Source organism: Leopardus geoffroyi, chromosome A2, assembly GCF_018350155.1.
Source record: "Leopardus geoffroyi isolate Oge1 chromosome A2, O.geoffroyi_Oge1_pat1.0, whole genome shotgun sequence".
Lineage (NCBI taxonomy): Eukaryota > Metazoa > Chordata > Mammalia > Carnivora > Felidae > Leopardus > Leopardus geoffroyi.
In genome coordinates, this window is record NC_059331.1 from 54,058,748 (window position 1) to 54,305,593 (window position 246,846).

Genomic DNA, 246,846 nt, shown 5'->3' on the forward strand with positions numbered 1-246,846 from the left:
CTTTATCCTAAATCCTTCAGTGTGTGTTTACTAAAAACAAGGGCATTTCCTTACATAGCCACAGTAGGGTGATCAAAGCCAAGAAACTAACAGTGATACATTAATAATGTCTTTTTTTTTTTTTAATTTTTTTTTTCAACGTTTATTTATTTTTGGGACAGAGAGAGACAGAGCATGAACGGGGGAGGGGCAGAGAGAGAGGGCGACACAGAATCGGAAACAGGCTCCAGGCTCTGAGCCATCAGCCCAGAGCCCGACGCGGGGCTCGAACTCACGGACTGCGAGATCGTGACCTGGCTGAAGTCGGACGCTTAACCGACTGCGCCACCCAGGCGCCCCATTAATAATGTCTTAATAGTGACACTTTGGTAATGTTTTATTGATCCCAATCATGTCCTCTATAACTGAAGAAAATTGAAGATCATGTTTATATTCACTTGTGATATCTCTTTAGCCTCCATTAATCTGTAACAGCTCCTTTGCCTTGTATAACACTGACACTTTTGAAGAATGTGGATCAGTTATTTTGTAAAATGTCCCTTGATCTGAGTTTGCCAGATATTTCCTCATGATGAGATTCAGTTTATGTATTTAGGCAGGAATGTCACAGTAGTGATGCTGTTTTCCAAAGCATCATTTTAAAGCCCCAAATCCATCTAATGCATTGTTCGTTCCTTTAGAGATAAGAGATTGTTGAATATAAGATTAGAGATTTTAACATCATAAAACGTGAAAAGATGAGAGAAGATCATTGAAACATACATATTTAGACACCAAATATTAGACAAAGGATAGCATCAAAAATACACCGAGAGGGGCGCCTGGGTCGCTCAGTCGGTTGAGCGTCTGACTTCAGCTCAGGTCATGATCTCGTGGTCTGTGAGTTCAAGCCCCCCGTCAGGCTCTGTGCTGACAGCTCCAGAGCCTGCAGCCTGCTTCATATTCTGTGTCTCTCTCTCTCTCTGCCCCTCCCCTGCTCATGCTCTCTCTGTCTCAAAAATAAATAAAAATATTAAAAAAAAAATACATCGAGAATTCTTACAATCAATAGAAAAAAGGTAAACAAACCAACAGAGAAAAAATGGGCTAAAAACTTGATCCAGCTCTTCCCAAAAGGGGAAATTCAAAAGGATACTAAATATGTTTAAAAAAAATAATAAAGTGCTTAATCTCATTAACAAACAAGAAAATGCAAATTAAAACACAACAGGATAACATTCTATGCCTAACATATTGGCCCAAATTAAAAAGCCATCAATGGGGTGCCTGGCTGGCTCAATCAGGGGAGCATGTGGCTCTTGATCTCAGGGTCATGAGTTTGAGTTCCATGTTGGGTGTAGAGATTGCTTAAATAAATAAACTTAAAAAAACACACTTAAAACTAAAATAAAGAGACATCAATACCAAGTGTTGGTAACCTAATAATGTCACTGGATGTGTCAGAGGATAATTTGTCAACCACTTGGGAAAGGAGTGTGGTTTAACATAGGAAAGTTCAATATATGCACACTCTGAACCAGCAATTCCACACCAGGAATCCCTGCACCAGGAAGGACGTGCACAATGTCCATAGCATCATCGTCACAACAGCCAAACACTGGAAACCACCAAAACGTTCATCAGGAACAGAAGAGATAAACTGTGACATGCTCGCCCAAGAGAATACTCCACAACCTCTCAATTTTGAGTATGCTTCAGAATCACCTGGGGGGCTTTGTGTCCACCTAAAAACTGGTACACGAAATCGCTGGAATCTACTCCTGAAATCATTATTGCACTATATGCTGACTAACTTAGATGTAAATTAAAAAGTAAAAAAAATAGGGGCGCTCGGGTGGCCGAGTCAGTTAAGTGTCCCGACTTGGGCTCAGGTCATGACCTCACGGCTCATGAGCTCAAGCCCTGCGTTGGGCTCTGTGCTGATGGCTCAGAGCCTGGAGCCTACTTTGGATTCTGTGTCTCCCGCGCTCTCTGCCCCTCCCCTGCTCGCGCTCTGTCCCTCTTTCTCTCTCTAAAATAAATAAACATGTTTTAAAAAGTAACACAATAAAAAAACAAATAAAATTAAATTAAAACTAAAACGGGGCGCCTAGGTGGCTCAGTCAGTTAAGTGTCCGACTTCGGTTCAGGTCATGATCTCGCGGTCCGTGAGTTCGAGCCCCGCATTGGGCTCTGTGCTGACCGCTCAGAGCCTGGAGCCTGTTTTGGATTCTGTGTCTCCCTCTCTCTCTGACCCTCCCCCGTTCATGCTCTGTCTTTCTCTGTCTCAAAAATAAATAAACGTTAAAAAAAATTAAAACTAAAACAAAAAAACAAAAAACCCACAAAACTACACACTTGTACACAAATGCTTGGCAGCATTACTCATCACAGCCAAAAAGTGGAAATGGCCCAAGTGCCCATCAACAGAACAACGTATAAACAAAATAGTCCATACAATGGACTATTATTCCACCATGAAAAGGAATGGAGTGCTGACACACACTACAGCATGGATGAACCTTGAAAACATTATGCTAGGTGAAAGGAACCAAATGCAAAAGGCCACCCATTATATAGTTCTGTGTATATGAAATGTCCAGAATAGACAAATTCATTGAGGCAGAAAGTAGATTATGGTTGCCATGGGCTGAGGGAAAGGGAAATGGGGAGTGACTGCTGACAAGGTTTTCGTGGGGGGGTGATGAAGACGTTCTATACTAGATTATGATAATTGTGCATCACTCGGGGACTACAACCAAAGCTATTGAGTTATACCCTTATTTAATTTTTTAATTTTTTTTAAGTTTATTTATTTATTTTGAAAAAGACAGAGAGGGAGGCAAAGAGAGAGCGAGAGAGAGAATCCCAAGCAGGAATTCCCATGAACTGTGGGATCATGACCTGAGCCAAAATCAAGATTCAGAAGCATAACTGACTGAGCCACCCAGGCACCTCAAGTTATACCTTTAAATGGATGAATTATATGCCATGTGAATTATATTTCAATGGTGTTTAAAAATCACATATGCAGGGGCACCTGGGTGACTCAGTCAGGTTAAGCGTCTGACTTCCACTCAGGTCATGATCTTACAACTCATGAGTTCAAGCCCTGCATCAGGCTCTGTGCTGACAGCTCAGAGCCTGGAGCCTGCTTTGGATTCTGTGTCCACCTCTCTCTCTGCCCCTCCCCTGCTCTCTCTCTCTCTCTCAAAAATAAACATTTAAAAAGAATAAAAATAACAATCACATATACAGATTGCAGACCTCACCCCACAAAGTTTGTGATTCAATAGGTCTGGGGCAGGGCCCAAGACATCTCATTTCTTTCTTTCTTTCTTTTTTTTTTTTAAATGTTTATTTATTTTTGAGACAGAGAGAGAGAATGAGCTGGGGCAGGGAAGAGAAGGAGGGAGACACAATCTGAAGCAGCCCCCAGGCTCCCAGCTGTCAGCACAGAGCCTGGTGGGGGCTCCAACCCATGAACAGTGAGATCATGACCTGAACCGAAGTTGTATGCTTAACAGACTGAGCCACCCAGGCACCCCAAGACATCTCATTTCTAACAAGTACAGAGATGATGATGACGGTGGTGGTGGTGATGATTGGCATTGGGTCCAGGACCACGCTTGGAGAGCTCCCACTCTGCAGCAGTAAGAACAATCAAGTTACAACTATACACAACTACTCCAGACTATTCCAAACCAGCGTTTACTTTGCTTTCTGAAACTTAAAAGATTCCTTAAATTCACCTCCTGGGACCCAGGCATCCTTGCTGTATCCCTGTCCGACTTACTGATGCTGAGAATGGGCCACTGGCCTGGTAGATGGGGCAGGCTGGTCCCCTCTCTCCTCCTCCCTCAGATACCCCTGTGCTGGAGTTGCCTTCTGGAGGTGAGATTGCTCCCCACCCTGCCCCCTACAGTTCCCAGACACTCTTCTCTCTCCTTGCTCCTCCTTCCACCCCAGGGTCCCCTCCCAATTCTCAGATTACCCAGGGTCCCCTGAAGCCCCACAGGCCACCCTCTCACTGCAGTCTTAAATTTGCAAAGGCCCACCTCTTGGGCCCTGTTCTCTCCTGTAAGGGCCATGTTAGAGGTGAAGGAATGGTGCATTTTTAACCTTGGTTGAGCCCCTATTAGGTGCCAAGGACTATAAGAAGTGCCCCTCATTTATTCCCACAACTACTCTATGAGATAGTAATAATATTATCATCCCATATCACAGATGAGGAAGTCAAGGCTGGGAAAGATGAAGTAACTTGCCCAAAGTCACACAGTCAGTCAGAATTAGCAACCAGCTTCTTGGGGTGCCTGAGTGGCTCAGTCAGTTAAGCATCTGACTTTGACTTGGTCAGGATCTTGTGGGTTTGTGAGTTCCAGCCCCACTTCTGGTGAGCTCAAGTCTTGCCTTGGGCTCTGCATTGACAATGCAGAGCCTGCATGGGATTCTCTTTCCCTCTCTCTGCCTTTATTTTTCCCTCTCTCTCTGCCCCTCATGGGATTCTCTCTCTCTCTCTCTCTGCTCCTCGCTCACTTGCACTGCTCCCCCCTCAGAAAAAAAGAAAGAAAGAAAGAAGCCAGCTCCTTTCCACTTTGCCACTTTGCAAGAAGCCTTTTTGAGCCCCATTCTTTGCTTCTCCCCTAGAAAATTTGCATTCTCTTGGAAGCCTATTTTCCAGGTGAGGAAACTGCGGTCCACAGAGGGGCAAGGACTTGACTGAAGGCACACAGGACATCTTGACAGGGCCTGGGCTTCCTTCAGGAGGCCCAGTCCTCTTCCTCCCCAGGCCAGACCTGGGGACAACTGCTACAGCTGGGGTTGTCTCTGCAGTAACCCTGGCTGGTCCACTCTGACCATCAGCTCGGCTTCCTAGGCTGGGATGGGTCAGGGCCTGTGCTCAGTAGCCTTGAGCCTTTCCCAGTGGGTAGGGCATCCTCCCAGAATTCTTTGCTCAGCGGCCGAGTCACTGAGGGAGCACCAGCCTGCTGTCGTCTGATCCTTTGCCTGCCCCTAGTCCTGCCACAGCTCAGGACTACCCGTGTCCTCTGGGCCAATATCTTTCCTCCTCTGTGTCAGTTTCCTCTCACCCAGGCTTCGACCAGCCTATTCCCGCTCTATAGTCAGAGGGGGCTCTCCAAAACTCAGAGCTGAATGCTTCACATCCCTCTCCCTGCAATTCCTTTCTATGGCTCCCCATGGCCATCAGGAAAAGCCCCAGGTCCTCCTCAGTCAAGGCCCTTTGATATCTGGCCCTCCCATTGCCCCACCACGGTATTTCCAGCCACTCCCCTCATACCGCTGATCTCTGACCTCTTTAGAAGTACCCAATGTGCCCACCTAGATGTCAGAGAGCCTCTCAGCCTTTGCACACATTATTTCCTCTTCTCAAACCACCCTTTCCCTACCTCTCCATTTGGGAAAACAAGAGGTTGAGGGTAAAAACAAATAAAAGATGATGGGGCCTCTCCAGGGAGGGTTGTGATTCTTTCCTGTAGTTGCAGTCTTGGGGATCTCATCCAGTCTTGGGGCCTTGAATTTCATCTTCATGCTGATGTCTCCCAAACGTGTATCCCCAGCCCAGACCTCCCCCTAGATCTCCAGACTCACAGACTCAACCACCCACATTTTTTACCTGGATGTCTGTCAGCATCTCAACCTTGACAGGCTACAGTATGAACCTTGTTCTTCCCAACATTCCATCTCCCCATTCCCAGCCCAGCCTGTCTGGTCTCAGTGGATGGCAACTAGATCCGAGCCACCATCATCTCTTGCCTCCTGTTATCTCATATCGGTGGAGTCATACAACGCTTGACCTTTTATGACTGGTTTATTTCATTTAGCATTATGTCTTTAAGGCTCATCCATGTTGTACATGTATCAGAACTTCCTTCCTTTTTATGGCTGAATAATATCCCATTGTATGGATGGAGCACATTTTGTCTATCCAGTCTTTCCTCAGTGGATGGACACTTGGGCTGCTTCCATGTTTTAGCCATAGTGAATAATCCTGATATTAATATTGGTGCACAAGTACCTGTTTGAATTCCTGTTTTTACTTCTTTTGAGTACATGTCTAGGACTAGAATTGCTGGATTCTGTATTTAACTTTTTGAGAAACTATTTTCTACAGTGGCTACATCATTTTATGTTCTGACCAGCAATGCCCAAGGAAGGTCTGGCAGATGGTCCAGCCCCACATCCTCACCAACACTTGTTATTTTACGTTTTTTTTTATTTTTTTTTTTTATTTTTTTTTTAAATTAAAAAAAAATTTTTTTTTCAACGTTTATTTATTTTTGGGACAGAGAGAGACAGAGCATGAACGGGGGAGGGGCAGAGAGAGAGGGAGACACAGAATCGGAAACAGGCTCCAGGCTCTGAGCCATCAGCCCAGAGCCCGACGCGGGGCTCGAACTCACGGACCGCGAGATCGTGACCTGGCTGAAGTCGGACGCTTAACCGACTGCGCCACCCAGGCGCCCCTTTTTTTTAATTTTTAAAAATGTTTATTTATTTCTGAGAGAGAGACAGTCAGAGCATGAGTGGGGGAGGAGCAGAGAGAGAGGGAGACACAGAACCCGAAGCAGGCTCCAGGCTCTGAGCCGTCAGCACAGAGCCCGACGCAGGGCTCGAACTCACAAACCGAGAGATCATGACCTGAGCCGAAGTCAGACGCCCGACCGACTGAGCCACCCAGGTGCCCCTATTTTGTTTTGTTTTTTAATATAATAGGCATTCTAATGGGTGTGAAGTGATACCTCATTGTGGTTTTGATTTTCAACTCCATAATGACTAAAGATATTGAGCACCTTTTCACGGGCACACTGGCCATTTGTACACATCTTCTTCGGAGAAATGTCTATTTAATTCCTTTGCCTTTTCCCCCTCCATTGTTGAATTGGGCTTTTGCTGTTGTTGAATTGCAGGTGTTCTTTATATATTCTGGGTATATCGGATATGTGATTTGTAAAGACTTTCTCTCATTCAGTGGGTTGTCTTTCCACTCTCTTGTTAGTGTCCTTTGATGCACAAAAGGGTGTAGGTTTATTCTTCAGAGGAAACTGTAGTGGCGAAAGACACCAGGGGAGCAAGTTGCAAAAATTAACTATAACCATCTACCAAGTGGCCCAAACCAGAGCACCAGGATCATCCCAGATTCTCCTTTTTCCTTCACTTCATTCATTCATTCATTCATTCACTCACTCATTCATTTATTGATCGGACAAACTCAGAGTCTAGTGGGGGAGACAAAGATGGACATAGACAGTTCTCATGCTCGGTGTCAAGAGCCTGAACCCTGAGGAAAATCCAGGGGGCTAAGGGTGGGTGCACACACTTGAAGACATTCTGTGGTTTAGACCTTTAAGATGTCTTCAAATTTACCCTTTGTCTCTGTTCCTGTGGCCACCGGTATCCCTTGCTTCTAGTTTCACCCCGTTAGTCTGGGCCCTCTGGGATACTAGTGCCAGGATGGGATAAACTATGGAAGGATTTTATTAGGTGAAGCATCTGTGCAAGAGAAAAGGGGGAGTGGAAGGCTGGGAGAGCTGTCAGGCTGTGATGTCCATTTAGCCCAGGTGAAGAAGACAGGGAAGGAAGGTTGGATGGAAGGGTCTAGTATGGCAGGTTGTCTAAGGAAGGTCTGGCAGATGTCAGGCAGTCCTGTGTCTCCCAGGAATGGGCCTGCCTTAGTATTCCCCTTGTGTTGTCATTGGCTGGGAGCATTCCATGGGAAGCATGGCCTTGATGCAAACAAGGAGCAGAACAGCCCTTGTCAGTTACAATCCTTGGAGTTCAAGGTCTATGAGGCTCATTTTTTCTTTCTTTCTTTCTTTCTTCTAAATAAGTTTATTTATTTATTTTAAGACACACACACACACACACACACACACACACACACACAGCGTGGGTGGGGAAGGGGCAGAGAGAGAGAGTGAGAGAGAGAATCCCAAGCAGGCTCCACACAGTCAGTACAGAACCCTCCATCAGGCTCACACCCACAAACTGTGAGATCATGCCCCAAGCCGAAATCAAAAGTCAAATGCTTAACCGACTGAGTCACCCAGGGGCCCTGTGAAGCTCACTTTCTTGAACTCCACAACCCACACAGTGGTGCCAGAGTGATCTTTCTAAAATGCAATCTCACTGTGCCATTCCTCAGCTCAAACCTTCCATGGCTTCTCAGTGTCCTTGGGCTAAATCCTTATCCTGGCTCTCAAAGTCCTGCTGGGAGAAAAGGGACAATTTACCTTATGTGCTCTGTTGCCCCACTAATCCTCACTCTTATGCGCAGTCTATATGCCTCAAGCACACTGGACCGACTACTTGTTTCTTCGGAGACATGTACCCTCTTTAATTCCCCTATGCCCTTGCCCATACTCTGCCCTCTGCCTGGAAGGCCCTTCCCTACATCTCTCCCATCAAAGCCTAGCTCAGTGTCAAGTGCTTTCCCCAGCTTCCCAGGTTCAGTCAGCAGCATCCCTGGCTCTATCTCTGGTCCAGGCCCACGTCCTCTGGAGTAGACGAAGGATTCCTGTGGTTGTGTCAGAAGAAAGGGACAAACAACTACCACAGTCCTCTCCAGCTTCTCTCCTATCTTCCCAGAGCAAGCTGGCTTGTAATGGCCTCAAAATATCCTCATAACTCCATGTTCTCTCCAGTGGTTACAACAGAAATGCACCGCACAGAATCCAGGGCGACAGAGATCGAATTCCACCCTGATCCAAGTGCTTACTCCCTCCCTCCTCCGCTTGCAATCCTGCCTCCTGGGCTTAGGGTTTAGTGCTTTATTTTTAGACCACACATTGCACTGGGAAACTGCTTGACGCCTGAGGTGTAATCAGACCCTCGGCTGGCCCTGGCCTTGAGCTCTAGCTGAGCAGAGGGGCAATGAGAAGGTCCAAAAGCTGTGCTGGGGGCTGGGGTCCCTGGGGCAGGGCAACACACTAGGGCAGACAGAGCCCCCGCCCTGAGATCCAGAGAGTAGGGGGGCTTTCTCCCAGGGCATGACCCACCTGAGCCCCTCCTTTGACACCTGGGGCCAGAGAGGCCAAGATTACCAGCAGCAGAACTAGAACTGAACTCATGTCCCCAACTGCACTGTGGGGACAAATTGGAAAGCAGAGCAGAAATGATTGTATCCTTGTTCTTGCTCTGGTCCCACTCCGTGTGCACCTCCAGCTTAACACTATGGAGAGCCCCCCCAACACAGATGGCCTGCAGGCCAGATCCAGCTTTGTTTGGCCACAAATAATTTGAATTTAAAAAAATTGTGGTAAAATACACGTAACATAAAATTTACATCTTAACCATTTTTAAGTGTACACATTCAGTGACATCAAGTACTTTTTGCACTGTTGTGCAAACATCACCACCAACCATTCCAGAACTTTTTCATCATTCCCAAGTGACACTGTACCCATCAAACATGAACTTTCCATTCCCAACTCCCCCCGCCCAGCCAGCCCCTGACTCTGGCCTTTCTACTTTCTGTCCCTATAAATCTGACTACTCTAGGGACCTCATATAAGTGGAATCATACAATATTTGTCCTTTTATGACTGGTTTATTTCACTTAGCGTAATGCCCTCCAGGTTCATCCATGTCGTAGCACGTGTCAGAATTTCCTTCCTTTTTAAGGCTGAAGAATATTCCATTTATGGAGAGACCACATTTTGTCCATTCATTCATCCACTGATGGACACTGGGTTGCTTCTACCTTTTAGAATTGTGAATAATGCTATGAACAGAACGCGCAAATATCTCTTTGAATCCCTGCTTTCAATCCTTTGAGGTGTGTGCCCAGAAGTGGATTGCTGGATTGCATGGTAATTCTACTTTTAATTTTTTTAAAGAAATACTGACATTTATTTTTTATTATTTTTTTAATCTTTATTTATTTTTAAGAGAGAGAGAGACAGACTGTGAGCGGGGGAAGAACAGAGAGAGAGGGAGACACAGAATCTGAAGCAGGCTCTGAGCTGTCAGCACAGAGCCTGATGCGGGGCTTGAACTCATGAACCTTGAGATTATGACCTGAGCTGAAGTTGGATGCCCAACCAACTGAGCCACCCAGGCGCCCCTACTTTTAATTTTTTTGAGGAGCCATTTTCCACAGTAGAATTTGAAATTTTAAAAAATTAGTTGCCAACAAAAAACATCTGGCTTCTGTTCAGAGACTGGAGGTCAGACATCACTGGTCCTGAACCAGCCTCATCAGGCCTCCTGAGGGACACCAGCCCTACCAGGCAGTGCCCCTTCCTTAGAGGTCTGGGACACAGCTCTGTGGGGCCCTCTCCTGAGCTTCTTGGTTGTAAATCTCAAACCTGTTTCTTTTGTTCTCCAGCCCTAGGTGTTACCTATTTCTCTCTCTTAGGCTCTGTGATACCTCAGTGACCCCTTTTGCCTTTTCAATCCACCTGTGCCTGTTTAACATATCCCCTATATTAGATCTCTCTATTGAAACACCTGGTGTGGTTCCATTTTCCTGACTGGCTCTGGCTGGTACCACTTAGCTGCTGTTCCTGCCTGGGTGAAGCTGGACAGCAGCTGACCCCTTTGGTCAGGTATCAGCTTTCCTGGTTGCCTCACCCCAATTTCCCATTTTTCTACATCTGGCTGACTTGGCCTGCCTGACTTAAGAGATCTGATGTAGGCCCTGCTCTGATCAACGACCTTCCAATAAGATGTTCTTATTGAGAACCTACTCTGTGCCAGAGACTGTGTAGAAGACTTTATGCATCAACTATACTTGAATAATAAAAACAAAAGCAAAAACAAACAAACAAAGGACTGCCTTCAAATAAAATAATATAAACCTGAAAAAAACTCCAATTACAAGGTTTTTGTTTTTTTTTTTTTTAAGTTTATTTATTTTGAGAGAGAGCAAGAGCAGGGGAGAGACAGAATCCCAAGCAGGCTCAGCTCTGTCAGCAAGGAACCTGACATGGGCTTGAACTCACAAACTGTAAGATCAAGACCTGAGCCAAGATCAAGAGTTGTTTTTTTTTTTTTTTTAATTAAAACACATTTTCAAGTTTATTTTAGTTTTGAGAGAGAAACAGAGAGAGAGCAGGGGAAGGGAAGAGAGGGGGACAGAGGATCTGAAGCAGACTCTGTGCTGTCAGCAACAAGCCTGATGTGGGGCTCGAACTCATGAACTGTGAGATCATGACCTGAGCCGAAGCCAGATGCTTAACCAACTGAGCCACCCTGGCGACCCGAGAGTTGGGTTTTAATAAAATGTTATGATTTTTAAAAATCATGGGGTTTTAATAAAGTAATTATTATAATATATGAGACATAAAACTAGGCAACTAATAAAAATCCTTTATGGATGATTTTTTTAAAGTTTTATTTATTTAAGTAATCTCTACACCCAACGTGGGGCTCAAACTCATGACCCCAAAATCAAGAGTCACATGATCTTCCAACTGAGCCTGCCAAGCACCCCATGGATGATTCTTTAAAAAAAAAAAAAAAAAAAAAAAAAAGATCTTATGCAATTATCTCATGTAGTCTTTGCCACAACACCGTGAGGTGGGCACTGCCGCGATCCCCATTTTACAGTTGAGGACACTGAGGCCGGGACAGAGAAGGTCTTGACCAAAATCACAGCCAGGCAGTGCCAGAGCCAGCCACAAAGACCCAACCTCCTCATAAAATGAGGCTATAACCACATCCTCAAGTCAGTAAGTTCATATTTCTATCACAAAAAGTTGTGTCCTATTTGTACATTTGATAAATACCTGACTTGTACATTGCAGACTCTCTTTAGAAGCAAGTTAAGTTGTACACAAATGCCTGAAATCAAAACCTCACAAACCATTTTTCATTCTCCTCATCTCTTAAATGGAAATCCTGGGGGTGCCTTGGTGGCTCAGTTGGTTAAGCATCTGACTTCAGCTAAGGTCATGATCTCGTGGTTCGTGGGTTCGAGCCCTGTGTCAGGCTCTGTGCTGACAGCTCAGAGCCTGGAGCCTGCTTTGGATTCTGTGTCTCCCTCTCTCTCTGCCCCTCTCCCACTCCCACTCTGTCTCTCTCTCAAAAATAAATGTTAAAAAAAATTTTTTAATAAAAAAAATAAATAAAATGGAGACGCTACCTCATGGGGTTTCCAAGAAGATTAAATGATGTGATATACATGAAGTACATAGCTCCATACTCAGCAGGTAAGAAGTGCTGAACAGATGGTAGCTATTGATATTATTTACCTAGATACAGAGAGATTATCATGCAAAGCATGAAAAGCACAGTGGCTGGAAAAGATGCATATGGAAATATCTTTATTATATAATGGAAAAATCCTTATTATAAGTGCAAGAGAAAAGGGCCCAAAGTAAAAATAAATTACTCGTGTACTAAAGGCTCATGGGAAACACACCCAAACATCAACCGTGGTTGATTTTGGGCGCTGGGATTTGGGGTAATGTTTTTTTTCTAATATAAATGTTAAAGAGGTAATAAATCACTAAAAAAGAAGCACCAGGCTTTTAAAATTTATCTACAGATGCAATTGCAACCCTATTAGAATTCCTACTAGCTTCTTTGCAGAACTGGACAAGCTGCTCCTAAAACTTGCATGGATCCAGGACAACCAAACAGCCTTGAAAAAGAGGAGTAAAGGGGGAAGACTATGTCATGGGTGTCCATGTCAGGGTCAGGCTCAGAGCTGAATGTCGAGAGATAACACAGTTATGACTATCAAGAACATTCCCAGGGGCGCCTGCGTGGCTCAGTTGGTTAAGCATCCAACTTCAGCTCGTGAGTTTGAGCCCTGCGTCGGGCTCTGTGCTGACAGCTCGGAGCCTGGAGCCTGCTATGGATTCTGTGTCTCCTTCTCTCTCTCTGCCTGTCCCCTGCTCATGCTCTGTCTGTCTGTCTGTCTCTCGAAAATAAGTAAACATTACAAAAAAATTTTTTAAAAGAACATTCCCTACCCGTAGGTCACTATTCTTCTGAAATGATGCCTTAAGCTTCATTGAGAGAGGTGTCTTAGAACACAAGTAGAAAAAAAAGGATGTACAAGTCCTCAGGAATTTAATTCTCTAGTTTCATGGTTTCCCAAAGAAGATTTTTTACCAAACCACAGTGATTTGAGGAAAAAGGGCATTTTCATACAGTACCATTTTCATAAAGCACCATTTATTCATTTATATTTTTTTTTCTTTTTTTTCCAACGTTTATTTATTTTTGGGACAGAGAGAGACAGAGCATGAACAGGGGAGGGGCAGAGAGAGAGGGAGACACAGAATCGGAAACAGGCTCCAGGCTCTGAGCCATCAGCCCAGAGTCCGATGCGGGGCTCGAACTCACGGACCGCGAGATCGTGACCTGGCTGAAGTCGGACGCTTAACCGACTGCGCCACCCAGGCGCCCCCCATTTATTCATTTAAAACCTTATTTTGCTTCTGATGATAATTTCCCTGCTTTTTTGGTGTAAAACTATCGTTTCTTTCACAAAATGATGTTGAAAGTTGATGTTTTTTGTTGTTTTTATTATCCTCAGTTATCAAGGGAGAGTTGGCAGCCCTCTTCCCACTTTTTATTTTAGTTAATTATTTTTTTAAGATTTTCCTTTTTTTTTTTTTAAATGTTTTTATTTATTTTTGAGACAGAGAAAGACAGAGCATGAGCAGGGGAGGGTCAAAGAGAGAGGGAGACACAAAATCTGAAGCAGACTCCCGGCTCTGAGCTGTCAGCACAGAGCCCAACGCGGGGCTTGAACTCACAGACTGTGAGATCATGACCTGAGCTGAAGTCAGACGCTTAACCGACGGAGCCACCCAGGCGCCCCAGGTTTTCTTTTTTTTAAAGATTGTTTTTAATGTTTATTTTTGAGAGAGAGAGAGGGAGAGAGAGAGAGAGATAGGGAGAGAGAGAGAGGGGGGGAGACAGCAAGTGGGGGAGAGGCAGTGAGAGAAGAGGACAGAGGATCCAAAATGGGCTCTGTGCTGACAGCAGAGAGCCGGATGCAGGGCTCAAATTCATGAACCATGAGATCGTGACCTGAGCCGAAATTAAGAGTCACACACTTAACCAACTAATCCACCCAGGCACCCCTAAAGGTTTTATTTCTAAGTAATCTCTACACCCAACACAGGGCTAGGACTCACAACCCTAAGATCAAGAGTCCCACACTCCCCGGACTGAGCCAGCCAGGCGCCCCCCTCCTGTCACTTCGTAAAAAATATTCTCTAACTTTGAGAAATCCCAAAGTTTGGGAAACACTGGGAAAAACTGCAGCAGCCTCAGGGCTGCTGTGCCTGGGGTGGGGGCCGAGACTAGCCACGCTTTGTAAGGAAGCTCGGAGTAAGGAGAACACAGGCTTGGGTTCGAATCACGGCTCCGCCACTTACTGTAGGAACTCGAACAAGTTACTAAACCTCTTTGAGTCTCTGTTTCGCCATCTGCAAAATGAGGATGATTGACACCTCTCAAAGCTGCTATGAGAATTAAACCAGATAACATATGTGACTGTACCTGGACCATCAAAAACACTTGAGAAAATAACCTCCAAGAGTCTGTGAGCTCAGTGAAGGTCCCACTTTCCTCTTCTGCAAGTTGAAGAGTTCTCATTTCTTCGGTCGTTCTTTATTTTCTCACTCTGGTTTCTTCTGGGTGTTCTCTAGCTTGTCACTATTGCTCTTGACATGCGAATCCAGATCTGAATACATGCTGTTGGTGTGGACTAGCTGTGTAAAGTAGGATCTACTGTCACCTCCTTCAATCTAGACTCTGTACCTTCATTTACGAAACCCAAGTTTGCAACAGATTTTTGTGTATGTGTGCTCCTATTTTACTGCTTTGGTATTTATTGGGCTTAGAGTACCTAACAGCCCCAGATCTTTTCATAAGAATGTTTGTAAAACCCTGTTTCTGAACTTGTGCCATCGAGGGACTTTACATTTATTCCCTTTTACACCTTATCCAGTAGACAAGGTGCCCTCCCCAACTAGATGGGGTCAAAGGAGACTCCCAATGTGTTCTCACACTCAAGAAACCTGAAGGAACATTTAGCTGATTCTTTTTAGTCCAGGGAAGAAAATGTTTATTTGAATCTTGATGGAATCCAAGGCAGCGGGGCTGGTGCTAGGTGATGGGGCTGAGACAAGGTGCTGTGGCTTTAGTCCCCAACATCTCACCTGTACCAGGTTCACCTGGGGGCCTGGCATGATGGTTCCCTGCCTTATGTCAGTGGGCTGTCTGTCTTTCCTTGTTGATTCAAAAGATGAAGAGCCCACCTGGATGCCCTAGGGACTCTAGAGAAATCTGAAGCCCACACAGATTACAGCTTGTAGGGCCCAGGGGTCTCCTACTGTCTCCTGAGAGCAGTGACATCCTAGAATCCTCCTGCTTGATCCAGGTAACTTGGAGGACATAGGCCTGGCACCTTCCCTCTGCATGTCATCCTGGCAGCTGGACTGCATGCCAGTGCTGCCCGAATGATACTTAGGCCTGGGCCAGTGCCAACGTTCAGACTACATGGAAGGAAAAGAGCTCTCTTTATTGCTCTAGCCTAGCCCACCCGCGTGTCTCCCAGAACGTGGCTCTGTCCTTGTGCACTCGGGAGATGCAGTGGCCATCATGGTGGGGCTCAGCCTGGCTGTCGGCCCTGCCTCAGCCTCAGTCGGTCTTCCTGAACCCTGGAAAGCAAAGCCCGCAGGATAGCCTGGGATTCTGAAGGCGGCAAGGCCTCATTTCTACCATCACCCCCAGATGCCCAAATATCTCTCACAGGTGGGATAATGCAGTCACCCTAGAAGGCACAGGTTTCCAGGAATTAAATGGGTTACAGGAGACAGATATCCCCGGTACAGACACACACAGCCCCCTGGTCTCTCAGTTTTAAGATGTGATGGTAAGCAAAGAGCTGCTTGTCAGGAAGAAAGAAAGAAAGCAAGAAAGCAAGAAAGAAAGAGGATCTCCTTTAACCCAGCCCAGCCACACTAGCTGTGTGATCTCGCCAAGTCACTCTACCTCTCTGGCCTCAGGTTCCTCATCAGTCAAGTGCAACATGACTGAAGTACGCCCAGTAGGCAAATAACATCATGGTGAAGATAGTGTTTGGTTTAGTGTAAAGTTCTCTGAGAAAGGAGAAATGTCCAGATGCCCTTCACTTTTCTACTGTAGTCCACCCTTCAGGTGTTTTGCTTCCATTCCTCCCACGGTTTGCACAACATACTTGCACAGTGGGTATTATTACACCCACGGCCCGGTGGAGGAAACAGGCTAAAAGACAATCCTGGGCCCCAGAGCTGGTAGATCGGCAGAGGCAGGACTTGAACCCGGGCCCCTGACTCCAGGCCCTGTGCTGTTGTTTCCTGTATGCTAAGCCTTATTTGCAACCAAAGACCCTGATCCGGAGGAAGGAGGTGAACATATGAAGAATGTAAACATTACCCATCAGCCTAAGCTTCTGAAGGAGGGGGATGAAGCCGTGTAGGACGCTGTGGATCCGGTACACTGCTCACAAACAAAGAGAAAGGAACGTGAGCTTTGTGCCCCAGCAAGGGACGCAGGGTCAGCCCTCACCTACCCTCGGACAAAGGCCTACCCCACACAAACAAGGATTAATGGTGGAATTTCAGGCAGCAGGTTAAGCTTAGATAATAGTACCGGAGTTATTATTATTAAAAACAATGACTTCAAACAGCAATAACAGTGCCAGGAAACTCGGTGGATTCAGTACCCAACTCCACGAACTGCCTTGTTTTCCATGTCTGGCTAATTCTGTTTGTTTGCCACTTTAAACTGTTTTTGTTGCATTTTTGTGGAGCTGCCCATTTTTTCCATGAGGTTTTGCCAATGACCTCACATTGACCTTGAAAGTGGTCAGGAAGAAAACACAAGCATAAGGAAATCTTTAAAAAATGTTTAGGTTGTGGCTTTCTGGCCCTTGGTGAGCGTCCGTGGCAGTCCAGCCACCGCCCTAAAGAGTCTCTGGGGGCTGGGGGGACTTACCCAGCCCAAAGTAGATGCCAACGGTCTCCAGGGAGGCGAAGGTGAGTAGGCCGACCCCAAGGGACATGAACCAGTCTGCAAGGGCAGCGAGGAAGAGAATGGTCAGCCTGCAGGTCTGGTCCCTCCTATCCCCCCACCCTGTCCCTGTTCCCATGGCCCTCACCTGCGTAATAGTGATAACACACCAGCAAGGTCCCAATGGCAAAGCAGAGCAGGACAAAATGGAAAAACTCATCTGTAAAGGCAGAGGTGGATATTACTATTTGCTTCTTTCTCTCTTTCTTTTTTATAGTTACTAAAAGTATTCTTGTCTCTGCTCCAAAGTGACTTTAGTCAGAGATGCGGCTCCTGACCAGCCCAACTAAAACAGCACCCCAAATCCCACTCCTTTCCAGGCTTTATCTCATTTTATTATTTTTCTAACACTGACACCACTCAACTTGTTATATTTTTATTTCCACACTTATTCTCAAAAAAAAAAAAAAAGAAAAAATACAAAATAGATTTATTTTGTCTGTCCTCTGCAGTAGGATGCTGGGGCAGGGATTTTGCTCAGAGAATAAAGCATTGCCAGGCATATAGAGCTGCCATACTGTATTTGTCAAATGAGTATTAAATGCAATTGTAAAAAAACGCATTTTTTTACAAAATTTTATAAAATTCCCCTCCTTAAAAGCAAGCAGTGATTGTGAAAGCCTTTCCAGGCATATATATACCTATTTTAAAAAACAAAACCAGGGAAGTATCACAATACCAGGTTTTAAGATATACTACAAAGCTTTAGTAATCAAAACAGTGTGGTATTAGCATAAAAATAGACACATAGATCAGTGGAACAGAACAGAGTCCAAAAATAAAGCCATGCTTTTCTGGTCAATTAATCTTCAACAAAGGAGGCAAGAATATGCAATGGAAAAAAGACGATCTCTTTAACAAATGGTGTTGGGGAAACTGGACAGCAAAGGAATAAAACTGGATCACTTTCTTACATCATACACAAAAGTAAATTCAAAATCGATTAAAGACCTAAATGTGAGACAGGAAACCATAAAATCCCCAGAAGAAAACATAGACAGTAATTTCTTTGATATCAGCCATAGCAGCTTCTTTAGAGATAGGTCTCCTGAGGCAAGAGACCCAAAGGCAAAATTAAACAAATGAGGTTATACCAAAATAAAAACTTCTGCACAGTGAAGGAAACCATCAACAAAACAAAAAGGCAACATAGTGAATGGGAGAAGATATTTGCAAATGACATATCTGATAAGGGGTTGGTATCCAAAATATACAAAGGACTCACACAACTCAACACTGACAACAATCGTCTTCATCATCATCATCGTCATCGTCATTATCATTATCATCATCATCCAATTAAAAAATGGATAGAAGACATGAACAGACATTTTTCTGAAGAAAGCATCCAAATGGCCAACAGACACCATGAAAGGATGCTCAATATCACTAATCGTCAGGGAAATGCAAATGAAAACCACAATGAGATTTCACTTTACACCTGTCAGAATAGCTAAAGTAAAAGAGACAAGAAATAAAAAGTGTTGGCGAAGATGTGGAGAAAAAGGAACCCTCGTGTACTGTTGGTGGGAATGCAAACTGGTGCAGCCTCTGTAGAAAACCAATACGGGGTTTCTTAAAAAAATTAAAAATAGAATTACCATACAATCCAGTAATTCCACTACTGGGTATTTACTCAAAGAAAAAGAAAACACTAATTCAAATAGATATATGCACCCTGATGTTTATAGCAGCATTGCCTACAATAGCCAAATTATAGAAGCAGCCCAAGTATCCATTGAGAGTTGAGTGGATATGCGTGTTACTCAGCCAAGGACCTGAATGGACTTAGAGGGAATGATGCTAGGTGAAATAAGTCAGTCAGAGAAAGACAAATATCATATGATTTCACTCATATGTGGAATTTAAGGAACAAAACAAACATATAAACAAAGAAAAAAGAGAGACAAACAAAAAAATAGACCCTTAAATACAGAGGACAAACTGATGGTTACTAGAGGGCAGGTGGGGCGGGGAGGCAGGGGATAAGTAAAATACGTGAAGGAGATTGAGAGCACACTTATTGTGATGAGCAATGAGAAATGTATAGAATTGTCGAATCATTATATTGTACATCCGAAACTAATACAACACTGTGTATTAACTATACTTGATTTTTTTTAAAAAGCAGGACCAATTTGTATACCTGCTGCTCTATCATTTGCTTTCTTCATCTCATGGATAGATTAGGACCATCTTTCCATCGTAGAACATAATAGATCTGCCCTGTTCTTTTTGACGGCTGCACAGTGTTTCATGGTATAAACTTAACCCAATTTAGTTAACTGGTCCCTCATTGATAAACCTAGAAGTGTTTTTTGCTGTTACCACTGATGCTGCACAAACATCACTACACATGAATCTGTGCACGTGTTTCTGTGGGCCCGATGCCCAGAAGTGAAATTGCTTGGAGGGTTCTCCTAGCTAACACAGATGTGGAGAGGAGCCAAGACTAGGGTCTGGGCCTTGGGCAGGTGTTCAGGTGTGCTCTGGAGTGAGGCCTCCCTGCGCTTTGCCGGGCACTGGGGAGAGAACATAGGGCCCTGGACTCGGCCAAGGGGCCGTGACAAGAGGAGGCTCTGCTGTCTGTGTCTGAAGGACAATGACAATGACAGGGTGGCATTAAAGACACAGGGTTTCCAAACTAAGACCATGCTCTAGGAAGGAGAGCGGAAAGGGGAATCACCTTCTTGCTTTCGGATATAATGCCTGTCCCGCACTTTGGGAATCTCAGTGTTATTCCCGTGAGGCACATTTCATAGCCCAGGAAAGTTCTAAAGCCCTGGTTCCTTTAGCTGGACAGAGACAGAGTCAGGGGCTCACACCCAGGTGTCCTACACCCTAAAGGTGGCCTTTTGCAACAACCCTAAATGTTTCAAGGACAACTTCCATTTGTTTAATCAAGCACGTTGGTCTCACATCCCTTTCTCATCCTTCTCCCTAAAGCCCTCACAGATTCCAGGCTTAGAGCAAAGGAATTCCTTCCAGTTCTTATCACTCCTTCTCTAGAGTCTAGGCTAATCTAACCTCAGGGCTTCCTTGCCCCCTCTAGTTCGCTATCATGACCAGAGGCCTGGGGGGGGCATTTATCATCCCCTTGACTCTGTGTATAGCAGCAAGAGCACAGGACCAGGGTTCAAGTCTAGGTCATGCTAGTGGCTAGCTGAAAGCCCACACACCATCCTTGAGTCTTAGCTTCCACATCTGCACAATGGGAGTCATTATACCACCTTCTTGCCATGATTCTAAGCTGAGGTGTTTGCAAACACCACACATGACAGAAGTGGGCTGTGATCGCTGTTTTTCTAGGCCACCAGTGGACTTTCTAACCATAGAAATCTGGACCAGACAGACAGGTAGAAATAGCTTTGGGACACGAAATTCCTTACCATCTTTTTTTTAATTTTTTTATTTTTTTTGAGGGGGAGGAGGGGCAAAGAGAGAGGAAGAGAGAGAATTCCAAGCAACCTCTGTACTGTCAGCACAAAGCACAACGCAGGGCTCAGTCCCACAAACCTAAGCCGAGATCAAGATTCAGACGCCCACTGACTGAGCCACCCAGGCACCCACTTACCATCTTTCTTTATATTCAGTCTTCTTAACTGAGAGGCTTCCACTTCTCCTTAGGAACAAGAGAGAGATGAGTGTTTACTTTGAAGAGGGGTGCCAGGTGGGGTTTTCTCCTCTCTGCCTCACTCAGACTGGCTCTCCTGGGTTCCTCTTCCTGGGTCAGAGGGCACTCACCACAGGGCCAATCAGGGCAAAGCTGTGAAAGTGGGGTGTGTCTGTCCTTGGGAGCCCCACTGACCCCTTCCTCTCTACCCAACCTGAGTCTACATTCTGTTTCCTTTATCCTGAGCTTGGAGAGCCCTTCCCAGAATCAAGGTGACACTCTGGCTGGTGATGTAGTCCCTGCTTGACTGACCCACTCTCTCAGGCTGTCTGGTCCTGCCCTACCACCCCCCCCCCCCCCCGCCCCGGAATGGAGGCCACCTCCCCCTCTCCTCTTGGAGTTTGTGTATTTACCACTTGCTGGGTCAGAGCCTCTCCTTCGGAGTCCTGGAAATCAGAAACTCAACATTAATGCCAGGCTAGCTTGGGCCCTTAACAGGTGCCTCCACCCTAGCAGAGGAAGTAGGTCACCTCTGAAAATCCCGAGTCAAATTCTCCAGCCCCCAAGGGATCTTTCTATCTATTGATTGCTGACTGAAATCCCCTTGCCTCTTGCCTAAAGCCCCTTTCTAATCTGCACTGGGCCCCTGCCTGAATGAGCCCAGGTCAGAGCCCTGAGTCTGCAAGTGGATTTGGAGTCCCCAACTCACACCCACGAACCCTGATAGCAGCTGGCTCTCTCAGGGGAAACAAAACACCCAGACCTGTTCATCATCAGCACTGACAACCCCTATTCCGTAACTGGACACTCACCTGATTCTCCAGAGGGCACCACCTCTCCGGGGACACCTACTCAGAAGGAAAATCAGCGATCACATATCCATTATCCTCTGGGTGGGGAGCAGTTATACTGTGGGGCAGATGGATCTCATTCAGAGACTTTCCATTTGATCTGAGTGGGCCAAGAGGTGACTGGAGCAGGCTGGAGGGCTATTCCATCTCGAGGGGCAACTACCCACCAGCCACCAAAAACCACTGTAGAAAGGCCTGTCCAGTGTTACAGGTCATCCAATTTCCCACAAGAGGCCAGAAATCCAGGTTTTACATCAACTTTTTTTTTTTTATTTTAATAGAGAGAGAGAGAGAGAGCACACACTGGAGGTGCAAAGAGAGAGAATCCCAAGCAGGCTCCACACTGTTAGCACAGAGCCCGATGCAGGGCTGGAACGAACTCACGAACCATGAGATCATGACATGAGCCGAAACCAAGAGACAGACGCTCAACCGGCTGAGCCACCCAGGTGCCCCTACATTAACTTCTTGATTATAGAAAAGGTGGGCACCTCTTGTATTCCACTGAATCAAAGACATCATTTGTGAGAAATGATATTATTTTCTACATTACTATGTAAGGAAAACCACTGCCAATTTTAATTGTAAGTTGCCAGCAATTTTCAGATGCATCCTGACCTTAGCGATACCTAAATGTGAAAAAGTAGGAGTTGTACAATTGATGAAATGTAATAATAATAATAATAATAATAATAGTAACACTCCTTGAGCCAGATAAAACACATCTGCACACGTGTGGGCATCAGTTTGCAACCTCTGCCTGTTCATGACTACACAGATGCAGATGACGACACCTAGCCATGTGGCCCAGCCCCACCAGGCCCTGAGTTCATGGGAACCAAGCTGGGCTGCACATTGGTAACTCTGGCCCCACACCCTGCTGAGTGTTGAACTCCTTGTCTGGGCGGCTGAGGCTGATTTGAGCCCTCTGTACTTGTCCCGAGCTGCTGCCTCCCCAATTAATCTGGTTTAGGGTGGCCTACCCACCCCATTCATCCTGATTCTTGGTGCTTATTCTAATTCCTGGGGACCTCTCTCCCAGCCTGTCAAATCCTTTCCCTCAAGGGCAGGGAGAACCCCTTGTAGCATCCCCACCCCCCCTCCAACAAGTAGTCACCACACCTGTACACTTCCCATTCTTCATTGGGTCAGCCTCAGGACACAAACATCAGAAGAGGGCACTCAGCACACAACAATAAACATGCTGAACTGTTTTTATGCAAATAGGTCTTTATGTTGATATGCAAATAGGAAACATCATCTGCAGGTGACCTGAGGGGTCAGTACTGAGGGTACGGAGAACATACCGAGAACAGTATGAATTAATGAGACTCTAGGAGTGTAATTTATTTAGAATCTCCTAGGTCTTGGGGGGAAAAAGTAATTCACAAATTCACAAACTGTGGTGATATCTACCTTTCAGTGAATATGAATTACTTTTATGATGAGAAAAAAACATTTTTAAATATATGTAAATGTAACTGTTTCTCTCTCTTTCATTTTACACCCAGTGAAACCATTCCCACAGTACTTGAGTAATTAAAAACATTTTCCTAAACCAAGTAATACTTGGCTTTGTGAAAGAGAAAGAATGAGAGAAAGAAAGGAAGGAAGGAAGGAAGGAAGGAAGGAAGGAACAAAGAAAGAAGGAAAGAAACAAAGAAAGAAAGAAAGAAAGAAAGAAAGAAAGAAAGAAAGAAAGAAAGAAAGTAAGTTCAGGCAAGCAAATAAAACAGTATTAACTATTTACCCACAATGCTACCACCCAGAGGAAGACACCGGTAATATCTTGATGCAGAAATTAAAATATTCTGTTTACCTTTCTTAGAATTATTATCTAACACCTTATTATCAGGTGTTAGGAGACTATGTAGATTATAGAAATGTTGGATTAAACAAAGTTAAACAGGTTTTCATTTTCGTATCTGCAGTACGCATTTGTTAGGCTTTTTTGGCAAACTGGCTCATTCCTACAAATTGCCCCCATTGCATCAAAGTGCTACCAAGCAAAGTACCATGTTTACAACTCCTTGCTGTAATAACCACTATGTCGAGATGATTATTCCATGAAGTATTTAGAGATCAGATCCTTAATTTTCCCATGCATGTGTACATAGCCCACTATTCCAAGATAGTGCGTGCTAATCATGTTCTATTTCGCTGGTTGGAAAGCTCAGGCCCAGAAAGATTGGCCGACTTATCTAGGTCGCCCTGCAAGTCAAGATTATAGTTCAGAAGAGAATCCGGGGCAGTCTCCCAATGGTAGAAAATGCTTGCCCCCATCCCCATCTGCCAATGTTCTAACCATTCATCTGGCCATATTTCCTATATTTTCCTAGCACTTTTTAGCCCATTGAAACACCCTTGTGATCTTGTTTCTGTCCCACAAAGTCCAGAGAGCTCACGTCTCTGTGTAGTTCCCTTTTCTCCAAGGCCACTGGACAATGACTTACCTCCATAGAGCTGAAGCTCGTCCTTCAAAAGGTCAGGCTCCTCATGCACAGCACCTGAATGGAAACATCCTTTTAGCCAGCTCTTCCCAGTCACAGTATCCCAGGACAGCTTCCATCTCCCACACATCTGAAGTCTTAAAAAGTAACATAAGCCTTGTTTGTGCTGGGGTGAGCCTGGCAGTCTTTAAGAGGCAAGACAGCCTTCACAAGTACTTTCCCTTTATGCTGTCTGACTCCCCCCACACGCTCAGAGGTGACTGTGGTCAGCTTCCTGGACCTGGGTGTGAGAGGTCCTGAGGATCTGAGAGGACCTGAGCCTCCTTCAAAGTCAATAGTCAGAGTTGCCATTTATTGAGCACTTACTATGTACCAACACGGAACTTAGATATTTATATTTAACATTTTGTTAGAACCCTGGGGTGACTGAGTGGCTCAGTCAGTTAAACATCCAACTCTTGATTTCCACTCAGGTCATGATCTCACAGTTCATGAGATCCAGCCCTGCCTTGAGCTCTGTGCTGACGGTGTGGGGCCTGATTGGGGTTCTCTCCCTGCCCCTTCCCTGCTTGTGTGCTCTCTCAAAATAAAAACCTAAACTTAAAAAAAATATATTTTGTTAGATCCTTATGGAAATCCAATGAAGAAGGTATGAGTATCTCTTCTTCCCCCATTTTATGGGTAAGGGAACTGAGGGTCACAAAGTTAAATTATTCCCTGAAGGTCACACGGCCAGTAAGTGGCAATTCCAGGGTTCAAACCCAGATCTGTCACCAAAACCTGCAATCATAATCACTTTTATCTTCAGAAATAGAGCCCAGAACTCAACTCTAGCTTCCTGGGCAGCATTTATTAAACATCTCCCAGGTTCTGTGTGCCAGGTTCTGTACTAGGCATTAATACAGACTCTTCGCCTCATGCTCTTTTCTTCCCACAACCCACTTAGGCTAAAATGTATTTAAATTTTTTATTTTTGCAAAAGTTTTCTTCTGGTTGTTAAAATAGAACACGTTCACTGTATAATTTTTTATAGCCAAAAAAGCAAAAGCCAAAAATCACCCACAATTTAACCATCCAAAGATATCCAGAGATAACCACTCCTGACACTTTGCTATTTTTCCTTCCAGTCTTATTTATGGCCACGTATGTGTGAATTTTTATAGAGTATATATGAGATCAAACCAGTCATATAATTTGGCATCTTTCTTGGTCACTTCAGAGATGTATGAAGAACAGAACTGTAGCCAGGGAAGGGTGTATTTTGCTGTCGTTGGACACGAGGCTGCTTGCCATTGGTGCCTTACTATAAACACGGCTGTGAGGAACATCTTTAAAAAAATTTTTTTAAGCATTTATTCATTTTTCAGAGTAAGAGAGACAGAGCATGAGCGGGGGAGGGGCAGAGAGAGAGGGAGACACAGAATCAGAAGCAGGCTCCAGGCCCTGAGCTGTCAGCCCAGAGCCCAATGCAGGGCTTGAACTCACGGACAGCAAGATCATGACCTGAGCTGAAGTCAGACACTCAACCAACTGAGCCACCCAGGCACCCTGTGAAGAACATCTTCACGCAGGTATGCTCATTCCCACTGAGAAACTCAATCAGGAGCTGGGTGGGCAAAGGAGAAATGGCAAGGCTTATCGCCTACCAGGTGAGCTGTCCCTGGGGGGGTGTCCAGCCCCCTGGCTCTGCCGACGTTTTCCGGTTACTCTGGGGTGCTGGTCCTCATCACTGCTCCCTGCAAGGAACAAACACAAAACTCTAGGAGAACCTCAGCCTGGCATGAGCCTGAAATACATTCATTCTGATGTTTGTTCTCAGAATTTAGCTTATATGAGGAGTGTGGTCTGGAGGAAAGAGCACTGTTTGGGGGGGGAGGGGCGGTGGTGAGGGAGGAGTAGGAGATCAGCCACAAACTTTCTATGTGACCTTGGACAACTCATTTAATATTTCCACTGTTGCTTTCATGAAGATAAGATGAGGTCACCTGAGGCATCCTATGATAAGCACAGGGGCTGTGTCATCTCTGTGTCCCCACATCATCTTTGCTCCCACTGGGAAGGCCCTTCCCATTTGTCTCCTTTATCTTGAAGATTAAGGAGTAGGAAGGCTTTTCTAACTGCCCCAGTTCACGCTCATCGTCGCCCTCCCTCATCTCGGTTACGATTGCATCAGCTATCTGTGCTTGACACAGTGGGCATGAGGGCCAGGGGTGATGGTGTTCGTCTCTCCAACCATCTTGAACTCCTGAAGGACAAGGCCTGGGTCCCTACTGTTCTAAGGGTGCCCAGCCGGGAGGAGGAGCTTGATCAAGACTTGAAGAATGACAGAGTTGTTAGCACTTGGACCAGTCAGTGTTGCAGGAATTCAGGCCTGGGAGCCAGGAGCTCCTGGCTTCAGGTCCAGAGGACTCCCTTTTCCTGAGGATGACTGAATGGCTCTGGCAGCGTGAATGTCCCTCAGTGTGCTTGCGGAGCTCCTGCTTAATCGTGGATAAATTTTAAATTTCCAGGAAGCTAGATTAACTGTGTTTTAAAATCAGTGCATATGTGATGTCAGCTAGGTACAGAGGAAAAGGCATCAGGAAGTACATCAAGATTACAACAGCAGGGGTGATTGGGTGGCTCAGTTGGTTGAGCTTCCAAGTCTTGGTTTTGGCTCAGGTTATGAGTTCAGGGTCCTGAGAATGAGCGCTGCGTCTGGCTCCGCGTTGAGCATGGAGCCTGCTTGAGATTCTTTCTCTCCCTCTCTCTCTGCTCCTCTTTCTCTCTCTAAAAAATAAATTAAATTAAGAAAAAAAAGATTGCAATGGCAGTATTTATCTCAGAAGATGGGATTTTGGTTAGCTTCTATTTTCTTCTTTTCTGTATTTTATAAATATTAATCAATGTAAAAAAAACTTTTTCATTGCGTTTTGCAAAATATAAAACAACACAGAAAATGAAACAAAACATTATTCCAAATTCTATCGGCCAGGGACAACCTCCCTCAACATGAAAAAATGAACATTATTTTAGCTTTCTCTATGATGTATTCATAATATGTAATTTTTTGTAAAAGGTATTATAGTATTAAATGCTTTCTAAAATGAGGACAATTTTTATATGTGCTCTCTAATTCGATTATTTAAAAAAGTAACCCTGGCAGAAAGAGTCACAGTTTGCTGCTACTTGGTACCCCAGTATCCATCCCAGAGCCTGGCACATGTTGGTGTTTAACAAATATTTACTGAATAAATGTAAGGAAACACAGTAATATGTGTTCAGTGATTATCTCTGGGTGACAGAGCACAGGGTGATTTTCTTCTTCTTTCTACTTCCTTATATGCTCCACATTTTTACAGTGTTTCTATGTGCAATCTTGCACAATAAAAAGTTTTAATTAAAAAGCAACAGGATGCATTAAAAAAGATATATAGGGAGAGGAGTACTGGCTGCTGGACTATGAGTTAGGGTCCCCAGTATGGAGGAAGGCTGAGGATACAGTGAAGTGCCAGCCAGGCTTGGGGTTGAAAGGGCTAATGGTCACCAGCAAAGCCCAAAGCATGGGCAGGGTGTGAGTTCTAGCAGCAGACCAGCCTTTGTGGATCAGAGATCAGAATCTTGATATCAGCATGTCTCTGTGCTTCTGTGTTTCTTTTCTTGTTGCTTTTTCCTTAGTGTTCAGTTTTGCTAATCACAGGCAGTGCCATGTGTGCTGCAGAGACCTGAGGAAAGGGGCTTATGGTCACACTTGGGGGAGGACATTTGTAGGGGAGCAGCACCCCCGAGGGTCAACCTGAATGGGAAGACAGAATGTCACCTCCCACCCAGGGAGGAGGAAAAAAAAAGGACAAGCTAGAGCCCCCTAATACCGGGAAACTCTTCTTCCAGGGCTAAACCTAATCAGGGATGGGTGTGTATATCCATTCTTGATTCTCGAACAATAAGGGTTTGAACTGTCTGGGTCTACTTACATGCAGTTTTTTTTTAAGTTTTTTTTTTTAATTTAATTATTTTGAAGGAGACAGAAACAGTGCAGTGGGGGAGGGGCAGAAAGAGAGGGAGAGAGAATCCCAAGCAGGCTCCACACTGCCAGCACAGAGCCCGATGTGGGGCTCGACATGAAACCAGGAGATAATGACCTGAGCCGAAACCAAGAGTTGGATGCTTAACCGACTGAACCACCCAGGCGCCCCTGTAAGCAGATTTTTTACCTCACTGCGTTATAAATGTATTTTCTTTCCTTTTCCTACTTTTTTTTTAAATTTTAGATATTTAAATATTTATTTATTTATTTAGAGCACACAGGTCAGGGAGGGGCAGAGAGAAAGGGAGAAGAGAGAATCCCAAGCAGGCTCCAGCTGACAGCACAGAGCCCAGCATGGAGCTCGATTTCACAAACTGCGAGATCATGACCTGAGTCGAAATGAAGAGTCTGGTGCTTAACCGTCTGAGCCACTCAGGCACTCCAGGGGATAATCTTAACAGTTTTTTTTTAGAGCTGTTACTATGTGCGAGGTGCTAAGACTTTAGATGTGCAAAGAATGTAATCCTCCCCACAATTCCATGAGGTAGTAGCTTTTGCTATCATCCCCAGTTTATAGATGAGGGCCCCAAGGCACATTGGGTTTAGCAGTTTACCCAAAAGGACACATAGCTGGTGAGTGGCAAAGAAAGGGTTTGGACCTAGGCAGGCTGGTGCACTGAGTTCAACAGCAGAGTGCTCCTGAAAAGCCTAAAATTACTTTACACGAGACGCAGCCGCTTGAGGGGCTTTCTGGGAAGCATGAAAATTAGCTGCAAAGATATCACAGAATAACAGAATACTCAGGATATGACAGCAAAAATTTTTAAACAGAGGACCAAATTGTCTGTGTGGTCAGTTATAACTGTGTACAAGTTGCATGTATCGACAGGTGGGGTCTGGAAGGGAATATGGAAAAATAGAGTTGAAGTATCAAGGCAGGAGATTATGGGGGATTGTTTTCTCATGTAAATGCTTTTATTGAATAATATTATGAATATATATACATATGTACTAATCTTTGCTATACCTGAAGAAGAGGAGGATGACGAAGAAGAAGAGGAGGAGGAAGATGAAGAGGAGGAGGAGGAGGAAAAACACTTGTCTCTCTTGGGTTGTTCTTGAGGAAAGAGTCCAGCTTCCCTGTCTTGCTTGTGGAAATCCGTCTCTCCATCTGGGAGGCACACATAGGCAAGGATGAGTGTTTCTTGCCCTTCCTACCCCAGAGACCACCAAGACCTCCCCAGGGTCTCCTTGGACTTGGGGGCCAGGAATGGCTGGGATCTTTTCCCAAACATGTAGGGCCAGTGGAAGGTGCAGGAGATCAGAGTTCTCAGAACTCGGGGGCTCTAGGAAGGCCCAAGGCATAAATTTCTCTGAATATGGAGACTGGAGAGGGGCTTTTCAGCCCCCATCCTGCCCAGAGGTCACTAGACTGTGTTGCCGATGTAGGATTCACTGTAAATTACAGGGCAGGTATGATCTGGTCAAGCGAACCCTCTCATCCCCCATTCTGGGGCCGAGCAGGACCATTCCCACCTTCTCAGGACTCTCCCCAGTGTGAGACCCTCTCCTAAGTCCCCAGAAGCCCCTTGAGATTTGGGAAGCAACTGAGGGTCTGCAAAGCTAAAGAGTTGTAGGGGACAGACTGGACCAAGTGTGTGTGTGTGTGTGTGTGTGTGTGTGTGTGTGTGTGCGTGTGCATGTGTGTGTGTGTAAAACACTACTTCTCCAGAGGATTCAACTGTGACTTGAGCCACTGTGAAACATGAGCTAAGCAGAGCCTTCTGTTCCACCAGCACTGCTGGACTCTACCTCCCACGTGGCTTTGCCCAGAGGGTGAGAGGAGGCAAACATACAGTCCAGATCTTCTGTTTCTCCAGGGACTCGACTGTGATCTTGAGTCTGGGAAGAAGGTCCTGAAGTCTCCATGGTTTTCCCTGGAAGAATAACAGTAAGTAATTAGAGTAACAATAATAATTAATTTCACCTCAGTTAATCCCCTTAATGTGTAAACAGCTTGGCAAATAAAGAAGAAAAAGACAAACACCCAATATTCAAAAATACAAGAAAACAACTTATAAAAAAAGAATATACAATTAGGGAAATTTAAATAATGATCATCTTTTGATAATATTGGTAACTTATTTATTTTTTTAAAAAATAGACTTTAGTTGTTAGAGCAGTTTGAGGTTCACAGCACAATTGAGTGGATGGTACAGACAGAGATAACCAACATGCCCCCTGGCCCCAAACATGTATTTTTAGGTGTGATATTTATTTACTTATTTTATTATTTTTTTAAAATTTTTTAACATTTTATGTATTTTTGAGGCAGGGACAGACAGAGCATGAACAGGGGAGGGTCAGAGAGAGGGAGACACAGAATCTGAAACAGGCTCCAGGCTCTGAGCTGTCAGCACAGAGCCTGACACGGGGCTCGAACTCACGGACTGAGAGATCATGACCTGAGCCGAAGTCAGCCGCTTAACCGACTGAGCCACCCAGGCGCCCCTAGGTGTGATATTTATATAAGGTTATATTGAGTTAAAGTGTCTGTAAATGTAAGGATAAATACTGAAATTTTTATGATAAAATTATATGATGTCTGGGACTTTCTTCAACATGATCTTATTGGGGGGTTGGAGGGTGTAGGTGGGAGTCCAAATAAACAAACACGACCACGAGTTAATAGTCATCGGAGCTCTATCAAAATATAAATTGTGGTTATCTCTAAGTGGTGATATAATGTATTTTTCGTTTCTTATTTTTACTTTACATTTTCTAAATTTTTAACAGTATTGCTTTTGTTGTAATAAAACAGCCAAGAACCTTTCCTTAGTTAAAAATGTAATATGCCAATATCAGAATAGTATATATCAGTGTATATCAGTACTTAAGCCCTTTTACAAAGGGCTTCTCTGAGTCTGATAACAAACCAAAGTCAGGTAGGAATTTGGCTTAATTGCTCTTCACATTTGAATTATAGTTTCTAGACAACAAAACTTCCCCAAATATTGTGTCCTTTGACTGTTACAATCACCCTTCAAGGTATTTTTATTACCTCTATCTTATAGAGGCACAGAACCCATATGAATACATCTCAAAACATTGGTCTGGGGCACAAAACTACTCAAAGGCCACTCTGGAGTCCGGCCCTGCTGGAATGCCTTTCCAGCATTTCCATGCATTTCCATGGAATTCCAGCATCCACGATTATGGTGACGGTAAGGGCAGGAAGCAGGCACTTGAAGGTGAAGAGCAAAGTTTGGAAATCTATCCCATCAGGACACTATACTCCGTACTTTCCTGAAATTCTGAGAGGGAGCTAGAGGTAACTCTGGAGGGTGGCTTTTGGGTGAATGTACAAGAAGGCCATAACTGTGGCCTTGGAAAATCCAACGGCTGACCAGAGTCAGCTAGTGCTCTCAGTGGGGAAGATATATGGAGAAGGGCTCCCCTACAAAGCCTTTATTTTAGCTGGGCACATGGCCACCCAGCTACGGACTATGTTCCCAGCATCCCTTGAAGCTAAGTGTGGCCATTTGACTACATTCCTGCCAATGGAATGTGTGTGGATGTGATACGTGTGGTGGTGTGACAGTAACTGTTTAATGGCTCTCCAGGAAAAAAAGTACATACACATGCACACACACACACACATTTGTCATAAGTTACTGATGTAAAAAATGCATAGCATACAGTTTGCAAATAATAAAATATACAGTACTCTTTATTGCAAATCCCACACACCTGTAACTTCAGTGTGATTTGGAATTTCTTGCAAAACCTGCTATCAGTTTTTTATAAGTCCATCACCAGCAATAGTGTAAAAATCAAACTACTATAAGTTATTGATTACTATCAGTTTCAGCAAAAAAGTTGCAGACACGATTGATGAACGTAAATACTCCTAATGTAAATGTCAGCTGATATTTTCTTTCACATTAATGAGTAAGACAAAAGTGAAACAACCAAGGCATTCATTGTCACAGTTTGTCAGTGATATGAGCAACTTCTTTGCTGAATCGCATTAGTTTTCAAATTCCGGAAGACTATTTTCTCGACTTGTGCTATTTACAATGTAATGGCTGTAGGTGCAACCCAGTTTTAGGTTGAATCTGCATTATTAGTGTTTTCTTGATCACTTTCTAACATTTAGACCATCAACAAAACAAACCATCAAGCTCTGATTTGTAGAGGTGACTGTTTTCTGTGGTGTAAATGAAAGGGCGGGCCTACGCCGGCTGACTCCATCTTGTTCTGTGTCCTTCACCTTGACCACACCTCCTCCCCTTGAGTAACCGCCCCCCTCACCTGCCTAACAGGACTCGGACCCTTCCCCAGCTAATCGGCTGAGGCCATAGCCATTACCTCACCAACTGCCCCAGGCCCCAATAAAACCTTTGTCCTTTTGAAACTCGCTCTCTCTCCCTGGTATCTCACCACTGCGTCGGTGCAGGTAGGGGATTGAGTTCGAGCTAGCTCGAATAAAGGCTCTTTTGCTTTTACATCGGACTCGGCTCCCTGGCGGTATTTGGGGATCACGAATTCTGGGCATAACATTTGGGCGCTCGTCCGGGATCCCCAAGACCCCCGAGGGACCCTCGACCCGGAGAGCCTGACTGGCCACAGTTAGTGTCTGTCTGTTTGTTCTGTCTTTTCTGTGTGAGCTCATTTCTGGAATTCTGGTAGTGCCCGACGCCGTCTAAGTGGATGCACTGGAGGACCACGGGCCGGGAGTTTCAGAAGACGTTCTGATTCTCCCTTCTGGAGGGACGTGGAATCCCCTCATCTGTTTTGGAGGGATGTGGAATCCCCTCAAAGGTCTGAGACGAGGCGGGTCGCTCCCGCTGGTCAGCGTGAGGCCGTCATCTTTGGAGGGACGTGGAATCCCCTCAAAGGTCTAAGCTAGCTTTCAGTTTTGCTTCCATGGAGTTGGAAGACTTTCTAGGGGCCCTCTGTTTGTCTGTTTTTGTGTTTCTCTGTTTTGTTCTGTGGACTTACTGGACGGACGTTATGGGACAGACTCAGACTACCCCTCTACCCACCTTCTTGGCTTAAGCCCTTCCTAGCCCCGCTCCCTCTGGAGCCAAACCCATTCTTGCTTTGCAGGGGACAAAGAAGAAGAAAAGTCTTACCCAGCCTTCAGCACCCCTCTACCCTGTCCTACGGGGGGGTACTGAAGAAGGATTAATTTTTCCTCCCCCGTATAACCCCTCTAGGATGCCGGAAGAACACCATCCTCCCCCTCCAGGGGAGGCAGACGCTGTTCCGAGAGTGGGAGGCGGAAATGCTCCAGTGGGAAGCCCGCCCTTTACCAGACAAAGGGCTCAGAGGGAGCAATCCGCCTCCGCCGCCGATTCCACTATTCTGCCCCTGCAAGCCACCGGACCCCCAGACGCGGAGGGGAATCAGCCCCATCACTATTGGCCTTTCGCCACTAGTGACCTCTACAATTGGAAAGCTCAGAATCCTAAGTTTTCTGAGAAACCGGCAGGGCTTATTGGTTTATTAGACTCTGTTCTTTTTACCCATCAGCCCACGTGGGACGATTGCCAGCAGCTTTTGCAGGTCCTGTTCACGACTGAAGAAAGAGAAAGAATCCTCAATGGGGCCCGAAAACTAGTTCCGGGCGCAGATGGGAATCCCACCACCAACCAGGCTCAGATAGATGCCTCCTTCCCCTTAACTCAGCCCCAGTGGGATTTCAACACGGCAGAAGGTAAGGAGAGGCTCCGGGTCTACCGCCAGACTCTAATGGGGGGTCTCCGAATGGCTGCTAGAAAGCCAACCAATTTGGCCAAGGTAGGAAATGTACAACAGGGAAAAGATGAATCTCCGGCTGCCTTTTTAGAACGGATCATGGAGGCATTCCGTACCTATACCCCCATGGATCCAGAGGCTCTGGAAAGCAAGGCAGCTGTTATCATGGCCTTTGTAAACCAATCGGCCATAGACATTAGGAGAAAATTACAGAAAATAGATAGACTAGGAGAAAAAAGTCTGCAGGACTTACTGGTGGTAGCCGAAAAGGTATATAATAACCGGGAGCCTCCTGAGGACAAGCAGGCTCGCGCCATGGCGGCTGCCAGCAGTAAGCAGACTCGAGACCTGGCCAGAATACTACTAGCTACCACTGCTGACTTCCCCGAGAAATGAGACTGCCATCTCCAGCAGCTGGCAGACGACGCAAGAAAAGGTAAAAGAACCACCAAGGGGGGGAAGCAGAGGCTGTAGAAGGATCAGTGCGCATACTGCAAGGAGATAGGGCATTCGGCCCGAGATTGTCCAAAAAGGGCCGGTGGGAAGGGAAGCAAGACTGATCGAGTAAAAGTCCTAGAGCTAGATGAACTAAGTGATTAGGGGAGTTGGGGTTCAGACCCTCTCCCCAAACCCAGGGTAACTCTTAAAGTGGAGGGGACCCCTGTTGACTTCCTTGTCGACACCGGAGCACAACATTCGGTCCTCCGCACCCCACAAGGAAAACTAGCCAGCAAGAAGTCCTGGGTACAAGGCGCAACTGGTATGAGCCAGTATTCATGGACTACCCGAAGAACAGTAGATTTGGGAACGGGCTGGGTATCCCACTCTTTTATGGTAATACCAGAATGCCCCTACCCGCTGTTAGGACAGGACTTACTGACCAAGATTGGAGCTCAGATAACTTTCAGACAAGGGGGGGGCCTCAGGTCACCGATGGCAAGGGCCACCCCATCCAGGTCCTGACCATGAAACTGGAGGATGAATACCTCCTCCACCAGGAGGCGCTCCCGAGAGTGGATAATATAGACAGATGGCTACAAGAATTCCCCTCGGTTTGGGCAGAGATGGGGGGGATGGGACTAGCCGCTCACAGGACCCCAGTCCTGGTAGAGCTCAAGCCAGGAGAGAGTCCGGTAAGGATCAAACAATACCCCATGTCTCAGGAGGCCCGGAAGGGGATCCAGCCACACATCCGGAGACTACGAAGCCTAAGGGTACTAGTTCCTTGCCAGTCTGCCTGGAACACCCCCCTACTGGTGGTCAAAAAGCCTCACACAAATGACTACCGACCGGTACAAGACCTCCGGGAAGTAAATAAGAGGGTCGCGGACATACACCCAACTGTTCCCAACCCATATACTCTCTTGAGCTCCTTGGCGCCCTCCAGGGTCTGGTATACTGTACTAGATTTAAAGGATGCCTTCTTCAGTCTGCCGCTGGCACCCCAGAGCCAACCCTTGTTCGCCTTCGAGTGGCATGATCCGGAGGAGGGCTACAGTGGGCAACTCACCCGGACACGGCTACCTCAGGGATTCAAAAATTCGCCCACCATCTTCGACGAGACACTACACGAGGACCTGGTAAGTACAGAAGGGAGCACCCTGGCCTCACCCTCCTACAGTACGTAGATGACATCCTGATTGCTGCCGACAAGGCCAAAAGACTGTGAGCGAGGGACCCAGGAACTGCTGCCTACCCTGGGGGCCTTAGGGTACCGGGCATCCACGAAGAAGGCTCAGATATGCAGGGAGAGAGTAAGTTACCTGGGATATATCCTGGAGGGCGGACAGTGGCGGTTATCAGATGCCAGAAAAGAAACTGTCCTAAAGATCCCTACTCCCACCTCCCGAAGAGAAGTGAGGGAATTCCTAGGATCAGCCGGCTACTGCTGCCTCTGGGTTCCAGGTTTTGCTGAGATCGCCAGGCCCCTATATGAAGCTACCAAAGAGGGGAAAACATTTAAATGGGCTGAAAAAGAAGAAACTGCCTTTAATCAGTTAAAAAAAAGGCCCTCCTAAGTGCCCCAGCCCTGGGCCTACCAGACATTACGAAGCCCTTCCACCTCTTTGTAGACGAACATAAGGGAATAGCAAAAGGGGTTCTAACTCAAGCCTTTAGCCCCTGGAACCGCCCAGTGGCTTACCTGTCTAAGAAACTAGACCCAGTGGCCAGTGGCTGCCGGCTGGCCGCCATGCCTAAGAATTATTGCGGCGACAGCACTCCTAGTCAAGGATGCAGACAAACTGATCCTAGGATGGGAGATCTGGATCACGACCCCACACGCCATTGAAGGGGTCCTGAAACAGCCTCGGGATAGATGGATGAGCAATACACGTATGACTCATTACCAGAGCTTCCTACTCAACCCTCCAGGAGTGCGGTTCCACCCCAGTGCAGCCCTCAATCCTGCAACCCTGCTGCCCGACCCTGACCTAGGTGCTCCACTACATGACTGTGCGGGAATCCTGGAACAAGTACATGGATTCCGGACGGACCTGACCGACCGGCCCCTCCCCGATGCTGAAGCTACTTGGTTCACTGATGGCAGCAGCTTTGTGCGAGACGGACACAGGTATGCGGGTGCAGTGGTGGTTACCGAAACGGACACCGTATGGGCGGAGGCTCTACCCTCCGGAACGTCAGCCCAGCGAGCAGAGCTCATAGCCCTCACCAAGGCGCTGATGCTGGGAGCTGGAAAACGGCTTAACATATACACAGACAGCCGTTATGCATTTGCCACAGCTCATATTCATGGGGCAATTTATCAGGAGAGGGGGTTACTGACGGCAGAAGGACGGACTATAAAAAATAAGCAGGAGATACTTAACCTGCTTACGGCCTTATGGCTTCCTGCCAAGCTAGCCATTATCCACTGCCAAGGGCACCAAAAAGCTGATAACCCAGTAGCTAGAGGTAATGGAAAGGCTGACCAGGCAGCCAAGGCAGTAGCCCTTACTCCAGTCCCCACCATGACCATACAACTACCAGACCCGGGAGACCCAGTTTTACCAGACCAGCCCAAATACTCCCAGGAGTTACAGCGGATCAAGAAACTCCCCATGGCCCAGGAGATAAAGGGATGGTGGTGCTCGTGCTGCCAGACTGGCTCAGAGTCTCAATATTAGAGCACATGCATCGGTCTACTCACATGGGGGCCCGAAAATTAAAAGACTTAATCCGACATGCCGGAATCAAGATTCACCAACAGGACACCAAAATAGAGCAAGTTGTATCTGCCTGCAAGACCTGCCAACTCACCAACGCGAGAGCCACATCAAATAAAAAAGGAACCAGGCTCAGAGGCACCAGACCGGGAGCCCAATGGGAAGTCGACTTCACTGAAGTCAAACCAGGAAAGTATGGTTATAAATATCTTTTATTATTTACAGACACCTTCTCTGGCTGGGTGGAGGCATACCCAACCAAGCATGAAACGGCTCAGATGGTGGCTAAGAAGCTACTAGAAGACATCTTACCCAGGTATGGTTTTCCTGCCATGGTAGGATCAGACAATGGACCAGCTTTTATCTCTCAGGTAACACAGGCAGTAGCCAAGGCGGTGGGGGCAAACTGGAAATTACATTGTGCTTATAGGCCCCAGAGCTCAGGACAGGTAGAAAGAATGAATAGAACCCTAAAAGAGACCCTTACCAAATTAACCATGGAGACTGGCGGGGACTGGGTGACTCTCCTACCGTACGCCCTTTACCGGGTTAGAAACACTCCTTACACTCTGGGTTTTACTCCCTACGAGGCCACCCCCTGTTATTCCCAGTCTTCAAGCTGAACTTATTGCTGAGTTTAAAGATCAAGAACTTTTTCTTTCCTTGAGAGGGCTCCAGAGGGCGCACGAGGACATTTGGCCGCGCCTCTGTGCCATCTACGAGGCTGGCCCGACCCCAACACCTCATCAGTACAGGCCGGGAGACTGGGTCTACATCAAGAGGCACCACCAAGAGACTCTCAAGCCGCGCTGGAAGGGACCCTACATCGTGGTGTCGTCAACCCCCACCGCTCTCAAAGTAGACGGCATCGCGACCTGGGTCCATCACACCCACGTTCGGCCAGCGGACCCCTCCTCGATCCGAAGGACTTCGTCACGCGATGGGCCGTCAGTCGGGACCAACACAACCCGCTCATGCTCAAGCTACAGCGCATTCGACCCACCTAGTATTGGTAACTCTGTTAACTCTGCTTGTCATTGCTCATGCTGCCAGGAGTCCCCACGCCCCCCAAAACATCACCTGGCAGATCATAGACACCAGCTCGGGGACAATACTTAATCAGACCTCCCAGAGCCACCCCAGGGACACTTGCTTCCCAGAACTTTGTGTAAACCTGCAAACTCTGTTCCCCTTGTCACCATAAATGCAGCTGGTCCCATGATTGGGTCCCTAAGCTACATGACAAGGGGGGAATGAAAGGGCGGGCCTACGCCAGCCAGCTCCATCTTGTTCTGTGTCCTTCACCTTGACCACGCCTCCTCCCCTTGAGTAACCTCCCGCTCACCTGCCTAACAGGACTCCGACCCTTCCCCAGCCAATAGGCTGAGGCCACAGCCATTACCTCACCAACTGCCCCTAGGCCCCAATAAAACCTTTGTGCTTTTGAAACTCGCTCTCTCTCCCCGGTATCTCACCGCTGGGTAGGTGCAGGTAGGGGATTGAGCTCGAGCTAGCTCGAATAAAGGCTCTTTTGCTTTTACATCGGACTCGGCTCCCTGGCGGTATTTGGGGATCACGAATTCTGGGCATAACATAAATACTCCCACCATGACTGATTTCAAGCTACCAATATGAGGTCATGGAGTGCAGAGTCGGGAAGGGATGTACCATAGAACACATTATGTGGTGTTTCTACCCTATGAAAATCTACCTATTAAAATCTCAAGTGCCTAGGTAATAGCAGAAAGTAGTGAAATATATTAGGAAGTCATACATTTTCAGCACGTATTAACTTTGTTTTTTAATATACTTTAATTGTACATTTCTTTTTTTATTAAAACTTTTTATTCTTATTTTTTTTAATGTTTTTATTATTTATTTTGGAGACAGAGAGAGAGAGAGAGAGAGACAGAATGTGAACTGGGGAGGGGCAGAGAGAGAGGGAGATACAGAACCCGAAGCAGGCTCTAGGCTCTGAGCTGTCAGCACAGAGCCCAACACGGGGCTTGAACTCACAAACCATGAGATCATGACCTGAGCCAAAGTTGGCCATCTAACCAACTGAGCCACCCAGGTGCCCCTAAAACATTCTTTTTAAAAAATGTTTATTTTTGAGAGAGACTGAGAAGGAGAGCAAGTGGGGAAGGGGCAGACAAAGAGGGAGACAGAGGATCCAAAGCGGGCTCGGCGCTGACAGCAGAAAGCCTGATGCAGGCCTCGAACTCGTGAACAAAGAGATCCTGACCTGAGCCGACATCGGATGCCCAAACGACTGAGCCACCCAGGTGCCCCTTAATTGTACATTTCTATAACTTAATAAAGGTTGGGCTTAATAATCAGCGTCCAAAGTTCCTAAAGATTTGACAATCTATGCTCACAGGTGATACAGCCTGGTGTCAGCTCCAGGCATACTTCTGCTTGCATTCTATTTCCTCTTGCCTGCTTTGAATATGCTGGAACTCAGACACCAGGTGGGGGTGGGGGGAAGTGAAACAATCTCCTTCATGCATAACAAGCCAATACCCCAGGGAATTCCTGAGCAAGAAGTCAAAAGGAAATCTAAGCCTGGAAAGGCCTCATGCCCCAGAGCCACCAGCCCACCTGAACCTGCCTCTGATCAGCTATGTGCACGGAAATAAACTTCTCTCTTATTTGAGCCTGTGATTTGGTCTATTTGTTACAGCAGCATTGCCTGTTGTGCAGGCTTCATTTGGAAGCCTCCCATATTTCTTCTCCCAGTTCAGAGTCTAAGCCCTCAACTTGGGGTAGATTCCCTACTCTCTGACCAGTTTAGATTAGGGTTACTAACCTCAACACTCCTGACATTCAGCACCGATGATTCTTTATATGTGCAAGGTGTTTAACCTCCCGACTAGATGCCAGGAGCATCCCCCAACGAGTTGTTGTGATGGTCAAAAATGTCTCCAGATACTGCTCAATGTCCCCCGGGGGCAAAAGTCACCCCCTCTTGAGAACCACTTGTATAGAGAATCTATTCTTTTTTAAAAATTTAATTGTGTTAAGATTTTTTATTGAGGTATAATTGGCATATAACATCATATTTGTTTCAGGTGTAAAACATGATGATTCAATATTTGTATACATTGTGAAATGATCACCACAGTAAGTCTAGTTACCATATGTTCCCATACAGAGTTACAAATTCCTTTTCTTATGATGAGAACTTTTAAGATCTATTCTTTTAGCAACTTTCAAATATGCACTACTGTATTATTAACCATAGTCACCATATTGTACATTACATCCCCAGGACTTATTTATTTTATTCCTGCAAGTTTGTACCTTTTGACTGACCATTTCAGCCATCCCCAGCCCCTGTCTCTGGAAATCACCAATCTGTTCCCTGTATCTATGAGTTTTGGGTTTTTACATGTATGTATGGTTGTTTTTAGTGCAGAATCTACTCTTTTTTTGAGACAGAGAGGAGAGAGAGCGAGTGAGCAGGGGAGGGGAAGAAAGAAGGGGGAGACAGAGGATCCAAAGCAGGCTCTTTGCTGTCAGCAGAGAGCCCGATGTGGGGCTCGAACTCACAAACCATGAAGTCATGATCTGAGCTGAAGTCGGATGCTTAACTGACTGAGCCACCCAGGAGCCCTGGTACAGAATCTACCCTTAATCCACCACAAGACCTTGGCAAGGCAATATCCTTCCCTGTGCCTCAAAGGCAGGCCATCTGGGCCTGGATCCTATCAGACACTTCTAGTTGTGGATCTTGGGCAAATTAATCTCTCGCTGTCTCAGTTTCCTCATCTGTAAAATGGGGACAATAATAGTGCTTCTCTCATAGTGTTGTTGTGAAAATCGCATGAATTAAAACACGTAAAGCATTTAGAACAATGCTTGGTATAAAGCAGGAGTGAAATAAATGCCAGCTGAGATGAAGTCAGGCCTCCAGAGACCTAGGCCATTCTTTCTTACTGTCAAAATTTGTATCTGACCTTCCAAGCACAGCTCAAATGCCACCTCCTTCATGAAGCCCTGTGCCAGTTGCTAGTACCTAACCAATCTCCAGCCTCCTTACCTCACTCCCTTAATCCTCCTCCCCTCAGCACCCCTGTCCTTCTTTCTTGCTATCAAAACTGCAGTTTTGGTCATTATTACAACAGGAACAGCAAGAAGACAGCATTTGTATAGTGTATACAAGCAGATGGACCAGGGTCCAACCACATTCCTGTCACCTGTGCACGGGATGCCCTTGGGCAGACGGGTCCCCTTCTCTCAGCTCTAGTGATCTCAGTTGTGAACTGGTGACGGTAGAACCACAGGGAGGAAAGATGGCCAGGGCCTGCCCTTAGCAGGGCTCAGTGAATGTGAGTTTCCTCTTTTACAGACCTCCTATTACTCTTGACCATTCGGTGTCCAGCCCCAGGCCTGCCCATGCCCTGTCAGAGTAGTGTCTGACCTTCCAGGCACAGCTAAAATGTCACCTCCTTTATAAAGCCCTGTGCTAGTTGCCTAACCAGTCCTCATCCTCCCTACCCTACCCTACTCAGCCCTGCCCTTCTTTCTTGCTAACAAAACTGCAATTTTGTTCTTCCAGCTCCAGTTAGATACTTGTTTTCTCAACCTCCCTTGTAGCTGGGAGTGGCCATGAGACCCAGTTTTGGCCAAGGAGAAGTGAGCAGGGGTTTGGCTGGGGTTCTGGGAAAGGTTTTGCTTCTCCTGACAAAAGAAACCAACAGTGCTGGTGCTCTGCCTTGGCTCTCCTTCCTTCCTTGAACATGAACCAGCTGAGCCACCCAGGAGCCCCTGTAGTCAGAAGTTTTGATACACACTTCCCCTTTCCTATATCACATTTATGTTAATTGAACACCTACTATGTGCTAGCATTGAGGATACATGGTGAACAAGTTACATCCCTGTCCTCAAGGAATTTTGTGGTAGACCGGGGCTGTGGGAGCCCAGGGGACAAATCAGACCACAGTTAGTCAGGGAAGATTCCTGAAGGAGGGAATGCTGGGGTGAGTTTGGAAGGGCCAGAGGGAACAACGTGCAAAGGCATACAGGCAAGGGGCTTTGTCCCACATGGGAAACAGTTGCAGGAAACAACTCTAAAGAAGAAAGGGATTTGGGGGAGGCCCAGAGTGGACCTCCACCTTATCCCCAGGCATATTGCTCTCCTGAGCCTAGTCAATTCTGCCTCGTACCAGACTCTTCTTCCTCAAGGGAGGGCACTTCGTTGCACAATTCCAGGGACCACTGTTCTTATTCACCTTCAGATCTCTCTGCTCAGGGCTCAGCAGAGGGTCTGACACACCCAGGGTGTGTCTCCTCCACTAGAGCTGGAACCCAGGGTGAAGGGAGAGACTAAGACTGCTTCATTTCTGTGTCACTGAACCCTACACAGGGCCCGGCTAAAGGAAAGACGTGATGATGATGATGGTGACGATGACGATGGCAACCATGACAACAAAGTACTTACTATCTGTCAGGCAACGATGTAAGCGCATCACACATGTTATCTCACGGAGTGCTCACCACGACTCTGTGAGGGCTCACGCTGGTTGTGTCCATTTTATTGATAAGAACACTGAGGCACAGGGAAACTAAGAAACTTTCTCAGGGCCATAACTAGTAAGTGGCTGAACAAAGTAGTTGCTTTGTCCACGATGGGAGATGGAAGGAGTGAAGCTGTCACCTCTTCTCAGGCCCTTGTCATTAGCACCAGGAACGAAGCCACTAAGTCATGGGAGTGCTATGCAAATGATGCTGACATGGCTTGTAGTCAGCCACTGGTGGAGCCCTGAGCAGGGTCCTCATAGCCAAAGGAACTTCCTCTGGCGCTTTGTCAGCTCAGCCATCAGAAACAAGGGCAATGGAACTAATGGAACTGTCATGGAGGTTCGAACTGAGGCAGCCCTCTTTCTCCTTTTAATGTCCTTGCCCCATCCCTCCTCCACCCACATTTCTATTATGAGAAAGGATAAATAGAATTAAAAAAAATTAAAGCTCGAGAATCCATGTGCAGGGCAATGCTTAACTCAAAAGGACAGCACTAATGGTAGAGCATCAGGCACTGGCAGAGGGGTCACTGGGACGAGCTTCTAAAAGGTCAAGCTCACAGTGTGTGACCTCCTTTGAAGCAAGATGGACCAAGGGGTGTTGAGACAGAAGTGAGGCAAGAAGAAAGCAGGAGGGGGGCACCTGGGTGGTGCAGTCGGTTAAGCGTCCGACTTCAGCCAGGTCACGATCTCGCGGTCCGTGAGTTCGAGCCCCGCGTCGGGCTCTGGGCTGATGGCTCAGAGCCTGGAGCCTGTTTCCGATTCTGTGTCTCCCTCTCTCTCTGCCCCTCCCCCGTTCATGCTCTGTCTCTCTCTGTCCCAAAAATAAATAAACGTTGAAAAAAAAAATTAAAAAAAAATAAATAAAAGAAGAAAGCAGGAGGAAAGAGAACATGGCATGTTCTCCAAGATCTCACTTCACGAGCGCAAGTCTTATTTTACACAGGAAGAAGCTGAGGTTCGGCCAGACAAGTGACTTGTCCAAGGTCGCCCAGCTGATCGGTGGACTCGAATCCAATCCCTGCTCCAGCCAAGAGCCTCCATTCCCTGATCCCGGTTAGAGGCGCCTAAAACCCCCTCTCGCAGGTAACCCCCTATCCGCGACTGAGCCCGCGAGGAATGCCTTTCTAGCGCTTTTCTCCAAAAAGGCCCAGCCCTGCTGAGTCACGGGTGATGCCAGGGCCTCTGCACCCACAGATCTTGCTAAACTGGATTTCCCCTTGAGTTCAGCCCAAAATTCCTAAGCTCCTGCTGTCACAAGGGCCTGGGCCCAGGCTGGGAGGGATACTAGGGAACACCGAGCCATGACAGCCTCACCATGCCTTCCCTATGCAGCTCATTTGATCCTCATGCTAACCAGAAGGGAGGCAGAGAAGGGATTATTGTCCTATTTTACAGACGGAAAACTGAGACCCAAAAATGGAGAGGAACTGTACAAGGTTTTATGGCAACTCAGGGGCCAGGCTGGATCCAGAACCCTGACTCTGGATTCAGGAGCTGGTCCCCTGTCTCCAGTGCCCTGCCTTGGGGAGGGGGCCGGGGGTTAGGGGGTACTGAGTTGGATTTCAACAGGTGGCAAAAGGCAGAACGGGATAAAGGTTTATTAGAAGAAGCATGTGGCAGGAAGTTGAAAGGGTAGGAACCCCGTGAGGTTGGGGAAGATCATCCTGGGCCCTGAAGGTCAGGCTAATGGCCATTTTCCTGTAGGTAGACTGCAGCGTTGTGCCTGGAAGCCACAAACGCAGAGCCAGAGTTAAACAGGCCCCGGCCAGTAAAGGGAACTGGAAACAGAAACAGCAGCTGCTGCCCAAGGCGTGGACATGTGTCGTTTTTGTCCACCTGGGACTGAAGCCCCTTCTTCTGGTGATTACACCAAGGGGGCAAGTTAGAGCCCTCCAGAATCTCCTTCGGGCTTCCCAAGCCACCCCAGACAGGCACACACCTTAAAATAAAGTGTATCCTGGTCCGGCAGACACAGCTCCAGGACAAGCATCTCCCAAACTGATCAACCCGCTCCCTAAGTTCCTGTGATATGGAAATTCTAGAGGGGTCACTGCCCTGAACTCAGGTCAGATCATCAGCCTCTCTCTCTCTCTCTTTCTCTCTCTCTCAGGATTCTGACTTGTGATGCAAACATAGTGGCTTAAAACAACACCAGTTTAGCATCTCACAGTCCTATAGATGAGAAGTCCAACACAGGTCTCACTGGGCTAACAGCAAGGGGTCAGCAGGGCTGTGTTCCTTCCTGGAGGCCCTAGGAGAAAATCAATTTCCTTGCTGCTGCTTCTCCTCCCCAACCCCCCTTAATCTCCTTGCTTTGTCCAGCTTCTAGAAGCCACCCACAGTCCTTGGCTTCTGGCGCCTTCTTCCATCTGCAAAGCGAGCACTGTCAGCTCAACTCCTCACCTTGCACCGTGCTGACCTCTTCTGCCTCCCTCTTCCACTTTTTTTTTAATTTGAGAGAGAGAGAGAGAGAGAGAGAGAGAGTAGGGGAGAGGGCAGAAGGAGAGAGAATCTCAGTCAGGCTCCATGCTCAGTGTGGAGCCCAGTTCAGGGCTCGATCCCATGACCCTATGGTCATGACCTGAGCCAAAATCAAGAGTCCGATGCTCAACCGACCAAACCACCCAGGTGCTCCCTCCCTCTTCCACTTTTAAGGATCCTAGTGTCAGTGTGACATTGCCCCCCCCCCCCCCCCCCAGGTCATCAAGGATCATCTCCCTGTGCTAAGGTCAGCTGATGAGCATCCTTACTTCCATTCACAATGTTAATTCTCCTTTGCCATGTAACCTAACTTAGCTCCCAGAAATTAGGATGCAGACATTTTGGGGCCCTTAGTCGGCTTGCCACAGTCTCTAACCCCCAGCGCCTGCCACAACATAGAGCCCTGCAGAGGTTGAGCCTCTTTCTTCCTAAACTAGGTTCCTTGTCTGACTCCACCATGCTCCTGGGCCCCAAACTCCAGAGATAGGAAGGATGCCTCCAATATTTCCTTCCCAGCCAGGCAAAGCCCAAACTTGTCCCATTTTCCCGTCAGGAGGGTCTGGCTTTTCTTCTTTTTTTCAATGTTTATTTTTGAGATAGAGAGAGAAACGGAGCATGACCGAGGGAGGGGCAGAGAGAGAGGGAGACACAGAATCTGAAGCAGGCTCCAGGCTCTGAGCTGTCAGCACAGAGCCCGACGAGGGGTCCTTGAACTTCAAGGTCATGACCTGAGCTGAAGTCAGACTTGCTTAATCTAATCGCTTAATTAGCTGAGCCACCCAGGCGCCCCTAGGGTCTGGCTTTTCTGTTCCCATTGCCTCCCTCTCAAGAGATTTTATAAGGGGACTGAGGGCTTTGGAGTTGGTTGTAACTATGTTCTTATCCCTGTCCTTAGGTGCCTGGCTCCTCTCAGCCTCAGTTTCCCATGTATAAAATGGGGTATTAATATCTGTCTCTGAGAGTGTTGTGGGGATTAAATGATATTATTGCCCACAACAAGCCTACCACACTGGCTTAATAAATAAATGAGAGTATCCTCTCCCTTTGTCCATGCTCAGTGTCTCCCAAATTTGGCTAATGATCCAATTTCCCCAGGAGCACTGTTGACAGGCAGAGTCCCAGAACTCTCTCCTTGGAAGGTTCTCATTCAGGGGGCTGGTGTTAGGAGCAAAGTTAGGGTTAGGATGTGGCTCAGGGAAGTGTGCATCGTTAACAAAGGCCTCACATGGTAGGCAGAGTGTGGTCCACTCAGACTGCCAGAACCTCTCCCAAGTGTTAAAAAAATAGCCTTCCTGCCTGCCTCTGGCCTCATCCCTCCAAATGCATTGCCGGATTGCCCTGGGCTTCAGTTTCCCCATATGTAGAAGTTGGGATGCGCTCTATAAGGTTCTTCCAGCTTTGACATTCTAGAAAAACAGTCCTACCCCCAGTTAACTTCTTCAAGATTCATCAAGTGAGCAAAGAACTTTGGGCCCCAAGGTTGATGTGACTTGCAGGAAAGCCCAGAACAACATGTTCTAATAATAAGACACATATAGTATCTTGTAGGGAACAGCAGCCCCTTGAAATACTCCAGGTAAAAAGGGGATTTTGTAGTCAGAGAAGTTTGGGCAACACTACTTTTCATAGCCCTCATCTAGGAGCTCCACAATATGCGATTGAATATTAAAGGCTCTGAAAAGGCCTGCAGGAGTGAAAGCTCTTTTGCCCTATTAAATTCAACCCTTCCCCAAACTATGCAAGAGCATTGTCCTTTTCCCCAGAATGTCATTCAATGTCTTTTGGCACAGCTTTGGGAAATGCCATCTGATTCAGTCCCTGACATGCCCAGGGTCAGCCTTTCCATCCTGAAGTCCAGGCCTGGGCCCTGTCGCTGCCCACTTTGGACAGTGCCAATTCCCAAGTCCAGAGTTCCTCCATTCCTCCATCGGGACAGTTGGAGAAGGCAATGAATCAGAAACAGACCCTCAGAAGCCAGGGGCAGAGCTTATCAGCAGTTTTGGGATCCCAAGGTGTGGGTGGTTAATCCTCTCAGCAGCCCCAGGGCAGGGGCTGGGAGAGGAAACTGAGTCAGCTCTCATGAGACCAAGAGCCTGGTCCTGGCCCTGCCCCTAACCCATTCTGTGCCCTCAGGTACATCACTTCCCCCCTCTAGGTTCTTTTTCTCATCTACAAGACAGAGAATAATGTGTTATTCACATTTTGGAGCTCGTATGGGGTTGTAGATAGGAAAGTTCATGATAAAATTATCATGCCCTTAGCCAGGACATTATACTGAGGGTATCTTGATTAAGTCAATGCAGCAAAGGGGTCTGACAGAGCCCACTCAGGTCATGCTTCATCACTTTGCTCCCCCGCTCTGTGAATTTGGGTAAATCACTTTACCTCTCTGAGCTTCAGTTTCCCTGTCTGTAAAATGGGGATCAGCGTCACTGTCTTGCAGGGTTGCTGGGAGCATTGAGATGAAAAGAATGCTAATTCTGAGCTCCCTGGGAACAAAAATCATGTTTTTCTTGCTCTCTACTATATTCTAGCCCCTGGCTTAGACAAAGGGCTTCATAAAAAGAAGTCATAAAATACTAAAGTTAAGAGCTTAAAGAAATGGTAGGCTGGCAAAGTTTCTTTAGCATCTCCTTCTTTCTTTTATGTTACTTGTTCACACTCCTTTTTCTTCATTCAGCACCCTCCCCCTTCCTGCCCCAGGCTCACCTTACCCACCCCAGCTCCCCAGGTTTGGCCGTCTCTCCCTTTCTCCAAGCTAGAATCCCACAGAATTGTAACTGAGAGACCAAAACCGAGGCCCTTAAAAGGAAAGGGACTTGCCCAAGGTCACACAGTGGGGCATCTGGCTATGAACTCAGATCTGAGTCTGAAGTCTAAGCATGGAGGGAACCTCACAGAGTAAGAAGGAAGACGCCGCAGCATGCACCTCTTCCACCATCTTGTCCCAAGTCCATCCGGGCAGTTTAGTGGTGGGACGACAAGCCGTGCTGCCCAGCCAGCTGACCACAGCCAGACAGACCTGTCATGAATCTAGGTGACTCTTTTGGCCACAGCATACCCAACAAAGCAGCCAGGGCCTAAGGTTGCCTCTGAGCAGTGCAGGGTGGCACTTAGGCTAAAACGCGACAACATCAAGTGTGCAGAAAGAAGGTGGGTGAGCCCAGCTTAGAGGATGTTCATAGAGAAAGACCTAGGACTTTTAAAAGACCCTCTGAAAGGTAAATAAATGTTAGCACAAGCATCTAACTTGATGTTTAGCACACAGTAAGTTCATAATCAATGTTTGTTGAAGTGTAGTATGAGCCAACAAGGCGATAGAGCTACAGAGCCAAGCTAACACAGCCTTAGGTCACATTAACAGAAGCACAGAGCCTACCATGAAGAAGGTGACCCATATCTCACCATCTCCCATCCTAGGTTCGATCCTAGGTTTTGAACAGAATAGAGTCTGGACAAACAGAGATAATCCAGGGGATTTGGGGGGGGGGGGTATTAAGATCAGACCCAGGAGAAGTGGCTAGAGGAGCAGGGCACTACTTTGGGTGGTCATGAGCACCCTGCCAGGAGAGGTGGCAAGCTGAGGAATGGCAGAGGTTGGCTTAGATGTCCTTAGCTCAGAACTTATTAGTCTTTCAAATTATAATCTCCAAAGTCTATGTCTCTCTACTTAACTTTTGACTAAAGACAGTTAAACAGTATATAGTTCAACCTTGATGTGCACCCCCAGCTGTATACCAGATACTGAACATCATGTCTACTAAGGGGGAGGTTCCCAGGGCCAGCGGGAAGCTGTGGCCTTGTCTTTCGTTTCTCTACCTTCAGCCTACTGCCATACATTGTGATGCCAGGTTGGATAGATCTGAAGATTAAACAATGCATTTTAAGCAAATCAGCCTCCACGGAATGGACAAATGGCTTCAAAGAGCCCTGCAGAGAAACTGAGGATGGAGATAACGCCAATCGAGAAAATACAAGCAGGCAGCAGGAAAAGTGCGGGACAGACCGCCGGCCGCTCAAGTCTTGCGTCAGCCACCTTACCAACTGAAAACAACAACGAATGGGATCTCATACGCTCAGTATATTGCCAACTGACATAAGAACAGAAAAACTACTCTAGAGGTGGACTCCCATCCACTATTGTCCGTGATTAATTTCATTCCAAGTGTATATTGGGCCTTTAGACATTAGTCAATCATCACGTACTTGTATGTAATTTCTAAGTCAGTAAATATGTATCTGTTGGGGGTGCCTAAAGCATTTTTCTGGAGAAGCGTATGCAATCAAAAAGTGTGACAACCACGGCTCCAGATCCTTAAACCCAGCGAGACACTAGGGGACACTGCTCCCTGTTTGGGTTATGGGGTTGAATCAGATTTGTTTCAGATTTAGGAACAAAGAAAAATTAGGGGGGGCGGTGTAGCCCCCAATAAAAATTTTAGAGCCCCTCCCTGCCCCAGTGTTTGCAGATTAATGCGAAGAAACCAAAAACTCTGTAAAGGTTTTCCCCAGCTCTGACTTTCCAAGGTGGGTGCCTATTTAAACAGCCAGAGCCAGGGGCGTCTGGATGGCTCAGTCGGTTAAGTATTTGACTCTTGATTTCAGTTCAGGTCATGATCTCACAGTCATGAGACTGAGCCCCTACATTGGACTCTGCACTGAGCTCTGAACACTGAACGTGGACCTGCTTAAGATTCTTTCTCTCCCTTGGGACACCTGGGTGGCTCAGTCGGTTAGGCATCCAGTTAGGTGTCCATCTCATGGTTTGTGGGTTTGAGCCCCATGTTTGGCTCTGTGCTGACAGCTCAGAGCCTAGAGCCTACTTTGGATTCTGGGTCTCCCCCCTCTCTCTGTCCCTCCCCTGCTCATGCTTTCTCTCTCTCTCTCTCTCTCTCTCTCTGTCTCAGAAATAAACATTAAAAAAATTTTTTTAAAGATTCTTTTTCTCCCTCTTCCTCTGCCCCTCCCTCTCCACCTCCACTCCTCCCTCCCCTTGCACATACTTTCTCTCTCTCTCTCTCTCAAATAAATAACTAGATATCTAGGTAAATAGATAAAAACAGCCAAAGCCAATCCAGCCTCCTTTCTCATTCTGTCATCTAAGTTTCACTGTCTGTCTCCTCTCTCTCTTTTCCATCTTTTTTCCTGTTTCTCTCTTTCCCCCTCTCCCGCCCCTCACACATGCAATTGGCAACAGTGAACACCAGAAAGCAGTCATCCAGAGTGAGAGAAGGAGCTTGCTTGCTCATGAATGTCGGACAGACCTGGATTCAGTTCCCACCACTACCTTCCACTGACTGAGATCACCACATACCACATTCATTCTCAGAGCCTCAGAAACCTCCCTTGGAAAAACAGGCATGCTTACCACTCAAAAATAAAATGACAACCTCATTTTAAAATCGTCAAAAGGGGGCGCCTGGGTGACTCAGTCTGTTAAGCTTCTGACTCTTGGTTCCTGCTCAGGTCAGGATCTCACGGTTAGTGAGTTCGAGCCCCAGGTCTGGCTCTGTGCTGACAGTGCAGAGCCTGCTTGGGATTCTCTGCCTCCCATTCTTTCTCTCCACTCCTCTCCCGCTTGTGCTCTCTCTCTCTCTCTCTCTCAAAATAAATAAATAAACTTAGAAAAGATTTAATTTAAAATAAAATTGTCAAAGGATTTGAATAGACATTTCTCTAAAGAAATGGTCAGTAGTACTCGGAATGCTGTTCCACATGTCATCAATACAGAAATGTAAATCAAATCCACAATGAGAGGTGCACCTGGCTGGCTCAGTTGGAAGAGCATAAGACTATTGATCTCAGGGTTGTGAGTTTGAGCCCTACACTGGGTGTAGAGAATACCGAAATAAATAAAACTTAAACAAAACAAAACCACAGTGAGGTCTCACTTCATACCCTCTAAGATGGCTACAATAAGAAGTCCAGATAATAACAAGTGCTGGTAAGGGTGTGGAAAATTTGGAGACTTCCTGTAGAGTTGGTGGGATTGTAACAAAAACTTGTACACGAACGGCCACAGCAGTTTTATTCACAACAGTCACAAAGCGGAAACAACCCATCAACTGATGAATGAAGAAACAAAACGTGATATAATCACACAACGCCATTCAACCACAAAGAGGAACGAAGGACTGATGACGTGTGACAGCAAGGATAAACCTTGAAAACGTGATGCTGAGTGAAAAAAGCCAGTCAGAAAGGATCACTTACTGTATGATTCCACTTAAATAATATGCCCAGAATGAGCAAATCCATAGAGATCATCCACAAAGTAGACGAGTGGTTGCCAGAGGAAGGAGGAAATGTGGGTTAACTGCTAAAGGGTATGGGGTTTACTTGGGGATGATAAAAATTCTAAATTCTAAATTAGATACAAGTGGTGGTGGTTGCATAACTCTGTGAATATACTAAAAATCACTGACTTGTACACTTTAAAAGGGAGCTTGATGGCATGTGAATAATGTCTCAATAAAGTTGTTACTGAAGAGAAAAAGAGGACTTCCCACACAGGGTTGCTGTTAAGAGTGAAATAAGGCCTCTGGCAGCACCATGCCCAGCACATCCCTGGTGTGGAGCCAGTGCGTGAGAGAGATCTCTCTGAAACGGTAGCCTGGAGAGGATTTCAAAGCACAGGTACCCTAGCATTTTAGAGGGCTACACTAGCCGAGTTCTAGGAGTTTCAGAGACAGGGGGAGGGGGTGGGGGTAGGTCCCATTATGTATAGATCTCCACGGTTTGGACCCCAAACAAAACACACCACACACTTCCCTTACACACACTCCTGACTCAACTTTTCTGGCAATTTCTAAACAAAGCAGTATAAAATAATAAGCACATGACTGTCATCTTTCTAGTAGCCCTTAAAAAGAAAATGGATTGGGCCTCCAGCCGGAAGGCTGCCTCTGAGGAGGGGCTTGGGATGCTCCCAGCAGAGGGGGCTCCAGACACTGGAGGGGCAAGTCGGGGGAGGCGAGACTGGGGTGGGTGGGGCTCCCTCCAGGCCAAGCCACCTGGGTGAGCCTCTCTGAAGGGAGCAGGCCTCCCCTCCCCCAAGGCCTGGCTCTGCCTGTTCAGCATTTTCTCCCCAAAGGTGCCTTTGAGCCCAAGGCAGAGGACTGGCCTCCTCACCCTCTCCAGTCTACCGGGCCTGGCCAGAGGACCCAGGGCGCCTCCGAAGGAAGTGTCTAGATAGCAGCTGCCTTCACCTGCTGGCAAAGCACAGAGACCGGGATGCTTTGGGGGGAAACATCTTTGTTCTCCCAAGTGTTTGGTTCCACAAGGGCAGAGTGGGCGAAGCCTTTAGAGATCTAGTCTGGATATTCGTTTCACAAATGGGGTAATTGAGGCTCAAAGGCACCAAGGGGTTTTTGAAGGTCCTGCAGCAAGTGAGCAACAGAATCAGGAGTCAGTCACCTGCTACGGGCTGGCTGAAGCCTCAAAACAACCCAGGGAGGTGAATATTTGTCATCCTCCCCCAATACCTCCAGAGATGGAGACGGAGGCACTCACCCAGCCAGGAAGGCATGGAGCTGGGGTTCAAGTCCAGGCCCACCTAGGAACCACAACAGGTCAGCCGGTGGAAGAGGCTGTTCTGAAAACTAACCCTTCACCCTGCCCCTCACCCAGCACATGTCCCATTACCTGTGGTCGGGAGGCCTGTGTTGGCTGCAAGGAGAGCAGTGTGTGGACTGTGCCGATGCCAGGCTGGGCAGGGGAAGAGGGAGGCAGGAGAGGCCAGGCCACACCCCAGTGACAGGGAGGGGGCGGGGCATGAGTTGCCCTGGGCCCCACTCACTCACCAGGGTGGCATTCCTTCCTGCTGGTGCTATCAGGGGGCCCAGGCCTTCCTGTCTGACTTGAGTCTTGCTCATGACACCCCAGGCACAGCAGTTGGAGCAGCTAAACCCCCAAACCCACCCCCTGGGCATGGCCATGACTGCTGACTCAGGAGGCGGTGATGTAGGGGGTAGTTGCACTGCCCTTGGCTGGGCCAAGCTCTGGGCAGGAAGGAGGTGGGGTGTGTCCCAGATCCCACCTCCACCTCAAGGGTGAGACTGACTCAGGATGCAGCCATGTGGGCCAACCCGATGCTTTCCCAAGGGGTGAGATTGGGCAGGCAGCAGGACAGGAGGCCCGGGGTTCAGAGGACTGGGGGTCTCCTGTGAATGGAACTGGCAGTGCCCTCTCCTGGTGAGGAAACTGGTCCAAGGCTAGAATATCCACTGCTGTGTGCAGACAGGAAAACACAGGTCCCACGGGGGTGAGGGGTGGGGCCTGACCTCCTACACTGAGGCCAAGAATAACCCCAGCTCAGTCTGCCTCTGCCTCTTACTCACTTATTGAACACTTTGGAAACAGGATAGTAAACAAGTCCTACACTGCCCAGGGGAGCACCCGGGCCAGATAGAGACAGGCCATGACAGGCCCCATGAGGGCACAGCCCAGGGAGCTGTGGGTTCCCAGGAGGGCTTCCTGGAAGAGGAGTCATTTCAATGCTAAGCTCAGGCCAAAATCTCAGAGTCATCCTTGACTCTTTGCTCTCTCATACTCTGTCTGACATATCTGGAAAACCCTGTTGGCCCCACCTTCAACATATCCCAAATCCAGCCTCCTCTCTTTACTTCCATGGCAGCCACCCTGGTCCAGCCAACATGATCCCTAGTCTCTTTGCTCCTGCCTCTAGCCCAGTGGCTGTCCTAATTGTGACAACCAGAGGGATCCAGTTAAAAACCAAGTCAGCTCATGTCCCTCCTCAGCTAAGCACCCTCCCAGGACCCCCACCTCATTCAGGATGAAACTCAAATTCTTGGGGCACTTGGGTGACTCAGTCAGTTAAGTGCCCGACTCTTGATCTAGGCTCAGGTCATGATCTCACTGTTTGTGGGATTGAGCCCTGTGTTGGACTCTGTGCTGATAGGGCAGAGTCAGCTTGGGATTCTCTCTTTCCCATTCTCTCTGCCCCTCCCCCACTCTATCGCATTCTCTTGCTCTCTCAAAATAAACAAATAAACTTAAAAAACAAAAAACAAAAAACAAAAAACAACTCAGGTACTTACATAGCCCTCCACCATCTGGGACCCACCTCTTGCTCTCTCTGACTTTAATTTCAATGACCTCTCTCACTCTGCCCAGCTACACTAAACTGTGCCCCAAATGCTCCAGTTAGGTTCCACCCTCAGGGCCTTTGCATTGGCTGTTCCCTCTTCCTCAAATGCTTTTTCCTAGCTCCTTTCCTCACTTCTTCAGGTATCTACTCAAATTGTCACCTTCTCCAAGAGGTCTTCCCTGACTACCTTGTACAAAGTGGTGACTGCCACCACCACCTTTCCCAGTCATCCTGCTTTATTGTTCACCATGTGACATACTGTAAGTTTTTTATTATGCATATTTCCTCATTATGTATTGTTTGCTCCAGGACCTAGAACAGTGTCTGACACATAGTAGGTGCTCAATAAATTTTATTGAATGATTGTGTGACCTGAAAGGAAAACCCAAGAAGCATTGTAAGGGTATTCCAGGCAGAGGGAACCATGTGTGCAAAGGCTTAGAGGTAAGAGGCATTGCTTGTGTTGAGGATCTGTGAATCATTCAGTATAGTAGGTGAGTAGGGGATGCTGGGGGTGGGAGAAGGGAAAGTGAGAGGCAGGGACTTGGAAGCCAGACCAAGGAGGCTAGATATTATCCTGAGAGCAACGGGGAGTCACATAAGAGGGACATGATCAAATCTATATTTTAGACAACAATTTGGCTGTCATGTTATGGATTGGTGAGGCTGTGAGGGGCAGGCATCCAGGCGAGCATGAGCCATGGCAGGAGAGATAAGGACTAGGGACAGTGGTCATTGCACTGTCCCAAACAGTAGTCACCAGCCATGTGTGGCTATGGAGCCCTTGAAATGTAGCTGGTCAGAATTGAGATGTGCTGTAAGTGTAAAATACACACCGGATTTCCAAGACTTGCTATGAAACACAAGAATATATAAGAGCTCACTAATAATTTTTGTATTGGTTACTTGTTAAAAAGATATTATTTTGGATACCCTGGGTGAAATAAAATATGGGAAAATTAGTTCTACCTGCTTCTTTTTGCTATTTTTAATGTAGTTATTGGAAAATTTAAAAATTTTTGTGGGTACATAGATCTCACAATCTATTCCTGCTGGACAGCCCTGATTTAGAAGGTAGAACAGACAGGGATTGGTTGGTGGACTGTGGGGATGAGGGAGACCCTCAGTTAAATTGCAGGTCTCTCCCTTCCAGCTGCTCCTTTCTGATGAGACCGTGGCCTAGAGGCAGAAAGAACGGGCTACAGAGGAGAGCAGTTAGAGTAAGTTCTCATCTCGACATAAGCACACACACAAAATTCCTGTCTTTACAGTAAGAACTATCCAGAAATGAGACAGGTCAGCAGAACAGGCAATGAGTCCTCTGTCCCTGGAGGTAGATAAGAAGAAAATTGAAAACCACCATTACACAGAGGAAAGGAAGTTGAGCTGATTAGTTATTTTCAAAACATGGTCCCTGGACCAGCAGATTCAGCATCGCCTGAAAACCTTTTAGTAATGCAAATACTCGGGTACCACCTTAATCCTACTGAATGAGCAACTCTGGAGGTGGGACCCACAATTTGTATTTAACAAGCCCTCAAGGTGCTTCTGATACCTGTTCAAGTTTAAGAATCATTGGACTACAGGAGCTCCTGGGTGGCTCAGTCAGTTGAGCATCCTACTTTGGCTCAGGTCATGATCTCAAGGTTCCCGGGTTCAAGCCCCACGTCAGGCTGTGTGCTGACAGCTCAGAGCCTGGAGCCTGCTTTGGATTCTGTCCACCCCTCTCTCTGCCCCTCCCCTACTTGTCCTCTGTCTCTTGAAAATGAATAAATGTTAAAAACAAATTTTTTTAAAAAAAGAATTACTGGGGAAAAAAAAAGAATTACTGGGCTATAGAATACTTCCTGTCATTTAAAGGTTTCAATGAGTGGCACATAGTAGGTGCTCAAAAAAAAAAAAAAACATCTTCACCTTCTGTTTGTTTCCTAATCCCAGGTGAAGGTACTTCCCCTCTCGGGGCAAATGAAGACTTTACTTCCTGCAGCACCTGGTTGTATGTGAACTTGACACAGGATAGAGGCACAGCCTCAGGGCATTTCCTATCTCTCGGACATGGGCAGATTGCCAGGACTGAGACAGAGCTACCAGAGGTTTAAGGGAGGCTCCAGCTCAGCTCCCTCCTTAGGTGACCTCACTATCCTGTGGGGGGGCTGGGGAGGGGTGGTGATTCATGAGAGAACCTCCCACTGTCCTGTGGGCACAGCTGATGGCCCCAGGGAAGCCAGGTCAGCAGATGAGCGTGGCATCCGGCTTCTCTGCATTCCAGAACTGCCAGCTGGGGGCCCGCCTGATTCAGCAAGCACGTGCACTCTGGAGGCAACAGACAGCGTGTGGCTACGGTCTCCACATCCATATAAATGGGGAGATGGCAGTCCCTATCCACCATGACACTATTTGTATACAATGCTTGGAGCAGTGTCTGCATACAGTCAGCCCTCAATACCCCTTGGCATTCTTGTGATGAGACCACCGGGATCTCTCAGGCAGGTGGGAACTACCCAGGGACTTCTTGGGTTTCAGAATTATGCCCTGCAGGTGTAGGAGGGAAAGAATGTGTACCTACTATGAACACCCAGGAGTCTGGTTCTCTATGTGAATTTTTGCTTAATCACCAAATGGACGTATGTGAGGACAGGGCTTGTCTTTTTTTTTTTTTTTTTTTTTTTTTTAATGTTTATTTACTTATTTATCAATGTCTTTATTTTTAATGTTTTTCATTTTTGAGAGACAGAGTGCGAACAGGGGTGGGGCAGAGAGAAAGGGAGACACAGAATCCAAAGCAGGTTCCAGGCTCTGAGCTGTCAGCACAGAGCCCGAGGTGGGGCCCAAACCTAGGAACCGCGAGATCAAGACCTGAGCCAAAGTCAGACGCTTAACCGACTGAGCCACCCATGAGCCCCCAAATATTTATTTATTTGGAGAGAGAGAGAGAGAAAGAGAGAGCACAAGCAGGGGACAGGCAGAGAGAGAAGGAAATAGAGAATCACAAGCAGGCTCCACACTCAGCGAGAAGCCCTACGTGGCACTTGATCCGACGTCTGCGAGATCACAACTTTGGCCAAAACCAAGAGTCAAACACTTAACCAACTGAACTACCCAGGCGTCCTGAAGGCAGAGCCTGTCTTAATCACCTTGAGACATTTGTTAAATGGACCCTCTAAATCAGGAGGCGTTGTCCCCATTTCATGGACGAGAACATTGAGGGTCAGAGGGCTGAAATGATTTCCAAATCACATAACTAACTGGGAAGTGGCTGGGTCAGGATTCAAAGCCAGGTTACCCTGAACTCAAAGCTGGGATTTTTCTACTCCTCCATGCAGAACCCCCGACCTAAGCTCCTGGTTGAGAAGTCCCTGAGCATGTCATTGAAATCCATCTTTGAGGAGTTAGCCTCTGGCCTAGACTAGAATCTTTGCAACTCCATACTCTCTCTTTCTGAGGACTCTTAAAGCTTTGAGTCAGCAGTGCAGGGTAAAGATCCAGGGTGTCTTTGATATGAAACAGATCTGTTATTTACTAACTCTGTGACTTTGGGGGAGGGCAGCCTCAGTTTCCCCATTTGTAGAATGGGGATGATAATATATTTTTCTAAGAAACCAATTGCAAATAGACATCTTTGACACAATCTGGGAAGTGTGAATGTGGATTCAATATTAGATTATTTAAGGTCTACTGTTATTGTTTGTTAGGTTGATGATAGCACATCAGTTATGTAAAAACAACGTGATCTGTTGGTGATGCACAGTGAAGTGATTACTAGTGCTACGACACTGTGTCTTAAAGGTGTGCTTTAAAGCAGTTCAGCAAGGGGGACAATGTGGGAGCAGGAGACAGGAATCACAATTGGCTAAAGTCGATAAGAGCAGAAGCTGGGTGATTTGTAGGTGGGAGTTCATTATACAATCATTTCTACTTCTGTGTATGTTTGAAGTTTCCATAACAAAAGTTCTTAAGAATGCAGCGTGTCACTGGACCCACATTCCCCAGCATCTGAGAGGTGGTCCTGTTCTTCAGTAGCATCTGGACTGTGGCTTCCATGTCTTTGTTGAAAGCCGGTATGGAAGAATTTAGCAATGGGACACCAGGAGACTCCTAGCGGGAAACACTAGCCACGAACTGTGAACTGTCCTGGTGTTGTCTGACCTGCAAGTCCAGTCGTGTTCTGTAGAAGGGGCTCGACAATCTCTGTAAATAGGGAAGTGTGAGTTGTTAACTTTCATGACAAATAGAGTGGAAAGAAGAGATGGGGGAAGGGAGAAAGGAAGGGAGGAAAGGAGAGAAGGAAGGAAGAAAAGAAAGAATAAATGGAGGGAGGGAAGAAGGGAGGAAGGAAGGAAGCTTTGGAGAGCATCTTGAGATCTAATACCAAGTGTTTGGAAATAGCTCATCTCTGCTGGAGCAGACAGGGCCTTCAGCCAGGGAATTCTCCTAAGAACTCTGGGAAGTGACTCTCCTGCAAGTGCTGTCTGGACTGAGCTCAAGCCCAGATATCACAGGACACATCTGTCCATGGGCATCAAGGGCAGGCCCAGGACACCCACTGATGAAGCCTGCGGATGTTCAGATGCAAGCCTGTGTGTCTGGAATGTCACCCAGTTGTCTGCCTGGAGGACGACCCGCTCCTCAAGGCCTGACTCACGCATCCCACCTCTCTCCCCTGTATTCCCATAGTCCTTCCCTCAGCCATCACACATCAGCGTATGTCTCCCCGGTAGGTGTGATGATAATAAATCAGCAACAACTAACAGCTACCATTCACTGCAGGCTTGCCGTGTGCTGGGTATTCTGCCAAAAGCTTTACTTCCTGAGGTAGGTGTCATTATTTCCATTTTACAGATGTTGAACTGAGACTCAGAGAGATTGAGTCACTTGCCCAAGCTCACACAGCTAGAGGGTACCCAGACTTAGCTCTAGTTTCCCACAAAGTAGTTATTCTAAGCTGCAGCTCTATTCAGCTTGCCTCTATACCCTCCTGTGCCTTGCAAATGGCCTGGCTCATTGGTAAAGGCTTGAAGGGACACTCACTTAAATCCTTGGCTTCCCCCCAAGGCTGGGGGTATGCCACCCTTTCCCAGCACCGTGCCTGCCTCATTCACTCCTCAAATTTGTGATAGAACAAGAGTTCAACTTTGTTTGCTTCAAGCCACAAACATCTTTCTCCATCTCAGAAAAAAGTGTAGTCTTATAAATAGCCCAAAGCTGAGAGCTGGGAGGTCTCCAGTTATGGAGTTCTGGCTCCAGCTGTGTGACTTTAGCCAAATTGCTTAATTTCTCTGGGCCTCATCTTCTTCATAGGTCAAATGGAGAAATCACCTACCACAGGAAAAAGTGTCTGAGAGTGCTCAATGAGTGTTTCTTTTTAGTTCTGAGGTAGAAAGTGAAAGAATTTATCCAGGCACCTCTGAGGTGGTCTGGGATCTCACAACATGGAGTACCAGGAGATGGGCAGACAGCCCTGCTGAGATCCAGGCAGAAGTGGGACCTAGGGGGAGGGGCCTGTCCTCCCTGGGACCAAGTGAAATAACCCCTGGGCCAGAGGGGTGTGTCTGGGGAAGAGAAATTGGTTCCGCTGCCTGGGCCTTCTCCTCGGGCAACACCTTAAGCCCTGACCACGGACCAGTATGAGTGAGGAGGAAGATTTGTTGACAAAACCCATCTTCAGACATCTATTGGGCACCTACTGGTGGAAAGTTCAAGAATGAACCAGTTCTGACCCCCATTCTAGATTAATAGCTGGGCACATGATTACCAGAATAAAGATTACATTTTCCGAGTGCTCTAATACCTATGTGTGGCCAGCCAATAGATTGTAAGAGAAAGTTCTATTCCAACTGGAATGTGGAGGTGATGGCAAGAGTCAGAGTAGCAGTATTTGACCATGAGGCAATACTGGAAAGGTTAGCTATAATGAGAGCAGACATGTAAATTAGCAACAATATAAACCAGAAAACAAAGAACCATGTCTTCGAAGTGAGGAAAGAAAGTAACTATCAACTTCAAATTCTAAATCCACCTAAATATTTAAGAGCAAAGGCTTAACAAAGACATTGGCAGACAAAGAGTGAGTACATTTACCATTCCCAGATTTTTTCTGGAAAAAAAAAAAAAAAACTTTCATGATTTCCTAGATCAAGAAAAAAGAAATAGGGGCTCAATTGGTTAAGTGTACGACTTCAGCTCAGGTCGTGATCTCACAGCTCATGAGTTCGAGCCCCACCTCAGGCTTTGTGCTGACAGCTAGAGCCTGGAGCCTGCTTCAGATTCTGTGTCTCCCTCTCTCTCTGCCCCTCTCCCTCTCCCTCTCCCAGTCATGCTCTGTCTCTCCCTCTCCTTCAAAAATAAACAAACATTAAAAAAAATTGAACACAAAAGGAAGAAAAGAATTGAAGGAATTATTAGTAAAGAGAATTGGTAAACATGGGTAAATCTAAGTGCTCTCTGAAATAATACACAACTTGAGATGTATAAATACAAGGTAGAATTCAAGTTTATGATGAACAATAATACACAGCAGCCTGGATATATTGAAGTTAAGGTATTGTAAGATACTTGTATTATCCAGGAGGTGAGTAGAGGTATTAACTTATAAATTAAATTTGGATTTTGGTAAATCAAGTTTGTCTGTTAAAATGTTAAAGATAATCCCTAATTATCTTGATATCATTAATTTGTCTTTAGATGTTAAAGATAATCCCTAAACTAATAAACTAGAGGGGCGCCTTGGTGACTCAGTCACCTGGGTTGCAATGACCATGCAGAGCCTGGTTGGTATTCTCCCTCTCTCTTTGCCCCTCCCCACTCACACTCTCTGTCTCTCTCAAAATAAAAATAAATAAACTTAAAAAAATAAACTAATAAAATAGAATGTACAACTTCCATCAAAGGGAAAAGAAGGGAGGGATAAAGAAAATTCAACCTATCCAATAACAAGCAGGAAATAGCAAAGAAAAGGCAGGGTAAATTGCACAAAATATAAGTGAGAATAAAACTAAGCCAACCATGTCAGTAATCATAATGAATATAAATGGACCAGTTTTGCCACCTGACCAAATTGGACTTTAAGAAATTCAATGTAGGTGGGGCGCCTGGGTGGCTCCGTCAGTTAGGCAGCCGACTTTGGCTCAGGTCATGATTTCACAGTCCATGAGTTCAGCTGTGCTGACAGCTCAGAGCCTGGAGCCTGTTTCAGATTCTGTGTCTTCCTCTCTCTGACCCTCCCCTGTTCATGCTCTGTCTCTCTCTGTCTCAAAAATAAATAAACGTTAAAAAAAAAAAAAAAGAAATTCAATGTAGGCATCTCAAAGTACTATAGGAGAGGTGGATTTTTAAAAACTTTATTTTGATACAAATTATAGACTCACAGGAAGCAGGGAAAATAATACAGAGTCACACATACCCTTCACCTAGGCTTTCCCAATGGTGACACCTTATATAAATGTAATACAAGAGCAAATCCAGGAAACTGACATTGGTACAACACCATTAACTAGCCTACACACCTTATTCTGTTTTCGTAATTTTTTACATGTGTGCAGTTGTGTGCATGGTTTCTATGCATTTTAGTCCATGAATACAATCATGTAACTACCACCAAATCAATATACGGAGCTTTATACCACCACAAATAAACTACCTTGTACTACTCCTTTTATTTGTAAACTTGTTACTAAATGATGCTCAGGCACTTGGGTCACCATTTGGAAAAATATAAAATTAGATCCATATCTCCCACCATATAGAATACCAAAAGTCATAGCTGAGATCTGCTTACCTCGAACAAAAGCCACTAGAATCATAAACTGATAGGAATCCTGAGATGGTAATTTTTAAAAGTTTCCACAGGCTGAGTATGCCTTAGCATGAGAGTGAAAAACTCCTGGGGGTCACAGTCTTAAGGAGAGCCCCATACTTTCATGAGTTTTACCTCCAGGAACTTCACCAAATTCCCAGAATGAAGGGCCAAGAGACATCTCCTCCCAGTTCTGACAGGGGAGGCAAAGAGTAACCGTAGTGAAATACACCCAGAGTATTCTCCCAAACAAAGGCCTGCTCTGGAGGGAAAAAGGCTTTTACCAATCCTTATCCCATCTGGGGGAAGGACACTGCTCTCACTGCAGCTACCACTAGCCTTTCTGCATCAACTTAAGTGGAGGAATTAAGCTAAGAAACATGCACAAGAGTCACAGACCAGGGACACAGGTGCATGGAAATACTGACATTTAATCATAAGATTATAAACCGCTTCTCCTCTTCCACCCCTTTCCACACCACAACAGGGCTCTAGAATAATAATAGATTAAGGTGGAAAGAGCTGCAAGATGCAGATTCTCTCTGAGGAGGAGAATCCAGGGAAGCCCAAAGTCAACAGGGAAGATGAAAACAAAGATGCTAGAAGAATGCGAACCCTCTAGCAGCTATATATACAGGAAACACTAGGCACAGCCCAGCTCCTAGCCAGATTACCATAAATAGTCACACTAGAGGGTTATTTACCCCAGTTCCTATTTACTAAAACAGCATGCCTGACTTCCCACAAAAAAAAAAAATAATAATAATAAAATAAATCACAAGGCATGCTAAAGGATGAGAAAAAAAGTTTGAAGAGACAAAACAAGCATCAGGACCAGATGCAGATATGACACAGATATTGGAAATGTCAGACAGAGTATTATAATAACTGTGATTGGGGTGTCTGGGTGGCTCAGTCGGTTTAGCATCTGACTTTGGCTCAGGTCATGATCTCATGGTTCGTGGGTTCCAGCCCCGCCTCAGGCTTGGCTGACAGTTCGGAGCCTGGAGCCTGCTTCAGATTCTGTGTCTCCCTCTCTCTCTGCCCCTTCCCCACTCACTTCTCTCTCTTTCTCTCAAAAATAAATAAACATTAAAAATATAAAATAAAATAACTGTGATTAATATGTTAAGGGCTCTAATGGAAAATGTAGACGACATGTAAGAGCAGGTGGGCAATGTAAGCAGAGAGATGGAAACTTCAAGAATGAATCAAAAGGAGGGGCACCCAGGTGGCTCAGTCAGTTAAGCAGCCGACTTCGGCTCAGGTCATGATCTCGCGGTCCGTGAGTTCGAGCCCCGCGTCGGGCTCTGTGCGACAGCTCAGAGCCTGGAGCCTGTTTCAGATTCTGTGTCTCCCTCTCTCTGACCCTCTCCTGTTCATGCTCTGCCTCTCCCTGTCTCAAAAATAAATTAAAAAACGTTAAAAAAAATAAAAAAAAAAGAATGAATCAAAAGGAAATGCTAAAAATAAAAAACACTATGATAGAAATGAAGAATGGCTTTGATGGGCTCATTAGTAGACTGGATGAAGTAGACATGAAGATGTCAGTTCTCCCCAGTTTGATCTATTGGTTCAACATAATCCTAATAAAAATCCTGGCAAGCTATATTATAGACATCAACAAACTTGATTCTGGGGCTCAGATCAACAAACTGATTCTGATCCTGGTTAAGCATCCAAATCTTGATTTTAGCCCAGAGCATGATCTCAGGGTTCATGACATCAAGCCCCGCATCAGAATCTGTGCTGACAGCGTGGAGTCTGCTTACGATTCTCTCTTTCCCCCTCTCTCTCTGCCCCTCCCCTGCTCCCTCACCCGTGCACATGCACACACATGTGTGTTCTCTCTCTCTCTCTCTCTCTCTCTCAAAATAAATAAATATTAAAACAAACAAACTGATTCTAACTTTTATATGGAAAGGCAAAAGACCTCAAATAGCCAGCGCAATACTGAAGAACAACAAAGTCGGAGGACTGATACTATACAACCTCGACACTTGCTATAAGGCTACAGTAGTCAAGAGAGTATGGTATTGGTGAAAGTACACACAGGTAGAACAATGGAACAGAATAGAGAGCCTAGAAATAGACCCACATACGTATAGTCAACTGTTCTTTGACAAAGGAGCAAAGGCAATTCCGTGGAGGAAGGATAGTTTTTTCAACAAATGGCATTGGAACAATAGTATGCCCACATGCGAAAAACAAACCTAGGTAGAGACCTTGTACCTTTCACAACAATTAACCCCAAATTAGTCAGAGACTTATATACAAAACATGAAAGTATAAAACATCTAAAAGAAAATATTGGGGGAAATCAATATGAGCGTGAGTTTGGTAAAGAGTTATTAGATATGATACCAAAAGAATAATCTATGAAAGTGGGACTTATTACTTTATTAAAAGTAAAACTCTCTGCAAGAGACACTGTTAAGAGAATGACAATATAAGCCACACACTGGGAGTAAATAATTGCAAATTACTTTTCTGGTAAAGGACTTGTATCCAAAAATAGACACATTTAAGACTCCTAAAACTCAGCAATAAGAACACACCTCACTGAAGAAGATACAGAGATAGCAAATAAGCATATAAAAAATGCTCACCATTATTGTCATAAGGAAATTGCAAATTGGAACAACAATAAGATACTACAAGGCACCTATCAAAATGGCCAAAAACACCAAAAACCAAAAACCAAAAAACCCAAAACTGAACCACCAAACACTAGTGAGACTGTGGAGCAACAGAAATTCTCATTTATTTTTGGTGGGAATGGAAAGTGGTTCAGGCACTTTGGAAGACAGTTTGGCAATCTCCTATAAAGATATAGATAGCTTATAGCACATGATCCAGCAATCCCACTCCTAGCTATCTATGCAGCTGACCTGAAAACTCATGTCCACCCAAAAACCTGCATGTGAATGTTTATAGCAGCTTTATTGATAATTACTAAAAACTGGAGGCAACCAAGATGTCCTTTGATAGGTGAATGGACAAAAAAAACTATAGTACATCCGTGCAATGGGATATTATTCAGCATTAAAAAGAACTGAGCTATCAAGCCACAAAAGACATGAAGGAATCTTAAATGCATGTTGTTAAGTAAAAAAAAAAAAGCCAATCTGAAGAGGCTACATACTGTATACTTCCAACTATATGACACTCTGGAAAAGGCCAGACTATAAATACCGTAAAAACGATCAGTGGTTGCCAGGGGAACCAGGAGAAGGAAGAGGAGTAATTAGATTAAGCACAGAGGATTTTTTTAGGATGATGAAGCTATTCTATATGAGAATGAGTACTTGATACTATTTCTTAAAACTCAGAACTTTTATAGCGCAAAGAGTGAATCTTGGTATATTCAAATTTTATAAAACCATTCAGGAGTTGTCAGGGGATTCCAGGATGGAACACAGAATGTGACAAAGCAATTGAACTGTATTACAAATGTATGCAACCACTTCACTGAATAGAGTGGGGGAGAAGAGTGTTGATATAAATCCTTCAGAAATGAATGGAAGGTGCAAAACCAAAGGCAAAAGAAGATATACATAGTAGTATACTATACTTGATCAAATTGTTTCCCATGGGGATACAGGTTAACAAATCTGCTATTGCTATACATATACACTGGAACTGAACAACTAGGTAATGAGTGGCTGATGGTGAAAGCCAGGTTTCTTATTGTTGGAGTAGGATGTTACAATTAATTAAAGGAAGGAGGCTAGGGGCACCTGGGTGGCTCAGTTGGTTAAGTATCCAACTCTTGGTTTCAGCTCAAGTCATGATTTCATGGTTGTGAGTTCGAGCCCTGCATTGGGCTCTGCGCTGATAGCATGGAGCCTGCTTGGGATTCTGTCTCCCTCTCTCTTTCTCTGCCTCTCCCCTGCTTGCTCTCTCTCTCTCTCTCAAAAACAAATAAACATTTTTAAAAAATAAAAGAAGGAGGCTAGAATAATCCATGAGGTAATGGATAAGAATTGGAAATAACGCGGTACCTGGGTGGCACAGATGGTTAAGCACCTGACTCTTAATTTTGGCTCAGGTTATGATCTCATGGTTCATGAGATTGAGCCCTGCATTGGGCTCTGTGCTGACGATGTGCAGCCTGCTTGGGATTCTCTCTCCCTCTCTCTCCCCCCCTCCCTCACTCTCTGTTTCTCTCTCAAATAAATAAACAAACATTAAAAAAAGAGTTGAAAAAAAACAGTTGGACATTAGCACAAACTCATGTTTAGCTTAACAGAGATAGAAATGGTTACATAAATAAATTTTATAGGTATTTCGATGAGTAGGTCCTTGCTGCTCCTTGCTTTGTCAGCTGAGAGGGCCTACAACCAATGACACCCCAGTAGCAAAAAGTACATCCAGCACCCGAATCTTCATTTCTAATACCATTCTCCAATAAAAGAAATCAGGACTCTTTAGAGAAATGGCTGACATTGGACTGGGTCAGGAAATAAACAGGATGAGTCTGAAGCACCTTGTTGTACCAGAAAATAAGGAAGTGCTACAACACGCACGTGCACACACACACACACACACACACACACACACACACTGATCAAGGTATGTCAAAAGGATACAAGAACCAACTGAAACTGCTCCCAATGGCCAAAGCTGAAATAATTTGAGCAAAAAAATTAAAGTAGTACCACACTGTAACCCAAAGTATAAAATAAATATCCACGGGTCCACACTGATATAAATAAAATGATTGAGTACATACATAAATGGGAGAGAACAAACAAATATCTAGCACAAAAGAATTTAAAGTAGTATATGCAGATATTCTGCCCTCAAGAAGCATAACACCCCCTCGCCCCTAAAATGTAGGTTGTGCTTAGTGACTTTCTTCCAAAGAGCACAGATGGAAAGTGGAAAGGGAGGGGAAAAAAAAGTCACTTTACAGTTGAGAAGCTTGTGAAACACTATCTCAAGACAGGTGATCAAGGTCAACATTAATGGAGATAATTCACATTGATAGTATGGAGTATTGATAGTTGATGTGATGTGATGAGAATGGCGCTTTACCTCTGTGCTCTTCCTCCCAAAAACACATTACCCCAATCTAACCACCAAAAACATCAGACACATCTCAGTTGAAGGTCATTCTACAATATACCCAAATAGTACTCCTTAAAACTGTCAAGGTCATCCAAAATAAGGAAAATCTGAGAAACTGTCATAACCAAGAGAAGCCTAAGGAACCATGCATGTGGTATCCTAGAGCAGAAAAAAAAAAAAGACATCAGGTTAAAAACTAAGAAGATCTGAGTACAGTATGATGTTTAATTAATAATTTATTGGTAGGGGAGGAGCCAAGATGGCAGAACAGCATGGAAGTTTTTTTTTTTTGCATCTTGCATCCATGAAATATAGCCAAATCAACACTAAACCATCCTGCACACCTAGAAAACTGATTTGAGGATTAACACAACAACCTGTACAACCTGAACCACAGAACTCAGCAGGTTGGTGGCGCAAAAAGGTGAACTGGGGGAGAGAGAAGCCACAGAGGGCAGGGAGCTGTTTTTGCTTGTGGAGAGTGGACGGATATGGGGCGGGGGGAAGTACAGGAAAAGCACCCCCCTAAAAGCAGCTGGAGAGAAAGTGGAAAAGTATTAACAGCTGCAGGGACTGAACTAAAAATGGAGAAATGAGAAAGGAGAGGGTTTAAATTCCATTAAGACTCTATAAACAGAGGGAGTGCAGAGTCTGAAACTCCGCAGCTTTATACCTGGTGGTGCTCTGGTGGGAAAGGCAAATCCTCAGGAACAGAGTGAAGTCTGGGGGGCCACACGGCAGAGGCAGTTTCCCTGCTGGGAGGACATTAGGTAGAGGCAGTGCGCCCCCAACAGGCAAAGGTGCCAGGAGACCCCGGAGTACAACCACATTCGTTGGTGCTGGAACAAGGTCGGCCAGGCTGATGCCTGGCGCCAGATGTGTGTTGTGATTTTCCATAATCCCTGAAATGCTGCTGCCACCCGATCATGTGAACTTTTTCTGGGGCAGGCTGGCACCCAGCTGCAGTCTCTGGGAATCGGTAGCAGCACGGACCCACGAACATTCCTGGGTGCAACTGGCACCTGGCCATTGCTTGGTGAGACCCTTCTGAAGAGGGTCTCAGCAGGTCAAAGCTGCAGAGTTTTGGGGGGTGAGGGGTTGGGAAACACAGCCATATCTGAGATAAAACTCAGGAGGGAGGTGCCGCCTGGCAACCTGACAGCTTGGTCAAGGACAGTGTAAAAGCGGGGAGTGAACGGAAGCCAGAGACGAAGGATGGGTGCACAATTGCTAATCAGGGAGAGCAGAGTTCCGATGCTAGAGACTGAATAGCCGGGGATGCCATTTTCACCCCTTCCGCACATCCACAAACACACCTACAAACACCACAACAGTCCACCCCAGTAAGCTAAGCAGTGCCATCTAGTGGAGAGTGGAGCTGTTACACTAAGTCCTGCGGAACTGGGCCAACCTCACTCTTCACAAATACCACAAGTCTCTCCACCTGCTTAGTTTCCGGACTATAAAGTGCTTCATAGTTTGACTTCTAGGGGAAAACAATGTAATTTCAATCATATTTCAGTCTGTTCGCTGGTCTGTCTATTCAATTTTCTTGTTTTCTTTTTGTTTCTTCTCTTTTTCTTGAATACAGAAAGAGAAAAATTTATTTTTATTTTCAATTTTTATTAAAAATATTTTCCTTTAATTTTTTCTACTACATTTTTTACTTTTTTGTAAATTTTTCAAATTCTATTTTCAAATTATTTTCAAAATCATTTAATTTTATTCTATTTCATTGTATTCATTTAAAAATTTTTCAAACATTTTCCTTTTCTCTCTTTTTTTTATTTTTCTTTTTTCCCCTTTTTTCCTCTAATCTATCAAGCTCCTTTCTACACCCAGACCAAAACACACCTAGGATCTAGCATCATTTATTTGATTTGTGTGTATGTGTGTGTGTGTTGTTTTTAGTTTTTTTATTTTAATTTTTTTTAACCTTGTTAATTCCTTTTCTTCCTTCAAAATGACAAAACGAAGGAATTCACTCCAAAAGAAAGAGCAGGAAGAAACTACAGCCAGGGACTTAATCAACAGAGATACATGCAAGAAGTCTGAACCAGAATTTAGAATCATTATAATAAGAATACTAGCTGGGGTCAAAAATAGATTAGAATCCCTTTACATAGAGATAAAAGAAGTAAAAGCTAATCAGGATGAAATAAAAAATGTTATAACCGAGCTGCAATCTCAAATGGATGCCACGGCAGCAAGGATGGATGAAGTAGAGAAGTGAATCAGTGATACAGAGGACAAACTTATGGAGAATAATGAAGCAGAAAAAAAGAGGGAGACTAAGGCAAAAGAGCACGATTTAAGAAATACAGAAATCCGTGACTTATTAAAAAGGAACATCAGAATCATAGGAGTTCCAGAAGATGAAGAGAGAGAAAAAGGGGTAGAAGGGGTATGTGAGCAAATCATAGCAGAAAACTTTCTTAACCTGGGGAAAGACACAGACATAAAAATCCACAAAGCATGGAGGACTCCCATTAGATTCAACAAAAATCAACCATCAACAAGGCATATCAAAGTCAAATTCACAAAATACTCAGGCAAGGAAAGAATCATGAAAGCAGTAAGGGAAAAAAGTCCTTAACCGACAAGGGAAGACAGATGAGGCTTGCAGCAGACCTACCCACAGAAACTTGGCAGGCCAGAAAGGAGTGGCAGGATATATTCAATGTACTGAATCAGAAAAATATGCAGCCAAGAATTCTTTATCCAGAAAGGCTGTCACTCAAAATAGAAGGAGAGATTAAAAGTTTTCCAGAAAAACAAAAATTAAAGGAGTTTGTGACCACTAAACCAGCCCTGCAAGAAATTTTAAGGTGGGCTTTCTGAGGGGAGAAAAGACGAAAAAAAAAAAAAAAAAAAAGACCAAAAGCAACAAAGACTAGAAAGGACCAGCGAACACCACCAGAAACTCCAACTCTACAAGAAACATAATGGCAATAAATTCATATCTTTCAGCACTCATTCTAAATGTCAATGGACAAAATGCTCCAGTCAAAAGACATAGGGTAACAGAATGGATAAGAAAACAAAATCCATCTATATGCTGTTTAAAAGAGACCCACTTTAGACCTAAAGCCACCTTCAGATTGAAAGTAAAGGGATGGAGAACCATCTATCATGCTAATGGTCGACAAAAGAAAGCTGGAGTAGCCATACTTATATCAGACAATCTAGACTTTAAAATAAAGACTGTAACAAGAGATGAAGAAGGGCATTATATCATAATTAATGGGTCTATCCATCAAGAAGACCTAACAATTATAAATATTTATGCTCCAAATGTGAAACACCCAAATATATAAATCAATTAATCACAAACATAAACTCGTTGATAATAATACCATAATAGTAGGGGACTTCGACACCCCAACTACAGCAATGAACAGATCATCTAAACAAAAAATCAACGAGGAAACAATGGTTTTGAATGACACAGGACCAGATGGCCTTAACAGATATATTCGGAACATTTCATCCTAAAGCAGCAGAATATATATTCTTCTCCAGTGCACATGGAACGTTCTCCAGAACAGATCACATACTAGGACACAAATCAGCCCTCAACAAGTACAAAGAGATCAAGATCATACCGTGGATATTTTCAGATCACAACGCTATGAAACTTGAAATCAACCACAAGAAAAAATGTGGAAAGGTAACAAATACCTGGAGATTAAAGCACATCCTACTAAAGAAAGAATGGGCCAACCAAGAAGTTAAAGAGGAAATTAAAAAGTACATGGAAGCCAATGAAAATGATAACACCACAACCCAAAACCTCTGGGACACAGCAAAAGCGGTCATAAAAGGAAAGTATATAGCAATCCAGGCCTTCCTAAAGAAGCAAGAAAGGTCTCAGATACACTACCTAACCTTACACCTTAACGAGCTGGAAAAAGAACAGCAAATAAAACCCCAAACCAGCATAAGATGGGAAATAATAAAGATTAGAGCAGAAATCAACGCTATCGAAACCGAAAAAAACAGAACACATCAATAAAACCAAAAGCTGGTTCTCTGAAAGAATTAACAAAATTGATAAACCACTAGCCAGTTTGATCAAGAAGAAAAATGAAAGGACCCAAATAAATAAAATCAAGAATGAAAGACGAGAGATCAGAACCAACACAGCAGAAATAAAAACAGCAGTAAGAAAATTTTATGAGCAATTATGCACCAATAAAATGGTCAATCTGGAATAAATGGACAAATTCCTAGAAACATATAAACTACCAAAACTGAAACAGGAAGAAACAGAAAATTTGAACAGACCCATAACGAGTAATGAAATCAAATTGCTAATAAAAAATCTCCCCCCAAAAAAGAGCCCAGTGCCAGATGGCTTTCCAGGAGGATTCTACCAAACATTTAAGGAAGAGTTAACACCTATTCTCTTGAAACTGTTCCCAAAAATAGAAATGGAAGGAAAACTTCCAAAGTCTTTCTATGAAGAGTTACCTTGATTCCAAAACCAGACAAAGACCCCACTAAAAAGGAAAACTATAGACCAATTTCACTGCTGAACATGGATGCAAAAATTCTCAACAAGATATTAGCCAACTGGATCCAACCATACATTAAAAAAATTATTCACCATGATCAAGTGGGATTTATACCTGGGATGCAGGGCTGGTTCAATATCTGCAAAACAATCAATGTGATTCATCACATCAATAAAAGAAAGGACAACAACCACATGATCCTCTCAATAGATGCAGAGAAAACATTTGACAAAATACAGCATCCTTTCTTGATAAAACCCTCAAGAAAGTAGGGATAGAAGGATCATACCTCGAGATTATAAAAGCCATATATGAAAGACCAAATGCTGATATCATCCTTTTTGGGAAAAACAGAGCTTTTCCCCCAAGGTCAGGAACATGACAGGGATGTCCACTCTCGCCACTGTTATTCAACATAGTACTGGAAGTCTCAGCCTCAGCAATCAGACAACACAAAGGAATAAAAGGCATCCAAATCAGCCAGGAGGAGGTCAAACTTTCACTCTTCACAGATGGCATGATACACTATATGTGTATCATTGGGAAAACCCAAAAGATTCCACAAAAAAAAACTGCTAGAACTGATCCATGAATTCAGCAAAGTGGCAGGATATAAAATCAATGCACAGAAATCAATTGCATTCCTATACACCAACAATGAAGCAACAGAAAGAGAGATCAAGGAATTGGTCCCATTTACAGTTGCAAATACCTAGGAATAAATTTAACCAATGAGGTGAAAAATCTATACACTGAAAACTATAGAAAGCTTATGAAAGAAATTGAAGAAGGCACACACACACACAAAAGGAAAAATATTCCATGCTCCTGGATAGGAAGAACAAATATTGTTAAAATGTCAATACTACCCAAAGCAATCTACATATTCAACGCAATCCCTACCAAAATAACACCAGCATTCTTCACAGAGCTAGAACAAACAATCCTAAAATTTGTATGGAACCGAAAAGACCCTGAATAGCCAAAGCAATCTTGAAAAAGAAAACCAAAGCAGGAGGCATCACAATCCTGGACTTCAAGCTATATTACCAAGCTATAATCATCAAGACAGTATGGTACTGGCACAAAAACAGACACTCAGATCAATGGAACAGAATTGAGAACCCAGAAACAGACCCACAAACATATGGCCAACTAATCGTTGACAAAGCAGGAAAAAATATCAAATGGAATAAAGACAGTCTCTTCTCCAAATGGTGCTGGGAAAACTGGACAGCGACATGCAGAAGAATGAACCTGGACCACTTTCTTACACCATACACAAAAATAAACTCTAAATGGTGAGACACCTAAATGTAAGATAGGCAGCCATCAAAATCCTCGAGGAGAAAGCAGGAAAACACCTCTTTGACCTCAGCCTCAGCAACTTCCTATTCAACACGTTTCCAGAGGCAAGGGAAACAAAAGCAAAAATGAACTATCGGGACCTCATCAGAATAAAAAGCTTCTGCACAGCAAAGAAAACAATCAGCAAAACTAAAAGGCAACCGACGTAATGGGAGAAGATATTTGCAAACGACACATCAGATAAAGGGTTAGTATCTAAAATCTATAAAGAATTTATCAAGCTCAACACCCATAAAACAAATGATCCAGTGAAGAAATGGGCAAAAGACATGAATAGACACTTCTCCAAAGAAGACAACCAGATGGCCAATCGGCACATGAAAAAATGCTCAACACCACTCATCGTCAGGGAAATACAAATTAAAACCACAATGAGATACCACCTCACACCTGTCAGAATGGCTAACGTTAACAACTCAGGCAACAACAGATGTTGGCAAGGATGCAGAGAAAGAGGATCTCTTTTGCACTGCTGGTGGGAATGCAAACTGGGGCAGCCACTCTGGAAAACAGTATGGGGGGTTCCTCAAAAAATTAAAAGTAGAACTAGCCTACGACCCAGCAACTGCACTACCAGGTATTTTTCCAAGGGATACAGGTGTGCTGTTTCAAAGGGGCACATGCACCCCCATGTTTATAGCAGCACTATCAACAATAGCCAAAGTATGGAAAGAGCCCAAATGTCCATCGATGGATGAATGGATAAAGAAGACGTGGTATATACACAATGGAGTATTACTCAGCAATCAAAAAGAATGAAATCTTGCCATTTGTAACTATGTGGATGGAACTGGAGGGTATTATGCCAAGCAAAATTAGAGAAAAGACAAATATCATATGACTTCACTCATATGAGGACTTTAAGATACAAAACAGATGAACATAAGGGAAGGGAAGCAAAAGTAACATAAAAACAGGAGGGGGACCAAACATAAGAGGCTCCTAAATATGGAGAACAAATAGGTTACTGGAGGGGTTGTGGGAAGGGGGATGGGCTAAATGGGTAAGGGGAATTAAAGAATCTACTCCTGAAATCACTGTTGCACTATATGCTACCTAACTTGGATGTAAATTAAAAAATAAAAAAATAAAAAGAACATAGGAGCTGATCTGAAGGAGCTCCCAATGGGAAGACCTAGAAAATTTTGAGCAACAAAATAAATAATAATAGTACTAGATTATAACCCAAAATATAAAATGAATTTACATTTGACCATGGATATGAATAAATAACTGGAAAAAATAAATGAAGGAAAAATCTCTTCCTTTCAGAAGAATTTCAATTAATAAATGTTGAAGGAAAGAGAAATAGAAAACTGCCATTTGGCAGCAATAATAGTAACAGAAAGATCCACCAGTGGATACTAAAATTAGTGGGTGAAAGTGTGCAAAGAAACAGGATATTTGCATAGTGTCAAATGATCTCCTCCAAGATATTTATTAAGTACAATGTGCAAAATTTTCTAATTTATTAAGCTTTATAAAAATTTAAATGTAAATTTACAAAATTATAAACTTATTAATTACAAAGTGAAACAGAGTGGGGCACCTGGGTTGCTCAGTTGGTTAAACCTCAGACACTTGATTTCGGCTCAGGTCCTGATTTAATGATTTGTGAAATTGAGCCCTGTGTCCTGCTATGAGCTGACAGCACAGAGCCTGCCTGGGATTCTCTCTCTCTCTTTCTCTTTCTCTCTCTCCCTTTCTTTCTCTGCCTCTCCCCCAGCTCACGCTCACTCTCTTTATCTCAAAATAAATAAATAAAAATTAAAAAACAACAACAAGAGAGAAACAGAGCAACTTTATAGTGGTAAAACCCAGTTTAATGATCACAGCTTAGCCAGATGATCAAGGTTAACATCACCAATCATAAGACATATGGACATAATGAAGCCCCTGATAAGATGAACCGAAAAGAGCATACATAACACTACATCTGTTGTATCCCTGCCCCCAAAATGCCTAACATCAATTTAATCATGAGAAAACCTTAGACAAACCCTAACTGAGGGACATTCCATAAAATAACTGACCAATTCTCTTCCGGAGGGTGAACGTCATGAAAAACAAGAGAAAGAGGAACAGTCACCTGTTGGAGGACACTGAAGAGAGATGACAGCTAAATGTCATGTGGGAACCTGGATTGGATCCTGGAACTAGAAAAGAACATTCCTGGATAAATTAGTGAAATCCATGTAAGGTTTGGTTAATAGTGTTGTACCAATATTAATTTCCTCATTCTGATCGTTGTAACATGGTGATGTAAGGTCTAACATTCGGGGAAGATGAGAGGATACATGGAAACTCCATACTATTTTGTAACTTTTGGGGAGGGCTCCTCTTCTATTTTTTGGAAGAGTTTGAGGATTGGTATTAATTCTTCAAACGTTTGGTAGAATTCACCAGTGAAGGATCTGATCCTGGACATCTGTTTTTTGGGAGGTTTTTGATTACCGATTCAATCTCCTTACTAGTAATTGGTGTGTTCAGAGATTCTATTTTTTCATGATTGTCTTGGAAGGGTGCGTGTTTCTAGGAATTTATCCATTTATTCTAGGTTGTCCAATTTGTTGGCATTCTTTTATGATCCTTTGTATTTCTGTGGTATCTGTTGTAACATCTCCTCTTTCATTTCTGATTTTATTTATTTGAGTCTTCTTTTTTTCTTGGTTGTTCTGGCTAAAAGTTTGTCAATTTTGTTTAGCTCCTCAGAGAAAACAGAGAGATCAATGGTTTCATTGATCCTCTCTTTAAAAAAAATTTTTTTTAATGTTTCTTTCTGAGAGAGAGAGAGTAAAGGCATGAGTGGGGGAGGGGCAGAGAGAGTAGGAGACACCAAACCGGAAGAGGGCTCTCAGGCTCCACACTGTCAGCACACAGCCTGACACGGGGCTTGAACTCACTGTGAGATCCTGACCTGAGCTGAAGTCAGACATTTAACCCACTGAGCCACCCAGGCACCCCTCATTGATCCTTCCTATTGTCTTTTTTATTCTCTATTTCACTTATTTCTGTTCTGACCTTTATTATTTTCTTCTTTATATACGACTTTTTGGTAGGTTTAAAATTAATTCAAAATGTTTGTAAGGGATATACCCAAAACATTAGCCTCCAGAAAGATTTAAAAGAAAAGCATGAAGAAAAAAAGGTCAAATAACTCTAACCAAGATAAAACAGGCATCACTATATTTATCACAGACAAAATAGGCTTTAGGGCAAAAAGCATGATTTTGGAAAAAGATTATCAGTACAAAGGATAAAAGGAATACTTCCCATGATGTATAATAATTTTAAATGTGTACACACCTAGTAATAATATAAAAATATAGTAAGCAAAAAAGAACAGATTTCCTAGAAGAAATTGAGAAATCAACTATTTAAAGTGGGAATTTGGGGGGTGACTGGGTGGCTCAGTTGGTTAAGTGTTGGACTTCAGCTCAGGTCATGATCTCGCAGTTTGTGAGTTTGAACCCCGCTCTTGTGTGGGTATGTCAAGGTAGATACATGCTTATTAGCTTTTATAAATATCACCAAGCAGTGTTCCATTGTAGCTGCATCAATTTAAAGCACCTACCAGCACCATATGAGAGTTCTATTTATTGCACATCCTTGGTAACACTTAATGTTGTCCATCCTTGTACACACCTATCACTTTGAACACCATCTCTGTGTGAAGACCTTCCCTTGATCTCTAACTCTGACCCAGTGCTCTCCCCCCATGCAAATGGTGTATCCAATTGTCAATATGACATCTTTCCTTGGATGCCTTGTGGGCATCTCCAAGACAACAGGTCAATGCAAAGATCTTAAGTCCTCCTTCCTTGCAAAGGTTCCTTCCCTTGATTCCCTCATCCTCATAAAAAGCATCACTATCTTCTCAGCTGCTCCAGCTAAACGCCTATAATTTCTCCTCCCTCTCATGTCCACATCCAATCCTTCAGCAAAGCTGCTACATTCCGTTTCTATAATACATTCAGGATCTGTCTGTTTCTTCCCACCTTCACCACCGCTCCTCTGATGCAGACCACTATTAATCATGACTGCACGACTGCTTAGCAGCCAGAGAGAGCTTTTTAAAAAAATAAACCAGTCACCTCATCTCCTTGCTTAATACCTTCCAGTGGCTCCCTAGTGCTCCAACATAAAACCCACCTTCTCACCTTGGCCTGAAAGGCTGTGAATGATCTGGCCCCTAACCAGGTACCTCTCTGACCTCTCCTCTTCCAGTAGGGGAGTGAGCACATTCCAGCCATTACCTTTTCTTTCTTTCTTTCTTTCTTTCTTTCTTTCTTTCTTTCTTTCTTTCTTTCTTTCTTTCTCAGTGTTTATTTTTGAGAGAAAGAAAAAGAGCACATGTGAGTGGGGGTGGGGCAGAGAGAGAGGGACAGAGGGTCCAAAGTAGGTTCTGTGCTGACAGCAGACAGCCCGATGCAGGGCTCGAATCCATGAACCACAAGACCTTGACCCGAGACAAAATCGAATGCTCAACCAACTAAGCCACCCAGGCACCCCAGTCATTGCCTTTTCTTAAATACATCCAGCTCATTCCTGCCTCAGAACCTTTGTCCTTACTGTTCCCTCTGTCTGATAAGCTCTTCCCTCAAATCTTTGCCCAGCTGTCTCCTTCCCATCTGTTTAGGTCTTAACCCAAATATCTCTTCCTCAAAAAGGTCTTCTCCAACCACCTTAGCTAAAGTTGCCCCTCCATACATCTCTATTCTCTCACCCCTTTGTCTTTTCTTTTTATTTTTTTTTTTTTAAGATTTTTTAAAAGCAATCTCTACACCCAAAGTGGGACTCAAACTCACAATCCTGAGATCAGGAGTTACACATTCTACCGAATGAGCCAGCCAGGAGCCCCTATTTTCTGTATAGATCTTATTTTCCTGATGTGATCACTTACTTTTTTAATACTCATATCCTCCATTAGAATATAAGGTCTTCAAGGGTCAGGAGCTGTGTGTCTAGTCCCCTGCTATGTTCCTACTGTCTAGAACTGCATTTGCCCCTATGGTAGCCACTAGCCACAGGTAGCTAAATTTAAATTCAGGGGCACGTGGGTGGCTCAGTCAGTTAAGCGTCTGACTTTGGCTCAAGTCATGATCTCATGGTTCGTGAGTTCGAGTCCCGTGTTGGGCTCTGTGCTGGCAGCTCAGGGCCTGGACCCTGCTTGGATTCTGTGTCTCCCTCTCTCTGCCCCTCCCCCGCTTGCACTCTGTCTCTCAAAAATAAACATTAAAAAAAATAAAAAATAAATTTAAATTCATTAAAAGTAAATAGTATTAAGAATTCAGTTCTTTAGTTACACTAGTGAGATTTCAAGTGCTCAATAGCCACCTGTGGCTAATAGCTACCATAGTGGATAGTGCAGACAAAGAAAATTTCCAACATTCCAGAAAGTTCTGCTCTAGACAGCACTGTCCTAGAAACCAGCTACCCAATGAGCATATAATAAAATAAAGATATTTTGGGGGCACCTGGGTGGTTCAGTCGATTGAGCATCAGATTCTTGATTTCAGCTTGGTTCATGATCCCAGGGTTGTGGGATCAACCTCCACCTTGGGCTCCACAATGAATGTGGAGCCTGTTTGAGATTCTCCCTCTGCCCCTCCTCTCCACTGTTTGCATTTTCTTAAAAAAAAAAAGTACATATATATATACACATACATATATATACACATACATATATATATACATACATATATACATATACATACATACATATATATATACATACATATATACATATACATACATATATATATATACATATACATAATTTATTTTGAGAGAGAAAGAGGGGAAGGGGGAAGCAGAAGGTGCAGGGAGAGAGGGAGAGGGAGAATCCCAAGGCTGTCAGCGTAGAGCCTAACAGGCTCACTCCCATGAACAATGGAGATCACAACCCGAGCTGAGATCAAGAGCCAGGGGCTCAACCGACAGAGCCACCCAGCTGCCCCCAAATATCTTTTTGATATCTCTATTAAAAAAGATATTTTTAATCCTTATCTTATGAGGGAGAAAAACATAGGGAGAAAAACATAGGTCAGAGAAGTTGTGTTATTATCCCAAGGCCACACAGCCAGGAAGCAACCTAGCAGGAATTTGAACGCAGTGTTGTTTTGCTCTGAAACAACATGCTACTCCCTTTCTTTTTTAAGTTTACTTTTTTATTTTGAGAGCAAGAGAGCATAAATGCGTGAGGAGCAGAGAGAGGGTGAGAGAATCCCAGGCAGGCTCTGCACCTCTAGTGCAGAGCCGCAAGGGCCCTATGGGGCCCTCGAACCCACAAACGCAGAGATCATGACCAGAGCCCAATTCGGATGGCCAACCAACTGAGCCACCGAGGTGCTCAGGTGAGCCTCCCTTTCTTGAGAGCCAGCAGCCTCTTGGCTGTTTTTTTTTTTTTTTTCCAACGTTTATCTATTTTTTTGGGACAGAGAGAGACAGAGCATGAACGGGGGGAGGGGCAGAGAGAGAGGGAGACACAGAATCGGAAACAGGCTCCAGGCTCTGAGCCATCAGCCCAGAGCCCGACGCGGGGCTCGAACTCACGGACCGCGAGATCGTGACCTGGCTGAAGTCGGACGCTTGACCGACTGCGCCACCCAGGCGCCCCGCCTCTTGGCTGTTTAAAAAGGCACAGGGCTCTCTCGTACTCCTACATATCCTCCAACCCTGGGCTTGTACCTAACTGAAGAAGGTGTGGGCAGCTTCATTGAAGGATTGTTGCGCAAGGCATTGAAAGATTTAGGGTCTGTCCAGATTTCATCTCAGATCCATTGGCTGTTCCACACTTAGTCTCTACGCTTCTCTGGGTCTCAGCTGCATCTCTATAAAACGAAGAAACTGACCCTGTGGCCTGAAGATTGGAGATAGCACGCAAGGGACCTGGTGACTAGGTACACTCTTCAGCTCCTGCCTGATTCTGAGGCAGGCCACATGAGGAGTAGGGTGGGGGTGGAAGTACTTTGGTTGGTTTGACCCACAATAGCAGCTCTTGTTGCTTGAATGCCTACAGATGAAAAAGCTGAGGCTCATAGACGTGAAGTAATTTGGCCAGGAGAATTGGGATCTGAACCTGAGACTCTCTGATCCCACGCGAGTGCCACGCAACCAGAGTCGGGACCCATAGGAATCAGGAGGAGTTTACCGGTGAAAAGTGGTGAGCTCCCCGTCTCTGGAGGTGTGCAAGTCGGTCTGGGCCACGCACGGAATAGTGGCTGGTGCCCGGGAGCAGACCATAGAGCCTCTCTCAGGCCCCTTTCCGCCTGCCGCGGCGGCCCCGGCCCAGGCGCGAGCGCAGCGCCACCAGGGCGGGGCGGGGGCTGCTATTTCTGTCCGGTGAGCGCAGCCCGCGCCGTGAGGCGGGGGAGGGGGCGCCCGCGGCGCCATATTCCCTCCCGCCGGCCGGCCCCGCGGCGTGCAGCCACCATGAGCACCGCCACCTTCCACATCTCCAGTCTCCTGGAGAAGATGACGTCCAGCGACAAGGACTTCAGGTGCGTCCCGCTGCCCGGCCCCCAGTCTCTCCGCCTTCCACTGAAACCCGGGCCTTCTTCGCCTCCGGTCGCGCCGGCCCATCCCCCACGAGCGTGCAGCCCCTGCCCCTCTCCCCGCGTAAAGCTCCACCCCTCCCCTGACCCCCGCGTCCGCCTCCCCGGCTTCCTTGTTTCCCGCGTCGCTGCCCTGCCCTTTCTACAGTCCCAGCTTCATCTCCCACCGTGCGCGCTTCGACCCCTGCCGACGTCCCCTGGTCGGCGGAAGCCCCGGCTCCGCCCCTCTGCACCTTTCCTCTGCCTCCTCTCCTCTGCCCAGCCCTCGTCTCTCCCCGTGGCTGATGCGCCCAGGCCCCCCGCTTCAACCCACGGTGAAGCCCTCAGCCCATCCTTGAGCATCCCAGCGCCTGCCTCTTCTTCCTGGCACTGGAACTCAGTCCCTTGTCGGGCCCACGACCCGGGGACTGACTTTTCCATGGATACCCTCAGCACCGCCCTCTTCTCTTCAGAGTCATCCCAGGCCTCCTCCCTGCACTTCATCAGGGCATCTTCTCTCCTCCCCTCCCCTTCCAGGCTTGCTCTGACACAGCCCTAAGGAGGGGGCTGGGCTGAGTGGCTTTGCAGGCACTGGTAGGTGATGGTTGGGGTGGGGGCTTTTAGGGTTTGGGTGCCACTCCCCTTATCATTGTTCCCCTTTCGCCAGACATCTCTGAGCCACACAGGAACAGAGCTGGAAAGAAAGGAAACCTCTCGTCCAACCCCCTCATCCTCAGGGGGAAACTGAGGCCCCTGGAAGCCAAAGGGATTGGCCCTGGTCACACAGCCAGTTCTGGACCCTGGGAGCTAAAAGGAGCCCACAGAGACCAACATAACCCACTTATTGAACATTCTGTCAGTTTATCCCCAGTTTACAGATAGGGAAATGGAGGCTCAGAGTCATGAAGGGGCTAGTCGCAGTCACAGAGCTATGAAGTGGAGGACGTGGGGTCCAAATCCAGGTCAGTCTTAAGCCAGAAACTGAGATCTCAGCAAGGCCATCTGATTCCAGCCCTCTGACAGGTGAGGAGATTGAGGCCCTGTTCTCCTGGTCTGGCTCCTGCCCTCTCCTGACACCCAATCCTCAGCACCCCTCAAGTGCCTCTGAGTAGAGCTTTAGAACACAGTGCTGGATTCAGACCCTGGCCCCAGCCACTTACTGGCTGTGTGACTGTGGACTTCTGAGCCTCAATTTCTGTTTCTATAAGATGGGATGATAATAGAACCCACCTCAGAGGGTTGGTGTGTGTATGAAAAGAGTTAATAACATGTGCAATGCCTAGATTAGTGGCTGGCACCAGGTAAGTGCTTAATAAGTCGTTACTTATGCACATCAGAAACCTGCCATGCCCTCTGCCCACTCTTTACTTGTAAACCCCACCCCCTTTCTTTCTTTCTTTCACCTGGCTCACCCCTACTCTTTTGTCACCTCTTTGGGATGCCTCCTGACACCCAGGCAGGGTTGGGCACCTCCCCTGGGCTCCCACAGCGCCTTCCCCGCCCCATGTTTCTACTGCATCACTTCTAGCCCCTGTGCCAGGCCTGTGTGTTTCCTTTTTGCATCCCAGAGTCTGTTCAAGGTACACAGAAGGTGCTCAGTGAATGTTTTCTGGGTCCCAGGCTCCCTGCTGTGCTGTCCAGTGCAGTCTCAGTCAGTCCGCCCCTCTGCCTGGGTGGTATGATTGTCTTTCCTGTTCTTCAGAGGCTTGGCGAGGTGAAGTGACTTGCCCAAGGTTGCATAGTCGGCTAGTGGCCGAGGGGATTTGCACCACTGTCTCTTGGGCCCCAGGTCCAGTCTCCAAGAGAGGGAGTTGGCCCTGCCATCTAGAGCCAGAGAAGCCCTTTCAGTCTGCTCTGCCTGAGAACACTTAAAACCACCCAAGCATATGAGGATGGTGTCTATTTTTAAAGTCCAAATACCAGGAAGGCTGGGTCCTGCTGACCAACTGTCCAGGTGCCCATGTGGCAGAGTATTTCAGCTGAGTTGCCTCTAGGATTTCTCTGGAATGAAACTGAAACTGTGTCCTCTGGCTTCTGGAGGCAGGTGGCGACCGCAAGTGGGGGTCCCAGGCAGGGTGAAGGAAACCTTTGATCCATGTTGTCCCTCTTTGGGCAGGAGGCTGTTCAGTTCCCACTCAGACTCCAGCAGCCAGATGGATAAACTGGGGGGTCTTGCAGGAATTCCCAAATCATTTTTTGAAAACATAATAGTAATTGTTGAGGAGCCGGGAGACCTGACTGGTGGGCGGAGACTCTTCCCAACATGCTGTGTGTCCTTGGACAGCTCCTACAGCCCCTCTGAGCCTGGTTTTCCCATCTGCCTCATGCGAAGAGCTGGTTGTCCTATTGAAACCTCCCAAGGATGTTATGAAGTGGAGCAAAGAATATTCCCCTTTCATAGGTGGGAAAAATGAGACTCTAGAGAGGGGTCAGTTGCCTAAGTTCACCTAGAATAAATGAAGCCAAACTTCAGTGCTAAAGCTCTTATCTACCAAATTACATGCTTTACATCCCCCACTGCCACCACCACATCCATGTACACAATACGGCTTTCTTTCTCTGTGAGCTGGGTATTTGCAGGAACTCGGGGGTGTTTGAAATGCTGAGGCATCTCTCGGAAGGGTTGGTTTCTGAGTTCGGGTTTCCACACGCTGCTTGGCTGTCAGGGGCTGGCTCTCTCCCTCCTTTCCCTCCTTCCCTCGCCCTGCCTCCCAGGCCCTCTCCAGAACTATTCTTTGCTGGGTCTGGAGTCCCAGGGATGAACACGATGGGCCCTTGTGAGTTCACAATCTAATGAGGAGACACGCTGGTGACCAAGCTTGTAATGAAGTTTGAGGAGTGCTGTGATGAGGAGTGCAGAGTGCTCTCACAGAAATCTATCCAGGGGAGCCAAGCATGATTAGAGACTGTGGGTTGGGGATAGGGCACGGTGGTCAGAGGAGTCATCCCTGAGGCTGGGCCATTTGAGCTGGACCCTTGACAGTCGAATAGGAGTTCAACAGAGAAGAAAGAGGGGGGGCAGGAGGCTCATCTTGGGCAAAGGAACACATTCCTTCAGTTTCCAGGGTGAGCTGGGTCACCATGAACTGCAGCAGAAATGCAGCTTAGAGATCCTGGCTGCCATCTCGGAATGTCCCCTCAGCCGGGCAGACCTAGGAATGCATGTGCCTACCCCACGCCTTGGCCTGGCTCAACTGCAAACCTTCTCCTTCATCTTACCTTGGCTGCATCTGCAATGAGGAGGCCCAGAGGTGGGCACAGTCAGTCCTGCCACTCCCTCCTGGCCTCCAGCCCAGCCTCCTTCCTTTCAGCAGCTTGAGGCTAATCCCAGCTGTTAAAAATAAACAGCAGTGACAAAGACCAGTGCCTTCCCGGTAACAGGGCGCTGGGGGCCTCCCCGTGACATCATGCAGCAGGTCTAAACCTGCAAAGATGAGGCTTGAATCCCGACTGTGATCAATTTTGCCACAGGAGGCTTGGGAGGGGTGGGGGAGGCTCTTGTTAACAGAGCAAGCTCAAGCCCAAAAGCAAGGCTGGTGTGAGGAGGCAGAGTGGCCTGGTGGGTCACCAAACGCTGGAGGCTTTCTCTGGGGCTGCCACTGTCTGGCCCTGACTTCGCCGCATCTCTCCTTGCCGCTCTGGCCTTCTCCAGTCTGTCCTCATAAGTGCCTGTGGGAGCCAGTGAACAGGTGCAGTGGGCCTGGTGGGAACCTGGTGGACTGGAGAGAGTGTCCTACCTAATGAGGGCAGCCATGCCTTGTCCAGCCAGTTATTGTCACCAGGGGATGTTGGCCCAGTTGTATCCAAATACTCTATTTTCAAGAGAATCTGGAAATCACAACTTTTACATCAACTTTCCCAGTTTCCCAAATGCTGATAAATCAGATTTTTGAAAAACATCTGCAAGGTGGACACAGCCGAGGGCTGCCAGCGTAAGGCTGCTCTGCCTTCTTAATCTTGGCAGGAGCAGTGCTCCATGATGCCCTTGCAGCCCCAGCTCATGGCCTTCCAACTCAAGACTCCCACTGCAGTTTTCATTCCCTGGGACACAGCATCAGGCTGCACAGATCTGCCCACCTGTGGGTGGGCAGCACTTGGCTCTGATGCCCACCCTGGACCAGGGAGCCATGGCTGTGGACTGGTCAGCTGTTGACACTAGTGTCTAAGATGTGCTTGTGGCCCATCAGCATGGCCTAGTGCAGTAGTTCTCAGGGTAGGGTCCCCACCCCCAGGAACTTGTTAGAGATGAAAATTCTTGAGCCCCGTCTCAGACCTGATCCCAGAAACCCTGGGGGTGGGGCCCAGCAGTGTCTAACAAGCCTTGTGGGTGATTCTGATGCCAGCCAGAGTTTGAGAACCACTGGTCTAAAGGCAGGGGCTGAGTGGGTTCTCTGAGGTGGGGGTGGGCAGGGCTAGCCCCACTCCACCTGTCTGGTAGAGAGGTGTCTGTTCGACCTTCTAGCATGAATGAGAGGTGAATGATGTAACATGCCATTATAATGAAGTGCTACTTACTGAGTGCTCATTGTATGCTAAGTCCATCACTTACGTTCTTTCATTTTAACTTCCATATAACCCCGCAAGGCAGGTGCTATTCTTATCCCTCCCTTTTTTTTCTGACAGGTAAACTAGGGCTCTGAGAGGTGAAGTGACATGCCCAAGTTCACATTTACATAAATGGCAGAAGCAGGAGCCACCAACCTCAAAGCGCTCAGCATTTGGCCAGGGTGCTGTACCACTCATAGTCTGCCACCATGTGGCAACTTGTGCCTTACACATGGGTCTCCTTGTATCCTGACCATGCCTACAGTGCAGATAATCTACTTGCCCTTGAATCTTTGTATCAAGGTCTGCTTCTGGGGGAACGCTGAGATACCTCCCAAATTACTGGGGGCCTGGAGCTGCTCAGTAATCCTCCTCTGCCCTCATGCCCAGGTTCATGGCCACCAGTGACCTGATGTCAGAGTTGCAGAAGGACTCCATCCAGCTGGACGAGGACAGCGAGCGCAAGGTGGTAAAGATGCTGCTCAGGCTCCTGGAGGACAAGAATGGCGAGGTGCAGAACCTGGCCGTCAAGTGGTGAGTTTTGGCCTTGGTATGGATGGGACAAGGCCAGGTGTGACAGAACCCCAGGGATGGCTGCCTCTTTGGGGTGCAGCTTCTGATAGAATAGTTGCTGAGCAGCTCTTGAAGCCCCAGAGGAGGTGGACAGTGCCGTGGTCTGGATTTCCCCAGAAGTCGACCCGGTGACAAGGATTCAAGTGTAAGTTTATTTGGGAAGTGATCTCAGAAAACTCCAGTAGGAGAATAGGGAAATGAGGTAGGGAAGGAAGAAAACCAATAAGGTGTGAAATATCAAGCAAGATACTGCTGTGGGCAGATGGAGCTTAACCCTACTGGGGGCCTTTGGGACACAGTTGTAGGGGACGCCCTATGGAGTTTTCCACCCGCCAGCTGTCAAGTCCTGTTGAGGCTGTTCCCAAGGTAGCATGGAAGGTTATGTATTCCATGACGCCTCCACCAGAGAAAGCCCTGAGGTACAGATGCAGGTGCTGGCAGCTGGAAGGTCATGTTGGCATGCAGAAGAGTAGTGAGAGCTGAAGGAACAGGGGGCCCCAAAAGTCTTTGCCCTCAGCACTATGAGGTTACAGTCCTGAGACCGTGGAGAGTACCTTTGGAGCTAAAAAAGCAAGATGAGGTATGTGCAGGGCACACGTGTGTGTAGGTGGAGGATTGAGGAATGGCAGGGGTCAATGAGAAGTGGGGCATTGCCTCTCGAACTCTGTGAGCTGAGCCCAGGCATTCTGGGTCGTCTTAATGAATTTCAATTTGATCCTAAGAGCAGAGGGAATTCAGTAGAGTTTTATGCAGGAACATGACGTGGTCATGTTTGTCGTCTGGAAGCATCCCTCTGGCCATGCAGTAGCGATAAGATAAGGTGGATGGTGGTTTCCCAGTAGCAGAACCAGTAACACAGTAGCATGTGTTCGGTATGTAAATGCTTGGTCCCGTTGACTGAAGTGATAAAGTCATAAGAAGCCTGTTCTAAATGTAGGCTCATTGTGGGTGCCATGGCAGCTGGTAGGTAGAGACAGGTATGGATGCTGGGGACTCAGATACCACAAGCAGTGTTGCTCTTAGTGACAAGATTTTCTGAAACGGTGAACATCTCCTGGTAGTTTCCCAAAAAACCAAGTACAGTCTTCCTTTAATTTACCTACACAATTATATGCTTGGAAAATTTAGAGTCTATTAAAATAGTATAAAAAGTACTTTGTGTTTATATGTAAATTGAAAGTAGATTTTGGACTCAGATAATTATAGAAAGGTTTTTTTTTTCCTATATGAATGCCCAGTGGGATGTTAGAACACATCCAGCAGGATGTGAAACATGTTCTGTTTTGCAATATTGTCTTTCCCAGCCACCCCCCACCCCCAAAATAAAAGCCAGAAGCAACATCTTGTTAGTTACAATGACCAAAAAAGGCCCCCATAAATTTCCAGAACATCCCTGAGGGCATTGCACCCCAATCAGGAACTATGGGAGGTGGAAATGGGAACCCTATGATTACTTAGATGGAGGAACTGATGGAGAAAAACATCAAGAGAGCCAGGGTTTGCAAACTGGTATGCATTGGAGTATCCTAGGACCCTTGTTGAAGCTATGTATTCCCCAGGGATTCAGATTCAGGACTGGGAGGGGTGGGGAGAGGAAGCTGAGGTAGGCAGATGAGAAGGCAGCACCTGGGAATCTGCATTCTAATGAACACCAACATCTCAGAACCACTCATTTAGGTCAGAGGTTCTCAACCTTAATGGCACAGTAGAATCACCTAGGGAATTAAAAAAAAAAAAAAGACAAAACAAAAAAAAAAAACCCTGCCAATGTCTAGGCCACACCTGAAACCCAATTAACTCAGATTCTCTGGGGCTAGCACCCAGGTGACAATTTTTTAAAGGTCCCAGGTGATGGCAATGCACAGTTAAGGCTGAGAACTGGTGTGTCTAGTGTAGCTATTTTTAAAATTCAATGTGGATTCAAATCACCTGGGGCCTTTGTTGAAATGCAGATTCTGGTTCAGTAGCCCTGGGGTAGGACCTGAGATTCTGCATCTCTGACAAGTTCCAGGTGATGCTGGTGACACTCATGATGCTGATCTGTGACTACGATAGGCAAAGCAATGCTCTAAGGCAGAGGTTCTTGAAGTGTGGTCCCTGGACCACCAGTATCAGCATCTACTGAGAACTTACTAGAAATGTAAATTTTCAGGCCCCATCTAGACCTTCTGAATCTGAACATCTGGGGTGGGCCCAGAAGTCAGTTTTAACAAGTCCTTCAGTAGATTCTGATACATGCTCAAGTTTGAGAACTGCTGCTCTCAGGCATTCCTTGGTTTCCAGCTGAGGTTACTGGGTTCACTGGTTTGGCCATACACTGAGATGCAAAACCCAGGAGGTGGTGCAGGTTTGGGAGGTGCCAGGAATGATGTTGGCAGAGCAATAGGGTGCCTCTCCTTCTGGCAAAATAGGGAATCCCCTGTCGATCTGGAGCCTTTTCCTCAGCACATGTGGCCCTGTGGGCCTGAGGGGACCCTAAGGAGCAGCGTGACTCAGGCTGAGCCTGGGGCTTTTGGACCCCATCCCTCCCTCCCTCCCTACTCAGCCTGGGTCCTCTGGTGGGCAAAGTGAAGGAGTACCAGGTGGAGACCATCGTGGATGCCCTCTGTGCCAACATGCGGTCAGATAAGGAGCAGCTCCGAGACATCGCTGGCATCGGCCTCAAGACTGTCCTGTCGGAGCTCCCCCCTGCAGCCACAGGTACCCAGGCCCCAGAGATTAGGCACTATCATCATTTGTGCTACTTTACAGTTAAGAAACTGGGGCTCAGAGAGTTGAAGGGATTTACCTAAAACCAGCCAGCTAGTAGGTGGCAGAGAATTCAGACCCAGCTCTGTTTAACTTCATGGCTCTGTGTCAGGAATGCTTTAGCTTCGAGTAACAAAATCTAATGACAGCTTGAAGAAGTACAGCATTGCTTTTCTCACGTAATTCTGGAGAGATCAGCCATTCCACTTTTGTAGCAATTCATTTAGCAGCTCAATTAGGACAGGGTGAGGTCTCTGCCTGTGTCTTTTGTCTTTTGTAAGGAAAGCACATGTTTCTCCAGAAGCCCTCAGAAGTCTTCTACCTATAGCTCACTGGCCAAAACATGGTCACTTGGCCCCTGCTAAAAGCAAGAGCATTTAGGAAAGGAGCTTCTCCTGCCTCCTTAGTTAGAAGGTAGAAGGCAGAGGGGTTGGATATGGGGTGAATCAGCCAACAGGTCACCCATCAATTCAGCTTCCTTAGCCAACCCCCTTTAGTTCTTTCAGACTCTGGGTCAAACCTTGGACCACGTAGGGTCAGCAGGATTCTCAGGAATGTGAGCTCAGGAACATAATGACAGCAAAGGCTGACCAGAGGTGGAAGCCAGCCCTAGCCTCACTGTGCTATGCTTTTGCTCCGTGCAGGCTCTGGCCTGGCTACCAACGTGTGCCGGAAGATCACCGGCCAGCTCACCAGTGCCATTGCCCAGCAAGAGGATGTGGCTGTGCAGTTGGAAGCCCTGGACATCCTCTCTGACATGCTGAGCAGGTACAGGAGGCCACCCTGGACAAGGAGGACTGGGAGAGGGTGGCGAGGGGACAGAGAGGGACTCAAATCCACAGAGCCGGCACTCACTGCACACCAGGCTCTGTGCTTGGGGTCCCTTACTTGTCCTGGCAGCCCTAGGAAGGAGAACTCCTTCGTCTCAATTCTGTAGTCTCTGTCTCTGCCCAAAGTCACTGTCAGCACCAAGGTAACAGTAAATGGCAGAACCTGGGGTTGAATTCAGGTCTCTCCAAGCCCTGAAGCCTGTATATGTTCATCCTCTCTCTCACCCCTTTCTTTCTCTTTTTCTTCTTTGGGGTGATATAGCTGAGCCTTTGTTTGTTTGTTTATTTATTTTTAATTTACATCCAAGTTGGTTAGCATATAGTGCAATTATGATTTCAGGAGTAGATTCCAGTGATTCATCTCCTATGTATAACACCCAGTGCTAACCCCAAGTGTCTTCCTTAATGCTCCTTACCCATTTAGCCCCTCCTCCCACCCACAACCCCTCTAGCAACCCTCAGTTTGTTCTCTGTATTTAAGAGTCTGTTTTGTCCCCTTCCTTCTTTTTATATTATTTTTGCTTCCCTTCCCTTATGTTCATCTGTTTTGTATCTTAAAGTCCTCATATGAGTGAAGTCATATGATATTTGTCTTTCTCTGACTAATTTCATTTAGCATAATACCCTCTAGTTCCATTCACATAGTTGCAAATGGCAAGATTTCATTCTTTTTGATTGCCGAGTAACACTCCATTGTGTGTGTGTGTGTGTGTGTGTGTGTGTATATATATATATATATACACACACACACACACCACATCTTTATCCATTCCCCCATCAATGGACATTTGGGCTCTTTCCATACTGCTATACTATCAGTATAGCATACTGATAGTGCTGCTATAAACATGGGTTGCATGTGCCCCTTTGAAACAGCACACCTGTATCCCTTGGAAAAATATCTAGTAGTGCAGTTGCTGGGTCATAGGGTAGTTCTACTTTTAATTTTTTGAGGAATCCCCATACTGTTTTCCGGAGTGGCGGCCCCAATTTGCATTCCCATCAGCAGTGCAAAAGGCATCCTCTTTCTCCGCATCCTCGCCAACATCTGTTGTTGCCTGAGTTGTTAATGTTAGCCATTCTGACAGGTGTGAGGTGGTATCTCATTGTGGTTTTGATTTGTATTTCCCTGATGATGAGAGATGTTGAGCATTTTTTCATGTGCCGGTTGGCCATCTGGATGTCTTCTTTGGAGAAGTGTCTATTCCTGTCTTCTGCCCATTTCTTCACTGGATCATTTGTTTTTTGGGTGTTGAGTTGGATAAGTTCTTTATAAAGATTTTGGATTCTAACCCTTTATCTGATGTGTCGTTTGTAAATATCGTCTCCCATTCCGTTGGTTGCCTTTTAGTTTTGCTGATTGTTTCCTTTGCTGTGCAGAAGCTTTTTATTTTGATGAGGTCCCAATAGTTCATTTTTGCTTTTGTTTCCCTTGCCTCTAGAAACATGTTGAGTAAGAAGTTGCTGCGGCCGAGGTCAAAGAGGTGTTTGCCTGCTTTCTTCTCTAGGATTTTGATGGCTTCCTGTCTTACATTTTAGGTCTTTCATTTGTTTTGAGTTTATTTTTGTGTATGGTGTAAGAAAGTGGTCCAGGTTCATTTTTCATGTCTCTGTCCAGTTTTCCCAGCACCACTTGCTGAAAAGACTGTCTTTACTCCATTGGATATTCTTTTCGGCTTTGTCAAAGATTAGTTGGCCATATGTTTGTGGGTCTATTTCTGGGTTCTCAATTCTGTTCCATTGATCTGAGTGTCTATTTTTGTTGGGCCTGTATTTTAAATTGTATTGCACATTTTAAAACCATTCATTCACCCTTCAAGACTTGAGCACCTACTCCACGACCCAGAAAAATGTCAGGTGCTGAACTGGTACTGGGAATGTGGAGATGGAGGAGTCTGGGGCACTCCTAGGAAGGAGCTCACAGACACATAAACTAAGGGGAGTAAGAATAACAGTAAGGAAAAGAGCAGAGTCTTTAGGAGCTCAGAGGAGGAGCCCCTAACCTGGATGGGGGTAGGGAACCTTCCTAGAGAGGGTCCTGCTAGCTGAGCCTTCAAGGATGGGCAGGACTTGTCCAGTATTGGGTGGGCATAAAGGGGACCCTGGTAGGAGAGACTGCCTTCGGCCCAGAGGCTGGAGAAGACATGGGGTTGGGGGTTGTGCAACATAGGTGTGGCGCTCGGGTGTAATGTGGAGAGGGCTGGGCAAGAGCTTAGATCACACTGAATGTGTGAGGAGTGGGGTGGTGGTCAGGGCAGGGGTCCAGGAATGCCTTGTGTATATTTGTGTGCTTCAGACTCCTCTTCCTGTCTGCAGTGTGCATGGTGGATGGGAGGGGTTGAATGGGCAAGGAGACTGGTTAGGAGGCTTCTGCAGGCAGGTGAACTCAGGTTGTATTTAGTAGATAGACTCCACAGGGAGATAGACTTGGAGTGGGTCAGGGGCAAAGACTCAAAGATGACACCCAGGCGTTTGGCTTTACTAAGTGGGGGCCCAGACATAGGGCCATTGGCTGTGGTGGGGTGCACTCTGGGAACAAGGAGCAGGTGTGTGGGGAAGAAGGTGATGGATTCATTTGGGCATGTTGAATCTGAAGTGCCTGGGAGGCACCCACTCAACCAAAGACTCCATGAGGGCAGGCCCTAGGCTCACCTGAGCTCCCAGCACAGGCCCTATGACATTGTAGGTGAACAAATAAATAAATGAAATCCAGCGAGCTGGCCTGGATATGAGAGCGTGAGGTCAATGTGCTTGTGTGGAGTGAGAGAAGAAAAGGTCTCAGGATATGTGTGGGACAGAAAATGCACAGGCCTGTTTGGAGGTGAGGATAGAAGCTGCTGAAGTGAGCAGGGGCTGTATTCTACCTGCGCATTCTCTGGTTTTGCCTCTTGCCTTGATCTCAGAGCTCAGCTTATCCAAAGGGCACTGGAGAGCCATTGAAGGAGTTAGGCAAAGGAGTGACCAGGTCAGAGGTAGGTTTTAGACCACTGTGATCTCAGTAAAGGGGATGGACGGTCAGGGTATTTGGAGAGTGTGCCTAGAGGCAAAGCCCAGACTCCCAAGGAAATCAGCCTCACTGGAGACACCCAAACTCTATTACCATCAGGCCTTCTCCCCAGGCTGGCAACCTGGACATCTGGATTCAACTCCTGGCCTTGTATTTCTTAGCTGAGTGGTCTTGAGAAAGTCCCTCCCCTCTCCTTCTCTTGTGTAATAAGAATAAATAATTACTCCACACAGTTGCAGGGCGCCTTTCCTTATACCAAGGCCCATTGGGTTGTCATAATTCTGGCGAGGAGGTCAGGAGAGGATTGGGGGAAGGAGAGCTGCCTGGCCCAGGTTGCCTTCTGGGTGGGCCCCGTCCGACGTCCCCTCCGACTCCCCAGGTTGGGCGCCCCTCTGGGTGCCTTCCATGCCAGCCTCCTGCACTGTCTGCTGCCGCAGCTGAGCAGCCCACGCCTGGCCGTGCGCAAGCGGGCAGTCGGGGCACTCGGCCACCTGGCGGCCGCCTGCAGCACCGACCTCTTCGTGGAGCTCGCTGACCACCTGCTGGATCGGCTGCCCGGCCCGCGTGCGCCCGCCAGCCCCGCGGCGATCCGCACTCTGATCCAATGCTTGGGTAGCGTCGGCCGACAGGCAGGCCACCGTCTCGGTAAGGGGGTGGAGCCCCTCTGTAAGGGGGCGGGGCCGAAGTGGGGAGATGCCGTGGGGCCTGGGGCGGACTGCAGCCTAGGTAAGGGGGTGTGGCTCAGGCAGGGTCGGAACTGGGGAGAGGGGTGGGGCCGGAATGTCAGCCACCTCCTAGGTAAGGGAGCATGGCTAACATCTCAAAGGGGGAGGGCGGAGCTTGAGAGGCAGTGGGTGGGCCCTGAGCTCCTGAGCCTTACCTACCTGTTATGAGTCTCCCGGGTAATTATGCTTCTGAGCCTTACCTACCTGTTATGAGTCTCCCGGGTAATTGTAAATCATGCCACCAAACTTAAATACAATATGTTCTATCGTCCTACTTTGACAGATATGCTATAGGAACAATCTATAAGCTGGGTTTGAATTTTTAAAAATTTTTACTGGGGGATAAGGTACATACAGTAAACTGCACTATCTAAAGTGTACAGTTAGGTGTGTTTTGACCTATGTGTACAGCTGTGAAATTACTACAGCAATAAAGGTGCAGAACATTTCCATCACCCCCCAAAGTTTCTCCGTGCCCTTTTCCAGTCCGACCCTCCCTCTGCCCCACTCCAGGCAAGCACTGATCTGCTTTCTGTCACCAGAGGTTAGCTTTATAGAAATGGAATCCTGCAGTCAGGGTTGAATTTATCTTCAAGCACGTCAGAGTTCTGGGCTGGAACAAGGCAGTGTGGGTAGAGTTGGCCACGGTCTACCCCTCCTTCCTCTCTGGCTCTCTCACTCCAGGGACTTTATGAACACATATGGGGAACACAGGCTGAAGTCCATGCTCTGTCCACATCCTCTCTCAAACAACAGCTACCTGTTGGTCACTCTTGGGAGTATGAACCAAAGAAGGATGTCTGCACAGGGTCAGACTAGGGTTCATGGTCAATTGGGCAGGAAAATGAGAAAGGGTGTGGGCAGGAAAATGAGAAAGGGTGTGACTGGAGAAGGGCTGGGACAGAACCCTTTAAAGAGGTGGGCACCTCTTGCCTGGTGCATAAGGGCAGTGCCTGCATTTCTGTTTTTCCCACCCAGGGCTACAACCTAGTGCAGGAAATAAGAGGAGGGCATGAATAATAGTTTCAACAACAGATGCTACTTGAGTGCCTCCCCTGTGCCAAGACTTAGGTGGAGCTCTTTATCTGCAACATGTCATTAATCTTCACAAAATCTCTGCCTGGTAGGCATTGCTGTCCCTACTGGGAAGATGAGTAGATGAAGCTCAGAGAAGTGTTGTGCTGTGTCCAAGGTTGCGTAGGTCATAGTTGCAGAGACAAGGCTAGAACCCACATCTGCTCAACTCTGAAGCTGCTGAGTTGAGTTTGCAGTGGCCAGGGCTGCAGGTGCAGGGACTAGCTGAGTGCTGTGGGCTGAGGGAGCCTGGGGATGGGTCTGGCCTGCCCTCAGTGATGCACCTGGCTCTCTAGGGGCCCACCTGGACCGCCTGATGCCCCTGGTGGAGGAATTCTGCAACCTGGATGACGATGAGCTCCGGGAGTCCTGCCTCCAGGCCTTTGAGGCCTTCCTGAGGAAGTAGGTGCAGTACGGGTGCCAGGAGAGGGGGGCCCACGGTTTCTTTGGGAAGTTGGTGGGGAAGGGGTGGGACAGGATGCTGGCCTCAAAGCACTAAGATCTCAGGACTCACCACTGGGCCCACCTGCTACCCTGTCCTGCCTGTCCAGCAGAGCCTCCCCACTCCCACCCCAACAGATGCCCCAAGGAGATGGGTCCTCATGTGCCCAATGTGACCAGCCTCTGCCTCCAGTACATGAAGCATGACCCCAACTATAACTACGACAGTGACGAGGATGAAGAGCAGATGGAGACAGAAGACAATGAATTCAGTGAGCAAGGTGGGTGGCCAACTGGTCACTGGGGCTAGAAGGCGGAAATGGGTGCAGCTTTCCTGGGACACCCCCTCGGCCCCCCAGCCAGAGACAAGGCCACATCTGGCACCTCCACCGTGGTCTTAAGCCTTCCTCAGTCTCTAGCCCTGACCTCCATAATCTGGATTCCACAGGCCCCCACCCTCTGCACAGATCAAGGTAATGATAGTAATTGCTGTCATTTATTGAGCATCTACTGGTGAGCTGAGCATTTTCATTTCATGGTCATTCTAATAACCCTAGAAAACCAGGTGTTTATTATTATCCCCATTTAAAAAAATTTTTTTTAACGTTTATTTATTATTGAGAGACAGAGACAGAGCATGAGCATAGGAGGGGCAGAGAGAGGAGGAGACACAGAATCTGAAGGAGGTTCCAGGTTCTGAGCTGTCAGCACAGAGCCCGACGTGGGGCTCAAACTCACAAACCCAGCAAAATCATGACCTGAGCCGAAGTCAGACGCTTAACCGACTAAGCCACCCAGGTGCCTCTTATTATCCCCATTTTTTAGACAGGGAAACCCAGACTTAGAGTAGAGATTTGCCTGCGATAACACAGCTAGGAAGTGGCAAAACTGGGCTTGCAGTCTCCACCTCTATGCTGCCATATCTGTACCTGCTTAGTAACAGTTTCTAAGAGATGAAGCTTTCACCCAGCAGAGTGAAACTCTAGTAGTGGAATGATAGGTACTGGCAGGGGGAGAGATATACCTGGATGGGGAATGGACGCAGTGGCTTTTTTCTGTTCGTGCCCATGGTCCTAGCTGTCACTCAGACTGATGGCCTTGGGCCGGTAGGGCATTGATGGAGGCAAAGGACTTAGGGCCTGATCTCACTCAGGGTGAGATGGGATGGTAGGAGACAAGGTTGGACAGGCGTTTTGAAGCCCAAATGCCAAGCCAGGGAGGTTGAGCATTTTCTTGTCAGTAGCAGGGAGCTATGGATTTTTCTTCCTGGGTGGCATAGGGTGGAGATAACAAACAACGATCCATCCGAGGATATCTGCAGTGCTGATAGGACACATCCATGGGACCATCCACATGGCCCACTATGGCTTCTCCAGATGTCAGTGCTCTGAAAGTCTGAGTCATCTGCAGAGTGGCACGGATAGAAAGAACACACTGGGTCTGTGTGTGTTACACACTAACTGTCCCTAGTTAGGACTGTCCCCTTCTTAGCCTCATGTGTGTCTCTCCAGATGTATGAGTGGACCTCGTGGGCCTGAATCTTAGCTCTATTGTTTCCTAGCTGTGTGTCCTCAGGAGAGTCTCTCACCCTCTCTGAGCCTTATTCTTGTCATCTATAAAATGGGGCTCAAGGCACCCTCATTCCTGAGGCGTGGTAAAGTACTTGATGATGTCTGTACTTGGAGAGTAGAAAGCTTGAAGAGTAGAAAGTCACACAAACACAGCTTTTCCTTGTTAGTAGTCCTGCTTGGAAGCCAGAATCCGGACTTGAGAGGCTGGGGCCAGAGGTGGAGGAAGTGAGGAGGCCAAAGGGAGGCCCTGTCAACTGTCGTTTCTGGAATCCCAACAAGTGAAACATCACACAGCCAGTTCTGAAACCAAAGGATGGGTTTTGTGCCCCAAATGGATTGTCTTAAACCCTCACTGATGACTTGGAAGTTAGTTTTGTCCCTCATGTAGGCAAAACAATGAAGGGTCTGGAGACAAAGGGAGGATTCTGGTTTAACTCCAACTGTATCCCTGCTCATGTAACTCGGGGTGAGCCATTCCCCCCAGTTTCCACATTTCTACAGGGGTGAAATAATCCTTGTCTTACAAGATGGTTGTGAGGCTCAGATGAGGCTGTGGATCTGAAGTGCTTGGCACCACCTTTGGCACGCAGTAGGTGTTCACTAAATGGCAGGTAACATTCCTAATAGTGTGTAAATCAAAATTGAAAGATGAAACAGTCCTGACTCCCTCCTCCCTGCCCCCTCTCTTGTCACTTCCCCATCCTGCGAGACAGCCTGAGTGGGGCCAGGACACATGGGTGTCCTGTTCATGCCCCAGAGAGTGAGGACGAGTACAGTGATGATGATGACATGAGCTGGAAGGTGCGCCGGGCAGCGGCCAAGTGCATGGCCGCCTTGATCGGCTCTCGGCCCGACCTGCTGTCTGACTTCCACTGCACCCTGGCGCCTGCACTCATCCACCGCTTCAAGGAACGCGAGGAGAATGTCAAGGCTGACGTCTTCGGGGCTTACATTGTGTTGCTGCAGCAGACACGGCCCCCAAAGGGGTGGCTGGAGGCCATGGAGGAGCCCACCCAAACAGGCAGCAACCTGCATATGCTGCGCGGCCAGGTGGGCATGCCTCCTCCTGTCTCCCATCCTTGCTCCTGCACTCATGACTCACCCTCCCACCTGCTCACCCTTCCATCCCTCCACCACCGCACCATCTGTCCACCCAGTGAGATGTGCGCACTGAGCACCCACTGTGTGTCTGGCCCTGTGTTAGGTGCTGAGTATAGTGGGGAGCATGGCAGGTGAAGGCCTGGCCCCTGAACCAGAGGGTAGGGGCAGATAGACAACCCAAATAGGGCTTCCAGCCCCCTAAGAAGGAGTTTCAGTTTTATTCTAAGAGCCTAGAAGCCACAGGAGGGGAATTACGGGATCCCATTCCCATTTGAAGGAGCTCACTCTGGTTGCTGTGTGGGAAATGAATTGTCACAGGGAGGGAAAGAATAGATGCTGGTGGCCAACAGGAGGCCGTTGCTGCTGTCTAGGTGAAAGGAATGGCACTTCGGGCTGGGGGTAGGGGCAAGAGGAGTGGTCAGACTGGAGGAGTAGTATTTGGGTCTTGATGTCAAATTGGATGTGAAGGGTGAGGGACAGGAAGGTGTCTATGTGAGTTCCAGGGTCTGGCTAAAACATGGGCTGCAGTTCCTTGACCTGGTGGAGAAGGGAATATCTAGAGTTCCGTTCTGGACATTTAAGGTTCCAGGTCCTCGGATGCCCACGTTGAGGTCAGACAGGCAGTTAGCACACGAATCTGGTGTTGGAGATGGAGATCTGGGAGTCTTTGCTTCACTGGAATCTGAAGCTCGGTGAACAGATGGGCTCCTCTGGAGAGAGAATCTACCCAGGGAAGGGAAAGGGGCCTCCTTGCTTCCGCCTTATGGAGTGTATGGGTGAGAGCCAGACTGCCAGGTAACCTTGAGCAAGTCACTTAACCTCTCTCTGCCTGTTCCCTATCCGTAAAGAGAGCCCAGGAATAGTTCCTACCACAGAGGGTCTGTGTATGGAGCGAGGGATGGAAAGCTTGAGATGGAGTGATCCTCTCACACTGGGGGTCCTCCATGGGCATGTGCCCCAGCAAAGCTCCCCAGTAGTCGGTGGGACACCCTGGTTTCCTGGGTGGTCACGTTTCTCCTTCAAACTGCCCACAGGTGCCTCTCGTGATCAAGGCCCTGCAGCGGCAGCTTAAGGATCGGAGTGTCAGGGCCCGCCAGGGCTGCTTCAGCCTCCTCACCGAGCTGGCAGGCGTCCTCCCTGGCAGCCTGGCAGAGCACATGCCCGTGTTGGTAGCAGGTAGGATGGACTACAACCAGGTATCTCTCAGCCTGGGCTCTTCTAGAACCCAGACCCCAGGCCTCAATCCCCATGGGTAACCTGTTCAGCAGCCTATGGTGGCTCCCCACTGCCAGCGGTGAGAACAAAGCTGGGGTGCAGGCCCTTCTTTCTGGTTTCAGGGGGGTTTCCTGGCCTTGTGTCCCTCAGCCCTGGCCAAGCCCTGATTTTTCAGGATCTGCAACATAAGAGCCCTGGGGCCTGGGTCCAGCTTACATGCCTGCCGGTGCTCCACCCCCATATCCAGGGATTGCCTGGGGCTCCATAACCTTTGCACCCACCCCACAGGCATCGTCTTCTCTCTGGCGGACCGTTCCAGCTCTTCCACCATCCGGATGGATGCCCTGGCCTTCCTGCAGGGGCTGCTGAGTACAGAGCCAGCTGAGGCCTTCCATTCACACCTGCCGACTCTCCTGCCACCTGTGATGGCCTGCGTGGCTGACCCTTTCTACAAGATCGCAGCTGAGGCCCTGCTGGTGCTCCAGGAGCTGGTGCGGGCCCTGTGGCCACTGGACAGGCCTCGGACGCTGGACCCTGAGCCATATGTTGGAGAAATGTCTGCAGCCACCCTAGCACGGCTCCGTGCCACTGACCTGGACCAGGAGGTGAAGGAGCGCGCCATTGCCTGCATGGGCCACCTTGTGGCCCACCTGGGTGACCGGCTTGGGGATGACCTACAGCCATCGCTATTGCTCCTTCTGGACCGCCTGCGGAATGAGATCACCCGGCTGCCTGCTGTCAAGGCACTGACCCTGGTGGCCTCGTCCCCGTTGCGGCTTGACCTGCAGCCCATCGTGGCTGAGGCACTGCCCATTCTGGCCTCGTTTCTGCGAAAGAACCAACGGGCGCTGCGCTTGGCCACATTGGCTGCCCTGGATGCCCTGACCCAGAGCCAGGGACTGAGCCTCCCTCCGTGTGCTGTGCAGGCCGTGCTGGCCGAGCTGCCTGCCCTGGTCAGTGAGAACGACATGCATGTGGCTCAGCTGGCTGTGGACTTCCTTGCCACGGTGACCCAGGCCCAGCCGGCCTCTTTGGCCAAGGTCAGCGGCCCTGTGCTCTCAGAGCTGCTGCGGTTGCTACGCTCACCCCTGTTGCCAGCAAGTGTGCTGGCAGCTGCTGAAGGCTTCCTGCAGGCCCTGGTGGGGACGCGCCCCCCGTGCGTGGACTACGAGGAGCTCATCAGCATGCTCACTGCGCCTGTTTACGAACAGGCTGCGGACGGCGGGCCGGGCCTGCACAAGCAGGTGTTCCACTCTCTGGCTCGGTGTGTGGCAGCCCTTGCGGCCGCTTGTCCCCAGGAGGCAGCAGGCACGGCAAACCGCCTGGTCTGTGATGCCAGGTCACCCCACTCGAGCACAGGGGTCAAGGTCCTGGCTTTCCTGTCACTGGCTGAGGTGGGCCAGGTGGCCGGGCCAGGCCCCCAGCGGGAGCTGAAGGCAGTGCTCCTGGAAGCCTTGGGGTCACCCAGTGAGGACGTGAGGGCGGCCGCCTCCTATGCGCTGGGCCGCGTGGGCGCCGGGAACCTGCCTGACTTCCTGCCCTTCCTGCTGGGGCAGATCGAGGCTGAGCCCCGGCGGCAGTACTTGCTGCTGCACTCGCTCAGGGAGGCCCTGGGGGCCGCCCAGCCCGACAGCCTGAAGCCCTACGCCGAGGACATCTGGGCCCTGCTGTTCCAGCACTGTGAGGGTGCCGAGGAAGGCACCCGGGGGGTGGTGGCTGAGTGCATCGGCAAGCTGGTCCTCGTGAACCCTCCATTCCTTCTGCCCCGATTCCGGAAGCAGCTTGCTGCAGGTAGGGGCACAGGTGTGGGCAAAGGCAGTCCAGGTCGGAGGTGGGCAGTTTCTCCCAAGTGGCTCACTCACAGGGAGCTAATTCAAGTGATTAGATCTGAAGAGTCTTGGTGTGGATGAGGCAAAGGCAGAGAAGCCATTAAAAACACAGTGTTTCCTGAGACGTGTAGGCCCTCTCCTGGGGGCTCTCTGGGATGGAGGAGACAGAATCCTTAATACGTCCCTACAAAAAATAAGTTTTTCATGATGCCGCCTTCATACTCCTTGGTGTGGACAGCAGCCTCATGCTCCAGGCACAAGTTAATAAAAGGAGTTCTTGGCCTGCAGGGAGTGCAGCTCTCTTGGGTTTGTTTGAGCCAGGAGCAAATGTCAGTATAGACTAGGTAGGACCGGGGGCCATACTCGTAGGGTTTGGGGAGGGTCCAGCAAAAACCAGGAGCAGGTTTTGTGTGGTTCGGTAAGGGCACGTCAGGGCTCTCTGAAACTCAGGGAGGAAGAAAGCAGACAGGTGGGGCTGTGGGGCTCTTGGGTAAGTGAAAGCCCCTGGGAATGAAAGGCCTCCAGGCCTTAAGCTGGCCAGCTGCTCCTCTGAGAGAGTCAGAGGGTGTGTTTATTCACATAACGCAGGCAAAGTGCTTGGTATAGCATATGGTATGTAATTAATTCTAAGTAAAAACCGCTGTTGTTGTTATGTTCGTGATCACAGTTAAGCCCTCACTGGGCTGCTGGGTTTATAAGAAGCAGCTTGGTGGCTCACACCACTGCATGGACGAGAAGAATGTGTTGAGGACATTGCCTGTTACACTCACAGTGCTCTTCACAAGGAAGCTTGAGGGGCCAGAGTCTCAGGATATGAGGAGCAGCCCTGCCATTTCCAAGCCCTGATTCACTTCTGCCTCATGCACCCTGTTGAACCAGTTAAGCGGTCACATTGCCTTTTTACCACCAACTGCCTGGAAGCTTAGAGCCAGACTCATGGCCTGCTTCCAGCAAGTTCATGGGACTTCCTAGGTGGCTCTCCCTGCCCTCACTCTAGTCTTCCTTTCACTTCCTTGCCTGTGTTTTTCCTTGGCCTCGTTTTTCTCATTTAAAAAAAAAATTTTTTTTATTAATGTTTTTATTTATTTTTGAAGGAGTGAGAGAGACAGCATGAGCGGGAGAGGAACAGAGAGAGAGGGAGATGCAGAATTTGAAGCAAGCTCCAGGCTCTGAGCTGTCAGCACAGAGCCGGATGCAGGGCTCAAACCCATGAATCGTGACATCATGACCTAAGCTGAAGTCGGAAGCTTAACTGACTGAGCCACCCAGCCACCCCTCGTTTTTCTTATCTTAAATTCACTTAATCCTGTTCTGTTGTCCATGTCTTCATGAGCCACACTGAATCTTGTCATAAGCCAGTCAGGATAGAGAGAGAAAGAGGAAAGAACTGTAAGTCTCAAGTCAGTAACTCTTTTCTGTTTTCACACCTTGGCACCAAAGTGTAAACTTTCTTCTGACTAGAATGTAAGGACTAAATGATGGAAACAACCTTAACCCCTCACTGTTGGGTGCTGAGGTAGAGAGGAGGGAGCAGCTGCTGGGTTCTTTGTTTCACCATAATGGGAAGTGTATTCCCCACCCCTTTTTCAGCCTCTATATTCAGAAAGCAAGCGGAAAAGTAAATTTAAGTACCTTCTCCATTCCCAAGCTTTCGGGATGTTCTGAGTTCTGTTGGAATCCCCTTGGCCTTCAGCTTGCCTGGAGCACACCTGCCGCCTGCTTAGAGAATGCAGGCCCGAGGAGGAGGGCCCAGCCAGGGCTCAGATTCAGCCGTTGAATTCTGGATCTGCTGTGTGACCTTAGATATGAACTTAACCTTTCTGGGTTTTTTTCCTCATCTGTAAGTCAGAGATTAATAATGATTTTTATGAAACGTTTTGATTTATATTACCATTTATTGTTAATCAATAGGACCATCCTGAGGATAATGTGTCTGAAAAGTAGAACGCAGCCCCAAGGCCTGAGCAAAGGTCTTTCTTTGGACTATGGATTGACCACTGTCTTGGGTTCTTGGTTCCCTGTGTGCATCCTGCAGTGTGGTTACCTGAGAACTGGGAGTTTTCCTCTCAGCCACCACAGGAGAATTTAGGGATGCATTTTAGACTGCCAAGGGAAAGGGCATTGACTTTACCAAAGATGGGTGTTTTGAAGGGGGAGGGGTCCAGTTCTGTCTCCCAGGGAGGCAGAGAGCCTCAACACCTTCTGACCTGTGTCTCAGTTTCCACATCTGTAAAATGGGGGTGAGAAACCCTTAACTGTAGGTTCTAAGGTTGATTCAGAGACCCCGTCATTTACCGAGTGTCTAGGGTTGTCCCTGCCGCTTACCAAGCTGATGCCTCTTGTCCTGCAGGTCGGCCACACACACGGAGCACTGTCATCACAGCAGTCAAGTTCCTCATCTCTGACCAGCCCCATCCCATTGACCCCCTCCTGAAGAGCTTCATCGGTGAGCACCCCCACTCCTCTACCCCCGGCCCCGCTCGTCCCCTCCTCCCAGCCTTTGAGTCCAGGCTGATTTTTCTTACACATTAGCTAAGGGGAGTCTGAGGCCCAGGAGGCTACCTCACCCCTATGATGGGCAGCAGGCCCTGGTGCAAATCCCTGTGCTGCCACTGAATTGCTGGGTGAGCCTAACATGCCCCTTCTTACCTCTGAGCCTCATTTCCTCATCTGTAAAGTGTAAGGGGGTGAGAACCCTTATCTGCAAGTTCTAAGTTGATTCAGAGGCCCCATTTTTTATTGGGGGGAAGGTACTCCATGAACACACAGTCTCTTACACGTGGAAAACCACCAGCCTCTCACGTGCATTGGCTTCGGTGGGCTTCAAGCTAGGTAGAGCTCTACTGGAATTGGGGAGAGTGGCTCCCAGCTCATGCCCTGTCTTAGGAGTCTTCTGGACTTAGAAGCCCAAGCAGACTTCATTGGTGAGCCCTCTCTTTGGAACTCTGCAGGACTAGGCTCTTCCTAGAGAAGGCAGACATTCACAGCTCTGAGCCTGTAGGCCTGTAACTGGATCACACTGGGAGTCTGGCCCTTCTCACACAGGCAGCACAGCCTGGTGGAATGTGGAGAGATTCTGAAGTCTGCCAGTCTTGGGTTGACAGCCTGGCTCTGCTACTCTCTGGCTGTGTGAGCGTGGACAGGTCATCTCACCCCCAGCTCTAAAACGGGGGTGACGGGGTGCCTGGGTGGCTCAGTTAGTTGAGCATCTGACTTCGGCTCAGGTCATGATCTCACAGCTCATGGGTTTGAGCCCCATGTCGGGCTGTGTGCTGACAGCTCAGAGCCTGGAGCCTGCTTCAGATTCTGTGTCTCCTCTCTCTGCCCCAACCCTGCTCATGCTTTGTCTCACTCTATTTCTCAAAAATAAATAAATGTAAAAAAAAAAATTAAAAAAAAACGGAGTGTTGGGGTGCCTGGGTGGTTCAGTTGGTTGAACGTCTGACTCAGGTCATGATCCCAGGGTCGTGGGATCAAGCCCCACATTGGGGTCCACACTGAGCATAGATTAAGTACTGCTTAAGATTCTCTCTGTCTCTCCCTCTGTTCCTCCCTCCCCTTCTCTAAAATAATATTAAAAAATTTTTTAAACGGGGATTCTGATCCACACTTGCCAGGGCACTGTTGTGTGAGACCAGGGGTCAGCAGGTGTGGCCACACTCTGAATTGGAGAACATGTCTAGAAGCCACAGCAATATCAACAGCAACTTCATCCCATCCCCTGACCCAGTGGGCATACGTTGCCCCTAGTTCTGAATTCCCTCATCTTGCCTGAGCCGCCCATGGCTAGCAGTCCTAGGGACCTCTGCCTAGGTATTTGTTTTTGGTTGTATGGTTGAACCACAGTTTTCGTGCTCTCACTGCATATCAGATATAAGGCTAGGCCCTTTGGTATACCTCACCGTAGTTCATTCTCCCTTGCTTGAGGGTCTCATGTTAGAGATGAGGAGGCAGAGATTCAGAGAGGCGACTTGAACTCCAGTCTTGCCAGGTTCCCCACCAGGACACAGTAGAAGAGCTCCAGAGGTTACCAGCTCTGGATTTGAATCCTGCTCTGCTGGGAGACTTTATGTTCTTCCCAGGGCATTGTATTGGGAGGCACAGCATGGCAGTTTTCCCCATGACTGGTGATGGTAACTCTGATAACCTGATTAAGGTGGAGACTTCCAGGTTCTCCACTCTAAAATTACTTTTTCCTTTGGAATGAATAAGTATTTTTGAGTCTGTCAAAACATCCTGTTCATCAAATTTCTGCCCACCACATTTAGCATCCATTGTGGTTTCTTCCCTGATTCAGTGATTTCTGACAGTTGCCAAATGGTGACTTTTAATTTCAGCATTCCTTCCATATTTGTTAGATTGCTTTCTGTTCTCTGGAAGAACTTTTCCTTATCCCCCATTTATTTATTCATTGATTTATTCATATTGTTATAGACTCATGGGTTCCTGTTTTATTCAGTGACTTATAACTATTTACTGTCTTCATTTATTTTGATTCTTAAGCTTGTCTTAGATGTGGCCAGTGTGAGCCCTTTGGACTGGTTCCTATGTTCTGTTGATGTGTTTCCATCATCCTTTGAACATATCCTTACTTTTTGGCACAGTAAGATGCCCTACACTTACCTTGAACCTTTGCTGCCTCAGCTCTGGAATCAGTCCTTTGTTCAGGAAGTCCTGATTCTTTTTAGTGGAGAATGGTACTTAGAATCCAAGATCTAGACACTAGGTGTGCTAATTGCTACTGGGGTGCCATTGCTTCAAGGTCCTCTTAACAGAACTAGGAAGTATGTGAATGTGTGAATGTATGTACACAGACACACATGTACATGTGTTACCTGCTCTTCCAGTCCAGCACTGCAGGGCTCCTTCTAGCCTTCTTCTGTTCCATACCCTTCTCTTACAGGGAAAAGCCCAGTTCCTGCTGTCTACCAGATATTTATACGCTTAATCCTGGAACACACAGAAAGTAGACTGACAATTGCTAACTTTTATCTGTGTGAATAGTCAGTATCTGTTTATAGGTCTTTTGTCGTTAGCCGGAGGGCAACTAGTCAAAATACTTTGGAAATTACTTGGGTGAGTTGTTTCATTCTTTCCTAACCTGGTGGTTATGTTAATCATTTGAAATACTGTTAGGATTGCAGTTTTTGTTGTTGTTTTTTGTTTTTTTTAAGGATTCCCCTCATTCTAGATTTTCTTTATAGAGCAAATGAGACATTAACATAGTCCTTAAAAAGTCTATAAACTATACAAAAAGGTATATTCAGAGAAGTGCTGGGTGAAAGTGTAAGTTTCTTTATCTCTCTGATCTTCAAGATCCTTATCTGTAATGATATCAAGTTAACGTTTTTAGAATCCTTGCTCTGTGCCAAGCTTTCTGCTAGGTATTTTAGATAGATTAGGTATATTAGATAGACAAATAGATAGATAGATAGATAGATAGATAGATAGATAGATATCACATCACTACATTTTAAATCTTGAAAACAGTCCTACACTATGGGTACTGCTGTTACCCCCATTTTATAGATGAGGACATTGAGGCTATCCAAGGTCCCATAGCTAGGAAATAGTGGAACCTGGATTTGAACCCAGGCCAGACTCTAGTTCACATTCTTACTTGTGCTTTGAGGACTCATTGTGCCTGGTAAGAAAGTAGATGCTCAGAACACGTTTGCCCCCCTTCAGCCAAGTCTGCCCAGCTCCCAGTAATCAGGTAACTGAGGTTGGGGTGGAGGTGATTTGCGTCTTGGCTGAGCCGTCCCTCACACACCCTCTCATCTTTCAGGAGAGTTCATGGAGAGCCTGCAGGACCCAGACCTGAATGTGCGCCGGGCCACTCTGGCTTTCTTCAACTCGGCTGTGCACAATAAGCCCTCACTGGTCCGGGACCTGCTGGATGACATCCTGCCCCTCCTCTACCAGGAGACAAAGATCCGCAGGGACCTCATCCGAGAGGTAAGGCCAGTGAAGGCCAGAGAAGGCCTGACTGGCGGAGCTGTGACAAGGATTTGGGTCAAGCTCTTCAGAGCAGGCACGTGGGCCATGTGGCCTGGGTCAAATGCTGCACCTCCACTTCCAGGTTGTGTGACCCTGGGCACATTGACCTAGGGACAATTTAATCTGCTCTGAGTCTGTTTCTCTTCTTGGGAAAAATGAGGAAAATAGTTTGTGTCTGCATCATAGGGTTGTTGACAAGATTCAATGAGTTGTGTCCTGCAGCTTCTCAGGGCTGCTCCTGGCACACAGTTGGCACTCGGTAAATGTTGGCGGTTCTTATTATCACTCAACATTCAGCAGGCATTCACTGAGCACCAGCACTGTGTCAGAGTGCCAGGATCAGAGCTGGATCAGAGCTGCCACTAGGGAGCTCACAGCCACCTAAAGGATAGAGACACCCATTCTGCCAATTATTTTACTGAGATAGAGCCTATTTGGTGCAATAAGGATTTAAGGGGCACAGGTTAAAAGTTAATTAACAGCTATCATCACATAGTATAATAAAAATGTCTTGGGGAGCCTGGGTGGTCACTCGAGCATTCAACTTCGGCTCAAGTTATGATCTCATGGTTCGTGGGTTTGAGCCCCACATCTGACCTGCTGCTGTCAGTGCAGGCCCACTTTGGAGCCTCTGTCTCCCTATCTCTCTGTCTTTTCCCTGCCCATTCTCTCTCTCTTTAAAAACAAAAAAACAAAAAAACCACCTGGCATTGCTGAAGAGGAAGCGACTATGTTTAGAGGGGTTAGGAAAGTTTCCCAAAAGAGGGGGCATTTAAGCTGGGCTTTGAGGGGTGAGAATGAGAGTACCATTAAGAACAGAGCCTTGTGGTTAAAAGCTTCAGAGACCTGGGCTTTTAATTCTAGTTCAGCTGCTTACTAGCTGTGTGTTCTTGGGCAAATTAATTAACCTTTCTGAGCCTTAGTTTCCTCTTATGTTACGTGGGGTTAATATAACACTGTCTTCCTGGGGCTGTTGTGATGCTCGAGTAACATGTCATTTGTCAAGCACTCAGCACAGTGGCTGGCACGTTACAACTGCTCAGTAGACTATAATAATTATTGTTACTGTTATTTTTTTTTTTTCAAAGTTTATTTATTTTTGGGACAGAGAGAGACAGAGCATGAACGGGGGAGGGGCAGAGAGAGAGGGAGACACAGAATCGGAAACAGGCTCCAGGCTCTGAGCCATCAGCCCAGAGCCCGACGCGGGGCTCGAACTCATGGACCGCGAGATCGTGACCTGGCTGAAGTCGGACACTTAACCGACTGCGCCACCCAGGCGCCCCTGTTACTGTTATTATCAAAGGGCATTGCAGGCTGAGCAAAGGCAAGAGATTGGGGACAGAACACAGTACTGAACAACAGAGGTGGGGTGTGCAGCAGGAACTAAGGGAGGTGTTCTTACACCCTAGGGTTACATCCCATAACCCTTGTCACCCTTCCCTCCTGCAGGTAGAAATGGGGCCCTTTAAGCACACAGTGGATGATGGGCTGGACGTGCGCAAGGCAGCCTTTGAATGCATGTACTCGCTGCTTGAGAGCTGCCTGGGCCGGCTGGACATCTGCGAGTTCCTGAATCACGTGGAGGATGGCCTGAAGGACCACTACGATATCCGGGTAGGATGGGCTCCCTGCCAAACCTATGCCCACCCTGTACGAAGGGGAGAGCAGGCACCACTGGGGCCCATTGCTTGTTTGTCCCCCACTCTCCACCCCGGCACCCCTGTAAATAACTGCATTGTTCTTTTTCAATAAAAAAGAGAGCCAACCTCTCAAACACCCTTGAGGAGAGTCTACACTGGGCAAGCTCTTTGGAGGACGGTTTAGCAGTAGCTAGAAAAATTTAGAATTCTGAGACCCACCTTTGACCTAGCAGTTCCATCTCTGTGAACAGAGCCTCTAGACTGACACCTAAAAACATGTTTGGAGTTTTATGTTCTAGATTGTTCTGAGAGTTGGGGAAAGCTGGCAGCTTCCCAAATGTCCACCTATCAGAAGCTCACTCAATAAACTGGGTACCTCTGGTCTTGGAATGCTAGCAGCATTAAGAAGAGTGAGCCAGGTCCCTCTACACTGATGTGAGAGATGCCCAAGGCCTGCTGTTGATTGATAAAAGCCAGTTTTTACAGGCATTTCCCCCATGCTTTTCCCTTCTTACCCCTTCTGGCCACACGGCCCTGTTGACTGCCCTCCAGGGAGCACAGGACAAGGCCTGGGCATCAGTGCAACATTTGGACTCCTATGTCCAGGCTCCTTTTGGTGTTGAGGAGGGTGGGTTGAGGAGGGTGAGTCTGCACCACACCCTTAGAGAGTGGGTTTATGATGCCCACTCTACAGGGGAGAGGCCAGAGAGCTGGGTGGTTCCAGGGCACCAGCTGGGAAATGGAGGAGCCCTGGGTCACAGCATGTGCTGTGTGATGCCATGCTTTTTGCTGGTCCCCCTCCTTTGCTGTGGGTTGCGGGGGGATCAGGGCAGGGTGCACATCTGGTAAGGATGGGTAGGGCATGTAGAATTCAGACAACCATCCGTTATGCTGCATGTTTGTAGGAACTTCACCAATTTCAAAAGAGGTCACCATTATTCTCCTGCAGGCTGGACCAGGATTGTAGATGTGTTTAGTTGGCTCATACAGCAGTTGTTTTTGTTTTTGTTTTTGTTTTTTTTTTAACTGGGTGCCAGTATTTAAAAGTTGAGAGATTTTATGTGAAAATCAGTTTCTTTTGAAAACAGTGCATGAGCCCTGGGCCACATTCCCACGGCCACAACGGGCTGGAGCTGACAGCTGCTGTCTGGAGTGTGGACTCCTAACTCCTTCCCAGTTGCCATCTGGCCCTCTTCACTCATGGACAGTGTCTGCCTGGCCCTGTGAGCATCTGAGCTTGAGAGTAGCCCCCTCCCTGGTGCTTCTTCTTATCTGATCCTCCTTAGCCAAGTGTAGCTGGAGTAGTGGGTATTGCCATTCACATTTTTTTAGTGTTTATTTATTTTTGAGTGAGAGATACAGAGCATGAGCAGGAGAAGGGCAGAGAGAGAAGGAGGCACAGAATCCAAAGCAGGCTCCAGGCTCTGGGCTGTCAGCACGTGGGGCTCGAACTAACGTACCACAAGATCATGACCTGAGCCTAAGTCAGACGCTCAACCGAATGAGCCACCCAGGCACCCCCTGCCATTCACATTTTATAGATAAGAAAACTGAGGCCCAGAGTGGGAGAGACTGTTGCAGGGACCTGGCAGGAATTAGTGCTAGAGTTTGGACCTGAGCTCCAGGTATTGGTACCAGATCCTCTGATCTTCCCTGGGCTCTGCTCCTTTTGGCCATTTCACTGTGAACGTTGTCTCCTTCCTCTGGGGCAGATGCTGACCTTCATCATGCTGGCCCGACTGGCTACCCTGTGTCCCGCACCTGTTCTGCAGAGGGTGGACCGGCTCATTGAGCCACTCAGGGCCACCTGCACCGCCAAGGTAAGCCCTCCTGCCTAGCCCTGGGCACACCTACAGATTATTCAGTTACCATTTATGGGTAGTATATGAAGTGCTTCATTTAACTGTTGTTGTCACCCTATAAAGTACTTATTGCCACCACTGTATACACAGAGGAACAGAGACTCAGAGAGGTGCAGTTATTGATTTGGGCTACCCAGCTAGTAAATTGCAGAGCTGGGATTCACACTCACCTCTTTCTTTCGTTCATCAAACATTTCCTAGGTGCCGGCCCTTGTAGCAAGGTACTAGGGATACCACATTGAACATGGTGCATTCCCTACTCCCACATCCTAATTGGAACACTGAGTTATTCTCTTGGAAAGATAGAAACCATTGATCGGGTGATTGATCCAGGGCAGAGTTGCTGCTAGGCTGGAGTGCCTCAAGGGTCAGGGGAGGGATCTGGAGTGGAAGGCCTGGGGGAAAGCTGCAGCACTGGGAACAGAGCCTGGTGCCCAGTAATTATCTGTTGACTGAAAGAACTAATCTGGGTTTTGAAAGGGTAGGAATTAACCAAACGAGGGCAGAGTATTTCAGATTGGAGCTTAAAGAGGAGAGAGATCTATAGAACAGTGATTTTCAAGTTGCAAAAGAGCAAAACCTTTTCCAAAAAAATGAAATCTTTCGTGGCTAAAACAGATAAAATTGGTAATTTCTTAATAGAAACCCACCTTTTAAGTTTCAGTTTGTAAACCTATGCATGGTATGAAGTCATAGAAAACAGTGGTTCTGCAGGGCCATTGCAGTCTTGACAGTTTCAAAGGCCAAATCACTTCTAGTTTTCTTGGAGCTATACATCATGGAGAAAAATCCCAGTTCACAGGGAAAGGCTGCAAATGGTGTTGCAGCATCAGGACACCCTTCCACTCGGCTAAGATGGCAAGAGGAGCTTTGATCTGAGGCCCACACAGAGGCCACTCATTCTGGCTGCCCAGAGGGCACTGTGTGTGGGGCGCTATGATGAAAACTTGCTGCATCCAAGTCCACGATCCCTCATCCACTGAAACCTACAAAGCTCTGGAAGCCAAAAGCTTTTTATTTTTTTTTTTAATTTATTTTTTTTAATGTTTATTTTTGAGAGACAGAGAGACAGAGCGCAAGTTGGGGAGGGGCAGAGACAGAGGGAGACACAGAATCCCAAGCAGGCTCCAGGCTCTGAGCTGTCAGCCCAGAGCCCAGCACGGGGCCTGAACCCACGGACCATGAGATCATGACCTGAGCCAAAGTCAGCTGCCCAACCGACTGAGCCACCCAGGTGCCCCACTGTGTTAAGTCATTTAATCCTTAAAAGCAACTCTATGGAAAGGAGGCTCTTACATATAGAAAGGGAAGTACAGCTTAGAATGACCACCTGAAGTCACAGCTCTTACAGGGCAGAGCTATTTGAACCTGATTGTTCAACCCCAATGCCAAGCTCTTAACCATTACACCGGACTCTTGAAGGGAAAGAGTCTTTGGGTGAAGTCAGGGGCATGGAGAGGAATTTAGACTTTATTCCATAAGCAGTGGGGGGAATTCTGAGATCCTCTAAATAAGTGGAAGAGGGTGGGGGATGAAAAACAAGGCAGACAAGGCAGTTTTGGGTATTTGCTATGCAGAAGAGATTGCAGGGCCAGGCACCTGAGTCAGAGGGAAGAAGCCAGGCCAGCTAGATGACTGTCACAGTGATCCATTCATTCAATTAAGTCAGATGGTACCACCAAGTCATATGATACCAAGAGTCTGTTTTTAAGCACAGTGAATAAACATAAGCTGAATCTCCTATCAGGGGCAGGAGACAATTAACACTTTATAGCAATTGTCACCACTGAATTATTTATTTTTTAATTTTTTAATTTTTTTTAATGTTTATTTATTTTTGAGAGAGAGAGTGTGTGAGTGAGGGAGGGGTAGAGAGAGGGAGACACAGGCTCCAGGCTCTGAGCTGTCAGCCCAGAGCCTGACACAGGGCTTGAACTCACGAACCGGAGATCATGACGTGGGCTGAATGAAGTCAGAGGCTTAACAGACTGAGCCACCCAGGTGCCCCCATCAAATTACTTATTAATGAAAAGAAAGGTGGACAGTTTAGATTGGCTGGTCCGAGGCCCCCTAGGTGACTTTGAAGTTGATTTGAATGACAAAGAATCACCCTCTGGAGAAACCTACCAGTGTAAAAGTGCAGGAGAAATCTCAGGACAGGAGACTGAAGTAGGGGAGTATGCTGTGATTTAAACTGGGAAAGCTTACTACAGGTGGTTGAGAGGAATCCAGAGACTAGTGAGGGAGGCTGTGATGCCAGGCCAGGTCAGGCTCAGTAAAGGATGGCTCGTTTTTTTCCACTTTAGGTCAAAGCTGGTTCCGTGAAGCAGGAATTTGAGAAGCAAGATGAGCTGAAACGCTCCGCCATGAGGGCTGTGGCCGCCCTGCTGACCATCCCGGAAGTAGGGAAAAGCCCCATCATGGCGGACTTCTCTTCCCAAATCCGATCCAACCCCGAACTTGCTGCCCTCTTTGAGAGCATCCAGAAGGATTCTGCTTCAGCCCCCAGCACAGACTCTATGGAGCTCAGCTAGTGCTTCCAAGTCCCCAGGTGGGCCCTTACCAAGAGAAGGGGGCCTACCCAAGCCTGAGGCCTCACTGTCCCCATGCTGGCCAAAGGCCTCTGCTTTTGCCCTTTCTTCATCTCACTGGGGGGCCGTCCTGCTCCTGGTCAGGGCTTACAGTGCCTTCTCCAGGGACCCCAACTCGAGGCCCCCAGCAGGAAGCTGCAAGGCTGCCAACAGTTGGACCCTGTAACTCAGGACAGTCATTCAAAGCAACAGGGCATGGACGTTTTTCCAAGCCTTTTGGCACAAATAGTGGATGTGTGACTTCACACTGGGCAGTCTATACCTTCAAATTGGGGAGTCGCTGCCTTACAGAGGACTAAGTAGTGTTTAGAAATACTCTTGTGCTCACAGCTGTGAAAGGTTAGGAGGCAGCCGGCTGGCCTTCTTTCCCACCAGTGTCACTCACACCTCTCCCACTTTTCACTTCACTTGATCTGATAGGCCAAAAATTCATGCTTCGTTTGGGCATCTGAAAAACTAAAGCTACTTCTCTGAGCTTCTTGCATTTTAGAATTCAAAATGCTTCCTTTTCCAATTGGTAGTGATGATTCAGAAATTGGTATTTTTGCAGGGGAGGTGGTTGGTATAGAGAATTAGATCTAATATGTTTTTTTCTAATTTCAAAACGCTTATGTAGTCAAATGGGAAACCAGAAAGCACAAAGGAAACTAGACCACCTCTCACGCCACCCCACCTATAGGTGTAACCAGTTGGTTTGTGTCCTTCGGAGGAAGACTTTGAACATGTTGTTCCTAGTTTTTAGTATTGAAGACACAAATATTAAGCGACAGATTAAAAGAATTTTCTGTACTGTCCCAGGTTAAGAGATCCTTGTTACTTTTTCTCTGCACAGTTCCTCTACTAGGCATGTCACCATCCGTATGTTTCCCAAGTCAGTTTAAAGAAATTATGAAAATGACCAACATTTACTCAAATGTTTCAGACTAGGTTTTGAACTGGAGGCAGCCCACCTGTAAGACTTTTTTCTAAGGGACTTAAAACCGCTCATGGCTAGCACGCCAAGAAAATTCTAACCAGGGTAGTTCTTTCTGCTCAGTTGACCAGGTTGGTAGGGAAAAACACCCTGTATGCAGTTGTCTTGTTCTGGAGTCTACATGCCATATCCCAGGACTATATACTGCCACTTGCTACCAGTTCTTGGAAAAGTGATACCCTAACTTTACAGACATGCCTGACTTTATCATGCTTTGTAGATACTGCATTTACAAATTGAAGATTTGTGGGAATCCTGCGTCCAGCCACGTCTGTCAACACCATTTGCTCATTTCATGTCATATTTTCCTCAGTTCACTTTTTCATTATTGTATTTGTTATGATCTGTGATCTTTGATGTTACTATTAGTGCCTGAAGAGGTGACGGAATTGCTATAATCTCATGAGAAAACTTTTAACGGCGGAGTTGAGATGGAATCTGTTCCTGGTGAAGGTGCTGTTAAAGACTGTTGAAATGACAACAAAGAACTGAAGAATATTACATCAACTTAGTTGATAAAGCAGTGGCAGGGTTTGAGGGGATGGACTCCAATTTTGAAAGCTCTCTGGGTAAAAGTGCTCATATTACATGCTACAGAGGTCATTCTGGACTCCATCAATGCAGCAAACTTCATGGTCTTAATTTTAGTAACTTGCCACAGCCACCCAGTCTTCAGCAACCACCACCCTCATTAGTCAACAGCCATCAGCATCGAGGTAAGACCCTCCACCAGCAAAAAGATTACCATTCATAGAAAGGTCAGGCAGTTATTTTTGCAATAAAGTTATTTTTAAATTAAGGTATGCACATTATTTAGGTAAACTATTGCACATAATAAATTTGAGTATGGTATAAACATAATTTTTATATGAACTGGATAACCAGAAAATGCGTTGGACGTGTGACTTGCTTTATCACAGTGGTCTGGAACCAAACCAAGCCTGGGCCTCCAGAGGCATGCCTGTAATTAACAGGGCTAAATTCTAGCTATTGTTGCCTAGAGTGTGGGCTGTAGTTGAAAAGGAAGCTTGATTATTAAATCCTGAATACCAATCAAGAGGATATATCATGTTAAGGATCCCACATCTTCAGAAATTGTTCAATTACCTGAAGCAGCCCGCTAGGGGAAGGTTATAAAAGGGAGACTGCAAAATATCTTCAGACACCCAAGGCTGATCATATAGTATAGGGATTTTTGTCATCCTGTCACGGTTCAGGACAGAAGCCACAGGATGCTATTTCAGCACCAAATAAGTAAGGGAGTAAGGGATTCACCTAGATTCTTTCATGCAGTTTCTCAGTCATGAGAACCACATAGAGTAAATGTCATCCAACTTTACATAGCAAACCTAAGAATGACTACTTGCTCTGAGCTACAAGGTCCTCCAGTTAAGGGAGGAACCCACCTTGGTCTGAAGGCCAAGTCTCCCCTACCCCCAAATGGAGTGGACAAGGCTGATCTGGGCACCAGAGGCCTGCGCCCTATGAAGAATAAAATATCCTTTATAAACCTCTTCCAAATGGAAGATTCCAGAGTATTAGCCAGCAGTAAAAAAACATCTGTGACAACTTGTCTGAGTAGGAAATTGAAGAGTAAAACCAAAGAGGGAAATGCCAGATGGTAGTTTTATGGTTTTATTAACACAAATATGATGTGCACATAAACTGTCTATTCATTTTCTTCGCTGCGCAGTCTGGCATTGGGATTCGTGACTCTGATGGCCAGCTGGGCTGCTCTTTCCACAATGGCTTTACGGTTCTTGGAGGAGACATTGTGAGCAATCTCTGCACAGTAAGATCTGGAAGAGAATTGGTTAGTGAGTAGAGTAAGGAGGCGCTGGTAAATGGCTGATGAACAAGACCTGCACAGCCCCGAATCCCAACTCTCCTAAAATCTATGGTACCAGCAGTAAGGCTCTTAAAGTATTCCCAGGCAGTGACAAAAGCACTCTCATTTTTCCCTCTCACTTAATCCTTACGGCAGCCTTATGATTCATGTATTGCCTCCATCTTACAGACAAACCATGGCCCTTAAAGGTGGAAATGAATTCCCAAGTCAGATATATAGAAACAGACAGGGCTATCATGGCTCAGACCCAGACTCCAAGTTCAAAGGTCCTCCTCTATCCTTCTAGTCCCATGAAGTTTTAAAACTCTCTGCAAAGTAACCAAGAGCAGTATCCAACAGTCTGATTAAACCAGGAGCTTCCTGGCTCAGACATTAATTTACTTGTTTGCTGCTGACAAAATTCAAATTGAGAAGTAACATTGCCTGAAGTTGCCCAGCAAATAGCTATACTTTAACCCGCCTAACAGATACTGTTCCAACTTACTCATTCCTCACAGCTGCACCATACCCTGGTTTGGTAACAAACTGGCCCGAAGCATTTTATGACGCCAGCAACGGCTAATTGAGATACTGTAGGGGCACCTGGCTGGCTTATTAGGTGGGTCATCTGACTCTTGATCTTGGGGAAGCGAGTTTGAGCCCCATGTTGGGTGTAGAGATTGCTTAAAAATGAAATCTTAAGGAGCAGCTAGGTGGCTCAATCAGTTAAGCGTCTATTGATTTTGGCTCAGGTTATAATCTCATTGTTTGTGAGTTTGAACCCCAGTCAGCTGGAGCCTGCTTCGGGTTCTGTGTCTCCCTCTCTCTGTCCCTCTCCTGCTCATGCTCTCAAAAATAAACATTAGAAAAGAAAATGAAAATCTTGAAAAAAAAAAAAAAAAAAGACTGTAGGAGAAATTTCAGCAAAGGAAGACTGTAAGAAGTGACTAAGGCAATGGGGCATACCGAGTTCTCTTTAAGAACTCCAGCAAAATAGCTTAACAGACAAGCAAACTAAAAGAATTTTTTCATTTTCTATAAAGGAGGTTCACTCAAGCTCAAAGTAGCTATATTTTGAAATGTTTCCATCTTTGTTCTTAACACTTAAATCTTTTCTTCCCCCCTCAATAACTCCTCAGGTCCTCGTCCATATATATATTTAACATATCAATCATCTTAAATACCTTCCCCTCTGCCTAGGCATTTTCCACACATGATCACCATTTTGAGTGTATATGTAACATTCCACCCAGTGCTTGTACTCCCACCATTCACAAATTACACTTTCAATCCTTCAGTTACTGCTGCAATGATCAGCCTTACAAAGATTTTCTGCTTTTCAGTTTATTTAAGGACAAATATCCAGAAATGCAACTTGTGGTGTAAAGGTCACAAATTCCAAAAATTTCTATAGCTCTTTACACAAACTGTCATGCTATTTAAAAAGAGTACCTTTTTGGCATCCAGCAGCATCTGCAACTCATGTTTGCTGCCCAAGTATCTTTAATAGGAATATAAGAACACCATTCCCTCCAACCCAAATTCAAAGCATCTAAATAACTTCCCACATTAAATGTTTTCTCATCCCACTGTCCCCCTTTTGGCCTAAGCAAACCAAGTCTCTCTCAGAGCTCATAAAGTGTCTAACTTTCTTAAAACCCTTGAAAGGAATGCTGTGAATCCTCCGTGCACTCTAGCATCTCTACAACTTTGTGTAAGCCATCCTGATTGCAAAGCCTTCCTCCTTTTCTTTACCTCAGATCACAGAGCTCTTAATCAGACAGCAACTCGTCTATTCCTGGAGATTTTGGAAGAGAGATACCTGTGGCCACAGCATAAAGTGTCCCTTAGGTCTGAGGCTACACTATGTCCCCCATACCTCCACATAAATAAAGCCACCATTCTGCAAAGAACTGCCAAAAGCGTTCTTTACTGTCAGGCAAAGTCCTGTCTTTCCAGGTCTCAGGTCTCTATACTTACCAGGGGAAGTTCCCTCACCCTGCTCCAGCAAAGGAAACCTTTCTAAGCCCCAACAAGCATTCTTTAAGCTCCCTAGAGAATATACAACTCCTCCAAATGCATTCTATAAAGTCCCTACCAAAATTGCTCACAGATGCAGACTTCTGACACCTGAACCCAGAAGTGGGGCCCAACTCACTTGTTGCACATCAGCAGCACCTCAAGCTCCTTGACATTGTGGACTAGGAACTTCCGGAAGCCACTGGGCAGCATGTGCTTTGTTTTCTTGTTGCTCCCGTAACCAATGTTGGGCATCAAAATCTGGCCCTTGAATCTTCTGCGCACCCTATTGTCAATGCCTCTGGGTTTCCGCCAGTTGCGCTGAAATAAACACAGGAGGGTTAGTGCCTTTGCCAACACCTCTTCCTTTTAGAGGAAAAAAGGGGGACCCAATGAAAAGGAAACATGCCCCAACAGTAGCTGTCGTTGGGTTACAGTTCACTTTATTTGGTGGAGAAAAATAGGGGCTCCTGTCTTTGAGCACCAAGAATATAGACTCACATCCACACTCCTAAATAAAGGAAAAACAAACTACAGACTGATAGAATGTGAGGGGATTGTGTATACAGTAAGGTAAAGAGTGAAGAGCATGGGTTCTAGCACTGCACTCAAGATACAAGTTTTCTCATCATAAAATACGGATAATCTACTCATAACCTCTTAAGGCCACCTAAAATGATACAAGCCTCTAGACACGTCAAAACAGCCAAACGTCCAATTCATACTATAATCAAGTGACTGAATGCCAATAAGGTGTACTCAGACCTAAGTTTCTAGAGAGCTCTTCCACTAACTGGACTGGTTCATCTGCCAAATGTGATCTTCTGACCAGGTGATACCATAAATCCAACAGCCCATTTAGGGGCTCCTTTCTCCACCCCAACAAACACTTCCATCCCAGGACCACATATACCTTAATTTTGACATATCGGTCTGATTGGTGCCGGATGAACTTCTTGGTCCTCTTTTTAACGATCTTGGGCTTCACCAGAGGTCTGAGGGCAGCCATGATGCCTTCAAGAAAGAAGCAGAGATGGTGACAGAGTCCTAGAAGGAAGCTTTCCTGCTCAGGCCTTGAACATTGTTGCAGAGTGTCTTCCAATCTCCAGCTACTGAGCAAACTGGGAATGGAATGGGTACCTCTGCCAGGCTTGCTTTCCCTCCCGTTTCCGAAGCTGGCAGAATACGAACCACTCTCCAGACGCGATCCTGGGAGGTCAGCAGTCACTTCATCCACTGAAGAAAAAAAGCACGCTAACAGCTAATCTAAAACAAATGGGGGCGCCCGGGAGGCTCAGTCGGTGGAGCATCCGACTTCAGCTCAGGTCATGATCTCACATTCCGCGAGTTCGAGCCACACGTCGGGCTCTTGTGCTGACAGCTCGGAGCCTGGAGCCTGCTTCAGATTCTGTGTCTCCCTCCCTCTCTGCCCCTCCCCTGCTCATGCTCAGTCTCAAAAATAAATCAAAACGTTAAAAAAAAAATTAAAACAAATGGACCCCCAAAAGTTCTCAGCTTGCACAGGGGAGCAAATCCCACACCTGGTGCCCCAAACCCCAGACAGTCCAATTTCCTTTTCGTTAGGCAGAACTTGGACAATCCACAAGAACCTGAGCCTTAGTTGTTTTCTCACCTGTAAAATGGAAAGGATACTGCACGTTGAATGCTTGCAGTGACTGGAAGTAGAGAAACCTGTTATTTCCCCTAGAGTGCTGCTGCTCTACAATTCTCTCACAACAGACCTTTAAAACCATAATGTACTGATGCTTCTAGGCCTTGGAACTTCCTGTTCTACCTGAAGATCATCCGAGGACCGGCCTTCCCGATTACCCCAGTTTTTTTTCCCTAATGCAACACCCTTTTTGTTCTCTTCGCTGCTTCTATTCCTTTGTTCAGCACACGGTACTCCGTGAACTTTGTGTTCGATAAAGGAACGCACCTCCACCCGAAACATTATTTCCTCGCAGACAAGGACGCAGTTTTATATTCTCAGAGATCCTTCGTTAACTGAACCGATCGACTAGCAGCAATCGATTGTTTTGTTTTGGCGGTCTGGCCGCAGCAGCAACCCCAAGACCAGAACCGCAGAGGAGGGAGCGTCGGTCGGCGTGAACAAAATACACGCGGAAACACAACGCTGACCAAAACTGGAATACTCCTGCCCTCGGACTGGAAACTTCTGGTGGCTTCACAGTCCCTACAAGCCCGCGCTGCCTAGACCCGAAACGGCGACCTTCACTCCCAGGCCTCAAACAAGCTGTCAGCAACGCTGAGAGACACCAGGCGGCCTCCGTAGGGCGGCCAAGTGGCCCTGGGAAGCAAACCTCCATCATCGGCTGGGCCGCTTCGTTCTGTTCCTGTACGTGCTCCAGCCGACCGACAAGGACAGAGCCCACCAAGGCGAGTGCTCGGAAGGGCAGGCCTCCTCACCACGAAGCGACAATACCAGATGAAGACCGCAGAGATGCGGATGGCCAACGATTAAAACTCACCGAGTTACAGATGGCTGCCACCTCCGCAGGCAGCGCCGAGGAAGAGAGTGGAAGGTCGCGCGCGAAGGCTGATGGGACTTAACTTCTGGGTCCTGTCAGGGAAAAAAAAGCACTTCCTGCGCTTGGTCCTTCAAAGGAAAGAAAGACATTTCAGAGAAATACTGAAAAAAAGTCGAGGAATACATGTGTTTTAATATATATTAATATCTAGAAGTACTTCTGGGAATTTTTCATACCTGCCGTAGGACTACGTAGAATATTTGGAATTCTTTCTGAGCTTTTAAGACCTGGTGGGGGGCATCCACTTCCGCCAGAAATTGAAGCCGTTCTTCCGGAGAACAATCCAGTTTTTAGATTATTTCCGCCCGCGTTTCTTCTGCTATTAAGTGCGCCTCTTGGTGGCCAGGAGGGAACAAAACAGAGTCTTCCTTATACTTCCCTCACGTGAATTTATAGAGTAAGATAGAAACGATACCGTAACAGCTATCATTCCATGGGTTTCACGATCCTTCCCACAATTCTGCAAGGTAGTTCTATTTTTTCCCCATTTTGCCTATGTAGAAAGCGACGTTTGGGGATTTGACTCCAAAATCCACACTTCTAATCATTCAGCTAACCTGCCTAGTTTTAAATAGTTGTTGATGGTTTTGTTTTGCTTAGATTTTGTATTTAAGATTATTGTAAAAAAAAAAAAATCAAATTTCAGGACGAAAAAATTGTGCATTGATTCCACAATATGAACACAATACAGATGTCATCGCTGATCTTGATAGTAGTTCCAGGGGCCAGATGGGGACAGAAGCTACACTGGATTGTGTTGTTGACAGGATGAGAAGTGAGAAGGGAAGAGTGTTGACAACTCCTTCCTGAGATTTTGACTGTGAAGGGTAGGAGTTTGAAGAGACCCAGAGGAGCGAAATGTGAAATGTCTTGTCTAAGGTCGCACAGCTCACAAGTGATAAGGTTGAGACTGGAACCCTATTGTGCCTGTGACTACACCACACCTCATGAATCCTGCTTAGCCAGCCGGCTCTGGGAAGTCAGATGGGATGCAGAGAATGAAAGCATTGTGCTAACAGCAGCCCACATTATGTGTGTTGTGAAGGGAGAAGGTCTTGATGGGGTCAGGTGGGTTAATCAAGCAGAAGGCTCAGGAAACAGAGAGCATGCCTCTAACAGTGAAAGATGCAAGAGATTTGGAAGCAGTAACCAAAAAGGCTCAGTCTTTGGGGGACGAGAGACCGGCTGTGACCGTTTCCACAGAGAAGGGCACAGGGTACCCACACTGCCTGCTGCTTTCCCATGAGCACTGAGATCCCAGGACAAGATGCTGCAGGTGCCAGGCAAGCATACCTGCAGTAGTGCCCTGGGCTCAGAACCCCAGCTTTTCAAACACTCCTCTGGCCCCAGCTCCTGAGCAAGAAATCACATCAGCTGGATCACAGGTGACATGAAAAAAAAAAAAACTCCAATCTGGTTTATTTCAAAAGGGCAGAGGTCAAGACAGGGAAAAACTCAGAAACTGCTTATCTTTCCCTAGATACACCTGCCCTCTGAGACACTGGACATTTTTGCTCAAGAGAGAGCTGGCTCCAGGCCATCGCACTGAAATGATTTCTTTTATCTGGCTCTTTACACTTCCCGCTGTGTCTGTGGCTCTGGGCTGCTAGCTGCACTGGCCACAGCCCCAGGATGGCTGGGTCGGACAACACCTGGGCCACTCTAGTCGATGTAGTAGACCTTGGAGGCATCGTAATAGGCACAGGTCATGTAGTTCATGTTCCCAATAGGCCACCAGTGGTTGGGGTGGTAGATGACTGAGTAGGCATGGGGCTGGGGTTGGACACAACTGAAGAGTGCCAGGCTCCTGTCCATGGCCACAGTGGGCAGATAGAGCTGCAGCTTGTCCAGGAGGTGACCCGGCCAGAAGAAATTGGGGTGAGTTCGCAGTGAACCCCTGGACCTCTTCGCCTGCAGCTTCCTGGAAAATGAGAAGATAGGAAGTTTGTTGTGGCAGACCCGCCAGGGCTGGGGCTTCTGCTGAGCAGAGCTGAGCAACTGTGTGACCAGAGTGGAGGTGTGGCACTGTGCCAAGCACTTCGCTTCCATTTGGTAGGTCCTGTTATGCTGTCTGCCCTACCAAGGAGGACGTGAACACCTAGAGAGGATACGTTATTTCCCCCAAAGCCACACAGCGAGCAAGTGGTAGGATGCGGGCTTGACTCCCAATTTGCTGCCTTGAAACCCCAAATTCTTTTTTTTTAATTAATTAATTAATTAATTTTTGAGAGAGAGAGAGAGCGCGCGAGTGAGTAGGGGGAAGGGAGGGAGAGAGAGAGAGTGCAGAGCCTGGAGCGGGGCTCGAGCTCACCTGAAGCAGGGCTCAAAGTCACAAATGTTAGATCGTGACGTGAACCAAAGTGGGATTCTTCACCAGCTGAGCCACCCAGGCGCCCCCAAAACCCAAATTCTTAAGTGTACACCGTCAGTTCTCTCGAGGCATTTTAATGTGATGTTCAGCGTATAGCCTCTGGAGCTAGCATTGCTGGGTCCAAATCCCTGCTCCGCCCCTTGATAGATGTGTGACTTTGAGCAAGATAATTAACTTTTCTGTACCTCAGTTTCCCCTTCTGCAAAGTGGGCATGCTAAGAGTAACTTTATAGGGTTCCTGAGAGGATTTAAATGAGTTAAAACATGGGAACACACCCACAGTGGTGTCTGCCTGGCACTCTAAGTAGTTTCACTGCCTCTCAGTTCCCGGGCATTGAGCCCTAGATACTGTGCGCCGTGCAACATGCAGAGTCCCAGGCACCTCCTCCACCGTGAGCCTGGTCCTCCCTCCCCTGACCCGCTTACAGAGTTGGCTGATGCTACAGACCTGGTGAACTCCTCAAACTCCTTAAAGTGTATCTTCTTGATTTTCTTTGGTGTCTTCCTAGTAGACAAGACAGAAAGGTATCTTGTCAGGATGGGGGGAATCCATGTTAACGGGGCCTCAGTTAGTAGGTCAGAGGACATGGGGGTGGGCCTGTCTAGTGAGTCCAAACCAGAGCTCCAAAAAGAGCATTTCTTCTATCTGGGGTGGGCTTGGTCAGCCAGGCCTGGGCTCCCAACCTGGCTGGCTGTGTGGCTCTGGGCAGGTCACTTCCCTTTTCAGAGCCTCATGTTTTTTATTTCCCAGAGCAGAGCCTCCCAGGGTAGCTGAGAGATGCGCAATGATCTGAATTGTTTGGGGGCCCCTGACTCTCACTTTCCCTGCCAGAGCCAAAGCCAGCTTTTGGAACAAGGGTGGTGAAAACTGACTCTCCAAATCTTGGGCCTGGCAGACATCACTCATTAATCACAGATGGCACTCTTTCCCAGCAGGCCTGCATCTGGCCTCAGAATCTTTGACAGCACAGTCCAAGTAGCAAGATAAAACAAATGTCCATCCCTGCCCTTAGGGACCTCCCTAAGGGACCTGCCCTTAGGGTCCTTAGGGACCTATCCCTTATGGCTGTGGCCTACCTAAACAGGGACAAGAGTCCCTTTCTCAGGCTCCCACCCACTCCCTAGGTTCCCGGTGCAGAAATGGATGTCAGCCACCCAGGGGCTGGCAGTCACTAAGTAATCAGAAAGGGCTCTCCAGGCCACCAGCCTTCTGACTCGTGCTCAGCTCTGCCTCCCCAGGGTTGTGGACAGGCCCCTCTGTAGGCCCAGGCCCATGCCTTCGTCGAGATTGTCCTGATGGGACAGGTAAAACAACAACTATCACTGCTTCCAAGGGCTGACTATCTGCCAAACACCATGCTAGGAAGTTTATATGCATTTCTCATCTGATCCTCATTGTGTGTGGGAGGGGCTGTTATGCTCATTTAACAGATGAAAAGCTGAGGCTCAGACAGTGAAGTATCTTGTCCATTTAACCTGCAGCCTGTGGGATTTCCACTTGGCTGTGCTGTATCTCATCCGAGCTGTTCTGGCCATACCACCGCAGTGGGCAGCTGGCAGTGATCTAGAATGTGGGCAGTTCCCGGTCCCCTCCCCCCTTGTGGTCAGCTGGCCCCTCCTCATCCCACATTAGCCCCGTCCCTCCTCAGGGATGCAGGGATGCTGCTTGCTCTCCAATATGCAGTCACCCACGGATGCTGGCTCACAACCTGCCCATGGTCACTTCCTCCCAAAGAAGGAGGTTGGTCTGAGGGCCAGAGACAGGCCCCATTGCAGAGTTCCTTTCTCCTCCTAATGCAAGCCCACCTCTTGCCAGAGAAGGCAGGACAAAGAAGGGACGGCCACCTCTGTCCTCTGTAGGGCCCCTGACCAGCCAACCCATGATTTGAGAAGGGGCCTATTTCCCTAAGAAGGCCCTCTTTTTAAGCTTTTGTAGAGAGGCTGAGATCACGTAGGATGTGGTTGGGAGCGAGGCAAGGAGGCTAACGCCCTCAGACACTGGAAATTGGCCAGTCTCTGGGGACCAGCTGGGTTGGACATGCTGGGCACGCTTGGCCACAGGCATTGGCACAACATGTCACCTCAAGTATGCTGGTATGCAAATGGCAGGGGGGAGAGAGGGGGTCTGATACTCAGCTTGTCAGTCTTCTTAGCCACAACATCACTGAAGCCCTGGAACTTGAGCAGAGCCAGATTTGGACTGAAGATCTTCTTATCTGAGTAGTAGCCTCCCGGCTGCCGGATTGGGCGTACCTGGTCCTTCTGGAAAATGATCTTGTCCCCTGGGTACAGCAGGGCTGTAAGCAGCAAGAGAAACGTGGCCTCTCAGTCCAACACCCCTCCCTGCCCTGAGCCTTTGGGGCAGAGGGGAGGATTTTTTTTCTTATATATAAGTCCACATTTTTGTTTGCAAATGTTTTTTCTTAGATATACACTAAACTTTTTTATGCTTTTTTTTTTGATTTTTTAAAAAGTTTATTTATTTATTTTGAAAAAGAGAGAGAGAGAGAGAGAGAGAGAGAGAGAGATGGGGGAGGGGCAGAGAGAGAGAATCCCCAGCAGTCTCTGCACAGTCAGCATGGTCCGTGCACAGCCTGACGTGGGGCTCGAACTACAAAGCGCGAGATCATGACCTGAGCCAAAATCAAGAGTCAGATGCTTAACTGAGTCACCCAGGTGCCCCATTAAGCTTTTTATGTCTAAATGATTGTAGATTCACAGCAAGTTGCAAAGTGCAGAGGGTCCCTTAGACTCTTCCCCCAGCTTCCCCCAGGGGCAACAGGGCACATAACCCTAGTGCAGTGTTAGGAAGTGGGGTTGGTACAGCACTGCTGTCTGGACTAGAGCTGTGGGAGCTGGTTTGTAACCAGGTCAGCCCTGGCCCCAAAGCCTGGGTGCAGTTAGGATGGAATGTGCGGCGCCCTACCCCACTCTGCACGGGTCGTGCTGGTCACGAGGCCACAAGAAGGAGGGGAGGTTCACCCAAGGCTTCACCAGGTTAACTTAGACCTAGTTGATGGAGGTTTTCTCCTTGCTTAGAATTAGTCCCATAGATATCCTCAGGAGACTGCTCTAAGAAGTCGGAGCATAAAAAACACTGGCCAGGGGCTCTGTCTTCCTGCAGCCATGGAGCAGTGCTTGTCCTACGATGATAACGCATGACTAGCTCACGTTCTAGAAAAAGTAATGGAAGGTTACAGTCCAGGTTATTAATGCTGATTATCTGGGGTGGGGGAGGAGGAGAGGGGAGGGCAGGGACTGTGCAGATAAGAAGGGAGAGGGAAGGGGAAGATGCAGCATCAACATTTCAAAAAAAATTCTTTTTAATGTTTATTTAATTTTGAGAGAGACCAAGACAGAGCGTGAGTGGGGGAGGGGCAGAGAGAGAGAGAGAGAGGGAGACACAGAATCCGAAGCAGGCTCCAGGCTCTGAGCTTGTCAGCACAGAGCCCGACACAGGGCTCGAACTCACAAACCGTGAGGTCATGACCTGAGCCAAAGTCAGACACTTAACCCACCAGCATGCCCCGCATCAACATTTTTAAAAGATATACAGGATTTTTTTTTTTAGCTTGTTTATTTATTTTGAAAGAGAGAGAATGATGGGGCGCCTGGGTGGCGCAGTCGGTTAAGCGTCCGACTTCAGCCAGGTCACGATCTCGCGGTCCGTGAGTTCGAGCCCCGCGTCGGGCTCTGGGCTGATGGCTCAGAGCCTGGAGCCTGTTTCCGATTCTGTGTCTCCCTCTCTCTCTGCCCCTCCCCCATTCATGCTCTGTCTCTCTGTCCCAAAAATAAATAAACGTTGAAAAAAAAAAAAATTTGAAAGAGAGAGAATGAGCTGGGGAGGGGCAGAGGGAGAAGTGGAAGGATCTGAAGCGGGCTGGATATGGGGCTCCAACTCATGAGCCGTGGGATGTTGACCTGAGCTGAAGTCGGACACTTAACTGACCCACCCAGGTGCCAATGTACAGAATTTTAAAAAACTACATTAACGATATATGTATATATATCTTTAAAAATAACTTACATAAATAATTTTGTGTAAATGGAAAAGAAAAAGAGATCTATGAAAGGACAATCCCTAAAATATTAATGGTGCCAACTCAAGCTGGGGGAATTTTTTTTTTTAATATTTATTTTTGAGAGTGAGTGAGCAGGGGAGGGGCAAAGACAGAGAGAGAGAGAGAGAGAGAGAGAGAGAGAGAGAGAGAGAATCCAAAGCGGGCTCAGAGCTGTCAGCATGGAGCCAGACTCTTGAACTCAAGAACCATGAGATCATAGGGCACCTAAGTGGCTCAGTCGGTTGAGCATCTGACTTTGGCTCAGGTCATGATCTCACGGTTTGTGATTTCAGGTCCCACATCAGGCTTTCTGCTATCAGAGCAGAGCCCACTTCAGATCTTCTGTCCCCCTGTCTCTCTCTGCCCCTCCCCTGCTAGTGCTCTTTCTCTCTCTCAAAAATAAATAAACATTTTTTAAAAATGCTTTTTTTAAAAAAAAAGAGAGAGAGAGAGAAAAGAACCATGAGGTCATAACCTGAGCTGAAGGCGACACTTAAGGGACTGAGCCACCCAGGTGCCCCCAGCTGGGGGGATCATTATTTTTATGTTTTCAAAAAAAATGTAAGTGAGCAAGTATTATCTGTGAAATCAGGGGGAGGAAAAATGATAAAGCTATGTGCACTGGGGAGAGGGGAAAGGCCTTGATGTTTTAGAACATGGCCCTTGAGCTTGAGGCCTGGATTCTTAGCCCACTAAGCTCTAGTCTAGAGCACAGACCCAGAAGTCCCGATGGTTGAGTTTCTTTACTCATAGCTGAGCTGGCCTCTGTCAAAGAGACAGCCAATAGATAGTGGCCAGGAGAGTGGTCAGAGACAGACTCGAGTTTTTTCCATCTAGAACCGTCAAGAAGTAAAGGGAAGCCCACCCACGGATGCTGCTTTGTGCCTGTGAGTGTGAAATCCTGCTGGCAGGTGAGGTTCCCTGACCCAGCACCTAGCAAAAGCTAGTGGTGGTGGGAATCAGTTAGTGGCTCAACACCCTGGTGGGGACAGAGGAGGCGCATCCAGAGGAAAGACAACCCACAGGGCAGTCCAGGGTGCTGGCAAGCCTGCCTGCATTTCAGAAGACAGCTAGCTGCATTTCCAGCACGAGCAGAGACGAGAGAATATAAACAATCAGGGAAGATGTGGCTCGCTGAGGAAGATGGAAGGAAGGATGATTTGGTGAAAAGTCAGTGTTGAGAGCCGCAAGAGATTTCCTGTCACTGCCCTCCCAGACCAGGTGGGCAGCAAGTGGCTGTGTACATGAGAGGGTGCCGCGTGCACAGGAGACAATGATCACTTAGGGTGGTTTGCCTGTGTTCCTGAAGGCATTTGGCCGTATGCTGTTGTACAGATCTGTTATGGGCTGAATTGCGTCCCCCACCCCTCAAATCATATATTGAAGCCCTAACCCCCAGAACCTCAGAATTTGTATTTGGAGAGAGGGCCTTTCAAGAGGTAATTAAGCTAAAGTGAGGCTGTGCGGGTAGGCTCAAATCTGATCTGGCTGGTGTCCTTGTAAGAGGAAATTTGGACACAAGGGAGGCACAAGGGGGCATGAGTACACGGAGGGAAAATCATGTGGAGAGGCAGCGAGAGGGTGGCCGTCCATCTGCCAGCCCAGGGGAGAGGCCTGAGGAGAAACTGGCCCTGCTGGCACCTTGATCTTGGATTTGTAGCCTCCAGAAGTGTGAGAAGATAAATTTCTGTTGTTTAAACCACCTGGTCTGTGGTATTTCATTGTGGCAGCCCAAGCAAATTAATACAAGACCCATGGCCCTATACGTTCTGCCCTTCTTTCCCCTTGTCTTGGAAAAAAGACGGAAATAGTCAGTTGTGACGGTGAACTTGTTCTTAGGTAAGTCACCCCATTGTCTGTGTGCCCCTTTCTTTGAAAGCCGCATTTCCCAGTTTGGCCATGGTTCCTTCCTGTGACGTTCCTGTGGGAAAACCTCTGTCCTTTTGTATTTTGAAAGCACAAAGAGGAACTTGCCCATTAAAGTTATAAATTCACGAATTTAGGACACCAGCATTGCTGTGTGGTCGTTGGGGTTATGGGGCCCTCTCCTGTCCCCATCTCTCAGAAATACACACTCTACCCAGAGATGGGGAGGGTTCAGATCTGCTTGGATATATGAAAACACAATTCTCCCTCAAACAAAGGGTGAGACCAGTGTGGAAATCTCAGGGCTTGAGTCCTGTGGTCTGAGCAGAGAGCCAAGGCGTCAGAAGAACTTGTCCCCTGGTGCATTCCTACCTCTGTGTTGTGGAAGAACCAAGAAACAGGGCTGGCCTGGGGAAGTGGTTGCAGAAAAGCCCACTACAGCAGAGCAGTTATCACCCCTATCACATGTCCCTCTTTGAAATTGGGACTGTTCCTTTCTGCTCAACTTCAGGGCTCCCTCACCCAGAACTCCTGTCCTTAGAGCTTCCTGCTCTAGAATGCTCAGCAGGCTCAGTTGGGGAACCCAGACCCCTAGACCTGTGGAGCCTGTGAACCTCCAGGATTCTAGAATGTAGAATCAAATGTAACAGCAAAACAGGCTGGGTTGCCCCTGCTCCTTCAGTATCCCCACCACAGGCCACAGAGGCTTGGCTGGATGCACGTCTGCTGGGGAAGGACAAACCTCAGGCGGAGCCATGTTCACTTGGGTTCTGAGCCCTCTCGGCAACTTCCCAAGGGCCAGGCGCCAAAGCTCTTACCTTTCACAAGGATGTCCTCTGTCAGTGGGAGGCCGTAGGACTCACAGAGCTTGCAGCACTGCAGGTAGACCAGAAAGTTGTCCCTGCGGGACTTGTTGATGAGCTCCTTCATCTCCCCATGGATGGTGGATGGGAGGCAGTGCTCATCAAAGTGCTTATTCCCGCTGCGCACCAGGCGGCACCGCTCCGTGTACTGGATGGAGGGGATCTTGAGCTGCAAGGAGAAGAGGTTGGCACCCACTTCCCTCCACCTTCTTCCCGACCAGAAGGCAGATATGGAGCCTCATCGACCTCTCCCCCAGGAGGGGAGATGGCAAAGCATGCAGGGTGGGACCAAAGTTCAGGCTCTGAAGTCAGTGACTTGGGAGAAAAATCACACATGGTCAAGGTTACCCCTGAAGGGCACTTGAGTGGTTAAGCCACACGGTTCTGTGTGCACAGCCCCGTATGTGGTTGTGCATACATCACTGTATAACATATACAGTAGGGAACAACGTAGATGCCCTACTGAAACAACACATCTGTGTTTGGCTGCACAAGAATTTAAATTGGGCGCAGATATCTGTGCCTTTGAGGTGGAAGGCACATGTCAAGGATGGCAGAGCAAAGTGGAAGAGGCCTGGGGAATGTGGAGCCACTTTTGGCCTTCTCATTTATTTATTTACAAGGAAACAAAAATCTGTTTTTTGGCCTCTAACACCAGAATCAGCAAAGTACAGCTCACAGGACACATGTGGCCCAGCACCTGTGTTTATAAAGAAAACTTTTTTGGAACACAGAGGCACTCATTTGCTTAGATGTTGTCCGTGGCTGCTCTTTGCTGCAAAGGCAGAACCGAGTAGTTGCCACAGAAACGATAAAGCCCCAAAAGCCTAACACATTTGTTATCTGGCTCTTTATAGGGAAAGTTTGCTGACCTCTGCTCAAATATTTTGGGTTTTCTTATCATGCAGCTGAATCAGATCTTAGTTGGTATAGCACTTACAATGCCTAGTATATTATATAATAATAATAATAATAATAATAATAATAATAATAATATGTATTTAGGGGTGCCTGGGTGGCTCAGTCAGTTAAGTGTCTGACTTTGGCTCAGGTCATGATCTCATGACCCATGGATTCAAGCCCCACATCAGGCTCTGTGCTGACAGCTCAGAGCCTGGAGCCTGCTTCAGATTCTGCATCTCCCTCTCTCTCTGCTCCTCCCCTGCTTGTACTCTGTCTCTCTCTCTCTCTCTCAAAAATAAACATTAAAAAAATTTTTAATGTATTTATATATAGTATAATATTAACATTATCTGCCTTCCTGAAGGCAGGGGCTGTTTTGTTCTCTATAACACCTAAAATAGCGTCTGGCACTTTGTGGTCTCTTGATAAATATTTTTGGGTGAATTAATTCCCACAATCAGTCCTGCCTTCACTGGCCATGTATGTCTGGAGTGGCCGCTCAGTGACAGGCCCTGTACCAGGCATTTGGATTCCAGCCACAATGAAGACACGGCCCTCAGCCCTGGTCTCAGGATGCAAGGTCATAGTCAAAGGATGGGAAGAAAGGAGCTCCATATACTTTTGGAAACATGTTCTCATTACATCTTCAGAGAAACCTTGTGAGGTAGGTGTTGTTCTTATTATGAGATGAGGGAACATAGGGATAAAAGAGGGCCTGCTCCCAGGAGTTCCCCAGCTAGAAGGTGCAGCGGACTTGAACCTGAGCCTGCCTAGAAGCCAAGCGCCACGCCCTTCCCATTGACCGGGGTACCTTGTGCTTCCGCCTCCTCTCACGGTACCGCTTGCCAATGTCCTCCATCTCCTCCAGAGTCAGGGGCCGCGCCTCCATCTGGGTGTCAACCACGGGCACGGTCAGTAGGTCCATCTTGCACGGTTGTGGGGCTAAATTCACCTGCCTCTTGGACAGACGCGATGGGGAAACTCTGATCTTGGCAGGTCTATAATCTGAAAGGAAGGAGAGCCTGAGAGGGGGCTCAGCTAAGGAATCCATCAAGCGGTTAACTCATGTGATCAAGCAGGTGCCGGCCATCCCTCTGCTCACTTCCCACGTGGCTCATCAGGCCACCTGAGACGGACCTTGAAGGTATCCCTTCTCTCCGTCTGCACTATGGCCTGCCCAGTGCAAGGCCACCTCGTGCCTCACCTGCACCACTGCCCCAACCTTGCGGTTGGCATTCTCATACTCTAGCATCCTGTCTCCACCAAACACTAAATAGGACCTTTGAAAAATATAATCACTTCATTCCCCTGCCTAACACTCTCTACTGGCTTCCCTCAGCACTTACACGAAAGCCCAGAATCCTCCTCCTGGTCTGCAAGGCTCTGCAGACTCTCGTCTCAGCTCAGCCTCCATGTGATCCATCTCCTCCTGCTCACCCCTCCCCGACTCCCCAGAGCCACCCTAACTTTTTTCTTCCTTTTTTAACTTTTTTTTGACTACAGGTGTATTTCTTATGTATTTATTTATTTACTTATTTACTTAATTACCTACTAATTTTTGACAGAGAGTGAGTGAGCAAGGAGCAGATAGAGAGAAACCCACAAGGTACAGAGAGAAAGAGAGAATGAGAGTGGGGAGCCCAAGCTCATCCGACGCGGGGGTTCCAACTCACCAACCAACTCACACCTGAGCCGAAGTCTGAGGCTTAAATGACTGAGCCACCCAAGCGCCCCTCACCCTAACTTCTTTCTGTCCCCTGAAAACTTGCCCAAGTCGGGGCCTTTGCCTCTGCAGATCCCTCTGTCTAGGGTGCCCTTCGCCAGAATGGGCTCCTCATCTGTCACTCGGGTGTCAGCTCCCATGGCTGCTTTGCAGAGAGGCCTTCTGTGACCACCACCCCCTCACTCTGTCCTATTGTCTTCAAGGCATTAATCCCTACTAGACATCATCTTGCTTAACCCTTTACCTGGAAGCTCATTGAAGGCAGAGGCCTTGGCTTCTTCACTCCTGTGTTCCCAGTTCCCAGTTTCTGGAAGCATGCCTGGCACGTAGGAGATGTTCAACAAAGAACTGAGTGAATGAAAGCATCCCGTTGCCCCTGCCCTGGTTCAGGCCTGCCCTGTTCTGGGCTGAAATGAAGTCATGGCTCAGTCACCTTCTAGTTTTGAGACTGCAGACTGGTGGCTTAGCCTCTCTGAGCTTTATAGCGTCCTCCTGTAGAGCGTGAATTGTAGCTTTGACCTCCAGGGACTTGAAGGATAAACTGAGCTACCTGCTGTGGGTAAGGCTACTCAGCCCGAGTGCCACTGCCTTCTCTCGTGAGCCTGCCACCCAAGAGTCTCGTTGACTCTTGATGCTGCTGCCCCTTTAGGCAAAGCAAAAGATATCCAAGTCCATTTACCGTGGAATGTTCTCCAGAGAAAAGGGTGATGACACTGAGATGGCACCAGGCAAGCAAATACTTGCTCCTGGCTTCAAGTCTATTTATTGGGAAATAATAGGCCCCAAATACCTTTGCCTCAAATATGCATCACGGCACACTGTGGTCGTTCACTAAACAGCTCACGGCCAACTACGTGGATAATGGTGAGCTTTGGTAATTGATAATGAAAAGGCAAAAAGGTCATGGTTGGGAGAGCAGGCCCAACTTGAGGCAGCTCTGAACACGAGCTGGACATAAAAGTTACCAGAGATTATGACTGTGGGTAGTGATGTGTGCAGGAGGTGACCGGGGTGTGGGGGGGGGTTGCTCAGTTTCCCTGGGACTCTGAGAGAGGCAGAGACACTGCCTGGGGGTGACGGGGCCTCTGCCCAGTGGCTTGATGAGACTAGAGGTTGGAAATTTATGCGCTGCACTGTGGGGTTATATTTGGGGATATGCTATATTGTTATCATATTTGGTTACATTTGGGGAGGGCTCTGGAATGGTGAATGGAGGTTTAAAGGAGGGCTTTAGTTTTATCTGGAGTTGTTCAATTTTAATTTTTTTTTTTTTTTACACCACAATGCCACTAAGCTACAAAGAACCATGATGCGCCCTTGTGTTGTAAATTCATAGCCAGCACTATGGCTAGTCCATTTCTAATTTGCCTCCATGCTATGTCTGGACAGATGTGGTTCCACAAGCACATGGCTTGGCAAATGGAACTTGAGCTGTTGCACAGCTCATACAACTGTTCATAGCAGCCCTGCTAATATCCCTGATCATAGAATATCAAAGTAGGCTTTCCAGTAAACTCTAAACATGTGCTAATTCTGGTTTCCGACTTTTAGTTAACTTTTTATCAATAAAATATAGATTAATAGCAAGAAGGCTTTGGGCCCACATACAAGATCTCAGTCTATTGGGTAAGCCTTGGTGGGCTGAAACCACCTTTTGAGAATCCTCCTTTAAGGACGAGGGCTGCGTCTCATTCATCTTTGATGGACATGGTAGCTAGGCATTCAAGAGAATACCTTGCTCCTTAGTTGATCACTGGGCTTGGGGATTCCAGAGTCTTGGCCCACCCATGGTAACCCAAAGCTGGAGAACACACTCAGGAAGTAAACCAAGGCTGCCTCCACCATGCTTGCTCCCAGGATGGGGAAGCGGAGGCATGGGGGTGGGACTGGATACATACGCTCCCTTGCAGTTGCCAGGGTGCTTTTCTGATGAGCCAGACACCACTGCTTGTAGGTATTGACTAGGATATCTGTGGTGATGCTGTTGTCCTTTCCCAGAGAGCTGAGATAGATCACAACATCTTCTACCTCCTGGTTTCTCAGAGGGACTCCAACCTAAGGAGAGAAGAGAAGCCACCAAGGTGGGCAGGCTCCAATCCAAACATCCTACCTGTACTGTCAAAGCTTTACCAGCCTGGCCCTACTTCCCCTATCTAGTTTCATCCACAGCCACTCCCACCTCAGCAGGAGCTCAGAGCCTCTTCTGAGGCCGTGAACACACCCTGCACTTTCTCAGCCTCTGCCTTTACTCAGGCGCTTCCTCCTTCTATCTGAAGAACTATCCCTCTTTCAAAACCTAGTCTAGATATGCCACTATCTTTGCAGAGTCTGCTACTCCTTCCTTCTGGCCTGCCACCCCACTCCATACCAATCTCAACGATAACTTTCCCACACTGGATTGGAAAAAGGATTTCATGCCTACCATCCTTGCCCACGAGAAACACATCAGCTTTCCTTAACTGAAGAAAAATAAGATCAGAAATACAATACACATTACTCCTTCAGGGATGGTAAGCAACTTTATAGGAGTATAATGCTTGCCAGCAATACTGAATATTCAAGAAGGAAAGTGTTTAAGGAAATATAATTTTCTTCCTCAGCTTCTTTAGACTGTAGTCAGTGTTCACTGGGCTTTCCTTAAAGACGGTCAGAACTCTCCTGGTTCTAGAGGACTTCATGTTTTCTCTTTTTGGTTATGATGATTAAAAACCCTATATATATACGTATATACATATACGTATATACGTATACATGTACATATATATGTATATATATACACACCCTGTATACATAATATATATATTTAATGTTTTGAAACGTTGTTTAGGTAACTACATGTCATGAAACAACAGTGTGAAAACTGGTGATGATTTAAAATCATAAAGACCTAGCAGGCAGCTTCCTAAAGTATTTCCAAGAGGTGTCTTGTATTCAAAGCATATTAAGGCTTAATTTATCCAGACCAGAGGTCAGCAAACTTTTCCTATAAAGGGTCAGATAGTAAATATTTTAGGATCCATGAACAATATGATCTCTGTCATAACTGCTGAAATCTGCCATCATAGCATGAAAGCAGCCATGACAATACATATAAATGAGTATAGCTGTGTTCCGATAGAAGTTTATTCACAAAAACAGAGGCAGGCTGGATCTGACTTCTGGGCCATAGTTAGCTGACCCTGCTAGATCAACAGAACTTTCTGCAATGATGGAAATGTTCTATATCTGTGCAGGCCGATAGAGGAACTGCTCACCACATGTGAACACTAAGCACTCGAAATGTAGCTGGTGTGACCAAGGAAATGGATTTTTAAATTTTATTTATTTATAATTAATTAAAAATTTTTGGATAGTCAGTGAAAGTGTGGCCTGTGGACCAGTACCATAGACATCACTGGGAGCTTGTTACAATGCATCAACTTGGGCCCTGCACAGAGGTACTGAGTAGAAGCTGCATTTTAACAAGATCTCTATGGGATTATCTGCCAATGACAGTTGGAGAAGGTCTAGAGGGTTCTAGAGGCAAGACAGAAGGCCCAGCAATCTCTGTGCCCAGTTCTGGAGTCTGATGGGCAAGACAGTGATTCCCCAGGTACTGACTGGTTATGGGGTCGGCTCTGCAGACTTTCCACTCAGGTAGGGGTTTTCAAGATCAGACTCACGCAGGAGTGGTTTTAGGGGTCTGATGTGGCCACAAGTTATGTCACGTTTTCCAATCTGGCTTAACAAGTAACAAGGCTGATGGTTCGATCTACTTTTCAGTTGGTCCAGGACCTGGGTGGAGGCAGCAGTGGGGGCAGGATGCATGCACATCTTCCTCACTCAGGCCAGCCTGGAGGGAGCATGGGAGGCACTTACCGCCTTCAGAGCCACAATGAACTCCTCCCTAGAGATCTTCTGGTGCTCGCCCCCGTCCACTTTGCTAAATATCTCCAGGATCTTGATCTTGCGGCTGTGCAGGTAGGAGTACAAGGCTGATAAGGCAGAGGGCTTGGGCAACCGGAGCTGGGGCACCAGTCGGTGGGAGGGCCGGGGGCTCTTCTGTAAGAGGTAAGAGAGGGAGCAGAGGAGAGAATTCAGGGGAGACAGGCCACTGGAATGTGATTTCCAGAGTTAGACAGAACATGATTCCCAGAGAGGGGAGGGGGGGGGCTGAGCAGCTCTCAACAGACAGGAAGTTGGAGTGCAAGGAGCATTGGATTCAGGGGTGCCGGGGTGGCTCAGGTTGTTGAGCATCCGACTTCAGCTCAGGTTGTGATCTCCGGTTCATGAGGTCAAGCCCCGGATCGAGCATCTCCGCTGTCAGACAGGTCCTCTGTCCCCCTTGTTCTCTGGGGGGTTGCATGCTCTCTCTCTCAAAAATATTTTTTTTTTTTTTTTAAGGAGCATTAGATTCAGGGCAAAAGCGTTTTGCCAGGGATACTTTGCATCTCTGGGCCTCCATTTTTCCATCAGAAACAACCGGGCTGGACATGATGAGAACTAACATTTCATTCTTACCCACATCTCTCCTGTCAAACACGTCAGGATTAAAATCACACCAGGTGATCAGTGCACCAAAACATGTGCCCCTGCCTGGAACCAGATGGGGCTCTCTAATCCACCCATCTCCCAGCCTTTGCTCCTGCTCGGCCTCCTGCCCAAAACTTTTCCTTCTCTCTCTACCTGTCCGACTCCTACTCTTCCTTTACTTCCAGGTCATCAGGAATATTTCAGGATAATACTCCCTTACCTTGGTGCAGCACCTGACAGTTTACAAAGGGCCTTTCTGTTCCTACTTTGTAGCTCCTCTGTGTTTAGGATCCAGCTCTATTAATGGCCAACTGTAGTCACCAATCTGATGTGTCTGCCTCCCCCATTAACATGTGAACATTTTGAAAGCAAGACAATGTCTTTTGAAGCTACATACCTCTACCTCCTATTCATCTACTGGACAAGCCCCCCAGCCCTAGGCAGATAGGCAGTAATTGTTTGATGAATGAATAAATGATGCTGTAAAATAGGTATTAGATACTACTTTCTGTTTTTACAAACGAGGAAACAGGCTGAGAAAAGTGAAATGACTTGCCCAGGGTCACACAGCCTATAAGCAATAGAGCTAGGTTTCTAATCCAGGCCCAGTGTTTTGGTTGTTGTTTTTTTTTTTAATGTTTTTTAAATTTATTTTTGAGAGACAGAGAGAGACAGAGCATGAGTGGAGGAGGAGCAGAGAGAGAGGGAGACAGAGAATGTGAAGCAGGCTCCAGGCTCCAATCTGCCAGCACAGAGCCCGACGCAGGGCTTGCACCCACGGACCATGAGATCATGACTTGAGCCAAAGTTGGATGCTTAACCAACTAAGCCACCCAGGTGCCCCCCCCCCCCCCCCCCCCCGCCGCCAGGCTCAGTGTTTATTCATAGACACTGTACTGCTGTCTGGAAAGGGTGTGATAGGCCTAGGAAATTTCGGTTTGGACTCTGATTACACCAAGGACTGAGTCTGGCACCAGTGAGACTAAAGTAGTAGTAAAAATGGCAAACATAGGAGTGCCTGGGTGTTTCAGTCGGTTAAACATCCGACTTCAGCTCAGGTCATGATCTCACGGTCCGTGAGTTTGAGCCCCGCGTTGAGCTCTGTGCTGACAGCTCAGAGCCTGGAGCCTGCTTCGGATTCTGTGTCTCCCTCTCTCTGTGCCTCGGGACTCTCTCTCTCTCTCTCTCTCAGAAATAAGTAAATATTAAAAAAAAAATTTTGTGATGGCAAACGTAATATTCAGTGCTCACTATATGGCTGTCACTGTCCTAGGCACCTACTCCATTTAGAAGTCACAGCAACCCTAGGAAGTCAGTACAATGGTTATCCCCATTGAATAGATTGGGAAACTGAGGACCGGATCATACAGCTAGGAAATAGCAGAGCTGGTTTAAACCCATGTTATCTGACCTCTTATCCCAACTTCACCTGAACTGGGAGAAATTTCAAGTGTTTCCATTACCAGAAAATGTCACAGAGAGGTAAGCACTGGGGGACAAGGGCTTTGGTACTGACTGCCACCGACTACCTCCATGGGGCTGGACAATTTATCGGCCTCGTTGAGTTTCTATTTCTGTATTTATAAAAGGGAGTCCTCCTTTTTCTTCCAGCCTCACAACTGTGACCCTCACGGTACCACCACGAGCACCTGCTTGGCACATATAGGCCCTCAACAAACACGTGTCAGTGAACAAATGAATGAGGAATGCATATTTTTAAAATGCCCCATAGATGGCATTCCAGGAGTTATCCCTCCTAGGGTGGTTTTAAGATATAGTCACAAATTCTTTAACTCCTCCCTTCTGGGACGGAGCCTGATTCCCCTTCCCTCGAGTGTGGACAGTACTTAGTGACTTGCTTCTGACAAATAGAATATGGTGAAAATGATAATGCGGTTCTCCTGAAACTCAGGTTGCCTGAGATGAGGTCATAAAAGGCATTGCAGCCTCCTCTTTGCTCTGTCTCTTGGACCATTTGCTCTGGGAGATGCTGGCTGCTATGTGATAAGGACACTCAAGCAACCCTATGGAGAGATCCCTGTGGCCAGGAACTGAGGCCCCCTGCCAGCAGCCACATGAGCAAGCTAGCTTGGAAGCGGATCTTCCTGCCTCAGTCAAGCCTTGAGTTGTCTATGGCGCAAGCCAACAATTTGAGATGAGGGCCACCAGCTAATCTCTTCCCAGATGCCTGACTCTCAGAAACAGTGGGGGTAATCAACATTTGTTGCTTTAATGTTTGGGGGCATTCGTTATGCAGCAATAAATACCCCATACACTTCCTTTTGGGGGCTTCTCTTTGCTCCCTTTGGAAATGAGGTGAATGACCCCTATCCTGACTAATCTGAGGGAATGAAAGGACAGCATGCCCCCAACACCTTCAGCGTCTTCATAAGCAAATGGGGCTACTCACCTTGGTGGCTCTGATAGTAGTCAGGTTGTCTAACAACTGGTCCTCCTTCTCCTTCTGGATCATGTGCAAGACCTTGGCCTCTGAAGGTGTGAGGCTGGGCTTGTTCTGAAGCCACCTCTCTATGCTGCCAAATGACTCCAGGTCCTGGCGAAGCTTCAGCCTCCGGCTCAGCCAGGTCCTCACGTCGTCTGGCTGGCCTTGGATGTCCCCAGCTCCCAGGGCTTGGAAGCTGGAGATCGGCTGTGGGGGAGTCTGGGGTTGGGCCATAAGATTAATGGGCATTGGATCCTCTTTTTGAGGCAAGATGATGACCCGCCGGCGGCTCTGAGGCAGGTGGAAGTCCTCCTGCTTGAACTGCTTGAAGCAGTGGGCGATGACCAGTTCAGGATCGAAGGTGGGGCCCTTGCTGGCATTTTCGTCATCACTTGAGGTCTCAGACTGGCAGAGCCCTTGGGGAAAGAGGGTAAGAGGTGAGCTTCTTTCAGGAAGAGGACTAACGGAGTCAGGAAGGAAAAATGCTACAGCACCAGGCTGGGTTCCCGGGCCTGGCGTTATCATTGCTTTGCTATAATGATGAAGATAATCACACCTAATATGATTGCGCATTCCTGATGGCAGGCATTATGCTAAGGTCTTTGTATGTTTTCTCTTGTTTAACCTTCTCAGATTTTACTCTTCCTCCACTCCACCCCACCCTCACCCCAATGCTCCTTATCGACAATCAGAATTTATATTTATATATATATATATTTATTTAAAGTTTATTTATTTATTTTGAAAGAGAGAGAGGGAGTGGGGGGAGGGGGAGAGAGAGAGACCCAAGCAGGCTCCGCACTGTCAGCACAGAGCCTGACGCAGAACCGAGCCGAAATTAAGTGCCCGACACTTGACCGACTGAGCCACTCAGGTGCCCCCAGAATGATCTTTTAAAAAATTGCCATCCTGATCTGGTCTCATCATCCGAGCAGAGGCTTTGAAGCTGGAATGCTTCAGCCGTGTCCTGGCTCTGCTGCTTAGTGGCTGCATGTACTTGGGTAAGTCACTTAGGCTCTCCATCTCAGTCTTTCATATGTAAAATGGGGGTAAAGATGGTACCTACTTTACTGAGTGGTGGAGATAGTTAGAATCAGCCCATCTTAGGGTTGCTTTGTTCATGGTAAAGTGCACTGTTATTTTTTTTTAAATTTTTTTTTTAATGTTTATTTATTTTTGAGACAGAGAGAGAGCATGAACGGGGGAGGGGCAGAGAGAGAGGGGGACACAGAATCGGAAGCAGGCTCCAGGCTCTGAGCCATCAGCCCAGAGCCCGACGTGGGGCTGGAACTCACGGACCGCGAGATCGTGACCTGAGCTGAAGTTGGATGCTTAACTGACTGAGCCACCCAGGTGCCCCTGCACTGTTATTTTTTAATGGACTTGCTCCTCGCCTATTTTGAAACCCTCTATCACTTTCCACGGCCCTCAACATAACATCCCTCCTCTGCCAACCTTTCCTACCTCATCCCTTGCCTATCCTTCTTTACAGGTCCCACACGCCTTGACCCTAAATGATCCCTGAATGGTCCAAGCACATCCCACCTAAAGGTTTTGCATGTGTTCTTCTATCTGCCGGAATGCTCCCTCCCCCCGCCATCCCCTTAAAACTTATCACAGGGTTTTAAGTTGGGGGCTGCAAATGGTGACCCTCGTGGTGAATGAGGCTTGGGATCCTGTTTCATTTGACGCATTGGTCAAAATTTTCCACCTTGAGTTACTTTAGGCTAGGGCATGCCCTCTCCAGCTTGCTGTAGTCCCAAATTATTCTCTATGGTCTTTTTTTTTTTTTAATGTTTATTTTTGAGAGAGAGAAAGAGAGCAAGGAGGGGCGGAGAGGGAGAGGGAGACAGAGAATCTGAAGCAGGCTCCAGGCTCTGAGCTGTCAGCACAGAGCCCAAAGAGGGGCTCGAACTCACGAACCAGGAGATCATGACCTGAGCTGAAGTTGGACACTCAATCAGCTGAGCCACCCACGTGCCCCCATTCTGTATTGTCTTACATGCAGCTCAGTTCATTTATTAAGTGCCTGCCTTAGGCAGACATTTGTGTTTGAAATCTCTGGTATAATTACTTGGTTGGTGTTTATTTTTTCAATAGAGTATGGACCTGGACCTCCTCTCTCTGGTTGCCTACTGGAGCCCCAGCACCTCCATGTGCCAACATACAGTGGGAGCTCAGTAATTATTTGGTGAATGAGTGGATGTCAAGTGGACAGACTATTTGACATCATAGAGATCAGCTCTATGATTATACCATTTTACAGAGAAGGGCACTAGGGCCCAGAGAGGCCCAAGGTTCCACGGTGGTTTAGTAGCAGAGCTGGGATATGAATTCTGGTTTGCCTGGCCCCAGAGCTTGGTTCTTAGCCATTAATTGATAAGACCACAGGCTGTCACCTAATCCCACTGAGTCTCAGTTCTTTTATTTCTAAAATGATAAACTCTGTTCTAAGTACCTCCTGAAGCTGTTATGAAGATCAAATGAATAACAGATATGTGAGTGTTCTAAAATTCAGAAGAGATATAGCATTATTATTAAAAATATTGTCACCATCATTCCCCTTCTAAAACCCACACCCCCTCTGCTTTAAAACCCTTTTGTTGCCTCCGAAATAAAATTCAGTCTCCTTAACCTGGCCTCACCTGACACACCCACCTCTGCCAGCCTAATGGGCTCCTTCTCTTATTCTTTCTGACCTCACCCTGTATTTGTACCCAAACTGAGCTGACTATGGTTCCTTGGTCACCTCATCCTGCCCCCGTGCTGTTTCCTCTCTCTGGAATGCTCTTGGAGACTTAGGTCAGGCATCACCATCCCCTGAAGCCCTCCCACCCCCTCCCTCATATCCCCTCTGGTTTCCCATAGCCCCTGTGCTCATCCCCATCATAGCATTTACCATGTTTTTTCTGGATGAAGATGCTTTCTGGGTCTTTCTTTCCCAATAGCCTGTGAATTTTCCAATGGCAAGGACTGTGTCTCAGTTCCCATGTATCCCTGGTGCCCAGCCTGGCACAAAGTGACCATTCAGTCCATTTGTTAAGCCTCCTTACAATGCCTGTGTTTTTCCTTCATGGTCAGAAAATAATGTGTCAGAAAATAATACATCAATGTGGATGGACTTCCAACAAGCCATGTGTCATTTCTTTGAGAACAAGATGCTGGGTACAACTGAGAATGTAGCCATTTATCCACCCAACATTTACTGAGAATCATCCAGTAGATCCAAACGAGGCTGGAAACCCAACCGCAGAGCCCTGGAGTGGAACAAGGTGGGGTAACCAGAGGGGTATGCCCTCAGTCGGGGGAGAAGTGCTGATGGAGAGAGTCGGGTGGTCATCATGAAGGAAGAGGCATCGACATGTGCCTTCAAGAATGAGTCAGATTTCAAGGTGTGGAGGGGTCAGCATGGGGAAAGGTCAGGGGTGGAGTTTGAGGATTTGGGGGTTACTAAATAGTTCCACAAGTTGAAAGTACATTGTGCATGAAGGAGGAGGTTAATGGGAAATAAAGCTGGAGTCATCTTGAATGCCAGGTTAAGGGGTTTAAACTTTACCCTGTTGACCTGGGAACACACTCAAAACATGCTCCTCCCTGGCCTTGCCACTGTCACTTCCGCCCACCCAAGACCCCAAATCCATGATCTTCCCTTAGCTAGAAGGGTCACTCCCTGCCAAGCCCTTCAATGGCTTCATTGCAATGGCTTCTTAGTGCCCTTAGAATAAACAAGCCCCTCCTACAATGGCCCCCACCACTGCCCTCACTGGCACCCTGCTCCCCGCTCCTCCCTGATCTCTCCCTGCCCCCTCCCTCTGCTCACTTCACTCCAGCTGCATGAGCCTGCTTTCTCTTTGTCCAACCCTCCTAGCTCTGTCCTGACTTGGTTTTGGCATTTGCCATGCCCTATGAAGGGCATGGGATTCCCCAAGATTGCTGTTGGCTGAGTCCTTTTCACCATATGGTTCTCAGCCCAAGTGTCACTCCCCTCAAAGTCACCCTGACTCCACCCTATTGAAGGTCGCATGCCCACTGTACCATGGAGCTTCCATTATAGTGATCTTTGGGGTTCTGTGTCCATTTATAGAAAAGTGAGGTGGGTAGAGACTGTGTGAAAATGTTCCCAAGGGATTGTGAGGACAGCTTCCAGAGGCCAACTAGCTCCATTGCCTTCCCAGGTCAGGGATCTCTTCCTGAAATGCCCCTGGCAGATTTTGCCTCTGCTTGGATATGGCTCTGGTTGACAGGGTGTTCTTCTCTCACATTGTGGATGCCTGATTCTGATTCTTAGAAAAGACTTCCTTATATTGACCCAGATTTTGTTTCCCTGGAAGTTCTACCCTTTAGTCCTAGTCTTCCCCTCCGATGCTCCAGAAAACGCATTCCTTCCCTCTTTCCTGGGACAGCTCGCCAAGTATCTGGAGACAATTCAACTCTCTTGAAATACTGTTTATTTTGGCTCTGATTCAAATCTCTCCCTCAATTCCATCCTACCTCTCTGGCCACTTGCTGCTTGGGCCCTCTTTTCCCGCCCATCCCTTAAAATTGGTGCCTTCTAGGTTCATACCTGGGCTTTCTCCTTCTTCTTCCTTCTCCCTTTTCTTCTTCTTCTCCTCCTCTTTTTTCCAAACAATCTCTTCTACTCTCATGTTTCTGTGGTCTTCTGTATGCTGAGGACACCCATACCAATATTTATGACTTGAAATTAGCTCCAACTTTCTACATACAGTTGCTCCTAAAGTATTTCCACTTGGATGGCCTACAAGGATCTCAGTCTCAACCAACTAAGCCTGCACTGGCCTCCATGTCCTGTTCTCACTCAACCTGTTCCTCCTGGTAGGTTCCCAATCCCTGTGAAAGGCACCTCCATCTCTAGGTCACCCTAGTTACCAACCTGAGCATCATCTTTGATTGTCCTTTTCTTGTTCCCTGTTCAGTCAGCCCTCAAATCCCCCTAGTCCCCTCTAGCCTGGCCACTCTCCCTCACCTCTCAGTACCTTTGGTCTGGACATTTCAGGCAGCCCAAGAGCTCATGATTCTGGCTTCAGCCTTCAAGTCTGCCAATTCATTCTGCATTTGCTGATAATCCCAATCCCAATACTGCCATTTCCAGTAGCTTCTCCATCTCCTACCTCCCAAGATCTTTCATGATCTTGTCCCTTCTGACCTCTCTCACCTCTCATCTCTGGCAATGCTCAAACTACTAGCAGTTTCCTGACGATACCGTATCTCCTGAGCTTCTCTGCATGTGCTTCCATTGGCCTGGAATGCCTTTCCTCCCCTTTTTGGCATGGAGAACTCTTTATATCCTTAATTTAAGCCGAAGTGTAAAGAGCTCTTCCAGAACCTTAGAATTGTTCTTACCTGTCCACTACACTTATCAGACCTCTTACTTCTGGGTGTCACCCCCAGACCTGGCATCCACCCCTTCTTCTGTAATTATGCGTTTATCTGCCTATCCTTCACCTCTGAAGTTGCAGGGTTTTCCCGCAGCAGGCTATCACCAAACACTGCGGGTTTTCTCCATGCTTCTTCTCCAGTACCCAGCACATTAATATCCGGCGGAGAAATGGGGCGCGGCGGGCGACACAGAGGGCCGTGGATGCCTTTCCCAGGCACACGGGTTGGACCTCTGATTTCAGACCAAGGCAACTTGGCCCACTCCTCCAGCCTGGGAATGGAAATCTGAGAAATGTGCACGACTCGCCCCCGACTCCCTGGCAACCCCTCACCCAGAGAGAGTACGGCACAATGAGATACTCGCCTCCCGTGCTTGCCCTCACCCCACTTGCACGCGTCTGCACGGGGCTGAAGGCTTCCTGGAGGCGGCGCTGCTTCCCGGGAACTTACCGAGCAGCGACAGGTACAGAGCCTCAGACGTTTGGTACGAATCGTCCATGGTCGCAGCGTCGGGAGCGGGTGTTGAAGAGCGTGTGTGTGTCTGTGTTTGTTTTTGCTGGCGTGTCAGGGTATCAAAAAACAGTAATTCCAAACTTTGCAAGAAACACTCAATGCGCCCCCGAGCTTAGAAGCAACTGTTGCCAGGACTACAGACGCCCTGCGCTGATTGGCTGAGCATTGCCACGCTCCTGCGGTCTGTGGGACGGAGGCGGGTACGCGGGAGCACCCTCCCACTCCCGATTGCTTGAGAGTCCTGTTCCTTTTGTGGGTCCTGGGAGACAGTCGCAGCGGGGCAGAATTCCTGGCTTGGAGAAAGACAGGATTCTTAGTATGGCCCAGTGGCCCCTGAATCTGGAGGAATCACAGGTTTTCCTGAAAATTGTACGATCTTCAGCCGGTCTCCACATATTTCATTTTCATCCAAGGAACAGGCCCTGCCTCCTCCGGAGGGATTGTAGGAACCCAAGAGAATCTTGGCCAAAAAGAGGCCTGTGTTTTTGATATGCATTGCTCCCTAATGACAGGATGCCACGATTTGGAAATAGAGTACCTGATACCAGGAATATTAAAGTTAAAATGTCCATCAACTGATAAATGGATAAACAAAACATGCTCTATCCACACAATGGAATATTAGTCACAAGAAAGAGTTAAGCACTGATGCATGCTACAACACAGATGAACCTTCAAAACATTACATTAAGTGAAAGCAGCCAGACACAAAAGGTCACATATTATTTTATTTATAAGAAATGCCCAGAATAGGCAAATCTATAGACACAGAAAGCAGACTGATAATTGCCAGAGGCTGGAGGTGAGGTGTGTGGCTTTGGGTTTGACTATTAACAGGCATGGAGTTTCTTCTTAATGCGTTGCAAATGTCTTAAGAATTAGTGATGATGGTTGCAGAACATTGTCAGTATACGGAAAGTCATTTAATTGTATATTTAAACATAATTAAGTGATGAATTTTAGATTATGTGAATTGTCTCAATGAAAGAAGTTAAAAAAAACACTTGAGTGCTTATTCTGCATAAAGTACCACCTTCACTGAATTGCATTATCTCTGTGACCCTCTCAACCTGAGGTTGTCATTCAGACCATCCCTATGAGTCACGTTAATGTAGCATTTATTTCAAATGTTTTTTAATGTTTATTTATTTTTGACAGAGAAAGAGAGACAAGAGCATGAGCGGAGGAGGGGCAGAGAGAGAGGGAGACACAGAATCTGAAACAGGCTCCAGGCTCTGAGCTGTCAGCACAGAGCCCAACACTGGGCTCGAACTCACAGACCGCAAGATCATGACCTGAGCAGAAGTCGGATGCTCAACCGACTGAGCCACCCAGGTGCCCCTATTTATTTATTTTTTAAGTTTATTTATTTTGAGAGAGACAGAGACAGTGGGAGCAGGGAGAAGAGAGAGGGGGAGAGAGAGGGAGACACAGAACCCGAAGCAGGCTTCAGTCTCTGAGCTATCACCACAGAGCCTGATGCGGGGCCCAAACCCACAAACCGTGAGGTCATGACCTGAGCTGAAGTGGGACACTTAACTGACTGAGCCACCCAGGTGCCCCCAGATTTTAAGTAATCTCTACACCCAACATGGGGCTCAAACTCACAACCCCATGATCAAGAATCACATGCTCTACTGAGCCAGGCAGGCACCTACAGAAAAGGCTCTACAGAACCTTTTCATCTTTTTTCATCTGTCCTCCAGCACAGAGCTTTGCACTTAGTAAATGCTACTTTGAGGTTTGTTAAATAAAGATGTAATGGGACACTATAAAATGGACGTTTGCCTTGGGGGGTGGCAGGGATGTGGCCAGTTTTCCTTCTCTGGTCAAAATTCAACTCTCTCTCTAAAAACTAAAACTGGCTCACTAATGTGGAAACAACCCACTAGCCCTGCAGCATATTCCACCCTACAACAAAGGTAGTTTCTCTAACAATTTATTTTTCATTTATTCAATTTTATTTTCAAATTATACCTTAAAACGGCAATTGGTAATGGAGACTTAGTAACTTGGGATTTCTTTGTTGTTGTTGCTTGGTGAGTTCTTTCTAAGGTAAACGTTTCAGTATTTGTGCTACAACATTATGATGCCTGTATTAAGAACAGCACAAAACTTAAAAACTTTAACAATGGGGTCAAGGTGCATGAGCCAGAAGCTGATACTCTGAAACAAAATGGCAGGCAGATAATCACAGGTTATCAATTGGATGCTGGGGTCCAATCTCTAATTACTAAAAGCTAACACAGAGTCATCAAGAGCACATGATGACAAAAGTAACTTACTGTTATCTTTTTTTAGTAAAAAGACTAATTGCCTATTATTAGCTGCCTATTATACCCTGTAATATCTTTTCTTACATTTTTGGCTGCAAACTCTTTGATTGCTTCCTACATAACAACTGTGTAATTCCATTTTTATTGAAAGAGAACTGAAAGTCTAATCTTTCCTTAAGCAAGATTGATAGAAATCTGCTTTGTATAATTGAGAGTTGACAAAAGATTTTTTTTCAACTTCAAATCATATTTTATTATTGGAAAAGTCATTTACATTTTTAGGTTTCTTGTCAAATAATTTATTTTTTAAAAAATCTCAAAACATGTTCTAGTACATTCAGTAACAAAGATCTACCAGTGTTACACATATTAAGAAAACCTGTATCATGTTTCTAGTTGGACTAAAATCTATATGCCTGTGCTTAATGGAGCTCTTAACTTACTTAAGTACAAAGTAAGGTATAAAAACTGAGTTTGGGGGCGCCTGGGTGGCTCAGTCGGTTGGGCGGCCGACTTCGGCTCAGGTCATGATCTCGTGGTCTGTGAGTTCGGGCCCCGCGTCGGGCTCTGGGCTGACAGCTCGGGGCCTGGAGCCTGTTTCGGATTCTGTGTCTCCCTCTCTCTGACCCTCCCCCATTCATGCTGTGTCTCTCTCTCTGTCTCAAAAGTAAATAAACGTGAAAAAAAAAAAATTAAAAAAAAAAAATAAAAACTGAGTTTGAAAACTTCAAACAATTTTAGGACAGACTTAATTTTTCATGATTTTCCCAAAGCCAGTCATGATATTTATTTAACTTATGGTCTTCAGGGTGCACCTGGAAGAAATACAACACATTAGGAGACAGAAATTAGTCAGAAATACATTTTTAAAATGGGCCTTTCAAAGGTACAGTAGGGGAACAATACCTTATTGTAATATTCCTGCAAATTATAACCTTTAACCTAATTAGATTCATGAGTGCTTGAAACTCTATCTTACATTAAGGCAATCCTTCACAAAGTACTTTCCAATTTAGTACTGATCCTTAACATGACCTAGCACGTGGGTTGGGGACAACATGAGTCAAGTATTAATAGGCCATTTTTCAGGAGAAGGTTATAGACCCTGAGAGTTATCACAATAAATGGTGGAGCAGGGATGGGCTTAGCCAGATCTACTGGCTGAATGCTTCAGGGTGAGTCACAGACTAAGAGGGCAGTGTACCACGCCACCTGGCAGTACCCACCAGCTGCCAGGACACCCGCTGGATGTCTGTGGACAGGGGACACTCATTTGAATGGGTAGCTGAAGTAGGGCCCAGTTACTGTTAAAGCAGTCTGGGACCACTAGGAGAAACCCCCACAAGCATATATTCCAAGTCCAAACCTGCCTGCTTTCCTTCAGTGGTGTCATTTTTGAAGGCTAATATGACTATGACAGGAGAAGAACCACATCAGGCTTAGAGACCACACATGAATGGGAATGACATTACAGGGCCAGAAGTGATAAACTGCTGGAGGTCAGTCAGAGGCCACACCAAGGAGTCTTTTTGGAGGTGGGAGTGTCTACAGATCCTCTCCCTTCTGCCAACAGCCCCATGCCACCACTGCCCCTCAAGCCTGGAACAAAACTAGTTGCGATGGTGGCAGCACATGTGCCCAAGAAACAGTTTTGGCTATTGGATGGGTGTATTTTGTCTCAGAGACAAAATGTGCTGGAGATGTTATGGCTGGGGGTGGGCCTCACCTGCTTCCACTCATTGACGCAAAAAATTCGGTAAGAGTCATTGCCATATTTGCCAATCCCGTGAAGCTCAATCGGGTACCTCCACTGCTTTGTCAGATATTCATCTGCAAAGATAAAACCTCACTTATCAGGTCAGCTTCTAGAAAAGATACTTTCCCCAAATATGTAGTGATGCAGAGCTGGATGGCGAGAAGGGCAGAAAGGGACAGCAAAGAGTCTTTCCTAACAACCCCAGTTCTGATGGCTCTTTCTTCTGAATTCCCACAACACCCCTGTCTAAACCTCTCACCTGCCACTTAGTAATCATTGTGATTTTGTGCTGTGCTAACTAGACAGAGGTAAAGTCCCTGAGGTCAACGGGGCCTTCTGCTTTGCTGACTTCTTCATCCTTCCTAGATGGCCTGCCCCAGTGCTGAGCAAAGATTTACTGCTTGGGTCAGTGGGAGACTGTAGTTTGGGGCAAGTGGATTGTTTTTACATGCTTTTAGCCCTTGAGCTGAATGACCTCTATTAATATAGCATCCTAGAACATTAAAGTTTAAGGTTTGACTCTCTTAAATAGGCATAGTTTATATTCTTTCCTTTGGGTATATGGGAAAGTACCTGAGAACTTGATAATGGTTTTTGCTCGAAGATCATAGAGACCAAGAGGTTTAAGAAGTTCTGACACATCTCTCCAGTCTGCGGTTCTTGCTACCTCAGCTGAAGGGTACTTCTCTAGAAACTCCCAGAGCACGGGGATTGCCATTTTACCTGGGAAGTAAAAGTAACTGTGATTACAAGCCTCCTGATGGGTTGTTTTTAAGTTCAGGTACTTCCTCTCTAGAAATCTCGTACAGAGGGGTTTTTTTTTTTTTTGTTTTTTGTTTTCCTTTTTAAATCCCTGATGAGAAGCCATTACTTGAACTGGTAACCACCTTCAGAGTCAATAACCAACACTCCTGATGATTTGGCTAAGAGTTTAAAAAAAAAAAATTTTTTTTTTTTAACATTTATTTATTTTGAGACAGAGAGAGACAGAGCATGTACGGAGGAGGGTCAGAGAGAGGGAGACACAGAATCTGAAGCAGGCTCCAGGCTCTAAGCTGTCAGCACAAACCTGGATGCAGGGCTTGAACTCACAAACCACGAGATCATGACCTGAGCCGAAGTCGACCGCTCAACCGACTGAGCCACCCAGGCGCCCTGATTTGGCTAAGAGTTTAAATCATGCTGATACCTGGCCTTGCATGATGTTAATTTTCTTTTTTTTTTTTTAATTTTTTTTGAATGCTTATTTATTTTTGAGAGAGAGACAGAGCACGAGTGGGGGAGGGGCAGAGAGAAAGAGAGACACAGAATCCGAAGCAGGCTCCAGACTCTGAGCTGTCAGCACAGTGCCTGACGCAGGGCTTGAACTCACGAACCGTGAGATCATGACCTGAGCCGAAGTCGGACACTCAACCGACTGAGCCACCCAGGTGCCCCGCATGGTATTAGTTTTCAAATAATCCAGTCATCAGATAACTAGTATAAAAGCATACAGAACACAAAGTGCCAATGACATTAAAGAAAGCATTCAATGAAAAAGAAATGCTTTTACACATGACAGAGGGTGGAAGAATGTTAAGTAACTGATTTTCACTATGACCAAAACTAGTTTGGAAGTAGAAAATAAATGACAATCTATCTGTTCCTTAGTGCGAAAAAGGCTTTGGCTGTCATCTAGTCTAACTTCCTCATAGCTGAAGAGCTGCAGGGCTGCAAGAAGTCCTTGCCTGAGGTCACACAGACTCAAAGTTAAACTTGAACCCAGGGCTCCTAATCAATCCAGTGTTCTTTCTCCTCATCGCACTGTCTCTAAGATAAAGATTAAAATAATCCACAAACCTGAGGTCCGATTGAGAAATATAGTAGCGATGAGGAGCTTCCATGGATCATGGAAAAGTGTTTCTTGGACGAGGTTAAAAGGTGACCGAGGAGGTGTCCACTTCTTAAAGGCTTTGCGTCGTGGGGGGCTAAGGGCTAAACAAACACACTGCATCAGAGCTGAACATCTGAAACAGACTTAAAATCGGATTTTCTGATTGGGAAAGGGATACCTTCTTTGTTATATTTGCTGGAAAAATATAGGCTTGTTTTCCTTTTTTCTATTTGTGTCCGTGGAATGGTATCTTCTGAAAAGGAAGGGTGAACATTGTTTATAGAAGCTATGGCTTAGGCTAAAGAAATACTCAGGGGTACAAATAACAATAACACACTACTATTATAAAGTATTTAGTACGTGCCAGGTACTGCTCTAAGCAAAGCACTTTACAAAAATTAACCAATTTAATACTATGGACCTACAAGCTAGGCACTATTTACTTTTACCTTACAGATAAGGAAACGGAGGTACAGAGAAACTAAGTAAACTGCTCAGGGTCACACAGCTAGTGACAGAGTTGAAATTCAAATCCAGGCAGTCTGGCTCCTGAGTCCATAACTTTGACCACTGTGTTACACTAGTATTCTAAGACATGCTCAGAGTTCTTAGTACTGAAAAATTAGAATATGGAATATTTTAAATTAGGACATACTTGTACAATGTGGTCATTAAACCATTTTGAGACGATATCATGAATAGCTTCCCCCATGTTCTTAACTTTTAAATAAAAACGCAATATTCTACATATGATCCCAATTTAATAAAAAAAGAAAAAAAAAGATTAGAATGTAAAAAACCAAACCAGTATAATGGTTATTGCTAATTGTTCTTTTCTCCTTTAATTTTCTATATTTTCCAAAATTTCTGCGGTGAACACTTTACGCTTAAAGAAAGGACCCAGACAAAACAGAACCTGCTGAAAAACCTGATTTGGACCTTGGAATACTGACCACTGTCTACTGGGAAGCTCGGTTAATTTAAGAAAGACCATTTGACCAGCATTATTGGGCTTCCCAAGTTTTTAAAATCATCACATTTAATACTCTCCATAAGGTTACCCTCTAAATTTGAATGTCTGTTAATAATATCTTGCCATTTGTATAGCGTGAGCCATCTTTTTCACTTCTCCTTTTACTTTTTTTTTTTTTTTCAACGTTTATTTATTTTTGGGACAGAGAGAGACAGAGCATGAACGGGGGAGGGGCAGAGAGAGAGAGGGAGACAGAATCGGAAACAGGCTCCAGGCTCTGAGCCATCAGCCCAGAGCCCGACGTGGGGCTCGAACTCACGGACCGCGAGATCGTGACCTGGCTGAAGTCGGACGCTTAACCGACTGCGCCACCCAGGCGCCCCACTTCTCCTTTTACTTTGTAATATTCTTGATGTGAAACACAGGACTGGTGAGGATTATTACCTCCATTTTATAGAATAACAAACTAAGGCTTAGAAATTAAACAACCATCCTGGGGTGTCTGGCTGGCTCAGTCAGGAAGAGCATGAGACTCTTGATCTCAGGGTCATGGGTTTTTGAGCTTCACGTTGGGCACAGAAATTACTTTTTTAAATGTTTATTTTTGAGAGAGAGAGAGAGAGAGAGAGGCAGACAGTGCACAAGGAGGGGAGGGGCCAAAAGAGAGGGAGACACAGAATCAAGAGCAGGCTCTAGGCTGACAGCACAGAGCCCACACAGGGCTCCAAGCAATGAACCATGAGATCATGACCTGAGTGGAAGCTGGACACTTAACTGACTGAGCCACCCAGGCACCTAGGGCATAGAGATTACTTAATAAAAAAGTTAAAAAATAAAATAAAATAAAACAGCCATCCCAAAATGAGAGTGGGATCGACTATAGATTGGGATAGGTATCCAGCTCTCCAGATAATTAGCTGTTTTTTGCTATTCTATTTTGAATAGGCAAAGCCTAATATAAAGTCAAAAAAGAGAACAAAGGAAACTGCTCTTATTAGTTCCATTTCTTCTGTGGGCTCTTACAAATAATTATCAACTAGCCTCTTTTATTATTAGGAGACTGAAGCTCGGTTTACCTGGCAATTTCCAACTAAGCCAATGGGAAAGTCTTTACTATTCCATTGGACACCTCTTAAACTAAGGCTACTTCACCTGGTGTTGAGAACTAGACTTGTTTACAAATAGGATACTTCCATTTGGTCACAAAAGGATGTTTTTCATATTTTATTTACCCATTATACTAGCAATAAAGCTACATAAACCTTAAGATTCTAAGAAGCTTGAAGTCTTTAAAGGACAGGCTTGTCCAACGTATATATGAAGCACAAGGTATATATATATAGAAGCACTTCCTAGGTATATATGGTTCAGCTTCTATTAAAAATAAAGGAATTCCAGGCACAGCAAAGACATAAAACCATGAGTAGGGCTGAGAACAGGAATCAAGTCTAACCCCGTTCCACCATTTGTCCAGGCTGTCTCCCCATAGGACTTTAAGTAAAATTCTTCTTCTTTAAAGGAGTTATTCATTATGCCATAATGGCATAATGAATATATAATACAGGGCTACTCAAAAGGTCTTCTTTTTATTTCTTATTCACTGAGGTATTATAAAGGCAAAACTACTAAGCTCTGAACTCTGTATTAAGAGCATATTACAAATAATAGATGAACTATATGATTACAGTTTTGAATTATTTAGATCTCTAAAGCATTTTAGAGAAGCATTACATTATAATAGAAGATAAAAATGACTATGATATGTACAAAATGAAATTGGAAGTCACACATCAGTGATAAGTAACAGAAGGGGTGCAAAAGAGTAGACACTGACTATTCACAACCAGTTTATGCACATCAAGATTCTTCCCCAAACCTTTTCTCAAGTGGAGCTTTTTTATTTTCCCTGAAGTTGTAATATTACTGGCTGGAAAGAAGATGGGAAGAAGGGAATGCACTGTCGGGGAGAGTCCCTGCTGTTGAACCAGGGAGAGATGGTAGCAGCTGTTAATGGCACAATTCTCCTTTGCTGGGGGTATCAAGGCAGTAGCCAGCCAGTTCCCTCTATGCCATGGGTTTGAAGATTGGTTAACAGAGGTACTAGGAACAACTGGTAGGACATATCTGATATTTGGGCCTATTTCTTCATTCTATTCCCACATCCTAACTGGGTACCAGCATGAAATATACTGTCTGGGAGTATAAACTCATCACATGTTTACCAGCTGCTTCAGCGCTCTGAATACCTTGACATATTTTCACAGAAATAGAGTCTTTCTCCGTTTGTGAGCAGTTGTCATCCATTTCAGAGCCACATTTTAAAATGTCAGTATGCAAATGTTCCTTCCTTTCCCCAGCTTCTAGTTTTGTTCTTATTTCCTCAGATTCTAAAAAGGTTTCCTCACACTTCTTGCTGTGTTCTGCTTCTTCGGTTGAACATAATTTGTTTATGGTGCCAGAAGTTATTTGTTCAAAACAAAAGTTTGATCCTGAACTCAGTGATTTTTCTTTTACAATTCTCTTTTCTTCATTGGTTACACTGCGGGTCTTGTTGCTTGCTCCAGCATCAGAAATGGAGAAAGTTTTATCAAGCTGACTTCTTTGCTCAACAGGTTCACTTTCAGCATCTGCCTTATTATATTCAGATTCTCTTTTCCTATTACTTTGAGTAGACTCGGGAAGACCCTTCTGGCACCCTGTTTTAGTTTTCTTAATTTGAATTCCTTTTAAAATAGTCACCTTTCGTTTGGACTTTCTAACCTTTCTGGAGTCAACATCATTAACACCCTCATCTTCTTTAAAGTTAGATGGTCCTCTGCTATTTTGCGATTCCGAAGTACCACTTGGCAGGGGAAAGACACCTTTTCTCCACCAGCTTCGTGTCCTGAGGTTCCAGTTTGAATTGCTCCTTTCATTTTGCATTTGGGATGTCAGAGGCGCTATGTTGTTATCTTTATGTCTGGCCTTGATGCCCCTTTTAGAAGGTACAGTAAAATCAAAATCTTCTGGTGTAAGAGAAGTCTCTCCATTTTTGTGAAGATATTTAGCAAGTGAACTTTTGGATCTGAACTTCAGTCCTTGTGGGCTAGAAAATGATATTAAAGAAAACTTATTGGTAGTAAATAAAAGTGAGTTTTACAAAGAATTGGACCACATTTCAGATTTTTAGTTAATAATTTCCAAATGTTGCTATGGGTATTTGTCATTGAAAATTTAAAAAGCACGGGGTGCCCGGGTGGCTCAGTTTGCTAAGCGTCCAACTTTTTTTTTTTTTTTTTAATTTTTTTTTCAACGTTTATTTATTTTTGGGACAGAGAGAGACAGAGCATGAACGGGGGAGGGGCAGAGAGAGAGGGAGACACAGAATCGGAAACAGGCTCCAGGCTCTGAGCCATCAGCCCAGAGCCTGACGCGGGGCTCGAACTCACGGACCGTGAGATCGTGACCTGGCTGAAGTCGGACGCTTAACCGACTGCGCCACCCAGGCGCCCCTAGCGTCCAACTTTTGATTTCAGCTCAGGTCATGATCAAGCCCCACACTGGGCGTGGAGCCTGCTTAATATTCTCTCTCTCCTTCTTCCCCTCCCCCACTTACATGTACTCTCTTTCCCTCTCTGCCATGGGTATTTGTCATTTAAAATTAAAAAAAGTGATAAAGTGGTACTTCTAAATAGTTTTCTCTATGATAGTATAATTTTATAAATATTTACAAACTTACAAATTTAAAGGCACCCATTTGAAGTAGAAGTATGTAGTATGTACTTGTTCCCAAATCACTTGATGTAACTAACCTGTGACACTCAAAGAACAGAATCCATAATGGCTGTTATGATAAAAATAGAAAAAAGCCAAGTTCTTGTTATGCTTTCCTGCTACCTATCTAGATAAAATGATTTGGCTGTGCTATCGGTACCACATTGTATGCTCACCTGATAAAATATACATCATATCTTCCTGCTGTTTTCCCTGATAACCTTTGCTTCACAACTCTTTCCCATCCGCATGGGACAGACTTATGGCATTCTGTCATTGTACTACCACCAATCTGACTGGAAGCAATGGATTCTTGCAGCAGGGGATTCCACTCACTGCTGTTCTTTATCATCATTTGCTTTTCATCTTTTCCCACTCTTTCCAATTCCAGAGTAACATCTTTCTTACTAAACAAACAAACAAAAAACAAAAACAAAGTACAGGTGATTGGCTTACTTAAAATTTATTTTCCTCTGCTTATTCAATTTCAATCCATGACACAGCAGGAACCATATGGACTATTTAGATTATAGGAGAGATTAAAATCAGTATGGACCAGTCTTATGCTATGTGATTACCTCTCTCTCCTGCAACATGGGTTAAAAATGATTGGAAATCTTTGTATAATCTATAGAGGTATCTAACCCAGATTGTTTTCTACAAATAGGGAAACTAAGCAAGAGTTAGTAACTAGAATTAGACCCAAGTTCTTCTGAAGTATTTTGGGGTTAATAATTTTGGGGGTTTGGGTGGGTCTTAAGAAATTATATAGTTCACATTTTAGGAATAAGGAAACTGAAGCCTGATGAAAACAGCACAAACTTTAAAGTCAGTGGACTGGGTTCAAATCGCAGCTCTTGCAATTTACCAGCTATGCGTCCAAGAGCAAGTTACTTAACCTCTTAGAGTCTCCTTTCTTCGCCTGTAAAAAGGAGGTAATACTTCCTTAAAGGTATTTCTGGGGATTAAATTTTGAAAAAAACAAATCAGTAGATAAATCATCCTAACCCCGTATCTCACATATACAAGTACTGTACTCGAAACAAGACTGTGGCTTCCTCTGGAACTTCCTATAGGACTTCCATTTTGGGGTCAGCAGCGCTGGCTGCTTAACGTGACCTCTCCTACAAGGTTTTCCTGGGACCCTGCAACCCAAGCAGATCTCTCCTTGATCCCCTTGCACAAAACCTCCCTGCTCCTTCCACCTCCCTCGTCATTTCGGGTAACAAAGTAGGGAGCACTCCAGGGCTGAACCTCACAAGAGAGTATCTGAGCCACAGCCATTGCTCCGAGTAAACTAACCCTGTGGGTCTCGAGCTCTGTCGATCCTAGGTTAGAAAGGACCACCAGCCTTCTATCCACCCCAGCCCGCTCCCATTTTATAGTTGGTGAAAATGAGTCCCGAAAGGGGACAATGACTTGCCGGAGGTCACTGGGCCGGTCTGGGTCTAGGCGCTCACTGGAAGTGACCGAGCGGGCAGCTCCGTAGTCCCGCAGGCTCGGACTCTCCATCCTAGCCGTGCCCTTCAAGGGGTCTCCGGCGGCAGCAACTGGCCAAGAAGGTACGACAACCAAGGAGTGGAGCAGAATAAGATGCGAAAGCTTCTTCAGCTCGGAGAGCAAAGCTGAAACCAAAGCCGAAGAGAGTGAATGTCCGTCAGATCCCACCGCAGCTTCCTCACCTCCCCCGCAGCCACAGGCGCCATTTCCACGGCTCAGCCAATCAAATCCTTCGTCGAGGAAGACGTACCGCCTTCCGCGCGTTCGGACCAGTAGAGCGAGCGCTAGTCGCGCAGACACCTTCTAGGCCCCGTTCCATCTTCGCTTTTGCTTCTTTCTTAAGCCTTTCCATTTAGACCTGCGCACTTGGAACTCAGCCGCGCGCACGAGGCTCACTGCGCATGTGTGTTGCCAGGGGTAGCGCAGTAACGAAAGCCGTTAGGGGAATAGGGCCTGTTACTGAGGCGGGAGGAGGGGCTTGAGGCGTGAGGGAAACCGCGATGAGGGCCGTGTTGACGTGGAGAGATAAAGCCGAGCATTGGTGAGGAGCGGGGCGGTCCGGGAGGAACGGGAGGCCGAGCCCTGGCGGGGGTACGGGAACCGTTGCGGGAACCCCGTGGTTGCCAAGGGCAACGGGCCTGCGGCCTGGGCTGAAGGCACTGAACCCCGGGTCTGCGCGACTGCAGGGTCGCCCTCCCACCCCTTTGCGGATGGAGAAACTGAGGCCTGGCGCGGGAGCAAGGGGGTGTACCACGCGTGAGGTAGTGGCCTGTCGAGGCCGTTTTACACAGACGGAATCAATGTCTGGCCCTGTCCAAGTCCGTTCTGGGTTCAGCTTACACCCACGGCGGTGTTTCTCGAACGTCACGATCTTTGCCACATCCACATGTTACCCATACTCTTGTTTCCTTGGCGTTTTTTCTCTAAATTGTCTCACTTACTTTCACTCAAATATGATTTTACGAGGAAACTATTGCTCCGTATTTGAAAATCAGTACCACTTGCTTTGAGATAACTGTGAAACTTAAAGCAGCGAGAAACAAAACGGTATTATTAAGTTGTAGCTGGATACTGGCAACTAGGAAGCCTTTAAGCCCCTGGTCTATAGTCTGGAGAACTGGAAGGAAATTTATCCAGTGCCGTCAGAGAGGTGCTGGAGATGAATAGCGTCAAACCAAGACTTTCTCCTGTGCTTAATTAGAAGGCTTGAAAGAGAATCACAAGAGAATGACTTTCTCGCCTTAGGAGCGGATGTTAATGTTCTATTCCATTTTTATCATAGAAATCCATCATACAATGAAACATTTTGGGAAATGCTGACTTACTGGATCGTTCTCCTCAGCCTGACTTTAAAAATCTTCCTAGATGGTCTTTTCAAGCTTCATTGTGCAGCCTTTGTTTTGGCCACTGGAACAGGGCCCTTGCCATTCCCTCTCTGTCTTTGCTTAGTCTCTTCTGTGTGAAGCTAGCATGCCTTCTTTTCTCATTTCCTCACACTGAAATTCGAAACATTCTGTAAGGCTCCCTTCAGAGATGGTTTCTCCCTCTTCTGTATTCTGCACTAGTAATAGCTAATGCTTACTATGTGCCAGGCACTGGCTGAGAATTATGTCTTTTATCTCAGTCATTTCACAACAGCTCTCTGAGGTAGGTACTGTAATTACCTCTGTTTTACATGAAACTGAAGCACAGAGAGGGTCATTAATTTGCCAAGGTCACACAGTGAATGAGTGGTGGAGCCAGCTTTTTTCCTCACCTCAGAGCCAGTGCTGTTTGTTAGCTACTACATTAATTTTTCTTCATGTTACAGAGGCTGCAAACTCAAATGCCTGCAGGAGTCAGGCAGGCAGTATCATGGGAGGTGTTTATTTGCATCTTAAACTCACAGAATTGCCTGTCTTAGGAGTATTCTGCATTTCTACACCCCATTTCTCTTGAAACAGATAGCCTTCGCAGTATATATTTCACTTCTTTTAATAGAAAATTGAGCTTAAAAATTCTTTTTACTTTTTTCTTATAAAGCTGCTGAAAACTAGCAACTGAACATTTGGCTTTGAGGTCAGGGAGTAAGAGGGAATGGCAAGGAGTGTGGCAAACTAGAGATCTCATGCTCTGCCTAAAAGGGGCAGCTGCTGCTCAGCTCCTGCCAATTACTCCCCTGCAGGAATTTGGCCTCGAGTGCTCAGATCTTCCTGTTTCCACCAGAAGCTACTGGCAACTAATTTTAAAAAACTGAAATAAAACACCATGTGAGCCAAACAAAACAGTTGCTGGCCAAATACAGCCTGATTTGCTCCCGGTTTTCAACCCCAGGCATAGATTTTGTTCATTCCTCTCTTGTGGTACTTAGAATCTGTCTAGTATAAGAGTTATTTGTGAATCCGTTATCCCAGAAGTCTATAAACCCTTCAGAAGCAATGGCTACTTTTTATTCATTTCAAAGGCATATTCCAGAGCTTAGACAAATCAGTGGTTGGTGTGACTATTTGATGGATATATGTATTCATGAATTAATGAATGAGTGAAAGAATGATGAATGAGGGTTGGTTATTTGGGTTTTGGCCCATTACAGCTTTGAAAACAACTTTTAGAATAGGCAGTGTAGGGGTTCTATAGACCAGCGATCTTGGTGGCAGCAACATATGCCAGCTGGTAGCCCAGAATAAGACAAAGCAAAACAAAAACTATTTAAAAAAAATAGGTAGTAGATCTAAGAGATCCCAAATATCTAAGATTAGTCCTCCACAACTGAACCAGCCACTGTCTCCTGGTCTGCTCTTTTGCTTCCAGTCTAACCTTCCCATGGCAGGAGGATTTCTCTTTTTTGAGTCCTGCTGCTGTGATCCATTATTCTACTTTGCATAATCCTAGATTGACTCCCATTTCCCTTCTGAATCAGATTGTGCATTTAACTAGGTGGTCCTGTTACCATCCCTCCTCCCCCACTGCTTGCTAACATTTAAATTTATGCTTTCCAGTTCAGCTGCAATCTCCATTTTTCTATCCAAAGCTCCTTCCCAGATGCTGTCTTATTCTCTGAACTCCCTCATTTCTTCCATAATACCACTGCTCCAGGTTTCCCTCAACCATGGTGAGTTTGCTGGCTAGACTGCCTTATTCCAGTAAGGACAGTATCTGCTATTACCCTCCAGTCACACTAGCTCATATTTAGTGAGTACTTGCTATAGGCCAGACAGTGTTTACATGCATTATTTTATTTAACCTCCACACAACCTATGAGGTTAGAATAATTACCCTATTTACAGGTGAAGAACCTGAGACTTAAAGTAACATAATTTGTCTAAGATTCCAAGCAGGTAAGTTGGGGTGGGTCAGGTTGGGCAGGATTTGGAGAGGCACCTTGACCTTGGGACTTCCTTTACAGTGGGGTGGGCACAAAGTTGGCAGAGGACAATTTGCAGGACTTGCTCTCTGTCTCTCTGCAATGTAATTTGATAATGTATCTTTCTCATAAAAGGTGGCAGATGGGTAGAGAGAGCCATCCTGTAGTGTAATAAACTCTGCATACTGGTGACTTCTCCAACCCTGGGAGTGTTCAGAGGCTGGATGGCCATCCATAGGGAATTCTTGCCTTGGTGGGGGAGTTGGACTACATGACAAGTTCTAGGGTCTTTCCCAATTCTGAATTTCTGTGCTCTTGTCAACCCTGAAAATAAAACAGCCAGTTATTTTGCCAGCAAAGTGGGTTTATTCAGGAGTAGGAGAGCAGTTGCAAGCAGGACAGCAATTGGGACAAGCAAGCTATGGTGAACCATAGGTAAGTCTAGAAAACAGAGGAGCACTCTTTTATAGAGGAAAAAGGGGAATTGGGAGGGGCTGTTATAAACAAAAAGTCCATTAAACTGGAAGCTCAAAGTGTAGTGGCTTTTTATTGGCTGAGTTGTGACAGTCTCTCATTGGCTGGGCTGTTGCTGGGCAAGGAGAAACATCTTCCTTCATCTAGGGTGGTGGTGAGGCATAAGCTTCTTCCTGTTGAGTCTTCAAAGGGCTGCAATGAACATACACCATGAGAACTCCCCCTTCTGGCCTCCTAGCTCCATTTTAAACGAGGTTTCCTTTATTTGGTTTCATAGTCTCATGATGTAATTAAAGTCTGAAGAGTTCAAGATAAAACATCGTCAGGTTGTTGGTTATATTCATTTTGTGTCTAGGACCATGCCATGCACCAAAGGCCCATAAATGTCTAAAACGGGGTCCTTGCCCTTAAACTGCAGGGGACTATAATTGACTGTAATTAAGGGGACAAGATAGTATTTGAAACAGTGTCAAATATAGACGATTATGTAATTCAGAGCTATGATAAATTATACAGATCCTAAGTACCTTAAGAGTTTAGATTGGGGTAAATTGAACATTATGTTGTACTTTAGGAAGGCAAAATTCAAGACATTTATTTATTTTTTACTTATTTATTTTTAAATGTTTGATTTAAAAAAATTAAAAAAAAATTTTTAAATCTTTATTTATTTTTGAGACAGAGAGAGAGAGACAGAGTGCGAGTGGGGGAGGAACAGAGAAAGAGGGAGATGCAGAATCCAAAACAGGCGTCAGGCTCTGAGCTGTCAGCACAGAGCCTGATGTGGGGCTCGAATTCATGAACTGTGAGATCATGACCTGAGCCGAGGTCAGATGCTTAACCGACCGAGCCACCCAGGCGTGCCCCCCCCCATTTTTTTAATGTTTAATTTTGAGAGAGAGAGAAAGTGTGAGCAGGGGAGGGGCAGAGAGAGGTGGAGACACAGAATCAGAAGCAGGCTCCAGGCTCCAAGCTGTCAGCACAGAGCCAGATGTGGGGCTTGAACTTCTGGACCAGGAGATCATGATCTGAGCTAAAGTTGGACACTTAACTGACTGAGCCACCCAGGCGCCCCAAATTTCAAGACATTTAGAGAAAATGAATTTTCATATCTGAGAGGAAGACAGTTTAAGACTTGGCCCAAATCAGACACTCAAATGATTTTCCGAGAATTCAACCCCAAATGATCTTTATGAAGAAGATCCTCACAGGAACCACTTTAATGAGCTTAGATTATCTACATTGCAGAAAGGGAGCCACAGGACCACCAATGACTATAGAAGAGTGGTGCAGATCCTTTCCAAAATCCGGTACCTCATCACAGCAACCCACAGGTGTCAGGTGCTTGCACAAGGGTGGCCTGTGCACTCAGAGGTGGGATGGCAGCTCTCTTGCCTTGTGTTGTAGGTGAGGACTAAAGCTTGGACAGGGCATCAGTTCTAGCCCCAACTCCCTTCTGATTTTCACTTTACCACCCTGTTTCTCCTCAGTGTGATACATGCCAAGCACATTTCCCCATAGGTTCAGAGAAAGAAAGCCCAGGAAAACAGTAAGGCCCAGATCTGTTACCAACTAATAGGAGGAAGCTGAAGAACTCAGTGTCTGTGTTTGCTTCTATCAAGAGGGATGCCTAACTGGAAAGGGTGTAATATTCATCAGCCAGCTGTTGAATATATGTGAAGAATTACTATTATTTTAAAAATTATTTTTATTAAAGGAAGCTGTTGTCCACAGAGCCTATATAAAAATTTTTTTGGATTCTACATGTAATGCCTTTTTTTCCCCCCATTGATAAAGCATGGAAACTGTTGCTATTATATTATCGACTGTGACATATGCTAATAATAATGAAAATAAGGGCCACAGATCATAGTGGTTAGATCTTGGGCTTTGGAGACAGACCGCCTGGGTTTGAATTCTGGTTCCACCTCCACTCAGTAGCAGTTTATTTCCTGGCAAGTTATTTAGCTTCTCCATCTTAATTTGTCTCATTTGTGAAATAAGTATAGGGTTGTGAGGGGTAAGTGAGCTGATACATGTAAAACATTTAAACTGTACTTGCACACATAGTAAATAAATGTACTTAATAAATGTTATCCACTGTTATTGTTAAAGTATTAAAGATAACAGAGATTTGACATATTTGACAATAGTTCAAGTAGAAGGTAGAGAGTAGAAGGTAGTATAGCACAGACTCCACAGTAGACCCAAGTTGAAATTCTGGCCCTGCCACTTGCTGGTAGTGTAATGTTGGGTGGGATAATTGATTCCTCTGAGCTATGGTGTCCTCAACTACAAAACCGAGTAATAATTCATACTTCATAGAATTGTGAGGATGAAATGAAATAATGTATTGGAAGAGCTCAGCACAGAGTATCTCTGCAAAATGCTCCAAGTACTCTTACCCAGGGTCTGTATTTCTAGATGACTTCAGGTATCAGGTGAATTTATCCCATGCTAAACCTTTGCAATAGGCTGACTTGGCAGTGCTATCTAGCACATTTTTACTAGAGTCACCTGAATTAATGAAATCCCCTGCCGAGAGCGTTCAAGAATCATTGCAATATGGCTCCAGCCTGTTGTTTTTCTAGCCTGATCTCTCCCTACTGCCTTACATATAGCCAAAGTTTCAGTCAAATTTGATTATTTAGATTATATGCTATTCCCCATCTTCATGTCTTTGCTTGTTCTGTTTTCTCTGCCTGAAATGCTTCACCCTCCAAATCTCTTCCTGCATGTCTCAAAAGCCCTATTTTTCTCACATACTTTTTTCTTCACGAAGCTTTTTCTCATCCTTTCTCCAAATCTTTTCTGCATCTCTCTCATTTGAATCCTGTAATATGTGTTTTAATGTATCTCCTAAAACCTTTACACAGTATTATTCTGTAGTCATCTAATCTAAGAGGTCACTGATTGTAAAATACCATTATTTTAAGTACCACTAAGAAACCAAAAAATGCTTCCAGTTAAGCTGACACATCATCAATTATAAGATACATAACCTCAGAGATTTTATTTTTTATTTTTTTAAGTTTACTTTTATTTATTTTGAGAGAGATAGAGAGCAAGCAGGGGAGGGATAGAGAGAGAGGGAGACAGAATCCCAAGCAGCCTTCGTTAAGTCAGTGCACAGCCTGATGCGGGGCTTGAACTCATGAACCTTGAGCTGAAATCAAGAGTCGGATGCTTAACCAACCAAGCCACCCAGGCACACCCTCCGCTCCCAACCCCAGAGATTTTAAAATGTGAAAAAAATGTGTGCTGCAGAGTTGATGACATATGGTAGGTCTTTGTGAATGTGTCTGAGTCATATCTTCCCAGTGGATGGGGATTTCTTTGAGGGCAGGGAGCGAGTGTGATTTACTCATTTTCTATCAGTTACTATTGCCTAGCACCTAAAAGGCATTCATTAAATATCCAGTTGGTTGGAAATAATAATGATATTTTTATTTTATTTATTTTATTTTATTTATTTATTTATTTTTTTTATTTAAAAAAAAATTTTTTTTCAACGTTTATTTATTTTTGGGACAGAGAGAGACAGAGCATGAACGGGGGAGGGGCAGAGAGAGAGGGAGACACAGAATCGGAAACAGGCTCCAGGCTCTGAGCCATCAGCCCAGAGCCCGACGCGGGGCTCGAACTCACGGACCGCGAGATCGTGACCTGGCTGAAGTCGGATGCTTAACTGACTGTGCCACCCAGGCGCCCCAATTTATTTTATTTTTTTAATGTTTTTATTTATTTTTGAGACAGAGACAGAGTGTGAGTGGGGGAGGGGCAGAGAGAGAGGGAAACACAGAATCCGAAGCAGGCTCCAGGCTCTGAGCTGTCAGCACAGAGCCCAACGCGGGACCTGAACTCACAGACTGTGAGATCATGACCTTAGCGGAAGTCGGACACTCAACTGACTGAACCACCCAGGCGCCCCAATAATGATATTTTAATAAATGACCAGTTTTTCAGAGACATGCGGATTTAGTAACCCTCACGCATTCTCTCAGTTTGTGTAGTCTTTATAGGAGAGTTAGTGCCTTCAACTGTTGACCCTTTGAATCATCTCTGGCGTCTGGACAAGTGGAAACTGGGACATGAAGCTAACTGCCAAGTAAATCGTGATTGAATGGACTGCCAAGGTGCGGTGGCTGAACGGAATTTGCAACCAAATGCAATTCTTAGCCATTATTTTTCTCTCTCATACACAAGCAGTATTTCATAATGGAAATAAAGTTTGCTTTCCTGGCCATTAGCAGACCTCATCCTTTTGGTTCCTAATTGTCCTTTTGTCTTGTCTTGTCTCCTGTTTAGTATATATGACCTCGCATTTAAGCCCGATGGAACGCAACTGATTTTGGCTGCAGGAAACAGATTACTGGTAGGATTTTGTCTGAATTTCCTTTTTAAGTGCTTTTTTCCCTCTCCCTCTTGTAAGTGCTCTGAAATTTGACCCTTTATTTTTTAAGATAAAAAAGGCAAGGGCGGAAAAACCAGTCATTACTTTTTAATAGGGAAGGAAATGGGCTTTAAAACAGGTAAGTAAACTGTCTGTCAGATAGGAACCTGTGAACAATACCTCCTTTGGAGTCATTAATCTTTCCCTTTTTACTTTGAGACACCCATGAAAGAGTTGAAAACAATTAATCAAAATGCCTTTGAAACTGGGCTAGTGTCAGTTCACATTTTGTCCCCTGAAAATTTTAAGCAACAAGACTGAAGGGGTTCCCTCCCTGAGAAGCCAGATAGCTTGACCCCAACTTTTAGGCATTGGCCTACCTAAACAATTCCATATGGATGCTGTCCTTTTTTCATATTTTCAAAGAATATAGCTAGTCTGGAACTTATCCCAGTATATAAAAGTAATTTTCAGAGGACTCTTTATGTTTGACCTAAAAACCTTTGTATGATCTCTCCTTCCTCCTGCGTAAGTCCACTTCCCCTTGCTCTGTTGTCTCTAGATATGCAGACTGACTGATCTCCATTCTCTTTATGGTAACTACATAATCTTAAAGCCTTGGTTACATTGTTCTGCAGACTCCTTCTCGCCAGGGTAAACAATCCAAATTCTTTTACTTTTTTTTCATAGGTTATCTTCTCTAACACTGTTTTTGGAGGGTTTTGCCTTGATTACTCAGATAGTGTGTTTTTTAAATATCCACACATTTATAGATGTTACAGTGCTACAAAATATCCTAAATCCATGTTACAGCTGGGTTTTATAATATTTCCTCTGATTTGTAAACCTGGAGTTCAGGTCTATGACTTTCAAACTCTTGATAACAAATATGAAACATTTCTCTATTATGTTGATACTGGAGTCAGGCTAGAACTAAAATTTAATCATGTTGTAGCTGACTCTTTGTGTGTGTTGGCTTTATTTGGGAGGGTTTATTTAGCTTGATTGGTCATATATCCAAATTCACATAAGATGAATGAACTTTGTAGTGAAGTTCCACAGAGTGAAGTTCTATTTCTCAAGGATTAATGATATGTTCCTGGCCATGTAATTCACAGAGTTGGGACCTCTACTTTTTGGGTTTCTCCACTTAGAGTCACATTCTTTCTGGGTTTTTTTGGTGTAGTTTTTACTTGATGCAAATTTAGAATATTGACAAATGTTTTGTCATTTAAACAACAACAACAACAAAAAGCAGCAGCAACCTGCAGGAATTCTGACTAATAGATGTCATATGGATAATGTGTAATTTTGTGTCTTTTTGCCAGGTTTATGACACCTCTGATGGCACCTTACTTCAGCCCCTAAAGGGACACAAAGATACTGTGTACTGTGTGGCGTATGCAAAGGATGGTAAGAGGCTGCTCTGGTTTTATACCCTCTGTAATGGTCTCATAGCTGTTCATTTTTCTCCTTAGTCACTCCTTAATTAGTGTTAGTAAGCTGACATACAACTCACAATCGCAGAAGATAGTTAAGTTTCTTACTTTATTTCAATCATTCAAGTCAATAAGGGCCATCTATGTGCCAGGTATTATTCTAGGTACTTGAGATAATGAAGTAAATTAAACAGTATGCTGGAAGTAGGGCAGAATAAGGGGAATTGAGAATACTGGATGGGGCAGGGGATGGGTATGGGAAAGGAAAGGGTGGTGACGGTGGGCTTATTGAGATAGGACAGATGAGCAAAGTCTTGAAGGTGGAGAGGCAGTGAGATTCTGATAGTGGGCATCCAAAAGAAGAGAACTCCCCGCAAAGGGAAAAACCATAGCAAAGGCTCTCAGGTGGGAGTGTGCCTTCCAGGGGCTTTCGTGGAGTGAGTCAGGGGGAACAGTAGGGGATAAGGATAGAGAGGTAATAGGTATGGATGGGGTGGCCAGATCATGTTGGCTGTTATAAGGACTTGGACTTAGATTCTCAGTGAAAATGGGGAACCACTAAAGACTTCTGAGCAGAGGAGAGATATGATTTGATTTATATTTTTAAAAGGATCCCTTTAGCTGATGTTTTAGAAACAGTCTGCAGGGGGTAAGGGTTGGAGCAGGGAGACGAGTGAAGAAAGCATCATCCAGGCAACTTTTGTAACACTAGTGATGGTGGCTCAGATCTGTGGGAGCAAAGGAAGTAGTAAGGAGTGGTCAGATTCTGGATATGGTTTGAAGGTGGAGCAAACAGGATTGCCTGAAAGACGGTGTGTGTGGTGTGAAGAAAGTAGTCAGGTGTGACTCTAAGGGTTTTGACCTGAGCTACTGAAAAGGTTGGAGTTGCTTTCCACTGAGATGAGAAAGGTTTCAGGTAGAAAAACTTACAGTGGAAGATCAGGAGTTCAGTTTAGGACATGTTGAATTTGAGAAACATTGATGCTGGAGGGGAGAGGGGAAGGACTTGCCAGGAAAGAGTTGTTGTTGAGTTGGCAAGAGGAGATGGGATCTATGACCTAGATGGGACATGGTGGGAAGGTAGAAGTTACCACCACGATGTTGGCAAGTGGGGGCATGTGGTATTAGAAATCTAATGGAAATTCTTTTCCATTCTTTCAGTGAAGTAAGAAGCAATGTCACCTGAGAGTGAGGATGGGGAGGGAGGTATCAGAGTTGAGGAGAAAGGAAAAACTGGCAAATTGCCATTTAGGAGAATGGCTGAGTAAATGTACTGTGAAATCCCAAGCAATACGAAGGGCCCACTTGAAGCTGGTTATGAATTGAAAATGAGATTCATTGGTGTGATTATGTCTTTCTCTCCACTACTTGAGCTGCATAGATGCAGGGACAGGGGTGGTAGAGACTTGGATTTAACCAGGTTGGTAGGTTTGCAGGCACCTCTGAAGATGAAATAAGAGGGCAAGGAAGTGGAGGATGTATGTGAAGCAGTGATCATATACAGTGACTTTGAACTGTCGGCCATTGTAATGAGGGATTAGAGGACCACAGCGGGGTGGGCAGTGGAGAGGTTCTGGTGGACTTGAAGAGGGTTATTGGATGTGGTAAGGTGACAAAGAGGAGAGGTGGCAGTCAGAGAATGGGTGCATTCTCTATGTGGGATTAGTGGAAAGAACATGGACTTTGGAATGACATGGTTCTACGTTCCAATCCCAAAGGTTCTTGGAGTTTGAGGTAGTTATTGAGTCTTCTTTTTTTTTTTTTTTTTTTTTAATTTTTTTTTTTTTCAACGTTTATTTATTTTTGGGACAGAGAGAGACAGAGCATGAACGGGGGAGGGGCAGAGAGAGAGGGAGACACAGAATCGGAAACAGGCTCCAGGCTCTGAGCCATCAGCCCAGAGCCTGACGCGGGGCTCGAACTCACGGACCGCGAGATCGTGACCTGGCTGAAGTCGGACGCTTAACCGACTGCGCCACCCAGGCGCCCCAGTTATTGAGTCTTCTTAAGTCTCAATTTCCTCATGTGTCAAACGGATATAGGATGAGAGGTAACATTCTGTGACCACTGCTGAGAAGGCACAAAAATTGGAATGTTATAATGCTTGAACAAACTTTGGAGATCAGTCAGGTTCCAGGCTTTTAACTTCTTTTGGATGATGAACCTCTTTGAGAATCCAATGAAAGCTATAGACCTCTTCGTAGAAAAGTGCACATTCTTCATATATACACACGATTTTGTGGGTATAGTTTTAGTGTCATCTAGCCCAATGTCTTCATTTTAGCCCATCAAAGACATGGAAAAGTCAAGTAACCTGCTAAGGTCATGTAGCAAGTCAGTGGCAAAAACATTGTTTCTTGCCTCATAGTCAAGTGTGCTGTGCCACAGTAGCCATGGTTTTTTTGGTTGTTTTGTTTTGTTTTTATGTGTGTGTTTGAGTTCAAATTCAGAGTAATGCCATGAGAAGGCCTTGGGGTCCTCTGGAGTTTATAAGCCTGGGGACTCTTTGGCTTACTATGCCACTAGGGCCCTTGAGGGTGTCAGAGTGTGGCCTGCCATTAGTGGCATCTGTCAGCATTTGCAGAGTCCTGTCACACATACCATCAGATTTGATCTTCCCAACAACCCTCTGGAGCACTCAGAGAGGTTCTCAGCTCCTCTCACGGAGGAGAAAACAGGTTTGGAGCAATTACGGTGGCAGCCGGTCATGGTGGCAGCCGGTGACGGTGGCACATGTGTGCCTGCCCCAGATCCTCCCGACTGCAGAGCCCTCATGCCTTCTAGTATTTCATGCTGCCTCTTCATGACACATAGTGATTGAGAAGTCTTTTAATTCCTCTCAATCGGCCTTTTCTCCTTGGATCTAGAAAGGGAAATGCTCTCAATTATGGTATTGCTCTTTAAGTTTGCTTGTTTCCAGTGTCTCCCTTAAGTTTAGCAAATACTTAATGAACAGCCATGATATAAAGGTATGTAAGAACTAGTTATTTTGGTTCAAGAAAAACATGACAATATGAAGAAATAATTGTAATAGTAGCTAATATTTTTTTTAGCATTGATTATATTCTGGGTACTGTCTGAAATACTTTAATCTCATTTAATCATCACAACAACTGTGAGGTGAATACTATTGTTGCAGCCGTTTTTCAGATGAGGAAATGAAAGCATGGAGATGTTCAGGAACTTATTTCAGGTCCTACAGCTGGTACCATCACTGGGAATTCCAACTCAGACTCTGAGCCCATAGCCCATACTCTTCTACACCATGTCTTACTGTCTGCCAGTGTTGGGGGAGTAGTGACAGGAATAATAACAAATAAAAGCAGCTTCTGAAAAATACATACATACATACATACATACATACATACATACATACATACATACATGCAGCTTCTGTGTATTTAATAGATGCAGCAGTATCATGTGGCTCACCCAAATATCTACTGTTCCAGCCATTGTGAAAGGTGTTTTACAGATATCATCTTAGTTGTCCCCCCGCACAAAGTCTCTGAGGAAGGTGTTACTACCCCTTTTTGTTTCAGATGTAGAAGCTCAGAAAACAATGACTTGCTCAGAAAACAGGTCAACTTCTATTTGCCTTAAGAACAAAGTCTAAAAATCCTTAACAAAGGTTACAAAATCTGGCCCATGGTTAATTTTTTTTTTTTTTTATATAATTTATTGTCAAATTGGCTAACATACAGTGTGCAAAGTGTGCTCTTGGTTTTTGGGGTAGATTCCCATGGTTCATCACTTACATACAACACCCAGTGCTCATCCCATCAAGTGCCCCCGTCAATGCCCATCACCCATTTTCCCCTCTTCCTCACTCCCCCCATCAACCCTCAGATTGTTCTCTGTATTTAAGAGTCTTTTATGGTTTGCCTCCCTCATTCTCTGTTTATAACTATTTTCCCCCTCCCTTCCCCCATGGTCTTCTGTTAAGTTTCTCAAGATCCACATATGAGTGAAAACATATGATATCTTTCTCTGCCTGACTTATTTCACTCAGAATTATCATGGTTAATTCTTCCTTATCTCTCTCCAGAGTAGGTGAAGACTCCTTATTGTTTGCTGCCTTGATACTCTGCTCCACCTCTTAAGTACTACTTGCAAATTTGCAACAATGTAATTAATAAGTAATTACTTATTATATGTTGCCTCTCTAGTCCATTCTTTCATGGTTTTCAAAGAATTTTAAAAACTTTAATACAGTTCAAATCAGTGTGCCAGGTTCATTTCAGGTCCTTCTATGCCAGACCTGGGGGCAGGGACTGTTTCAGTTTCTCTTCTTTCTCTCTGCCTGTGATGACGAAAGTGTAAAGGTATCTACTGCATCGAACATCAAACTTCATGTTATCCTTATCTTTATTTAATTTCATTTATTCTATTTTTAAAAAATGTTTTATTTGTTTTTGATAGAGAAGGGGGCAGAGGATCCAAAGTGGGCTCTGTGCACACAGCAACAAGCCCGATGTGGGGTTCAAACTCAAAGAACTGTGAGATCATGATCTGAGCCGAAGTTGGGTGCTCAACCAACTTAGCCACCCAGGCGCCCCATGCTTATTTTTCTTGATCTTGATGGATTTGGCATCCTTTCATCTGGCTGTGAGCAGAAAATCCTTGATTTCTTCAATTTGGCAAGGTGTGGCTATGAGGGGCACAGGGGAGCGTGCAGCTGGCACCACCCGAGAGACCTAGTCCATTCTTTCATAAAGCCCAAGTAGTGTGGACATGAAAATCTCATTTGTTGCTCTTGCTTAAAGCCTTTCTTTGAGTTAAAGAACAAGATCTTGACTATGGCCTTGAAGCTGCTAGAGATCTATCCTCTACCCACCTCCCCCTTGGCTCTTGGTATTCCATGCTGCTGCCTCTCAGCCACTCAGACATACCAGGCTTTTCTTACCTCAAGGCCTTTGTATATATTTTCTATCCATGTGGATGGGTCTTTTGCCTCTACCTGGCTAAGCTTTGCTCATCCTTTAGGTCTCAACTGAAGGTTCTCCTCCTGAGAAGCTTTTCCCTCATCTAAATTACGTCCCCCAGTTATTCTCTTTCCTAGGACTCACTTCATTTCTTAGCACATTATGTTCATGTTAGATTAAATTCATTCAATGCCTACTTTTCCCACTACACTAAACTCTGTGAAGGTAGGGATTACATGTGCTTTAATTACTACTTAATCCTTAGCATAGAACATGATACTTAACATGTGGTAGGCCCTCAATACATCTTTGTTTACTCAGTGCCAGAAAAAGTAAAATATGAACCCAAACTTCCTGAACTGCCACCCAGTACTGATAAGAAAAAAAGTAGAGGGGCGCCTGGGTGACTGTCGGTTGAGCATCTGACTCTTGATTTTGGCTGAGGTCATGATCCCAGGGTCGTGGGCTTGAGCCCCATGTTGGGCTCCATGCTAAGTGTGGAGCCTCCTTAAGATTCTCTCTCTCTTTCTCTCTCTCCCTCTGCTCCTCTCCCCCCTACTCTCTCTAAAAAAAAACAAAAACAAGTAGAGAAGCAGCTGACACTTGCTAGTTAACCTTAAAGAACTAGTTTTCTAAGAAACTCCTTTCTAGGAAATACTCTCTGAGAAATGCTGGTTTAAAACAAACATGAGTTTTCTTTTTAAAACGCTTTTAGGCAAGCGCTTTGCTTCTGGATCGGCTGATAAAAGTGTTATTATCTGGACCTCAAAATTGGAAGGCATTCTGAAATACACGTAAGTAACCATTTAGGTGTGCAGTATTATTGGTTTGGCTCTGATTGAGCTACTGTAGCAAAAGCCCCTTAGAAATAATATAAGGAAGAACTTTTTTTCTCTGCAATTGAATTTGAGGTTAAGTTATAGATAGGAGTATATGGTGGGTATAGGAAAGTTGGGTAATGAACAAATGAATGAACATTTGAACACAACTAGCCTGGCCAGCACTGAGCTAGGTGTTTTCATATAGCTCAATTTAGTTACTCTGACACCACAGATTCCACCTGAGTCCAACTTGTCCCCTTCTAATGCCCCCATTTCAGGGAATGGCGTCACATCCACCCAGTTTCAACGGCCAGAAACTTGGAGTCAGTGTGCACCAGGCTTCCTCTCTGCAGAGACTTTGCTCATGTTCTTCCCGTTCTTCCCATTCCTCCTCCGCCAGGTTAACCCTACTTGCTCTGCAGATCTTAGGCTCATATGTTGCTTCTATGTGAAGCCGTTCCTGCCCCTCTAGACTCAGTCAGGTCTCCTTCCTGGTATTTCTCACAGTTGTAGTTTTACATTTATTCTGGTGATTGAAGGCAGACACTGCATCTATTTTTGCTTACCCATGTGTTCCTGGTGCTTAGTGCAATGTCTGGCCCATAATCAGTACTTAACAAATGATTTTTTTCTTTTTAATTGTGATGAAATACATACAACATAAATTAATCATCTTAACCGTTTTTTTATGTGTACAGTTCAGTTGTATTAAGTACATTCATGTTGTTATATAAAACCTCCATAGCTCTTTTCATCTTGCAAAACTAAAACTCCGTACCCATTAAACAACTGCTATTCCCTGGGCCCTCAGCCCTTGGCAATCAGTATTTTACTTTCTGTCTCTATGAATTTGACTTCTTTAGCCACCTTATGTAAGCAGAATCATATAGTATTTGTCATTTTGTGACTGATTTATTTCACTTAGCCTAAAGTCCACTAAATTTATCCATGTATCAGAATTCCCTTCCTTTTTAAGGCTGAATTATATTCTAGTGTGTGGATATAGCACATTTTGTTTATCCATTCATCTGTCATTGATGGACGTTGAGTTGCTTCTACTTCTTGGATATTTTGAATAATGCTGTTATGTACATGGGTATATACATCAATGAACAACTTTTGAATGAGTGAATAAATAAATGAATGCATGAATGAATGAGGTTATAAGCAAAACGTTACCTAGAAGCGAAGAAATAAAATAGAGGCTGAGATGACATACGTGACTCACTCAGCTTTCGCTGTTGTCTCAGGATTTGCCGTGTTTCCAGATCTTGGCCTGTAACATCTTCATTGCATCTCCGTCCTGTATTTCCAGGCCTCCACAAAGCAATAATTAACAGCCGTGAATAAAGCACTTCCTGTGTACCTGGTGCTAGGCTAGGTACTGTACATCATTATCTTATCAGCTCACAAACCAGAGGTATCAAGAGTGCTGGTCCTGGAGGAGGTTGCATTTAAACTAGGCCAGTCTGGTGGGTAATGTTTAAGAGAGGAAAATGGTGGGTGAGGGGCAATCCAGCAGAGGAGAATTCATCTCTGTGCGTGCTTTTTGTTGATCACTGGCATAAGAGCCTGTAGTGTGTAGTCAGAGAGACTGTGGGCTCATCATAAAATCTTCAGTTGTTGCCACTGAAGCATTTGTGGTTTGCTGCATAATAATCTATAGTTGTTTACTTGTTAGGCACAATGATTCTATCCAGTGTGTCTCCTACAACCCTCTTACCCACCAACTGGCATCTTGTTCCTCTAGTGACTTTGGTAAGTTCTGATTCCTGATGTCTTGTCCTGGAGTTACTGAAAATCTGGGCAAAAAATGTTGAAATCCATCCAGAATGTGGTGGTTTTGTCCTGAGAGAGTTCATGCTACTTCCCTGCCTTTAATAGCTGAGGGGAGGCTGACAGTTATCTTTAAATTGTAGAGAAACCAAAAGAGTGAATGGTGACATTGAATCTGGTACAAAATCTGGGAGACAGCAGGAAGGGCCCCAGGGAGGGAAATGGTAAGAAGGGTGGGAGAGCACAGACATAACGTTATGCTGCTGCCTCTGGGGAAACTTCCCACCTCACCTGGCAGGAACCAGTGATTGTCTCCACTTCTGTGTCCCCCAGCATCCTTGTATGTGTGAAATTCTTCACTATTTCAACTGTGCTTTTTGTGTAGTGTGTCACCATTACTTGTCTGGTGGCTGTAGCTGTCCTTCCTGAGGGGCTGGATGCCCTGAGGAGATTACTGTGGCCCCACTCATGGCATTGGCATGGTGCTGGCACAGAGGACAGGCCAGTGAAATGGCCCTCGAGGCAGGGAGGGAAGGAGCAGAGGCCTGTAGGTTATCTCTGTCAAGACCAATTTTGCTTTCAGCTCATCAGTTCTGTCTTCCTTGCTGACAGTGGGTACAACAGAACAGCCATTATTGAGGAGTGAGAGACCATGTAATCCCTCTCAGTGTTTCATGGTCCTTATCCTACCTGTCTACCTCACTGCCAGAGTGACAGAGTTCTGAGGTTCAAGAGAGAATATAATTGAAAGCACATTGTATAAAAGGGAAAGGGACTGTCATTCATTAAAAATGTTAACCCCTATGTGAGGCACTGGTCTGTGTGTTTACTTTTTTGTTTATTTATTTATTTTGAAGGAGAGAGAGCATATACAGGTGTATATGTGAACATGGGAAGGACAGAGAGAGAGAGAGAATCCCGACACAGGACTTGATCCCATGAATCATGAGATCGTCACTTGGGTGAAATCAAGAGTTGGACGCTTAACCAACTGAGCCACCCAGATGTCCCTTTGTGCTTACTTTTGTGATTAAAAAGACAACATAGAATCCCTGCCCTCAAAGAGCTTGTGGTTTGGGGCAGGTGGAGAGGTAGAATTTGTAAAAATAGAATATCAAGTAATAATAATAATAATTAATAATAATAATAATAAAATATTTGTTGAATGCTTGTGATGTGCTGGGCACTGTGCTGAGAGTTAAAATGAATTCCTATTTGAGCTGTATGACCACCCCTAAGGTCAGATATTCTCATTCCCACACCACTGATGAAAAAGAACTGGGGCTTAGAGTGGTTTGGTGACTCACTTGAGGTTGCCCAGCTGATAAGTGGTGGAACCAGGGCTTTGACCTCGGCCATGCAATTATATCTAAGGCATGATCTGGTAAATAGTGCTGAGGGAGGCCCAGGAGGGAGAGGTTTCCTTTGCTGGAGGCTCCAGGCAGGCTCAGTGGAGCATAGACAAGATGTATAAAAGTTGAACATTTGCGGGAGGCATTCTGGACCAGGGAGAGGGAGAAACAAATAGCTTGTTTGATGTTGCACCTTGCTATGTAAGTATATTATTGCCCTGGATTTATTTTCTTGATCATACTTCATGGCTCAGGCAAAGAGTAGAACTTGTTCGTGTTGCCTAGATGTACGCCTGTTGTAGGGCACTGAGCCACTAGCAGGAGGCAGTAAACCAAAAGTGGCCAGTGTGCCTTGGACAAGGCACAGTCTAGACAGGGTCATGTGCTGTTGGTGAGGCCTGAGAGAGGAAACTGATTTTCAGGAAGCATCATTCATTACTTTGGATGCTGATTGTACCCTGGTTGTAATGTAATAGTTATGAACTGTGATGTTGCCATTTCTTTGAGTTAAACCTCTGAAATTCACCAGTCTAGAAATTCATGAATCTACCTTGCTGTTTTTTCTTTTTCTTTTGAAATAATTATAGATTTGCTGTCAGTTGCAAAGATAGTAGAGTTCTACCAGGAAATGAGGCCTGGCACAACATGTGTATATCGTTCTGTCATTTCATCATGTGTGTAGATTACCATTGCCACAAAGACATTCCTTTATCTCCATCCCCCTCCTATTATCCCTAATCCCTGGCATCTGGTAACCATTAAGCTGTTCTCCATATCTATAGAATTTTGCCATGTTGAGAATGTTATAAAATGAAAGCATATAATACATGACTTTTTGAGATTGGCTTTTTCATACAGCATGAAGCCCTGGAGGTGTATCAATGGTTTGTTTCTTTTTATTGCTGAGTAATATTCCATCTAATCTTATCTTCCTTTATATATTTCGTGTTGAAGGCTTGTGGTCTCCTGAACAGAAGTCTGTCTCCAAACATAAATCCAGTAGCAAGATCACCTGCTGCAGGTGAGTTAAAGGCAGCTCTGAAGGTAGGCTTTATATTCTCTCCTCTTCTAAACAGACTCTTAGAATCTGGTTAGGTCACACAGTGGAAAAGTTCTTGCGTGACCTAGTTGGTTTGGGCCCCTATGTTTTCTCTTTTCTTTTACTGTCTCCTTGATGGGAAGGACCTGTGCCTTTGATCATCAAGCAAAAGAGAACTACAAGTTGCCTTCCTGTAATTATCTAGTAATAAGTTTCCTCAGCTAGAAAGCTATACTCAGTGGAGGTTTTCTGGAGGTGCGAGGCTGTCCTTGTCCAGGCAGCATGTGTGCTAAGAGAAAGCATAGGCTTTGATACTAGACCTGGATTTAAATCCAGGTTTAGTCACTGATAGGCTCTGTGACCCTAGGAGGTTCCTCATTTTACAAATAGAGATAAAAATACTCAATAGGGCTGTTGTGAAATGTGCACAAACTGAGTATAAAACAACACAGTACCTGATGCATTAAAGACTCATAGGAGCTATTCTGGCTGTGCAGATTCTGAGTGTAGCCATTCTTTCATTCAATATCTGTTAAGCACCTACTTATTTGAGAAGCTAGGTATACACCAAGACACAGATTCTGTTCTTAGGTGATCTTATAGTAGGAGGAGGTTGAAATGGTGAGTGGAGAATAGAGGCTGGCTCAGTGTTGCAAGCACAAGCTAAGGGCTTTCATGGAGGTATGTACAGAAAACCGTGGGAGCTCAGGAAAGGGTGATACTGCCTTCACATCTCACTATTGATTTTAAAAACAAATGGGGCTTGATGTTTGGTCCTCTGATTTTTGTATCAGGACCAGGATGAGCCCTTCTGTTGCTGCCTCATTAGACTATATTTTGACCAGGGCATCCTCCTCACTGGCTTTACCTTCTGTGTGTTCCTTTCCCTCTCCCCATGCCCTTTCGTTGGTTGTATGAATAGCTGGACAAATGATGGTCAGTACCTGGCTCTAGGAATGTTCAATGGGATCATCAGCATACGGAACAAAAATGGTGAGGAAAAAGTGAAGATTGAGCGGCCAGGGGGCTCCCTCTCCCCCATATGGTCCATCTGCTGGAACCCTTCAAGGTAATCTTATAGCTGTCCTCCTTCTAGGACAAATACTATTAAGAAAAAGAGCTTTCTCAGCAGGCTGAATTCTCTTCCTAAGGTGTCCCTCCATTCAAAAGCTTCTCACTCCATTTGACTGATCTGTTCTGGAACCCATTCCATTTGAATGGAATTTTTTAAGAGCCCATCTTGAGTTTTGGAATGAATCCCAGAGATTTTAGCTAAGCAGATGAACTATCTAGGCCAGCCCAAAGCATGCGTGCGCACGCGCTTGTGTGTGTGTGTGTGTATGTGTGTACGTATGTGTGTTTGTGTGTGCATATGCTATAGAAAGCCCATTTCTTTATGAATTAATAGCTCACCTGTTTGCTGTGGCTTTATTTGGGTCTTTTCCCTTTTTCATTTCTTCCCTTCAATTCTGGGCAGAACATGTGCCCACCCAATAATAAATAGCTGTTTCATGAGCCTTTTTTGCTGCCCTTGCCAAAAAAGTAAAAATTAAGTCTAGAAATGTCCTCAAAGCCTATAGTTCCACAAACAATTGGCATCTACCTTCTCAAACCTTACACACACTTTCCCTCTTCTGCCCATGTGACTTTAAGGGTACACTAATAACTTTAGGTGCTATTTGTATAATCTAATATTATTAAATTCCTGGTATCCCCCACAAAGTCCTTTGAAGTAAAGGACTTAATTGTTTACCAGCCCAATGTCATTTTACAGGTGGTACCTACTTGATTTACAAGGTTGTTTGATTCCATTGCCTTTCTTACACCAGATTATTATGCTTCTTCCTGAATAATTGTGTCCAGCCCAGGGCTGTACCATGCATATCTAATGCCTTCAAAGGCCATTAGCCTACCCCAGAGTTCCTGCTGTTTGATTTTGTGGCCACAGATGACTTTGTGGCTGCACGGTACCATTTTTAATTCATGAGAAGCAGGATGCCCAGTATACCTGGTTGCTGTCCTCTTCCGGGCAGGGTTCAGGGGCTTCTTGACAGGTTTTGAAATTATAGCTTTAGTGCAGTTCTAGGCAACATTATTGTGAACAACCACTTACTATCTACAGCCGATGGGAGAGTTTCTGGATGAACAGAGAAAACGAGGATGACCAGGAAGTCATGGTCGACAGATATTTTCAGGAAATCCCTTCCACTCTGAAGTCAGCAGTGTACAGTAGTCAGGGTAGTGAGGCAGAGGAGGAAGAACCAGAGGAAGAGGACGACAGTCTCAGGGACGACAACTCGTGAGTGTGTCCTGAAGAGCAAGAGCCCCCCTCCCCCCTTGGAAGGGTCGAGGCCCCAGCATAGACCTGCCAGGCAGACACTGCTCTGAAGTCCCTTTCTAAGAGGTTTGGGGGAACTGTTGGTGAAAGCTCCCCCAGCAAGGGGGAGAGCCCACCCTTATAATTTATGTTATAAAATGATTCTTTGGGAAACTTAGGAAATACTGAAAATCTAAAGGAGAAAGTTCAACTTTTTTGTAAAACCCTATCCGCTGAGGGAATCATTATTAGCATTTCAGTGTATTTCCCCCTCAGTCTTTCAGTGTGTTCATATGATTAAATAATCATATCTGACTCTTTTTTTCCACTTAGCCATTATAAAGCAGTCTCTTTCTGGTAACATTAATGGTCCTTTTAAAAAGAGGATTTTTAATACCTGCATAGGATATGCTGTGTGGATGCATCATAATTCATTTAACATTTCCTCTATTACTAGACACCTTTCTTAGCCTGTTCCCATAGTGTACCTTACCTTGCATTTGACAGGACATGTATCGGAGAGGAAGCCCTTGCCTTACCCACAATCCTCACACCCAAATCCTGGCTGTCTAGGCATTCTCTCTTCTTTTTGATCGAGTTTACCTATACGGAAAACATTGGCATACTGGAATGGGGAAACCTGGGGTAGCCAGGATATTCTGATTGGGCAAAAGTGATCTAGCTTGGGACTTTGCAAACTGTGCTCTTTGATATCTGGGGTTCTTTGGAAGAAGGAGGTGGGAGATGAGGGACAAGGAAAGGAGCAAAGGGTGGGCTTCAGGTCCCTATTTTTGCTTCAGTCAGATCGGCCCCTTTTATTGCTTGACATGAGATTTTGTCCCACTTCCAGGAATAAAAACGAAAAGGGAAAAAGGAGGTTGAAAACTACCAATCCAGTTGATACATGTGACCTCCATAAGAAGGTTCACCATGGGCTGGGTTCCTGGACTGTGTTTGGACCTCATATGAATCCTACAGAGTTCACCTGCAGGTCCCTTCCTGTTAACATCCCTCTCCATCTTCATCTTTTTTCCCTTAGTTGTGAATTAGTGCCTATATTTGCCAGTTTGCCACCCTTGGCTATGTTTTGCCGGTGAGGCTGCACCCTGCCTTGCCTGCATATCTAATGGTGCTACCAGATGACCTCAGGCCCTGGGCTTGAAAATTAATAAACAAAGAGGAGGCAACATTAGGTGGAGTAAGACCAGGTCTCAAGGGCTGAGAATGTCTGTCTCTTGAACTAGATTCCCAAGTAGCTTGATCCCCAGCCTCAGCTGAAGAGGTTTCTCCGGTATGCTGGTTCTACGGCCCTAGTCCCAAGGCACTGATTCTGATAGGTGGTCAGTTTCAAAGGCAATTGCTGGTCTTCAGAGAGCACCCTATATTTTATTCATCTAGTCAGAAACCATTTCACCTGTTTGAGGACCCTAACTGTGAGAGAACTGATCTTTAGGTGTTGATTTTCCCTCTTCAGGAAGCGCAAGCAAACTTTCTCTCTGTCCATTAAAACATCAGACAACCCATTGCCCTTTCATTGCAATAGATTTGCTTCTCCATCATATCCCCACATTTTATAGTACATAAATAAAAGGCACTCTTGGCTCTACAACCTTGTGCTTTCTTAGCACTGCTCTCAGGAAGCTTTGAAATGAGGGGTTTAGCTTCTTCACTGTGGCAGAGGCCCAGCACCACAGCCTATGGTAGGGCATTCAATGAAATAACAGATCCCAGAAGGATCACCTTGCCTCATCCCACTGGACTGATTGATGGGTTGGCCCATGCTACAACTTTTGGCCTCAGTATTGCTATATAACATTTGGTAATCTGACAGTCTGGCCAGGGGTTTCTTTTTCCTGTTGTTTGTTAAACCCTTACGGCTATAGTTCTCAGGCCATGGCCCCACATAACCTCTTTTGTCTTCTGTTGATTAGAGAGGAACATAATGACATCCTGGCTGTAGCTGACTGGGGACAGAAACTATCCTTTTACCAACTGAGTGGAAAACAGGTATGTAGTTCTGTACAAACCCAGTGGGAGATACAATTGCAGTCATGCTTGTTATAATCTGTTCACTTTTAGAGGTTATATTTTTGGTAATTATACATTATTATTCTTGTTGGCTCCTGTTTATTGAACATTTACTTTGATACCAGGTACTATGCCCAGGTTTTGCATACTTTATCTCATTTAATTCTTACAAACCCCTGCAAAGTAGGTACACTGGTTATTAACTTTTTAGAAACGAGTAGACAAGACTCAGAGCATGAAATAAAGATTATACCCAAGGTCCCACACTGCTAGTAAATGGGTAGCATCTGAGATTGAAACCCAGCTTGTTCTGACTCTAAAGCCTTGGTCTTAGTTATGACTCTACCTTCCTTTATTTGCTTTATTGATTCTGTAAACATTAATGAGCACCCACTTAGGTCAGACCTTCACCTGTGCTAGGAGCTACTGACATATAACTGTGTAAATTAATGCCCCTGTTCTGAGAGCTCACAGGCTGATAGGGACACAGTTGATGGCCAACAGTCCCAGTGCAGCATGATACATGGCATCTTTTTTTTTTAATATTTATTTTTGAGAGAGAGAGAGTGTGAGTGAGGGAAGGGCAGAGAGAGAGGGAGACACAGAATCTGAAGCAGGATTCAGGCTCTAAGCTGTCAGCACAGAGACTGACACAGGGCTTGAACTCATGAACCACAAGATCATGACCTGAGCCGAAGTTGGATGCTTAACCTACTGAGCCACGCAGGCACCCTGATACATGGTATCTTAAAGAGATGTACAGATAGACTGCCATAGGGACACAAAAGGGGATAGCACCACTGCTTGGTGGAAATGAGAGATTTTGAGCAAGATAAACAAGAGTTTGCTAGGCAGAGGACATTGGGAATAGTGTTTCAGGCAGTGGAAATAGTATCTACAAAGGTAGGGAGGAATGCAGGTATATGTCAACTCAGGGAACAGTGTATTGTTCAGAGTGACTGGATCCCGAGAATTGTGGACAAAAGATGGAACTATAAAGGAAGATGGGGACATGATTCTAAAGGACCTGAGTAGTGTGAACTAATTAGGAGTTTGAACTTCATATACTATAAGTATTTAGGAGTCATTGATTTAGGTAGGGAGGAACTTGGTCAGCTTTCTGTTTCAGAATTCCTTGTTTCTGTGGAGGGTACATTAAAATAGAACCTGGTGGTAGGAAAACCTGTTATAGTCAGGAGACACCAAGGATTAGACTGAAGGTGGTGGGGATGGCTTAGGTACCACAGCCTAACAGGTGAGAAATATAGCCTGTTCAACGGAGCCTTTGTTTAGTAATATTCTTAGTCCTTAAGAGGGGTTTCAGTTATGTAGCCTAGTTTGGGGGCCATTTCTTTTCTACCCCATCATTTGTCTTTTTTTTTTTCATAGTTGAGTAAAGACAAGATAAAAATAGTGAAGTGTCTTCTGAGTTTCCCATGGCTGATTTCCCCAAACTCTCACTTTAATTATCTTGTATCTAGCCCTGGACTATCTGTTCATCCACTTGATGTGTGTATATCATCATTCAACACATATTTATTGGTACATCTATTGTGTACCAGGCACTGGGCATAGGTATTGGAAGTTCTTGGGAACAAATAGCACACTACACAGAGAGAGAATGGAGTCTTGTTGCTACAGTGACAATAAAAAAGAAATTGACCTGGTGGTCAGGGCCATGGGAAATATCTTGCATGTATGTAGCACTAGAGCTCATGTTGTGGCCCAGAGTTTTTGAATGATAAGCAACCTAACTCTGCTGAGATAACCCACTTGGTTTGGGACAGTAAAATTGTTTCCTTAGTGGTTGTCTTTTAAATCAGGGAAGATTTAGAATTAAATATAGGATGATGAAGTAAATCAAACCTATACTTTTGTGTTGGTCTTAGGTATATACAATTTGTGTATTTTTAGCTTTTTAAGTGTTTATAATGTTTAAGGATATCTGGGTTAATGATAATAATAGCTAACATTTATTGAGTTTCAGGCATTGTATAAACTCTTTATAAGGTTAACTCTTTTAATCTTTGTAACAACTCTGTGAGGTATGTACTGTTACCACCACTTTACATGTAAGAAAGTTGAGGCACAGAGAGGTTCAATGACTGCCCAAAGTCATACAGTATAGTTAGTGCCCAAGTGTGGTTTGGAACCCAGGCAGACTGATGCTAGAATCCATACTAGAGTATCTATCATATCTGTCTTGTGATGACCATTTAGAAGTTGTAATTGAGTAATCAATTTATACGTCTGATTTTAAATCGAAAGATGTAAGAAATTTTTAGTAAGTACCTAAGTAATATTGGAATGTTAAAGAGATTCATTATATTTTCTGTCTTGGGGTGGGGTGGGGGATTATTACTGATCTTCCTGAATCTATATATTTATGTCTTTATTCTTTCAGCAAATGTGGAATAATTCTTTGTTATTTCTTCAAATAATTTTTCTTCTTCATTCTCTCCTTTCCTTCTGGGTCTCCAGTTATACATTAGACCTTTTGATACTGTTCTCCAGGTCATTGAGGCCCTTTTCATTTTTTAAATCTTCCCCCCCCCCCCGCCCCCTGATCTGTTGCTCAGTTTTCAACTTCATTGACTCTTCTGTCATCTGTAATATTTCTGTTAAGCCCATCCAGTGAATTTTTGTTTCAGTTATTTCATTTTTCAGTTCTAGATTTCCATTTGATTCTTTTTTATTATTTGTTCATTCATTATAGATGTAGGTATATTTGCCTTTATATCCTTGGCCATAGCATAATAGCTATTTTAACATTTTCATGTGCTAATTTGTATCTGAATTATCTTGGGGTCAGTATCTACTCATTGCCTTTTCTCTTGAATATGGTTCATATTTTTCTGCTTTTTGGAATTTTGGGTTATATTCTGGACATTGTAAATGATACATCATAGGTACATCATAGGGATTAATTTCTGTCATGTTCCTCTGAGGATTATTGTGTAGTTGTTTTGTTTTTTTTTTTTTTAAGTTTATTTATTTTGAGAGAGAGAGCACGCTGTAGTTGAGCTTTTTTAAAACAGGTAGTTAACTTTGCTGGACTCAACATTCAAACTCCATCTTTCTAGTGTGAGCAGCAGCTGAAGTCTCTATTCAGCTCTTTAGCCTTGCTGGGCTGCTTGGCATCTGCCCCACATGTGTGTAGTTCAGGGAACTCCAGATATTCAACAGAGTGTATGTGCAGAATTTTGGCTCTCCCTCTGCATGTCTCTTTTCTGGGATTTCCCACCTCATTTTTAAGCTGTCATGGCTTGAAATTCTGTGCTCATCCAACAGGGTGCTGATAGGGCCTGCCCTCAGGCAAAAAGCCATTAAAAAAATGAGAAACTCACCTAGGGCCAGTCCTTTCTTCCAAATGCTCATGTGTCTTCAGTTTTTGTCTGCTTCTGGTTGCTCTGTAGTGCCTTCAGGTGGTTGTAATTTATAGTTGGTTCAGCATTTATAGTTGTTACCTGCAGGAGAGTTGGCCTAGTGGGAACTAGTGAGCCATTACCAGAAGCTGCAAACCTTCTATGTCATGACTCATAAGATTTTTTTAGTTTTCTTACTATCATTTACTATCATTACTATAAGTGCTAGGGGATTTACTATCATTATATAAGTGCTAGGGGAATTTTGGTGTTAGGCATTGGAAAATTGAATATATAAAATTAATAATTACAATTTATTAATTAAAAACAATTTTTTAACATTTATTCATTTTTGAGAGACAGAGACAGAGTGTGAGTGGGGAAGGGGCAGAGAGAGAGGGAGACACAGAATCTGAAGCAGGCTCCAGGCTCTGAGCTCTCAGCCGAGACCCCGACGTGGGGCTCAAACCCACAAACCATGAGATCATGACCTGAGCCAAAGTCAGATCCTTAACCAACTAAGCCACCCAGGTGCCCCAAAATTATTGCAATTTAAATTAGTTTAAGGGAATCAACTAAAATCCCTTAAACTAAGGGATTTTAAAATCTGTTCAAAATTTAGTTCAGTAAATGATAATCAGAGGCCCCTTTTCAATTAGTTGTTTACTTTTGCTAGACTTATAAATAGAAAATATTTGTAAATTGAACTGAAAAACTTAATGAGGAACCAGGTTTTTAGGATTATTTCTTTAATAAACTGTTGTGAGGTTTTTTTTTTTTTTTTTTTTTTGACTATTAGTTTAACAATGGTAATCATAAATAGTCTTTTTATTTACAAAAAGCACCCTCAGGGCAGCAAAAAACTCCAGTGACGATAAGGAGCTTGGGTTTTAACAGGTTAAAAGGGGAGAGAGGACATCAAATTAAACCTGTAACTACAGAGCATTGAGAGCAGTGCTGTGGGGGAGGTGAGCACAGGGCCATGGGAGCACAAAGGAGGGAGCATCCTTGGGTAGGGTGAAGAGATAGGGGATGTTTTTTGTAGGAGATGACACCTGGTGGAGAGAGAGAGAGGGAGGATAGTTCTGGCTGGGGTGGTGGTGGAGAATAGCACTTGTGAGGACATGAAGGTCTGAAAGAGCAGGGTCTGCTTGGCAAACTATAAGATGTTTATCTTGGCCAAGGGAGCTGAGCTCAGGAGCTTGACCTTCATCCTAAAAGCTAAGGGGACAGTACCAAAACTGAAAGACAACTCATAGAATTGGAGAAAATTTTTACAAATCATATATCTAATAAGGGACATATATCTGGAATATACAAAGAATTCTTACAACTCAATAATAAAAAGACAACCCAATTAAAAACTGGAAAAAGGATTTGAATAGAGATTTCTCCAAACAAGATATACATGTGGCCAAATAAGCATATGAAAAGGTCCTTAACATCATTAGACATCAGGGAAATGCAAATCAAAATCATACCCACTGGGCTGGAAAAATTGGAACCCTTACATACTACTGGTATGAATATAAAATGTTACGGTCACTTTGAAAAATACGGCAGTTCCTCAGAAGGTTAAACATAAAGTTACCAGCTGATCCAGCAATTTTACTCCTGGATATATGTATCCATAAGAGATGAAAACATGTCTGCATAAAAACTTGTACACAAATATCCATAGCACCATTATTCATAATAGTCAAAAATTACACATGGCCATTAACTGATGAATAGATAATAAAATGTGGTGTATTCATGTAATGGATTCCATGTAATGGAATATTATTCAGCAATGAAAAAGAATGAAGTACTGATACACGCTACAATATAGATGAGTTGGTCACAAAAGGCCACAAATTGTGTGATCCAATTCATAAATTGTGAGATCCCATCTCCCATTTGGAGATTTGTGAAATCTGCAAAGTAGGCAGAACTATAGACACAGGAAGTAGATTAGTGGTTGACAGAGGAGGGAAAGAAAAGAGAATTGAGATCGACAGCTACCAGGTATGTGGTTTCTTTTTGGGGTGATAGAAATGTTCTGAATTAGTGATGATGTTTGCATAATTAACTGCACACTTTTTTTTAATGTATATTTACTTTGAGAGAATGCACACACATGTGCACACCGTATGCATGCACACACACACATACAGGTGAGCAAGCAGGGGAGGGGCAGAGAGAGGGAGAGAGAGAATCCCAAGCAGGCTTCGCACTGACACAAGGAGCCTGAGCCAAAATCAAGAGTTGAATGCTCAACCAACTGAGCCACCCAGGCATCCCAATTATACACTTGAAGTGGGTGAATTGTATGGTATATGAGTTATACCTCAGTAAGGTTGTTATAAAGAGAAGTATGATGGGTATAGTTTCAGAATAGAGGACAGTTTTTTAAACCAGATGAATTTAGCTTTATGAAATACTTGGGAAGGGGAAGGGGAACGGGAAGGGGAACGGGAAGGGGAAGGGGAACAGGAAGGGGAAGGGGAAGGACCAGCCTGAGGGGAACCCTTGAAATCCTTGCAAAGGCTGTGTGTGGAGGAGGCCTGTGGGAGAAAGTCCCAGTGGGAGAAGGGTCCAGATTGGCTGAGGAGCTAAGACACACACCTGGAGCAGCTAGTGGGACTCCGGGAGATAACTGCCAACTCAAGCAGTGGAGGATTCAGCTGTGTGGAGGGGAGAAGTAGGGTGCTCCAGAGGAGGCTGGCCTGTGTTCATGATGGAATCACACAGGAGTTAACTCTGGCCAGCTTGCCCTTGTCTTTTTGACTCCCCCCATTAAAGTCATTAGGAAAAACCCTTAATTGTATTGTGAATAGTATGGATTTAGGAATGGTTTTTCCCTTGGTGTGTGTTCTCTTTCCTCAGATTGGGAAGGATCGGTCACTGAACTTTGACCCCTGCTGCCTCAGCTACTTTACTAAGGGGGAGTACATTTTGCTGGGAGGGTCAGACAAACAAGTATCCCTCTTCACCAAGGACGGAGTACGGCTTGGGACTGTTGGGGAGCAGAACTCCTGGGTGTGGACATGTAAAGTGAAACCTGACTCCAACTACGTGGTAAGAAGAAGTCCATTCTGTTGGGCTGTTGCCTGACTAGGCACAGATATCAGCCATGTTTAGCCAATCAGATCCTTGACATTTGCTCCTGACAAATGGGAGGGCAGACTCTTTCTCCAGAGAGAGCTGGGAATTGACAACTCTCTTTCCCTACAGGTGGTAGGCTGCCAAGATGGCACCATTTCCTTCTACCAGCTTATTTTCAGTACTGTCCACGGTCTCTACAAGGACCGGTATGCCTACAGGGATAGCATGACTGATGTCATCGTGCAGCACCTGATCACTGAGCAGAAAGGTAAAAGGCAGACTTTGGGAAGAGGGATAGGTTGAGAGGACTGCTGACAGAGCAAGTAAAATGATAGGAAATGTTCCTCCTCAGTCTTTTGGAAACACATTGGACTACTGGTTCTTCTTTTGTTTTTTTCTGAGGGTAAGGGGAGGATGTACATGTCTTTGAGAATCTAAAGAAAGCAATAAACCCTCTCTCTCAAAAAAAAAAAAAAAAAGGCACAGACTCGCATAATTTTGCTGCTGCCAATTCCAAGGGGGACGTGGACTTCCTGACTAAGGGAAGGATAATGTATGACACATCAGAGCCAGTATATGGTGTGGATATACTGGAATGCTTCTCTCTCACCTTCATCTCCACTTGCCTCCTGGTGGGTCCTTACCCCAGAGGTAAGCAGGGATAATGGGTCATCACACGCTTAGAAGATCTGGGTTCCAGGCCTAGCACAGTCAGTCTGAACCTCAGCCTCCTCCGCTGTCCACCCAGTAGCCATGCTGATTAAATGGGCTAAGGATCCACTTATTTCAGGTGTATTCATATACAGATGTTTGGCCACAGCACACTGCCTGGTGCCTGTGTGTGGGTATGCACACTGAGGGTTGTCTTACAGATTCAGTGGCATCCTTTGGTTCCCATCTGGGAGCACCTCTGTTTGAAGATTCCAGCTGTGCTGGTGAGGGTATAGCTACTTGGGCAGTTCCCCAGTTTCCCTTATTGGGGACACTTTCTCCACCTGGTCTGCAGTTAGAGTGTGAGAGCCTAGTGTATACAGAAACTACATGCACTTCCCTGTTATTGAGGGTGGTGGGTGGGGAGTGGCCAGAGATGTGGGTATTTATTCAGATGGACTTCTGATCATCAGGGGCTGTTAATGCTGTGCAGAGGAGTTTTAAACTTATATTCAGTAAGTGATGGTAATGCTAAGAATTTTACTTTCCGTACTCAGGTGTAAGCTTTGGACCACAAAGATTGTATACGATTTTGGATTCCCATATTTAGTAGAGCTGATTGTACATATTAGACAGTCTGTAAAGATTTTTTTTTGGATGAAAGTGTCTCCTTTAATTGCCATTAAATGATAGCTTTTAATTCTCTGCCTTCTACCTTACTTAACGTCATGCTAGAGCTAGAATTTTTTTTTTTCTTTGACAGTTCGGATTAAATGCAAAGAGCTTGTCAAGAAAATTGCCATCTACAAAAATCGATTAGCTATCCAACTGCCAGAGAAAATCCTCATCTATGAGTTATATTCAGACGATTCGTCAGACATGCATTACCGGGTGAAGGAGAGGATTGTCAAGAAGTTTGAATGCAACCTCCTGGTGGTGTGTGCCGATCACATCATCCTCTGCCAGGTGGGCACCAGGTTGGAGGAATCGGGCTGAATCTTCTTCATGTTTCCTCCAAGGATAGGGTACCCAACTCATTGTTTTAAAGTTGGACACCAAGAAAGTCCCTTTCCCTCAAACTCAGTAGCTGTTCATTGCTTTCATTTTATTGACATCTAGAGGAGTTGGACTCTACCGGAAAGTCATGGACCATAACTAGGAAAATACCTTTTTGTATTGCAAAGCACTTTGTTATACTAGGATCATACATATTTTAATGACTTAAAGCATATACTGATAGAAATGATCATTTTTTTGGTAAATATATGTAATATATATATTACATGTATATTTTACTATCTGTTAAACAAAAATATTTATGATATCAAGTCAAAAATAGTAAAGGAAGTTTTACTTTTTGAGAGATTTTTTTCACAGAAAAAAATTTTTCAACTTAGAGCTTCCTAGAAAATGTCTAAGTCAATGCCAAGAGAAGTTTGGAAAGACTTTGAGATAAGGCCAGCCCAGCATCTTTCTTGGAAGTAGAGGTAGATTTGGATTCATAAAAGTAGGCCTGTTGGAAGTGATAAAGTTTTAAGAAATCCTTTAGCAATCACTGTATGTATGGGCACCTGGGTGGCTCAGTCAGTTAAGTGTCTCACTCTTGGTTTTGGCTCAGGTCATGATCTCACAGCTTTGTGGGTTCGAGCCCTGCATCAGGCTCTGTGCTGACAGCATGGAACCTGCTTGGGATTCTCTCTCTCCCCCTCTCCCTCTCCCTCTCTCTCTCTTTGCCTCTCTCCCTCTCTCTCTGCCCCTCCTCAACTCACACTGTGTCTCTCTCAAAATAAATAAACTTAAAAACCACTGTATGTAAAATACAATTAAAATCTCTCTTATGTCTAGAACTAAAAGCAGTTTTGAGGTGCAACAAGTTATAGGATAGATGTGGCAAAAAGATATGCTTTTGGATGCTGCCTTTGGCTGTGGCTGCCTAGAGGTCTGCACAGAAGATGTGAGGCTGAGCTGGGCTCTGTGGTGAAGGCTGTGTGAAGGATTAACGAACAATGCCAGTCATGGGGACTAGATCCAATAGACCCTGAGGTATTTTTCATCCCTCACATGCAGGAACACCTGGGGAGGGCTGGGAACACTTACTCTGTCAAATATCCATGCAGAACTGGGTTTGCTTTCTAGGAGAAACGGCTACAGTGCCTGTCCTTCAGTGGAGTGAAAGAGCGGGAGTGGCAGATGGAGTCTCTTATTCGCTATATCAAGGTGATTGGTGGCCCTCCAGGAAGGGAAGGTCTGTTAGTAGGCCTGAAGAATGGACAGGTGAGTGCTCTCATGTGTCTCCCATCAGGCTGATAATCTGTGTGCCGACACGGGGACCAGTCTCATTACAACCCTGAATGGTTTCTTGGGGCAGGAAAAAGGGTGTCCCCCACCCCACATTTGCCATAGGCACATTGGAGGGCAACCCAGATTTTCATGTTTTGAGAACAGCTTCAGGCCAAAGACTTCTAGCATGCGCATCCTGGCAGGGTTGGCACTGTGGCCTCTGGGCTGCCTGTAGAGTGGATTAGTGGGTTTAAGGGCATCCAGAAGGTGGGAGATTTGTTAGAGGTGCAGTTTCAGTGGCTTGCTAAGGAGGGAGGCATAGCTCATTCTTAGGTCAGATCCCTATTAGGGCAATGAATGGATTAAGGCAGTGAGTTTCAGCTTGTGTCTTAGAGGGTACTGGTCTTCAGGCAATTATTACTAGATATTGTAAGAAAACTGGGCCCTTTGCTCATATAGATGTGGAAAATCTAGGTTATACAAAGTTAAACAGATTTGCGTGTGTGTTCTTTGCTCAAAATAAGAAAAGTTCTAAGTGGGCTACATGGAAATTTGAAAGTGAAAATATAACCGCATTAGCCTGAGAGCCAAGCTGTCTAGCAGATGGCTTGTGGCTGAGGCTTATCAGGCCTTTCCTGGGGACAGAAGTCATGAAGTATGAATTAGTGCGGGCTGCAGGGTAGCAATACCAAAGGGTGGAAAGTCTGCTTCTTTCTCACGGTCAGCTGTCACTTCCATTGTGAGACCTGAGGACATGGATTTGGGGGGCAGGTCAACCTGGGGTCATGTTTGTGCTTAGCTGCTTACTGGCTGTATGACCCTAGGCAGGTCACATTGCCACTCTGAGACTGAGGTTTTACAAATCAGGATAATGCTTCATGTTGCATAAGGCTGTCAAAAATAGTCAATAACTGATAGCTGTCATCATCCTTATCATCATCATCATCATCATTATTTTGCTGTAGTTACACCAGATGTCTTGTCAGTGTTTAAAGTAGCCTCTTCCTGGGGCGCCTAGGTGGCTCAGTCAGTTAAGCGTCTGGCTTCGGCTCAGGTCACGATCTCACGATTCATGAGTTCGAGCCCTGCGTCAGGCTCTGTGCTGACAGCTCAGAGTCTCAAGCCTGCTTCAGATTCTGTGTGTCCCTCTCTCTCTGACCCTTCCCCGTTCATGCTCTGTCTCTCTCTGTCTCAAAAATAAAAAATAAAAACATTAAAAAAATAAAATAAAAAAATAAAGTAGCCTCTTCCTGTGTTAGTGTGACTCAGATCTCCCAACTCTGAAGTTTGGGTAATGTTATTAACAAATCCCCGTCAAGCAGACATTTAAGAGAGTTTCTTGCATCTTGGGGCTCGTCATTACTTTGGCAACCTCTGAGGAACTGTACTTCTGGTTTCCTAAGGATAAGTCCCCGCTCCCTTCTTTTGATGAGTCCTTTTTTCTGCACAGAGCCTCTGTTGAAGTTAGTGGGAGTTGTTCTTGTAGAACACAACACATGGGATTCCAATACCTGGCAGAGTTCCAGAGTCTCGTTGCCATGGTAACTCACTTTTTTTTTTTTCCTCTCTGAAATTTTGCCAGATCCTAAAGATCTTTGTGGACAATCTCTTTGCCATCGTCTTGCTAAAGCAGGCCACAGCTGTGCGCTGTTTGGACATGAGTGCCTCCCGTAAGAAGCTGGCCGTGGTGGATGAAAATGACATGTGTCTGGTGTATGACATCCATACCAAAGAGTTGCTTTTTCAGGTGAAATCCCAGAGTTTCCATGACATGGTCCTTTGACTTCTTTTTTAGCTTCCTAGTTCCTGCAGGAGGTGCTCACGCTCTGGCTCCCAGGCAGATCTCTGGGAGGAGTGGTGACATGGAGGGGTATAGGCTTTGAGCAGGGGTGCAGAGCCCAAGTGGCCCCAGGGCACAGCCCACCCCCTCTCACACATGAGCTGCAGGAGCTGGAAAAAGTCTCTTTGAACTTTGGTTTCCTCACAGATAAGATGAGCAAGTAACACTTTTCTTTCTGTGAACAGTAAAGGAATAATAATAAATATCAGTGGGGCATGTGATAGGGTCTCAGTGTATTGTTCAATGAGATGATGATTCTTTTGCAAAAGGGCTTCTCACCTATTGGAGATATGCCTGTATCTATGAGTGACCTAAGACGTAGTAAAGAAATAGGACAAGTTTTGTCATCTGAAAGAAGGGAAGGCATGGGGGAAGCCCTCCCTTCTATTTATTTCACAAAGATGCTATAAGAGCCAGCAAAATGTGAACTGTTTGGGGGCATAGGCAGTTTACACACCATTTGGTCCTGTGGCCGGTGGAAGTGTGTCACTGGAGAAGAGAGCCCAAAGGCTTCATGCCCACCACCAGGCTGGCTTTCTGCCAGACTCAGTGCCACTCTTTGCCTGTATAGGGCTTTATAAGAGGTCAGGGCCCATTTGCCTGAAGCAAGCTTCCCCTAAAGCTGACTGGCTTCTTCAGCCACAAGTCTCCCAGTGTTAATTGGCAGATTGAGGTCCCTTTCTCAGGGCTCTTCTTTGTCCCTGGGAGCAGAATCAGCAGGACAGAGGGATGTTAGAGTGTAGGGAGCTGCCTCAGTCAGTTAGAAGGGGCCACCTGGCTACTGCTAGCCCAAGGTGGTTCCAGTAGATAACAACTCACTTATATCACTGTGGAGGCAGAGTGGTTAAGGGGAAAGAAAGAGCATAGGCTTTGTCTTCAGACAGACTTGGGCTCCAGTCCTACCCTCACCACTTACAGTGTGATCTCAAGCAAGTTAGCACAGTTCATTGAACCTGAATTTTTTATTCTCTCTGAAATTGAACTTGTAATTGCCCCCTCACAGAATTACTACAGTACTAAACAAGAGACTACAGTAAGTAGCTCAGTGCCTTACAAAACATGGCCCTAAATGTTACTTTTCCTCTCCTCAGCCTCAACACTACCTCCTGTAGGTAGGTTAGCAGGCCTCCAGTTGTGAATCTGTGTCTGAGCCTAGAACCATATAGGAATGGAAAGGTGTGTGTCCTTCCTCATCTCCACTGAAGGTTCTGTAGTAGCTAGGGAAGGTAATTCTCAGACCTTGTCAGGAGATATAAGCATTCCCAACTATCTTTTTTTTCTCTCCACTGCCCCTGCCCCCTGAAAATTAAAACAGCTCTATTGTTTTTACTTAGTATAAAAGTAATCCATGCTCATTATAAAAGATTCAGACATTGTAAAAGATTCTAGGCAGAAAGGTATGAACATCTGCTCCCTGGGGCTCCATTGTTAAACAGAAAACTTGTAGGAGAGGGAGTGCCCCCCAGGGTGACTGTATTTCTACAGCATGAGAATTGTAAATGCAGAGATGATATATTATTTTATAATGTAAAAATAACAGTTTTTTTCCTTATTATAAAAAATAATAGATGTTTATGATCAAAAGAGAATTTCAGCAAACGAAAAACATAAAAAATGAAAAAGCACCCACAATTCCACCCACCCCAAAACAATCACTGTTAATTCTTTGAAACATATCCTTTTATTTATTTTTGTTTGTTTGTTTTATTTTTGTTTTTACTTAGAGTTAGAGAGCACACACACACTGGAAAGGGGCAGGGAGAGGGAGAGAGAGAATCTTAAGCAGGTGCCACACTGAGCCCAACGCAAGGCTCTATCTCATGACCACAGGATCATGACTGTGAGATCATGACCTGAGCTGAAGTCAAGAGTCAGGCACTCAACCAACTGAGTCACCCAGGCACCCTTGCTTGTTTGTTTTATTTTAGAGAGAGAGAAAGCGGGTGCACATGTGGGTTGGGGAGAGGGAGAGAGGGAAAGAGGAAGGGAAAGAGAGAGAGAGAGAGAGAGAGAGAGAGAACCCCAAGCAGGCTCCATGCTTAGCACGGAGCCTGACGCAGGGCTCAATCCCATGACCGTGGAATCATGACATGAGCTGAAATCAAGAGTCCGATGCTCAACTGACTGAGCCACCCAGGAGCCCTGTAACATATCCCTTTAAATCTTCTGTGTATAGCTGTGTGTACTCATTCTGTAACAGAAGTAAAGCCACTTTGCTCATTCTCTCAGTAGGTAATGATTAATATTTGGGATAATGATACTTTTTTTCAAAAGTAATGCTTGTTTATTAAAAAAATTCCAACATAAACAAGTACATAGAGGCATAGAGGATTTTGCTTCTATGCTTCTATCCTTTTCTTCTGCTTCCCTTTTCCTCCCTTTTCCCCCACCCCACTCTTAGCAATTTAGTTTGATTCAGGCTTTAAAAAGTGCCTAGCTGAATGCAGGAATGGTGGCAAAGGCCAGGGTGGTTGTCAAAGGATCCTTACTATTCCTGTTCCTCAGGAGCCAAATGCCAACAGTGTGGCCTGGAACACCCAGTGTGAGGACATGCTCTGCTTCTCAGGAGGAGGCTACCTTAACATCAAAGCCAGCACCTTCCCTGTGCACCAGCAGAAGCTACAGGGCTTTGTGGTTGGTTACCATGGCTCCAAGATCTTCTGCCTCCATGTCTTCTCCATGTCGGCCGTGGAGGTGCCACAGGTAACCAGGGTGCTTGTCAGCTCTCAGCTGTGGCAGGGCAGACAAGACTCAGGAAGCCAGGCTATGTATTTGTGTATTGGGTGGGGGATGGATGGTGAGGAGAGAGGGAAGAGAGAGGAGTTGCAGTTATGATGTCCTGGAAGGTACTCTGGACGAGAACCTGAAACTCTGTCTCTACCTTATACAACCTGTGTGTCTTTGGACAAACAGCTCTACCCTATTGAGCCTCCAATTCTTTCTGGTCTCCCTTTCCTGGTTGGGACAGGGAGGGGTATTCAGGGTTGTCGGTCTGCAGACAGAGTCTGTTTCACTGAGGGCCGTGCATGGGGCAGAGTGGAGCAAGCCAGCAAAGCTGGGAGTCTAGCTGGGTATATGCGCAGCTATATGCGCAGATGTGTGAGCATGGTAGTGTGTGTGAGGGAAAGAGAATGTGGGTCGGATGGAGGGGCGGGCGCTGAGGTGTGTGAGCCAAGAAGGGAGCGTGGGACTATGCACAAGTCTCTCAAACTAGGAGGAGGCCAGAACAGAAATGGGGACCTGGAGCCACAAACAGGAGGACAGAAACACAGGAGGGCAGAGATTGACAACCCAAGTCTGGTCTGGCCTAATCCCAGCTGTCCAGGCTGCCTGTCTGCTCTGTGAGTGAATCATGCCCATTGTAGAAATGCCGTAAAATAAAGGCAAGCACGAAGGAAAGACTTAGCTCTCAGAATCCCACCCTCAAGAGAATCACTCTTAAACGCCTTAGAACATATCCACCCAGGCTTTTTCTATATGTATATGTAATATATGCAGAACATACAATTATGACTATATAATTTTATATGAACATTGTAAACAAAAGTGGAATCTACTGTAAATATTATAAATCTAATTTATGAAACCTCAGATTTGCTGTTCTTCCTTTACTGAATGTGGACTATAAAAGAGAGAGATTTTTAGTCATCTTCCTTTATCACTATCTTCCAATTTAACCTAACATTTACATATTGCTGGCCCATCACTATATGAATTATTGCCTGTCAACTAGCAGTGTGGCTTTTTCTCTCAGCAGTCTACTGGAAACATGGCTCCACATCAATAAATATACTTTCCTAGTATTTTTAAAATACTAAGATGACTGTAGATTTACTTATGGTTATAAGAAACCATACAGAGATCCCTTGTACAACTTGCCCAGTTTCCCCACTGGTAGCAGTCTGCAAAACTATAGTATACATGTATTACCTGGATAGGTTCATGTGTCTCCCACCACCAACCCATGAGATCTCTAATGTTGGACTGCCTTTTCTTTCTTTTTTTTTTTTTTTAATGTTTGTTTATTTTTGAAGGAGAGAGAGACAGAACACGAGTGGGGGAGGGGCAGAGAGAGAGGGAGACACAGAATCTGAAGCAGGCTATAGGTTGCAAGCTGTCAGCACAGAGACTGGTGCAGGGCTCCAAGTCACAAACTGTGAGATCATGACCTGAGCCGAACTCGGATGCTTAACTGACTGAGCCACCCAGGTGCCCCATGGGCTGCCCTTTTATTATAACCATTCCTGCCTCCCTGCTGTCCCCACCACCACATTGTTTTTAATGACTGTTTTTTGTCCTATCACATGGATGTTCCTTCCACATCTTACACAACCACTACCTTTTGTTGGACATTTACACTGCTTACAGCTTTTTTGCTATTGTAGATAGCATCTTTCTTGCTAAGTCTTTGTACCTGTCCCAACTTAGCTGATTCAGTATGAATTCCTTGAAGTCAAATTGCTAGGTAAAACGCCACATACATTTGAAAGATTTTTAGACACATTTCTAGATTGCCCTTTAGAGAGACTGCATCAGTCTGTGTTTGCCCTCCACACACACGTGCCCTACTCACTGTCCCCGGCTCAACTTCTTTTTTTTTTTTTTGCGTGAGGGTGGAGGGCATGATACCATTTTATTGAGGGGCTTCAGAGGATGGTCAAAGGGCTGGCAGGACAGTGAGATCCTATGTCCTCAGCCTGGCCAGGATCTCCCCACCTTTATAGTCACCAAAAGCCTGGCCTGGCTTCTTACAAAGGGTGGGGCTGGAGTCCACTTCTTCCTCTAAGTTGTTGATACCCTTGCTACTCATTATGCAGAAATTATTAGTGCCTGACACAGAGCAGTTATTTGGTAAACGTTAATGGAATTCAGATTTGAGGAAAAGGAAAGAGAAAGAAAGGAAGGAGAGAGGTGGGTGGAAGTGGCGTCAGGAGGAGGGGCAAGAATAGCTCCTACTGGACTGTTTCCTAATAGTCCTCATCTGCCCCCCATCCCAGATCCATGCACCGCATCCACCAGAAACCTAGTCTTTCTTAATCATGCCAAACACACTATGTTGACTGAAAGTTTTTCTCCCAAGACTGCCATCCCAACCTCAAAGATAAATGCAGTTTGCTGCTCCCTGACTTTGGCTGACCAAGAAGAGCCAAAAGGGGGGCCTGGGGCTTCCTCTGCCAAGCCCTTAAGATTCAGAAGTCAGAGTCATCCCTCCCTCACCACCCCCCCCCCCAGCCCCCCATGGCTTCACCAAGGCCATCCTGCTGATGCAGCAGGTCAGAACTGCCAAGGGTTAGGAAAGGCAGCCTCAAGACAAAGGCTATTTATCTGTTGCCTCTGCCTCCAGCCATCCTGTGGTTTTGGCCTAGAAAGGAGGGAGAAAGCATCAGACCACTCTGGGGATTTCTGGTTTCCTTTCGAAATTTACATCATCTTGTGCAAGAACTGGTTTGTCAGTGCTGCCAAGTAGGACGACAAGCCCTTGTCAGGCTTCTTGGGGTGAGTGGTGACTTCATGCTTGGAATGCAATAGTGAGATAAAGTAGAACTCAGAGGGCATTTGTTCAGTTAGGATATTTTTAAAATTCCCACTCTCAGATTGTACTTCCCAAGCAAGCCCGAATGTTAATCATTCATCGTCTCCCCGATTCTTATGTGCCTGTTGCTTCCTCATGGGGTTTTCAACATGGTGAGAAGCTGTGCAGTTTAGGGGAAAGAACACTGGCTTTGAGTTCTGACTTTGCTGCCCGAACCAGCTGGGATCTTGAGCAACTCCTTTCACTCTTTGGAGCCTCACTTTCTATGCAGTGGGGTTAATATACCTGTTTTATGGGTTTTGTCTGGCCCAGTTCCTATTGTTATTGTTATTAGCAATCTTAAAGTACAAATGCTATGAAACAGAACTAAATTGGAACAGGGTGCTCATTAAGGAGTTTAGAAAGGAAAGCTCATTGTGCACAGGGAGTGTGGAAAGCTTCCAAGAGGTGGTGACACTTGATCTGAGCCCTGAAAGGTCTAGGGACATAGAGAGGAGCAGCAAGGGTGTTTCAGAGAGAAAGGTAGAGGTAGGAACAAGTCTGCAGAGTTGGGGAGATGGCGAGGAGCTGGTGCTGAGAAAATACAGTGGATGTACTGATCATGTCCTGTTTGCCCATAGTAGTCTGTGAGCTGGGCAGGGCATCTAAACAGAAGTTAATCAGTTTACCCAAAAAAGCACCCAGCTAGGATGTGACTGAGCCAGGCCTGGCTTCTGGCTCAGCTGCTCCCTTGTCCGTACCCCTTTACCCCTCTAAAGGAAGGAAAGGTAGACAGAATGGTACGATAGAAAAGATGAGCACTCCTAAACAGCCACATCTTGCTGTCAGAGGGCAGAATGGCTTAAAAAGAAAAAAAAAAAAAAAAAGCTTTAACTCTGAAGCTAAAAAATGAGATAGGAAAGTTCAAAGATAAAGGCCCCAAATGGAGAAAACAGCACTTCCAGCTCCACATTTGAGAACCATTAGCATGAGGTACTGGCTGATTGATCTCTACTGCCCTAGAGAGATTCAGTTCCCTTCAGCACACTGGCTTAAAACAAGGGCAGGGCCTTCTTACTCAGGACGCCAGATCCAGCTCAGACTTGTTCTTGTGTGCACACATATTCATGTACCCCACATCCAAGAGCCAGGAAAGTCCTCTTCCTTGTGTTTTCCTTGTGCCACTTATGTGTCCTCAGACTGTAATCAGAGAGTGATAATAACCTGCAACACAGACCTGTTGGGACAGATGCAAAAGCAATGTGTAAACCTAAGAAGAGAAATTATTAGGAACCATTCACAGGTATCACAGTGAGGCAGCCCTGTCTGGGAGGAGGGATGGCAGGAAGGTTCCCAGCCTTCCCAGGTAACCTGGAACAAATCACTTACCTTTCTTGGGTAAGCTGGTTTCTTGACCCTCTTTGTAAGAGACCACCTCAGACCCCTACCTCACAGTAACGTTGTTCCTTCCTCCACCAAACAGAGACTGAAGGCCTGCTGGGGGAGGTGAGTACAAGCCCACCAGTGCCTTCAGGGGTTGTGCCCAGACTTGTGGAGGAGAGGGGCTTGTCATTATTATAACACAACTGACTTCTGGATAAAGGGCAGAGAAAGCTCAGACTCCTTTCCTTGAGGGGTCAGCAAAGACTTTCCAGAAGAGGTGACATTTTAACAGGACCCTCAAAGCCAAATAGGTACTTTCCAGTGGGTAAAGAGGAACAAGGGCATTCTAGATGAGGGTGATACCTTGTGGTAAAACAGACCTGGAGGTGGGGAAAGCTAGTGGTGGAGGGAAGCATAAGCAAGAAGTTTGTGCTGCTGAACACAATAATTTGGCTATGAAAAGGAGTGACAAATGGAAGGCATTTGGGGTGAGAAGGGTACTGATTACTCCTTATAGTATTCCTCTATAGGCATTTGTAATTAAGTCAGTACACACATCTGGAGTCAGGCTTTGTATGAATCTGATTCTTTCCATTGCTCTCAGTCTTCTTTCTTTTTGATGAAATCCTGCAGTCTGCTCCAATGTACCAGTACCTGGATAGGAAAATGTTCAAAGAAGCCTACCAGATTGCTTGCTTGGGTGTGACAGACACTGATTGGCGTGAGCTGGCCATGGAAGCTTTAGAAGGATTAGAGTTTGAAACAGCAAAGAAGGTAAGCATCTAGTCAGCATGAGCTAGAATCTGACCCTTGGAGGGTCCCTTGAGACAAAAGTGAGTCCAGGTAACATATGGAGAGGCAGATGCATACAGTAGAGAGCTCTGGAGATAGGCTGACCTGTGTTCAGATCTCAGCTCAGCTATCTCCTAACTGGGTCTGGGCAAGTAACTCATTTCTAAGGTTGTTTATTTCTAAAAATAGGGTGGTGATTGGTTTCATCCTCACAAAGTTCAAAGGGTCTAATGTGATAATGTCTGTAAGGCCAGATATAGGAGAAATATCGGATAGATTCTAGCTGTCACTCTTATTAGCTATCATTTATATAAAGCACCTGGCTGAAAGCCTAGCACAATAATAGGGACATACAAAAGGGTAGCTTTAAAAAAAATTTTTTTTAAATTTTAGAGCACAGATGAGTGGGAGAGGGGCAGAGGGGGGGAGAGAGAGAGAGAGAGAGAGGGAGAGAGAGAATGAGAATATCTTAAGCAGGCCCCACACCCAGCATGGAGCCCAATGCAGGGCTTGATCCCATGACCCTGGGATGATGATCTGAGCTGAAATTAAGAGTTGGATGCTCAACCGACTGAGCCCCAAAGGTAGTTTTTATTATTGGTGTTTTGTTACTGGTGTAATACTTATTGGTATTAGCCATTAATTACACAATGCTATTTTTCATGGTACTCTCCTAGGTGTGGTGAAGAGATGGTCAAGCTCTCTGATTCTGACAGCAGTGTTACTCCCCACATACCTTCATGGCCTTGATTCATGGTGTCATTTACTGGCCAGTATATTAAAGCTACAGAAACTGGCTGACAACATTTGACCCCTTTCTACACATCAGAAAAAGCCCAGCTCTGTCTGAATTGGGTTTTCATCTGGAACCTGATGTGGGGAGAAGGAATGGCCTTCAACTCCTTTTCCCCTACTCCTCCCTTCCCTCTTCATAGCCAATTAATCAAATACTCCTTTGTCCATATTACTGAGCATTCAGGGAAGGAATTACAGGCATATGTGATGCTTGCCCTGTGTTGGGTCTAGACTTCTAGGCATGAAAGGAGAGAGGATCTGAGGCCAGATACCAGCTCTGCTATATATAGACTGGATGGCCCTGTGTCCATCCTCCCATGTCTGCAGTGGGGATGGTGAATGCACTAGCTGCCCTGCCCTCCTGACACAGGGTCCTTAGGCTTACCTACCACATTGTAAAAGGGCTTCTAGAACTAGCAATGGTTATACAAATGCTAGCTGTTATTAAAATAAGTAAAATTGCTGTTATTTAATTATGTTATGTTTTTAGACCTACTGAGTGTCAGAAAACTGGTAATAGAGGAGGGCTTTAAGAATTCAGAGGCAGGAGGAAACATTCTTATGGAGGGAGCTTCCTTCTCCTGTCCCCCATCCCCACCTCCCCCTCCCCCCCCTCAAAAAACCTCCCTGCCAAAATACCAGGAGGGATGAAGAATAACAAAGTATTCCTAGACTATGTTTTGTTTTCAGCCTGGAATGAAATTTAAATTTTTTTAAATGTTTGTTTATTTTTGAGAGAGAGAGAGACAGAGTGTAAGCGGGGGAGGGGCAGAGAGAAAGGGAGACAGAATAGAGCCTGAAGCAGGCTCCAGGCTCTAGGCTCTCAGCTGTTAGCACATGAGCCTGAACTCATGAACCAGGAGATCGTGACCTTAATTATGGCTGAAGTCGGACACTTAACTGAATGAGCCATCCAAGTCCCCCTAGCCTGGAATGAAATTTAAAGTCTTCCTTATAGATTGTCATCTCCTCATACCCAAGAACTAAACACCTACCTCATTTTAGTTCAGCCAACACTGCCTAGCATGGGGTTAGGTGCTCAGCAAATGTTTAAATGGATCAAAACAAAGCTGGAATGAACCATCATTTGTTTAACACTAACCCCAAGCTTGTATTCCCCAAACACTTCCTGGAAATTGAAATTATTAAAGCCACAAGATTTTGACCATAGACTTGAGCTTGGCCATTTTATCCAAATCCCGAATCCCCAGCCTTTCTTTTTCTGCTTTGCCAACTGACTCAAGCAAACAGGAGGTGGAGGGTGGTGCGGGAGATAAAGTAATGCCCTCACTAGATGGCAGAGGAGAGCTGTTTAGCACCGGGGACTGCTGCCTTGAGCAGAACTGCAGATGCTTCCCGGTTCCCATGCTTCCTTCCCTCTTCTGAGGTTATTCACGGGCCTTGTGACTCTGACCACTCAGACCAGGGCACCCCTGACTCTATAGAATGTGTTAGGGTCGAAGGAACTCTGAAGCAGATTTCTCAAGGTTGCAAATCCTAGAATCCTAGCAGAGCAGAGCTAGAAAGACCTTGGAGAAGACATCGCTAGTTTGCCCCTTTCCATAAGGCAGACTTGGGAGCCTAGAGGCAAGAAAGAAGTTCAGGGGCCCCCAGCTGGAAAGTCTCAGAGCTAGGACTGAGACCTGGAATGCTCCCTCTTTCCTCTCTGCCCCTTTGTGGACATTCCAGGTTTTCCCCTTTCCTATGGTTTTAAGGAAGCCCTGATCCAGAAGAGAGCTTATAAGATCTCCAGTGAGGAACACAAGAACTCTTGGTGCTCTTTTGCTCATGTGATGCCTACTTTACCCTTTCAAAGAATTCCTCTTCAGGAATACCCATTTGCCAGGTTCCTACTCTGTGATACTCTTCTTAATCCTGCCTCCTGCCACTGCCCATGCTCAGACAGTGAATCTGTTTTCTCTAGAGTATCTAGTTCATGCTTGTATAGCTCCTAGCTCACAGAGATTTGATGATCTGTTTAATCTGCTTGCCTCTCCTTTTAGAGTATGGACCAGTGAAATGGGGAGGGGTACAGATCACATTCACCTCTGGATCCTCAGTCCCTGATAGGATGCGTAGCCCTGCAGGATGAAAAGATGAAGTCACATTGTGGTCATCTGCGAGGCAACCAGAGGCCAGATGACTTGATTATTTCCCCAAGTCTTTTTAGGATGGAGGGCGTCATGCAGCAAAGTAGAGGTTGCAAGTGGTCAGGGTGTTTCTTCCGCATTTCATATTCAAAGGACTCCTGGACCTGCTGTCTTATCTAGGTGTATCTCAGTCTATTTCAAATGGGACAGTGTAAAGCAGCACACCTGGGTAGAAATGTTGACAGCAAAGCCACCTGAAGATCAGCCTGACATGATGGGTCAGGTTCCTCTCTAAACCCCTTGCAGAATCAGAAGGCAGAAAAAAAAAATTACCTAACACCAATCTTCCTGAGGAAGGCTGCCTAGAAACTTCTAGCAACCTATGGGTTAAAGTCTCTGGGTTTACTGTGAGTGGAAGGCAAGAGCTACACTTTTAGGATTTACATAAGAGTTTGCCTTCCAGGAACTTGGAGTGATTTATTCCCTAACGTCCCCCTCCCGTCTAGAAACCATTTTTATTCCTTCTTAACTTTCTCCTCCCACCCCCCCTTCCTCCTCCTCTGTGCCAGTACTGTGGGCTTTGGGTGCCCTGTGTTTATGCACAGTTGGTAAGCTTAGCTGTCTCCCACTTTCCGTCCCAGTCATCTAGACGCATAGCAGTGTCTCTTCAGTCAGTACACCTTCCCCACTCCCACTCCAATGCCACTGCCTCAGAGTATCAGACCGCCCTGTTCTTTTCTTTTGCATAGAGATTTCTCCAAGCAGGCACCATCACAGACTGCAGTATCATAGTTTTGTTTTAACTAATCCCAAAGTGATTGATGCAACCGAGACTTCTTTGCTGTTCTTTGTGTGGACTAATCCCAGGGATAAAGCCGTGCCTCACTGGGTGGTATAACCCTCCTGAACACATGGCGATTAATCAATGCTTGCTTCTTTTCCCTCGTTACTGGCTCACTTTCTAACGCTTGACTTCCCACCCCCAGCCAATCACCCACTTTTGAAGCCCAGAGGGCAGTTGATTTCATTCTTTTATCTCTTTCCCTGTAGGCCTTCACCAGAGTACAAGACCTCCGATATTTAGAGCTCATCAACAGCATTGAGGTAAATGACAAAATGTTCTTCCTTCTCAAGAAAGCACAGACTCGCAGTCAATGGCTTATAGGGAGCTATTCTAGCAGGCGAGAGCGTTAAGGGCACACAAATAGAGCCTACTGGTGTCTGGGCATTTGGGCCACAGCTTTGGCCTGGGGGAACAGAATGCTGTGGGGGCAGGGAGACAGCACATGGGAGCAAGGAATGCCACTTGTCACTTGGTAGTGGGGTAAGGCAGGTGGGTTCCTAATCTCTCTGAGCTTTGTTTTCTATCTGTGAAATGGGCTGTTTTCCCAGGGTTGCTAGGAGGATTAAATAGGTTCTTAGTAACTGGTTTTCATCCTTGTAGTGGTTGTTAGGTGGTTACCATCCTGTAGGGCTCAACAATGTGCCAGTACAGGAGTCATTTTCCAAACGCACATGAGCTACGCCCCATCCACAGCAATGGGACCTGGGGAGGGAGCCATGTGTAGTCGGGTGGGCAAAAAAGGCTTGTTCTATGGGTTCCATTTGCTGGGTAGCAGTAGACAATACTCTTAATTCCTGTGACTGTCTGTAAAGAGGCATACATATTTTTTCTCCTGAACAGATTTATTGTGAGGCTAGGGGAATGTGAGATACATTTGAATTCCCATATGGAAGTAGTGAGGAAATCAGCAAATGTCTTGTCCTTGTGATTCAGTTCAGCATCATAAACACCTGTTGTGGGCCAAGCCTTGTGTTGAGCCCAGTGGGCAAAGAGCTGAGTGGAAGAGAGGCCTGTGGGAGCTCACAGACTGCTAAGCCTAATGATAGTTGCCACTTGTTGAGTGCCTGCTCTGGGCCCCATGCACGATCAATGTGTATACTACAGCTGAGCCTTGAACAACACTGGTTTGAACTGCATGGGTTCACTTATATGTGGATTTTCTTTTCAGTAAATATAGTACACTAACTGTTAACGTATTTTCCTTATGATTTTCTTAATGACATTTTCTTTTCTCTAGCTTACTTTGCCATAAGAATATGGTATATAATACATGCAACCTATAAAGTATGTGTTAATTAACTATTTATGTTGTGAGTAAGGCATCCAGTCAACAGGAGACTGACTATTTAACTGCTATTAGTAGTTAAAATTTGGAGAGTCAAAAATTATACCTCAGTTTTCAGCTGCGAGGGGGTCAGTGCCCTTAACACCCCTGTTGCTCAAGGGTCAGCTGCATTTTAAATCCTCATGGTGACTTAACGAAGCAGATATTGTTCTTATCCCTGTTTGATAAATAATGAAACTAAGGCTCAGAAATCCTATGCCACATCCCCAAGGGTCCAGGGGCAAAAGCTTGGTTGGAATTCAAAGCCAGTTCTAATTCCCAAGCTCAAGCTACCTTTTTTTTTCCTTTTTTTTCTACATGTATTTATTTTTGAGAGACAGAGTGAGACAGTGCACGAATGGGGGAGGGGCAGAGAGCGAGCAGGAGACACAGAATCTGAAGCAGGATCCAGGCTCTGAGTAAACTGTCGGCACAGAGCCCTATGCGGGGCTCGAACCCACGAACCGTGAGATCATGACCTGAGCTGAAGTCAGACGCTCAACCAACTGAGCCACCCAGGTGCCCTTCACGCTATCTTTACCTGAGTTCCTGCTGCCATCTAAGTTGCTTCTGATGCACCGCCTCTATAACCCCCACCCCAGCACTGTCTTAAGGAGCTTACTTACCTGCATGGTGAAGGGTTTGTTCAGAGCCATCTACTTGAAATTCCCAGTATTGCTTACTATAAGGGCTGGCATTTGGGAATCCACTGGTCTGGATCTAGGGGCCTTAACATGAAACCATGGAATATGTTCTTTATGCAAAGGTAACTGACTTCTGTGAGGACCACCTCTCGCCATTTATCATGTCTTACTGCTTCTTCTAGTGTGCTATGAGGAGCTGGGCAGTTGGTTAAACTTGTAAGAATTGCCTCTTGAAAAAAAAAAAAAAGAATTGCCTCTTGAAAAAGAGTAAATTGCCTTCAAGCATTGAGCCATTTGGGCTGCTCTGAAGCCTTAGTAGCTTGCTTCTAGGCATTCGGCATCATTCCAGAGAACTGAGTTCCATGCTAGGCTCCTTTGGGATAGGGGAGATGTAACTATACTGATAACAGGAGGAAGAGAATCTGCCCATATGGCTACGTACATACGGAATAGATGTAAATCATTTTTTATTGATCATGGTGATATTCTGTGGCCTAGGCCTAAATTCCATGCCTAGTAAGACCTATTTTTTTTAATCTTACTGCAAGATTTTGATTCACTCCATACAGTTAGTAGTTAGTTTATTTGATTAATTAGCCTAAACTACACATAGTTTAGCTAAATTTATTTTTCAATTTTGGGTGTGGGTTTTTGTTGTTGTTGTTGTTGGTTTTTTTTTTTTTTTTTTTTTTTTGGTTTTTAAAAATTATTTCTGTCAGTGGGGAAGCATGCATGTTGCCTCCAGCTGTTAAAACTTTCACCAGCTTGTCTGGGAGTTTGATTCAATGTCTCATCTTCCCCCACTGTGATACACTTGCTAGAAAACAAGCAAAAGGAAACTGCTGGGGATGAGACTTTGGGTGCTATGGAGTGTTTACAAATACTTGAGCTGTAGACTAATGAATGTTCCCTAACACCAGAGGAAGGAATATGTCAGTTATTCTCTTCATCCTCAGTGCTGCTCGTCTGTGTGTGTGCCTGTGCAGGTATGTTGTTGGGGACTGTCACATGTTTCTGAAGGTGGTATTATGTGGTACAAAGAGCATCTGGAGTCAGACAGACTGAGTCCAAATGCCAGTTCTCTATGACCCTGACCTGCTCCTCTTCTGAATCTCAGCTTCTCTCAGTGGTACCACTTACCTGTGGGTCCTGTCAGCACCTAGCAGATGCTCAGCATGTGGCATTACTTGCCTTCTCTTTAGAGACAGGGACATATTAAGACTCATTATCCCATTTTGTTGTCTCCTTCTTGTGAAGAGACCCTAAGCTTTCTCCTTGTCTGCATCATCATGAGTCACAGCTCAGCCAAACCAGGCCTGAGGACTTGGGAGATCCTGAGAGCTTGGGGGCCACCAAAGAGTGGGTAATACACACCATCCTAACTAGCCAGTTGTTTCCTTGGAAGATTATACAAGAAAGCAGCCCTGAGGAATTTCCATTAAACAAACAAAAGTTTGAATTACTTTTGATCTTCACTCATCTGGGGGAAAAAATCTGCTTTTGTTGTCAAGCATTCCCACCAGAAACCTAGGGGAGAGACACAACAGCCCAGGAGCCAAGTGGAGGTTCCAGTAGAAAAGCCCAGGGGCTTAACTTGAAATAGCAACATCTAACCTTTGTAAAGGCTGCTTCCTGCCATGGCTGCAGAGGCTATTTCCTGTGCTTCTAATTTTTCCAGGAGAGGAAGAAGCGGGGAGAGACCAACAATGACCTGTTTCTGGCAGATGTGTTTTCCTACCAAGGGAAGTTCCACGAAGCTGCCAAACTGTACAAGAGGAGTGGGCACGAGAACCTCGCACTTGAAATGTATACTGACCTTCGCATGTTTGAGTATGCCAAGGTAATCCAGCCACATCCTGGGCCCAAGCTGCCATGTGGAACCCACCAGTGTTCTGCCACCGTGGTGCCCAAGTTGTTTACCCTAAGATATGTTATAGATGGAAAATAGCAACTGCCTTATTAGAAAGGGTTTGGGCAAATTAGCAAAGGAACCATCAATGACCACTGGTTCAGGCTGACCTAAAACTGACCTTTCAGGCTGACATCAAAGGGACAAGAGTATGACAGTTCAAACTTTTGTCAGTCCCAGAGCTGGCTGGACTGTGAGTCTGAACCAACATGTCCCTTCATTAAGTGTTCAGGGTTCAGGGTTTCAGGTCTTTCTCCCACAAATTCTCTTAAACTGTTGTAGAAGCCACCGAGAACCCACATCCTCAGACATGAGCTGGTTCTACCATTTTCATACAGGATGATATGGTTCACTTCAGCCAAGGTTTCCTAAGTGTCTGCTCTCAGATTGCTACCAGGCTTCGCACTAGGCCTTGGAGATACCATGACAGAGTCCCTGCCCTCCAGTACAGTGTGCCTCCTGTCACCCCAAGGATGTATCTGTAAGGGTGATGGTGGAGATTTCCTCTTGCGTTTGTAGATCCTCTGTTTTGGTTAGTCTCCAGTTGGTCTGGGTACATGACAGGGGTCTTCCCAGAGCAGGCTCCTGATGGTTTGTGTGGGAACGAGTCCCACTGGGGAGGCCAGGCCATCAAGACATTTGTAGTTCAGCCTAATGCAAGGTGAAAAGAGCCTTGGGTGCATCGAGCAATGAGGCTCTTCCTTCCGCAGAGATGCTTTTGTTAACCTGCCTTTCCTGGTACTGTCAAAAGACACTTCAGAATGTTATTAAGTGAGTCATCAGCTACAACCAATTAGTGGCTATTAATGGTAATTATCTAGCTCACAAGTTCAAGATGGAAAATCCTCCCCATTTTTTTCCCCCTTTGCTGTTCCCAAAGATGGCTATGCTCTTTTATCTTCCACCTGTGAGATCCTGGGGCTGAAGGTTGCATCTCAGTCACTAGGATGTGGCTCAGGGGTTTCTGGTCATCAATATCTGAATGAGCACCTGGGTCCCAGCCTGTCTCTTCACCTTGGTGCTCCCTTTACTCCATCCGTCAGATCGGAGTGCTTGAGGTTCCCCCACTTTGCCCTCTTCCACTCTTTTACCCTTTCCTTATACTCCCACCATGTACATATGATTGAACACCGCATTCATACTGAGAACAGCTAAATCAGTGCATCATTTTCTAGGGATAACAACATAACCTGAGGACAAAACCTTAACTAAAGGATTAAATGCCTAGGAGTGGAATTTAGGCATTAGGAACAATGGGGTGTGGTTGTTCTTCAGAGCCAGCAGCCTCTCCTGGAACCTCTAAAACCTCCTACTCAGCAGCCCTGGTGCTCGCCTTGGCATCTGCAGAGCTGGGGAAAGTCCTAGTCCTTCCTCTGGGTGACCTGGGGAAAGCCTCTTCACTTCGTTGAGCCTTCATTTTCTTCTCAGAGGTTAACATAGCTACAACTCAGCTCAGTTCTCAGAATTGCACAAAATAATGTATGAGGAAGCCCTTTGTAAAGACCAAACTATAGAAAGGCTGAGAACATATGAGGAGCCTAGCATGAGCACAGACTGGCTGTTCTTTAGGCCTCTCCCCGGCCATCCCCACTCCTCGCCCTGCGCTGAGGCCCCTCCTCACACCTCGGCTGGGCTTTGGCACCACAGTCTCCCATCCAGAAATGCAGCCCACTTACACACTCCATCTGGTCTGCCTCTCTATGAAGGTAAATATTCTGGGGGTTGTTTTGGTTTTAGTGTTTGATCGCAATTCCAAGTAAGTTGGTTCTGTTTCAATCCCCACCCCCCAGTAGTCTGACTTTGAGGAAATGTGTATGTACACATTATGTTGGGGGGGGGGGGCGGAATACAGTGCTTATTAACATGGCATGTTTTTGTTTACTTGAAAATTGCTTCCCAAGATTCAATCTGGTTTTTGGAAAATTTTTAAATTACATTCCCACGTACAAATAAATTGTATGCTTTCCGGATAAGTGACATGTTTATATGGTGATAAAGGGAATTATAATGCTCTTAACTCTTATATAGTATGTCCTTATCAAAATCACCAAGCATGAGAACACTGTTTAGTCTCATTCATCACTCAGCACAGTCTCTTTCTGTCCACTCCAGGACACAGTCTTTGCCATGGCCCCAGATAACATGTAAATTAGCTTCATGGAACCAAAGAACCTTTGAAAACTGAGTTTGCTGGGCCTTGAAGGAACCATTTCGACTCAGCTTCAGTTATGTCAGAGCTCCTAGAGCTGGGCTGTTGGGCTAGAGGTGGCTGCTTCAAGCATGTGAGCTGTGTGCCTGGCTGGTCTCCTTGTTGATGATCCAAATTTATTGCTTGCTCGTGGCCTCTGACCCTTCTCACTGTAGTCGCCCTGAGTCCACTGAGCACTCACTTTGAAGGATATTTCTGTTCTCTTAGGATGCCTGTTTTCTCCAGTTGCTAACTTCATCTAACCAACCAGGTTAGCAGAGTTTCTGGCTTTGCACTGGCATAAAGGGTATGCATTGTAAAGGCTGTGTGTGTAACGGCCCAAACTAGGCATCTTCAGATAGTCAGTGATTGTTTCCAAGTTTCTTTCTCTGTGTGAACTCCAGAGAGACCAGATGCCAGCAAGATGGACCTGTATTTTATTGGATTTCCAGCATCAGAGTAAATGATGCCCTTTCCTCCCCTTACAACAATTGGTTGTCTTAGGCCAATCTAATGTATTATTTTAGGGGCTACACAATTACCCTGAAAGCAAATGGAAAAAAAGGAGAGCTAATTGTTCAAGTGGGTTTTTAGCATACATTGACTGTACTTTCCTGACAAATGAGTGCTAATCATGGGAAAAGGAGTGCTTTTTTTATACTTTATGAGGTTGACACAGCGCACTCTCTGCAGGGTACATTATTCCTAAGACAAACCGCTTCTTACTAGTAATGCAGATCTACTTCTAAGCGCTTTTAATTTCCCTTTTTGAAAAGCCCCACCTTTAAAAATGTCAGCACCAAAGCTTCTCAACTATGGCAAACTCCCACGCATATATTTGGGGTAACTATATCCTGAAAAGAGGTGATTTTCTGAGGCCTTTTCTCATGCATTCCAGGGCCAACCCAGGGAAGCTGGGCATAGAGCTTCAGAGGCCTCCTGTTGTGGTGGAAGGACATCTCTTCCTTCCTGGGTTCTCTCTAGGCCTCTTCCCCGACCCCACCCTACCATGGCCTCCTGCTGTCCCTCTCCCTACAGACCTGATATCCAGAACAGAGTGTTCTCTGCCCTAGCCACGTAACTGAGGAAAAAGCCAATGGGATGATACCCTAAGTTCAGGCAACAGAGTGTGAACAGAATCAGAAAACAGATGGAAACAGTACTTCCAGTGTGGTATGGTAGTTGAGGAGAGGGCGGGCTCCCCTAGAACTCTGTACATCATTTTGTCCATTTAAGCTTATGGGACTACGTCCTTAGCCTCACTCTGAGGCACATGGTATCATCCCTATTACCTGAATAAAGATCCTAGATCTGAATATTTGAAATTAGGCAACCAGGTTGTGGAGTCACATATAGGAATAGTCACACAAATAGCCAACTCTATATGAGAAAGAGACAGAGCTACCTGATCACAAAACCCCAGCACTGCAGAGTTTGTGTATAGTACTCGAGAGAGTCTGGAAAGTCTTGTTTAACTGAAAGACAAATGTCTGTTAGTGGGAGGGGCAGGAAACATGGAGGGCTACAGTCCTTGACACTGTTCCGGTACCCCCAAGGAGCACCTGTGGAGCAGCCTGTGAGCACTCCTCCCTGACACCTGGGACTGCCCCCGCCCCCCTCCTAGTCAGCCATGCAGGGATGGGCTCACGCCTGCTTCCTGATTGCCTACTTCAGCCAAACAGAGCCCTTCCTTGCTCCAGCTTTCGGCAGCCTGACGTAATGCTGGCAGCAGGAAGTTCTAATCCGGAGTGTTTTTGTTTGTTGTGCTTCCTCAGGATTTCCTTGAATCTGGAGACCCCAAAGAAACAAAGATGCTAATCACCAAACAGGCTGACTGGGCTAGAAATATCAATGAGCCTAAAGCTGCGGTGGAGATGTACATCTCAGCGGGAGAGCATGTCAAGGCCATAGAGATCAGCGGCGACCATGGCTGGGTTGACACGTGGGTTTTCAGTCCCTGCCCCAAGAAGCATTTGGCAGCATGTCATGTCATGTCAGCTCTTGGTTTTGACTGACAAGGGAAAAAATAGTGTTTCTCTAAATATACAATCCAAATGTTATAGTGACTGGGTTTGGGGGGAGACACAGAGATTGAACAAGGCAGGCACTGCCTTTGAGGAGCTTAGTGAGTCCCTGGGGAAAGGGTCGGGGGTGGGGGGAAAGTAGGGGGAGATACCCAGGCATTAGAGCTGCCATTGGCTGAGCCTCCCTAGGAGTCAGGCACTGCAGTATCTTGCAGGCATTTGATTCTCTCCCGTACCCAAAGCTGTGGTGTTTCCATGAGGAAACCAAGGCTCAAGGACCAAGTGATCACGTGAGGCAAAACAGCTGGCAAACAGTGGAGCTGGACTTCAAACTGACCTGGCTGATTTCAGTGCTCCTAACATGTGTAATGGTAGGAACTAAAAAATAATAAGAACAGATCTAAGCACATCAGGGAAGGAGACATGAATTCTCAGGGGAAGAACTGTGGCCATCTTCTCCTAGGAGGTGGTCATGGCATGAAGGGCCTTGATAAATTTTAAGAGGTAGAGGTGGTAGGAAGGGGAAGGGTATGAGGCCAAAAGAACATCACAAACCAGGAGTCAGCTGAGATTGGAATACACAAGTGGGGGCAAGAGGGTGATAGACAACTGGCTGCAGGCAGGGGGATCTGGGCTGGCCACCTCGGGAGGGCCTCAGGCGCTAAGCTGAGGCATTGAGATTTGTCAGTAGGAGTAAGAACCCTGGTCATGGCTGTGCTGCTGGAAGCTCACTCAGGCAGTGGGTGTAGAATGGAGGGAAAATGAGAGGGAGGCAGGCCAGACAAATGGCCAGTGCAGTTAGTTACCAGAGAGAAGTAAGGTGGCTGCAGGAATGAAAGAGACGTGGAAGAGCCACAGCTGACAGGACCCAGCTGGATGTGGACTTGAGGCTGGTCCGGCAAGGGAGTTGAAGACCGATTCTGAACTCTGGGCCTGATGGTGTCAGTAATGCCATTTTCCAAGGTAGAAAACAGAAGAGGAGTGAGAGTGGGGTGGGGCCACCCAGAGAGAGGATGGATTCAGTCTTGAGAATCTTAGAGCATCAGACCTCCAGGGGATGGCTTTCTTCTCCCTCAGTCAGGGAAAGTAGGCTTCACACTCGTGTGTGTGTGTGTGTGTGTGTGTGTGTGTATGTGTGTACAGGTGCACATTGCCATATCTGGCAAAGAACAGGTGAGGGAGTGGCTCCTGAGGGTGGCTCAGTCTGAGCCCTAAAGGCTTTTGGTTATTCTGAAAGCCACATTGTGGTCCAGTAGTGGCCTAGGCAGGACCTGAGGAAGGAGAGGGCTGGTTAATGATTATGTCACGTCCTTGAACTCCACCATGTAGTTTGCGTGTATGCCCCTCACAAAGGGACTTTGGTGGATGACCTACTATCCCATCTTTCTCTTGTGCAAGAATACAGTTTCTTGGAGACAGAGGCAACAGATCTTGCCCCCCAAATTATTCTTTTCACAGAAGGAATGTTACAGGAGAAAGCCAGGAAGATTTGTGGCCCTGCTCTCCCCTCTGGTTTTTCATGTCACTTTCGTTTGCAACTGACATGTATCAGGTTACCCTGGAGATACCTAACTAGTTCCAGAAAGAGATATTTAAGCATGTTCCCTCTTTTTCCAGGTCTGGCTGTAAAAGGTGCCTCTTCTCCAGGGACATTTGGTTTGATGGGTGGGGCTGGGGGCCTCTTAGGGGTTGGCTGTGCCACCTTTCTCCACTGAGAAGTGTTATTTTTAGATGCCATTATTATTCTAAGTACAGATTGACAGGCCTCCCTGAGCTTGCCTGTCTATGAGACAGGGATCTGTTACAGCTGCTTCCCCTTCTTTTCTCACAAAGAGAAAGCTGGGTAGAACCCCTTTCCTCTGAGAGAGCTGGTTTTGCTCCAAATCCCTCCTGACCAGAAAGAACAAGCACATTCCATCCAGCCTTCCTGCCCCATGAGTAGTGGCGGCGGGAGGGGGTGGGGGGGAAGTGCAGTTACCACTGGGAAGAAGTGGTGGCCAGTGATCCCATGTCCCCTCACCTGTGGTCAGCACCTTGGCCAGCAAGAGAGGCACAGCCAAGATTTCCTGGGGGCCTTTCTTCCAGAGCCCCACACATGCCTCTTCCTTTGAGGTCCTATCAGCTGAAGAATTCTCATGCCTCTGCCTCTACTTTCCTAGGAGAATTCCTGAAAAGGTGGTAGAAAGAACATTCTCCCACTTCATGGCTTCAGAGTCTTGAGCACCCTGCTTCATCTTCCACGTAGCTTTTAATCTCATCTGTAAAATGAGAATTATAGTACCACTTCTTAGGGCGGTGAAGATTCAATGAGATCACACATGGGAAAGCTCATGGCACTATGCCTGGTACCAGTAGGTGATTAGTAGATGTTTGTTTCTATCCCCAGATCCTGCTGTATAGATAGTGACTCTGTGAAAGGCACACAAGGTTGGGGAGAATGGTGTCCTTTAGCAGGTGACTTCTCCAAGTCACTGGGCAACGTTTCTGGATTATGTATTCACTCATTTAATAACCACCCATCAGACACCAGGGGCCATGGCACCATATTGATCACTGGGGACATCAACATGAGTCGACATGCAGCTCACCCTCAAGAAGACCCAAAAGCTAATGCTGCTTCCTTCGATCAGGCTCCTTTTACAGGAGTCCATCTTCTCCCTGTGCTTTCATCTCTCCAGGTTAATCGACATTGCCCGTAAACTGGACAAGGCTGAGCGGGAGCCCCTGCTGATGTGCGCTTATTACTTCAAGAAGCTGGATAACCCTGGCTATGCTGCTGAGACCTATCTGAAGATTGGCGACCTGAAGTCCTTGGTTCAGCTGCACGTGGAGACCCAGCGCTGGGACGAGGTGAGGGTAGAGCCTGCGTAATGGGTCAGGGGGCCCCACCTGACCATAGTCAGTTTTTTGGGGTTTGTATGGGGAGCAGCTGCCCCTCATCATGGGAATGAACATTGGCCTGGCAATCAGGAGACTAAGCCTTGAATTTTCTGAGCCAGGATGTCTTAGAGGCCCTTTCAGTATGAGCTTTCCATTTATTTGCTCATTCAATCATTCATTCAGAAAATCTTTTTTTTTTTTAATTTTTTAATGTTTATTTTTGAGAGAGAGAGAGAGAGAGCTTGAGCAAGGGAGGGGCAGAGAGAAAGGGAGACTCAGAATCTGAAGCAGGCTCCAGGCTCTGAGCTGTCAGCATAGAGCCCGATGTGGAACTTGAACCCATGAAGCCTGAGATCATGATCTGAGCCAAAGTCGGAAGCTTAACTGACTGAGCCACCCAGACGCCCCATTCAGAAAATCTTTATGCATTGCTGGTAGTACACACTGTGGACATGAGAGTTAACAGCCCTCACTGTCTGCTGTTGGTCTGAACTACTTTTGACCAACGCCACATACTGATGGATCTCTGACACATGTGTAACATTCAAAACCTGCTGGGTGCCTTTTGACAGAAAATGCCACCCATAATTTCCATGTGCAAGCTGCCAGAGCTTTTTCATGGGCAGCTCCTTCTCCTCCGCTCTTTCCTAACCTGGACATCTCTGGCATGAGGGGTGGGTGTGAAGAATTAGCCGGGCCAGTAGGAAAGATGGCTAGGGCCGGGCTGGCAGTAGCAGCTGATGTGCTGCCCACTCTGTGGCTTGACTCCCACCCTCTAGCTCACTGGCTACCTGTGCCCTGGTTTGAAATTCATTCCCAAGAGGATCGGAGGCTGCACCTGTGGTCCTGGCTCTACCCCATCCACCCATGCACCCACCCACTGAGGTCTAGTTTACAGAGCCATAGCAAGACCTTTTCTGAGTAAAGTTATCTGACTCTCGTCTGCCTTATGAATGGCTCCATTTGTTGAGGTGACAAGGTTACTGATGAGAAGAGGTGGGGCCAAGGACAGGCAACAATGGCTTCTCAAGATAAATTTATTAGGAGATTTCTTTAGCAGCATATATTACAGCATTTTAGAACCATTAAGTCCTGGGGTACTGGGCTGGTTTGGTCCACAGAGCTTGTGACTACTGATCTTGGGGTTGTGAGTTTGAGCCCCATGTAGGGTTCAGAGATTACTTAGAAAAAAAATTAATAGGGGCACCATTCGGTTAAGTGTCCGACTCTTGATCTCAGCTCAGGTCTTAACCTTTGGGTCATGAGTTCAAGCCCTGCATTGGGCTCTGCGCTGGGTCTGAAGCCTACATAGATAGATAGATAGATAGATAGATAGATAGATAGATAGATAGATAGAATCATGAAAGAAAGAAAGAAAGAAAGAAAGAAAGAAAGAAAGAAAGAAAGAAAGAAAGAAAGAAAGAAAGAAAAAGAAAGAAAGAAAGAAAAGAAAGAAAAGAAAGAAAAGAAAGAAAAGAAAGAAAACGAACGAACCACTCAGTCCTAACTGTGCATCAGGCAAACTTTCTCCCTGTTGCCACATACTGTCCCCCATGACTCATTTCTAGTTCTCCTGGCCTGACAGGTGGTTCTGGGGCTTAGATAAAGCAGTCACTGGGTCCTATACAGCACCAAGTCCACAGTCATCTTTGACAGCTAATAAGCAGTGATGATGATAATGTCAATTCTGTTTCCTTAGGTGTCGCCTGCAATTAAAAGAAATCTGTTTGCAGCCCTACAGGAGCCCACGCAAATCCTTAAAATAAAATGTTTCCGATTCTGTGCCGCTTCTGTGGTCCAGAAACAGACTGTGTTGTTATTGAATCCAGTCGCTTGCATATTGCTGTTAATTGCCTTTTGTTTTCAAAGAGCTGATTTGTTTTTGCGTTTCTGGGGGTGGTGGTAGGGGGAGGCACTCTCCCCCTCTGAGTTGTCAGGCTGGCAAAATATGACACATTCCTAATGGATTCAGCCAAGTGCCATGTTTTCATGGGGGCTGTCGGGGCTGCTTTATTAAGAATGCATTTGCTCCTTCCTCCAGGCCTTTGCTTTGGGCGAGAAGCATCCTGAGTTTAAGGATGACATCTATGTGCCCTACGCTCAGTGGCTAGCAGAGAACGATCGTTTTGAGGAATCCCAGAAAGGTAGGCCACACAGACTGCCACCTTGGAGAAGGGGCAGGAGACGGCACTGCCAAGGCGTACGTTTCAGGAAGGCTACCAAGCCCCTCCCATCGTGGGCTTGATGATGGATGACTTCATCCTGAGGATATGACATGTTTCATGGTGAAAGACTGGGGAGCAGTGGAAAGAACATGGGCTTTGGAGTTGGACACACCTGGGTCCATCACTCACTTGTTTCTGGACGTTAGACAGGTCCTGTCTCTTCTCTGAGCAAAGCACTGTGCATTCAAATATAGCTTCCCACTCAATCCTCACGACAGCCCTATAATGTAGCTACTGTTTCCTAGATGAGAAAACAGGTTGGAAGAGGTAAAGGGATTTGCCTGAAGTCCCACAGCAAGGAAGTGGCAGAGAGGGAATTTGAGCCAGGCTGGTGTGGGGACAAAATGTGAGGACTCCCACAGAGTGTCTGGCATGGTCTCACCTGCCACTTTCCTCTACCGCGAATAGGAATTTGGGTTCTGTTTCTGGCTCAGATAAATGGGGTGACCTCTGCTCTTTGGCATTTCCATTGGTAAAGTGGACTGTACTCCAGGTATGGCAGTATCTGAGATAGGAGTGAAAGGAAGCACAGAGCTTTAATTGGTGGTAATAATTTTAAAATGTGACTTCCTTCTCTGTGTCAGGCACTGGTTAGGCGCTTAACTATATAACCCTGAACCTTGCCAGCAGCCCTGCAGAGACACCAAGGCTAACTGTGCCCTGCAAAGTCAGAAAGCCATGGTTGGACCAGGATCTGGCTGGCTGGGAGCCTGATTCTTGTGACTAGGTCTTGCTGCCTACTTAAGTCTTCTTATTGAAGCTGGGTGTGTCATATTCCATAGCATCTCATTTACACTTCTATATGGTAACAGTTGCCACCTCCGGACACATTGCGGAACAAATGTCTCCCTGTTGGAGCTCCTCAGCTAAAAGCCCCCATTGAAAGACAGCATGTTCTCTTCTGCTTTAGCATTTCCAGAGCACCCAGTTGCTGAAGTATGTGCATGTTTGGGCAAAACACATCAACCTATCCATCTGTCTGTGTCTGCCCTTCCAAGAATCCATCGCCATAGTAACTTGGTACTCAGACAAGAGATTGTAGATGAGACTGGAACAAAGGCCAGACCTTTTCCTTCTCTAAAGCAGAGGATTTGGATCATCTGAGTCTCCATATGTGGGCAAGTGTCATAGCTACAAGTGCTTCCCTGGCAGCCCCCAATATCCTGAGGGTCTGTCTACATAGTCAAGATTCAGGAAGTTTCTGTTAAATGGATATAGGAACTATTGAGAGATTTTTTTTGCATGTTTTCACAAATGTTTGATTGCTAGAACTGAGCCATATTTTTCAAGGTTGTCATTAAAAAGCACACAGTTGAAGACTGAGGACTTGAGTTGAGCTAGGTTCTGTGACCTTGGGTATGCCACTTTACCTACACCTTAGTAAGTCTGTTGTGATCCTCCATCAAGTAATCAGCAACACTCTGTAAACTACCAAACCTGTTAAAGTGTCAGGTGCTGTGAGTGTCACCCCAGATGTCACAAAACTTTGTCCTGGAATGGATTGAGGGTAAAACCTCACTGGTGATGGGCAACAGTGCCGTCCTCAGACTTTGCCCTGCAGTTTGCCCCCTAGGATTTTTCTCTTCTGCCATGCCTTTCCAAAGTCAGCTGCCTTTTCCCTGCCAAAAAGGAATATATCTCACTGTACTTTTTTTTTCAGGATGTAGCTTTGGCTATTTATAGCCTTCGGCCTGAGAGGCGCATCCCAGCAACGAAGTGCTGCAGATGCTCCCAATGAATGTCCTACTTCTACAGCAGCCCCTTGCAAGCCCTGCAGAATTCCATCCCACTCCTCAAACTCTGTGTTTTTTTTTGCCCCTCTAGCATTCCACAAGGCCGGGCGGCAGCAGGAAGCAGTCAAGGTGCTGGAGCAGCTCACACACAATGCTGTGGTGGAGAACAGATTTAATGACGCTGCCTATTATTACTGGATGCTGTCCATGCAGTGCCTTGATATAGCTCAAGGTAAGTAAACATCGGCCAGGCCGCTTGTTTTCCCCAGCCCTGCTCTGGCACCAAGATAAACATCGAAAGAGCTGGGACGTTTTAATTAAAGCCCTGGGCTTGTTTATTGGGTGTATTGTCCGTAACCCTGTCTTGCAGCAGCATAATCTGGTGTGTCATCTTTTTCCAGTTTGCCCATAAATTTAATGATGGTATGAGGGCCATCCTGGGGTTATGGTTGGGAGGTCCTGCCCTGTGTTGCTGATTCAGAACATATCTCTCCCCTGCTACCTGGGAGCCTATAACTGGACCCAGGTGAGCACTGGTTTAAAAAAACTTAAATAGAAAGATGAAGAAGAGATCACTTTACAGTAATACACTCCAGATTCTCACTCATCCCAGGCAGAAAAATAGTTTCAATGTTGCTTTCTTGAGATTTCCCATGATGCACTGAGGGAGTTCTGGAAGCAGAGGGGACTGGGAGATGTTTTTCACTGGACTAAGGCCAGCATGCTGGAATGGGGAAAACACTGGAATTGAGGCAGTTAGGTGACTTTTAACAAGTCACAAATTCTTCCTAAGCTCTGTATCCCCATCTGTGGTGTGGGGATAATCCTATCCTGCTGCCTTCGTAAGGCTGCTGTGAGCCTACCGAAGTTGTGGTTCTAGTTTGGAAACTGTCAGGCCCAGGTGTAAGGTGGCATGTTTCTGTCCGGCCAGTGGTCTGTGCCTTGGATGAGTCATGGCACAGAGGGAAGAGGCTTGAGGTGAGATGAGTAAAGCCGACGTCTGCCCACCCTCCATGCCAGACTCCTCTGGTGTGTCCGGGTGCCAGTAATCACCTGCTTCTTGCTGCAGCTGGCACTTCCCCGGTGGAAGGACCCAGTAGGCTGCAGTGTGGGATCCAGGAGGACTTTCGAAAAATGTCCTCAGACTTTTCCTGGCTACATACTCTGCCCAGCTGAGACTTTTCCTGTCTTGAGATGGTCCCAGCTCCTAAGCAGCACCTTTCCCATCACTGCACTTCCTTGTCACTCTCCCTGGCACAAGCCTGATGTCGGGGGAGAGCTGACACTAGCAATGCTGCCACTGCCTCGCCTTGTAGACACGGCTTGACACATTTTCCCCTCTTGCCCTACCCCTTCCTGCTCCACACCTCAGACCCTGCCCAGAAGGATGTGATGCTCAACAAGTTCCACCACTTCCAGCATTTGGCCGAGCTGTACCACGGCTACCATGCCATTCATCAGTATACGGTAAGGTGGCTAGGAGATGGGGCTTGGTGAGGGTGCTGCCTACTAAGCTAGGGACCCAGGCATGGCTTACAGAGCAGCAGACCTCTGGATGGAAAGTAAACCGACTGGGCAGGATGTCCTGCTGAGAAATTCTGATCTTCTGGGAGACAGAGTTTGGGACTTTGATTTTCCTCAGTTAGCCACTTTTTGACCTGTAGCAAGCTGTGGGCTTCTGAATTAATGAGCCAGGGCTAGCATGGGCCTTGCTAGTTGCCAGCTTTAGGTTTGTAAAACTCAGGCAGACTCTGGGTTAGCCAGACAAAGGGCTATCTCTAAAATGATCAGGGGTGGATGTTCTACTCTAGATGGGTGAAGGCCCAGCTCTAACCAAAGGCCCCAAGGTCTCTCCTAGGCCCTGCCACTCAATTGCTATGTGACCTTGAACAATTTGACCTTGAGCAATTTATTTTCTCTCTGTGGCTCTCAGTTTCCTTCTCTATAAAACGAGGGCTGGCTTGATCTCCAGAGACCCAAATGGTTCTTTTTAGTCACTCCCTGATTCTTTTGATTAAGCATTTTAAATCTGTCTCCTGACAATGGGGAACAGGTGATAGGTTATCAGTTCCCTCATTTTGTGTATCCTCAATCTCTCAGCAAATGTTGATTAAGCTCCTACAATGTGAGCTTATCCTGTGCTGATAAACTAAGAGGATAATTCCAATAACCCACCTTTATTGAGTACTTACTACTTAGCAAGCAATGTGCCAAAGACTTTATTGTATTTAATCCTTTCAATCATGCTGCGAGATAAGTAAGTATTGTCATCCCCATTTTACAGATGAGGAGACTGAGATGCTGAACACAGAGATCCCACAGTTAGTACGTGAGAGCCAGGATGCAAGCCCAGACGGACTGGCTCCAGAGCCTGTGCTCTTAGCTTCTGCTCCTCCACCCCCTCTAACTTGGAGAAGGCCAACGACCGGCCTCACACCCCAGCTCCATTGTTTGACCTTGGGCAGGTTGTTTACTTTCCTCTGTGCTTCAGCTTCCTTCTCTGTAAAATGGAGATGATAATAGTACCTACTTGATGGTCTTGTGAGGATTAAATGAGTTAATATTGGAAAAGCACTTGGAAGAGAGCCTGGCACAGAGTGACCCTAGATGAGTGTCAGCTATTCCTCCTGCCCTGTGTGGAGGCTTCCAGCCAGTTTTCTGTGGGCCTTCTCCCCTGCAGGCTAAGCATTTCACAGTTCTTTGCCCATCTTCAAAGGCCCTACCTTTTACACCGGGTCTTTTCCCCACATTTGTGCTGGGCATTTGGCACGTTCTTTGTCTCTGAGGAAAGTCTGGCAAGAGAGACTCCTCTATTAGGTAGAGACAGCTGTCAGTCCTTCATCTCATCTCTTCCCCACACCAAGGTCAGTGGTTTCAAGGGACCTCATCTTCCCTTACAGTCTTTTCAAGGCCCCTCATTTCTATTAGGTGCTCATGTGGAAAGAAGCCACCCTAAAAAAGCCATCCTAAACTCAACTCAGCTTGAAAGTCAGGACCCCAGCTCAGTGTTGGTTTGCCTGAGCCACTCTGGAGCTCAGCTCTTTGTCTCCTTTCTGTAATAACTGAGCTCTTCTCCAGGACCTACATGCAGCTGTGAGCTTGTGGCATCTTCGCACCAGCTGGGGCTTTTCAACCTAGCTGAGGCTTCTTATTGGGCCATTTCTTTATTCAACAAATCCCTCCTGTGTGACAGGCCCTGTGCTGAGGCCTTGGGACACAGTGGTGAACAAGACCTCCCTGCCCATGAGGAACTCACAGTCTGTGAACAAGCAGTTGTAGTCCAGTTCCTTCAAGAGAAAAGCTTAGAAGACCAGGAGGACTTCCTGGAGGAAGTGATCCTAAGCAAAGAGGGGGGAGATTAGTAAGAATGGGGCAAGGGAAGAGGAGGGGAAGAAATAGCATTCCTGGCAGAGGTCACAGCATGTGCAAAGGCCTGGAGGTGGGTGGTATTTTAGGGTCTGGCATCAAAGCCCAGCAGAGCAGCTCTGAGTCAGATCAGATTGGAAAGGGGAACATCAGACCTTTCCTGATATGATGGCTTCTTTCCCAGAGGAGAAGTGCTAATCTTGAGGACCCTCCCCCCATTCTGTTCTTTCTGGGACATTTCTTAGCTGCCACACCTAGTGCGATGTAACCAGAGGCAGGCTTCTCCCTGGCTCTTACCCAGAAAAGGATGCAGTCTCAGGTTTTCTTGGGTTCTTGGAACTAACAGAGGCTGTAGAAATTTAAATGAGAGCTAACGAGAGAATGTTGGGCTCCAAACCCAAGAAGTAGTATAAAGTAAGTCCTCACAAATATAGACCAATTAGGGTATAAGTCCTGCTGGCTCCCTGATGAGTACAGCCTAGCAAGACCCTTCAGGAAATGTCAGTTTATTACCATTGAAGTGCTTGAGGGGGAGCTGGCCTGCTTTCATCTTGTCATCTTCAGTAGTCTCAGTTTGCACACAATGTGCCAGATTCCTTCAAAATGGTATTCTTAACCTTTTATGGACCCCTCCCTGATAGAAAATTCCCTGTGCTCTACCATGCTGAGCTTCTGGCAGCCTCTAGGTACAGAAGACCTATTCATGTGTGTTAGTGCCTGGTCTCTTAGGGCCTGTGCCAGGTGCTGGGGGCACGGGGCTGAGCCCTTGAGGAGCTCCACTACATGTACATGTTTGGTGGGCATCAGGCGGCTAGGCTGCTTCTGGAGAGCCGAGAAGAGGCATATGATTTCATGCTCTAAAGAGTTAACTGCGTCCACTTAAAGACATGCTTATGTCGGGTCATGTCCTAAATTGCATAAAAGAAAGGTCTTCTCTCTCGAGCTAATTGGAGACAACTTGAGCTCGAGGAAGTGGAATTATTATCAATACCAGGGGCAGTGCAGCTTGGAAGAGAGGCATTCTTGGGCTTTGGAATCAGACCTGGGTTTGAATCCCAGCTCTGCTCTTTTCCAGTCTTTTCTAGCTGGATAACTCGGGCAAGTCGTCTCTCTGGGCCTCAGTTTTTTCATCAGTACAGTGGCAATGACAGTGTATCCTCACAGGATTATGTTGAAGACCACATGAGACGGCGGCTGGAAAGCACACAGTAGATGCTCATTAAGGGAGATTGCTCTTCTGAAGTAACTCAGAATCATTGGTGTCTGCCTTAGGAATTCAATCCCTATTTTCTTTTCTCTCTGCAGGAGGAGCCTTTCAGTTCCCATCTTCCTGAAACCCTCTTCAACATCTCCAGATTCCTACTGCACAGTCTGACCAAAGACCCCCCCTTGGGTATCTCTAAGGTGTATCCTTTCTCTCACCCCCACCCTCAGTCCCACCCCTCTTGTCTAATGGCCCCTGCGAAGTTCTTTCCAGAGCACTTTACTGGCAGAACCTTCCCTTTCTCCTGTAGCCCTCAGGGAAGAGAGAGAGAGTTTGTCCTGCTGCTGCTGTTTTGCTGTAGAAGCAGCTCAGCCAAGGGAGGCCAAGGGGCCAGTGCCAAGAGAAGATTTGTTTTTCAGGGCTCTCTGGGCTTGGCCCAGCAGTGGGTCTCTAACCAATCCACTACCCAAGCCCTCCCAGAACCCATAAATGAGGGAGTAACTGAAATATAGGAAACACTTGGACTCTTGGGCATTTCCCCGGGTAGAAGGGTGATGGGTGTTTGTTCAGCCCAGTGGATGGAGCACCTGCTGTGCCCCAGACACTGGGCCAGGCAATAGGTGATGAATTTGCCATCTAGTAGAGGAAGTAACAAGTGAACTGGGCTTAGTTCAGTGGGATGTGTGCTGTGCCCAAGGGTGGAATGCAGCTAAGGCTGGGGTCATGGTCAGGCAAGGCTGTCTGGAGTTGCTGACATCCATCCCATAAGCTACCAGGGAAGACAGTAGAGTAGATGTTCCAGGAGAGTACCCAGCACATGGAAAGGCACAGAGGTGAAGTGAGCATGGTGTATGGGAGCAGCTGAAGAGGGGAGTGGGAGCCAAGCTGGGGATGCAGTGGCCTGAGGGCCTCCCTGTGAGTTGGCCTCACCTTCCCCAAACCTGTGAGGGCCATTGAGAGGCTGTAAGCAGAAAAGGGGATTGAGGACGCATGCTGCCAGAAACGACCAGGATACAACCAAAATCTTTAAAAAAGTCCTTATAGTCATAAAAGTCACAAAAGGACATTCTCCTTGTCCTCTTCTAAAGCTTATATTCTCTCAGTCCCTTTCCAGCCCCAACCTTGCCGCCTTTCTGTGAGGAAAAGGCCTTCCCAGAAGAGAGCTCAGAGGTATTAATCGGTTAGAACTAGCTTCTCTAAAGGGTTCCAGGCCCATCATTTACATTTCAGGGGAAACTCCCCCAAATCAAGCTGTGCCTTCATTGACTGAGACCTTTGCAGAGGAGTGGTCAGGGCCACACCTGTCAGAGCCTCAGCACATGTGCCCAACCTTTCCAACAAGTTCTATATAAGTCAGCAGAGTTTGATTGAACCTCTGCCCTAAGCTTCACCCTATACTGTCCACTGGGGACCTAGAAATGGCTCCTGACATGGTCCCTGACTGGGAGGGGTGACAGTGGAGACACAGACAAGGAAACTTACCACCATGTAACTGCTAGGGTGGAAGGTGCCACACTGGGGGTGTGGGGAAGCAGGAGCATCAGGGGGAAGAAGAGTGCCAAGGAGGCATGGTACTTGAGGCTTGCCAGGGAGAAGTGGGGAAGGGGGTTCACCAGTGGGGCAGGGGAGGAAGGGCAGGCCTGGCCTGGGCACATTTAGCATTTAAGGTGACCTGGGATCAAGCATAAAGGCCTGTCAGCCTCAGATTGAGGAGCCCAGAGGAGAGCCTCAGAGAGCCGGGGAGGCTGTCCCTCAGAAATCGCTGTGGCTCCTGGTGGAAGTGCAGGCAGACAGAAGTACCATGCACCCAGTGACCTCTGTGAGCTGGACCTAAGTGAGCTCCCCAGGTAGTCTGGGACCTGTCTCCTCCTGGCGAGGCTGGAGCAGGATGGCACTTGGTGCTGGGCATTGTAGGACCTGGCTGGCAGGCTGGGCGAGGTGGGGAGAGACATTTTGGCCTAGTCAGGGTACAAGATGAGCCATCAGCAGGCCCAGAGAACCTAAGCAAGGTTAAAATATTAATGGAAACTGCACTGTCTTTATCTCTGGAAAAATCCCTGTGCTTTGATATCCGAGAAGTACACTTACATCCCACAAATGAGAAAAGCACTTCTCAGGCTCCTGCCCATGCCGTCCTGGCACTAGCACAAGCTGTGTTCCAGCACGGGGCTCACTTTGAGGGTAGGCAGTGCCAGCTCTCAGGCCCAGTGTGGCCTCTGCTGTCCTTAACCCTGTCATTGGCAGAAAAACACTCTTCACTCTGGCTAAGCAAAGCAAGGCCCTGGGTGCCTACAAGCTGGCCCGACATGCCTATGACAAGCTGCAAGGCCTGCATATTCCTGCCAGGTTCCAGAAATCCATCGAGCTGGGCAGCCTGACCATCCGCTCCAAGCCCTTCCATGACAGTGAGGTGAGGGCACAGCTCCCTCAAGCAGGAGGCTTCTCCTCCTCTTCTTGAACATCTCCTGATGCCTTCTTTACTGGCCTGGGTTCTGTTTGAAAGATGGCTACCATGCTCTCAGGGCTCTGTGAGCCTCCTCCCCTTCCTAAGCCTTGGTTTGCTAACTCTTGCTTTTCCCTCTCTGCCTCCTCTGTCCTCTACTCAGCCTCCTGTGCTCCAGCCACAGACCCTGGTGTGGGCCCCATAGTCCTACCCTCCCTTGCCGCCCAGCTCTCCTCTGAGGCTCTGAGTTGGCTGCAGTCCAGCCCACACTGCTCTGCCTTTAACCTCCTTCTGCTCCTCTGTGCCCAAGTGGCTCTGCCTTTGCCTCATCCTAGGATCCCCTGCCCTAGTCCACCTTCCTTCTGGAACCAGGTTATCACTGTCCCATGTATCTGCGGCGCAGCTGTGCTCCAGCCCTCTTCTTCCAACCTGACAACCTATTGTCTCTTTCACAATCTCCTCGTTCAAACTCAAGAGCAGAGACTTGGCATCAGACAGACCTTGGTTCAGATCCCAACTCCACCATTTCCTAGCTATGTCTGTATTTCTCTGAACCTTGGTTTCCCCCTCTATCAAATGGGGACATACATAATAGCTTTCCCACAGGACAGATGAGCCTGCCCAGATAATGTGCTTAGCACGGTACCTGATGCATGGTAAGTGGCCAGTAAATGACAGCTGTGGTGTTGTCATTCCTGCTGGAGAAATGTGCTGCTGAGCCCTGCCTGTGAAGGAGTGTCCAGAGCAGTGGGGCCCAAGTGATGGGGCCTCAGATGCCTCTGTAGGCCCTTATCCTGAGTCACCACAGCACAGAGCCCTGAACCAGTGCCCCCTCCCTGCCCACACAGATGGCCTTTCTTCTTGGCAGCCAGGCCCCAGGGGGCTGAAATCAGAGTGGGAAGCATTTCTTCCCTCCCGGTTGGTCCTTGGACAGTTGTGGTTCTTGTGCTTTTGTAGGAGCTGGTGCCCTTGTGCTACCGCTGCTCCACCAACAACCCATTGCTGAACAACCTGGGCAACGTTTGCATCAATTGCCGCCAGCCCTTCGTCTTCTCCGCCTCTTCCTATGGTAAGTCTGGCATGTGCAGATGGAGCAGCCAGTGGATGGCTGAGCCCTCTCCACTACTTATTGGCCACATGTGTCCTCATTTGTAAATTGGGGACAGTGTGACAACCCACCCCACCAGATGCACAGTCACTAAGGGTTCCCAGAAATAGGACCCCCTGCTGCCCAGACTTGAAGCACCCACCCCTCAGAACCTGGTGTGGGGTTTTGCATAATATAAATGCCCAGGTGCCACTGGTCGGGCATTTGGTCTGAGAGGCTAAGATGGGCTCTTAAGTGCCAGTTCCTTCTATGTTGACGAAGGATCAGAAGCCCCTTCCAAGTATCTGGGCAGAGGCTGTTCCTCCTCCCTTGGAGAGGAGCCCATCCAGCTATTAGGGGGAAGAAGGAGGGGCTAAAGGCCACTGCTTCTCACCCATGCACATACACGCCACATGTGCACACACATGCATACGTGCCTGCTTCCTCCAGACATGCAGTGTTCAAAAGACGCGGCCCTGCTGTGTCTCCTTGCTTACAGAGAAGCCTGCTACCAGGTGGGGAAGGAACTTTGATCCTCCCACCACCCCTCATGCTGCCTGGTGAGAGCATCCCAGCCCCTAGCTCCCCCTGAGCCGGCCTTCCCACAGCCCTTCCCTGTGCCCTGTGCCCTGTGCCCTCTAGAAGTGCTGCACCTGGTTGAATTCTACCTGGAAGAGGGGATCACTGATGAAGAAGCTGTCTCCCTCATTGACCTGGAGGCACCAAGACACAAGCACGAGAACAAATGGCAAGAGATCACAAGCAGCAGTATCCTGGGTGCTGGGCTGGACCTTCTGTGTGTGCCAGCCGAACATAAGGCCTGGGTGCAAGGCAGGAGGCAGGAGGGCCTTGGGGGATGGATGGGCCAGTGGGGGCAAGGGCATGGCAGACTACTGCTGAGTGATTGGAGAGGCCCAGATGGTGGCAGGGACAGGCTGGGAATGGGCAGAGAGCTGGCCAGGGTGCAGAGGTACAGGAGGGGACAGTGCATGCCTACAGACCCAGAAGAGGCATGGAAGGGGAGATGGTACCTTGGTCTTCACCTATGCCTCATTCCTGGGAGGGCCTCCCGCCTACCCTAGCTCCTAAAAGCATACTGTCTATGCTTCTGGCCATGCAGAGCTGATGAGCAACCAACACAACATATGATGTCTATCAACTTTTGTAGTCAGGTTACTTTTATGTACAAGAGACAGACGCCACAAGTCAGGCTGAGCAAACAAAAGGGTGTAAAGAAGCCTAGTCTTAGATAGACACTCCACTGGATCCAGGTGCTCATTCGGTACCAGCGGGAGACTGTCTGTTGTCTTCTTGGCTCTGCTGTCCTCTGAGTGACTTCATTCTTTGATAGCACCCACCCTGTCCCACCAGCAATACCAACCCTGAATCCCATCAGTCTTACAATCCTGGGAAAGGGCTGACAGTCCTCCCAGCATGACAGCAAAAACCCCAGGGCACATCCTCGCTAGGATACCTTAGGCCAAAGGCCACACCTCAGATTATCCCTCTAGCTAGGACCTTGTTCATTGTCCCAGCTAGACACAGGAGGAGGGCTTCTACATGTGACTGTGCACATTCATCACCTGTGGACCTTGGTAGCACACAGCAGCTGGTTCAGCACGTCTGAGCGGACCGAGAGCCTGAGTTTCTATAAGCTTCCAGGTGATGCCAGTGCCACTGGTCTGTGGGCCACCTTTTGAGAAGCAGAGCAGAAAGGAAAAACCAAGGAGTTGTTTGCTGAAAAAGGGGGACAGAAATCATGTCTGCATGCCAGCTCTCTGCACACCCAAGTCAGATGGTTTGGCCAACTTGTTACTGCCGGGGGGCCACATGTCATACCTAACTTGGCACCAGCAGCCTCCATTCCCCTGGGGCCTTCCTGTGGGAACCCCACTCACCCTGGTCTCACATCAGCCTGGCAAAAGGGGGCAGCTCCCTAGGCACCTTCAGCCTGGTCTGGCTAGCCTTAGGACTTGGAGCTCTCACCCCCTTCTACATGAAATAGGACCTGTAAGGCCTTCTCAAGTGCCTACAGACTACATGGTGATTGCTAAGTGTTTCTCCAGGAATTGCCAGGTTTTCTGGCCATGGTTTCCAGGTAGGCCCATTATTTTTCCTCCCACCCGCGGTAGACCTGCAGCCTCCGCTTACTAGGTACTTCTGGTCAGCAGGCCTACGTGGGCCATGGCACGGTCTGTATGGGGCAGCAAAGAGCCCATCAGAGCCCCTTTCCTGCATGTGCACTGGGGCCCAGCCTCTGTGTGACAGGGGCTGTCTCCTCCCTGGCCTATGTTCCTTCCATTTCTCTATCTAGAAACCTATTCCACAGACGAGTCATAGGAAACACTCCAGGCCCACATAGAGTTCCCATGAATCTTGCGTTGGGTGGAGGGCAGGACCTGTTTCCCACTCAGCCTCAGGTTGCATCCTTGACCAGACCCCTCCAGATTCCCAGACTCTGAGGCTGGATGAGACCACGGACTCCATGAGAGATGATGACCCGTTCACAGCAAAGCTGAGCTTTGAGGTGAGGGCACCTCTCTGAGTGATGGGCTGTGGAGACACCTGAGACTTGTTGGGAGGGGTGACTCAGATCCCTTCTGTACACATTGCTTGGCATGAAGCAGACTTGTTCCCTGTTAAGGCCACTGGGGGAATTGAGGTGATGGGTTCCCCCTCACTAGAGATGGCTAGCAGGAGCTACCTGACCTGCCAGCGTTCTGTCAAGGTACCTAGCAGGGGAAGTTTCTGGGGTCCTCCCTGGTTGCCCCCAAAATTCTGGGATCGTGACCCATATAAACACGTCACCCTGGCTGAGTGAGAGCACCTGTGCCCCCTGCTTCCCACCTGCCCACCCTGCAGCAAGGTGGCTCAGAGTTTGTGCCCGTGGTGGTAAGCCGGTCAGTGCTCCGCTCCATGAGTCGTCGGGATGTCCTCATCAAGCGCTGGCCTCCACCCCTGCAGTGGCAGTACTTCCGCTCGCTCCTGCCTGACGCCTCCATCACCATGTGCCCCTCTTGCTTCCAGGTACTATGCCTACAACGCATACGTGCTTACCAGTTTCTTCTTTACACTGCTTTTCCATTTCACAAGTGTCCCCTTAGGGAAGTCCTGGGTGGCTCAGTTGGTTTGTGAGTTCAAGCCCGGTGTTGATCCCCGCTTGGGATTCTCTGTCTCCCTTTCTCTCTGCCCCTTCTCTGCTTACACTGTCTCTGTCTCTCTCAAAAATAAATAAATAAATTTAAAAAAAGAGAGAAAAGGGGCCTCAGACCCCAGACCCTTCTCCCCTTTCTTCTAGTCCTCAGACAAAGGTGTTCTGGATCCTGTGTTTCTAGCCCTGACTCACTGCCAGGCCTCCTCCCCCTTGGAAGGGCAACCGTCCCTGCCAGGCTCAGGGGTTGGCACTGGGTCATGACCGTTTCTTCTCAGATGTTCCATTCGGAGGACTACGAGCTGCTGGTGCTTCAACACACCTGCTGCCCCTACTGTCGGAGACGCATCGATGACCCCGGCCCGTGACTGGCCCCCTCAGGATCACCACTCCTACCAGGGCCACCTTGCACTTGGATGGGCTGTCACAGGAAGAGTTAAACTGTCAGAAAAAAAAAAAAAAAAATCTGTTACTTTCAGAAAAGCTCTGAGTTGGTGGCAGCCTGCTGGAGTCCACAGATCTGTCAGACCATTAACATGTACACTTTGTGAACAGATTGCCTCAATAATTACAAATAAAAGGGCTACTTATTTTCATCAGTGTCTGCATTTTAGCAAATCTTCATATTGTCTGCAACTTAATTTCCTTATGCAAAAGTGCACCTGTTTCTAATTTGATCTGAGAGGAACATTACATTTGCCTGCTCTTAAAATTTAATCTAATCGAAATGGCAATATGGGAATAGGTAGGGGAACGAGTGTTTATTTATTTTGGTTTAGCGGGGCTCTGTCTTGACCAGAAAATAAGGTTCCTGGCTCCACAAAGACGATGGCAAAGAGGGCCTCTCCGCAGAGGTTCTGGAACCCACCCTCTGCTTCCTGCCTATGGCCAGGCCCCCCTTGTTTACTCCATTCATCCAGCCCCACAGAGGCCTCTACCCCACTGAGGCTTTCCCCTTCCTTCCAGCTCCTGAAGCAAGTGGGTCTGTTTGAGGTTCTGCTAAGGTTGCTGCCCCTGAGCATCAACAGTGTCTGATTTGGCAGCTTGAGAGCATGGGTGGGTAGCACTTTGGAAGCTGAGGAGGGAGAACTGACGTTTATTGGGGACCTTCTCTATGCCAGCCGAGTTTCATATGTTGTCTCAGTTCTCACACCAGCCTTGTGATGGAATCGTTATGATTTCCTTTCTGTAGCCATGAGAGTCAGTGGAGGTGCTGGAGCCCAAGGGCTCATCCAGCCCTCTGTGGAAGCCCCTGATCTGCCTTTCCCTGAGTGCCCTGTTCCCTTTGCTTTCCACACTACCTGTCCCGGAGGTGGCAGTGATCCAGTGCTTTATGCAAAGTCCTGACAGCAGGGGAAGGAGAACTGGGCTGTCAGATAAGAAAACCACCCCTGTGATTGGATATTGATACTTTACAGCTCTTCTGTGAAGTGGGCAGAGCCGGACAAATGTCCTCATTGGAGGGATGAAGACTGAGGCCTGGAGACAGGAGTGGCTGCAGAGACCACCCAGTGGTGAGTGCTGAAGCTGGCCCCCTGCCCTCCCCCTTCCTCTCCTGCCTCCCTCTGTGTCTCTCTTTGGAGATGATGGAGGAAAATAAAGAAAGGGAGCCAGACAGTTGTGCCAACAGAACTCCTCCGTTGAGTGTCTAATTACTTACCATCATGCATGCTCTCTCTCTTGCTAAACATTTATTAATGTGTTAGGATTTCCATTAGCGCATTATTTGAACTAAAATCATTTGCATATGGCTGGGAAAAAGAGAGGAGAGAGAGAAAACAGCCCTAGCCACCCAACAGGCGTCAATCACAGTGACAGATCAGATGGTCGGTGGCTAGAGGCAGGGGGTGGGGGGCCCACCCTGAGACTCCAGCATGCATCTTCTCAGCCGAATAACACAAAAACCAGGGTGTGCCGTGCCAGGTTCTGCTGCCGCGGGGAAGCACAAGGAAGCTGTGGAGGTCTGAGACAGTAGCTTCCTTTAAATCAAATGCTTACTGGGTACCAGACACATTGCTAAGCACTCTCCATGTGTCGTCTTCCTCAATCCTCAACAGCCTCCAAGAATGCCCATTAATGCAGATGATGAAACTGAGGTTCAGCAACATTCTCTCCTTTATTCAACAAATACTTACTGAGCCAAGATGCAATTCGCACCCAGGCACAGCCTTTGCACCTAAGCATTATGTTCTGCATCTCTCCTGTCTCAGCCTAGACAAGGTCTTGACCAGGCCCATTCTTTCTCCAAGGCTCAGTTTCCCCATGTATGCAGAAGGGCCTCCTCCAGCTCTGACTTTGAGGTTGAGCCTCAAGTCTCCATCTGATGAGCCTGATGACCCTTCACATGCTACAACAAGGAAGGCACTGTAGGGATGTTGAGATGCCCATTTCACTAAAAGGCCACTGAGGCCCGGACAGAGGCACAGCTGCTGGAGGCTGCACAGCTTGGAAGTGGTTCAGGCTGTGACTTGATCTTCCAAGTCCCCAGTGCTACCCATGTTCCTAGAAGGAAGAAATAAGGAAAGGGGGGGGGGTTTGCACAGTCCAGAAAGAGCCCTGGACCAGGCCTTAGGTGGGCCTGGCGTTAGTCTGGCCTCAACCAGCTAGGTGTCCCCATCCATCCCAGTGAGGCTGCTGAAACCAGGAGCCCCTCGTGGCTCTTGCACAGGTAGGCAGATGCCCTGTCTCCAAGGTTGATGCCTATGGCAGACACCAAGTGACCTTCCATTTGTGCTAGCCCCACCCTCAGGGTAGGTGGGAGCCTTAGCAAAGAGGCCTGCACTGGGCACGGCTCTCTCCCTGGGTCCAGCACTTATCCCAATATTCCACCCAGACTCCAGAACATCTTCCTAGAATGAGAACCTAATCATGCTTCTCCCCTGCTTATAACCCTCCCCATTGCTAGCCAGCCAGCACCCAGATTCCTAGGCCTGCCCTCCCCTGGCCGGCCATCCACCCCAGGCCCCAGGGCGTCCATACCAGCTGGCCCTTTTCTTGCTGTGCCTTGGTTCAGTTGTCCCCCATTCTAGGCTAGGGAGCCTCCCTCCTCCCTCCTGGTCTATACCTTGCTCCTCTGGGATCTCACAGCACTGGGGCTGGGAACAGAGCCCTACATCCCATGGTTATTTGTTTTTCCTTTGTCAGCTGGACCCTAAGCCTGGGACCTCCTTGAGGGCAGGGGCTATATATGATTCATCTCAGTGTCCCTAGCACCCAGCCCTGAGCATGGCACCTAGAAAGCGTTTGGCTAATGTTGGGGTAGGAGGGAAGTGGGTGGAGGGAGGAGGGAGGAAGTGGGACTGGAGGAGAAGAGGAAGGAAGCGGGGGAGAGTGGGTCCATCTCCTTCCTTTCTTCCTTTTGAGATTCTCAGCTCAGTCTAAGGCCTCGCTCAGCCATGGTGATGCAGCTAGGTGGGGCTAAGCCAGGGAGAGGAGGCAGAGAGGAGGAGGAGAAAGAGAAGGAAAAGGGAAGAGGAAGCTGCTGAACCAGCAGCACCTCCATGCAGAGGCTTAAGGGCTATTTGTGTGCTACCTACTAAGCCCCTAATCCTCCACGGCCAAGTCAGAGCCCTGCACCTGGGCTCCCAGGGGGCCGGGCTCAGGGAAGCTTGGAGATAGGTGCTACCATCTTCAGAGACAACTAACCCCAGCCCTCCACCCCCATAGCTCTTCCCTAAGCCTGACTGAGGGGCCAGTAGCTCAGAAAGCCACCCACACTGGGGCTTGTCCCTTGGCATGCTCCCAGGCCCCTTCTGGACCAGCTGGCTAGAAGAAAGCTCAGGCTGGGGAGTTAGACAGCCAGTTCACCTCCGGCTCTGCTGAGGAATATTAACCCTCTGAGCCCATTTCCTCAGTGGTCAAAGGTTAGGGAGTGAGACCTCCTCATGGGGGGCCAGGAGTTGTTCATCCACTTGACAAATATTTATTGAGTCCTTGCTCCAAGCTGCCAGCTCAGATGCAGCAAAGTCCAGGCCAGCCCAGCCCTGCACTTTGCAGAGAGATGGGCAATGAATCAGTAAGGAGACAAGTAAGACCCCTGCTGATAGTGATAGGTACCGAGTAGAAACGAATGTGATGTGGGAGGCAGAGGGGGAGGCCTGGTGTGGAGAGTCAGGGGCCTCTCCAAGGAGTGCTTTGTAAGCGGAGACCTGAATGAGACTCTTAAGAGGCTAATACTGTCAGCAACAGTCATTGATCACTTACAGGCAACAGAGTAGGAAACTGAGGCACAGGGAAGGGAGGGGGCGGGGCTGTGCCCAGGCTGCATGGCCTTAGAGCCTCAGACCAGATGTAAGGGTAGGTGTAAAGGGGCTGTACCCAGCTAAGGGATACCATGGCTCCTAAATGATAAGGTGTGAAGATCTGTGACTGGACCCTGGTGGGAAAGCAGGTCACATCAAACCTGCAGATGGGTGTGGATCCCCCAAGGTTTCCTAGCTTCAGCAAACTGAGTCTGGAGAGGGGAAGTGGGACTTCTCAGGGTGACTCAGGGCCCCAGGCGAGAGTCCAGTGCCACCCCCTGCCTTCAGAGCCACCACTGCTGCCCCAGGCCTGTGTGACTCAGTCTTGTGGCTTTCCCACCAGCCCAGCACAACCCCTTTTTTTCTTTTTTTTTTTTTTCTTTTTTGGTCATTTATACCATGATGTAAACAACTAGCAGAACTTTCCTGAGAGCTATCTTTCGTGTAGGGATGGAGGCATGGCCAGGCAGGTGATAGCCAAAGTTTGTTATGTGATCTGGGTCACTGACTCACTGACCACCCTGGACCTCAGTCTCCCCACCTGTGAAATGTAGCGGGGAGGGTCGGTGACTTCTGTTGACCTTTTTGCTCACTATGAGCCTGTTGCTCTGAACAAAGAGCGTTTTTTTTGTTGTTGTTTAAAAAAAGGATTGTCATGCCTCACAGAATATAATGCAGTGTCACAGTGGTGATGCCTTTAATTCCTCCCTGGCCATAACCCTGTGACAAGGGTCATTAAACTCTGAGACTTAGAGAGGGAAGCACTGATTGAAATAACCTAGATCTATCTATTCACTCGATCCACAAATGCTGAGCACCTACTATGTGCCAGGCCCTGAGGATACATCAGTGAACAAAACAGACAGAAATCCCAACTCCTTCCAGTGTATGGGAAGTGATTTACATTTTGCAACGTCCTGAGAACCATGCTCAGCTCTGGGAACCCTGCTGAGAGCTGGGCAGACCACACCCCCCCACCCCCCACCCCTGCCTGCTCACATGACAGCCTGTGAGTTGGACAAAAAACATGTGAACAGAGCATAAATTAAAAGCTTCCAAGCTGTCACAGCGTTAGGAGGAGGTGAAGGCAAGGTGCTGAGGTCTATGGTTGAGGGCTCACCCCAGCCAGCTCTGGGCTGTGTGGGGGTCAGTCTCCACCCAGGGAGTCCGGTGCTCCTCCCTCTGTCTGGCTACCAGGGCCACGTCAGAATCAAACCCTCCACCTTGACCTCATTAACATTGGGCCTAAACAGTGAACCAAGCACCTTAAACTGCGAAAGGTCACACCCCAGCAGCCCTGCCACGCCTTCCCTTGAGCTCATTCCACCAGTACACACTTCTGCAGCCCTCCATGTGCAAGCCCTGACCGCCCGCAACAGGCAGGGCTCTGGACTCTCAGGCGGGCTGAAGGGAGGGGGAGGGCTTTTCTGAGGAAACAGGTCTGGGGGTGTCAGGGGGGAAGAGACTGCACTGAAGAGAGTATAAGGGCTGGAAGTCTCAGAGATGGGGACACTTCCCTGGCCGACTCCTTCCATCGATCACGAAGTTCATGGTTCAGACTTCACCTTTCTGGACTGCTCCGAACGACAGTGTGTTGGGAGCGGGTCACGATCTGAACTTGTCCTATTTCATTTGTTTCAGTACTTATTTGTGAGCCCTGCCAGCCCCGCACAATGGTACTTCCTGTGGGCATCGTCCTTCTCTACCATGTTCATCAGAACTGAGCACTGTGTGTGGAGCACAGTAGGTGCTCCATACACGTTTGTGGTTGGAGGCTGGTCATCAAGCACCGGTGTGCTGGGCACTGCCATGTGCCCCACTTCATTTCTCGGGGGGCATCACTGTGCCCCTTTCACTGATGGGGGGAGCCTGTCAGTGCAGAGCCATTCGTCCCCAGAACCTGCTTTTGTGGAGTGACCTGCCACACAGCTTCCAAGGCCCACTGTCCCAGCCCAGCCGACACAGACGTCCCCAGTTGTGCCCTGTGTGTTGCAGTGTCCAACCAGTTCTTTTTCTAGGCTCAGCCTCACCTTCACACTGGACCCAAGCCTGCCTTGCTCACGGCAGTGATCTGGTGCCTAGCATGTCACCTGGCACACAGCTGCCTCCTGGATGCAAGGCCTTGCTTCAGGAGCCTTAGAGCCTCTGTCCCCTTTCTGCTCCAGTCACCCCCTGCCTGGTCCCCTCCTCTATCCTCACTCCCTCCAATACATCTTTGGGGCATTTGAGCCACATTTCTGCCCCTTATGATCTGCCCAAGCCACTGCCCAATGCTATTTGGATAAAACCAGGTTTCTCAGTTTGGTATCAAGACCCACCAGAGCTGGCTTCATAGCCCATGTGCGGCCTCACCCCCGACAGGCCTCAGGCCTCTGTCAGCCCTTGTCTTTAGTCTCCCCTGTCTTCCCCGCTTGGCAACCTAACAAAATACTCCCCTCCCTCAAAGACCCAAACTTCACCTCCTCAGACACCTCACCGTTATAAGCAGTCTCTCCTCCCTTGGCCTCATGGAAACCCCTCCCTGGACCTGGATCTGTTCAGGGTCTTCCTCAGCGCATAACCTCCTCCTTTCTGGATTTTTGTATCCCCAGTGGCCTGCACATGAATGTTTAATGAACGAGTGAGTGAGTGAATTCCAGTTCAAATACTTATTGAGCTCCGGGTCTATGCCAGGCTGTGGTCTGGCATGGAAAGTGCCAAAGATGGCAGGACGTGGCCCCTGCCCTCATGGAGCTCATGACTTGGTGAGATGGACTAGTATTAGGGACTGAGCCAGGAGGTGACAGGTGGGGAAGAAATAGGTAAGAGGCTGAGAGACTGAGAGGAGAACCAGAGAGCTCATGGTCCAGTGGGGAGGAAGACAAAGTCCTCTGGCATGAAATGAGGGGGACGTGGGCGTGGAGCCAGAGGTCCCAATGTCAGGCCAAGGCCAACAGACTGAGATGGGCAGAGATTCCTGGGGACTAGAAGAGTTGGGGTTGGGCCTCCTGCCCTTTCCCAGGGTCCCCAGTACCTCCCTTCTCTGGCCCCAGGCTTCTGCCTAGAGTCACCTTGGCCCCTCTTGGAAGCCAATTAGGCCCCCAGTTGCAGTAGTGGGGATTAGTATGATTGATAATGCCCCCAATCTTCCAGGTGCTGATTCAGCCAGGAGCTTAGGGAGGGGAGGTCACTTTATAAGGGCCTGGGGGGGGGTGCTTAGAGCCCAGAGTCGTCCAGCCAGAGCCCTGGGTGGCCAAGCTCAGGCCTCAGCAGCACTCTTGGGTCTGAGCCGCCCCCGGGGCAGCCACCAGGACCACAGCCATGAATGGGACGGAGGGCCCGAACTTCTACGTGCCCTTCTCCAACAAAACGGGTGTGGTACGCAGCCCCTTCGAGTACCCACAGTACTACCTGGCTGAGCCATGGCAGTTCTCCATGCTGGCCGCCTACATGTTCCTGCTCATCGTGCTTGGCTTCCCCATCAACTTCCTCACGCTCTACGTCACGGTCCAGCACAAGAAGCTGCGCACGCCTCTCAACTACATCCTGCTTAACCTGGCCGTGGCCGACCTCTTCATGGTCTTCGGTGGCTTCACCACCACCCTCTACACCTCTCTGCATGGATACTTTGTCTTTGGGCCCACAGGATGCAATTTGGAGGGCTTCTTTGCCACCCTGGGCGGTAAGAACTGGTGTATGGGTGGCTGGCTGGGGGAGTCAGGAGTCAGCGGTGGGGAGGGTGTGGAGGGATCTGGAGAGAACTCCATATTTGGGGATGGTGGTTAAGAGGCCTTCTCCCCTCTACATTCATCAGCGCTCTCCACTTAATCAACAAACACTGTCAGTAATGATAAGCTAGGCTGCCGTTTATTGAGGGCAGGCATTGGACACTGTTTATCTCACATAGAATGGTGCTATTGTCTTGCTTTGCATCAGGGAAACTGAGGATGAAAGAGTCAAGGGCCTTGCTGGGGCCACATCGTGGGAGGATAGAGCTGAGTTTCCAGCCCACATTTCTTTTTTTCTTTAAAAAAAAATTTGTTTTAACATTTATTGTCAAGAGACAGAGCACAAGCCGGGGAGGGGCAGAGAGAGAGGGAGACAGAATCCGAAGCAGGCTCTAGGCTCTGAGCTGCCAGCACAGAGCCTGAAGCCAGTCTCGAACTCACGAACCGCGAGATCATGACCTGAGCCAAAGTCGGACACTTAACCGACTGAGCCACCCAGGCGCCCCTAACATTTATTCATTTTTGAGAGAGAGAGGGAGACAGAGCCTGAGCAGGGTGGGGGGAGGGGCGTGCAGAGAGAGGGAGACACAGAATCCGAAGCAGGCTCCAGGCTCTGAGCTGTCAGCACAGAGCCTGACGCAGGGCTTGGACCCATAAACCATGAGATCATGACCTGAGCCCACATTTCTGTGGCTCCTCAGGCCATGTTCTATTTCCCTCGGAGAAACTGTGCCTTGTCAGACCCATGTTGGGCAGTGGGAATAGAGCTGGACAAGACAGATCTCTGTGCTCAGGGCTTTCAGACCGGGGTGGCACACAGATCATTAGTCCTCCGGCCACTGGACTTTGCCTGTGCTAAACAATGGGCTCAGTCTCTCCCCACCGGTGTCTATCCCATCTTGCAGAGAAGGGTCCGCCTGTGTGTGGCAGCCCTATATCACTCCTACCTCGTGGCCTGAGACTGGGTGATCTGTGACCATTGAAGGTGACAGACGCCCAGTGGTGGCCGGAGATTCCCCAGGCATGGGGCTGAGACAGTGTCCTGGACATGTGAAAGAGGGAGAAGACAAGGAGGCAGAACAGTCCTTGTGGCTGGTGCTGGGCTCTCCCAGCCACCCTGGCTCTCTCCTGCTTGCCTGAGAGGCCATGTGTCCTCAGAGAAGGGGGGCACTTCTGGATCTGAGCCAGGAGACCTAGGCCCTTGTCACTGCCCTGCCACATCCCTGAATGTGCCTCTTCTCTCCTCCGTGCCTCACTGTTCTCATCTACTAAACGGGATCTGTTATCTCTGCAGCAACCCCATCAGTTTTCTAGTCAAAGGAACTATTTGATCACACTTTTCAAAGCTACAGATCTCCACACAGGTCTAGTGCCTCCTCTATGGAAGGGGTTTCTTGGAAGGGGATAAGCCCCACACACACAATAAGGCTGGAGGTGGGTTGAGGAGTCTCAGGCTAGAAGGCAGGGGTGAGATGGAGGCCACATGCAGGTAGGCACTTTTCTGCCGGGCTGGCGTCAGTTTACAATTATTTTCCTGGAGTAATACTTAGTAGTGTTGTTTTTCTCTCTCAGAAATGTCCCGGTTTGGTTGACAAATTCTATGGCTACCCTCCTGAGTGAGTTTCTGGGGTGATGTGTAGGGCAGTTGTCTGAATTCCACCATTCTTTCCTGCTTCTTCTTCTGGGCAAAACATTGCCCAGCTTTCTGGCTCCCAGGTGGGGACCCACAGGCCCAGGTTATTTCATTCCCCACAGGGGAGAGGCTGCTGCACAAGAGGGAGAGCAGGAATTCTAGCTCCAGCAGGCACTCTGCCTGTTGCCCCATGAAGTGCACATTCTTCTGCAAAAACTCCCTACAGGACTCCTAGTCTAATCATGACCCTGGAATCTGATTTCCTGTCCTTCATGAACCCAGAGCTCTGACTGAACTAACTCCTCTTCCTGGGAGGTACCAGGTTCACTCTCTTCTCAGCATAATGCCTTTATGCCTCACAGCCCCTTGGCTCCTCTTCTCAGAATCGAAGCCCTCTCTTTCCCAAGTCCTGGCTCCAACTGTGCCTTAGGTGGCCTTCCTGCCTGCCCTCTCCCATCCAGGAGGAGCGCTTCCTCCTTGCACAGTGGGGTCCAGGCAGATGATGTGTTGACTGATAGCTGACTGCCTTGCAGGTGAAATTGCCCTGTGGTCTTTGGTGGTCCTGGCCATTGAGCGGTACGTGGTGGTGTGTAAGCCCATGAGCAACTTCCGCTTTGGGGAGAACCATGCCATAATGGGCGTCGCCTTCACCTGGGTCATGGCACTGGCCTGCGCTGCACCCCCCCTCGTTGGTTGGTCCAGGTAATGGCACTAAGCAGAAGGGAAGGGTCCCTGGGGTGGGGGTTCTTTACCGGGTCCCTGGCCAGGATTCAAACCTGGGGCTGTCTCATTCTGGGCACCGAGCTTATATGTCCCCCACCCCAAACACCCACCCTGGCAGCTCTCCCAGGGTTGGGGTTTAGGGTAGGGGAAGAGAGAATCAGACCCTAATGTTGCTCCAGGGGCTAGTGCCACCTCCTGGGCCCCATGTCAAGGAGAATCCAAGACGCCCAACCCCTAACCTTGGCTGTGCCCCTAATCCTCAACTAAGCCAGGACCAGATTCCAATCCTCTTTGCCCCATAGGCAGCTCCCTCTGACCTTGGGCCTCAGCACCTGGGGAGGCCAAGCCTACCTAGTGCAGGTGGGTGACACTGTAGCCCCTGGGAACTGTGTCCTGTCCAGCCTCTAGTCCATCATCTGCAAATGGGGCTCAGATGAGAGATGGGAGGACAGTGGTTTGGGAAACTGGACGGGTGACCCTGTGGGTTCCTGGAGGCCTCGTGTCCCTCTGCTTCTAGGAAATTCCCAATCTTTCTTCCCTTCCCTCCTCTCTCAGCTTCCTGGGGTCAATTTTCTTTTTTATTTTATTTATTTATTTTTTTGTCCTTTGTTGAATCTGAGCCCATCGCCTCCAGCCTCTTTCCCTGTTTTCTCCAGTCCTGCCCAGTCCCATCCCCACAGGCACAGCCAATAGACACTCCATTGTCACCATCCTCTGAAATCACAGAAACATCCTAACCGTCTGTCCCTGGGACCTCTTGTTTCTCGAAACTGTGCAAAGATCCCTTAGTTACTCTGTGTGCCCATCTTTGGCCTGGAAAATACTCTTACCCTGTTAGTAAGACCCTAGTTTGTACAAACTGCCTCAAATACAGAGCTCGGGGGCTTTTCCCGTCTCCCCACCAACCTCTGCCTTGCACAGCCTGAGCCTCCAGCCACTAGAAGCAGCCAGTGTGGTGAGGAAACACAGCTCACGTCCGCGGTGTCCGGGCTCTGCTAGGCAAGAGACTGGGCCGTCTCATGATAGCATGGCTGTTATCACAAGGGCATTTGAATCCCTCATCTCCGTTGATTTGATCCTCACAGTCATGCAGCCATGCAGATATTTTATTATGCCTCTTTTAAAGAGAGGGAAAGCGGGGTCCAGAGCAAGCCCAGCCACACAGCAGGTGTGTTGGGGGCCTGTTCCTCAAGTTCCTCACATGTGGGTCTCCCCGTGCCCTCTCTTGCCCCATCCCCCTCTGGTGGTCAGGTACATCCCTGAAGGCATGCAGTGTTCATGCGGGATCGACTACTACACACTCAAGCCAGAGGTCAACAACGAGTCCTTTGTCATCTACATGTTCGTGGTCCACTTCACCATCCCCATGATCGTCATCTTCTTCTGCTACGGGCAGCTTGTCTTCACAGTCAAGGAGGTATGGACCTGTGTTGGGTGCTGGGGACACATACATTGGTTGGGTTGAGCCTGGCCTCTGTCCCAAAGGAGCCACAGTCTGGACAGCAGACCCTGTGTCCTTACAGGCAGCAGCCCAGCAACAGGAGTCAGCGACCACCCAGAAGGCTGAGAAGGAGGTCACTCGCATGGTCATCATCATGGTCATTGCTTTCCTGATCTGTTGGGTGCCCTACGCCAGCGTGGCATTCTACATCTTCACCCACCAGGGCTCCAACTTTGGCCCCATCTTCATGACACTCCCGGCGTTCTTCGCCAAGTCCTCCTCCATCTACAACCCTGTCATCTACATCATGATGAACAAGCAGGTGCCTGCTGGCGGGGCGGAAGGGTCCAGGGGCCCCAGGCTGCAGGCATTGCCTGTGGAGGACAAGCCATGTCCTTGACTGGGCCTCAGTCATTTCACCTGCAAAACTAGGCAGGGAAACTGGTATCCCCCAGAGCATCAGAGTCATCTAGGAGAAATGCAGATTCCTGCTGAATCAGAAGCTCAGGGTGAGCCCAGGAACCTGCATTTCTAACAAGCTCACCAGGTGACTCTCACACTGGCTCAAGTATGAGAAGTGCCAGTCCAGACGGTTCTGGAGGCCCACTTTAAAAGTCAAATGGTCTAAGTCCCAAGCCTGGGAATGGGATGGTGCCAGTCTCCACAAAGCTGAACAAGGAGCTAAAGTCTTATTCCGAGGGAGGAAGGGATAAAGCAGTTCTTTAACACCAACCAGTGACTTCTCTGCAGAATCCATGAACCTGTGGGGGAAAACATGGTCTCTAGAGTTAGGCATATTGGTTTCAAATCCCAGTTCTTCTTTTTTAGCTGATTGACACTTGGGAAGTCACTTCCCTTCTCTGGGCTTCAGTGTCTGTGTTCCTAGAGAGGGCAAAATCCCAAACTTGAGGGCTATATAAGGTACTTACAGATAGCCCTTGGCACACAGAGGGCATCAGGGAATGTCATCAGTAGCAGAGCCCTCTTGGGTTTGGTCCCTGGCATCTCTGGGGTGGGGCCACATGCGCTTACTAAATTCCCTCCAGGAAGCCAGATTTGAGAGGGGAGTGGAGGCTGTGAGAGCCAGAAGCAGGGAAGGGGTTGGAGGTAAATCTCGCCAACCACTCCAGTTTGCTACACACACTTTCGGTGGACCCTGATTCTGACTCACGCTCTTTGCCTTCCAGTTCCGCAACTGCATGCTCACTACCCTCTGCTGTGGCAAGAACCCACTGGGTGATGATGAGGCCTCCACCACCGCCTCCAAGACGGAGACCAGCCAGGTGGCACCGGCCTAAGCCCTGCCAAGGACTCTATGGTCAACTGTAGGAGTCTCCCATTCCCTATGCCTACCCCCAGCCACAGCTGCCCCACCAGGAGCCAGGTCTGTTGGAACCAGGTTGCATAGACTCCTTGAGTTAAAAAAAAAAAAAAAAAAAAAGAATAACGAGAGAAAAATGAGGCTCCCCACTCGACAAGTATGGCCCGATCTGGAGTCCTGAGTTCCCAGGGGCTGGTGGGATCTCTCCCCTCCTCTCCCCAACTCATGTCTCAGGAACACAAGAACTCTTGCTCCCTGGAAAAGTGTCCCAGCTTAGGGATAAGTGTATAGCACAGAGTGGGGCACACAGTAGGTGCTTAATAAATGCTAGATGGATGAAGGAAGGAACGAATGGGGGAATGAATGAAGGAATGAATGGGCAGGGAGAACATATCTACCCTCTCAAAACCACCTTAGCTGCAGCTCACCCTCGGCTGATGTCCTTGAACAGTTTCCCTCCCTGGGCCTAACTTTCTTCCCCCGGAAAATGGAAACCCCAAATCCTTGGTCCTGCCAACGCATGGCTGCTGTGAAGATCAAATGAGATTTTGATCTCATATATGTGTGTATATGTGTGTGTGTGAGTGTGTGTAAGCACTTTGTAAATGGTAAGGAGCTGTACAGATTGTAGTTAACATTATGAATAACACCAATTAATATAATTAACTAATAAGATCATCTCTTCTTGATAGTGACCATTTTGAGACTGGGCAAGGCCCTGAGCATCCAGCCTCAGCAGGTTTTTTTTAAATTCACCAGATGTCAAGGCCAGACCAGGGCTGGTGGTCGGTCTGCAGAGAGGGACAGTCAAGGGAATGCAGAATACAGTCATCAGGACTGAAAAAACAATGTCAGGGGACTGCAGTCTGGGGGTCTCACCTCTGATGTGAACTCCCAGGCCCGGTGCCTCCCCTTCCTCATGCAGCCTAGGGAGAGACAGGCCTTTCTCTCAGCTTCTGCAAACTACCTGCCCTCCTTCCCAGCCCCTAGGCCACAGCAACTCTAGGCCAGCATGGAGCTGGGCCTAGAAGCCATATGCTAGGCTAGACTCTAGGCCAGCATGGCCATATGCTAGGCCAGCAACTCTAGGCCAGCATGAGCTAGAAGCCATATTCACCTGCCCACATTTAATGAAGAGCTGAGTCCCCAATGAAACCCTTTTCTCAAAGATCTCAAAGAAACAAAAAGTGGGAAATTCAGATGGGCCCATCTTCCCTGGGGATGTTCACAGATCCCAGAGTTGAGCACCCTTGCTAGGTAAGCCTGTTTTTAGTAGCTCCAGTCCATTCTCCATTCTGGAAAGTCCTTGCTGCAAAGCTGGTGGGAACTCTAGGGTATCAGAATTGTGCTGCTTGCATAACTGCCCCTCCTCCACGTAACCAAGACCAGAAGCTCTAACTCTTCCCAGCTCTGCCTGGAGACTAGGCAAATCGGGGCATTAAAAGCTCAGCTCCTATACTTGGTGTTAAGGGTGGTGGTTTTTGTTGCTCTCAAGCTCTTTCTCTGCAGGATGGATTGAAATTGGGCAGTAATTTCCACCTGATCTCTAACCCTGGGATGCTGGGTTTGGGCAACCAGCAGGGCCCCCTGCGGGTGTGGGGTGGAGGGAGCAGGCCCGGGAATGAGAAAAGCCCCAACTTTGGAGTCACAGAAACCCAGGTGACCTTTGAAACTGCAAGCAAGTTTGGCCATCTCTCTGAGTCTCCTTATCAGCAAAAAGGAATCTGAACCTGAGCTTGAGGGGACCACAAACTTCGCGTGGCCAGCCTGCTTCCTGGTGCACTGTAGCCAGTGGGAGACTTCTGACATTACTGGGCCTCAGCTCAGAGCTGGCCTTACCAAGAACACCATCTGCAAGGGGAACAAGGATGGAGACATAGTCTCAAGAGTTACCCTCAACCTCCAAGGTGGGAAAGGGTGGCTGGAGCCTGAGATGGAAGTTTCCCAGTGCCATGGTGGGGGCTGAAGCAGGTAATAGCTGGGATCTCTATTCTTGCCCCTCTAGGTGATATACTCTGCCTCCGTAGGTGGTGCCAGTCAGGGTTTCTTTGGCTGCAAGTGGCAGGAAATCTAACTCAACAGGGCTGAAACAGAAAGGAGAAATTGTTGGCTCCCCAAAACAAAAAAAACCCAGGGCTTCAGGCACGGCTAGATGCAGGTGCTCAGATGTTATCAGACTTCTGTATCTCCCCTCTGGTTATAGTTTTCTCTGTTGGCTTTGGAAAGGGCTACCAGCAGTCCCAAGCTCAGCTAGCCTTGCAGAAAGTGAGCTGTTTTTCCTGACAGTTCCAGCAAAGGTCCTGGGTAGGGCTCTCACTGGCCAGGTCTGGGTCACCTGATCACTCCTAATCCTGTCACCAGGTTAAAATGGGGATTCATCCTCTGATAGGCCCGGCTTGAGTCACCTCATTGTCCCTAAACCTATCACCAGGCTGGGATGGGGATGTAGCCTCTCATTGGCCAAGGCTGGGTCACCTGATCACTCAGACCAAGGTAGGGTTAACCCTAGATAAACCAAATGGTCTGAGTGAGGGTGGGGACTGGAAGGAGCCCAAAAGATTCCTGGGGTTCGGGGGGGAGTGTCGTTACCAAAAGGAAGAGGCCCAGAGACAGGGTGGGCAGAACTAACGGTGGCCCAGAGGGGCTGGCCTCTGTCTAAGTAGGTGATGTCCAGCTACACCAGGCTTCCCTCCCACACTGGGGACCCAGGGGAGAAGATTCCCATGGTGGGTCCCACACATCTCACTCTCCATTTCTGATGTGTTGGGCCAGGCATGGCCATGGGAGAGACATGCTTGCTTTGCAGGCAGCCCTCTTTCCTCACTGCCCCACCTCAGTCCATTTATTCTGAGGAGTGGTATCCTTGTTTTAGCTACATATTCAGAGAAAAAAATTAACTCTCTAGCCAGAAGTCTCTGTTTTTTCGTGGTAGAAGGGAAAACCTCTTTCCCTCCTTAATTTATAACCGATTTGACAGGCACTTGGGGACATTTGCCAATAAAGGCAAAGCAGTGCTGACTTAGGTTTGGTTGAGGGTGTTACCCACCTCATCTCCAGGCTCCAGGTAGCCAGCAGGCTTATGGAACACCTCTTATATATAATCATATCTATAGTCAACCTGATCTTAGGAAGCTGACCCCAGGCCAGGATGAGCTGGGGACTCAGAGATGGGTTGCAGGTAGCAAGTCTCTGGGCTGTGGCCTGGCCAGCCACAGGGACACAGAGCTCTCTCACCCCTGATCTTACCTCTGGGAGGAGAGAGTATAAACTAAACCTCCCACCCCCATACCACCACAGAGACAGCAAAGCCTGATGGCAATCTGCCCCGTGTCCCCCAGTAGACACATGCACCCCTGACATCCCAGGGTGGCCCCAGAGAGATAGTGCATGCCCTTCTCAGCCCTGCAACCTCACACCATGTTCCTGAACCTCACTAGGTCTCAGGCCTCTGAGCTTGAAAGAGGAGACTCATCTCAATTGGTAGAATTGTCCACAGACTAACGAGATTGTTGCTATAAAAATTGCAGTGCATGGTAGACACTCAATAAATATGAGTTTCCTTCCCAAAAATGTGAATCAAGTTCAAAGGAGCAGCCCCTGGAGTGGTAGGAGATAGAGCCCCTGGTATGAGAGTCAAGAAATTAAAGTAGCAAAGGGGCCTCAGGAAAGGGGGAAGCAAGTGCTAACTGCCCCCAATATTTATTCCCTTTCTTCCTTTTAATAATATCACATCAAGTTCTAGCTGGGCACCTAGCTACCCAGTGCAGGACTGCACCTCCCAGTTTCCTTTGCATCTGCAGTGGCATGACATTAAGGTCTGGCCAGTGAAGTATAATCAGAAGTAGTATATGAAGTTTTGGGTTGTGCATTTCAGAGAATGGAGGCATCCTTCACTTCTCTTCTTTCCTGTCTGATGGCTGGAATGTGGTCGTGATGACCAGAGCTACAGCAGCTATCTTGTATCATGAGGTGCAGTCCGTGGGCAGAGAACAGCACAGCATCAGGCGAGAAGGAGACTGCAGGTCCTCTATGCTGCCTTCCTGTCCTGCACAACTTGCACTTGAAGAGTCTCATGAGAGAATGACTTCATGGTTTCTTGTTTAAGCCACTGTTATTTTGGAATTATAGCTGGTTTCTTCACTAACACAGAGGGCTTCCATGTTGCAGCCTAGGGTCCGGACTCAGGAAGATTTAGTACAGGTCCTTTCTGAACTTTAGTGTCTTCATGTATAAATAAGATAGCGAATATAAAATATGTACATGGACGTAGAACGTGGCAGCTATTTCCATATCTACCCTGCCCTCTATGCATTTGTTGACTAATGTCACAAATGTCCTGATGCTACAGGGGCTAGAGTTACACAAAACAAGACACCCTATCACTGCTTCAAAAAGTTTAGAATGTAATCTTCAGACCTATGAGAAAGTTTACATGTAGGACGCCCCCATTCAATGTTCAAAGATGGTAAAACAGTTGTCAGCAGAAATTTAAATTCCCTACAGACCTCAATAAGCATCAAATAAGTACACCAAGCAGCCCGCCCTCTCTCCAGCATCTGATGCTCACAGTTATCATTTCCCTGTAAAAAGGCAATGCTCTAGAAGAATTTTTAGATCTGCAGTGCATTTTAGAACTTCTTCCCCTCCAAATGCAAAACTCTATCCTGGCACAGCCTGGGAGCAGGGTTTCACATGAAGCTCATGGGAATGTTTGTATCTCCAAGTTTTTCTCTATTTCTCAATTCTTGGAAATTTCCCACAATGTGATCAAAATTGCTGCCCCTGTGTGTGCCAGCACCATGTGCCTCTTTGCCTCATCTCGCCTCCTGCTCTAACGTGGTTCCTGCAGATGGTTCTCAGGTTAGGCCAGGCTGGGCTCT

The 246,846-nt window shown here is 46.6% G+C and overlaps 7 protein-coding genes and 1 non-coding gene across 40 annotated transcripts; 3 read left to right on the top strand and 5 right to left on the bottom strand.

The window, feature by feature from the left end:
• Positions 1-14,066: 14,066 nt before the first annotated feature.
• Positions 14,067-80,126, bottom strand: TMEM40 (transmembrane protein 40). Of its 9 annotated transcripts, none has more exons than XM_045493857.1 (13): positions 79,885-80,126; positions 79,586-79,746; positions 29,796-29,876; positions 28,967-29,110; positions 25,580-25,669; positions 23,937-23,990; positions 21,445-21,480; positions 21,046-21,078; positions 20,594-20,638; positions 17,108-17,179; positions 16,945-17,019; positions 16,384-16,446; positions 14,078-14,675 (listed from the first exon to the last, which is right to left on the bottom strand). In XM_045493857.1, the coding sequence occupies exons 1-13, from the start codon at positions 80,124-80,126 to the stop codon at positions 14,620-14,622; spliced, it is 1,152 nt and encodes a 383-aa protein (XP_045349813.1). In that variant the 3' UTR covers positions 14,078-14,619. The 9 variants fall into 9 exon arrangements, with proteins under 9 accessions (XP_045349818.1, XP_045349817.1, XP_045349815.1 ...); XM_045493856.1 differs by having other exon boundaries at positions 14,079-14,675; positions 20,594-20,641; XM_045493858.1 differs by lacking the exon at positions 14,078-14,675 and adding an exon at positions 15,005-15,626 and having other exon boundaries at positions 20,594-20,641.
• A 1-nt stretch (position 80,127) lies between these two features.
• On the top strand, positions 80,128-113,852 carry CAND2 (cullin associated and neddylation dissociated 2 (putative)). 2 transcript variants are annotated; one of them, XM_045493850.1, is made up of 15 exons: positions 80,128-80,233; positions 85,202-85,345; positions 87,930-88,084; positions 88,777-88,900; positions 92,349-92,614; positions 94,065-94,170; positions 94,348-94,490; positions 96,538-96,830; positions 97,916-98,057; positions 98,385-99,887; positions 102,276-102,371; positions 105,714-105,883; positions 107,378-107,542; positions 109,281-109,388; positions 111,737-113,852. In XM_045493850.1, the coding sequence occupies exons 1-15, from the start codon at positions 80,166-80,168 to the stop codon at positions 111,962-111,964; spliced, it is 3,711 nt and encodes a 1,236-aa protein (XP_045349806.1). In that variant the 5' UTR covers positions 80,128-80,165; the 3' UTR covers positions 111,965-113,852. The 2 variants fall into 2 exon arrangements, with proteins under 2 accessions (XP_045349806.1, XP_045349805.1); XM_045493849.1 differs by lacking the exon at positions 80,128-80,233 and adding an exon at positions 81,169-81,289.
• A 763-nt stretch (positions 113,853-114,615) lies between these two features.
• On the bottom strand, positions 114,616-119,457 carry RPL32 (ribosomal protein L32). 3 transcript variants are annotated; one of them, XM_045493866.1, is made up of 4 exons: positions 119,334-119,457; positions 117,755-117,855; positions 116,981-117,162; positions 114,616-114,793 (listed from the first exon to the last, which is right to left on the bottom strand). In XM_045493866.1, the coding sequence occupies exons 2-4, from the start codon at positions 117,848-117,850 to the stop codon at positions 114,664-114,666; spliced, it is 408 nt and encodes a 135-aa protein (XP_045349822.1). In that variant the 5' UTR covers positions 117,851-117,855; positions 119,334-119,457; the 3' UTR covers positions 114,616-114,663. The 3 variants fall into 3 exon arrangements, with proteins under 3 accessions (XP_045349822.1, XP_045349824.1, XP_045349823.1); XM_045493868.1 differs by having other exon boundaries at positions 118,781-119,349; XM_045493867.1 differs by lacking the exon at positions 119,334-119,457 and adding an exon at positions 118,475-118,512.
• LOC123607789 lies at positions 117,921-118,060 on the bottom strand. Its single transcript, XR_006716927.1, has one exon. It is a non-coding gene; the product is annotated as a small nucleolar RNA SNORA7 (small nucleolar RNA).
• Positions 119,458-120,779: 1,322 nt separating the features above from the next.
• EFCAB12 (EF-hand calcium binding domain 12) lies at positions 120,780-144,226 on the bottom strand. 5 transcript variants are annotated; one of them, XM_045493852.1, is made up of 11 exons: positions 143,983-144,226; positions 143,599-143,817; positions 142,700-142,802; positions 138,103-138,551; positions 135,039-135,221; positions 133,079-133,235; positions 130,269-130,462; positions 128,510-128,723; positions 123,902-124,061; positions 122,213-122,269; positions 120,780-121,314 (listed from the first exon to the last, which is right to left on the bottom strand). In XM_045493852.1, the coding sequence occupies exons 3-11, from the start codon at positions 142,779-142,781 to the stop codon at positions 121,056-121,058; spliced, it is 1,755 nt and encodes a 584-aa protein (XP_045349808.1). In that variant the 5' UTR covers positions 142,782-142,802; positions 143,599-143,817; positions 143,983-144,226; the 3' UTR covers positions 120,780-121,055. The 5 variants fall into 5 exon arrangements, with proteins under 5 accessions (XP_045349808.1, XP_045349809.1, XP_045349811.1 ...); XM_045493853.1 differs by lacking the exon at positions 143,983-144,226 and having other exon boundaries at positions 143,599-143,938; XM_045493855.1 differs by lacking the exons at positions 142,700-142,802; positions 143,599-143,817.
• A 2,223-nt stretch (positions 144,227-146,449) lies between these two features.
• Positions 146,450-156,408, bottom strand: MBD4 (methyl-CpG binding domain 4, DNA glycosylase). 9 transcript variants are annotated; one of them, XM_045493884.1, is made up of 9 exons: positions 156,100-156,407; positions 154,853-155,083; positions 153,170-154,008; positions 150,129-150,200; positions 149,917-150,051; positions 148,651-148,800; positions 148,048-148,151; positions 147,034-147,136; positions 146,450-146,789 (listed from the first exon to the last, which is right to left on the bottom strand). In XM_045493884.1, the coding sequence occupies exons 1-8, from the start codon at positions 156,186-156,188 to the stop codon at positions 147,059-147,061; spliced, it is 1,698 nt and encodes a 565-aa protein (XP_045349840.1). In that variant the 5' UTR covers positions 156,189-156,407; the 3' UTR covers positions 146,450-146,789; positions 147,034-147,058. The 9 variants fall into 9 exon arrangements, with proteins under 9 accessions (XP_045349840.1, XP_045349838.1, XP_045349837.1 ...); XM_045493882.1 differs by having other exon boundaries at positions 153,146-154,008; XM_045493881.1 differs by having other exon boundaries at positions 147,047-147,136; positions 150,129-150,203; positions 153,146-154,008; positions 156,100-156,406.
• Positions 156,409-156,568: 160 nt separating this feature from the next.
• IFT122 (intraflagellar transport 122) lies at positions 156,569-229,496 on the top strand. 10 transcript variants are annotated; one of them, XM_045493872.1, is made up of 30 exons: positions 156,571-156,717; positions 164,302-164,368; positions 165,715-165,799; positions 171,466-171,544; positions 173,253-173,329; positions 175,654-175,720; positions 176,661-176,807; positions 177,861-178,037; positions 179,987-180,062; positions 186,317-186,508; positions 186,665-186,803; positions 187,950-188,152; positions 189,323-189,460; positions 191,049-191,213; positions 193,812-194,009; positions 198,835-198,975; positions 202,929-202,982; positions 206,369-206,530; positions 210,563-210,729; positions 213,490-213,661; positions 215,733-215,835; positions 217,741-217,881; positions 219,022-219,116; positions 222,321-222,421; positions 224,464-224,629; positions 225,620-225,731; positions 226,392-226,517; positions 228,197-228,276; positions 228,612-228,776; positions 229,179-229,496. In XM_045493872.1, the coding sequence occupies exons 1-30, from the start codon at positions 156,677-156,679 to the stop codon at positions 229,266-229,268; spliced, it is 3,726 nt and encodes a 1,241-aa protein (XP_045349828.1). In that variant the 5' UTR covers positions 156,571-156,676; the 3' UTR covers positions 229,269-229,496. The 10 variants fall into 10 exon arrangements, with proteins under 10 accessions (XP_045349833.1, XP_045349832.1, XP_045349828.1 ...); XM_045493869.1 differs by lacking the exon at positions 156,571-156,717 and adding an exon at positions 161,279-161,400; XM_045493874.1 differs by lacking the exon at positions 177,861-178,037 and having other exon boundaries at positions 156,572-156,717.
• A 6,840-nt stretch (positions 229,497-236,336) lies between these two features.
• On the top strand, positions 236,337-243,424 carry RHO (rhodopsin). The gene is made up of 5 exons (XM_045493891.1): positions 236,337-236,802; positions 239,015-239,183; positions 240,456-240,621; positions 240,728-240,967; positions 241,833-243,424. Exons 1-5 carry the CDS (start codon positions 236,442-236,444, stop codon positions 241,941-241,943), a joined length of 1,047 nt encoding a protein of 348 aa, XP_045349847.1. The 5' UTR covers positions 236,337-236,441; the 3' UTR covers positions 241,944-243,424.
• The last annotated feature ends 3,422 nt before the right edge of the window (positions 243,425-246,846 follow it).

Coding starts and splice junctions, on each gene's coding strand:
- TMEM40 (XM_045493856.1), bottom strand. CDS start 80,126: ATGGCGCCGCGGGCGCCCCCTCCCCCGCCTCACGGCGCGGGCTGCGCT. Junction 21,481..23,936: donor CGAGCTTCAGCTCTATGGAG/GTAAGTCATTGT, acceptor CCTTCTGAGTAG/GTGTCCCCGGAGAGGTGGTG. Junction 21,079..21,444: donor GGTGCCCTCTGGAGAATCAG/GTGAGTGTCCAG, acceptor TCTGATTTCCAG/GACTCCGAAGGAGAGGCTCT.
- CAND2 (XM_045493850.1), top strand. CDS start 80,166: ATGAGCACCGCCACCTTCCACATCTCCAGTCTCCTGGAGAAGATGACG. Junction 88,085..88,776: donor GCTCCCCCCTGCAGCCACAG/GTACCCAGGCCC, acceptor TGCTCCGTGCAG/GCTCTGGCCTGGCTACCAAC. Junction 94,171..94,347: donor TTTGAGGCCTTCCTGAGGAA/GTAGGTGCAGTA, acceptor CCACCCCAACAG/ATGCCCCAAGGAGATGGGTC.
- RPL32 (XM_045493866.1), bottom strand. CDS start 117,850: ATGGCTGCCCTCAGACCTCTGGTGAAGCCCAAGATCGTTAAAAAGAGG. Junction 117,163..117,754: donor ACCGATATGTCAAAATTAAG/GTATATGTGGTC, acceptor TGTTTATTTCAG/CGCAACTGGCGGAAACCCAG. Junction 114,794..116,980: donor GTGCTGCTGATGTGCAACAA/GTGAGTTGGGCC, acceptor ATTCTCTTCCAG/ATCTTACTGTGCAGAGATTG.
- EFCAB12 (XM_045493851.1), bottom strand. CDS start 138,708: ATGCGCAATCATATTAGGTGTGATTATCTTCATCATTATAGCAAAGCA. Junction 130,463..133,078: donor CCTGGCAACTGCAAGGGAGC/GTATGTATCCAG, acceptor CCTTCCTTTCAG/ATTATAGACCTGCCAAGATC. Junction 124,062..128,509: donor AGAGGACATCCTTGTGAAAG/GTAAGAGCTTTG, acceptor TGCTGCTTACAG/CCCTGCTGTACCCAGGGGAC.
- MBD4 (XM_045493881.1), bottom strand. CDS start 156,188: ATGGAGAGTCCGAGCCTGCGGGACTACGGAGCTGCCCGCTCGGTCACT. Junction 155,084..156,099: donor GACCGGCCCAGTGACCTCCG/GCAAGTCATTGT, acceptor TTGTTTGTTTAG/TAAGAAAGATGTTACTCTGG. Junction 148,152..148,650: donor AACCATTATCAAGTTCTCAG/GTACTTTCCCAT, acceptor TTATCTTTGCAG/ATGAATATCTGACAAAGCAG.
- IFT122 (XM_045493872.1), top strand. CDS start 156,677: ATGAGGGCCGTGTTGACGTGGAGAGATAAAGCCGAGCATTG. Junction 176,808..177,860: donor ATCTGCTGGAACCCTTCAAG/GTAATCTTATAG, acceptor TACTATCTACAG/CCGATGGGAGAGTTTCTGGA. Junction 210,730..213,489: donor GACCATGGCTGGGTTGACAC/GTGGGTTTTCAG, acceptor TCATCTCTCCAG/GTTAATCGACATTGCCCGTA.
- RHO (XM_045493891.1), top strand. CDS start 236,442: ATGAATGGGACGGAGGGCCCGAACTTCTACGTGCCCTTCTCCAACAAA. Junction 239,184..240,455: donor CCCCTCGTTGGTTGGTCCAG/GTAATGGCACTA, acceptor TCTGGTGGTCAG/GTACATCCCTGAAGGCATGC. Junction 240,968..241,832: donor ACATCATGATGAACAAGCAG/GTGCCTGCTGGC, acceptor TTTGCCTTCCAG/TTCCGCAACTGCATGCTCAC.